General features: G+C 49.0%; 15 protein-coding genes across 21 annotated transcripts; 5 read left to right on the plus strand and 10 right to left on the minus strand.

Moving 5' to 3' along the window:
* Positions 1 to 339: 339 nt before the first annotated feature.
* Positions 340 to 70,190, minus strand: MLLT1 (MLLT1 super elongation complex subunit). Of its 3 annotated transcripts, XM_037505195.2 has the most exons (12): positions 70,042 to 70,190; positions 61,212 to 61,392; positions 57,332 to 57,414; positions 20,664 to 20,807; positions 17,122 to 17,247; positions 13,011 to 13,553; positions 8,463 to 8,550; positions 6,783 to 6,891; positions 4,059 to 4,158; positions 3,664 to 3,735; positions 3,348 to 3,419; positions 340 to 3,167 (listed from the first exon to the last, which is right to left on the minus strand). In XM_037505195.2, exons 1-12 carry the CDS (start codon positions 70,051 to 70,053, stop codon positions 3,039 to 3,041), a joined length of 1,659 nt encoding a protein of 552 aa, XP_037361092.1. In that variant the 5' UTR covers positions 70,054 to 70,190; the 3' UTR covers positions 340 to 3,038. The 3 variants fall into 3 exon arrangements, with proteins under 3 accessions (XP_037361092.1, XP_037361094.1, XP_037361093.1); XM_037505197.2 differs by lacking the exon at positions 20,664 to 20,807 and having other exon boundaries at positions 70,042 to 70,072; XM_037505196.2 differs by lacking the exon at positions 17,122 to 17,247 and having other exon boundaries at positions 70,042 to 70,072.
* Positions 70,191 to 78,210: 8,020 nt separating this feature from the next.
* Positions 78,211 to 94,101, minus strand: ACER1 (alkaline ceramidase 1). Its single transcript, XM_037504244.1, has 6 exons — positions 94,009 to 94,101; positions 82,935 to 83,049; positions 82,709 to 82,850; positions 81,824 to 81,961; positions 78,640 to 78,777; positions 78,211 to 78,382 (listed from the first exon to the last, which is right to left on the minus strand). Exons 1-6 carry the CDS (start codon positions 94,099 to 94,101, stop codon positions 78,217 to 78,219), a joined length of 792 nt encoding a protein of 263 aa, XP_037360141.1. The 3' UTR covers positions 78,211 to 78,216.
* A 21,213-nt stretch (positions 94,102 to 115,314) lies between these two features.
* CLPP (caseinolytic mitochondrial matrix peptidase proteolytic subunit) lies at positions 115,315 to 120,748 on the plus strand. Its single transcript, XM_037505198.1, has 6 exons — positions 115,315 to 115,525; positions 115,609 to 115,680; positions 116,219 to 116,315; positions 117,145 to 117,332; positions 118,293 to 118,398; positions 120,385 to 120,748. Exons 1-6 carry the CDS (start codon positions 115,340 to 115,342, stop codon positions 120,558 to 120,560), a joined length of 825 nt encoding a protein of 274 aa, XP_037361095.1. The 5' UTR covers positions 115,315 to 115,339; the 3' UTR covers positions 120,561 to 120,748.
* Positions 120,749 to 123,652: 2,904 nt separating this feature from the next.
* Positions 123,653 to 125,236, plus strand: ALKBH7 (alkB homolog 7). Its single transcript, XM_037504246.1, has 4 exons — positions 123,653 to 123,887; positions 124,449 to 124,622; positions 124,712 to 124,836; positions 125,015 to 125,236. Exons 1-4 carry the CDS (start codon positions 123,684 to 123,686, stop codon positions 125,193 to 125,195), a joined length of 684 nt encoding a protein of 227 aa, XP_037360143.1. The 5' UTR covers positions 123,653 to 123,683; the 3' UTR covers positions 125,196 to 125,236.
* A 233-nt stretch (positions 125,237 to 125,469) lies between these two features.
* On the minus strand, positions 125,470 to 126,050 carry PSPN (persephin). The gene is made up of 2 exons (XM_037504247.1): positions 125,887 to 126,050; positions 125,470 to 125,815 (listed from the first exon to the last, which is right to left on the minus strand). The coding sequence occupies exons 1-2, from the start codon at positions 126,033 to 126,035 to the stop codon at positions 125,488 to 125,490; spliced, it is 477 nt and encodes a 158-aa protein (XP_037360144.1). The 5' UTR covers positions 126,036 to 126,050; the 3' UTR covers positions 125,470 to 125,487.
* A 2,251-nt stretch (positions 126,051 to 128,301) lies between these two features.
* GTF2F1 (general transcription factor IIF subunit 1) lies at positions 128,302 to 137,221 on the minus strand. The gene is made up of 12 exons (XM_037505199.2): positions 136,994 to 137,221; positions 136,857 to 136,903; positions 136,214 to 136,286; positions 133,708 to 133,901; positions 132,548 to 132,718; positions 130,628 to 130,812; positions 129,918 to 130,071; positions 129,658 to 129,839; positions 129,484 to 129,557; positions 129,268 to 129,406; positions 128,960 to 129,077; positions 128,302 to 128,876 (listed from the first exon to the last, which is right to left on the minus strand). The coding sequence occupies exons 1-12, from the start codon at positions 137,003 to 137,005 to the stop codon at positions 128,672 to 128,674; spliced, it is 1,554 nt and encodes a 517-aa protein (XP_037361096.1). The 5' UTR covers positions 137,006 to 137,221; the 3' UTR covers positions 128,302 to 128,671.
* Positions 137,222 to 137,497: 276 nt separating this feature from the next.
* On the plus strand, positions 137,498 to 149,719 carry LOC119240632 (adenylate kinase isoenzyme 1). 5 transcript variants are annotated; one of them, XM_037505205.2, is made up of 7 exons: positions 137,498 to 137,792; positions 139,245 to 139,444; positions 140,012 to 140,125; positions 146,293 to 146,487; positions 147,150 to 147,296; positions 147,644 to 147,737; positions 148,772 to 149,719. In XM_037505205.2, exons 1-5 carry the CDS (start codon positions 137,732 to 137,734, stop codon positions 147,216 to 147,218), a joined length of 639 nt encoding a protein of 212 aa, XP_037361102.1. In that variant the 5' UTR covers positions 137,498 to 137,731; the 3' UTR covers positions 147,219 to 147,296; positions 147,644 to 147,737; positions 148,772 to 149,719. The 5 variants fall into 5 exon arrangements, with proteins under 5 accessions (XP_037361102.1, XP_037361103.1, XP_054549053.1 ...); XM_037505206.2 differs by lacking the exon at positions 148,772 to 149,719 and adding an exon at positions 148,146 to 148,387; XM_054693078.1 differs by lacking the exon at positions 148,772 to 149,719 and adding an exon at positions 148,329 to 148,381.
* KHSRP (KH-type splicing regulatory protein) lies at positions 148,236 to 159,135 on the minus strand. The gene is given in 21 exon segments (XM_037505202.2): positions 148,236 to 149,083; positions 150,135 to 150,295; positions 150,391 to 150,468; positions 150,574 to 150,774; positions 150,876 to 150,964; positions 151,332 to 151,441; positions 151,529 to 151,689; positions 151,774 to 151,918; positions 152,023 to 152,123; positions 152,658 to 152,760; positions 152,859 to 152,957; positions 153,326 to 153,424; positions 153,625 to 153,799; positions 154,097 to 154,154; positions 154,943 to 155,014; positions 155,178 to 155,227; positions 156,082 to 156,121; positions 156,468 to 156,506; positions 157,151 to 157,247; positions 158,864 to 158,967; positions 158,970 to 159,135. Coding segments are annotated over 21 exon segments (2,142 nt in total). The 5' UTR covers positions 159,121 to 159,135; the 3' UTR covers positions 148,236 to 149,074.
* A 1,367-nt stretch (positions 159,136 to 160,502) lies between these two features.
* Positions 160,503 to 166,021, minus strand: SLC25A41 (solute carrier family 25 member 41). The gene is given in 8 exon segments (XM_037505203.2): positions 160,503 to 160,953; positions 162,053 to 162,200; positions 162,284 to 162,451; positions 164,360 to 164,467; positions 164,664 to 164,816; positions 165,306 to 165,461; positions 165,639 to 165,738; positions 165,740 to 166,021. Coding segments are annotated over 8 exon segments (1,107 nt in total). The 5' UTR covers positions 165,841 to 166,021; the 3' UTR covers positions 160,503 to 160,780.
* Positions 166,022 to 169,134: 3,113 nt separating this feature from the next.
* On the minus strand, positions 169,135 to 183,139 carry SLC25A23 (solute carrier family 25 member 23). Its single transcript, XM_037505207.2, has 11 exons — positions 182,883 to 183,139; positions 181,661 to 181,787; positions 180,989 to 181,076; positions 180,579 to 180,690; positions 179,397 to 179,555; positions 179,159 to 179,311; positions 178,854 to 178,961; positions 177,551 to 177,718; positions 172,963 to 173,113; positions 171,765 to 171,945; positions 169,135 to 171,462 (listed from the first exon to the last, which is right to left on the minus strand). Exons 1-11 carry the CDS (start codon positions 183,036 to 183,038, stop codon positions 171,168 to 171,170), a joined length of 1,698 nt encoding a protein of 565 aa, XP_037361104.1. The 5' UTR covers positions 183,039 to 183,139; the 3' UTR covers positions 169,135 to 171,167.
* Positions 183,140 to 186,205: 3,066 nt separating this feature from the next.
* Positions 186,206 to 190,690, plus strand: CRB3 (crumbs cell polarity complex component 3). The gene is made up of 4 exons (XM_037505208.2): positions 186,206 to 186,287; positions 187,061 to 187,137; positions 187,685 to 187,828; positions 188,179 to 190,690. Exons 1-4 carry the CDS (start codon positions 186,206 to 186,208, stop codon positions 188,248 to 188,250), a joined length of 375 nt encoding a protein of 124 aa, XP_037361105.1. The 3' UTR covers positions 188,251 to 190,690.
* DENND1C (DENN domain containing 1C) lies at positions 188,656 to 196,963 on the minus strand. Its single transcript, XM_037505209.1, has 23 exons — positions 196,863 to 196,963; positions 195,780 to 195,844; positions 195,656 to 195,699; positions 195,460 to 195,509; positions 195,085 to 195,204; positions 194,930 to 194,999; positions 194,686 to 194,766; positions 194,535 to 194,600; positions 194,395 to 194,448; positions 194,170 to 194,280; positions 193,395 to 193,495; positions 193,245 to 193,290; positions 193,010 to 193,111; positions 192,791 to 192,916; positions 192,022 to 192,126; positions 191,259 to 191,349; positions 191,140 to 191,180; positions 190,856 to 190,927; positions 190,212 to 190,256; positions 190,037 to 190,144; positions 189,767 to 189,834; positions 189,433 to 189,640; positions 188,656 to 189,337 (listed from the first exon to the last, which is right to left on the minus strand). Exons 1-23 carry the CDS (start codon positions 196,877 to 196,879, stop codon positions 188,729 to 188,731), a joined length of 2,400 nt encoding a protein of 799 aa, XP_037361106.1. The 5' UTR covers positions 196,880 to 196,963; the 3' UTR covers positions 188,656 to 188,728.
* Positions 196,964 to 198,246: 1,283 nt separating this feature from the next.
* On the minus strand, positions 198,247 to 203,467 carry TUBB4A (tubulin beta 4A class IVa). The gene is made up of 4 exons (XM_037505211.2): positions 203,347 to 203,467; positions 202,698 to 202,806; positions 202,480 to 202,590; positions 198,247 to 199,885 (listed from the first exon to the last, which is right to left on the minus strand). The coding sequence occupies exons 1-4, from the start codon at positions 203,401 to 203,403 to the stop codon at positions 198,828 to 198,830; spliced, it is 1,335 nt and encodes a 444-aa protein (XP_037361108.1). The 5' UTR covers positions 203,404 to 203,467; the 3' UTR covers positions 198,247 to 198,827.
* Positions 203,468 to 217,297: 13,830 nt separating this feature from the next.
* On the plus strand, positions 217,298 to 220,726 carry TNFSF9 (TNF superfamily member 9). Its single transcript, XM_037504713.2, has 3 exons — positions 217,298 to 217,558; positions 218,223 to 218,253; positions 219,032 to 220,726. Exons 1-3 carry the CDS (start codon positions 217,298 to 217,300, stop codon positions 219,499 to 219,501), a joined length of 762 nt encoding a protein of 253 aa, XP_037360610.1. The 3' UTR covers positions 219,502 to 220,726.
* Positions 220,727 to 249,669: 28,943 nt separating this feature from the next.
* Positions 249,670 to 252,202, minus strand: CD70 (CD70 molecule). The gene is made up of 3 exons (XM_037504714.2): positions 252,065 to 252,202; positions 251,269 to 251,302; positions 249,670 to 250,091 (listed from the first exon to the last, which is right to left on the minus strand). The coding sequence occupies exons 1-3, from the start codon at positions 252,200 to 252,202 to the stop codon at positions 249,703 to 249,705; spliced, it is 561 nt and encodes a 186-aa protein (XP_037360611.1). The 3' UTR covers positions 249,670 to 249,702.
* Positions 252,203 to 280,479: the final 28,277 nt, after the last annotated feature.

Here is a 280,479-nt window from a genome sequence, read left to right on the forward strand (position 1 = left end):
CAACCATCTTGTGACAATAGGGTTGCTTTTCAACCCACACCTTGCCACCTGCTTCCACGGAAAGAATGTGCCATCCAGAGTGGAACCTAAGACAATCCCCCACCATCTTGCCTGTCTCAGATTTCTAGCAGCACCATCTCTGTTCCTCTAGGATGCCAAGCTCGCTCACCTTCCCTGTGCCCGCTTTCGCTGCACTCCAGCCTTGTTCCCAGTCACGGATCTGGAAGCACCGGGACAAGAGGGGACAAGATCCCCACAGCTCTCTGCGCCCGCACCCACCCACCCACCCCAGAACACAAGGACGCAAGCGGGCACATGAAGCCAAACACACAGGTCTCCTTTCCCGTCTGACTTTATTTCACTTTTTTCTATAAAACTCCTCCATAATTTCACAATTTAACAAAAAGTTTAAAATCCAGGACAAAAACAATCCTGTAACTTATTACAAACACGATTCTCCTTATTCCTTTTATCCAGGAGTTGGTCTCGGGCCAGTGAGTGTCCTAGTTCCTAGTGAGACACATTCTTTGTAAAAACCCTTATGGGTAAAAAAGGTATTCAATACCTTTGCTTTCGGATGTTGGTTTACATTTTGTTCAGGAGATAGCAAAACACAGGGATCTGCACTGGGGGCAGGGGGCTTAACACTAAACACACGGCAATCACAAAGTGCCGGTCCCTTCCTATGGAAGTGTCCCCAGAGCCCTCACTGGCCCAGCTGCCGGGCAGCGGGCGTGAGGTGGGGGAGCAGCTGCAAACGCTGCAGTGGGGGGCCCAGCTACCTGGCATATTGATGAGGTGGTCAGGGGCCGACACTGGGCCCAGAGCAGCTCCAGAGGACAGTGCTGGGGCCTTCTGGCCAGAGGAGGTAACTGAGAAAGGGGTCGGTGTTTCTGAAGGCCCTGGAAACAGCCCGAATGGTGAGAAGGCAGCTGCCACTGACAACAGGTTGGGTAGCCTGGCCTTGCTGCAGCTGCCTCCAGGGGATCCTTGATCCAGAGGGCTGTCCACGCGGCTGCATGGAGCTCAGGAGGACCTGTGGCCCTTCCCAGGAGATCCTCGTGAAGCAGAAAAACCAGCGCCCTTAGGCTGAGGCTCTGCCTGAGACCCCTTGGTGGCCTCTGTGCCCGCGCCAGGTCAGTTCCTTCTGTCCAATGTCTCAGAGAGTTTCCAGAGAAGAAGGGAGCCCCACTTTGGAGTATTGTTGGCCTGCCTGGGGAAGGGGGACAGTGACAGCACAAGCCTGCCACATAGGCCTGCCCGCTTCCTAGTAACCTCAAGGAAGTGGGGTCAGGAGAGAATCAACGCAGATGGTTGAGGAGTCACAGCAGTTTCCTCTGAAAGTTCTCAGGCCTTCCCGAGGGTCCTGGGGATCTCACAGGAAGGCTGGTGCTTGGGAAGTCTTGGAGAGGGGGCTCCCCAGGGAGTGTTCAGGGTCTGCCACGGACGGCATCGCAGCAGGGACGCGCGCGTCAGGAACCGCGAGGAAAGAGACGTGGAGCTCCACATTGGAGCTCATCACCTCGGGGGACGAGGACGTCGTCTGACATCTGGAGAAGTCAGTCCACCTCAGGGCTCCCAGTCCTGTTTCCCGCATCTCCTTCAGGGCAAAAGATGGGGGCGAGGGGGGACTGGAGAGCCTTGAGTCAAGGTTTGGGGAACAGGGGCTGAGCACACAGACCCCCAGTTCCCAGGAACCCACCCAAGGTGGGCTCACTCCATATGGGCATTCTGGCCCCAGAGGGCAGGCAGGCGGGAGGAAGAGGCGGCGGCGTGGCCGTGGAGCATCTCAGGCGTGCGAGGAGTTAAGTCTCTGGGCTCTGAACCTGTGAACCAAGGGTGGGAGAGCCAGGCCAAAACCAGACAGAGTGCCTGGGAGGGTCCGGTCACCCAACCGAGTCAGGCCTGCTGCTGGCCGGGGCCCAGGCACAAAGGGTTGGCTCTGAGCGCCCCGAAAAACTCCACAAATTATCCCGTCTTATTTGGCAAAAGCTCATTTTTTCAAAGTTCGAAGACTCAATCAACGAAAGGGAGGGAAGAGGATCCTGTGGAAGGTGGAGGATGATGAGTCCCGGGGCTGCGCGGGCACAGGTCAAGGCCGGGCCCCTCGGGAGCCTGGGACGCCTGCTCCAGAGACAGCCACTACCTGACCCAGTGCCCGAGTGCGCCTGGGGACCTGCCGCCCACCGTAGTGTTCACTGGCCTGAAGCTGTGCCGTCCCAGCCCCTGGAGGACAACGAGGCATCCTTGGAACCACAGAGGGAGAATTCGTCCCCGAGCCTGCCGAGTGCCAGCTGGGCCTCCAGCCTAACAAGACCAGTGGAGACATCTTAACCTAAAAGTCCCACCTTACTGACCCCCCCACCCCCCAACGTGCATTGCTGCCACGGAAACGCACACCCAGAAACCTCCCTGGTACCTACAGTGCATACATATATATATAATATAGAGAGAACTATACAGCATGGAGCCCCGGCACAGTGGGCGCCGACAGAGGGGACAGGTCCTGCTTCCACAAGGACAAGTCAAGGCCAGGCCTGGCGCAGCTGGCTGCAAACACACAGCTGGAGCCCTCTGAGGTCCTGGGGTGCAGAGGCTGTGTTCTGAACCGTTTGAAGAGGCTGGAGGTGGAGCCTGGCTGCTCAGAAAGACTGGGCAGTGAGCCTGTGCCACACGCCCGGCTAGGGAGCAGGGTGAGGGGCTGGGGGGATGTCCAAGGCCAGGCAAGAAGGCCCTCACCACCAGGCGCTGCCTTCAACACATAAGCCACCTTCCAAGGGGGGCCAGGTGATGGCACCTGAGTGGCAGAGAACAGCAGCGCTGGCTTGGCCCCCCTTAGCCCACGGCTCCCGACAATGAGGTGGTGGGGAGGGTGGGTCGGGAGCCAACGAGGAAAAGTGCAGCTGGCCGTGTGGGCCAAGGACAGGGCGGTCACTAAGGCAGTGCTGCGGGTGGGCGAGTCGAGAGAGGAAGGAGGGCGGGGCCTGAACATGGCCTCCCGGGACCCCGGCAACAGGGGTCCGGCACCCGGCCCAGGGTCATGTGGCCACCGCCTCCAGGTAGCTCTGCAGCTTGCGCACGGTGGTCTCATCCAGGGAGAAGAGGTCGAAGTCGAAGGTGGTGTTAGTTACATTGAAGTGGCCGGTCTCCTCGATCAGGTTCACAATCTGGAAGGCAGTGGCAGGATGGCATCAGGGCACAGGAGGCAGGCTGGGACGGCCCCTGTCCCCACATGGGGTCCCCAAGAAAGGAGGAAGAGACTCCCCGGAGTTGCAGCAAGAGAGTCCTCATGGGCACCTCCCACCCTGGGGACCCAGGCGAGGCGCACACAGTGCGGGGCTCAGTACCTGTTGCAGCACGTTGCGCTCCCGCAGGGCCATCAACCTCCGGTGCAGCTCCACCAGCTCGTCCGTGTAGGCCTGGGGGTGCAGACGGGCATTCAGGGGGCAGCTGAGCTTCTTGTCACTGCCAGTCCATCTCCCTCCAGGCCCAGGACAGAGGGTGACAGATGCTTCCAGGACTAGCCCCTCAACACGGCTTGCCTGGGTCACGGCAGCCCCCTCCGAGGAGCCCATCCAGTTCTGGGGGCTCTGGAGAGTGTGGGGCTCCCCCCCACCACCTGCCCTGCCTGTGCCCACCACCTGCCCTGCCTGTGCCCACCACCTTGTCGTAGGTGCCCTTCTTGAGGATCTTCTCAGGCTTGCTGCAGGACTCCGGGCTCCTCCGGCCTGATGCCTGCAGGGAAACCCAGGTATGTTCTGAGCTCCCGCCTGGGCCCATGCGCCCAGTCTGCCTGTGCGCCCAGTCCACCCATGCCCGTTTCTCTGGTGCAGCTCCAAGGACAGTTCATCCCGGGGAGGACACAAACCTCTGGGGCCTAGGGGTGAACCTAGCCTCCCTCTTCACTCACCACTGTCAGCTGCAGACTCTACTCAGGAAACCCCAGGCCCAGGACTGGCAACGGGCTAACCCACGGGCAGGCCAAGCTCAGGATGTCGAGTCGGGGCTGAGAGCTGACCACCAGAAGAACCCCTTCTGGGCAGGAGCCCCGCGCTTACCTTGCTGCTGGGCGGAGGGGGCTTCTGCGGGGGAGGGGGCTCGCGGCCGGGCAGGCAGGAGTCGGCGCTGTTATCACTCTCGCTGTCACTGAAGCTCAACCTGATCGTGGGATAAGGCACCTGTAGGCCTCCGCCAGCTGCTCCAGGGCCGGGCGGGCGCCTGAGGGCAGCCCCATCACTAAACACCAGTCGGGACAGACCCCGACAAGGCTCGGCCCCCTCCCTGTGGGTCAGGCGTGCAACCCACATTCTGGGCTGTGGCTGCCAAGTGCGGCCCCAGACCGTGGGAGACCAACCTCACTTGGCTCTGGGAGGCTACCGATGACTTAAAACAAAACAAAAAGATGAGTCTGAGCCACCTTCAAAGGGCAAAGAACCCAAAGAGCAGCAGCTCAAACCCAAGAGTCCCTGGGGATCCAGGCAGGGCTCACGTGAGCCCTCAGGGTCAGAGGACCAGGACGTGATGCCACTGCAAGCCAGCCTGGCGTTTATGGGCTGTGCGCCTAGAACTTGGTTCTGGCCCTGAGGAATTCACCCACTCAAGAGCCCAAGCAGCAGTTTCCACCCAAGCCAGGCGCATGTGGATCTGGTCACGGGCTTTCTTCCATGGGTGACCTTGGGAGCCCCATCCCTATCTGGTGGGCCCTGCATGGGGTGCTGGTGGCAGCTCGTGGGGTAAGGATAAGGGCCAGGCTAGCCCTCCGTCTCTGCCTCAGTCTCCTCACCCATACAAGTGCTTCAGGAAGGGCCGGGCCAGCTCACAGTGACAAATGTTCACTATTGTCACAGGAGGAAGCACTGACTCCTCAATGTTCAAAGTCCCAGCAAACTGGAAACTGAAAACCTCCTATGAAGCACGGTCCTATTTCTCTCAGCCTCAGTCTGGGTAACAGGCAGTGATTCCTTTTAGTTTTTCCAGGCTCTCTCCAGCCAGGAGGGAGGAGAGCAAGTAGAGGAAGCAAGTTCCTCTCCAGTCCACCCAAACCCAACCTGACTGGAAATGGCCCTGCCTGCCCCACTGCTCCCCCCGTGTCATCCCCGGCCCCTTGGGCGGTCTATTTGGGAACCCCAGTCCCTCCAGTAAGAGGGAGCCCCAGCAACTGTTTCTTCATAACACACTTCAGACACAGTAAACTCCTCCTGTCCCCTTCCTCCTCCTGCCGCCAACAGGCCTCCACACAGCAGTGCCCTGGGAGGACCGGGTGGCACAGACAATGGCCCTCCTGCTCACCTCCTCTCCCCCATGGCCAGGCAGTCCATCCATGAGGTAAACCTCTCTTCCCGCTCTAAGGCCGAGAGCTCGGCTCTCTCCTGACTCCCCAGCTACAGACACTCAGAGGAAAAGGCAGGCACTCGGCTCTGTGTTGCCCAGGCAACGCCTGCACGTCAGCACAAGGACCTGGCGTGGCCTCGTTGCCCTGGAAGCCCCTGGAAGTCCCCTCCTAGCTGGGGACAACTGGGAGCCATCAGACACTCTGGGCCTCCTCTGGCCGCAGCTCCTTCGTCACAGTCCGTGTGTCCTCTGCTCTGATAATGAATGTATGACGACACCTAGGAAGCTTCACCCACCTTCTACATCTGCCCTAGTACTCTTGTGTGCTAGGCCCCAAGGGGGAGGCCCCAGAGAACAGGACATGTCCATCAGCCCTTCTCATCACAAAAGCATCATACCCCTGCTCCTAAAATCCAGAAGAAGTCACACTGGATGTCGCCTGCACCAAACAAGGCAGGAGTCACTTAACCCTGTCCCAGGAGACATGAGGTCCCCCTTCTTGTCTACTAAGTTCCACTGTCCTCACCTGGAATGCTGGCATGTGTGCAAAACCACTGAGTACTCTCTCAGCCAGAGGCCTTGGGAAGGTGGTTTCCATCAGCAAAACTAACATGGAGCATCTACCAGCACCCACAGGCCTCCCTGTGCCTGGCTGGCTGCAGACACACTGACCCAACCCGTCTTAAAAAGGAGCCACTGGGGCCTGGAAGCTTGGACTCATGGGAGGGTGGGGAGGGGCTGGACCTGGACCCTGCCCATACTTCTCATTCTAAAAGCACCAATGACCTTGGGTCTGGGGTCAAACCCTGACACTGGCTCTGGCAGGAGCCCTCAGCCATCCCTGAGGTACACTAGCACTGAGGCTCTGGGGTGTCCAGAGGAGGTACCATGGCTCGCCATGCTCTGGGGCAAGGCCAGAAGCCACCTTCTCCATGTTGGTGGGAGGCCACAGCTGCTCTCCATACTGGGGTGTCTGCAGGTCCTAGGATAATTTCTGGTCTGTCCTCATCCCATGCTCTTACCCAAGTAAGAAAGGACTGGGGGTGGGGAAGCAGCAGTCCCATGGTATGAGGGCAGAGGAATCACCTGTCCCACACATTTGGATCACCTGGCCACCCCCTTCTGGGATGGTGCTGTACTTCCCTCCCTGAATACCTGCCCATCCCTGCCAGGCAGCCCACACCTTCCAGTGACAGCAGCAGAAATGCCACCCCAGGCCCTTTGTGAGGGGAAGTCCTAGTGTCCCCTCAGTTTCACAGTTCCTCTCCTCAGGAGAGGACTTGGGGCCCCTAGGACTCCCCCTCAGCATCCAGCCACAGGGCATCTGTAGGCTCACGGTTTCCTTTGCCCCACCCAGGGGAGAGTTCCTCCTGGTTCTGCCTCCCAGAGTCCCCACAGAGCCAGGGAGACCCTGGTCACCCCCATGCCACTCACTCCCCACCAGTGGGCACCTGGAATCCCTCCCTGCATTTGTCTTGCCGGAGGCCTCCTCGCCTGACGAAGAGTCATCCTCATCAGATTCCTCGGACTGCAGGTCCTCCACCATGGAGCGCAGGGGTCCTGAGGAGGGTGGGAAGGAGAGAGAAAAGGGAGTGTGGTCAGGACTCTTCCTGCACCTTAAGGGGTGTCCTCCATCTCAGGGTCACATGGAGCCTCCTGATAACGATAACCCCAAACCGCACCCAACACAAACCCACCTAGGAGGTCCCTCGAGCATGGTGGGGCCTGCTGTCCATCTCTGACGAATGCCCCAGGGGCCACCCCCTTCCTAAGAAACCCTCTGGCTTCCCCTGTCCCTCCCTACCTTCCTGGCTCTGCTCACAGGCCTCCGGCCCCTGGCCTGAGGCAGGACTGCAGGACCCCTCCATTGCCAAAGCCGAAGGAGAAGCTGAGATCCAAGTTCCTGCCTGGAGCAGGACGAGCCAGCCCTGGCCCAGAAGAGCAGCCAGAGCCAGAGCCACGCAGCCTTCCCACAGCCTGCGCCCCTACTCAGGCCTGCCCAGCCCCTCGCAGCCCCTTTCGGCTGCTCCCGGCCCAGTCTTCCCCTTTCTCCAGAGGCACACAGTTGCAGTCCCCTACAGACGGCATCTTGGTTTATATTCCTGTTACCAAGGCAACAGAGGGACACAAAGCCCTCAATTACCTTGGTCACATGATGCCGCTTTAGCAGGTTCCCCCTCCCTTCTCCATAGATAAGAACACTTGGAGAGTGTGGGCTTCATACCCAGCCCCCAGGCCTCTCGGTGATTGACTGGGCTTCTGAATTCCTTGCCAGACCCCCTCCCTGCATTCCCTTCCCCTCCCCCAGCTCTCCCCAACCCCTGAGAAAGGATTTCAGGCAGAGGGGGGAGGAGACGCTGGTCCAATCCATAGAAGAAATGCCTCTGGCGTGAGGAAAGGTGTTGGGAGTCTGCTGGGCTGGTGGCCCCTGTGCTGCCCTCTCATGCCTGGGTCCTACCGACTGGGAGCCCCAGGACCACACCCTGCACCCGAGGCAGGCCTGCTCTGCTCTGGGGTATGCCAGGCCGGCCTAGTGGGCTTCATGCCTGTTCCCCCAAAGGCCCGTAGGTGGCCTTCGGGGAGAAGACAGAAACGCAGACTACGGATGGTTTGGGCCTGAGTGCCAGTCAAGTATGCAACAGCCACCCTGGTAGGAGGTGGGATGCGCGGGCTCAAAATTTCCTTCATAGGGACAGACCTGAGAATCCAGAGGATGGACACCAAAGACATGCACTTCCCACCCTGGATGGTGGTCAGGTGACCTGTTTCTGTTTCACTTTTAAATACAGGCCCTCTGAGCTCCCACAAACCTGCAGATGTGGGTCCTGGGGGCCCACTCTGGGGAAGCGGCCATACCCAGGGTAAGTTCAGCGAATACGGGGCAGTGGTGGGGCAGTGGCGGCGGCAGCAGCAGCAGCAGCTTGGGGTGTTCACACAGCATGAGTCCCCATGGAAGTTACTCACTTGGGGAAGTTATTTATGCATCCCTCTGATTCAGTAACAAATTCGGGATCCCAAGGGCCAGGCAGGGGGTTGCGAGGTGGGGGTGGCCCTCACGGTGGCTGCTCGCAAAGCAATGAGCCATGCAGAGAGAGGCTGTCTGTTCCACCCTGTCCCTTTCCATCACGCACCTTGACTGTGGTTCTGAGATGGCTCAAAATCCGAATCCGAACTGGAGTCGGAGCTGGAGCTGGAGTTGGATGGGCTTGACTGGGCGGACTTAACCCCCAACAGGAGTGGTAGACCAGAGAGGAGAGAAGACAAGAACCATCTTTCAATGCAAAGAAGCAAAAGTGGGCACTAAATGCCCCCCAGCAGCAGAGACTCACACACCTCATACACACCTGAAGCATCACAAAGGCGCCATACCCAGTGCCCCCAGCCCAAGGCACTCAGGAAGGTTCGTGAGAACCCGGCTTCTGGGCCCCAGGTAGTCCACCCTCCACCTCTGTGCTCTTTCTCTCCAGGACCAGGAGAGCCCCCAACATGCAGAGAACCTTTCTTTTCCCACTGAGGGGCTATTAAAATCTCTGGTAGACCCAGAGGCACTTCAGACCATGAGCACAGGGAGCGGGGAAGGCTGAAGGCAGCTGATCTTCGGCTGCTCATTGTTTGTGGGCCCTAGTGCTGCAGGGAACAGAGCACAGGTCTGGAACAGAAACACCAGATGCAGAGACCCAGCTTTTCATTCTGATCATTTCTTTTTTCTCCCCTTTCATACCTTTATTCCTTTTCTTTTTTTTTTTTTTTTCACCAGAAGTGTTTTTCTACAAACTAAATTTTGGGCAAACATCATGCAATTCTTGATGGGTTTCCTCCCAGAGAACAAAATTCAGCAGGGGCCTTACAGGGCAGGGAGCTGCTTTCTCATCTCCTTCTTCTAACAGCTACACCCAGATCGGCTGGTGGAAGATGTAGGTGATGGCGACAGAGGCGGCATCCCAGGCGGCCCAGAGTACCGCATCCCAAGTCCCCACTTATCAGAGCTATGGCTCCACTAGGCCAGGGGTGAGGTACAATCAGAACCATCAGCGGTGGGCAGAGGCCGCCTTGCAGCTCTGATGCTGTAAGATCTTCTCCTCAGTGGTTCCTGCAGGTAGCAGGCCACAGACATAGTGTGTCTTCCTCTGATTACGCTAGACCCAGGCCATGGCTTGTTTGTTCATCACTGGATGGATTCCAGGGTCCAGCACAACCAGTTGGTGAGCCCCAGTGAGACCAAGGCCCCAGCCCAGTGTTGCCGCTCAGCATGACTGATTCTCATTTACTCACAGCCCTCAGCTGCAGATGACAGTTACCGCCTCATCACATGGTACTTATAGTATATGTATGATGTGTGTGTGTGTACGTGTGTGTGCGGGGGGGGGGGGTGGAGAACAACTTCGACTGGCTCTGGCCCCACTATACCCACAGCCAATCAAATACCCCCTTCTTCCTGCAGCAGTGGCCCCTTACTACGCCACCAGGGGGCGGTAAAAGCCCAAACTAAGACAATAGGCTCTGGGATACTAGGGGTAACGCCTGCCCCATGGATAGGAATTGGTCACTGACACCTGCCCGAAATGCTGAGACTGAGCCAGAACAGGGTAGCATCTGCACCCAGAGCCTCAGTTTCTGCCAAAGGCACATGCTCAAAGTATAGAAGAGCAGAGTTTAAAGCTCAGAAGTCTGCCCTGGCTCAGCACATCCCAGGGCAGCCAGCTCAGAATCACAAGCCTGTCTTCCCTCGGGGGCTGCCCAGTTCTCTTGCCTTAGTGTACCAACTGGAGGAAGGTAGCGGCTTGAGCACATGGGGCCAGCCACTTTGGGCACAGTCCCTTTAAAGAAGAGGGAGGATGGAGCAGGGTGGAGGCAGCCAGCAGCATCCGCTTGATCCTGGCATGCACCTAGTAAAAGAAGATACTGCATGCAGACCCCAGAGTTCTTACTCTGGCCCCAGGATCCTGGGTTCTGACCCCAGCTTTCTCACCTACTGGTCAACGGAGTCCTAATTTTAAGCCTCAGTTTCCCCATCTGTAAAAGAGATTCCCTGCTGTTGGGTGCTAATAAGTGTGTACCAGCCAAGCCTCCAACAGAAATCCTGGGCTGGAGTGTGAACCGAAGGGTCTGGCTGTGAGGCTGACACAAACAGCAGAACCAGGCCAGGAGCCAGAAGGGGTGATGGGAGACCCCGGGCACGTCTGACTTCCCCAGGGTCAATCTTGCCCAGCAGTGCCTCCTCCCCACCCTGAATTGCCCCACCAAGGACACCGTGCAGGGTCAGGTCAGCAGAGATGGGAAGTGGCGCCATCAAGATGCCTGGCTGGACCTGCCCCAGGGTGGCTGAGCAATGGTACTGTCCCCAACAGAGAAGCCTGATGAGTTCAGAAGCACTTGTCCTTCCACAAAAATCCAAGGGGCAGGAAAAGGGGATTGGAAGTGATCTCAGCCCAAAGGCCCTAGAGAAGTGCAGGTCAGAAAGCCCATGAGTGGACATGGGAAGCCCAGAGGGAGAGTGGGAGGAGGTTTCTGGTCCTGCTCTGCTCCCAGCACTCCAGGGTCTGTGATGATCAGGACTGACTGGGCTCAGGAAGCCCAGGCCAAAGAGATCACGGAGAAGCAGCTGGAGGAGTCAGGAACTTGGTGGGGAACAGATAAGCAGCCTGGCCACTTCTGAAGCACCAGCCTAGGAGAGGAGGCAACTGATTCCATGCCTCAAGGATGGTGCCTTATGTGGCCTTCAGGGTGAGATGCACCGAGACAGAGAGTACCAGTACCTGGCTCCTGCATGGCCCTCAGGAGACGTTAAGGCTCATCACTCAGCAGTGTCTCAGGGCATGGGATACACAGCTCTTGGTCAGGAAGAACCCCCCCAGGCTTCCTTGAGCAACTCTGGTCTCAGGACGGTGGTGCCAGTCCACACAGAATGGCAGCCACCCAGGTGCTTGAAGATCATCGCAGCAGGAGGTGAGGGTGGACACCCAGGGCCAGCATGGCAGAACCCTAGGGAGGCTGCCACCTCACTGAAGTATGGGTAAATCAGCCACGGGTGAAGAAAGGCCTCACCCGGCAGCATCTGGAAAGGAGGGCAGGGCCCTGGCCCAGAACTCTGGGTGCTGGGCAGAGGAGCAGACTGACAACAGATGGGACATGATTAAGCACCATAAGAACCTCTGGCAGCCGAGGGACTGCCCTGACGGCACAGAACTGCTCGGAGGTTTCTAAAGAGGTTTCTCCTGCCATCTTCAGGTTCACTGGCAGACACCATGTCATTTTGGTCATGAGAAGGACTGAATATACGACATCTCAGTCCCAGCCACGTGTGTCCCTAGTCAATGGGACACACTGTTACTCACGAACCAAACTGTCAACCCCAGGCAGTCACTTTCAAAGGGTCACACACCCTGGAGATCACATGCTCACAACATTGTTGCTGTTGATAAGCTTTGTCTCTGGGAGCTCCTTACAGAGTCCAGGTAAAGCTCAAATATCAACACTGGAGGCAAAATTTCTCCCTTTGAGGGATAAAGAAGACTTGGAAATTGCAAAAGGCCACTGAGGAGTTGGTGAGAAAGGTGAGGGAATCCATCACGCAACCATTCTTGCACCCACTCATCCGCCCTTCCGTGCACCTAGCTAGCTATCCACTCAGCCCCCACACGCTCACTTACTAATGCCTTTATCTATGTACCTGTCCATTCAGTCATATACCTAATCCCCTGTTAATCTCTCCAACTATCAACTCACACATCCACAGTTCACCTCTCTCCGCCTCCCAAGGTATTCATCCATTCCTTCCAATCTTCTCTCCACCCATGCACCCATTTATCCGCTAATCTATCATTGTCTTCTTCTTAATCCTTTTCTCTACTTATCCATCCATCCATCCATCCATCCATCCATCCATCCAAGCACCCATTCTCTGACTGCCAGATGTCAAACACAATGCTTAGAGAGGACACTGCCAACGAGGCCTCAAGTGAGCCTTGCCATCCCATTAACTATCTGGCCATTGGATCCTTGGTGGCTCATGCTGTCTCTGACGGCACTCTTCAGAGAGCTGGAAATGCTACTACAGGACGAGCAAGAGCCTCTCAGGATATATTCCCAGAGAGGAACTCTAGCCCAGACTTGTCCATGTGAGATTCCCGCGACCCAGCTGTGCACACAGAAGTGGGTGGTGGGAGAGGTGGTGAGACCTAGAACCCTAGCAGTCATCTTGGAAGTGAGAAAGTGAGGCTCAGTCATCATTGTTGCACTTCCAGACCCAGAAAATGGGATGAAGAATAGTAGGGACACCCCACTGAGCAGAGGGAGTTGAGTTCCCTGACGGACTGACTCTGCAGTAGCTAGGAATGGGCAACACCGAGTCACGACACCTGTCCTGACCCCAAAACCACCACTGAGATCCTGGCCCATGTAGGGGGCTGCCCAAGAACTCGGATGCCGAACTCTCATGCTTTACCAGAACCATCATCTCTGAGCACTGTTTCCAGAGTTCTCACAAGACAGGCTTGCGTACCCCAGAGAGGAGAAACGGAAGCACAGCACGGCGTGGAGGCCGGCCCAGAGCACTGAGAAGCAAGGGGTGCTGGGGCCAGGATCTAGCCGCCTGTGCAAACTCCTGGGCCAGCAGGGATGTGGGTGGCTCAGCACTGGAAGAGGAGACAGAGGAGGGGATGGGGGAAAAGCCACCTCACCTCTGTCTTGAAGGAGGCCTCATCCTCCGAGTTGGACTCCTCTACCTCTGGAGGCTTTTTTATCTCCCTGGACTCGCTTTCGGCCTTGACTTTCTCCCCTTTGGTGCTGCCCTTGTCCTTGGCCGGTTTTTTGTCTGAGAAGGAGGAAGACGAGGTGCGGGGCGAGGTGCCAGGGGCACTCCTGGACCCCTTAGAACTGCTCTTCTTCTGCTTTTTGGCGCTGGGCTTGGGCGAGTCGGCCGCAGCCGGCCGCTTGCTGGAAGACTTAGGCGGGGCTCCCCCCTTTGGGGACATGCTTTCTAGTTTGGTCTCCTTCAGGGCCATCTTGGGCTCCTTGAACGCAGCCTTGGGTGGCGGTGCCTTCTCCTCCTTGGGTGGCCGGCCCTCGCCCAGCTTCCGAGAGGCGTCCTTGGTACTCCTGGCCTGCTCGCGCTCTGGCTCCTTGGAAGGGCCCTTGCTCTCTGAGTCCTTGCGCAGCCGCTCTCGGTGTTCCTTAGTTGCCTTGTGGGCCTTGCAAGCCTTGCTGTTCTCCCTGCTGGCATCCTGAAATGCCGGGACGGGGAAGGGGGAGAGACACAGTTAAATGGCATCTCGGGGTCGCCCTGCTCCACCACCCCCAACCCCTACAAAGTATAATCCACCTGATTCAGACTCAGCTAGAGAAAATCTTCCATAAAGCGAAAAAGTAAGGCAGCAGGTGAGAGTTTTAAATGGAGCTGTCCCTTTAAACTACTAGGAAGTGTCAGCAGGTCCCGGGCGACTGCAGGCTAAGATTCCCCTCTGAATTGAACTGACATTCCCTGAGGGATTCAAGAAGAGTACACGGTGAGTCAGATACGAGAAAGGCAAGCCACATTGACCCACTCCCGCTCCAACACCTCGAAGCTTCCCGGTGGGGCCCAGGGGAAATTGTAGGCTGCTTAGGGTTGGGGAGTGGGGCTAACTGGCAGGCCACACCCTTGTTTGTTCCCACATGGAGCTTGTGTGCATCCTGCGGTCAACTGTGTGGTGTTCCTCCCCAGTCGCCTCCACCCTGCCAGTCTGGCTCAGTTTCCACGGCCCTGTCGCACACTTGGGTGGGCACGGCTATTCGTGGACTGAGGTCCTGCTGGGTTTCAGGCGCTACATGAAACACATAGCTCCTGGACTTCTCAGAATTGAAGCACCCAGCAGTTTTTATAAAACATGAAGATTCTTGGGTCTCTATCATGGAAAATCAGAGGATTTAGGGTGCAGAGGCCTGGTATTCATCAGCAGAATAGTGAAACTCGCACTGAGGTCAGAGGCAGAGAGGCACTGGCTTCTGGGCCAGGAGACTTCAACCCTATGTACCTGTGTTTCCTCTGAAGAAGGACAAAGCCACCTACCTCAATGGGTGATGGTGCCAGGCCTGGCAGACAGCGAGCACTCAAGCAAGGGGGGCAGCAGGCAGCACCAGCGCCTCATGGTTGGTTTAGCCCACGCATCAGCCTGGACTTTCTGTCTGTATATTTATGTCTGCCTTCCTACACAACCAGCATGTCCTGTAGACCCATCCAACCCCTCATTTGGGTTCTTCCCTACTGATACCCCATCATCACCCTATACATCCAGGGGTGCTGAACAGGTGCACAACTGCCATGGAGAGACCAAGGACTCTCCAGAAAAATCTGCCAGGAAACTTAAAGGAACAGACCCAGAGGGTGGCCTGCAACTGATGGACTCCTCTGAGGCAGCCATTTTATCAGCTCACCCCAAGTGCCAAGGGGGCAGGTGAACCAGGTAAACACCTAGCTGCAGGCCTAAGTTTCCCGCTCTCCTATCCCACCTGAGGGCCCAGTGATGACAGAACCTTCAGGGACAGATGGCATAGCCTCAGCCAGCTCTGATCTACTCAAGTCGCCGTCTTCTTGCAAATCCACAACCCATAAAATTGCCAAAGGTTCAGGGACAGCCCCACATAACCATGGGCTCCTGCCTCCTCCCTGGAGAAAAGCTGGGCCCCTGTGCCCCATCCCCACCTCTTATGTCACCAGATGCCTTCAGAGTAGCTGCTCTCCACCTGGGGGAGAGGGAGGAGGATAGGGGTTTAGACAGGCACTGGAACCAAGGGCTCTCAAGTCACAAACTGTTTTGAGCATACATATGGCTATGCCTAGGGGCAAGGACTCACTGCAGTCATGCTGTCAAAGCTATCCATGATTCTCAAATGATGAAGAACTGAATTTGAGAGAAAGATCAATCAGGCCTCAGACAGGAAGAAGCAGGGCACCCCAGTGCTACAGAAGCACAGGACCAGCGGTGCTGCAGATGGGTGGGGACCAGCTGCTCTTGCAGTGTGAACCTTCAGGGGGTCCCACTCCTCCCCCAGGAGGCTCCAACTGGAACTGGAACAGAGCAACCAGGACGGATCTAACTAGGATTCCAGTCGTCAGACTCTCCAAAGGTCCCTACCTGGGGAATCCTGATGGACTCAGCCCCTTCCTCTCCTGCCCTGTAGGAAGCCAAGCTAAAAACCGTTCTCCCCAGGGCATGTGGTCTGGCCATCAGACTCTCTGGCTTGGGGCAATGGAAAAACAGTCGAGGGGGGAAAGCCAGTGCCCAATGAAAGCCCTCAGCTGGAGAACGAGGCTGGCACACACAGGCCATGCCTGCAAGGAGTGCAGTGAGATAAGGCTCAGAGCCAGGACTGTGGCAACAGCCAGAGGGGTTCTCAGAGAGGAGCGTGGCAGAGCATGACATGGAACACCTGAGAAATTGATGCAGGTGCCTCCTAGGTGCTGGAGACTGATCCAGGGAGTGGGGTGTGTGGGGGGACAGAAAGTGAGTCTTCTGGGGGTTTCAATGGAGAGAGATCCCAGGAGCAGCCCCAGCATACTTAATATCTGGAGGGCATTTCTTCGTGGGCTTCTAGGTGACTTCAAGTAACAGGTACGGAAAGAATAGACATTCCTAGACTCTGTAGTTCTTGCACAGACTTTTGAAAAACTGTGGGTAGCTGAGTGAGAAGCACCAAGATCGCAAGCAAGAGCTTTATTCCATTTCATCTCTCCAAGGCTCACAGAAAGACAAGCCCAGAGGCCAGCGTGGTGTGACACCCAGAGTTGTACTCTGTACTTGAAGTTTCTAGCCTCACAAGTCTAAAGGGCTTAAGTCGGATGAATTTGAGGATTTCAGAGATCTACTGGTCTGGTGGAAAGCTCCAGACAGACCTATCTGGATGACATGGCTCTCCTTCAAGCTGCTAAAGAGTAAGACTGGAAGACAGTCTGAGAGCTTGACCTGTCCCACCTGGGGTGCCCCAGGACCACAATCCACAACAGGTGAGAGAGGCCAAGAAAAATGTCAAGATGAAAAGTAGATAAAACTGGAGGGTGAGTAACAGGATGACAAGAAGTTGTCCTGAGAGCCTCCAGGACAGCTGAGTTATAGAGGCTGCAGCAGGGAAACAGGACGCATGCTCTTGAGTTTATAGGAACATGACAACACCATCCAGAGGGCTCAGGTGATCATGGGGACAGTTCAGAGAGAGGTTTCAGGTAGGCCAAGTGCCACCTGTCCAACATGGCTAAGAGAAAAACATCCTTCTTCTTGGTGGAAATCAGCTTGCTTACTTACATCATTCCACCTGGCCTTTCCCAAGTATGCTTTCTCTGCCTTGAGCCTCTGCCAAAGAAGAATTAAAGCCGGAAACACCCCAATGCCTGGCAGACAGGTAACTTGGCTGCACTAGGGAGGCCCAGGAGGGCAGGCAAGGCCACCACATCAGAAACACTGTCCACAGCGGCCAGCCCTGTGAGATGATCTCACGGTTCTGGTCAGAGTGGTCCTCAGGCCCAGCCCTGGCTCAGTGGGGTGGAGGAGGATGGGATAGGGTGGGCTCTCTGGCCTCAAGATGAGCAGGGCTGAGAGCCCACAACCACATGGCTGTTCCTTGCCATTCAGGAGGGTCAACCCTGCCAAGTAGGTGGCAGCAAGCAGCCAGGTGGAACAGAGAGCACTCAAAGAGGAAGATGCCACAGGGGCCAGTCAGGGACAGAAGGTCCAGCTCTGCAGAGGAGGGCGCCCTGAGCCCAGGACCCACCACTGGGCCCCAGTGCTCCCACATGACTGGGCCTTCCACCTCACTAACCTTGGAGCCGTGGGACGGTTTGATCTTCTTGGGGTCAGAGAAGGCAGAGAGTGGAATTGTGGGTAACATGGGGTAGTCAGGACTGGGCCTGGACACCGTTTCTGCTCCTTCGGGCATTACCATCACCTAGTGATAAAGAAGAGACAGATGTTATCAATGAGCAAGGGGGTAGGCTGGAAATCCGATGGGCAAGAGGAAGTCGACCTGTGGGAGTGTGAGCATGGCTGGAGGCCTTTGATTTTCCTTCTGATGGGGAGGAGGGAGAGCTTGAGCATCACTTTCCCAAAAGAATCCAAGGTATTTCCTCCATGAGGCGCTGGGTGCTAAGTGCTTAGACCAGAGCAGGCTCAGGTGGCGAGCAAAGAAAAGCTGGAGTCCCAGGACATCTGGGCCCAGGTGTGGCTGAGCGGCCTCAGGAAGGAGGACCAGAGCCAAGAAGATGTGCGGAGAATGCCAGAACACAGAAAAAGGCAGCTGGGCCAAAGATGCATTTAAGAAAGACCAGACGCAATTTTGAAAAGCGAAAAGCCAGCCAGACATCGACAATGGGCTGCCACATGGTAGAATAAGCAACTTCTGATGGACTTGAACAACCTCGCCAGGTCCTGTATGTCCTGGACTACTCCACTCTCAGGCAAGTGAAGTTGACTGAAATGAGGGAGTGACCAGCAAGTGAGGTCAGAGAACTGCATGGGGGCAGCTTCAGCTCTCAGCGAAAGCCATAGGCGGGCAGGAAGGCAGGCAGAAGCCTATAGAGGAAGGAAGCTGTGTGCTGCTCTTTGTCCAAAGACTACGGAGGAGGAGCAGCTTGAGGTCCTGCCAGGTGGTGCTGTCCAGGTCTAGCCTGGCTCCTATGGCACCTGCCAAAGGGACACAAGGCTTGTGACAAGTTCTCAAAATACCAATACTGTAAGTTAACAAAAGAGCAAGTCATCAGCCACTAAGAGGGAATCTTCCAGATGTCAATGAGAGAATGAAAGCATAAAAGAGCAAGGAAGAAAAGAGAAAAAAAAAAAAAAAAGGCACATTTGGCTTGGTAGAAGAAGCACGATTAATAATCTGTGGCACTGGGATTCCTTGCCAAGCCAAACCTTTCATCTGAGGAAGCTGAGGTAATGCCTGGTCACAGGGACACTGGGTTGGCAGCAAGGCAGTGGAGCCTCAGGGGCTCCCCTAACCAACACCCCACCTTCTGCCCCACTCTAAGGCACTGAAGCCCAAGGTCGATTTACTCAGCAGAGCCTGTATGACCACAACACTCTGAATCAAGGCACCAAGAGGCCAGCAGAATCTGGTAGCCCGGGTAAATCAGCCACTTCTAATTGCCAGGAACCCCCCTCTCCCCCCAAGGCTAGCAATGACACGCACAGGGCTAGAGAAGTAACTGAAAGCCCAGCCCAGGAACAGACTGCAGAGAAAATGCAGAGGATGCCCCTTTGCATTCTCTACAACTGACCCTTAAAAGGGGCAAAGAAGTATAAAACAGATCTCCTTCCAGTTCCCTCCTGGAGCTTCAGAAGGACAGAGCTCACTGATGGAAACACAGACCCTGACTGCGAAGGAGCCTCTGTTCTATGCCGGGGGAAGACAAGACACAACACTGAGGGGGTAGACACCAGCCACAGAGCTGCCTCTTGACTGTCTAGAAAGGTGGGACAGCACTGTGGTCACCATGGAGGAAGTGCCTCACACAGGAATTAGAGTTCTAAGGGACCCGCTGGAAAAGGGGGCGGGACAGCAAGCAGTTCCCATCAACTTACAGAGAGGTCCTCCTCCAGTTCGTCCAGCACTGACACCAGCACGGGTGGGGGCAGGGGTCATCTGCCACTGGGTGGCAAATGCCAGCCCCACGGGGATACCCAGAGCTCCAGAGTGGCTAACACTAGGCCCACAACTGAGGTCTCCAGAGCCACTGTCCCATAAAGGTCTGAACTCCTCCTAAGACCAGAGAACTCGGCTTTGCCATCCGCCCACAGCCTCAAGGGCCGGAGAGTTCCTGACCAGTCAACCAGTACCCTGACAGCCCTCACCCTGGGGGCAAAAGCACCGGCAGAGACCACTGCTCTCCCTCCCAGGTTGGCCTTTCCCGACTGCCAGCTGGACCTGCCCTCTCCACCTCTCTCCCTCAGCACCGCATACCTCCTCCTCCTCCCCCGCCCCTCCAGGTTTTATATGTTTAGGTGATGCATACTGAGCCTTCATCTCTGCAGAGCAAAGCCAGTCAGTCTCCTTGTGCAGGCCCCAAGGTCTTGGAGCTCAGAGGCCTACGGAAGGATGGCTGCAGGTCTGTCTCCTGGGGAGATGTGGCTATGGGGCCTTTGGGTAACAAAGGAACCTCTGGGTAACAACTTGGGAACATAATTTGGAAAATACTTGGCAGCAAAAGTGAGGCGGAGCTGCAGCGCTGGAGAGCACCATGAAACCCAAGCCCCTCCTTGCCAGAACTCCAGTAGACTGATCCCAGCACCTCCCTGTTCTGTTAATGGATTCCACCAGCCGTCACATACTAGATGAAAACCACAGACTAATCTTTTATTAGGAACACAGTTTTCTGCAATAAATAAATGCTTTTACATATTTAAGTTCATAAAAGAGCCAACTTAATTAAAATGACGAGGAAAAGAACAGTTCCCTAAGCCCAAGGAAACTCAACCCAAACTCCCTGGATCTGCCACACACACAAAACACGCGTGCTGGCGTGCGCTCGCACGCTCTCTCTCACTCTTTCTCTCGCTCTCTCTGTCACACCCCGGCCCCATGTCTCCATCGCAGCCATCTAAGCAAATGCTCAGTGACTCCGGGTCACTGAATGTGGCTTTAATATGCCCCTGAGGTCTCGTCTCCTCAGCCTGGATCTCCCTGGGCACACAAGCCCAGCTTGCATTCAAGTCCTCCTCCTCTACAAGCAGCCATCCCACCCACACCCAGCACCCCGCCCCCATTCAGCAAGGCCCCAACTCGTGCTCTTGCTGCTCCACTACCACTCCGAGATTTCCCAGCCACACAACTTGCTGCATACGGCTATGTTCCGGGAGCTGATGCCTGTATCTGGCCTCATAAGGAAAAAAATGCCAGGCAGCATACATTGTCAGGGAACCCCAGTGAGAGCCACTGCTGTTTGCCCATATGACACAGCTCAGCACAGCCTCGCCAATCTGGTTGGAAGCTGGCTCCAGCACCTTACTGTGCTGACACACTGGCCTCAAGCTCATTCCTCCCCACCCCCTTCATGGAGAAACATGATAATTAACCACAGCCAACCAGGATGCTGTGGGAATAACTAGTGACTAGTCATTCACAGCTGACAACGCCTCAGCGGAGACTTGGGACACCTGGGTCCCATCCAGCTCTACCAGGTGCCACCTGTGCAACCTGCTCCTCTAGGTCTCAGGTACCAATCAGGCGCCGGAGGAACCCCAAAGTGTCTCGGCGCCGAGGCCACCAAACACAGGGGCCTGGTGGAACCATGATGCTGCAATGTGGTGGCTGAGCCTCCCGTCAGTCAGAGCAGGGGCAGGGCCACCTGCTGGGGACAAACTCACCCCTCCAGCCATCAACAGCTTGTACCGGAAGTCAATGGTGGGGTTGTTGAAGGTGAGCTTCTCACAGCGCAGATGGTTGACAGGTGGGTTGCCCTCCAGGTTCAAGAACAGGTCATAGGTGAAGCAAACCTTGCGAGGCTCCTCCTTAAAGAAAACAAGGAAGTTGTTTCAGAGGAGCAGGCGGAAGGCTGCAGAGAGAGTCAGGAACAGAAGCCAAGGGACAGAGGTAAACTTGACTCCCCACTGTTCACTCGGGCATTTCTTTCTCGTTTACTTGGAATCCATTCCTTGTCCCCTCAAACCTTTATCTGCTTCTCTCCTTCTGTGCCTCCTTCCTGACTTTTAGTTATCCAAACTAAGTCAACTCATCCTTTGCAGAGGACCCAACAAAGCAGGCTCCAGGACAGAAACAACAATCATTATGGATCAGTTCTTACAGAGTTAACAGAAATACCCTGCTGTGGCACTACAGCCTCAAGCACAGCGCCCACAGACAGATGGAGAAACCGAGGCTCGAAGATATACAGCTGACAGGTGGTGGTGCTGAGCCCCAGTTCCACGTACTGAGGCCCAGGATCCCAAAAGCCTCTACCTCCCACCCCTCTCCTGGGAGGGAGCAAAGACACAGACCCAAGCAACAGGAGCAAAACTCAGAGCGACACGCCATGTGTCAAGGCATAAAGAGAACACAGACATGACCACCATTCACTATCTGCCAGGGCCTGAACAAGGACTGGGGTGTCTGTGGCAAAGGTCAGGGGTGCTGAGAGCAGAGCCAGGTTTGCTGGGAAGAAAAGCTGCAGGTGCTGGCTTCTTCCCAGGCCCAACAGCGTGTCCACAGGGTTGCATTTCTGTAAATCTTGACAGAGCAAGATGCTTTCACGTTCTTTTTAAAGAGTCTCCCCCTTGCCAATTATATCAGCCCCTAGTCCCACAAAAACTAGATATGCTACTGGTGCAAGATATCAGGCTGGTGATAAAGGGTGAGAAGCCTTAACGCGATGCAGGCTACTAAAGGAACGCACTCTTTAATAGAAGCAATGGGCATGGTTACATCTGTGGGCAATGTATTCTTAACAAGGGCCAAGGCAACTGAAGGGGGAAAGAATAATCCCTTCAAAATAGCCAAATGTATAAGGGGTGACTGCACCCCTATCTCCCGTCATATACACAAATTAATTCAAAGTGGATCAAAGACATAAATGTAATGATAAAACTATAAACTCTCAATAGAAAACACAGGTGTAAATCATGGCCTCAGATTAGGCAACTGTTTTTTACTATGACACCAAAAGCACAGCAACAAAAGAAAAATAGGCAAACAGCCTCAGAATGAAACATTTGACTATTAAAAAAAACACTAAGAAAATGAAAAAAGACCCTAAAGATTGAAAATGCCTCTAAGCACTTAGCATATATGAATGCTTCATGGCCCTCAAACATAGGTGCTTATGCTGTCCCCATTTCATAGATGAAGAAATTCAAACAGGCAGATAACCTGCCTGGTGCCACATGGCTGATCAGCAGTGAGCCAGCATTCACCCTGGGCAGGCAGAGTTCTCTGGAACTCCTGATTCTCGGGGCAATTTCTCACACCCACACAAACCAAATAGGGCAAGGAAGAACTCTGTATGACTCCCTAGAGGTACACAGTGCAGAGGAAAGCAGGAGACAGTATAGGCTTGGCAAAGATCTTCCGGCCCCCCCCAGAGCCCAATCTGTGCCCCTCTGCTGATATGTTCATCACAGCACACAGAACAGCTGACCAGGGCTCCTTCTGGATAGGACCTCAGGTCTGCCAAGCTTAGGAACTTCCAAGAGAGCAGAAAACCCCTCCCTGAATGATCCTCACAAGCCAATCTCTTGAGAAAGCCAAAACAGCCAGCACTGCAATGGCCCTGAGGGCCAGAAGTGTATCTGGAAGGGGTGGTCGAGTGTGCCAGGTGGTAATCCCAAGTGTAACATCCTTAGTCATGGCAGCCGCTCCCTACACGCGTCCTACTCTTTAGCAGAGGCAGTAGTGGCCAGTCTCGTGTTCTCAGGCCAGGTCGTGAGCAGCCACCCACTCTTCAGGCTACTGGCTGTGAGCCAGCGTCTCTCTCTGGCCTCAGCAGCCTAAGATGCAGAGGAACTGGCCAAACTGGTGCCTGTCCCCAGAGACGACATTGTGCACACTGTATGCTGTCCAGTACAAGGGAGTCTAAGGTGTGCGGTCTGAGCTGTCAGGCTGGTCCTGGCATGGGGCACATTCAAGCCCCGTGTCCTATGGCCAGCTGACGCACTTAGAATTCCTGACACTGCCCCACCCCACCTTGGGCCCTGCTCTTCTGTAGTTGGCAGGACTGGTCTGGAGGATACAGAGGTTTACTGCCCCATCCTGAGTACCAAGAAAGAACAGGCATCCCTCAGACTCAGAGGGTCTTCTGAGTAGCCAAGGAGGACACCCAGTTGCTGAGGTGTCTCTTTGCTATCTCTGCCCTGCCCACACTTGTTGCAGGGCTTGTTCGAAATTCCCTTGTGAGAGGCCTTACAATGTTTTGCAAAGGGAAATGGGTAAAAAGGGTGAAAGGATGGAGAAAAAGATTTGAGGTTAAGAGATACAGTCATTGACCATATCTGAATACAAGCACTGACCTTATCTGAATCCTGATTTGAACAAATTATTAAAATGTATGTGTGTATGACATGAGACAACTAGGAGAACAGACATTATAGGTATTTGCTGATATTAAAGAACCAGATATATTATGGCTAGGCTTTCTTAAGAGTCTTATCTTTTTCAGACACAGATTGAAATGCTTAGAGATTAAAAGACAGGATTTGATTCAACATAACCCTGGGGGTAGAGAGGCAAAGCCCTGCCGTCAGTGTGTAACTGTGGCCTTTGTGTGGTTTGCTGTTTTTCTATGTCCTTTACCTTTTTAAAGTTTTCTACAGTAAAAAATTTTAAATAAATATGCTTGGCTCCACCCTGCCTCACTTGGGCCTTTGTACTTGAGTACCGAGTGGCTCACCATAGTGCTATGGACAGAGCTGCAGACTGGGCAAGCCCCATCTGCATGGAGTTCTGGGGCCCTTGGCCATCAGGCGCATGCCTCCTTCTGCTCAAGTGCCACTTAGTCAGCCCTTCCCAGGGTAGCACCTTCTTTAACCCTCACAAATGCCCTGAGACTATTGTTCTCACCATCCACAGAGAAAAAACTAAGGTTAGTGTCGCTTAACCATTTACCAAAGCCACATGGAGGCAATAAAGGCCAGACACGGGAGCCTGTGCACTGCAGCCTCAGGCTGTCCAGCACTCAGAGAAGTGGACTGAACTGCTTCCAGGATGGGAGAGAGAACCGCCAACCAAGGGTAAAGAGAACATCAGAAGCAATATGGAAAATATACACCACCAAGCCTGAAATTCCACCTTCAGGATTCTCGTGCACAGAGCATGTATGAGGAGGCGGCCCACCCAGGTCTCCCACAGCAAAGAGAAGCCTGGAGATGCCCAAATGTCCCACAGCTGAGCCAAGGGGCACATTACGGAACATTGCAGAGGGTGAGACAGAACGTATGCACTGACACAGGAAAGACCACAGCTACTTTGTTGAAAAGCATGCACTCACACATGCATTCACACAGATACACTCATGCCAACAAAAGGGTTAAAGGAAGGCCTTACAACTAACAGTTTATGGTGGTTACTTGGAAGTTGCAAAGAGGATTTCAATTCCTTTCAAAAGAATTCCTTTTAAAAGAACAATGTGCAATGTGGGCTAAAACCCAGAGCTTTGGGTCTGTGACCCTCTGGATTACAAAGCAGTTCTGCCACCATCTTGCTGTTCATCCTGGTCAACCCTATCTGCACCTCAGAAAATGGAAGAAAGAAAACCACGCGGTCTGGGTGCATGAGGGGAGCAGGGTGAAAAGACAGTGACTCTGGCTGGGAGGGCAGCAAAGCTGAGCACAAGTCCGAGCCCCCCACATCCGCCTAACTGCTCTATCAGGGCCGGAGGACACTGCTGCCAGGTATCTGGAGTCTAGAAGGGTTGGGCACCGCGAGCTGGTGCTGCAGCCCCTAAACAACAACAGAAGCAAAGCCCTGAAACCATGTGTCAACAAGGGGTATCTCTGGAGGTCAGAGGTGTGAGAGACATTTTCTTTCTGTACCTTCAAATTCTGAACAAAATGGTACGTGTCCACTGCAGCCACCAAAGTGACAAAGGGAGCCAACTGGAGCCACACTGCACCTGCACTGGCTGCTGCTGGAGCCAAGGAAAGACCACCCCAGGACACGCCTAGGCAGCATGCTGATTATTCTGAATTGAAAGAAATGAAGAGGCAGAAGATCCAAAATGATTTCTTGTTGTGGTAAATTATCTCCCTAAAAGCAGACATAAATTTTCTCTGTGGTGGTTCAGAAGCTGGGAGAACGCCTTGCAGCCTGATCATCCCAGGTTAGCACTTGCAAGGTGCTTCGATGCCTAGGTAGTAAACTCAGGAAAATTCCATTTTCTTTGAATTGTGAAATTCCTGGTTGCTTTTCCCTGCCCAGTTTAGTGCCCCCCTTTCTAGAAACTATACAACCTAGGTGGGATAACGGGGTGCCAGGGTCCCTTTTCTACGTATGGACCTCTTTGTGCACATAACTGAACTTTGTTTTTCCTCCTGCTAATTATCTCTCTTGTGTTGGCTTAATTATTTTCCAGTCATCTGGCCCTAGAAAGAAAGAGGAAGACGGGCTTCCTCCCCAACACTGCGTAACCTTGAGCAGATGACAGCACTATGACAAAGCTTCCTCACTCGTAAAATAAAAACACCAGTTCCCACCCATACGCAAATGCTCAAAACTGCTGGCCATCAGCACCACCCACGTGGGAGGAGCGTGGGGGGGGAGGCGGTGGCGAGCTGTTGAGAAGGTATGTAGCAGAATCCCAGTGCTTTGAAGACTTTACTTACACGTGAATGTAGAACACAGCGGGAGAAAGCCCAGAAGAGACATCTACTGTTCACCCCTTGAGAATAAAGACATTTGGGGGCAGAGGCGGAAAGGAAAGCATTCTGCTTTTTTACTTTGCAGGCTGTAGTAGTATCTGAATTCGTGGTGACCTCAATACATTCCTGTACTTATGAGCAATTAGAAACTGAAACAAAAAGGCAGAAAGACACACGCTACATTTTAAAGCTTTCCAATCAAACAAATATTTTTATGCTTAACATTAGCCTCTATTAGCTGGAGCTCCAACTTAATTATCTGTCCCCAATCTAACACCAAGAAGGGTGAGAGAGTGGCCTGCAATATAAACACATTTGTGAAAGGGCAATTTGAGAAAGAAGCCTGGAGCATAACAGATAAAAATGAAGATGGGCTGGCCCCAAGGTGAGCCCAGGAGAGCTCACAGCCAAAAGCCAAGACCTAGACCTAAGCGTTAGAGGTCTCTGTGAACCTCACTGTCCACTCTCTAAAGGAGGGTGCCACTGAGAACCCCCAAATCACAAGGTAAGAGAGACACAGAGCCGCTTATGCAAAAGCTAGGACAAACTCTCAAACTCCACAGCTCAACCCTGAGTGGGGAAGGGGAGAGGAGGCAGGGCTGATGTTGACAACCCTCCCCCTGCAGTAACACCCCTCCCCTCCTGGGGGGGGGAGAGTAACAGTACAAAAGATTCAGTTCTATGATCTTAACATAAATCAGTCAGGAGAGAGACCCTGGAGGAAGGAGACACCAAGCCAATTCTCACCCCCTTCTCGAGTGCCCCGGGGAGGGCACCATTCACTAGACAGTCAATTCTAGGGGACTATACTCTCAGGTGCCAGGGTGACTATGAACAGCATGGGGTCATGAGACAGCACCTCTTCTTGCACATTCACTCTTTTGAATTGCTTGTCTGACAGCAGATACCACCCTCCAAGAAATATAGATGCTTTGGAGTTCCCCACCATCGAGGCACAGGGGGAAGTTCCAGGGAAAGACAAACGGACCTGCACAGCTGGCTGGGCCTATTATGGCTTGTCACAACTCCACAGCACCCTGACCTTTTCCAAGAGCTCCTAGCACAATGTCCCTTCTGTTCTGGCTCTTCTTCAATCCACCAGTGAGGGCCAGCCCCTCGACAGCATCAACCAGCCAGCTGTCCCTGCTGTAGAACAGCCGCCAGGGCTGGCTCTGCTGAGGGGCTGCCCAGACTCCTGAACTCTGGAAAGCCCCAGAGAGCCTGAGAGCTGCAGAGGAGGTGTGTGGATAGCCAGCTTTTCCACCAGCAGCCAACACCCCCCATTCCAGTCTCTGGGGGTGGCAGTGAACAACAGTGACCTCAGAAAGTGGGTGCTTCCCCCTGAATCACTGAAGACCAGCTTTTGCCCACTGAGTCTCAGGTTTAGCTGAGGACAAGGAAAGAAAGCCCCACCCAACCTGAAATAAGCAACATTCCTAGCCCAGAGCCACTCCCTCTCTAAAGAGGGTAGAGAGGGATGGAGGAGCACAAGATGTAGTGGCCCTGGTGCCTCTCACAGCACGCAGCCAGTTCTGCCTACAAAGCTGCTCACCCCCAAAACACACATCAGTCAGGATATGTCCAAGATGTCTCTGAGGGTATGAGGCTCAGAAGATGGCCAGTGCTGAAATGGCCATCTTAATAGAAATGGCCACTTAATAGAAAACAAAAAAAACCCTTTCTTACTAAAACTTTCTTACTAAAACCATACAAGCTTCCTAATAAAATGCAGCATAGAGCTGTCTATGACTTCAGATAATAGCGTATTAGTAAAGTCATGGGAAACTGGCATGGTTAGGGCTCACTGTCCAAACAGCTTGTGGGGGTGGGGGAAGGCAGGAAGGATGGCTAATATTAGTGACAAATAACCAAAATGAAAGCCTTCTTCACATTCTATCATTTCTGAAAATTGAGCTCTCTGAAAGTCAGTGTGCTCACCTGATCTGCTTCTTTTTGTCCTTTCAAAGTATGTTATTAAATTGACAGCACAGCTCACAGAAAAGGGAGCCTTAGACTAGAAGAAACAGGATCAAAGTCGGGGGGAGGGGAAGTTTCTGTAAACCAAATGGTCAAGCTATGCTCCAACCAGCATTTACTCCTGAAGCAAACAGCTACAGAGCACACGTGGGGCTGCTGGGCAGGAGACAACAGACAGGACTTAGCTCTGACTTCTCCCCCAACCTCAGCACAGATTCTCTCATCTCCTCTCACTTTGCCCAGAACTCAGGACTAGGGGTAACCAGCTTGAATTTGCAAGAGGAAACAATTAGATCTAAGCAGCTTCCCCAGGAAATTTAAGTCACCTCAAAGGATGTTTAGATCTGGAAGATTTATTGAACCTACCCGCCAATCTCAGCAATGACTCAAAACCAAAACAAAACAACTCTACACTGAAGTCAGTCTGCCATGAACATAAAGCAGATGAATCATGGGTTCAGGGTAGCTAAATGGAATCTGTCAAGAGCTGTGCGAGCCCTAAGTGAGGAGGAAATGCATGGCAGGTACAGGACACGTGCTCAGGGTCACCAGTTCTGGAGGACACAGCCCACCAGGCCCTTCCCCCACACCTCCTCAGGCCCAAGACCAAGTTCTGAGGTCTGCCTGGAGGCCTCCTCCCATGCAGACACTCTGGGGGAACCCACAGCACCAAAACCTGCTCCTAAGTGACTCCAAGACACACACAATTACTTCCTATTTGGCAGCCACTGAATTACTTCTGGGAAAGGGTGAGCCGGTCTGGTATACAATGTGAGGTGCTACCACAAACAAGCTGGGATGGGCACAAGGTGGGAACCTTGCTGGGGCACTCTGGCGCCTTAGCCACAAGATCTCTGCCAGAGAGGCAGATGAGGTGAGAGGGATTGAAGTGTCTCCAGTGAGGGTCTAACAGCACACCCACTGGCCACACACTGCCCCAAAGCAAGTGGGATCATGCGCCCCCAGCTAACACTGCCAGCTGCCAACGTGCTTGCTTAGCAGGAGTGTCCTGACAACCTCACCAGCACATGGCCCGGTGGGCAAAGGCAATCCAAAGTCTCTGGTAAACCCTCTCACACTGCACCTCTGGCCTACACCCCAGTTCTTCTATGCAAAAATAAACAAAATCTTAAAAAAAAAAAAAAAAAGAATGTGACTGCCTGTTGACCTGGAAGCTGGGTCCAGGCAATGAGAGGTTCCTCACCACACACCCCACCAAGTATATAGGTTCTGCTGCCTTCCCAACTGCCAGAAGCTGTCAAAGGACAAATCTCCAAGATAAATATATTGCTGAGACCGTCTAGAAAGTGTACATGATTAAACTCAGTTAAAGTCTCTAATAAACTTTTAAGATTTGGGAAGGGGGCATGACTAATAAGTCTGGAAAAATTGTCTTGAGGTTGCCCAAGACAGTCTTGGAATACATTCCTTTGGTTCCTAAAATTTCCACCTGCCCAAGAGAGTGGTCCTCCTTTTTAAATTCAATTTTTCCTTGTCCTCCCTAGGGGTAGGAAGGGGTTCATATTACACCTAGGTGACCCCACAGCCCCCACCCCAGCCCCTGCCTCCCACCTTCACACCTAAGTTGCTCTCCACTTTCCAAGGGCCTCTGCTGACTCCAACTCATCCCAGATGCGTGGAAGGGTGAGAGGATTCACCAGAGACAGAGTGGGGAACAGAACAGGCAGACTGACTGAAATACACTGCTGAGGGGAGCAGCGGGCAAAACAGGAGAGGTCTGCTGTGCCATGTGGGATTCTCGCCTGCCGGCTGGATCAAACCCACAACTGCAAAGGCTGTGGACAGCTTCACAGTGTGGCGCTCAACCACCTGCGCCACCAGGGAGGCCTGGTAAACTTTTTTTTAAAGATTTATTTATTTATGCATACAAGAACTGGGGTACAGGCCAGGGGTGCAGTGGTGGGGGAGCGGTAAGAGGATTCACCAGAGACAGAGTGGGTAACAGAACAGGCAGATCGACTGAAATACACTGTGGTGGGGAGCGGTGGGAGAGTTAGGAGAGGTCTGCTGCGCCCTGTGGGTAGTTCCTTGGCCCAGGATCGAACTCGTGCTGCAGAGGCTGTGGATCGCTTCATAGGTTTTGTCTTAACCCCTTGCGCCACCAGGGAGGCCCCTAAGGCAAATTTTTCCTGAAACCCCTCACCCTTTCTAACTGGTCTTCCATGATACACTGGCGGCACACAGCATTTCTGCTTCAGAGCACCAATGACTGGTGATGCAGGCATTTAATTGTTATTTAATAACTCTCAACCCTGTTGGCTCTTGAGCTGGACTGTGTCGACTCTGGTCCATCTTATCACATGTCCCTGAACTCAGTAAATATCTGTTGCATGAATAAATCAATAAAACTGCAGCAAAGAGCAGAAGAAAATCAATTCCTCCTCCTCATTGTAAATAAATTTTTCTAAATAACCCATAATTGCAAAGAATAAATGACAATCACCCACCAGATACCATATTCTTTTCAGCAATTTCCATATGCTTTTTTAAACAGCTGTCTCAGCACCTGCTACTAGTGGGTAGGAAAAGAAACTTATGGGCCTTGGGTCTGGCAAAGCGTCTTTCGGTTTAACACTAAAAGAACATTCCATAAAAGAAAAAACATTGACAAGCTGGACTATTTAATTTTAAAAATTTTGCCAGGCAAAAAATAGTGTTGAGAATGAAAAAATAAGCCACAGACTCAGAGAAAATATTTTCAAACCTTATACCGAACAAAGAAATTATATCACTAAGAGTATATAAAGAACTCAACACTCCACAGCAAGAAAATATAGAATTCAGTTTCTTAAAAAAGGCAAAAATTTTGGATACTTCACCAAAGAAAATCAAAGAACTGCAAATAAACATATGAACAGATGGTCAGTGTCATCAGCCATGAGAAAAATACAAATCAAACCTAGGGAGATACTGTCCCACAGTCACTAAGATGTCTATAATCAAGAAGACAGGAAGTGTTGGTGAGGACGGAGAGAAACTGGAACCCTTCTACACTATTGGTAGGAATATAAAATGGTGCCACCCCTGTAGAAAACAGGGCATTACTTAAAAAATTAAACACTGAATACCAAAAGATCCAGTAACTCCATTTCTATTTATATGTCAAGAGAAATAAAGACAAGTATCCACAAAACAACTTGTATACAAAATAGCGAATATAACCCAACTCCTACCAACTGATGAATGGATAAATAAAACCTGGTCCACCCATAGAATGAAATCTTTTCAGCCATAAAAAGAAGTGAAGCACTGACACTGACATACACCACGACATGGAAGAACTTTGAAAACATTAAATAAAAGAAATGAGTCACAAAATATCACATTTACCTGAAATGATGAGAACAGGCAAATCTTTTTTTTTTTTAAGACTTATTTTTCTTATGCATACAAGAGCTGATTTATGGGCCGGAGGTGGCAGGGGCTGGGGAGAGGGGAGGGTATGTGTGAGAGAATTCAGCAGAGACAGAGTGGAGCAGAACAGGAAGACTGACTAAAATACACTGCTGAGGGGAGAAGTGGGTGACACAGGAGAGGTCTGCTGTGCCATGTGGGTCAGTTCCCTGACCAGGGATCAGTGCTGCAGTGGCTGCTTCATAGTGCTGAGACTTAACCCTTGTGCCACCAGGGAGGTCCAGAACAGGCAAATCTACAGAAAGTGGTTGTCAGGGCCTGGGGGTGAAGGAGGGGGATATGGGGATATCTGTTAATGGGGACAGGGCTTCTTTTTTCATAAAAATGTTCTGAAGTTGGAGAAGCGACCATGGAGCCAGTCCTATGGGCCACAGTCCCTGCCCCTTGCTGCCTGTTCTAGAGCTCCAGCTCCCAATAACAGCTGCTCCTGCCTCTGACTGGCCGGGCCATGGAGGCACTGTTACTCTGGAGTCAGAGCACACCTCTCCACCCTCCTCCGACAGTCCACAGGTACTGGCAAGAAGAGGGTGGAGCTTTTCTGCTCCACCCCCTGACATCCTGGCTTGGGGCTGCCTGCAACTACAGGAGGAATGCACTTGACATGACGACTTGAAAGATGAAACGCAGGTGGGCGCTTCCTTTCCTTTTCTCCATGTGCGCAACTCAGTCCCTGTGCTTTTTCAGCTGGCTTCCGTAGAACGCGGTGGGCCGCATTCTTCTTCACACACAGTTGATTCCCACTGGCCCTCTGGACTCAGCAGAGCTACCCTCTCCCTCCTTTCACCCTCCACACACGCAGTCAGCTCCTGTTTCCTCTGCTCAGCAAGATGACCGCCGCTGACACTCTGGTTTCTGCACCACAGGCACTATCTGAGGTAGGACAGATTGATCCCGCCACTTGCCGGCCCATAAATTCTCTCAGCTCTTTCTCTTCTCATTCCCTATGTAAATAAATCCTACATGTTGTTTCTCCCTGTGTGTTCTGCATTATGAAGTGTGCAGGTAAGTAAGTACCCACCAACCCAGGCACCCCCCCTCCCACCCCATCAGGTTTGGCCTGGTTCAGAATTAGTGGTAATGGCGGCACAGCTCTAAATATACTAAAAACCCATGAAATATACACTTTAATTATATGGTATGTGAATTATATTTTAATGAAGCTATTTTTTAGATAGAGATACTACTATACATTTACTAGAAGAACAAAAAGACAAGAACCAACTCTATCATGCGCAGGCAAGATTATGGGGCAACAAGAACCCTCATATATCCTGTGCTAGAGAGGAGGCTAAAGAGGCATCAGATGGCCACTCGGCAAAATATTACAAAGTTAGACACACCAGTGCCATATGACCCAGCAAATCCCACTCCCAGGCATTTCCCCAAGTGAACTGAAAACTTACCTTCAAACAAAAATCTAAGTGCAAATGTTAGGGCAACTTCATTCACAACATTCACCCCAAACTGGAAACAACCCAGGTGTCCTTCAACCAGCGAATGGAGAAAAACATTGCAGTTCGTCCACACAATAAAAAGGAATGTACTATTTGTTTATGCAACAACACAAATGACTCCTTTTATTCCAGTCATCAAGAAGCCTCTAATTTAATATGTTCCAGCAATTCAGCAGGGAGTGGATTACATTCTAACTAAATTGTACAAGATACCAAAGCCATCTACTTACAATTAGTTTCTCATCTTAATCATGGCTTCATAATTTTGGTATGTCTGTCACCTAGTACTCCTTCTGGAGTTCAAAAACTATGTATTAAAACCATACCAAAATTTTTTTTGAGATTTTGTCCTCTTTGAAAGCTTACTGTGTACAGTCCTTTTTTTTTTCGTGAATGAATCTTAAGGGCATCTTGCAAAACACAAAGGGCTACATATTGTTTTGTTTTATTTATGAGACAAAAGGCAAAACTATAAGAATGGAAAACAGATGAGCGGTTATGAGAGAGTGAGCATGGGGGAAAGAACTGACTTCAAAGGAATAGGGTGAGGGATTCTGGGGGGGAAGGGTGCCGCATGGAACTGTCATGGTAGATGCAGAACACGGCCTATCAACACCCAGAGTGAATGTCATTGAATACAAACTAAAATAATAAGTCATAATAACAACAAAAATCAGATGGGTTGAGGGAGGGAGCCCAAGATGGAGTACAGTGACTAATAAATCTAACTGATTACAAATCGATGACCTAGTCACACTGAATGGAAGGCCAAATGCAGAAAAAACTACACACAAACTGTTCCCTACTTGGTAAATTTACTTCTTTTTTTTTTTTTTATAGAGGCATGTTTATTTATTTGTTTGTTTGTTTATTTATTTATACAAGCACTGGGTACAGTCAGAAGTGTGGGAGGGTGAGAGAATTCACCAGAGCCAGAGCGGGGAGCAGAGCAGGCAGAAGGACCGAAGTACACTGCTGAGGGGAGCAGCGGGTGGCAGGAGAGGTCTGCGCGCCATGCGGGACCCTCCTCCGGTGGCCGGGGAGCAGCCGGGGATCGAACCGGCACCACAGAGGCCGCAGGCAGCTTCGCAACCCAGCGCTCAACCGCTGCGCCACCGGGGAGGCCCTAAATTTACTTCTCACGGGTATACAGGTTGGCAATTTTGAAATTATCCTCCAAGTATACTAGAGTTAAACAAATAAGCAAATATACTTCAGATAAGAAGTCAGGTTTGGGCCTCCCCAGTGGCACAGCAGGTTGAGCGCCGCTCTGTGAAGCTGTCCGCAGCCTCTGCAATCCGGGTTCAATTCCCGGCCGGCCAGGGAGCTGTCCGCATGGCGCAGCAGACCTCTCCGGCCTCGCCCGCTGCTCCCCTCAGCAGTGTCTTTGGTCCGTCCGCCTGTTCTGCTTCCTGCTGTCTCTGGTGAATTCTCTCACCCTCCCGCGCCTTTGACCTGTACCCCAGTTCTTGTATAAATAAATAAACCTTTAAAAAAAGTCAGGGGCCTCCCCGGTGGCGCAGCGGTTGAGCGCCACACTGAGAAGCTGTCCACGGCCTCTGAAGCGCTGGTTCGATCCCCGGCCACTGGGTGAGGGTCCCACAGGACGCGCAGACCTCTCCTGTGGCCCGCTGCTCCCCTCAGCAGTGTGCTTCATCAGTCTGCCTGCTCTGCTCCCCGCTCTGACTCTGGTGAATTCTCTCACCCTCCCGTGCTTCTGACTGTACCCAGTGCTTGTATAAATAAATAAATAAATCTTTAAAAAAAAAAAAAAAGTCAGGTTTCTCCCTTCAGAGAAAGAAGCTAAAATATGAGACAGAGAAAGCTAAAGAGAACTCAGTAGAGCTGGACTGCAGTATGAACTGTTTATTTCAGTAATTCAATATATAGTTGATAATTAAACAACACAGGTTTGAACTTCAAAGATCTACTTATATACAGATTTTCTTGTAAACAGATGATATATATTTTCAGTATTAATACAGTAGCTCCGTAAATGTATTTTCTCTTCCTTTTGATTTTCTTAATAACATTTTCTTTTCTCTAGCTTACTTTATTGTAAGATTGCTGACCTAGGTAAGGCTTCCAGTCAACACCAGGCTATTAAGTTCTGGAGAAGTGAAAAGTTATGGTGCAGTTTTGATAGTACAGAGGTCAGCATCCCACCCCCTGTGTTGTTCAAGGGCCAATTACATATACAGAGTGGTACAGAAATGAACACAGGCAAGGGCAGTTAATATGCATGTATTCGTTTCCTGGCTGTGAGGCAGGGGATCTGAACACAGTAACACTACAGGAACAATCAGTACTTTGCCCCCAGATCTTGGATTTTAAGTGCCATTCTTCTCCGCAAAAGGGACCAGCATTCCTTAGAAAAGTGGCTGATTCCAGGACTGAAGTCGGGAAAAAACAAGATGAACCTGAAGCACTTTGTGGTACCAGAAAGAGTGGGAGCACCCCCAAAAAACCATAGGAATATTATGAAAAGGCAGAAGGCCAAGTTGAAGACCAGTCAAAGTGAAAACACTTTGAACAAAATAAATAATAATGGGACTAGGTCATATCCTAAATACCCAAATTTCCATGAAGTCATAATATATAAATGACTGAATAAATAAATAACTGGAAAAGAGGGACAACTCTTCCTTACAGAAAAAAAAAAAAAACAAAACACAAAACCTAAATGTAGGAAACAAAACTCACCATGTAATACCACTCATGGATGCTAAAATTAGTGGGTGAAACTTGAAAGGGGTGATCTGCATAGTTTCAAAGAATCTCCCTCTAAATAATTATTATGATGGTTTTAGCTATGTATACCATGATGTGACACTAAGGGCTGGACTTAAGGGATTAGTTTTTAACTAACAGCGTGGGAAGGGACCGATCTTAACTTTATAGGGAAGAAACCAGACAGGCACCACTTTAACCAGGAGATCAAGGTTAACCTCCCCGGTAATAAGTCAAGTTAATATCAGGTCTGCCCTACTATGATGCAATGGGGGAGGGGCTCTTCATGTATATGCTCTTACCAAAAACTATGACCCCAATCTAATCATGAGAAAATGCCAGACAAAACCAAGCTGAGGGGCATTTTGCAGAATGTATGTCTAGCACATTTCAAAAAATTCAAGGTCATAAAAAATAAAAGCAAAGAAACTGACTAAAGGATTTGAAAGAAATATGACAGCTAAATGCAGTATAAGATCCCAGAGTAGATTCTAAAACAAAAAAGAACATTAAGCGTAAGGCAGGGAAATCCAAATAAAGTTTGCTAATAGTAAGTATTGTGCCTGTGCTTTAATTTCTTTGTTTTGATCATGTATCATGGACATGGATATCACTGTTAGGGAAGCTGGGTGTGGGGTATATGGGAACTCTCTGTAATATCTTTGCAACTCTTCTGCTGGCTAAAATTATTTCAAAATTCAAAGTTAAAAAATAAATCATGACTGAGACAGTCCATATTTGGCTGCATCACTAGAAGATATTTACATATTTTGGAACAAGAAGCATTTATAAAGCTACTTTCTTCAACTGTGAATTTTATGGAACCTAAATATAGATCAAATCTTTCTGATAAAATCTAGTATTTAAACCAGAGAGACACTACGGGGGCAGGGGGAGGAGAGGAGGGATTAGGGTCAAAAAGTAATGGGGGCAGAACTGTATGGGGAATATAGCCAAAAGGAAAATGCATACATTGTGCAAAAATGAAAAATGACATAAGAATTACATAAAATAGAGCCCTCCCTGGTGGCGCAGCGGTTGAGCGCTGGGTTGCGAAGCTGCCCACAGCCTCTGTAGCACCGGTTCAATCCCTGGCCACAGGGTGAGGGTCCCACATGGTGCGCAGACCTCACCTGCCACCCTCTGCTCCCCTCAGCAGTGTATTTCGTCAGTCTGTCTGTTCTGCTCCCTGCTCTGGCTCTGGCGAATTCTCTCATCCTCCTGTGATTCTAACTGTACCCAGTGCTTGTATAAATAAATAAATAAATATTTAAAAAAAGAATTATATAAAATAAAATATATTAATTATGAAAAAATAAACACCAATGGAAAAAAAAGTTTAAAAAAATCTATTATGTAAATTGAGATGTTTCTCTTCAGACTGTATATATCTTTCAACTTTTACCGGATTGAGATGTGCAGTAAATGGAAGACATATCAAATAGTAAAATCTTATTATAAAAAAAAATGGTAAATAGCTGGATAATTTTTAAATACTGATTACATGCTGGCATGATATTTTAGTTATATTGTGCCAAACAAGTAACATTATTAAAATTAATTTCATCTGTTTCTTTTTATCATGGCTACAAAAAACATTTTTTAACTGTAGTATGGCTTGCATATTTCTAATAGAACGCCTGGGTACAAGATGTAATTTATTTTCTGGGCAAGAAGAGCTTCATATACCTCTGTCCACTTCTAGACAATAAACAGAGATAAAGGGAGCATTTCAGCAAGATCCCATTCACTTGACTGGCCCTAAGGACACTGGGAACTGACTTGCTCATCCTGAACATGCTGTCTTGTCCTGAGGCAGCGTCAGCATTCTCTCCCAGACCACACTAACATCCTAGTTCACATTCCAAAAATGTATCACCCACAGCTTAGAGAGGCTTCTGGATCAATCCATGTGTATTTAGAGGGTGACTATCTGGATGTCCCTTCATGAATTCAAGTTATCAACTCAGGGAAGTTTACCTCACACATTCATTGTGCCCAGTGCTGTGCTTCTACTGTCTGAATTTGAAAATGGCTAAAGGACTCTTACAAATCAACAATAAAAAGACAAACTACCCAACTCAAAAATGAGCAAAGGACTTAATAGACATGGCTTCAAAGAAGATATACAAATTGCTAACAAGCACATGCAAAGATGCTTGGCATCATTAGTCACTAAGGAAAAGGAAATGAAAATCAAAAAATACCACTTCACACCCACGGGGGGATGGCTATAATTTTAAATATTAATAAATAGAAAAAAATAAGTGTCGGCGAGGATGTAACTGAACCCTCACATACACTGCTGGTAGGATGTAAGATGGTACAACCACTATGGGAAAAGTTAGGTAGTCCCTCAAAAAAGTTAAAGAATTTCCACATGGTGCCACAATTCTACTCCAAAGCATATATCCAAAGGAAATGAAAAGTGGTATTTAAATAAGTACACGTATACATATGTTTACAGCAGCAATATATTACAGCAGCAGACAATTCACAATAGCCAAGGTGAAAACTGCCTAGTGTCCAACAACTGATGAATGGATAAACAAACTGTGGTATATTCACACAGTGGAATACATTCAGCCATGCAAAGGCAAGAAGCTATGATATGTTACAGTGTGAATGAACGCAAACATTATATTCAAAGAGGCAAGACACAAGTGAACACAGGGTACAAGATGTAACACAGGCTACAATTGCTTAATTGGGTACAGGGTTTCCTTTCAGGATGAAGAAAATTTCTTGGAAGTAGACAGAGGTGGTGCACACATTGTGAATGCACTAAATGTCACGAATTGTTCACTTTAAAATGATTAATTTTGTGTTATGTAAATATCACTCAATTTTTTAAAGGTTATATACACTGGTTGTGTCATGAGGTTTCTTGATGGATCACAGCTACCCCCTGTAGAGTCAATCTGGTTCATGCATTTAGTCACTCCTCCAACAAATACACCAAGTGCCATCTCTGGACTAGAGCCAGCATACAGCAGAGGACAACGTGGGCAAGGCCTGCCCTCAAGGGCTTACATTCCGGTGGGAGAGACATTAAACAAATACATATCTATTTAAGTACTATAAAGGGGGGAAAGAACAATATGCCAGGACTAAAAAATAGATGGGAAGACCAAATTCAGATCAGGAGGATAAAAGGCAATCTCTCTGGGCTCTCCCACATTGTAACTGTGAAACTCTGAGCAGGTTAACTTCTCCAGTCTCTCATTCACCCACCTCTAAAATGGAACTTCCCCCTTGATGGGGTTGTGTGAGGATTATGGGAGCTATTATGTAAAATGTTTAACAAAGCCTTTGGTCAGGCAAAGGGCTTTTCTCCTAAATAAAAAGTATCTGAGGTATTACAATATTATATTTTTAAACACATAATCAGCTCAATAAATGAAAAAGATTTGACAAAATCCAATTCTTTCATGATAAAAACACTCAACAAACTAAAAATGAAAGGAAACTAGCTCAACATAACAAAAATTGTATGTGAAAAACAAACAGCGATCATCATACCCAATGGTGAGAGACTGAAAGCTTTCCCTCCAAGACGAGGAACAAGATGAGGATATCTGCTATTACCACTTCTGTACAACAGTACTGGCAGCCATAGCCAGAGCATTAGATAAAAGGAAAAACTGGAAAGAAGAAGTAAAATTATCTCTAGTCTCACTCAGATGACAGAATTTTATATGTAAAAATACTGATTATACACACCCACAAAAAAACCCTGTTAGAATAAATGAATTAGGATACAAAAATCAACACACAAATGCATTGCATTTCTATACAGTAACAATGAACAATCTTAACAGAAAATTAAGACAATTCCACTTACAATAGCATCAAAAAGAATACTTAGGAATTAACTTAACCAACGAGGTAAAAGATTTGTACAATAAAAATCACAAAACACTGCTGGAAAAAGACATAAATAGAAAAAACATCCCAAGTTCATGGATTGAAAGACTTCATGTTTGTTAAAAAGTCAATGCTACCCAAAGTGAGTTGTAGCCTCAATGGAATGCCTATCAAAATTCCCAATTTTTTTTGCAGAAATAGAAAAAGCCATTTGAAAATTCATATGGGGGCCTCCCCGGTGGCGCAGCGGTTGAGCGCTGGGTTGCGAAGCTGCCCGCAGCCTTTGCAGCACCGGTTCGATCCCCAGCTGCTCCCCGGCCACCGGAGGAGGGTCCCACATGGCGCGCAGACCTCTCCTGCTGCCCGCTGCTCCCCTCAGCAGTGTACTTCGGTCCTTCTGCCTGCTTTGCTCCCCGCTCTGGCTCTGGTGAATTCTCTCACCCTCCCGCGCTTCTGACTGTACCCAGTGCTTGTATAAATAATAATAATAATAATAAAAAAAGAAAATTCATATGGGATCTTAAGGCACCTGAATAGTCAAAACAATTTTGAAAAAGGATGGAGTTGGAAATCTCACACTTCTGATTTCAAACTTATTACAAAACAATGGTAATTGAAACAGTGTAGTATTGAACATAAAAAGAAACATGTAGACCAATGGAATAAACTAGAAAGCCCAGAAATAAACCATCATATATTTCAACAATGGGGCCAAGGCCATCCAATAGGGAAAGGATGGTCTTTTCAACAAGTGGTGCTGGGAAAACTGAATATTCCCATCTGAGAGAATGAAGATTTCTACCTTACCTAATACCATGTCCAAAAATGAACTCAAATGGACCAAAGATCTAAATGCAAGAGCGAAAACTATAAAACTCTTAGAAGAAAACACAGGACAAAAGCTCTATGACATTGGGTTTGATGATTTCGTGGATATGACACTAAAGGCACAGGCCAAAAAAGGAAAAATAGACAAAGTGGACTTCATGAAAATTAAAAACTTCAATGCATCAAGGGACATAATCAACAGAGTAGAAAGAACCCACTGAATGGGAGAAAATAATTACAAAGTATCCAGCTGATAAAGGATTAATATCCAAAATACATAGAAAACTAAAACTCAACAACAAAAAACCTCAATTCAAAATCAGTCAAAGAAATACAATTGCCCAGGAGGCACAAGAGAAGATACTCAACAACAATAATCACTAGAGAAATGCAAATCAAAACCACAAGGAGATACCACCTCACACCATTTATTATTGTGATTACTACATACACTTTAAAAACTCCAAAGATGTGGAACCCTTGTACACCGTTGGTGGGAATATAAAATGGTACAGCTGTTGTAGAAAACAGCATGGTGATGCCTCAAAATTTTTTTTTAAAGATTTACCAAATGATCCAACAACCCCACTTTTAAATACATACCCAAAAGAATTAAAAAAGCAGGGTCTCAAAGAAATACCTGTATTTGCATGTTCATAAAAGAATTACAGTAGCTAAAACATGGAAACAACAAGTGTCCATTGTCAGATGAGTGGATAAGCAAAATGAATCTAGCCACACAAAGGAATCTTACTCAGACTTAAAAAGGAATGAAATACCAGCCCACACTACAATGTAGATAAACCTTGAAAACACTAGACACAATGAAATAAGGCAAATATAAAGAACAAATATTGTATGATTCCACTAATATGCAATATCTACAATAGGTAAATTCATAGAGACAGAGAGCAGAAGAGTAGTTACCAGGTGCTGGGGGTAGAAGTGGTTATTATTTAACTGGTGCAATTTCCATTTACAATAGTCAAAAGGTTCTCGAAATAGTAGTGAATGTTGTACAATATCATGTGTGTGCTTAATGAACTGTGAATTGTACATTTAAAAATGGTTAAAATGGCAAATATTGTTGTATTTATTTTACCACAATAAAAATTCTAATTCTTAATATTTGTAAAAGTTTTTTCAAAGTACATAACAAAGAAACATGTAGAAGAATTTGCACTGCTAAGAAATGGTGACCAACTCACCAATCCTCTGAAGAAAGGATTTGATAGAGATGGCAGTCACAGGATTTTATATTTTATCATTGAACTTTTAATATATGTGTAGTGTTATAAAAAATTATTTTAACAAATTCCACAGGACACCTCCCTGGTGGCTTAGAGTAAGTCTCAGTACTATCACCACTGCAGCCTGAGTTCAATGGGAGTTGTTCGATGAGTTGACTCACATATGGTACAGCAGACCTTTCCTGTCTCACCCACTGCTCCCCTTAGCAGTGTATTTCAGTAAGTCCACCTGTTGTGCTCCCCACTCTGTCTCTGGTGAATCCTCTCACCCCCTGCACCTCTGGCCTACACTCCAGTTCTTCAATGCAAAATTAAATAAAATCTTTTTAAAAAATAAAATGATTCCACAGGTGCCAAGAAAAGTCAAGATAGACCACTTGGCTTTTTCACAACTAGTACTAAAACAGTTGGGTATTTATACGTCAAAACATAAAACAACAAAATAAACTCTGACCTGTACCTTGCACTATACACAAAATTCAACCCAAAGTGTCATATCTTAAATGTAGATGTACATATAAATATAAACTTCAAACTATAAAACTTTTAGAAGAAAATACAAGGGAAAATCTTGATTAGGTAACTAGGTAAAGATTTCTTAGATTAAGGACATTCACATGTGTGCATGCCTGACAAAACATAATTGACAAAATCAATAAAATGGACTTTATCATAATTAAGAATATCTGTTCTTTGTAAGACCTGGTAAGAGACTGTGAAGACAAGCCACAGATGAGAAAATATTTGCAAAATGAATATTTGATAACATAAAGAATTCTTACAAACTTAATCAGAAAACAGAAAACTCAGCTTTAAAAAAAAAACACTTCACAAAAGAAGATATAACAAATAAGTATATGAAAACATGCTCAATGTCATTAGTCATTAGGAGAAAAGTCTAGAACCAAATAGCTTCACTGGTGAACTCTACCAAATATTCACAGAATTGGTATCAATTCTACTCAAGCTCTCCAAAAATAAGAGGAAATACTGCCTAACATATTTTATGATGCTAGCATCACCCTCCTATAGAAAAGTCAGAAAAACATATCACAAGAGAACTACTATTCTTTATAAAATTCTCCAAAAACATTAGCAAACCAAAAGCAAGTGTGTTGAATTATGTGTGTAAAAGATTACACACATAACTGAGATTTATCCCAGGAATGTAAGGATGGTTTAATGTAAGAAAACCACAAGTGGTGTAATAAACCATATTTTAATAAAACTAAGGGGAAAACCCACATTGATTATTTCAACAGTCCCAGAAAAAGCATGTGAAAAATATAATGCTTTCATGATGAAAACACTCAGTAAACTAGAAATAGAAAGGAACTTCCTTGATAAAGGACATTTATGGAAAACCTCACAGCAAACAACATACTCAATGGTTGTAGACTGAAAACTTTCCCCATAAGACCAGGAATAAGGGTGACCACTTTCAATATTGGTATTTCCATTTTATTGGACATGCTAGTCAGAGCAATGAGGTAAGAAAAAGAAATAAAAGGCATCCAAACTGAAAGAAGTAAAACCACCACCATTTACAGATATGATTTTACACATAGAAAAATCCCAAGGAAGCCACAAAACTACTAAAGCTAATAAATAGATTCAGTATAAAATCAGCTGTATTTCTATATATCAGCAATAAATAATTCAAAAGGGAAATTAAGAAAAGGTTCCATCTACAAAAGCACACAAGAGAATAAAATACCTGGGAATAGATTTACCCAAGATGGTAAAAGACTTGTACACTGAAAAGTACAAAGCATTGCAAAAGAAATAAAAGACCCAGCCCCCCCCACCCCACCCCCACCCCCGCCCCCGCGGCGCAGCGGTTGAGCGCTGGGTTGCGAGGCTGCCCCGCGGCCTCTGCGACGCCGGTTCGATCCCCGGCTGCTCCCCGGCCACCGGAGGAGGGTCCCACATGGCGCGCAGACCTCTCCTGCTGCCCGCGGCTCCCCTCAGCAGTGTACTTTGGTCCTTCTGCCTGTTCTGCTCCCCGCTCTGGCTCTGGTGAATTCTCTCACCCTCCCGCGCTTCTGACTGTACCCAGTGCTTGTATAAACAAAACAAACAAACAAGCAAATAAATAAATAAAACATGCCTCTATTTAAAAAAAAAAAAGAAAGAAAGGAAAGACCCAATTAGTTGGAAAGATGTTCTGTGTTCATCTTAATGATCTTAAGATAGCAATGTCTCCAAGTTTATAGATTCCTTTTTTAACAAAAATGAACAAGCAAAAAGCAAAATGTCAAATTCATATGGAATTACAGGAAGCTCAGAACAACCAAAACCTTATTTTTAAAAACCAAAAAGATTAGAAAGTTGGTGGAATCATACTTCCTGATTTCAGAAGTAGCTATCAAAACAGTGTGGTAGTAGTATGAGGAGACAGCACAAGCGTAAAGACCAATGGAATAGAACTGACAGTCCAGATATAAACCCAAACATTACTGGCAAACTGATCTTCAACATGGTTTCTGAGACCATCCAACTGGTAAAGAATAGCTTCCTCAACAAATGGTGCTTTGGACAATTAGCTATTTATATGTGAAAGAATGAAGTTGGACCATATCTCATTCTAGCTACAAAATTAACTCAAAATGGGTAATGTATCTACATTTAAGAATTAAAATCATACAATTAATGTTAAGTATTCATAGGAATAAATCTCAATTTCAGATTTGGCAATGGAATCTGAGATTTGACCCCTAAAAATATAAGCAATGAAAGGAAAAAGACATAAACTGAACTTCACAAAAATTGAAATATTCATACATCAGAGACATTGTCAAGAATGTGAACGTATTGTACAACCAAAATAATGGCAAATCACATCTAGTAAGAGTTTAATAGAGTATATTTATTAAAAACTCAGAACTCAACAACAAAGATATAAACAATTCAATTAAAATATGGCAAAGGAAGTATAAGACCATTTTTTAATAAATTTTTATTTTTTTAAACAATATTTGCTTCCCCCCACCCCCTCAGGTGGAGTCCCCATAGAATTTCCTTCCCCAAGGCCCCCCGTGCACCATCACCACAGATTCCTGCTCTCCTCCCTCCCTCCCTCTGATCCCTCTCCCTCCCCTCTCCCACAGCATGTCTCTGATTCGTAATTGTCTGTTTTTGCTTTGTTGTGTTTTGTACTGTTCTTACCTTTTTTTACACTGATATTTTCTTTGGTTTCCCCTATATTCCCGTTATAAGTGAAACCATCCAATATTTTTCTTTTTCCTTCTGGCTTATTTCACTGAGCATAATTCCTTCTAGCTCCATCTATGTTGCTGCGAATGGCATGAGTTTATCTTTTTTGATTGCTGAATAATATTCCATTGTGTATATATACATTATAAGACCATTTTTTAAGATACAGAAATAATAAACACATGGAAAGATTTTTCAATATCACTAGGCGCTAAGTAAATGCAAATCAAAACCTCAATGTAATACCACTTCATACGTGTATCACAAATTTTGTACGTAATAAAATGGCTATAACAAAAATTTAAAAACAGTAAATAACAAGCAGGGATAAGAAATGGGAGAAACGGGAAGTCTCATGCTTTGCTACTGGGAATGTGGAATGGTGCAGCTGCCGTAGAAAAGCTTGGCAGTTCCTCAAAAGTGAAACATGAAATTACTAGCAATTCTACAACCCAGCAATTCTATCCCTAGGTATCTACTCAAAAGAACTGAAAATTGGAACTCAAACATGCACACAAGCCAGTATGTTATTATTAGCACAATTCACAATAGCAAATTAAGTGGAAATAGCCCCAATGTCTACCAACAGATGAAATGTAACAAACATGGTACAGCTGATCTTCAGGATTCATGGTTTCATATTTGCAAATCTGCTTACTCACTAAAATTTATACACCCACAATCAATACTTGTGGCTTTTGCATTCATTTAAAAATATGCACAAAGGGTAAAAAACGTGAGTTGCCAGACAAGGTGATGTTGAACAGGCTCGACCTTCTTGTTTTAGCTCTTAGACTACAATATAAGCAAATGCACTTCTCACAGTAATATGTAGTACTGGGAGTTTTGCATTTTTGTGCCTTTTGTTCATGACTTTGCTATCTGAAATGGCCTCAAGTGTAGAACTCAAGTGCAATCTATGTGATACCACAAATGTAAAAAAAAAAAAAAATTGTTTTTTTACTGAGGTGAGAGTCATATATACTGGACAGGGTCCTAGTGGCATTTCCGATGTGAGTGTCTGTGTAGACTTCCTGACACCATAACAATCTCAGACATCAGGGTGTCCAAGAACTCAGTTCTGACACTGTCCACAGAAGATAGCATCAGATTCCACAGGAAAAGGGCTCATCTGCTAATATTGCCTGATACTTCACTATCTAGTGAAGTGCTTCTGAGCACAGGAAAGCTGCAATGTGCCTTGTAAAGAAAATGTTAGATATGCTTTGTTGAAATGTGAGTTAGCACTGTAGGCTCAATGTAAATCAATCAATAATATATGTTAAATGAAGCATCTTTTTTTTTTTTTTTAATAGAGGCATGCTTTATTTATTTGTTTGCTGGTTTGTTTGTTTGTTTTGTTTATACATGCACTGGGTACAGTCCGAAGTGCGGGAGGGAGGGTGAGAGAATTCACCAGAGCCAGAGCGGGGAGCAGAGCAGGCAGAAGGACCGAAGTACACTGCCGAGGGGAGCAGCGGGCGGCAGGAGAGGTCTGCACGCCATGTGGGATCCTCCTCCGGTGGCCGGGGAGCAGCCGGGGATCGAACCGGCGCCGCAGAGGCCGAGCGCAGTTTCGCAACCCAGCGCTCAACCGCTGCGCCACCGGGGAGGCCCTAAATGAAGCATCTTTAAACAGAAACACACATAAGACAAGGTACGTGCTGACTGGGTGGTGAGAACACAACCAGAGGCTCACAGGACCCTAAAGCTGCATTTCCCCAGGAGCAGTGGCTCTCTTGTCTCTCACCCAACTTTCAACATGAGCTGAGAACACAACTCATCGAGAATGATGAGAAACTGTATGTTCATACAATGGAATGTTATTCACCCACAAAAAGGAAGCACCGACTAATGCTACACAAATATATCGCAGAAATGTTAAGTGAAAGATGTCAGACAAAAAGATATATATAGTTTATATGAAATGTTCAGATTAAGTGAATTCATAAAAGAGAAAGCAGATTAGAAATTGCCAGAATATGGGAGGTGGGTATCTGGGGAGTGGTTACAGGTGTTTCTCAGGAGTGATGAAGAGTTGTGACACCAGAGAGGTGGTGGCTGCACAGCAATGTGACTACACTAAATGCCACTGAATTATACACTTTAAAATGGTTAATTGAGGCAGTGCCTCCCTACTTGCTAGACAGGATGATGCCTGAGGGAGACATGAATCATGTAATAAAGTCAATTATATCTCTTACATAAATAAAAATAAAATGGTTAGTCACATACGATATTATGATGTACAAGGAACATTATCTGTCATACATAATCAAAATATATTTCTCATATATATTTGGTCTTCATCCACAGTTCCTGGCTCATAAAACCCTTGGAATTTCTTAAATTTTGAGAATGATAAAGGTACCTTTTGCTATGCGAATGGGGACTGGTTGCCAAGGGGCCTAAGCAGGAAATCATCATGTTCTAAGCATGTCCAGTCCCAGACCACCCAGAAGAGGAGAGGGACCAGAGGTTGAGTCAATCCCCAGCAGCCAGTGAGTTCACCAATCCCGGCCTATGTAATGAAGCCAACATAAAAACCCAACAGAACTTGGGGGGGGGGTCTTCCAGGTCGGTGAATATGTGGCAATGTGGGGAGAATGGTGCACCTGGCGAGAGCATAGACGATCCATGCCATTACTTTGTCCTATACATCTCTTCCATCTGGCTATTTCTGAGTAACATTCCTTTAATAATAAAACAGTGACATATTACATAAAATGTTACCTGAGTTCTGTGGCCTGCTCTAGCAAAGTAGCTGAACCTGATGATGGGGTCATGGCAACCTCTGATTTAAAGCCAGCTATTAAGAAACAGAACTGGCCCTGCAACTGACATCCGAAGTGGAGGGCAGTATTAGGAGATGAGCACTTTTCCTGTGGAATCTGATGCTATATCCGGTGGACAGTGTCAGAATTGAGTTGAGTCCTTGGACACCCTGATGTCTGAGATTGTTTGATGGAGTCAGGAAGTCTACACAGACACTCACATCAGAAATGGGATCAGGACCCTGTCCAATTTTTTTTTTTTTACATTTGTGGTATCACATAGATATTTGGTCTTTGTCCCTGATTCCTGACACAGGAATTTCCTGAGTGATGGGTGACAGGCCACCTTTTGTTCTGATGAGGCAACTCTTGGTACACCCTCAAGATGGAGCTGGTCACCAGAATGACCAAGCAGCTCAGAACTGTCAGCCCTACAACCATCAACGATTTGCTCAATCATGGCTGTACAATTAAAGTGGGGGAAAAAAAAAAAAACCAACCCTAAACAAGAATGTTTGGAGAGTCTCTGGGTAGGTGAGCACACAGTGGGAGAGTGGACCCTGCAGGAACTGGGAGCTCTGCAGCCCTCACCCCATGCAACGCCTCCATTTGACTGCTCCTGAATTGTAGCCCAGTAATAGTGAGTAAAATATGTATCAGAGTTTGTGACTGGTCTAGAAAAGTATGGAACCTAAGGGGGAGATCAACAGCCAGTTGGTCACATCTGTCTGATCTTTACATAATTTCTAGAGCAGGGACCCCCATTCAGACCAGATTTGGAGAGCATGATGCATAAATAACACTGTCTCTGTCAGCCAGATGTAAGCAAAAGACAGAATTGGTGAGCAAGTATTGTTTGAGGTCATGCTTGTCCTGGATAGTTGAGCAATGAGTACGCCTGCTGGACCAAATCCCAGCTCTGCAGATTACTATGTGGCTTGACCATGTGACTGAGAATCCAGGAGCCCCTTCATGCACTCACAGGGAGTTCTGGGGCTTGTTTCAAGGATTGTCCCAGGACTAAATTAGGAGCACCCAGTACAGCACACTCTCTGGCAGGCACCACCAATAGACTGGTATGCTAGCACCTCTGGATCGTGCCCTCATTTCTGGGCTCTCTCAACGTAGGACTACCCTCTATAGCCCAAGGGCAAACCACCAAGAGAGAATTCTCACAAACAGGGAAACAGGGTGGAGGGCCCAGGACAGCACCCAGCATGTATCCTGAGAGAGTGGTCTGCAATTCCTAGGATGGCCTCATGGTGGCACTCAGCCCCAACCATAGTCTTGGACAGGTCGCAGATGTACCTAGGAATATGAGCTTTTATTTTTTAAACAGAAGAAACCAGTCATTCGCAAATAGGGTTCAAATTAAAACACATGCTAAAATATGAAAAGTCTAAAATGGTGAACTATATGTATGCAAATTATACCTCAAAAGCTCTTAATCTAAAACTGCCCCGGACTGTGGGTGAGCAGACATGGAAAAGGACACACAGGATCCCTCTAAGGTGCACCTAGGGAAGTGGGGGCCAGCTTGAGACAGCACCTCAGGTCTGGAAGTTCAACAGGAACACAGTCCTCCCCTCCCTACAGGAGACATGCATCCACCCCCACCCCTCACCCATGTACTTCCTCACCCACACATACAATCAAGGCACAGCTGCACCTACAGATGCACACCCCCACTCCTGCCTACCCAACCACCTAACAGACCTGCACTCACCTATCCTCACACCACCCCACTCCTACACGCCCCCGCACCTGCACACCATACCCTCTCATACTCAGACTCCTGCATCCCCCAAAAAAGAAAATCCAGGATGCTGAAAGAGCATATATGGATTTCACACACCCTCAGAGAGGCTCTCTCGTCCTCTGCCAGGCCCCAGTGTCTGGGAGGATGCTGTGCCCAGCAGGAACACGTCCTAAGGCCAGTGGGCACTGGCTCCCTTTCCCACCAGGGTCAGGACACAGGCAGAACCTGGGGAACTCAATGCAAGAAAAGCGCTGAAGTCTGGATGCAGGGTCAGGAGCATGTAGCTCAGCTGAGGGCTAAAGAGATACAGGGCAGACAGAGAACAATCCGTACCATTCCTTCCGCTTGACATGAGCAGCAAATGCTCCCTCTGGGTTTCCATAACAACCAGGGTCCCAGCCTGCAGCTGGGCTAAAGTATCCCCCACTATGAGAACTGAGAACGGGTTGAACCAACAGTACCATGTACACCTGCTGCAGCCTCCCACCAACATGATCAGCCTGGGGAGACCTGGAGAGCCTGGGAAAGCTCTGCCCCGAGCCAGGAGACTGCAAAGGCATGGCACCGATCCCCTCCATGGGCCCCGGTTGCCCTCAGAAGCATGGTCTGAACAAGAGTCTATAAACACAGGCGAAACTTAACCCAAGGGACACTCTAGAAAGTGGCTCTTATAAAGACAGAAACAAAACAAGGAGAGAAAAGCCACTCTACCCCCAGAAGAGTATTCCAATCACTGAAAGGTCTCCCATAGTTCGGAAGTGAACTTCGCACCATCCCAACCAACTGGCGTGTGAGGGAAGAAAACTCTGGACCAAGGGTTGGGGCTCTCATGTCAGTTCTGTGTTGACTTGCCTGCTGCGCAAACTTGGGTTAGGGATGCCCTCTCTGGGCCACAGAGTGTTCAGTGGTGTCAAGGAGGCCTGTAGACTCAAAACCAGAAATGAAAACTGCTTCCTAGCAAAATAACCTAACTGTCCACTGAAGGACAAACAAAGAAAATGTGGCCTATGCGATGCAATATCATTTAGGCAATTTAAAAAGTAGAAAAATCCCCATCATTTTGACATAGACCCACCTGGATAGCATTATAATAAGAGAAATAAGCCAGAGAAAGACAAATGCTGCATGATTTCAGTTATGTGCGGACTCTAAAACAAATGTTAAAAAATCCACAATCAAAGAAACAGTAGAAAAGTGATTGTCAGGGGCTAGAAAATAGGGAGAGGTTGGTAAAGGGGTCTAAACTTGTAATTAGAGATGAATAAAGGGGGATAGTAGAGGGGAATATGTTATTTACAGAAAAAAAAATCAGTTCATTTGAATTAAAACACTGAGTGCTTTGGAGTAAATGGAATATCTACACACTTAAAGAGGCATCTTTGTGAGGTTCACAGAGCTTCACAGGTGTGAAATACTATGCAAAAGCATTAGCTCTTGTTAGGACAATTCTGTAAAGGAAGGTAAAAGAAGTCATCAGGATACTTTTCTTTTAGAAAATTAAAGTTCTTTTATTATTGCTATTATTTCATTTAAGCACCATATGCTTGGTTAAGCCTTTCTTTCATGCAAGTAAATCCTAGAGAAACACAGAAGCAGAGGCAAAGTAGCCTAGCTGAGATGTGGAACAGTGACTGGGAGCAATAAACAGTGAAGCCAGCTTGAGAGAAATGCCCAGGCAACTGAAGCCCTTCCTGCTCCCACCCCAGTGCCTTCAAGACTTACCACCTCATATTCATAACAATCCCAATCCCTGTGAGAACACACCTACAACCACCAGCTGCTTACAGGCTACTCCTGTGCCTCTTAAAGAGGGGTATCTGAAGCTATAAAATACATAAATGGATGATGACAGGAAAGTATCATTTATTGAGGGATAACTGTGCCCCAGGCAATATAAAAGCTAAATGAGCTCTAACTCTCCAGCAAGGTAGCTCTTTAAGACCTGCACACCTTTGTACTCTAGTGCCCTGTCAAGCACCCACCAGAGAAAAGAACCAAAAAACTGGGGAAAATAAGAATAAGGTTTGAGGGATCTAAAGTATAACATGGCCACTACAGTTGAGAACACTGGACTGTATCGCTGAAATATGCAGAGTAGAACTTGAAGGTTCTCACCCCACACAAAAAGGAAACTTGTAAAATGATAGCGAGTTAATTAACTCAATAAGGGGAATCCTTTCCTAATGAACATAAACATAGGACCACCACAATGTACACTTTAAATACCCTACAACTTTATTTGTTGCCTAGGCCTCAATAAAGGTTAAAGAAAAAGGAAAGAGATAAAAACTATCTGTGCCCTATGGTAATCGTGACTCCAATAAACAGTCCCATATCCCTGTGACACAGAAAGAAGGGCAAGAGTCCTGCTGGGCTCTGCAGACTGGGGTGGGAGAAAGTGGTATGGAAGGCAGACACTACCCCTCTTCCAAAGGCTGAGTCCCCCTGAAAGACTCCCTTCAGCTCACCACCAAGAAGCTAAGGCAGCGTGGCCTAAATCGTCCCAGAGAGCCCCTCCCAGTCACATGTGTTCCATGCCTCCTGCTGGACTTGAATGGAGACAGTACAGCATGAAAGATCTAGGGGCAGCAGTGGGTACTCATGGAGGCTGCCAAGGTCACCACAGGAAAAGTCCAGCTGAGGCACAAGCACCTAGCACCCTACCCCTCTCCAACATCCCCAGAGAAAACTTAGAGACCAGCAAAGATGCTCTGGACCAGGAGCAGCGCTCTGAGACCCACACCCACTTCTATGATATCGTCCAGCTTCTGTGTGTGCCTGCTCCCCTGGGAGCCTTTGTGTGCCAGAGCTTCCTGGCAGAGCCCCAGGGGAACTGGGAAGTCAGATGAACATCACCAGCGCCTAGGGAGGCTGCAGACACAGACCCAGGTCAGAAAAGGATGGTCTGCTTGCCAGGAACACACAGGTCTCAGGGAACACAAAAGTCTAACTGGCCCATTGGAACCTAAACTGCTCTGAACCTCACAAGAATTCAATCTATTCAACTCAGGGATGAGCCTGCCCACTGGAGACAGCCATACACACTGCTGCTGACTTCCTTCTGCAGGTAGATTCAGTCTCCCCAGTCACCCCAGAAAGGCTGCTATCATTATCCCTCTCCACAGGCCCCCCACAGGTCTGGAGAAGCCAGGCACATAGCATCCCCACAACTTGCCTCAACATCAGTCTCCGGCAAGACTTCAACACCCCTCTCTCACCAATGGACAGATCAATGAGACAAAAAATAAACAAGGACACTAGAGCCCTAAATAAGGACCTAGACCTCAAGGGCTTAACAGACATCTATAGGACACTGCACCCAAAAAAATCTGAGTACACATTTTTCTCAAGTGCACATGGACCATTCTCCAGGATTGATCACATATTGGGCCACAAGACAAACATCAACAGATAAACGAAGATCAAAATTATACCAACTATCTTCTCTGATCACAAAGGCATCAAACTAAAAATAAGCCATGAAAAGAAGGCAAGGAACCCTCCCACTTCATGGCGATTGAAACCCACACACTGGAAGACCATTGGATTAATGAGGAGATCATAGAGAAATTAAGAAATACTTTGAGATGAATGACAATGAGGACACAACTTTCCAGAATGTGTAGGACACAGCAAAAGCAGTAATAAGAGGAAGGTATATAGAAATACAGGCTCACATCAAGAAACAAGAAAGAAATCAAAGAAACAACCTAATCTCCCATCTCAAAGAACTAGAAAAATAACAACAACAAAAAACACCTAAAAGCCAGTAGAAGGAAAAAATAAAGATAAAAGCAGAAATAAACAAAATATAAACTAAAAAGACAATCCAAAAGATCAACGAAACCAAAAGTTGGTTCTTCGGGAAAAAAATAAACAATAGACAAACCTCTAGCCAGGCTCATGAAGAAAAAACAGCAGGAGAAAACACAAACAAAAAGGATCCTAAATGAAAGAGGAGAAATTACAACAGACTCAGCAGAAATCAAAAGAATAATCAGAGATTACTCTGAGTATTTATATGCAAACAAGTCCAACAATCTAAAAGAAATGTACAAATTCCTAGAACTATATAATCACCCAAGGTTAGACAAAGAAGAAATAGAACACCTAAACAGACCAATTACAAGCATTAAAATGGAAAGAGAAATCAAAAACAAAAGCCCAAGACAAGATGGCTTCACAAATGAATTCTACCAAATGTTCAGAAATGTACTCGTGCCTATCCCACACAAACGCTTTCAAACAATTGAGAAGGAATACTACCGAAAACGCTTTATGAAGCCAGCATTACACTACCACCAAAACCAAAGAAAGACAACACACACCAAAAAAACTATAGGCCAATCTCCCTAATGAACACTGATACAAAAATCCTCAATAAAATCCTAGCCAACAGAAACCAACAATGCATCAAAAGCATAATGCACCAGGACCAAGAGGGATTTATTCCAGGGGCACAAGGATAGTTCAACATCTGAAAATCAATTAATGTAATCCAACATATTAGCAAAAAGAAAAGTAAAAACCATATGATCATATCAATAGAAAGCATTTGGTAAAGTTCAACCTCCATTTATGATGAAGGCATTCGAAATTCTCAGGATAGAAGGAACACGCATTAACATAATAAAAGCCATATATAACAAAACCACAGCCAACATTATTCTCAATGGTGAAATGGGGAACGCTGTCATTTAAGTCAGGAACAAGACAAGGATGTCCACTATCACTACTGCTTTTCAATATAATACTGAAAGTCCTAGCCAGGGCTCTATGACAAGAGAAAGACATACAAGGAATCCAAATAGGGAAAGAAGAAGTAAAATCATCACTATTTGCAGATGACATGAAAGAGAACCCTAAAAACTCCACAGAAGAACTAATTAAAAGAATAAACCAGTTTAGTAAAGTAGCAGGATACAAAATCACACAAAAATCAGTAGCCTTCCTACATGCAATCAATCTGAAGAAGAAATTAAGAAAACCATCACGTTTACAATTGAAACAAAAAAAATCAAATACTTGGGAATAAACCTAAAAAAGTATGTGAGTGACCTACACAAAGAAAATTCTAAAACACTGTTAAAAGAAATAGAAGAAGACACAAAGAAATGGAAAGACATGCCCTGCTCATGGATTGGAAGAATTAATATTATTAAAATGACCATCCTACTGTAAGCAATTTACAGATTCAATGCAATCCTGATAAAAATCTCAATGACATTCTTCAAAGAAATAGAACAAATATTGATGATAGAGGGAGCCACCTAATACCTCAAATAGCCAAAGCTCTCCTGACTAACAAGAAGGAGAATGGAGGTATCATATTCCCAGACTTCAAGCTATACTACAAAGCCATAATAATTAAAACAGGATGGTACTGGAACAAAAACAGACACACAAACCAATGAAATAGAATAGAAAAACCCAGAAATAAAGCCACACATTTATGAACAACTAATCTTTGACAAGGGAGCAAAGAATACGCAATGGAACAAGGACAGCTTGTTCAATAATGGTGCTGGGAAAACTGGGCCACCACTTGCAAATGAATGAAACTAGACTACTACCTTACACCATGCACAAAAAAACCAACTCAAAATGGATAAAAGAATTGAATGTAATACCTGAAACCATAAAATATATAGAAGGTATAGACAAAAACCTACATGACATACATCTCAGTAACATCTTTAAAGACACATCCCCCAAAGCAAAGAAAGTGAAGGAAAAGATAAACAGCTGAGATCACATCAAACTAAAAAGCTTCTATACGGCAAAAGAGACATTAACCAAAACAAAGAGACACACTACTGATTGGCAGTAAATTTTTGCACTCCATACAATTGATCTACAAAGAGCTCACATGACTCAACAAAAGCAAAGCAAACAATTAAGTCAAAAAACGGACAGAAGAGCTAAACAGACACTTCTCCAAAGAGGAAATGTTAATGGCCAACAGGTACGGGAAAAAATGTTCAACATCACTTATAATCAGGGAAATGCAAATCAAAACCACAGTGAGATACCACCTTACACCACTGAAAATGGCACATATTAAAAAAACTGGCAACAACAAATGTTGGCGAGGATGTGGAGAAAAAGGAACTCTCCTACACTGCTGGTGGGAGCGCAAACTGGCCCAACCACTGTGGAAAGCTGTGTGCAGGTTTCTCAAACTACTGAAAATGGAGCTACCATATGACCCAGCAATTCCACTCCTACCCAAAGGACACAAAAACATTAATTCAAAAGGATACTGCAGGGCCTCCCCGGTGGCGCAGCGGTTGAGCGCCGGGTTGCGAAGCTGCCCACAGCCTCTGCAGCGCCGGTTCGATCCCCAGCTGCTCCCCGGCCACCGGAGGAGGGTCCCACATGGCGCGCAGACCTCTCCTGCCGCCCTCTGCTCCCCTCAGCAGTGTACTTCGGTCCTTCTGCCTGCTCTGCTCCCTGCTCTGGCTCTGGTGAATTCTCTCACCCTCCTGCGCTTCTGACTGTACCCAGTGCTTGTATAAAGTATAAATAAATAAATCTTTAAAAATAAATAAATAAATAAAATTTTAAAAAAAGAGGATACTGCACCCCAATGTTTATTGCAGCACTATTTACAATAGGTAAGATATGGAAACAACCCAAATGCCCAAAAATACATGACAGGATCAAGAAGATGTGGTACATATACACAATGGAATACTATTTAGCAATGAAAAAAGATAAACTCATGCCATTCGTAGCAACATGGATGGAGCTAGAAGGAATTATGCTCAGTGAAATAAGCCAGAAGGAAAAAGAAAAAAAATATCAAATGATTTCACTTATATGAGGAATACAGGCAACAAAATAAGGGATCAGGAAAAAATATATAATGATAACAATAAATAAAAAAACAAAATTAGCAGAAAATCATAAATCAGAGACATTCCTCAAGGGAGAGGGAGGAAGAATGATCAAAAAAGGGGAGAGTAGAGCACAAGAGACTGTGGTGATGGTTCACAGGTAAATTGGTGGTGGGCATTTTAGAGGAATACACCTAAAAGAAGAAAGCATACAAGCACACATTGTACAAAAATGAACAATGATGTTTTATATATATATATAAAACCTCCTGCCTCTGAGGTGACCCAGGCTCCTGTGAGCTGGGCCTTGGAGGTTGCAGAGCTAAATCCTGCCGAATTGCAAACACTGAAATATCACTCAGTTCTAGGGACGGGAGAGCAGCACACCTGAGCACCACTCCCAGGCTCTTGACATCAGGTGGTAAACGGAATAGCCAGGGGTAAATGAATGAATCAAACTAGCAGTGGCACCTGCAGGCCACTCAGGAAGATCACCTTCCAGAAAGATGGCAAAGTCTAGCTGGGCCAGTGAAAGAGCACCCAGTCATGACCAAGCCACCTCCAATCCAGGAGAGGTCACCACTGGGTTCTTGATGGTGCCTGTGAAGAGGAAGACTGCCAGAGGCTCCCATTTTAATTACTAGGCTTTAAAAAATTGCTATGGTCTGAATGGGTCCCCCTCAAAATTCATATTGATATTCTAACCTCCAAAGGTGATGCTATTAGAAGGTGGGGCCTGGGGGTGACAGAGTAGGTCCTGAGGGTGGCGCCATTATAAATGAAATCAGTGCCCTTAATAGGAACCCCACAGAGTCCTCACCCTTTCCCACCATATGGGGCAACGCAAGAATTCTGTAACCTGGAAAAGGACGCCCAAGGACCATGCTGCACCCTGTTCTTGGACTTCCAGCATATAGAACTATGAACAATAAATGTCTGTTGCTTGCAAATTACCCAGAATCCCAATCTGTGGGATTCTATTTTAGCAGTCCAAAGGACTTAGACAATATATATACATAAATGTATATTCAGTGTAAATGTTTAGAATACACAAGGAGAAAAATAAAACAAAAACCCAGTAATTCTACCACCCAGATTATTCCCCCAACCCATTCAGATCATCGAATATTCCACTCAGAAGATTTTTCCATTCCTAAGTTTGTCTAACCAATTGCCTACTGCCGAACATTTAAGTAATTTCCAGACCTTCCTCACAATTTACGACGCAGTGACTAACCGTCAAGGTCCATCCTCGGAATCTAGCCTAATCAGAACATATCATTGCTGATTCAGTCACCATATACAATTTCAGGGCAAATGAACAGAATGAGACCAGCTGCACCTCGCCCTCCACCACCACCAGGGCCACACCCATCTACACTCCCCACTTGCTGTCAGGCAAACTCCCCCTCCATAGGAGAGGGCCAGGATACTGTGCCCATGACACTAGGATGCCTCCACCACTGTAGAGTCCAACATCCTGTCCCCTGTGCAGCAGCCAGTGCTATTTCCCCTTGGATGAACTCTGCATCCTTCCTGCTACTACTCAGGGACCTTACCTTGTTTTTGAAGTACACCTCGATGGGCATGATGAAGCCAGCATAACCAGACTCTTCCACTTTGTAGGGGGGCTCCTTGCACACTAAAAGGAGAAAACACACCAGTCAGCTTCTTGCCCATTCAAAGGTCCAGCACCCCCAGCAGTAAGCATGCTACTGCTCTGTTCCTCCTCCTGCGTGTAGCTGGCTTCGAAACAGGGCAGATTTTCAGGAGGCCAACCCCTGCACCCCCCTTACCCCCTAAACTTCCAGGAGGACTGAGTCTGGCACCAAATTCCATGTTGAAGGGATTACGGAAAGTTCAAGAAGGGCAAAGCAACAGACAAGGGAATCCACCTCAGAAGCAGGAAAGTGGTGTGAGTTAGGCTAAGGCAGAGCTGCCAGTGTGGGCAACAGACTATACAAGCTCACCCAGCTCTAGGCTGTGTGACCTGAGTGAGGTGTGAGACCCAGCAAAGCCCCAGTCTCCCAGGCAGGGGCTTCTACCTCTTTCCATTGCTCACTCAAGCACAAGAACAGAGGCCCAGCCAGTGTCACAGACAGGACACAGGGGCACAGAGATGGACCAGTCTCCACTGAGCCTCTACCCTGGACTATGATTTAGGGTCTAAGAAAAATATTCCTAGCTCACTCAATGAGAGATTCATGAACTTGAGTTTTTTTAAAAACATTAAAATTAAGAAGAAGCATGCCATCCTTCCTCGTGATGAGCCCTAACACAAACCTGAGTTTCATCCTCCAGAATGAACTGTCACTGTTTTAACATATATGCTGTCATTAGGCCAAATAACAGGGAAATACTGTTCTCTGCTTTTAGGAAGTAAGAACTGTAAAGATCAAGTCCCCCTAGTCCTCCACCTCTCCCTCTCTAGGAGCAATTGCTCTTGGGAGATGGGGGGGCGGGGACACAACACCTTATCAATGATTAAAAACCTTAATATAAATATGTCTGTATTAGGTTATTCATCAGTGGGCCAGAAATTGCCAGAAAAGGGAACACAAAGCTACATGAGTTTTTCCAATTAAAATGTAAAGGTTTTCTTAGAAAAAAATATTTCAGTTTTCAAATATCTCATCAAATGTATCTCAAATATCTCATAAATCTATGCAAACAAAACTGGTAAGCAGGGTAGATGTGGAATCACCAGAGGCCCTCAAGGGCAGGGCTGCTAGATAGTCATGACAAGGGACCCAAGTCTGCAAGTGCAGGGAAGGAGCTTATGGCTCCTGTTTGTAGACATCCCCCCATGGCCCCACAAATCAGGGGTGCCACAGAAGGATACTGCAGGGTAGACACAAGGTATTGAGTATAAGAGGCCATGGCTCCAGGTACCTTTCCCAAGACTCCCTCTGTCCCATCACCTCTCCCTCCCTGCCGAAGCCCCACCCTTTCACTGGTAGATGCTTACCATCTCCCCCATCATTGAGGATAAAGTTCAAACTTTCATGCTGGTAAGTTAATAGAAATATTTTTTGGATTTGAAAAAACAAAAACTAAACCAATTTGTTTCTACTACTTTAAGGTGCAAAGGAAGGACATGAAGGATAGAGAGACTGCCCCTGGGTGGTCTAAACTCCCAGAGTATACACTTCTGTTTGGTTTGTTATGTGTATAAATATTTAATTCAAAAGGTACATTTTAATATATACGGTATACTTTGGAGGCGGGAGTCCTATTAGAAATTCACTCACTCTCCAATCTGATCTATTTTTCATTTAAAACTGACAAGATATAATCCAGCAACAGGGAATTTTGAAAAAATTCCTCTAAAACAGTTGCCCTTTGCCAACAAGTGGAATTCAGCTATTAAAGTCTTTCCACAAACTCACACTTTAGAAAGCGCACCTCACCTTCTGCCCCACTTTTCAGGCACTTGGAGCTCAGAGAAAGTGTCCCTTACACATGTATGACCACCAGCAGGTGACAGAGCATCCCTGAACCCCCACTTCCATATCTACCTCGTAGGGACCCAGGAGGCTGTCGCCACACAGCACCTGGCACAGACCAAGTTTGTGATAAACACAGATTGTTATTAATGACTTCCAGCAGTTGCTTGGTTACTGACATGGACAGGAAAAGCCATGAAATAAACTATACAGGTAGATGGAAATCATCCTCTTGAGTCTGTCCTAGAGAAAAAGGGAGAGGTCAACAGGGAGATGGTGAAGGACTGAACTAGAAGCTGCGGAAAAAGCAAGCAACGGAAGGCTCAACCCGGGAGAGGGAGAGAGACTCCCAGTCTACTCCAGTGTCAAGCACAAAAGCAACCTTGGAGGGCATCTACAAGGGTGAGCGTGGCCACGTTCCTATAAAAACAGGCAGTGCCCACCTGGCCCCCAATCGGGTTTAGAGACACCCTAGCCTAAATCACAGGTAGCTCCCCTGGTTCCTCTGGGCCTGTCTCCCCACTGTAAGAAGGCTGGGGGGAGAATGAATGACCTCAGACCCTGCATGTGAAAAAGAGCTTAGTGGGAAGGGCCCATAAGTGGCACGTGTTATTAAGAGGTGCTTTGTAACTATCTGACATTGTCAGTAGACCAGATCCGCTATCCTAGCAGAGGCTCTGTAGGAACAAAGGAAAGGGAGAGGTGAAGACTCAGGAAAGGAGATGACAGAAAAGGATATCTGAAAGCTGATACAAGAGACCAGAAGAGAAAGAAACACTAGGAATCTCAAGTTAACTTCCCTTCCGAACCAAAAGTTTCTATTTCTGTAAATACATCATTTCCTGCTAGATAGATGGTAAGCCCCATGCTGGTGCAGGCGTCCAGGTTGCTGCGAGGATGTGCTCCTGCTTCAGCCCAAGGGGTCCATGCTAGCTCCTGGCTCAGCACTGGCCTCGCCCCCTGCCACCAATCACTGTATTGCCAGGGTCACAATCCCACAGAGGCTCTCCCAGCCCTGAAGCACTTTTCTAGTACATGGCCCTTTGGTCCTTTACCAACATAACCCACATGAAATATTTACTGGCCCCTATTTGATATGCCAGGGCCCTGGGGACTCAATGGTGAGAGAAGCAAATGTGGATGCCCCCTCCACACAGGGCTCAAGACACAATCACAAGCTTCATTCCCAATTCCCCTAGAAGTGTTCTCCAACGCCCATAAACTGGGTGACTTCCCACCTCTCTGCCCCGTCAGATGTGTCCTCTGAAGGTCAGGACCCCCCAGGCACAGGTAATGGAAATATCTGTGGAACACAGTCAGGCGTCCTCCATGACAGGGATGTCAGTAGGTGATTTCTGTGCTGTGTGAACATCAGGGTGTACTGACACAAACCTAGACGGCAAGCCGACGCCACACCTAGGCTTGATGGTATAGCCTACGGGACCCCTGTCATATAAGCAGTCCATTTGTGACAGAACATTAGATGACATGTGCGCATGAATGAGGCAGCCTGAGGGATAAAGTAGGGGAGGAACATACGTGAGAAATAAGACAGAAGCAAAATGTAGTCTTTTTAATGCTTTTTTGCCCCAAATACCATGAACATTTTTCATCCAACGTAGGCCCAACAAGCAATTTCCTGATTACTCATCGGGGACGTGTAAGCTACCCTGCCCACCCACTAGCCACTGGCTACATCCTCAAATCCTGATTCTAACCAATGACGCATGACACCGTCACCATCTCCTCTGGGTTTTCCCTAGATCAACCAGGAGAAGCAGGAGGAGGACCATCCCAGGGTCAGAGCAGGGCCACATGCTCACTGGGCAGCCTTTTCCAAGGCACACGAAGGAGCACTGGCTGGAACCTCACTGAGCTCGGGCACTGCTGCTCCCCAGGAGAAGGTGAAAACAAGCCCTTCAAGGAGAGAACTCAACTGGGCTAGTGTCACAGGCATGTGGCCGCGCAGGGCTCTGGGCCAGCGCTCACTCACCACGCTTGGGCTTGGGGAAGCTGTCGTGCAGCCGGAAGACCACCTTCTCCACGAAGTGCTGGATCTCACATTGCTCCGGGCCACGGACAAACACCATCCAGTCATGAGTGAACCCCTCCATGGTGGGCTTCTTCCTCAGTTGGGCTCGATGTCCCAGCTCTAACTTGACCTGGACCGTACACTGTAGGGAGCAAGAGGGAGGGAGGGGTCAGCACAAAGTCCAGAGCAGGGGCCTGTGAGCTGCTGGGCCCCATCTCCAAGAGCGCAGGCAACACTGGCTGCATGAAATGCAAAGACTCCTGAGTAGCGAAGCAGTCATGTGCTTCTAACCAAAACCCAGAGCTCAAGCAATTTCTGTGTGCTTATGTGGACCAGGTGGACCAGGCATGGTGCTAAGCTCTTCATAGGTCTCCTTCCCCAGCAAACCCACACCAAGCCCTGCATCTTCCCCCTCGTCCTCTCCATCCCAGCCCACACAGCCCCCCTGCTGTTGTTCAAATAAGCCAAGTTCATTTCTGCCTCAGGGTCTTGAAACCTGTGGGTCCCTCTTAGAGATTTGGGTGCTCTTTCTATGGAGGCTCCAGGCAAGGAGGTTCCTCATGGCTGGTTCCTTCTCACCACTGAGCAATCAGTTTGACAGCTGCCTCCTCAGCGAAGCCTTCCCTGAAGGCTCTCAACCAAGCTAGAAGCCATCACTACCATCTCCTCATGCTGTATCCCATGCCTTATCTTAGCACTCTTCACCATCAGAACCCATCTTACTATTGGTCCCTCTCCCTCTAACAGGGGCTCCTTGGAGATAGTCCCATGTCTGGAGCTGGAATCCTCACCAAGATCTCCCAGAATACAAAGGTGCAATCAACCTACTTATGGATGAGGAAACCAAGGGTCCAAGAGGGAGCTGCTAAGAGGCACATGCAAGGTTGCTCAGCTAGCCGAGAGCGGAGCCCAGATGTGTCAACCCCAATCATCTGCTTGTTACCTTTGCAACTCTGCCAGCCTGCCTCCTGGAGCAAACCACCCTTTGATAAAGCGTTTCCTTCTCCTCCATCCTACAGAATACTCTCTGGAGAACAGAAACCCTGGTCAGTGACCTGAGTCATCTGCACAAACTCCAGCTTTCACTTTTAAAAGCTGAAAGGTGGTTCCCAGTGAGGTTGGCGAGACAAGCAAGAAGTCACATGGGGACAGGGCCCAGGTGGTCCTGCAGTCCCACAGTCCGGCTTATTTGGCTTATTTCCCCTGAAATACAAGGCAGCTTGTGCTAGTCCCACTCTGCTGAATACAAAGCCACAAAACTTCAAAGCACTCACAACACCTAGATTGGTCAAAACCAGGGTAACTGCTGGAAATAGTCACTCTAGTCTGTGAAATCCTCCCCAGACTTCAGACAGACACAGCCAACTTCAAGCAGCAAATGCAAGAATGTTACAAAGAAAGTAGAGGCCAAGTGGACACTTGTTTCTAAAAGCTGAGATAACCAGGAGCTACTCTGTTGCCCTCACTTCCCAAAGAAGAAACCTCCCACTCTGCGCTTCCCACCCTTTCTCACCAACTGGATGCCTGTGTCCCCAGGCTGCCGTCCCTCCCACAGCTGCCTCTGCGCTGATTCCTGACACAGTCACAAACTGCCACCAAGCCAGTGTCCTCTCGCTGCTCTCAGCCATTGCAGTGAAAGCAAGGCAAGTAGACGTCATGGCTCACCCTGTTTTAAAGCTTTGGAGGGCTCACCACTCCCTCTTCATAAAACCCAAGCCTCAGCATACCTCTGGCTCCCAGCTGTCAAGTCTGAACGACATGCTCGTGATTTTTCACATTTTAACCCTTCTGAAGTGGGAGCACATCTTGCAGTCTGAGGACCCCATGGTGTGTACACATGCACACAAAGAAACTGTCATTAAGTTAGTGGGGTACCTTAGAGGTGCAAAACTGAAGAGGCACGGGAAATGCACACCCCCTACCTTCCTCCTCAATCAGAGGCCTGCCAATCCCAAACACATGGATGCCCACTCCTGCCCACCTGTACGCCTCTGGCCCACAGCCAGGGGAGCCCCACACGCCTGTCTCTGATGGAAATTCCACTCACCCCAGAAGCCGAGTTCTGAAGTTACCTTCTCCAGAGACCTTCTGGACCACCATAATGGCAGCCAAGCAGCCCCTCAGCCTCTCCACAGCAACAGGGTAACAAGCAGCCCAAAGGCACCATTCCATCCTGATCCCTGTTCACTGTTCCTCCCCAGGGGCCACACCGCCCTCATCCTTTCAGCCTCTACTTTGGAGCCACGGTACACAAGGCACCAATAACACTGGGTGAAATGAACTAGAAAGGCTCCCTAGATGAGCAAATTCTAAGTAGTGCTTTCCAAGAGGAAGGCCGGTGGGGGCGGGGGGGTGGAATAAGGATCAGGCGGTCCCAATGCACAGGAGGCTCTGGGCACTCAGTGAGGCATCTGTAAGAGGGAGTTGCCCAGGCACAGGAAGGCAATCCCTGTGGAGCTACTGGCGGAAAAGCAGGGACACCCTGGGACCACAAGGTCCACTGAAGGGAGGGCTGGAACAGAGATGGGTAGTCAGACTCAACAGAGCAGTAATAACAATCAAGTATAAGGAGCTGATGTCCTGGAGAAGACAGTACCCGAGGGGAAGTGTCGGGGCACCGGTCTGGGATGAAGGCAGAGAAGGACAGCCCGAGAGCAAACAGCAGCAGGCCCACTAGGAGGCAACCGGAGGCAGGGCTAGAAAAGGCTTAAGTGGCGCCTGAAAGTTAAGTGGAGCCTGAAATGGGAGAACTGGCTGGACCAATGTGTAGACAGAGATGACACAGGAGACTCAAATAATTCCAAGTCCCAGGTAGCTAGGACCAGGTAAATAACAAGCGACACGCAGGGGGAAGGGAGAAAAGGATTAGGGACCTTCAAGGGGAAATACCCTGCCAAGAGCTAGAGACAAGGGACTGTCTGGATAAACAAATAACACTCAGATCAACACAGCATCTTCCCGCACAGCACTGCATACAGACAACGTTTAACAAAAATAAGCTCCAACAGTATTTACGTTATCCCAAATAGGCTGCAATGACCATATATACTTATGTGTAACAAACTGTGCCTTTTACTCTGATCTGTTTTCACACTGAGAAATCAGAGACAATCCCTGGATCACTGGGAGGCTTACAGGGGAAGAGCAAATTTGTATAATCATAACAATAATGCCCTGGAAAATGACTTTAGGTTCCTTGGAGTTAACGCCTACTCAATGTTGCCTTCAGTTGTCATTCACCAATCCAACTCCTCCAACCTCAGCTGCCTTCCCACCATTTCTGATTACAAGGATTTCCTCACCAGGGCACACAAGTGGCAGAGCAGTTATTGTGAAAGAACAGAGACCACAGTTCCATCGAAGAGGGGAAAAATAGAAGCACCGAAAACATGCTCCAGAGGCCAAAGTAAACAGGAAGGTTCTGAAGCTGCGATGGGTAATCTCTGCAGCTGCCATGCCCATTGGCATCTATGCCTCTGGGGCTGGCACTGACTCAGCCTCAACACCCCTCAGGTTCAAGGTGCCAAAGCCTGCGACTGAGGTTCACTCAGGAGAGGAACGCTCTTCCAAATACTGGACTCTTCTAAGAAATAAAAATGATGGAATAACACAGGTTCTGGGCCACTATATCAAAAAAGAAATTACCAATTCACTTAGACACTCAAGTTACCTTGAACTGCAGGCAAGCAAGTAGCTGAGCCCTGGCCAACGACTTTAACTTGTCAAGTCATGATAATTTATTAGCACAGCTAAGCCAATTCCAACTCCAAGGGTTCCACACCCTCCTTCCCCATCCATTAGAACCAAGGAACTGAAGTGTATCAGGCAGCTTTCCTGTAAGAAAGGTGCTTAGCTAAAGTAGCAAACTGCCAGTTAGGTTAAGCACAGACTTCCTTGAAAGGACAGAATCTCACCTGTCCCATCAGCTACTTAGAAGGAATTTGCGGATCCTCCAGAATGAAAGGCTGAAAGTCGCCTCAGTGACTGCTATGTCAGCACCACTTTGCTACCTACTTCCCCAACAAAAGCCTGGAACAAAGGAGAATATTCCAGTCCTGCCTCTGAAAGGTTAACTATTTTACTTCTGGGAAATCATCTGAAAGACCCGTGGGTACAGATGAAGTGATACAAGGCTCTGAGGATCAGGGATACAAGGCTCTGAGGATCACCAGGAAGCTTAAGCAGAGGGCCTCAGCATGCGTACTGTCCTCTCTCCAAGCCACTGTCAGAGGGCAGCTGGAATGCTAAGTCCTGAAGTCAGACAAAAGGACCCTGGAGGGTGGCTTCCCAACTACTTCTTCACTAGAGAGCAAAGATACCACCAGGTGGGACCTCCCTGGTGGTGCAAGAGGTTAATTAAGCACCACACTATGAAGCAATCCCCAGCCTCTGCAGCAAGAGTTCGATCCCCGGCCAGGGTGCTACCCACATGGCGCAGCAGACCTCTCCTGTCTCGCCTGCTGCTCCCCTCAGCAGTGTATTTCAGTCAGTCTGCCTGTTCTGCTCCCCACTCTGTCTCTGGTAAATCCTCTCATGTCCCCCCATCCCGCGTCTCTGGCCTGTACTCCAGCTTTTGTATGCATAAATAAATCTTTAAAAAAAATAAAAAGATACCAAGTGTGTGCTCCAAAGGCCCTCACCTGGCAGAGAAACAACTCCACCCACTTCAAAGCTTTTTCTTCACTGAATCCTTCCCATGTCCCTCAAACTCTGCCCTCAGCCTAAGCCCCAGAAGGCAGGTCTTTAACAACTCAGTTTATCTGTAAGACTTCCCCTGATTTTCTGGTGGGAATTCTCTTCCACAGATGTCTCTTCCTCTGGGAATTTGCACTTTACCTAGTAGTATAATTATACCTGGAGTTTGGCGACTGCATCTAATTCCCTCAGATGCAACAATTCCCTCCCCTCCCAGGAGGAGAAAGCACCTGAGGTTGTTCCCTCATCAGTCTCTATTGATTTTGCCAAGTCCAACTGGACCCAGCAGAGCAGCTGGCAAGATGGTCCCCACACACACAGAAATGGGGAAAGGTGCTAGTCTCTAGCACGCCAGCAAAACAACCAAGTAAAACACTTGACAGAACTTTCTCCTTCCAGACCCAGGCACTCAATCAGATGTGAGAAAGACGGGGAGTCAGCGGTGTCCCTCTGTGACAAACCTGTCAGGGGCAGGTCTACCTGCCCGGAAGGTGGGGCAGAAATCACAAAGGAGGGACAGCTCCGTGACAGCTGCAGAAGGTCCTGGGCTTCTAACCGCTGGCACTTGGAACTGGTGGCCAGCACCTGCACCCCACTTCTGGCCCCATTCAGTCCAGGGCACAAGGTTAATGACAAAGGGTATGAAGCTGCTCAATGAACGACTCTCTCTGGAAACTAAGTGTGTACACCATGGAGATATAAAAATACACCTATAATCCTCAGTTTTCAGGTTCCTGGGAAGACAGCCACCCCAGTCAGCTGAGGGAACCTGAAGATGAGTATGCAGACAGTGCACCTGGTGTCTCCAACGCTCTCTAGTGAGCAGCTTGAAGAATCAGCAAGGGTCAATTCAACCATCCGAGTCAGAGGGCTGGCCCTGCACCTCAGGGATCTAGGACAATCCTTCAGAGAACAAGACTGCCCAATGACCTAGACCCCATTCCCTAGGCAGCCCCTTCCCTAGGGGCGCACCAACCCTGGGAAATCCCCATATTTTCAGCATATGCCCAGTCTTCATCCATGCCCATTCTTCCCCTCATCTTTGGAGATAAACCAAAAATTGTTCCCCCACCAAAATAAATAAATCACCCTTCCCCCCCCCCGAAAATTTATTAGTCCCACAGAAACAGACATTTGAGTACAGGCTTGGGTTTGGGGGTTAATCAAAAAGATGCATTATAGACCATGCAAAGATGTTTTCCTGGCCAAAGGGAGCAGAATACAGAATCCCCCTTCTTAGCTAGGAAGTACAATAGGAAGGTAAAAGAGAATTAAAGCCTCCAACAGCAAGTGGGCCTGAGAGGAAAGTTCTGTTGCTTCCCATCACACAGAGGCACTGGCGGGTTTGGGCTTTGGGTGTCCTGGGGAAGAACAGGAAGACAGAGATTATGCTGCATTCAAAGTGTGCGCCTTGACCCACAAGTCACTCTGCAGCACTCCCAGCCAACTCACCTACTTGGAGAGCTGATCCCCTTCTTTACTGTCTCCCCAGCCGCCTGAGGTCTGGGAGGAATGGACAGCAGCTCTGGGACCCTTCCAGATTTGCATGAAAACATCACTGGGGGCTCAGTCTCAGACAGGTGCTAGCCATGCTTTCCTTCGGGAGCACTTGCCGACACTTATCAAGGAGCTAGACCAGCACTGTCCAGGGGAACTGTCAGCTATGACAGAAACGGTATCTCTGTGCTGCCCACTGACATGACAGGTAGCTCAGGAGTGATGGTGACTAGGCACTGGTGCAAGTGGGATCCTGACTTTTTCATGGAGCTCACTGAGATTTAAGTAGTCACAGGTGCTGGCGACTGCGGAACTGGCCGGTGGGGTTGCGCGCTCTCTGGTGGGCATGTTCATCAGTCCACTGAGCAGGAATGCCGCAGACCAAGAATACCACCATTTATTTCTAGTCCACTCCAGAAACGACAACTGCCCAGCCAGCCAGGGACCAGCACCTCACAAGGGGGACAGACACGTTCGGGTCCCCATCTCTACTCTCCCTGGGGATGAACAGCGGGGAGCCACCTCTATGCCTTTGTGATTCCAACCTAGACTCTCTCAGGAACGGACTTCATTACAAGTGGACACTGAAGGCATAACATTTTAATTTTTTAACTCCATAGGGATTGGCGGCAATAAGCTTTGTCCACTCATGAGAAATGAATCCACCATGCAACAGGGCTCCACCACTGCCATTCAACTGCAGTGAGCTTCCTGGGCACGCGAGGGAAAGGCAGCCACACCAAGCCAAAAGGGAAATCATGGAGAGAGGGTGCCAGGAGCACAAACCTCAGTGATCCTGTACCACCTCAGGCGACAGGCAGCTGGGATGAGCAGAGGGGAGTCTCCTGCCCCCACCCCTGAAACCTCACAAGAACATAGCGCCTTACCAGACAGCCGCCTCAGTGGCGCCAGCAGCCAGGGACGCCCCAACCTGCCCTCGCTAACGGCGGAGATTTCAGCTGCCACCCCCACACCGCCTTTCCTGGCCTCATGCCCCTGGAAGCCAGGGGCAGCAGGGGTGGATGAAGAAATAAATGATCCCATGTTGCAGGGAGCATATGGTTCTATGTTCAGGGAGGGGAAGGGTCTGGGCCGTGAAGAGGATGCACCAGAGCTGGAGAACGGGAACCGGGGCCAGAAGGGCCTGTTCAACAGAGAATGCGCTCTGGGCTTCCCAATCAAAGGACAAGGGGCCGCGGGTACAGTTTATGACTCTTTGGAGCCAGGCTCAGTGGAGACTCCAAAATATAGGGAAGGGGAAATGGAGTGCGGGGTAGGGGAGAGAATAGTCCAAAAGTCGCAACATCAGTATGGGGGATGTTGGCAGTGGGAGAGCCTGAAAGTAAGAGGAGGGGTTCTATGAAGGGAGGCGACTGAGGTTCAAACAAGCAGACTGAGGAGAGAAATCTAGATTGGGGGAGTATGTGGGAAAACACAAACCCCGGCCCCAGGGGGCAAAGAGGGCCCAAGCTCAGGGAAGTGAGGCATTTGGTGTCTGAAGGATCTGGGGTTTCCAGGCCAGAACAGAAACTGCCCTGGGCCTAACCTGAAAGAAAGGGGTCTAAAGGTGAGGGAACCCCTCAAGTGCTGGGGTCAGAGGGAGTGAACACAGCCTGAAGCCAGAGGGGACAAGGCAGCCTGGTGGGTGAAAGGAGTCTGCGGGAGCAAGCCCAGACTGAAAGAGGGGTGACACTCAACACAGGCCTGGGTCCTTGTGGGCAAAGACCCAAACCCAGCAAGGATTTGAGGGGAAACATGCTCAGGAAGAGGCAGGACTGGCGGGGGAGAGGGCTCGGGCCTGGAAGAGGATGAAGGGAAAGAAGGCTTAGGGTGGCCTCCAAGGAAGGAGGCTGCAGACCAAGTTCCCAGGGGTGCTGGGGAGCAGGAGGACTCAGGTACCAGCAAAGGCTTAAGGGAGAAGAGGCAGCAGGTTAGGGGCTCAGGAAGTTTGAGGGGACTCAGGGCTGAGGGCCCAGAGTGGGACGGAGACACAAACTGGCCCGGGGTTCAAAGCAGAAAGGAGCTACAAGCAGGATCTGAGACTCTGCGGGCTCCCTGGGGGTGTCTATGAGACCCTGGACAGAACTGGGGTCCCCTGGGATGTCCCGGGGTACTCTGGGCCGGAGTGAAGTCCCAAAGAGCATCCCAGAGGGGTCCGGGCGGCCTGCGGGGCCTCGGGGCTGGGCCGGAGTCCCGAGGAGCGTCCGGAGGGTTCTGGGGGAGACTGGGGTCACCGGGGGGCGTCCCAGGAGGGTCTGGGCCAGGCCGGGGCCAGAAAAGAGTCTCGGGGCGGGGAAAGGGTCTGGCCCGGCCTGGGGCTCCAGGGGCGTCCCCGGGGGCTCCGGGCCGGACCGGGCCAGAGTCCCCAGGGGCGTGAGCGGCGCTCCGGCCGGGCCGGGGTCGCGGATGGGGGAGGGGCGCCCCCGCCCCACATAAAGGCCCGGGGAGCGGCGGGCGCGCACAAAGCGGGCGGGCGGGCGGGCGTCGAGTGGGGGCGGGGAGGCCGGGACCGAGGAGGCCGGGCGTGCGGGCGGGAGGGGGAGGGAGGGGGCCGGGCGGGCAGCGCGGGCTGCGCAGGGGCGGCGCGGCCGCTCCTCACCTGATTGTCCATGGCTGGCGCCCCGCCCCGCCCCCGGGCCCCGCGTCGCTCGCCGCCGCTGCCGCCGCTCAGCGCCGCCCCGCCGCCCTCATTGTCTGTCAGGCGCCGCCGCCGCCGCTCCCGGCCGCCCGCCCGCCCGCCAGTCCCGCGGAACCGGAAACCACCGCCAGCCCGGGTCGCGCACCGACCGCGGGCCCCCGCCGCCGACTCGGGCCCGCCGCCTCGACTGACAACCAGCGGGGCCAATCCGCGGCGCGGACGGCCGCCCGGGGGGCGTGACTTCCTGCCTGGCGGGGGCCTGGCGGACCCGGGCCGGAGGGACGAAGCCGGCGACCAATGGGAGGCCGGGACCGGAGGGGCGGGGGGAGGGAGGGAGGGAGGCGCGAGGCAGCGCCGCCGCGGGGAGTGCGAGGTGTGCGCCGCACGTGGAGGGGGGCGGGGGCGGGGCGGGCGGGCGCGCCGTGGCCTGCAGGGGGCGCTGCCCCGCGGCCGGCGCACCCCCGGGCCAGAACTTCGGGGACGGGTTCGAGCCCCAGGCAGGGTTCCCGGAGCCACTTGTTTCCTTGGCGCGTGCCGCTATGTGGTGGAATGAATCAGAGGTTCTGAAATCGCACATTAATTTTGCGATCCTAGAGCTGCAGTGCGGCAAGCCTGGTCAACTCTTCTCTCCCCCTGAGCCTCACTTTGCACATCTGTAAAATGGGAACACTCACAGCCCATGGGAAGCTGTTCATGCTTGCGGCAAAGAACCTTTAAACTGCAATTACTGTAAAAATGCGTTTTAGGAAGGCAGCCCCGACCCACACTCATCTGGGAAGTTATCCTTAATTACTTTCTGAGGTATTGGAGGTTTTCAACATTGTATTCCTAGAGTTGCCACTAGGTCAGGTGTAACCCTTTGCACATCAAAAAGAATAATGGGAAAACACTCCCTGCTAGTGTCCATCAATAGATGAATGGCCGAACAAAATATAGTCCACCCACACAATAGAATATTACTCAGCATTTAAAGAGAAGGAAATTCTGACACATGCTACAACATGGATGAGCCTCGAGGCCATATTTAAATAAGCCAGACACAAAAGGACAAAATGCCGTAAGAGCACTCGACTCCACAGAGACAGGGAGCAGAAGAGTGGGTGCCAGGGGCTGGAGCATGGGTGGAGAGCTAGTGCTTAATGCGGACAGAGTTTCAATTTGGAAAGATGAGAAAGTTCTGGAGACAGAGGGTGGGAATGGCTGCACAACTGTGTGAGTGTGCTTCCTGCCACTGAACTGTGCACCTAAAAATGGTTAAGGGGATAAACTTTGCATTATATATTTTTACCACAATAAAAAAAAATGAGCTAATTGATACTGTGAGCTTTTAAATATCTCTAGGTCCAGAATGACACTGATGCAACAACAAATCTTACTTGTCATCTTTGCAAGTGACAACTGTATCAACCCACTCATCACCATACCTCTACAGCATTGGACCCCAGTTGGTGCAGGAAAACTTTGTACAGGAAAACACCAGCCAATCATATAGAAAGGGTGCGTAAATCAATAGTTTGAAAGCTTTACTGAAATGACCACTTCATACAAGAATCATTATGAATGCTAAAACCATTAACTGATAAGTTGCTATGGGGCTGGATAGTCTTATAACTACCAAAGACTCCCCTAACGTTGTCTGCTAGATGCAAAGGGAAGAACTTTCCAGTGGGAAACTTCAAAATAGCAGCACAACTATAGGAGAAGCAGGGGGAATAAGCTCCTGCTAGTGCTGGTGTGGAAAGACACACTAAAAAGTAAGTGTCTTGCACAGTAGCCTGACTTCCTCAAGTCAACAGCATGGAAGGGAAAAGAAAAACAGGGACTGACCAGGCTTACAAAAGATGGTATCATTTTCAATTGCAACGTGGGGTCCTTCATTGGATCTTGGGTTAGAAATAAATAGCTGAGGGCCTCCCCGGTGGCACGGCGGTTGAGCGCTGGGTTGCGAAGCTGCCCGCAGCCTCTGCGGCGCCGGTTCGATCCCCGGCTGCTCCCTGGCCACCGGAGGAGGGTCCCACATGGCGCGCAGACCTCTCCTGCCGCCCGCTGCTCCCCTCAGCAGTGTACTTCGGTCCTTCTGCCTGCTCTGCTTCCCGCTCTGGCTCTGGTGAATTCTCTCACCCTCCCGCGCTTCTGACTGTACCCAGTGCATGTATAAACAAACAAATAAATAAATACATAAATAAAAATACATGCCTCTTTAAAAAAAAAAAAGAAAGAAAGAAATAGCTGAATCAACTGGGGAAATCTGAACATGTATTATATTGGATGTTATTTTAAAATGTATTTGGTTAGGTGTGATAATGGGATTATCAGTGCGTAGGAAAATGTCCTCATATTTAGAGATGCATACGGTGAAATGCCACCCTGCTAATTACCTTTTCAATACATTCATAAAAAATAGATGACACAAATATAGTAAATGTTAAGAATCATTAAATCTAGATGATTGGTTATAGGAGTCCATCAAACTAGTGTTTTTATTTTTCTATATGTGTGGAATTTCTATAATAAAAAGTAAAACATTTTTTAAATCATCCTCTGCCTAAAATAGAACCACTGTATACTTTCTTCCAGGAGGTAAACAGAGATCTGTCCATTTTCTCATTAATGGTGGCCAGGTCATAACCAACACCCATTTCACAAGAGTGCCAGAGCATGAATTCTGAGCTGATACATTCTTGTTTCATCTTCACGATTCTAAGAGGCAGATGTTTTTGTCCCTACTTTATAGGCAAGAATATAAGGTTCAGGGGCAGTAAGTGAGCTGCTCAAAGTACATGTCTCCTGAATAAGGAAGACAGGAAAGACTTCGTGGTCATGGAGATGTTGGAGGTGAGGCTTGAATTGCATTGAAGGAGTGTTCTGATTTGTTTCAGAGAGATGCAGAATGTTTGGCCAATAAATTGGAAAGTAGGATTGTATAGGACTTTAATTGGGTTGTCAGCTGCTGCACAATCAACGACGCTAAGTGACTTAAAAGAGCCTTCCTTTATTTTTTTAATGAATCTACACTTGGGCTGGAGTCATCAGGGACAGCTTGTCTCTGCTTCTCAGGATATCAGCACCCAAGGCTGGAGACCAGCAAATTAGTGCCAGTCATTGGTTATTCTCCACATGGGCTTCTCCATGGGATAACTTGAGCTCCTTACAGCATGGTGGCCAGGATCCAAGCATGAATGTCCTAAGACAATCAGGCAATAACTGCATTGCTTTAGATGAACTAGCCTTCAAAGTCACATGGGAGCACTCATACCATACTCAGAGTCCGCACACACCCAAGGGCAAGGAACACAGTCTCTCATAAAGGAGCATAAAAGTCACGTGATGAGAAGAACATACAGACTGGAGATGTTGTCACAACCATTCTGGAAAATACAGTCTTCCAGCCATTAGCGCCAAAGTCTGAAATCCATTTCCTGGGTAATTATAGATAGTAATTATAGATGATGATTACACTGTTTCTTGAATACACCATATAAAGATGTCCCACCTGGCTGCTACCTCTGCTTGGAGCCTCAGAGAGCTACTTGGTTCACCTGTTTACCTATTTGCTCAAATTACACCCTCCTGATAAGATCTATCTTGAGGGCCTCCCCTGGTAGCACAGCGGCTGAGCGCTGGGCTGTGAAGCTGCCACCGGTGAGGGTCCCACATGGCACGCAGACCTCTCCTGCGCACACCCTCCTGCGCTTCTGACTGTACCCAGTGCTTGTATAAATAAATAAATAAATCTTTTTTAAAAATCTAACGTGACCACCCCCATTTAATTTCACCTCCACCCTAGCTCCCCAACCCTCTAACTTTTCATTTTTCCACAGCACTTATGGCCTATTATATACATATTTACTTACTAAGTACATTTTCCTTCCCTGGTTTGAACAGAAGTGCCAAGAGCATCTACTTGTGTTCATCGTTGTATCTCAAGCACAGTGCCTGGCATAAAGTAGGTGCTCAATAAATGCTTGTTGCACTAGATGGAATCATATTGAATTCCATAGAGAGAAGATTAGTGCCTTTTAATTATCCCTGTAGTCTTTCTAATTCCTTCAGTAAGAAAGCCTTGACTGGGTATTCACGTGTCTTCAACTCCCCATGGGCATCCTCTAATCTCCCATGAGGATAAGAGATCAGACCCAGAGTTCGGAGTCAGGGACAAGTGGCCACTTATGGAGCAGAACTTCTCAACCCTACCTGGACACTGAGGAATTTGAAAAAAAACCAACAGGCAAAAAAGAAAAATGTCTGGGTCCCACCTCCAGGGATTCTGGCTTTATTAATCTAGAGTAAAATAAAGCCAATTCCTCTCCTAACACCCCTTCTCTCTCTCTTTTTTAAATTCAGCTGGGGGGCCTCCCCGGTGCTGCAGCGGTTGAGTCTGGGCTGCGAAGCTGTCCGCAGCCTCCGCAGCACTGGTTTGATCCCCAGCCACCCAGTGAGGGTGCCACATGGCACGCAGACCTCTCCTGCTGCGCCCACTGCTCCCCTCAGCAGTGTATTTCATCATTCTGCCTGTTCTGCTCCCTGCTCTGTCTCTGGTGAATCCTCTTACCCTACCACGCTTCTAACTGTACCCAGTGCTTGTATAAAGTAAATAAATAAATCTTAAAGAAATAAAAATAAAAATAGGGCCTCCCCGGTGGCACGGCGGTTGAGCGCTGGGTTGCGAAGCTGCCCGCGCCTGAGGCGCCGGTTCGATCCCCGGCTGCTCCCCGGCCACTGGAGGAGGGTCTCACATGGCACGCAGACCTCTCCTGCCGCCTGCTGCTCCCCTCAGCAGTGTACTTCGGTCCTTCTGCCTGCTCTGCTCCCCGCTCTGGCTCTGGTGACTTCTCTCACCCTCCCGCGCTTTTGACTGTGCCCAGTGCATGTATAAACAAACAAACAAACAAACAAACAAATAAATAAAGCATGCCTCTATTTAAAAAAATAAAATAAAATAAAAATAAAAAAATAAATTCAGCAGGGATTCTAAAGTGCAGCCTGGGTTAAGAAATACTATGTTGCAGTTCATAACACTTCTTGTTGCTACTGTATCTAATCAAATGGTTATTTTTTATCTATGACAAATGACTTCTTAAAGTGACACAATGTCTTCTGTTTGAAATTTATCAGGGTGTTCAAAGGGAATAGATTTAAAGAAAAACAAATAGCAATTTGAGCTTTTGGCAGAAGGCCTCATTGATACTTGTTATCCTGATGTTACAGACAGTGAAAGTGAAACAGACTAGAGAGAGCTAGCTAGAAAGTAACATTTTGGATAAGGGGAGACTACTTGTGACTGAACAGCTACTACATAAGGTCTTTATCGCCCTCCAGTGGTAGAGTTTATTTGCACCCAAAAGGAGGACATAGCATTTATTCCCCGTAGGTGTCTTTTTTAATCCTGTTTCTGGCCTCCAGGATGTTGCCTGTATCTACCCATCCTTTTTACTTTTTTGACAGTCACCAATGTACTCAGCACAGTTTCCTGCAAGTCACAGATATTCACGGTGGTGTTCATACCGAATACCACCAGCTCTGTATTGACTATGACTCCCAGTGGCAGCAGGGACCTATCTCAGATGAACTTGAACTCAGAGCAGACCTGGAATGCCACCTTGAATGACATCTGACTCATCCCACAGACAATGGGAAGCCATAGATGTTTTCATAGAAGACTAAGAATATGTGCAATGAGGCATTTCTCCAGGGAAGGCCAGTACACTGGACAGTTGCAATTTTCTCTCTCTTAGTGTCCCCCCCTGCCCATTTTTTTTTTCTTTTTGGTTACAATCCTTAAGCTGCAGGCCCCACCCAGGGTCGATGTGATCCTAGAGCCTGTAGGGCATTTTATTACACATTTTTTAATGGCAACTCCTTTCAGGAGAATGTCAACTCATGACAGAGCATGTGGTTGAAGGGAAGACTTTGGAACCCACTAGCTCCTCTTCCCCCCTGTCACACCTGTAGTCAGAATGGGTTCAGTCCTACTGCTGACTCACTGGTGCAAGAAACTTCAAGGAAAGACAGAGCTGGTTCAAGTCCAGGCTGTGTGACCTTGGACAAGTCATGTTCCCTCTCTGAGTCAATCTATTAATATGAGAATATGCTTGCCTATCTGGAGAGTCGTGTGAGGGGTGTTTGGGTCAACGATGCGGTATGGCATATGTCACATAGTAGCCACCCAGCACATATGAGTGGCCTTTCTTCTCTTTCCATTTCCCCGTCTCTCAAGCAGGCCAGATGGACTTGCTTCCAGTCCATTTTGAGTGATGTTCTCCAGGCCCTTGATAACATTCCAGACACACATCTTTTGCAGAAAATGTCAAGTGCATGGATACTAAAACTCATTCAGGTTAAAAACATTTTATTATATCCTCTCCTTCATTAAGCTGTACAACAGCTTGCTTTTTATATCTCCAGCTGACTCCCACCCCAGGGGCTTCACACCTTCCCCCTGCCCAGAATGTTCTTGCCTGGCTTTTGGTATGACTGGCTTCCTCTTGTCACTGAGGGTTCAGCTTGAAAGTGCATTTCCTGCTGATCATCCATTTGGAAGGACTGTTCCCCCTCCCCACAGTTCTCTAGACTATCATTAAGCTTTAATTATTTATTTTTTGTAGCACTCTCTGTGTCTGGCAATGTCTCCTTTCTGAGACTTTTGTTTATCTAACATGTGTATCCTCACTAAGGTGGGGATTTTGCTTGCTTTTGTATCCCCAGTGGCTACTGTTATACATATAACAAGAAGTGAGTATGTATTTGTTGAAGAGGCCAGAAACAGGATTGAATGAATGAGTGAATGAATAGGAAAATAGGTAAATGGAAGGAGTATTGAATGCTTTGGATGGATCCATGAATAGACAAATGGATGGCTAAATATGCATGGATGAATAAATGGATGGATGGATAAAGGAGAGATGAACAAATAGTTGGATAAATAAATGGATAGAAGGAAAATGGATGATGGATGAATAATGGATATATGATTCCATGGATGAATAAATGGATGGATGGATGATGGTTCAATGAAAAGTTCAATGGGTGGATGGAAATATTAATGAATAAATGGATAGATAAAAAAGATAATAGGTAAAGAGAATAAACAAATGCATGAATGAATAAATCAATGGATGATTAAAGAATAGACAAATGAATGGTTCAGTTGGAGGTCAGCAGAGGATTGGGTAGGTGGCTGGGTGGATCATGGATGAATGGATGGGTAGTGAATGGATAAATTAATGGATGGATAAATTGGAGGATCAGCAGATAGATGGATGTTTGCCAGACTCCATGATAAGCATTTTATGTGCATCATCTTGTTTTCTCCACACATAAATCCCATGAAGGAAGAAAAATTTCCATTTTACAGAAAAGCTTAAGCTTCAGAGGTAGGAAAAAATCACTTCCCCAAGATTATACAATTACAAAATGGTAGAGCAGTGTTCAAACTTAGGTCTGCCTAACTCCCAACCCTGTGCTCTTAATCACCACCATCCTCGACTTCTCTCCTCACTTTGAGAGCCTACACTGGCCACCTCAGCTTCCCTCCTGAGGCCCATGACCCAGTGCCCAATGACCCAGTGCAGGCTTCCACGTTGCCCCCACAAATCAGTGGGGCAGCCTCACAAGTCAGGGGAGGGGCATGGGTGAGCATGTGCGAGAGTCTGCACACATGTGTGAGTGCAGAATGAGATGCTGGAAAACATGTCCATTCTGTGAGGTGTCCCCCAGGTGCTAGGGATATTGTGTGGCCAAGGACAGGTCCAAAGAGTTTGGTAGTGGCCACCACTATTTATAAGGTACCCAGGGACCAAGCCCCAGCCTGAAGTCTTTCACAGGAGGTGTCACATGATGACAGCATCTGGTGATCCAGCCTCACCAGGTCGTGTGAAAACAGGGAGCAGCAGAAACAAATGCAGACATGAAAGAGAGCAGGGGCATGGAGGGGAGCAATGCCGGCCCCACAGGTTCATCAGAATGTCACAAAGAGTGGTCATGACGTCCACGCCCACTTGGGGTGAGGATGTGCAGCACAAGGAGGATGGGAAAGAGACCGGAGGAAGGAACCAAGATTGTCTCTCAGATTCTAGTCCAGGTCTCTCTCTTCAAGACATGGGTGGGTTGGTCAAGAAGTCAAGGAACCACCCATACTCAGCAGTTCTTGTCATCTATGACTTCCACATAAGGCAGCCCCACGGGCCAATTGTCCCGAGGCCAGTAGCGTACTTTGAGAGTCTGATCTGGCATCTCGTACCTGGCGTCCACCAAGGCCATAGTGACCATGCCATAAGGGAAGGTGATGCTGATGAGGACATGCCTATGGGATGCAAGGACAAAGTGGTGAGAACAGACCAGGCCCCTGATGCCAGCTTGAGGCCCCCAAGACATCCGGGTCCTCTTCTTACTTCTTGTGGGTCCTGACCATCCACAGAGACCTTCTGGGCCTGACCTCTGGATGGCCCCCACCCCATATCACACTCAATCCCAGGGTCTGTGCCTCCCATCTCTGACCCCAGGCTCTAGGCATCTACGATTCTCTGGTTTGAAGACCCCAGCCACAGGGCAGGTGCTTACCAGATGCTATGCAGGTAGAAGAAACTAATCCTCTGCCAGAAACTGCAAAGCAAACGATCACTGACCCAGCTGGTCAATGCAAAAGCCCATAAAACCACAGAGACCTCAATTAAATGCCGAAGCTCCTTATTGTTCGTCCTAGAGAAAGAGGAAGGCAGGTTAGAGCCTGGTTTAGCCAACAGAGCCTGAAGGGCTAGTGGGCAGCACCTCCGTCTAAGAGGATTTGGTTGGGAGGAGGGAAGAGTCAAGGGTGTCACCTCTGTTTATTGCTAATACCCACTGAGCACAGACAGGATGTCAGGGGCAGTTCCAAGTCCTTCAGATACAAACTCTGTCAGCAGAACAATGCTACTGTTCCCATTGTGTAGGTAAGGAAACCCAAGCCAGGGAGATTAAGTTCTGCCCCTGCTCCATCCTAAAGTTACATGGCAGGCTGGCAACACAGATCGCCAAAGTATTAACCAAAAATCCCTTCTCTGTTTGTGTGTTTTGGGGTATAGGTAAATTATGCCAGTGGATCAGTGCATGAGAACCATGTATCTGTATGGGCAAGGGTGCCATTTCTTGGAACAATTTGTCAGAATCTGTGTTTCCTGGACAACATGGCTAGCCCAGTATCCCTTAGCAGAGAGACAGTAGGTTCAAGAGGCAATAACTCCTTTATTAAAGTGCTTGCTTTGGCAGGTGCTTACCAGATGCCAATCATTAGTCTAAAATGGGACAGTTTGGGGCCTCCCTGGTGGCACAGGGGGTTAAGCACCGCACTATGAGCAATCCACAGTCTCTGCAGCATGAGTTTGATCACCGGCCAGCCAGGGAGAAACCCACATGGCAAGGCAGACCTCTACTGACTCGCCCACTGCTCCCCTCAGCAGTGTGTTTCAGTCAGTCTGCCTGTTCTGCTCTCCACTCTGTCTCAGGTGAATCCTCTCCCCCCCCACACACACCTCTGTCCTGTACCCCAGCTCTTGTATGCATAAATAAATAAATATTTTAAAAAAATAAAATGGGACAGTTTGAACATCAAAAAAGAGCAATGAATAAGGACTGGTAAAATCTGAAGTCTGCGGTTGAGTTAACAGTGTTGTCCCATTGTCAATTTCTCCCCTTGAAGTTGTGCTATGGTTATATAAGCCATTGCCAGCATAAGACTCTACCATCTATGCTACATACTCTGGGTCTGTAATTACTTCAAAATAAAAAGCTAAAAACCATAGTGAATGCAATAGATTGAAACACTTCAGAAATATAAACATCCATGATTCACAATATTAAGAAGAAAAAAGAAAAGAAACAACTGCATTAGTCAGTACTAGAGATGGCTAAGGCACCAACTCATTACTCTGGAAATTGACCAATAAAGGGAAAGAATCAATCACCTATTCTGTGTTTCCTTTTCAAACTGCATTTCTAAGTTGATGAGCAAGTCTTTCTTGATGAAAGAACTCTAATCAATGCAAAATAAATAACAGAATCTGCAAATCACCCTTTTGCAACACCTAATGAGATGATAAATCAAGGTATCGTGCATCAGTGGCTGCTGAAATCATTATTTGAAAAGCTAGTGGAAAACATATGAAGGAACCATACCATTGAAATCCACTGGCCAACCTTAACGGCACTAAATGTGGGACAACCTCTCATTATGGAGTCCTACTGGGATGGAACAAAAAGCACTCAGTGAGCCTCCCCCGGTGGTGCAGCAGTTGAGTGCTGGACTGCGAAGCTGCCTGCAGCCTCTGCCGTGCCAGTTCGATCCCCAGCCACTGGCAAGGGTCCCACATGGTGCGCAGACCTCTCCCGTCGTGCCCTCTGCTCCCCTCAGCAGTGTACTTCATCAGTCTGCCTGTTCTGCTCCCCGCTCTGGCTCTGGTGAATTCTCTCACCCTCCTGAGCTTCTTCTGATTGTACCAAGTGCTTGTATAAATAAATAAATAAATCTTAAATTAAAAAAAAAAAAGGCACTCAGTGCCAGGCATGGAATATTCTGAATTAAGAAATTTGTAAAGCTAAATCTAGGTCTAATTATTAATTTGCAAAAAATAGTCAAAAAAACAAGGAAACACATTGAAGGCACTACAGGAAGCAATCAGCCATATCCAGAATGTGGGCGGTTCTGCAGGATAACCTGTGAGTTTCTGTGATCAAATCAGAAGCATGAAGAAAGGGAGGGAGGGAGGAGCTCCTTTGAAATGAGGAAGCTAAAAGACTGTGTTTGGATCCTGACTTAAGCAAGACCAGGTGTGGGAAGGCATCTATGAGAAACTGAACAATCTAATATCTGAACTGGGTAGTAGAGACTGTTTGAAGAAAGTATTGTTAATTTTGTTAGAATTGTTGAGCCACGGTGTCCTTTTGTCCCTCTAGATCCTTCCCTATGCTTCTCCACTCTGCCATTTGCTGGGGAAGAGGGGAGGACCGGACTGTGCAGAAATCCAGGTACTTCCTTGTCCTTGGGGTCCGGTTGGGTTGGCCAATGGTTTCCACGTAGGTTGATGAGTGGGAGAAGCCAAAAGGGTGTGTGTGGGGCGGGGGAGGAGTACTGTGGAGTTGGCTCAGGCTGGCTGCGTGGAGATCACATCTCCTGCAAATGAGACCTTCTCCAACAGGCTTTCTCCCTTCAGATTCTTCCAATTACTCCCTCCACCACTGCCCAGCCCAGGTCACCTGTGGTCACAGAATCCCATTCTTATTAGCACTGCAGTTCTAAATGATCCCCAGTGGTTTTCCTATGCCCTTCCCTCTCCGTTGCAAATAACACCTTATTCAACTCTCCTCAAATTGCCCCATTTGAGAACCTTTTCTGTATACTGCTAAGACTTCACTTGAGTTAATAATATTTATCAGGAGAGTTGAATCCTGGAAAGTTAATGGGTGGCCTTATATGAAATCTGGAGGGAATGGAGGCTGACAAAATGCTGATGGTATTGGGACTGCCTAGCGGGCATGGAGGTTCATGGTGCAGCGCTCTCTGCTTGATGCACACCGGGGGGCGGGGGTCACAAGGAAAGGGACAAGCTCTGCAGTCAGATAGTCTTAGGTACAATGTCACACTTCCTGGCCCTGCCCCTCCTCGGCAGGTGAGCCTGGCACCAGTGGGCACCAGTGAGAACACGGTGGGTATGGGTAGAGCACTGTGGAAGGGCGGTAGGACTCCCTCCCCCCCACCTCAGCTGCTACCCACTTCTTGTACTCCTGGACCACGATGTAGAGGATGTGCGCGGCGATGCTGTTGAGGGCGTACGCGTTGACTGTGGGTCTCAGGAAGGACAGGAAGGTGCTGACCACGGTGGTGATGATGACCAGGAGTGAGAACTGCAGCCTGCGGGGGGAAGGGCTAAGCTGTAGGGAGGTGGGTGTGAGGAGATGTTGGGAGGGTCATGTGGAGTTCCTGTGGCAGAGATGTATGAGAAAAGAGTAGGGGTTCTAGGGAGCCCAACTGAGCTCAAAAAATAGTTTTGAGGTTTCCAGGTGGGCTCTCAGAGGATTCAGGGAGCCTCAGTGGGCTCAGGCAGGGTCCAGGTGAACCTGTAGGAAGGGCATAGGCTAGATGATGAAGAGTCTCAGGGGACATGAGAGGACTTAGATTAGAAGAGGCTGCTAGGGCCCAAGTGAGGTCAACTGAGGGATTTAGGAAAGGCAGTGTGATCCTGGAAGCCTTGGGTGGGTCAGGTAGGATGAGGAGTTTCCAGTGGGTGAATAGAGAGGCCTAGAAAGATAAGATGAAATATTTTAGGAAACCCCAGTGATAGGCTCATGGGAGAGGCCCAGATAAGCTTAGGCACGGTGTCCTAGGATCCCCAGATGGATTCTGACAGGGTCTATGCAAGGTTCCAGGTGGCCCAAGTGGGATTAGGAGAAAGATTTTCTAAAAACATGGATAAGGAGAGGATTTCCAGGGACTCAAGCACAGTCAGACAAGGGGCTTGTCAAGAAAGGCAGAGTAAGGACAAAATCCAAGGGTGGTCAGGGAAGGGATTCCAAGGCTCCCAAGTGGACTCAGGAGGGGACCTGGCAGGATCAACAGAGAGGTCAGGTCCCACCCTGCCAGAGGGTGGCCCTGTCCTACCTGTTTTCCCTTAGGAAGGCAGGGAAGTAGCAGCGGGGCATCCATATGCTGTAGCCACTGGCCAGCAGCCACAGGATAGCAATCTCATCCAGCATCTGGCCCAGGAAGCTGAGCGTCATGTGGAAGTACATGGAGAACAGACCTGGAAGAAGAGACAAAAGGCAGAAGGTCATGGTGGTTGCCCCTTCCCGCCCCCACCACCCCACAGTCATAGACCCCCACCTACCTATGACTATGAAGAGGATCCAGGTGATATAAATGTAGAGGGAGCGTTTCTGGGCATAGGGGTGCATCAGAAACATCATGAGAGGCCCAAAGATGAGGAAAGTGACATTGCTGAACTGAAGAAGAGAATGATGTTTTCAAACAGGGGAGGCAGAGGAGGGCGGCCCCTCTGTTCATTCCTGAGTCATTAGCCAACCAGTTACCTGCCACCTTTAATTAATTAATTAAAGGCAATTCCTTTCATTAATTAATCAATTAATTAATTAAAGGTCATTGATCAACCCAGGTTTGTCCATCTTTCATCTGGACAGCCAACCATTATCAATAGATCCTTTACACATTCCATTTTTCTATGGGTTCATTCATTCATCAATAAGTGTGGCAAAGATGATCTACTAACCTCCTACATATATTTCCCCATTTTTCCTTTCAGATATAGTATCACCCCAGTTGTACTTGGGCTCACAGTTACTCAACTAAAGACTACATTTCCCAGCCTTCTTTGTAGTTCATTGTGACCTTGATCTTGGTCTGGTTAAAAGGTTAGGGATGTTTTTGAATCTATCATTTCCAGGTCAGTCCTTAAGAAGCTCTTTAAGGCTGGTCCTTTACTTGCTGTGAACTGAAATAGGTGGTGGTCCTGAGTTAGCCAAGGCCTTACAGACAAGGAAAGACAAAGCAATATCCTTGTGACTCTCCAACAAGTGGCATGAAGCAGAAATGATGCTGCATGGCTTCGAGGTTAGGTCATATAAAGGGCTATGGCTTCCATGTGACAATCTCAGGGTGTGAGACTTTGGAACTCTGAGCCTCCATACAAGAAGACTGGGTACCTTTGAGGTCGCCATGCTGGAGAGGCCACAGAGAGACTGAGAGAGATGATGGGACTTTTCCAGTTCCCCAATGATTGATTCTTCCCTGGTTATTTACCACTGTCCCCCAACTTCAAGTCACCCCAACTGATGGCAAGTGGAGCAGAGATAAACTATCCCTGCTAAATGCTAACCAGCTTATAGACTCATGAGCAAAATAAAAGTGGTAATTGGTTCAAGTCACTAAATTTAAGGGTGATTTGTTAGGCAGCATTGGCTAGCTGAGACAAAGAAGTAATATTGCTGTGAGCTGGGATAGCTAGGAAAGACTTCTTGGGGGAGGCAAGGAGATGTGGAGGCCTGTGGATGTGGCTGCACCTTGTTCAGAATGCCATCATTGCACAGCTATGCTGTTTACTAAGGTGGTCCGGGCATTTTAGTTACCTGTCTCCCTATGCAGACTATAGACTATCTTCTAGGCAAGGTTTATTATTCCCAGAATCTTTTTTTTAAGATGTATGTATTTAATTATGCATAGAAGGGCTGGGGTGTACGTCAGAAGTGTGGGGGTGAGAGGATTCACCAGAGACAGAGTAGGGAGCAGAACAGGCAGATTTATTGAAATACACTGCTAAGGGGAGCAGTATGTGAGAGGAGAGGTCTGCTGTGCCATATGTGGGTCGGCTCCCTGGCCAGGGATCGAACTCAGGCCATAGTGGTGATAGCATTGAAACCTAGCCCCTCAGCCACCAGTGAGGCCCCTATTCCCAGAATCTTATCCCAGATAAGTATTGGTACCACAACATTATAGAAGGAGATACTGATTCTCAGAGTGGTCAAATGGCCCAACCAAGGTCACCCACTCAGTAAGTGGAGAATCTGGAGTTTGAAATCACATCACATGTGAGTTTCAGTGAGAAGTAACAGAGTCCTGCTTACCACAGCAGCAGAAACAACTTCATAGGTGTTAATCAATGAGTGATGAATGACACAAGTCAAAGTAATAACAATAACCAGCGAGAACACGGCAGTTACAGCAGAGTGGGGAGGGAGCACAGAGACAGTCACACTCCCTTCTTCCTCCTTAACCAAACTGTGATTTGGTTCAGTATTCAGAGAACACATCCTTCTGGGGAGGCCAAAGCCCCAGACCCATAAGGGGCAAACAACTGGCAAAGGAATAACACAAACCAATAACCACTGGCACAAGCTAATCTGATTCCCCCTTTCTTCTATGTGACATGGCTATCTAGTGGAAAACGCCCCTTACTCCTATTCTACTGAGATGCAGATCTGGTGGGGTAGCTTCTTGGATCATACAAATGAGGTCAACAACTAGAAATGGAAAAGCAACCATCTAGAAGGAGCCTGGGTCTCTGGCACACCTTAGAGTTCTCACACCAGGCCTGGATAACGATTGCCCAAGTTTGTGATTGTATAAGGACTTTCATAAATTCACTAAATTTATTAAAATAATAAATTCATTATTATTTTAGGTCTCTGCTACAGCCACTGAACTTATATTTTAAGCTATATATACCCCTGTTCTTCCTGGGTACATAATTATGACTTTCATTCAGGCATTAGTAGGACATTGCCTTCAAGAAGGTAGGTTTAAGCCCCAGGGCATGAGTCACTTCCATTGTCAATTATTGGTTCAGGAATGGATGGTGATATAAATCTGGCCAATGAAACATAATGGAAGTTTGATGAAGATCTTCTAGGAAAGTTCTCCTTACCAAAATCAAGCCAAGTGGAAAGATCTCTGGACATGGTGTGATATTTAAGATGTGGTGATCATTTTGCAGCCATGAGGAAGCAAGACGGAGAGCAAAAACAAATGTTCACAAACAATGGTGGTTCTCAAACTTTTTGGTCTCAAGACCCGCTTATATTCTTAAGTATTATTGAGGATCCAGGGCCTCCATTGTGGCTCAAGAGGATAAGTCTCGGACTGTGAAGCTGTCCACAGCCACTGCAGCATGAGTTTGATCCCCAGCCAGGGAGATACCCACAAGGCGCAGCAGACCTCTCCTGTCTCCCCTGCTGCTCCCCTCAGCAGTGTATTTCAGTAGATCTGCGTATTCTGCTTCCCACTCTGTCTCTGGTTAATCCTCTCACTCCTGCACCTCTGGCCTACACCCCCAGCTCTTGTATGCATAAATAAATAAATCTTTAAAAAATTAAATATTATTGAAGATCCCAAGGAGCTTTTGCTTTTGTGTGTTATAGCTAATGTGATTTACTGTATTAAAAATGGAAAGCAAGATCTTTTCAAAGCATCCAACTACACAAGTACACATTCCCTTGACCATCAGAGAGAAAATGTCATCACATGTCAATGTAGTTTCTGGAAAATTCGGAAAAGTGTACCCTTGCGAAGGAAAAAGAACCATTCCTATTATTATGAAAATAATTTTGACTTCAAGGAACCCCCAAAAGGGCCTCAGAAACCCCAGGAAATCCCTGCACAATATTTTGAGAACAAATCTCTAGGATTAGAAAAGCAGAGAGTGGGGGGTGCAAGGGGTTAGGATGCAACCTATGAAGATAACTGCAGACTCTGCAGCACAAGTTTGATCCCCAGCCAGGAAGCAACCCACATGGCGCAGCAGATCTCTCCTGTCTCGCCCCACTGCTCCCCTCAGCAGTGTATTTCAGTCAGTCTGCCTGTTCTGTTCCCCGCTCTGTCTCTGGTGAATCCTCTCACCCCTGCACCTCTGGCCTGTATCTCCATTCTTGTATGCATAAATAAATAAATCTTTAAAAAAAAGAAAAACAGAGAGATGGAAAGAACCAAGTAGCTTGAAGATGTTGAGCTGCTGAATTAACCTATCCAGGAACCATCTACCTCCAGACTTGCATTAAAACAATAATTCTAAGATTTTTTTCTACTGCAGTTGCTTTTAATTAGGTGTTTTGAAACAAAGCATCCTGATTAATAGGTTTTGGGGTACAAACAACATGCAATCAGATCCATGCTCCCTTACTCATGAACAATGGAGCTTGAGAAGGTAACTTCCTTACCCTAAGCCTCCATCTCTGGATTTGTGACATAAGCATAATGTCCCCTGCCCCTTCATGGGCTCAGCCTAAAAGATTCCAGGCCTCACTAACTTACAAGTACAGTTAAGTTCACAAGAATATTCACACCAAAATTTTTATGGCTCAAAGTCTCTAACTGGATGCAGGAATCTGATAACCCACAAAGTCCCCCCAGACATATCTGGGTCACAGCAAACCAGTGGGTCATCTCAGAAACCAGTGTTTTCCTGGTCTTCCTCCTGCTAATTTGCAGACAGCAACCTTGCTCACTCAATCACACCTGGACCTCCTCCCAGTAAAATCTCACCCTCAGAAAGGGCTGCATCCCATCTTAGAAAATAAAGAACTAGCACCCTACTACCTGGGGTGCTCTGTCATATCTCAGAACTGTCTAGATCAAAAATAGAGTCCAGTGGTGACTGTGGAAAACTGTTCATCTGACACAAGGTCAACAACTATGAACCCGGGTCTTGGACATCTAGGTTGCAGAGCTAGGCATCCTCCTCATTGTAGAGAAGCTGATCATTGTCCTTGGGGGATGGTGGAAACAGTTCAAAGGTCAGAATCTGAGGACCCAGCAACTGGCCACATGAGCTAACTGGTTTCCAGTCCATGCTTCCACCAACATCCTTGTTGATCTCCGGTCAAAGGACAAGGTCAAAGACATTTCCAGGATGGCAGCCCAGCTCCCAGTGTGCTCTCCCAAAACACAGAGGCCTCCCCAACACTTGCCCTGTCTGTATCATGAAACCCCCACCACAATGAAGTAGACCCCTACTCCAAGCCAGGCAATCAGATTTTTCTCTTTGGCCAATTTGAACATTGGAGCAGACCTGGAACCCAGAAGTCACTGAAATTGAGTCTCACCATTTCACAACTCTCCGAAGAGACCTTTGGACATTGTCGTGATGTTGAAAATGTGGAGGCCACCGCAATGAGACAAGGCTCGGCGCAATACTCGGGGTTAGCGCTTGTGCTGCTGAATTCTCCAGACCACCCCCGGGTCCATCTCCCAAGCAACTCATCTTGCCACCTTCCAAGATATCCCAGTATCTGTCCAGTGTATTCTTTTCGGAAGTTAATTTCTTTGGGAGTTTTTGCTTGCTTTTGCTCAAGCTAGCTTCCTGTTGCTTGACTCCAGAAAAATTATCACCCCTAGTATATTAGCTAGGGTTATTAGCAAGCCAAGAGAAAATTATTTTGGTGGACTTACACTATAAATACAAATGTGTGTGGTCATTCATTCATCCATCCATCCATTCATTCATTCATTCATATATTACATTAATCAAAGAAATTGCTGAGGACAAGGAAAACAGAAACCAGAACGTCTTTGAGCCTCTAATGGACAATCTCTTAGGGCCTGGATGATAACAACTGTGTGCAGTCCTTACATCCCTGCTCAAGATTAAAATTCTGGAGCATGTAGCCTGAGTCATATCCCACCCTCGGACAGAGGAGGAGAAGTAGCTTGACTGACCATCCCAAGATCATAATCAGGATGGGAGGGGCAGGGAGCTGTCAGGGGAACAGGGTCTGTGGATAACGAGTGGGTAAAATCCCAATAAATCTGATGTTCCCTCTTGCCTTGAGCCAATGCCAGCCCTGGGGCATATCCAGCATGCCTGAAAATGCTGAGCCAACTATCTCCCAAACTCCAAATCCTCCATTTAAAACACATCTGTGACTCCCATAAATAAAGTCCAAACTCTTAAACTTGGTTTATAAACTTCCTCCACACCTTCTGCCTTATGCATCTGGGTGGAAGGACTAACTCAGCTGCTCCAAATGGTCACCCTCTTCCCCCCAAGAGTCAGTACATGCTCTTCTCGCTGCCTGTGACACTCTTGCTCCCCATTTATTCCTCTTAGTCAAGCCAACTGCTACTCACCTTTAACCTGGAACAGGGACATGAACCCTGGAAACTCAATGAAGCCCTGCCTGCAGCAACCCAGGATGTTGCTTTCTCTGGCAAGCCTGCCCAGTTCCCCAAGGCATGAGGATTACTTTGTGCCTGTACCACCTCAACTTCCTCACACTTGGAACTCTAACTAAACCTGGCTATGAGAACAAGGACACCCCCTTCTCCTTCGTACCCTCAGGAACCAGAATATAGTGCTCGATAGTACTTGTTGTCACCACGATCTCAAAACAGGTGGATCACCAGTCACACATGTGAAAACACTGAGTAGGGGATCTTGCACATAGAAAGTTCTGGGTAGGATGTACTTTGTACTTTCCCATCTTTTGATCGCATGGCTTCACAGTGATTGTTTTTAATCCTTGCCTGTCCTACCAAAAAGGAAAAGGAGAAAGGTCTGGCTTTCTAGTTTATGTTTGGCAAGGAGGAACTTGAACCTCAGAGAGGTAGAATGACTTCTCTGAGATTGCACAGCCCTGAGGACTCTGAAGTTTGCTTTTTTCTCCACCTGCCTTGAAAGACTAGATACATGATGACAGCTAAGATGGGACTCCCCTGCTTCCCAGATGTGTAACCCAATGTTTCGGGGTCTCATCTCCATCAGTGAAATGGGAGAGAATAATCATCTGCCATGGAGGCATGAGACCAGGCATCAGAAGACCATGACAGGGCTGTGGTCCTGGCTCAGTAAAAGCCATGACTGCTGTTGCTGCTGCTACTATTGATTCAGGAGAGAATAATGACAGGGGTATTGTTGGTAGAGCTGCTGTAAGCTCAGAGGCCAGCAGAACCAAGACAGGAGTTTTTGATAATGCCCCTGAGTACACAGAAGGAGGATAGAACTACGGGCGGAGCCTGTGACTAATGAGCCCCAACTGGCTCCAGAGTCTCTGATAGCATCAGAGACCGCCCCATTCCAAGGGTCTCCCTCCCTGCCCCTGGGGCTGGGCCCCCAGTTTCCCAACCTTTGGCCCCACCCAGACTGTGCAAAGCAGGAGAGGCACCCGCCTGGGATCATGTCTAGAGCCAGCCCAGCACTGATCCCTGGACACCTGGGTCCTGGCCCCAGAGGTGGCGACACATTCATTCATTCATTCATTCATTCACTCAACAACCTATCCTGCAACCTCCTGTATGCTCAAGGACCTTAGCAGTACCCTAAAACAAATTCTTTACCTTCATGGGGTTTGAGGGCAATCTGTGCCTCATTTTCCTCATCTTTAAATGGAGACCCTACCTCCCGAGACTGCTGTTTAGGATTAGAGAACCAAGTGCACAGAGCCAGGGAGTTTGGCTCTTTTGTTCAGTGCTGCAAACTGTTTCCCCTCTGCCACGTCTAGAACAGTGCCTGGCACAAAGTAGGGGCACAATAAATTTTTTGTGTGCAGGCAAAAAAATGCCCACAACCAATGTACACATGTGCCTGAACCTATGCTGCAAGAGCTGTGCATTGGCACTCTGCTTCCATCACCAACCACTATGTCCCCAGCCTAGGACAGTGCCTGGCTCAATCAATCCTTGCTGGGTGAATAGCAAAATAAAGGGCCACCCCTCTCTCATCCCAGGAGGCAGCTCAGCACAGCGCAGGGTGGGGATCACCACGGCTTGTTGGAGAACAGATGTGCAGAGAGACCCACTGACTTGGGACCCGGCCTGTGTCAGAGCTTGGTCACCAGTTTCTTGTGTGCAATTATTCAAGGAATGATGGCTGCCCTCCCTCAGGGCTGGGACTATGCCCTCCTTGCTTTTGGGGGGTGTCCTTGGGGACCCAGCCTTGGCCACATAAGCTAACTGGTGACTGAGATGTCTCCCAATGAAGTGCTTTTGCTGTGAATGCTGATGAGAGGAAAGCAGTTGGGGAGGCTTTAGATCTGGCAGCAGGGACTCCGAGATGGCAGGGTCTCCCTTTGGGTCACACAGAACTCAGGGAAGAGATGGACAGAGGCACAGAGCTTCCACAGCATGAGGTGAGGAGAAGGCAAGGAGGTTCCTGGAGGTTAGAGAGCTGCAGCTTACACCTCCCACTCCGCTCTCCACTGTCCCTTTTGTGTGCCACCCCGGGACATCACCCACTTACCCCTAGCTCCATGCCTTTTCACAAGCAACTTCCCCCACTGGGTATGACACCCTTTTGTTTTAAACCCCAACATCTGAGAGAGAACTTTCTGGAGCGGATGAGATGAGGAGCTTCTAAGGTTTTGGCATGACACAGAAAAGAAATTCAACAGCTCAGTGAACCTGTGGGCCTTGAAGCTACTCTCCCCCCACCCCACACACACACACACAAACACGCACTCTTAAAACTGTTACATTGTCAGCAGCACAGAAAGAGGCCACCAGCCCCACAGAACAGGTAGACACTGGAGCGACCCACAGCTTGACCCAACCCCTCCCACATCCCTGACCTGCCTCCTGGCTCTCCTGGCCCCTCTGTGAAATGCAACCAGAAATCCCAGTTGCCCCCCACATCTCAAAAGTCACCCCTGGCTCCCCACGGAACATGTTCCTCACTTGGCACAGGAAACCTTCTAGCCTCCCTCTCCTCGCTGCCTCCCCCCACCTCCCCCAACACACACACACACAGGCAGTCCAGGATCTTTGGCCTCAGGCCCCAGCTATTTCTTGACAGACTGTTCTGGCGAACCTCAGGGCTTTGACATATGCAGCTCCCTTTGCCCTGCATGCCTTCGAGAACATTCATTCTTGTTTAAGCATCGAGGTTACCTCCACCCCACCCTGCAGAGACCTTATACCCCCACTCCAGGGCTCCCCTCTTGCCGCTGTGGGCCCCTGTCCTCCCGCTACCATGAAGTAATGCTGGCGCTGGTTGAATCAATTTCTAATTCTAAAATCCCACCCCTGTGTAGCCTGGGGGCTTGCGCTTCCTCGGGACCCCAGGATCACCCAGCACGGGTCAGTTTATCAAATTTTTTGTTGAATGAAGGAGCTCATCAATGAACACAGGGCACATTTCAAACCCTCCAAACTTGTTCATCTTTATCTGTCATCATATTCTAGCCACGGAAACATCATATTCCCAAACTGTTTTTTCTTTTAAGCTCCCCCCTTTCCCCAGGACACTGTACACTCTTTCTCTCTCTGCTGCTCCTTTTCCCCTGGCTCCCGCCCACTTCTGAAATTCCGAATCATCCTTCAAAACCCAACTCCTGGGTCCCCTCCTCTACGAAGATCCCCTAAACCTGGACTGGGTCCTCTACGCCCTGGCCATGGGAGGCTAGACACTGCCTCACCCCGACCCAGACTCCGAGCTCCTGCAAGCAAAGCATCAAGAAAGCAAAAGATTCCCCGGCTATGCATCATGACGCCTAAGACGATCATGATGAAATCAATGTGAGCTGAGCTTTAAAAAACTTTTGTCTGCTCTCTGTTTTGCCTTTTGTTTATATACCAAGATCAAAAGCTTGCTTTTAAATAGTTGTATAGTATCTCGCCAGAATATAGCCAGCCCTCCACATGGTGGTGAAAATGTTCGGACTTGTGTTGCATTTATTGCAATTACAAGTGACTCAGAGATGACTTGTATCCAAATCTTGCCACCTATTGGGATTATCTCTTTGCAGAAAATTCTATTTGCAATGATGCAGTCAGGGAGGAGGAGCTTATTTATAAATCCATGTCTCAATGCAGTTTGACAAGTTGCCCACAGAAAGCTGCACTATGTTAACATGCCCATGTTTACTACAGAATCTTGTATGAGAGTGCGTGGTCAGAGAAGTCAGCCCTCTCTGGGCACCTTCCCCACCTGGGAGTGTGTTGAACATAGAACATTCTGGACTGCAGGACTAGCAGCAGTTCAGAGACAAGAGTCTCACAACCCCAAACTCTTTCCTCACTCACGAGGGATCAGCACTTTCAGCCCTTCCCATTTCACAGGTGAGATTACTGAGGACTCTCATCTTTGGGGCCAATACCTCTGACCAGGAAGAACAAAAAAGAGGGACTCTTCAACTCCCACCTCTCAGCTCCAGGAAATGGTAAGGCCAGAGGTAGAAGAGTCAGAGCAACCAAACTTCCACAAACTAAGCTCCTACCCCTACCAAAACCTCTTCTGGGGCCTCCCTGGTGGCACAAGGGGTTAAGCACTGCACTATGAAGCAATCTGCAGCCTCTGCAGCACGAGTTCGATCCGCGGATGGCCAGGGAGAAACCCACATGGCGCGGCAGACCTCTCCTGCCTCACCCGCTGCTCCCCTCAGCAGTGTATTTCAGTCAATCTGCCTGTTCTGTTCCCCACTGTCTCTGGTGAATCCTCTCACCCCCCCGCCCCATCTCTAGCCTGTACCGCAGCTCTTGTATGCATAAATAAATAAATCTTTAAAAAAAAAAAACTCTTCTGGATGCACCAACTTCAAGTCCTGTCTCTAACCACCAGGGCGACCCTAGACATAACCTGCAACTTCCCTGAATGCTGTTTCCTCACCAGTAAATGGGATGATCTCCCTGTAATATATATTGTATTATTGCAAGGATTAAAATGAGGTGTTTTTTTTTTCATGTAAAATATTTAGTACAGTGCCTGGCACACAGTAAGTATTCAGTAAAGACCACTATGTGTATGATTTCATTGCTCACCATTTATTGAGCATATACTATGTGTAGGGCACAGAGCAAGCACTTTCATCAAATTCCTGACATCCTGGGAGCTCTGGGTCAGCACCTGCCCTACCCCCACATAGAGATCCCATAGCTGCATGGATCTTTGGCTGTTTGCATCTCTTGAGCTTGGGTTAGTTGCCATTGGTATTTAGGTATCCAAGATTTTTCAAGCTCTTCCAATATGGCCAGCCTCCTTAACAGGGACCAGAAGAAAGAATGACCATTTCCTGGTGTGCCCAAATCTGAAGGGTCTCCAGGGATGTGGGACTCCAACGCTAAAACTAAGACAATATCCAGCAGCCTCAGATGAGTTGGTCAACCTAGGCTAGGGAGAGCAAATTTGATACATTCACCTCCTCCAGGAAGCCCTCCTTGATCCACTCCCTCCCCCTCTGGGTGCTCCTCTGGGTTGTAAATGCCTGGAGCCATACAGGTGTTCTCCATGCCAGGAGAACAGAGGCTGGCTTAGCCATTTCCAAAACTTACCACAAAATCCGGAGAATGTGCCCAGATGAATGAATGAAAGCTGGTTCCCTTGCCTAATAGATGAGCAAAGGGAGGCTCATCGAGGCAAACTGCTCAAACAAGATTCCCCAGTGAAGGCATTTGGAAGTCGGGGCTTGAACCCCTGCCTGGGGGGACTCTCCCACCTCCAGCCCTCCCTGCCACTGGGCCCTCACCGTGTTGTAGAACTCCGCCACCAGTGCTGAGTACTGGAAGTTGCTCTCACACCAGTCCACCTCAGAGCTCTGGTAGGCAAAGATGCTGGGCATCCTGACGCAGTGCCTGTCCTCCACTGGCTGGGACTAGCAGTGAGGAGCACCCAAGCTTAGAAGGGCCGGGCCCAGCCGAGGCGGGGAGAGGACAACTTGGTGCCCACAGCATGCTGAGAGGAAAAACCTGCTGAGCCGCTCGGCAGTTGCACCTGGCTGTGAGGTGGCAGCCACCCTGGACATCAGCCAGCTGAGGGACTGGCACCGTAGAGGCAGGGCAGGGGGTGGGAGGGTGGTGGGTGGGAAGGGGGCCCATGAGGACTGAGAGTTTGGGGGGCTATTTTAGAACAATAATTTAAAATAGTAATAATGAGGCTACTAAGATGAATATTTTTGCAGAAATTCAAGGCAAAGAGAGCAAATTCACTTACCCAGGGCATGCAAGATGTGAAAATAGGTGGACTGGGTCCAGAGTCCAGGATCTTAACCAGTAGGTTTTATTACCTGTGCACCATCAAAGCTCCACGATGCTACCTCCCAAATCAGGGGTAACAGCTGCACATCTACCCCAAGGGGCTCAGAGCAGCTCCCTTAGCATTCTTTATGTAACCCTGCTCCATCATTACTCCTTTGGGGACCTGAGTTTTGGTCAAGACCCCACAGCCTAACATGTCCTCCTTCCCTCTGGGCCATTTTCAAAACCCCATGTTGATAGAAATCTGTGGCATTCCAGGTCTGCCTGAGACCTCTTCCGAGGGCTACAGAAAGCTGTGACTGTAGAGTCAGACAGATCTGAGATCCTCCCTTGTAAAGCTGTGTGACCTTGGGAAGTGAATTTGCTTCTCTGGGCCTCAGTTTGCTCTGTAGTATGGGGAGGATAGCCCCAGCTCTTACAAAGGCATGTGGAGATAAAGCAGGTCAAGGGCCCAGCTCAACACCTGGCCCAAAGTAGCTGACCTTGAACCTTAAAGCAACCTTGTGGGAATAATAATGTCACATTTTCACTGGCTGCCGACCAGTGCCAGGCTCTTTTCTATGTGCTCGACACTCGTTGTTATCTCATGTAACTTTCTTAATTGCCCCAAGACTCACTGGCAGAAAACTGAAGCCCAGAGAAGTTAAATTATTTACCCAAGATTGCACAGCTAGAAGGTGAGAGAACCACTTCTCTGCGGCTCCTATTCCCCACCTGCAAGATATCAGCAATAACAGTAACTCCCCTGGGGGCTGCGATGGAGATTTAATGAACTGATATTGTTTATTCGGAAGGTAATTTTTGGCGATACTTGGACCTGTATTCAAAATTGTTGAATCGCGTGGCAAGTGAGCCCTACCTTTTGCAGTTCATAGTTCAAGGAATTCTGTTGCTGCTAGTACATCTTCATGTTTCTTAAAACATTCCTTTGTAAAAAGCCTTTCAGCAGGCAACCATATCCAGTTAGAATGGTGACAGTGTTTACATTGTATTTATTTTTAAATAAACTTGTCTTCATGTCTGGTCATATCTTCTTTTCATTTGTGATAGGGTTACAAAGTTACTTTTTAAAAACAAATTGATTTAAGCTTTATCTTTCCAGGAGGTGGTTACAAAGTTATACATATAAAGAAACTGCCTAGACACACGCACAAATGCTGCTGAAATCTGAATAGGGTTTGCAGATCATATCAATGTAAATTTCCTTGTTTTGCAACATTATACTTATATAAGAGGTACCATTGGAGAAAACTGAGCAATGGATACAGGGGGCCTCTCTATATAATTTTTGCAACTTCTTGTGCACTTATAACTATTCCAGATGAAGAAGCTTTTTTTCAAGTAATACATCTAGGTTTTTAATCACTGGGTAAATGAAGAAACGAAATGTGGTGTATTCCTACAATGGAATATTATTCAGCCTTACAAAGGAAGGAAATTCTGATAGAACCTTGAGGACACTGAGCTGAGGGAAAGATCTCAGACACAGAGACAAGTACCGTGTGACCCCACTTATAGGAAGTCCCTGGATTTAATAAACTCACATAGTTCACAACAGAATGGCGGGTGCCAGAAACTGGGGGAAGGGAGAATGGAAATTTATTGTGTTATGGGGACAGATTTCAATGTGGGGGGATGAGAAAGCTCTGGAGCTGAAGGGTGGGGATGGTCACATAACAATGTGAGTGTGCTTAACGTCACGGAGCTGTGCACTTAAACATGGTTAAAATGGTGTATTTCATGATGTGTATATTTTAAGAACAATTTTTTTAAATAAATGATTTACATTTTTAAAAAGGGTTTTATTTGACAAAATATCTTGCATAAATAAGAGTTCAGATGGGGGCCTCCCTGGTGGCTCAAGGGGTTAAGCAAAGCACTATGAAGCTATCCACAGCCACTGCAGCACGAGTTCCATCCCCGGCCAGCCAGGGAGCTACGCACATGATGCAGCAGACCTCTCCTGTCTCACCCGCTGCTCCCCTCAGCAGTGTACTTCGGTCAGTCTGCCTGTTCTGCTCCCCACTCTGTCTCTGGTGAATCCTCTCACCCTCTGCACCTCTGGCCTGTACCCCAGCTCTTGTATGCATAAATAAATAAAAAAAATTTTTTAAAAAAAGAGTTCAGATGGCAGGTGGGCATAGGAAAATCCCGAGGGCAGTCTGTGAAGATCAAAAGTTTGGGAAAAATCAAGGTCTCTCATGTTGACCACTTAGCCCAGAGCTGATGTTGAAAGAAAGGAGGTTGTTGTTGTTATCGATGTTGTTGTCAGTAGGTAGTATGTTGTTGATGTAGTAGGTAGTATCCTCCACAAGACATCAAACTTTGACTTTGACTTTCACGGTCAACACTGCCAGGTGCCCAATACCAAGTACCTGGAGGTCCTTCAAGGTCATCTGCAAAAGATGGGAAGATAGGTTTGGAGGTGAGAAAGTTCTCTGATCCTGAATTAGAAGCTCAACCCAATTTTTCATTCCCCTAGAGCAGAAACCTCCCGACCATATAACCAAGTTAGCCCCCGCGTCCTCTCCCCAGATGGCCCAGGAGAACAAACATACACCATTACCAGCCTCCAGCAGCCCAGCCGCAAGCAGGGACTCTGGCTCCTTCCGCATGGAGGGACCTTGTGGGGGTGGAGTGAACTGCCTCTCAGGTGCCTCCCTGCTTAAATCTAGGGCAGGGCACAACTCTTGGGATCTGGCTCTCCTAGACCTCCACAAAGAGTTTAGCAGCAGGAAGGACGGTGATGACAGAAGCCCATGCCTGCCCCAGCCTGGGGAATTTGGGAAATCACCAGCACAGAGCTGACGAGGAGAACAGGGGAGCCAGATAGGCGTGTGGGTACAGAGGTGGAGTTCCCCCTCTGATAGGGGGAGGGAGAGGCAAGATCTTCAAAGCACACCATCCACCTTCTGCTTCCATCACATGCCCCTTTCCTCTTACACTCTTCTGACGGCACTGGGTCCGTTCAGATAACCCAGGATCACCTCCTCCTATCAGGAACTTAATTCAGGGCCTCCCTGGTAGTCTAGGGGTTAAGTCTCAGCACTACCACTGCGAAGTCCAGGGAGCTACCCACATGGCGCAGCAGACCCTTCCTGTCTCACCCTGTGCTCCCCTCAGCAGTGTATTTCAGTCTGTCTGCCTGTTCTGCTCCCCACTCTGTCTCTGGTGAGTCCTCTCACCTCTCACATCTCTGGCCTGCACCCCAGGTCTTGTACGCATAAACAAATAAATCTTTAAAAAAATGCATTTTTAATGAAGATTTGAATGCTATTGTTGGTTAGCTAGTATTTTCACTTAAAAAGGCATGGACAGGGCCTCCCCGGTGGCGCAGTGGTTGAGCGCTGGGTTGCGAAGCTGCCCGCAGCCTCTGAGACGCCGGTTCAATCCCCAGCTGCTCCCCGGCCACCGGAGGAGGGTCCCACATGGCGCGCAGACCTCTCCTGCCGCCCGCTGCTCCCCTCAGCAGTGTCCTTCGGTCCTTCTGCCTGCTCTGCTCCCCGCTCTGGCTCTGGTGAATTCTCTCACCCTCCCGTGCTTCTGACTGTACCCAGTGCTTGTATAAATAAACAAATAAATCTTAAAAAAAAAAAAAGGCATGGACATCCTTCCCTATTTTGAAACATCCTTGACTATCATTACTTCTCATCTTGTAAAACTGAAACTATCCCCCTTTAAACACTAACCCTCCACCCCTTCCCTCAGCCCCTGGCTCCCCATCCTACTTTCTGTCTGTCTGGACCTGATGACCAGGGGCCTCCTCTAAGAGAAAGCACACAGAATTTGTCCTTTCGTGACTGGCTCATTTCGCTGAGCATCATGTTCATGCGTGTTGTAGCCTGTGTCAGAACTTCCTTCTTTATAAAGGCTGGACAGCATGGGTGGACATTTTGTTTATCCCATCACCCACCGATGAATGCTTGGGTTGTTTTTACCTTTTGGTTACTGTGGCTAGGGCTGCTACAGGCATGGGTGAGGAAAAAGAAAAAGATGTGATCCATCTTTCTTTCTTTGAGGAAAGAGGCATAAGCTCACCCAATTGTGGAGGCAGGAAGTTCCACCATCTTCCATCTGCAAGCTGCAGAGCCCGGAAGCCGGCGACAGACCTCAGCACAAGTTGAAAGGCCTGAGTTCCAGGCGAACCGAGATCCAAGGGCAGGGAAAGATGGATTTCCCAGTTCAAACAGAGCAAATTCCCTCTTCCTCAGCCTTCTGTTCCATGCAGACCCTCAACAGATTAGATGCCCACTCACACTGGTGAGGGAGATCGTCTTCATTCAGTCCACAGATTCAAGTGCTGACCCCTGCAGAACACCCTCACACACACAGCCAGCAGTATTGTTTCACTAGCTACTTGGGCATTCCTGGTCCCAAACGGACACCTGTAGTTAGCTATCACTGTTTCACTGTCATCTTAAAGCCGAATAATAGTCTATAAATGGATTCACCATCTTATACTAAATTGATTGCTTATTGTTGAAAATTTCTTTTAAATATTTATTTATTTATGCATGCAAGAACTGGGGTGCAGGCCAGAGGTGTGGGATGGGGGTAGTGGTGGAGGGGGTAGTGAGAGGATTCACTAGAGACAGAGTAGGGAGCAAAACAGGTGGATCCACTGAAATACACTGTTGAGGGGAGCAGCAGGTGAAACAGGAGAGATCTGCTGCACCATGTGGGTATCTCCCTGGCCGGGGATCAAACTCGTGTTGTTGTAATGGCTGCGGGTAGCTTCATAGCACTGAGACTAAACCCCCTGTGCCACCAGGGAGGACCTGGCAAATTCTTTTCTTGTTATGACTTCTATGGAAGTATTTCTGAAGGCTTAATCTTTGGGTGACAAATAGTATTAGAGTCTGATGTTGTTCAATATGGTGGCCTCTGACCACGTGACTACAATGAACCTGAAAAGGGGTGGGTGCCCCATGTTGAAACAATACTATTTTGCATAGATTAGGATAAAGGACATTATTAAAATTCATGTCGGCTATTACTCTCTGCTTTTCAAAATGTGACTACTAGAAAATTTTAAATTATACATGTGACTAGGATTTCTAGTGGGTGGTACTGAGCTAAAGTAGAGTGGCTGGACCACGCCCTGTGCTAAGCACTGTCCCAAGACCTTGGGAGCTCCAGGATGTGCAACTAAGATTTTGTCTCCAAAGCAGTTACTTCTGTCACCAAGGCCTCCCCACCCTTACGGCGAGATAGGTCTTTCTACCTCACAAAGGACAAAACAGACCCTCTCATTGGTACAAATGACCTGCCCAATATCATCACAAGGAGGGGACAGTGTCTCCCAAAGCTGGGGGACATGCACCTCTCTTTATGTCCTTCAGTGACATTAGGTCTCATTGTGACCTTCTCTTTCTGGCTAAGGGAATGAGCAAGGCTCAGCAGGTGCTAGTGTCTCTCATATGGTTCCTTACCTCCTGCTCCAGGCCAGGACCTGGATATCACCATTTGGCTTCTTTGTATTGATTTTTAAACAGTTTTATGGAGATAAAGTTGACATACAATAAATTATACACATTTATAATCTGTAACTGGAGGGGAGTGGATAATTCAGGTAAAAAGGATCAATTGTATGGTGAAGGGTAGAACTGGACTTTGCATGGTGAAACTCAGTGTAGTATATACAGAGGTTGACATTTTTAGTGATGCATACCTGAACCTCACATAATATTATAATGCAATGTTATTTCAACTAAAAATAATTTAAAATCTCATGCATGCCCACACACACAAAGAAAGCCAATCTCAATGTCTTAAGAGGAAAAGTTTATTTCTTTTTTTTATAAGATTTATGTATTTATACAAGAACTGGGGTAGAAGTCAGAGGCGCGGGAGGTTGAGAGAATTCACCAGAGAGAGAGGGAAGCAGAACAGGCAGAGGGACCGAAGACACTGCTCGAGGGGAGCAGCGGGCAAGGTAGGAGAGTTCCTCCACACCATGTGGGTTTCTCTCTGGCCGGCCGGGAATAGAACTCGCACTGCAGAGGCTGTGGGCAGCTCCACAGCGTGTGCTCAACCCGCTGCGCCAATGGGGAGGCCCAGAAGTTTATTTCTTAAGCAAAGAAAAGTTTATTTCATAAGCAAAGTCCACTGAGTACATGCATCTACCCAGGAAGGCTCTCTGTTAAGTGGTTCCAGCTCCTCCCACCTTGCCATCCACATAAATGTCCATTACTAACATGTGACCTCCAACAACTGGAAACCACCCCTAAAAGGCAGCTTTTGGGGTGGTCCTTGTAGGAAATTAAAGCATATGGAAGATACAAGGGATCTTCAACTCAGTTCAGAAGAAAGCACACACGCCCTCCTTTGGCATACTTTCTGTTAGTCAAAATGAGTCATATGACCTCATCTAGATAGAGGGGTGGTTGGGAAATGTAGTCTCTGGAAGGACACTGCTCCCCAGTAACACCTCCACCCTCTGCAAAGGAGTCTGAATCTTTGCGACAGAGCAGGCTGCTGTGCCACACCCAGCCAAGCTGCAAATAAACATTTCCTATAATCAGGAGCGTCCCTCCTAGATTTATGTCCTCTTGAGAAACTCTTGGACCCAGGACTCGTATACTAAATTACTCAGAACAGTCCTGCAGGCCATAGCAAGACCCTGCAATTAGACGAGTATGCATGACTTGCTGACGAGATAAATAAGTGGTGGTATAGTCCTCAATGGAAAACATGTATGTAAGTGAACAGCAGGGGCCTGCATCAACACTGGTGAACATCAACAAGATAATGCTGAGCCGAAGAATATTTAAAACACGTCGCAAAACAGTACAACTGTTAATAGACTCTTCCAAAACTCAGGCTGCACTCAAGAAATAGTATTTAGGACAGGGCTGTTCACCACTCTCACACACCTGTACAAATGTATCAGTTGCTGAAATACTGCAACGCTGGCTGATAACTATCTGCTGCTTCAAACCTCCCTCACCCCAGTGCCATCCCTGACCAGCTTGACCTTGTCCCTGTGACTCCACTACTCACCACCCAGCAGCCAAAGGGTTATGATCTGGTAAGTATTTTAAATACTGTCTCGGGTTTACAAAGACATGCATACGTGATTTATAAAAAATGCCTTAAAAAGAAAGCAAAGGAAGAGTGAACACCAAATCCAGAAGAGTGGTCACCCTGGAGGGGGGGTGAGGGGTAGGAACACATCTAGTGAGAGCCACCCTGGGGTTCTATCAGGGTGGGTGTGCTGCTTCCTAAATTCGGGAGTGGCTCCAAGTGCTGTTTTTATAATCTGTCTTAAGGAGTGGATGTTATTTTCTGCAGCAGCTTTGGTTCACAGAAAAATTGGGCAGACGGTACAGAGTTCCCAGCTGCCCCCCACCCCCACCCACCACTCAGGTTCTGGTTATTAACATCTTGCATTAATGTGGTGCACTTTTATAACTAATGAACCAATACTGATGCATTATTATTAAAATCCATAGTTTACCTTAGCGTTCACTCCTGGAGGTGTCCAACCTGTGGGATTGGACAAACATAAAATGATACGGATCCATTATAGTATCATACAGAGTAGCTCCACTGCCCTAAAATTCCTCTGTGCTCCCCCTATCAGCACCACCCAACCTCTGGCAACCATTATTTCCTTTTTTGTCTCCATGATTTTGCCTTTTCTACAATGTCACAGAGTTGGAAGCATATGATTTAGCGTGTAACATTTCAGATTGGTTTCTCCCACTTCGTAAAATGCAATACGTTTTCGCCACATCTTTTCATGGTTTGACAGTTCATTTTTTTTAAATCACTGAGTAATAGTGATTTACCTACCAAAAGACTTCTTGGTTGCTTCCAAGTTCTGGTGAATAAAGTTGCTATAAACATTTACATGCAGGCTTTTGTGTATATATAAAATTTCAACATATTTGGGTAAATATCAAGGAGCTCCATTGCTGGATTGTTTTATTATTATTTTTCTTTAAGCTGTAGACACATGTTATATATACTCTTTCATAGGTATATTGCATGACTAGACAACTGAAAAATTAATAGTGCGTAAAGTTTTCAACTTATTTTGAAACGCACCAAAAAATAAGACAGTGTGGTGGATGGATTAAGGACAGATGTGTGAGAGAGCAAAAAGAAGAAACTTTTCAACAAACAAATAAATAAATAGAAGAACAAATTGTAGATTCATTGTAGATTCATTGCAGAATCTAGGCCAAGCGTTGGCACACCACGACCAACCTCCTATTTGTTTTCATAAAATGTTTTACTGCATGCAACCTTGCCCGTTTGTTTGTGCACCATCTATGACTATTTTCTATAACCTCAGAGCTGAGTGGCTGCAAGAGTGAACACCTGTATCAGTTTGCTAGCGATGCCATACACAATGCCACAGCCCATGTGGCTTAAACAACAGAAACTGACCATCCCACAGATCTGGAAGCTGGAAGTCCAAGATCAAGGTGTCAGCAGGGCTGGTTTTGACTAAGGACCATTTGGGAAGGATATGGTCCTGCTCTTTCTTGCTTGCATGTAAATGACTTCCTTATCATTGTGTCTTCCAAGGTCAGCCCTCTGCGTGTACATATATATATGATCTCTGGCCAAATTTCCTCTTCTTATAAGGATGCCAGTCATACTGGATTAAAACAGCCTTATTTTGGGCCTCCCTGGTGGTGCAGTGGGTTAAGCGCAGCACTGTGAGGCTGTCCGCAGCCTCTGCAGTGCTGGTTTGATCCCTGCTGGCCTCGGAGCAACCCACATGGCGAGCAGACCTCTTCTGCATTGCCTGCTGCTCCCCTCAGCAGTGTATTTCATCAGTCTGCCTGTTCTGTTCCCCACTCTGTCTCTGGTGAGTCCTCTCACTTTCCCACACATCTGGACTGTACCCTGGCTCTTGTATTAAAAAAAAAAAAAAGCCTCATTTTAACTTAATTATCTCCTTAAAAACCTTATGTCCCAATATGATTACATTCTGAGGTAGTGGGAATTAGGACCTCAGCATGAATTTGGGGAGGCGGGGCTGGAGGACACAATTCAGCCTTGCAGGCCAAAAAAAATTTACTATTTGGATTTTTACAGAAAAAAATGTGATGACCCTCCCCTATGTTGTTAGCGAGTAATAGCATTCAACACCTATAGTCAGCCCTCACTTAACATCGTTGATAAGGGTCTCCCTGGTGGCACAAGGGATTAAGACACAACCTAGGAAGCTATCTGCAGCCACTGCAGCATGAGTTCAATCCCCTGGCCAGGGAGCAACCCACATGGTGCAGCAGACCTCTCCTGACTCGCCCGCTGCTTCCCTCAGCAGTGTATTTCAGTCAACCAGCCTGTTCTGTTCCCCACTCTGTCTCTGGTGAATACTCTCACTCCCCGCACCTCTGGCCTGTACCCCAGTTCTTGTATGTATAAATAAATAAATCTTAAAAAAAATCACCAATCAGTTCTTGGAAATCTAGTATGCAAAATGATGCATAATGAAAGTAGGTCCTCAAATGACATCTTTTGGTTCAACTTTAGGATTGTTTTTTTCTTTCTGATGTTATAATGAAACAATGTTGAGAAAAATGACATTCAAGGACCCACTGTAATTTTTCCAAATGTTTGGAAATTTTAATAACACAAGTGAAAATAATAGGGCCTCCCTCGTGGCATGGGGTTAAAGTCTCAATGCTTCAAGCTATCGCCAGCCACTGTGGCACGAGTTTGATCCCTGGCCAGGGAGGTGACCCACATGGCGCAGCAGACCTCTCCTGTCCCACCCACTGCTTCCTTCAGCAGTATATTTCAGTAGATCCACCCGTTCTGCACTCCATTCTGTCTCTGGTGAATCCTCTCACCCCCAGCACCCCTGGCCTACACCCCAGTTCTTGTATGCATAAATAAAATAAATCTTAAAAAAAAAAAAAGGAAAATAGGGGCCTCCCTGGTGGCACAAGGGGTTAAGACGCAACCTATGAAGCAGTCCGCAACCACTGCAGCACGAGTTCAATTCCCAGCCAGGGAGCTAACCACATGGCACAGCAGACCTCTCCTGACTCGCCCGCTGCTCCCCTCAGCAGTATATTTCAGTCAGTCTGCCTGTTCTGTTCCCCACTCTGTTTCTGGTGGATCCTCCCACCCCCCACGCCTCTGGCCTGTAACCCAGTTCTTGTATGCATAAATGGGTAAATCTTTAAAAAAAGAAAAGAAAAGAATAGAATACCCAGGTGGTGACAATAGTTACACACAGAGATGGAGCCCTTGCAGATGGGTTGCCTTTACTGGTTTAGTATTTCCTCATCCAGAGGAGAGATGAGGCCTCAAAACATAAATGTCATACCCCAAACCTCCCAGAAATGCTGGTAGGTATGACTTGAACACATCTGATTAGAGTTGTAGTGGCGAGGCGGAAATGAGGGGCAGGATGAGGCCACATCTGCCTTTTCTGGCACCTTCCTTCCTTTTTACTTCCCAGGTGTGCCAGGAGATTAAACCCCACTAAGAGCGATCCTCTGAGCCACATGCACTACTTCTGCTTTAGCCACAGGCCCGAGTGGCCTCAAAGTTTCAAGAAAACCATCACAATCACCTTCTAATGGAGGTGAACTTTCATTACTCATTTGGAGAAACATCACCAAATAAAATACAGGATCCTAGCGCGCAGACCTTTCCTGCCGCACCCGCTGCTTCCCTCAGCAGTGTATTTCATCAGTCTGCCTGTTCTGCTCCCCACTCTGGCTCTGGTGAATTCTCTCACCCTCCTGTGCTTCTGACTGTACCCAGCGCTTGAATAAATAAATAAATAAATAAATAAATAAATAAATAAATAAATAAATAAATAAATCTTAAAAAAAAATACAGGATGCCCGTGTAAATCTGAATTTCAGATCAGATAAGTAATGAATAATGTTGAACCTAAGTGTGTCCTAACTATTGCACAGAGTTGAGTTACATTAAAAATTATTCCTCATGTAACTGAACTGCAAATTAAAGTAGGCACCCTATATTTTTATTTGTTCAATATGATAATCCTCTTTTGGGAATATCTCCCTAATAGATTCCCTGCCTCATTCTTCCCTCCCGCAAAATCGATCTTTCATTCCCTTCTCTTCTAAAACCCAACAATCTACAGTGGTTATTCTGGGGTTAACCTCTTGTTGCTCTGCTATTATTCATCTGTAGGGGAATGGTGACAGTTGGGGGAACACATTGCCAGCTGGGATTTCTGCCAGATTTTAAGATTTGAGGGTTTAGGTTTGTAAATCGAGCCCCAGCATCCAACAACCATTCTCTTCAACATCACAATCAAGATCAAGGTTTAAAGGGAAGGAGAGATTCTGTCTGTCCCTTCCCAGGTACTCTCAAAGGTTAGACCAAAGTGGGGTGGAGTAAGGAGAAGAAAAGGAGGGACCTTAGTGTTATGGGTTAAATTGTATCCCCCCCACCAAAGATATATTGAAAATCTAATACCCAGGGCTGCACCATGTGATCTTATTTGGAAACAGGTTCCTTACAGAGGCAATGCGGTTTTAATAAGGTCATTACGGTGGTTCTAATCCAACACGAATGTGCCCTTCAGGGAAATGTGGACACACAGACGGAAGACAGTGTGAAGACACAGGAGAACACCAAGTGAAGACATAGAATCCGAGTGATGCACTGATGAGCCAAACACCCCCAGAGAGTGCCAGGAAACCACCAGAGGTCACACCAAGAGTGTGACCTGCCAACTCCTTGCTCCCAACTTCCGGCCTCCAGGACTGTGGACAATTTCTGTTGTTCCAGCCACCCAGTCTGTGGGTGGACTGGAGCTTTACAGCAACTCTAGAGAAAACTAATACAGATTTTATTTGGAAACTGACTTGGTGAACTGAAATAGTGTGGTTCGGAGCATGGAGCAGAGAAATGAAGAGTTCCCAATCAGACAAACAGCCCCTCCCTGTTTGTCCATGACTTTCCAGTTCTGGTACCGAAAATTCCAAGTAATAAGAAAATTTCCAGGAAAGACAGAGAGTTTGCTTGTCGTGATTCCTGGAGTGATTTGGGATGGTTCTGGTCTCCTCAAATAACAGACCCCCTTTTCAATTGTTCAATTCTTCAGATGATGTTCAGGAGAAAGGCTCAGTTTAGTGACACTTGTATTTAGCACCTCATTAATACTTATAATCCTCCTTTTTTAAAAATTGAGGTGTAAAAGTTGGGGGAGAGAAAGCTATAGGTAGTCTCAAGAAGCTAAACAAAGAATTATTATGTGATATAGTAATTTTACCCCAAAGGACAGAAAGCAGACTTAGATCCCTGCACACCCATGTTCACAGCAGCATTATTCATAATCACCAAAAGGGAGAAGTAATCCAGTGTCCATTGATGGATGAATGGGCAACTGAAATGAAATGTGGTCCATCAGATAATGGAATATAATTTAGCCTTAAAAGTTGGGAGGGAATGGAAGGGAAATCTGAAACATGCTACAACATGAATGAAACTTGAGGACATTATGCTCAGTGAAATAAGCTTGAGAGTACATGACTCCCCTCATAACAGGTCCCCAGCAGCATTAGATTCACAGAGCTAGAGAATAGAATGGTGGGAGCCAGGGGCTGGGGTAGGAGGAGGGGGAGTTAGTGTTTAAGGGGGACAGGGTTTCAGTCTGGGAAGATGAAAAGTTCAGTTTGGGAAGATGAGAAATTTCTGGAGTATGAGTTGATGAGTAGGGTACTTGACGATATGGACCAGGGGGATGTTCTAAGGCGGGGTGATTGCCACAGAGCTGTACACTTAAAAATGGTTTAAGTGGCAAATTTCATTTTCTGAATATTTCACTGCAAAAAAAAGAAGGAAGTAATAACTGTGTTAAAGGTTAATAAGACTAACATAAGAAACTGACAAGTGATCATCTCACTTGCTATAATTTTAGGTCCTTGACTTTGAGATCTTTCTTCTTTCTTAATATAGGCATTTACAGCTTTAAGTGTCCCTCTAATTACTGCTTTAGTCTCATTCCATAATCTGTGAGTTGTTGTGTCTTTATTTTCATTATATCGAAGTATTTTTTCACTTCCATTGGCTGACCACTGAACTTGGCCATTGAAATTGATCATTGAATTTGGCCATCTGGAAGTCACTAAAACCTTGACAGTAAGTGTCTCAGTGGAGCTGTGGGGGAAAGGCTGATGAGAGTGGATTCAAGAGCCAATAAAAAGGGAAAGTGTGGAAACCAAGAGGAGGTCCAACTCTTAAAAGTTTTGGGGTTTTTTCCTTCTGTAAAGAAAAGTAAAGAAATGGGAGGTGGGCCTCCCTGGTGGCGCAGCGGTTGAGCACTGGACTGCAAAGCTGCCCGCAGTCTCTGCAGTACTGGTTCGATCCCTGGCCGCTGGCGAGAGTCCCACATGGGGTGCAGACCCCTCCTGCTGCTCCCGCCACTCCCCTCAGCAGTGTACTTTGTCAGTCTGCCTGTTCTGTTCCCTGCTGTGGCTCTGGTGAATTCTCTCACCCTCCCACTCGTCTGACTATACCCAGTGCTTGTATAAACAAACAAACAAACAAATAAATAAATAAATCTTAAAAAAAAAAGAAAGAAATGGGAGGTACCTGGAGGACAATGTTAGATCATGTGTTTCCCTTGTTTTAAGATGGTAGAAATGATCACATGTTTATAAGCAATGGGGGAGAGAGGGAACACCTCGTGTTGCAAGAGAATGGGGAAACTCGAATGGAATGGAATCCAGGGCACAGGTGGAGAGCTGGCTTTGGCCAGGAGCAGGGAGCTTAGTCACAATAATGAGAGAAAGCAATGTCGATGGCCCAGATGCAGGGAGGTAGGAGATGAGGCAGGACACCATGCAAGTTCTCTTCTGTGGCTTTGGTTTCACAGAATGTAGGCGGCAAGGTCAAGAGCTAAGAGGCGGCAGAGGGAGACTTGAAGGGAAATGGAAAGGAGGGCATTGCCATATGAGGGAATGCATGAGTGAATGGATCACGGCAATGATGTAGGATTGGGAGGCAACAGATTAGTGGTCTAGAATCTCAAGGGAGAGGCCTCCCTGGTGGCACAAGGTGTTAAGCACAGCAATATGAGGCTATCCACAGCCTCTGCAGCACGAGTTCAATCCCCGGCCAGCCAGGGAGCAGCCCACATGGCACAGCAGACCTCTCCTGTCTTGCCCACTGCTCCCCTCGGCAGTGTATTTCAGTAGATCTGGCTGTTCTGCTCCCCACTCTGTCTCTGGTGAATCCTCTCACACACACCCCACCTGCCGCACCTCTAGCCTACACCCCAGTTCTTGTATGCATAAATAAATCTTTAAAAAAAAAGATTTATTTATTTGTTTGTTTGTTTGTTTATTTATTTATACATACAAGAGCCAGGGTACAGGCCAGATGTGCCAGAGGGTGAGAGGATTCACCAGAGACACAGCGGGGAACAGAACAGGCAGACTGATGAAATATACTGCTGAGGGGAGCAACGGGCGCGGCAGGAGAGGTCTGCTCGCCATGTGGGACCCTCGCCAACAGGCCAGGATCAAACCCATGCCACAGAGGCTGCAGACAGCTTCACAGTGCTGCACTCAACCGCTGCGCCACCTTAAAATCTTGAAGAAAAAAAAAAGTACAACCTTCTTCATTTAAAAAAAAAATTAAATACATATCCCCCACATGATCGGCAATCCTGTATTCAGTAATTACCCAAGAGAGACAAAAATGTATGCTCACACAAAGTCTTACAAGCAAAAGATCAGAGTGGCTTTGTTTATAATAGGCACAAACTGGAAACAATCCCAATGTCCATTAACTAGTGAACAAATAAATGCTGGTCCATCCATACAGGTGTATATCAATGTAAAAAAAAAATTCATCAAGCTGTACAATTAAGATTTGTGCACTTCACTGACTGTATGTTATACTCCCAAAATTTTATTGATTATGTCATAAGACTCCTGGAAAGTACAGCCAACAGATTACATTTCAGGTGCTATGAAAAAAGAGAAATCAAGGATGACCCAAGGTGTTTGGTATGAGCAAGCAGAAGGATGAAGGAGTGATGCATAGGGGTAGTAATTCACTTCATACATATTCATTTTGAGGTGCCTAATTAGACAGCCAAGGGGAGATGTAAGGAAGGAAGATCTAGAACTGGGAAGAGATAAACTTGGGAGGCATCTGGCACACAGGTATTTAAAGCCAAGAGGCCAGATGAGATAACTGAAGAGGAATGGATAAAGAAGATCAAGGACTGAACTCAGGGGTTTTCAAAGGCAGAGGGATCTCTTATAAGACATATCTGATAAGAGCAAAAAATTCTTTCATTACAACAGACGTTCACCAACAGGGGACTGGTTAAATAAACTGTGGGTCTTCTATATAATGGAACACTATGGATTCTCCAGAAGCAGATACTAAGATGGGATTTGGGGAGCATGATATTTACTATGATTGACAGCTGTGAAAAGAAGAAGGACACAGGAGTGGGCAGAGGAGACTGTACAGCTGAATTGTGATTCAAGCTGGACAAAGTTTGACTTGGCCAAGAAGGCTGAGATTTTTCCCATTTGCTTGTTTGGTGTGCATTACTCCTGCTGTTTCCCAGGGCTGTGCTCAACAGGTGCTCAATAAATACCAGTTGAATAAAAACAGAAGCCTCCCAAAATCTGTTGCAGTGAGGTGTAGCCACACGACCAAATTCTGGCCAACGGGATGTAAGGGAATGGGTAGATGTCAGCTTTCATTCAAGACCGGCTAGCATGAACTCTTTGCCTGTACTTGCCTTCCTTTATCCCTTCAGTTGAAGCTCCATTTTGGATCATGATTACAAGAAGGGCCTTGCCCTAGACAGGACTGAGGTATGAGTTGGAAGAAGGTCCCTGGAGACTTCCTGGTAAGAGCCACCCTACCAACTTACACTTCCAAACAGGAAGTCATCTAATGCTCCAAGGAAGATTTGGGAAGCGTAAGGACAACCAACCTTCAGGCTACAACCTGGAGAGAAAAACACTTCAATCTTGTCTAAGTCACTGGTCCTCTGATGCTTCCATTTCTCAGAGTCATGTCTAACTAAGCTGACTTTAAATAAATAATAGCTAGTTAATCTACTAGCAAGACGAGTTTGTTTGAGAAGAGCATAAAGAACTACAATTTGGGATATGCATGCTTAGCACTAGCAAATGAAAATCCAAACAAAAACTAAGAGAGCTTTCTTATATAGGATAAACAGGGACAGGGGAGGGATTGTCTGAAACAGAGTTCACTGGCAAAGAGAGTTAAGAATCCAGGGTGGCGATGGCTTCTTACTGGCTGGGCTGGGGCACTTCTCATTGGTGGAACTTTTGCTGACAGAATGAGATGACTTCCTGTTTGGAAGTATAAGGGTTACTTCCTGTCGGGGCATGTAACTAAGAGAAGTGCATGAAAATGATGCGGGGTGGTAATGTGTGAGAGCACCTGCTACAGGCCTTCCCAACTCCAATTTTAGTTAAGCTTTCCTTATTTAATTTATGTGCTAACAAACCCTGGACCAGAGTAGGCATCCAATAAATATCAGTTATATTACACTATAAAACTATTTGGCAAATTTTTTACATTTAAATTTTAAATGATTGATTTGGTTCCCTTACCGGATACTTACTTCTAATTCATTGCTAATGTGCATATGATAGACTGTCTCTGAATACTGCCATCATCAATTCCTTCCATCCTAGAATTGATTTCCTTTTCCATCCTTTGAATCTGGGTTTGCCCATGTGACTTGCTTGGACTAACAGAATGTGGCAGAAGAGCTACCCTGTGACTTCACTACAAGTTTCAAAGAAAACAGGTAGCTTCCACCTCCTCTCTCTTGGAAGCCAGTTGCCATGGGAGAAGTAAAGTCCACCATACTGTGAAGAAGCCCAATCAACCACATGGAGAGAGATACCTAAGCAGCACAGGTTAGACTCCAGATATGTAAATGCCTGTTCATGGTGGATCTCACAGCCCCAGTAAACCCCATGTGGAGTGCAATCACTTGGCTGAGCCCTGTTGATATTTCCAAACTATAATAAAGAATATGAAGTGGTTGTTTTAAACCCCTAAGTGCAGGGGTGGTTTGTTACAAAGCAATAGCTGACTGAAACAAACTGGTATATTAACAATTCTACCATAAACAGTCTTGTGGCCTGTGAGCTTGGCACTTACCTTTGATCATTTGCTAAAAATGAATAGAAGGCGACAGTACAAATCTGAAAACTTGGTGCTACTTAGTTTCCAGAAAAGTTGTCACAGTGTACAGGTGCCATTTATGGGCCTGTCCACTTACCCAGTCTTTTCAGCCCTTAGCATTTCTCCTTCTTTTTTTAATTTTCAATTTCTATCAGTTCAATAGGCTTCTCTTGCATTCATGTCATAAAAGGTAACGGCGATCAGCACTTCTCTCTCACCATCGAGTGAAAACACACAACTGGTAGGGTGAGATGATTTGCAGCTAAAATCCAAGACATTCATTCATTGAGAACTTACCAAGTAAACAAAGTCTGGAGAGATAAAACACACTTTAAATACTTGATTGCCTACACAGTGGCCAAGTACTATTCAAAAGTTGCTCTTTTTCCATTTCAGACCACTACCCACTTTAACTTAAATCAGTGGTTTTCAATATGATGAGAGCTGTCAATGTCTGAGACATGTTGGGTTGTTGTGATCGGGAGCTGCTACTGACATCTAGTGGGTGGAGGCCAGGGACGCGGCTCACAGCTCTACAGTATGCAGGATGGCCTCCCCCAGAAACAAGGAGTTATCCAACCCAGAATGTCAACTGTGTGCCAAAGCTGAGAAAACTCAAATTAAATTAAATGATATAGAAGAGGATAAGGTAGAATAGAGACCATCAGAAGACATTGTTCTCAGTAAGGACAAGTAGCATTTCATAAAACTTTTGTATTCTTTTGTACTCAGACACCATATAAGATGTATTTCTCCTTGTGAGTCTAATGGAAAGAGCTTGATAAACACCGCGCTAAGTCGAGTAAGACACACAGCTGAATGAGGCCGAGGCTCTAGTCTCGTGAACCTTACTTCTGCAGACAATACAGAAGGAAACAAATGAATGGATGGAGTTCTCTGTATAACCAATCAGACATGGCCAACATTCCAGAGTGTATGTGCTGGTATATTAGCAAGGATATCAAGGAAGGATTCTCTAAAGGAGGTAACATTTGAGTAGAGGCTTTCGGGGAAAGAAGTAGATTTAGGAAGAGGACTATGTGGCTGGATGAAGCTTGGTGTATTTGAGGACTAGAAAACTGACCAGTGTCACTGCTGGAGCCAAGCTGGGAAGGGAGGGTAGAAGGTGATATGGATAGAGGTCAGCAGAGCTGAAAGGTAGCCAAGGGGAGGGCTTTAGGCAAGGGAGGGACTAGGTTCAATTAACTTTTCTAAGAATCATTTAGACTGCTGAGTGAAGCAACAGTGGGGCAGGGGACAAGGGTGAAGCTGGAATACCTATGAGGGCATTATTGAGGGTGGCAGAGAAGATGAAGGAGGTGAAATGTGGTTTAAGTAGGATGGGCACAGCAGGTGAAACAAAGGTATGCAGTGAAGACAGGGGGTGTGGGAAGTGTCCAGGGGAGAAGTGCAGGGGCAGTGCAACTGATGACCCAGCCCTTCTCCCCAGGGCAGGGCAGGAGCTCAGGTCCTAGGGGAACCAGCCTGGCAGGGCCACCCACCTGACTCACAGCAGAAACTGGGACAGCCTGAGCTGCCCACCTACCTTCTCAGTCCCTACTGGAGGAACAACACTCCCAGTGCCCAACCCCCCAGTAAAGCCTCATCTGGGCCTTCTGCCAGGAGTGCCTTGAAGGTCTCCTCCAAACTTCCACTTCCATATCCTTCCCTCTATATTGTTCCTAATTCTGTAAGGTGGTAACTGTCTGTGTCCTGCTTTATCTCCCCATCAGACAGGGGACCCCTGTGGGCACAGAGGTACAAAAATTACCTTTATCTAAGGCACCAGGGAGCAAGTTTAGATATCAGCACACAGGGTCTGCTTGCTTGGTGAACTCTCTACCTATCCATGAAAACCCACTTCAAATGGACCCTCATATGGGAGGACTTCTTGGACTCCAGGGCTTCCCAATCAATAACTAATCCACATCAATAGCTAATACAAAACTTAGCACTTAGTACAGTCCTGGCACCAGTCCACAGGCCTTATGCACAACAACCCTAGGATTTGTTTATTGTCATGATCCCCATTTTACAGATGGGAAATTAAGGTTCAGGGACACACTACTAGAAAGTGGTGGAGCAAGACTCAAACTCAGGTGATGTCAGTATGCTGCCTTTTGCATCCTTAAATCCTTGCCTGTGGGGTTAGTTTGATCATCTCCGTCCTCCAGATGAGAAACTTCAGGCTCAGAGAGGATAAGCAATGCACATCAGCCACACAGCAAGTCAGTGGTTGAACCAGGCTTGGCATGGGAGGCAGCTGCCTCAAAGCCTTCAGCTCTCAACCTTCCTCATCACCTCTTCACCTCTTGGTTCAAAGGGCAGTTAGGAAGCACGAACCGTGTGCCTAACATTTACATTCTGGGGGAAAGTGGGCACATGTTTAAGGAGGTAACGTCTGAACTGAAAGATGAAAACGAATACACATTGAGACAATCTGGAGAAAAAGAGGTTTCAGCTGTGCCCATCCTCACTTAAACCACATTTCACCTCCTTCATCCTCTCTGCCACCCTCAATAACGCCCTCATAGGTATTCCAGCTTCACCCTTGTCCCCTGCCCGACTGTTGCTTCACTCAACAGCCTGAATGATCCTTATAAAAGTTAAGGAACCTTTCTACTTCGTTTCTTATTTCTGCCAGGAATGTCTGTCACCACCTAACAAACTCCTATGCATCCTTGACAGCCCAGCGCTGATATCTGCTCCTCTTAAGAAACCTTTCCAGGTGCCTCCCTGGTGGCGCAAGGGGTTGAGCACCGCACTATGAAGCAATCCGTGGCCTCTGCAGCACGAGTTCGATCTCTGGCCAGCCAGGGAGAAACCCACATGGCGCAGCAGACCTCTCTTGTCTCGCCTGCTGCTCCCCTTGCGGGCGAATACACTAAATACACTGAAATAGCGGTGAAAATACACTGAAATAGCAGTGTATTTCAGTCAGTCTGCCTGTTCTGCTCCCCACTCTGTCTCTGGTGAATCTTCTCAACCCCCCACACCTCTGACTGTACCCCAGCTCTTGTATGCATAAATAAATAAATCTTTTTTTTTAAAAAAAGAAACCTTTCCAGACCAAGAAATCTCCCAAGCTAAGCCCGCAACACACCCGCAGGCCCCCAGCCCGCCGCAGCCTGCGTCCCTCCCTCTGCCCCGCGCGGCCCACGATCAGGGGAGGTGCTGGGGGGCTGGACCCCAGGCCAGGAGCTAGCTTAGGCCACGGCCCACGGGGCAATGAGGTTTTTTAATAGGTACTGGAGAGCAGGGAATTATGACAAATTTCCCAGGAAAGGGACACGAACTAGAGTCTAAAAACTCACCGGCTCGCCCAGACGCCACTTTCTCCCCGGCCCCGCCCGCCACGCCTGGCCCCGCCCGCCCCGCCTGGCCCCGCCCGCCCCGCCTGGCCCCGCCCGCCCCGCCCCCCGCCTGGCCCCGCCCGCCCCGCCCGCCCCGCCTGGCCCCGCCCGTCCCCGCCTGGCCCCGCCCGCCCCGCCTGGCCCCGCCCGTCCCCGCCCACAAAGCGCCCGCCCGCCCGGCCCCGCCCGGCCCCGCCCACAAAGCGTCCGCCCGGCTCCCCGGAAGTGGGCGGGCAGGTGACCGAGCGCGGTGGGTGCAAAGCACGCCGGGAGTTGTAGTTCCATCGCCGGACGGAAGCGGGGACAGAACTGCAGCGGGATGTGGCCAGGAGTATTAGCCGGGAGGGCTCGGGTGGCCGCGGGCAGATGCCCCGCGGTGGGGCTTCTCCTCGCCGCCCGCCCTCTCCCGCAGCGGACGCGGGAGGCCGGCCTGACCCTGCAGCGGAGCCTGCACGCGACGGCGGCCCGGACTCTCCCGCTCATTCCCATCGTGGTGGAGCAGACGGTACAGCGTCCGGACGGGGACCGGCCTGCGGGCTCGGGGCTGGGGGCACGACCATCCCTGACACCCCTGTCTTTCCCCCGCAGGGTCGTGGTGAGCGCGCCTATGACATCTACTCCCGGCTGCTGCGGGAGCGCATCGTGTGCGTCATGGGTCCGGTGAGCACAGGCGCCCGGCTCCTCTTCTGCGCCTGCCCCAACCCCATGTGTCCCTCCTCCTCGAACCCCGACTCCCGCCACCTCGACCCCTGACTTTCCTCCCGAGGCTCCGCTCTAATTCAAACCTGACACCCACCTTCCTGGGCACATAAGCCCTCTGACCCCCTTCCTAGTCCCCAACCTTCCTCCCACCTTCCCACCCCCTCCAACCCCGGGCTCCCTCCTGGTCCCTTTCTCAAACTCTGCTTCTCCCTTCCTGATCTCTGATTCCCTCTCCCACCTATGATCCCCTTACTCACTCCTGGGCTCCCGTCCTGCTCCCCACCTGTCCTGACCCCTTCCCTTCCTGTGTCCTAAGCCCTCTGACCCACAGCTTCCTGTGCCCCAACCCCCCTAGGTGTCGACCACCCCCTACGCCTCATCCTTTCCTGGTTCTGAATTTTCCACACTTCTTACTTGGGCTTTAACCCCATCCTCAACCCTGTCTCATCTCCTGTAACCACCTCAACCCTCAATCTGGGGACACCCCCACTTGCAGATCGATGACAGCGTTGCCAGCCTGGTTATAGCACAGCTGCTGTTCCTGCAGTCGGAGAGCAACAAGAAGCCCATCCATATGTACATCAACAGCCCTGGTGAGCCAGGGGCATTCCTTAGGTCACACTGGGTGACTCAAGGCCAAGATCCTTGGTTAGACAGCGATATTTTTTCTGGGGAAAGAAAATTGTGCAGAGCTTCCTTCAGACTCTCTAAGTGTCTTGAAACCTCCAAAAGTTGCTTGTTCCTTCCTTTTAATCTATGTTCACAAAAAGCTGAATCCCCCTCTTTGATGCCACACATAACATTTTACCAACCTGACCTGGATGTCAGCATTTTTTAATTGGTAGATCCCTTGTTCAAAAAAAGAAAAATAGTGAATCTTGACTGACTGCTTACTGTGCCAGGCACTTTTCTGAGTACTTATTTGTATTTTACTCATTCGTATTAAACTAATTTCACCCTCACAACAGTCTCCCATGGTTGGTAATATTTGGTTACTCTCCTTTTTATGAGGAGATACAATGGCACCAACAGGCTGGGTACCTTGCTTAAAGTCACCTTGATGGTAAATTGTACAGGCCGGAGTCATACCCAGGCACGCTCACCCCAGGGCCTTCATTCTTACCCATCATACTCTCCTGATTTCTCGTTTCTCTTGAAAATTTGGCAGATCTCATTCCTTTGGGCCCATGTGTACATGTGTCAACAGTCAGGTCACCCTTAATCAAGAGTTTATACTTTTTGCCCTCCTCTGGCCTGTGGACCTGTTTCTGTCACCTTCCTAGCCCCTGGAGGTTTTTGCATTTGTTACCTCTGCTTTAAAGGGCTGCCTCTACACCAGTGTTCCCCAGAGACAGGACTGCAGTAGGGAAAGAGTGGCGGGAAGAGATGGCAAATCCCCTCACTTGTGCCCCAACCCCACAGGTGGCGTGGTGACCTCAGGGCTGGCCATATATGACACAATGCAGTACATCCTGAACCCCATCTGCACGTGGTGTGTGGGCCAGGCTGCCAGCATGGGCTCTCTGCTTCTAGCTGCTGGCACTCCAGGCATGCGCCACTCACTCCCCAACTCACGCATCATGATCCACCAGCCCTCCGGGGGTGCCCGGGTAAGTGCCTGGCCCTGGGAGCTTAGGAAACCATTGCAAAGAGAATTTGCTACAGTTCCCAAGAAGAGGCAGCTTGCCACACCATGCAGGGCCACACAAGGAGGCACCACAGACAGTCAGAAAGTGGAGGGAGTGGAAGGAGAATATGGGCAAGAAACTTTACTGAAGTTTCTCTGGGAAAGAATGAGCAAGGCCAGATAAGCAGGCACGGGACTGGCGAGTTTGAGTAATTCCAGCAGGCTCTGGGGTGTAGTTCTCTGGAGTCTGACCCTGGAGGGATTTGGGCAGGTTGGCAGAGTCTCTGAGAGTGAGAGTCCACAAAGGAGAGGGTGGGAGTCTATGCCTGGATTGATTAGTTTGCATTTAAAAGGTGTACTGGCAGGGCCAATTGTTTGCTATCCCTAAGAATAGGTGGCCCTAGGTGGGCCCATCCTTCAGTCAGTGAAACTCCAATTATAGAAAATAGGGGCATCCCTGGTGGTGCAAGGGGTTAAGACACAACCTTCTGGCCTGCAACCCTGTTCTTATATGCATAAATAAATAAATCTTAAAAAAAAAAAAAAGAAAAGAAGAAAATACAGTCATGCATTGCTTAATGATGTTTCGGGAAACTGAAATACAGTTTGGTGAACCACATACACCAGTGGTCCAAACCTTACTAGACAGTCATCTAGTAAGTTTGTGTAATTACTCTCTGACATTCACACATGACATCACCTAACAACACATCCCTCGTCTCTTTGTCATTAAGTGATACATGACTGTATAGTTAATACAGGAAGCCTTCATGGTGGTGGTGAGGAAGAAACAAAATGTGGAGGGACTCGCAAAGCCCTGTCCCATCCCCTGAAAACCAGAAGTCTGAAGCCCAGGGTCCCCATCTCCAGCCTCCTTGTGAGAAGCTGACACTGACTCCTCCTCCTTCACTCTTACCCCGTCCTTGCTTTGGATACCCTGCAGGGGCAAGCCACAGACATCGCCATCCAGGCAGAGGAGATCATGAAACTCAAGAAGCAGCTCTATAGCATCTACGCCAAGCACACCAAACAGAGCCTGCAGGTGATCGGTGAGTGCACCTTCCCCCAGCGCCAACCCCGCCACCCCCTTATTTTAACTAACACATGTATATTTCAAGCTTTGTGCAAAGCCAGACCCTCACAACCTCAGCACCAGTGACACTCATTCCAGATCATTCTTTTTGTGTATACAGTCATGTATACAGTCTTAGTCAATGAGGAACCACATGTACAGCAGGGGTCCCCATCTGGCTGCCACCCCTAGATGCCAGTAGCACCCTTCAGTTGTAATAACCAGAAATGTTTCCAAACATTGCCCTGTGTCCCCTGGACATCAGAATCCCCCGTATTTGAGAGCCCCTGTTCTAAGCACTTTAAAAAGATCAACATACAGAATCCTCACAAAAACTTAATTGAAATAAGTCAAAGGGTTGAACAAGGTCTTCACCAAAGATTTTTCAAGTGGCCAAGAAAAGATGCTCATCTTGTTAGTGATAATGTTTAATAACTTCATTAGTTATCAGGAAGAGGTAAATTAAAGCCTCAGTGAGATTCTGCTTCCGTCTGCTGGGACAGCTAAAATGTAAAATACTAGCACCACTGCCCTGATGACGTAGTGCAGCGGAGCACTCACACTGTAGCAGGGGTGAAAATGCTGCAACCGCTTTGGGAAGTTGTTTGATTCTCAGCTATGGCTGAGCCTGCAGCGCGATGCCACAGTTCCCCTGCGCAGTGAATAACCGAGAGAATTGCGTGCTTATGTCCACCACAGATTTGGACTGAAATGTTAATGCGGTCCTGTTTGGACAAGCCCCAAACTGGAAAATACCCAAATGCCCATCAGCATTAGGACAAGCGTGCTGCTGGTAGTCTGTTCACACGGTGGAATCAGTTACCTGTCAATTACAGAGGGTCACATACTGCGAATGCTGTCACTAGGTGACCATGTCACTCTCCAAATGTCATAGGGTGCAGTTACACAAACCCCAATGGGATAGCCTGCTACACACGTATGTGGTATAGCCTGTTGGGACCCCTGTCACCTCTGTGGTCCGCTATTAGCTGAAGTGTCGTGGGACTGTGCTGTACTGCAATGAGAGAATGGACCGTGATGTGGCAACCTGGAGGAATCTCAGAAAAGTGACTCTGAGTAGAAAGAAGAGCAAACACTCTGATTTACTCAGGCTGTAGCTAAAAAACAAAACCTGGTATAACTAGTCTGTGCCATTGGGTCTCTGAGGATAGTAGTTACTCTTAGGTGGGGTTGGTGAGTGACCAGATGTGGGCCATCTTGAGACCTGGGGGGGTAGTCTGGCAATGCTGCTATAGAAATATGGTCCTTTCTTGGTGTGGGGTCAGGCACTGCCAGATGCTAAGGTTGCAGCCTGCTCATCTCTTACTGCTGAACCTGGGGGTGCCCTTAAGGAACTCTGGATTTGGGGTGCCCCTAAGGAAATATATCCTGGTCGTGTGGGTTCGATCTGAAAGTTATCACACTGTCCATTTAAGAGCCATGTCCTTTTTTAGATGCATATTATATATTGATAAATCTTGAAAAACTGAAACAGGTATACCTGTAGGCATACCTCATTTTATTGAGCTTTGCAGAAAATGCATTTTGTACAAAACCTACCAGCAAAAGGATTATAACACGCAGAAGGCTCAGGTAATGATTCTCATTTTGTTAGCAATAAAGCATTTTTTAGTTAAGGCATATGTGTTCTTTTATTTTAGTTAAGGCATATGCTACCACACATGTCATAGACCCTAGTATAGTATAAAATATAATTTTTAGATGCACCATGAAACCACAGAAATTGCTTGACTCTCTTTATTGCAACATGTTTTACTGTGGTGGAAGGCAACTAAACCCACAATATCTTTGAGGTGTGTCTGTAATCTACTGATGGAGAAACTGAGGTGTCTAGAAATAGAGGCCAAGATCACACAGATAAGAAGTGGAGGAATGTGGGCACAAGCCGGCCCCAGGGCTTTGCTCCTAACAACATAATCCTGCCTCCTGTTTGCCCTGGCAGAGTCGGCCATGGAGAGAGACCGCTACATGAGTCCCATGGAGGCCCAGGAGTTCGGCATCCTGGACAAGGTTCTGGTTCACCCGCCCCAGGATGGTGAGGACGAGCCTGAGCTGGTGCAGAAGGAGCCTGTGGCAGCAGCGGTGGCGACAGCAGAACCTGCCCCAGCAAGCACCTGAGAGCTGGACCTCATCCCCCAGAGGAAAGTTGAGGGGTCAGGCACTGCCAGATGCTAAGGTTACAGCCTGGCCACCCCTCGCTGCTGAGCCTGGGGGAGCCCTTAAGGAACTGTGGATTTGGGGGTGCTCCTAAGGATGAGTATCCTTGCTAAGACACTGTGATTTTAAATTAAATCTTTGTAGTCTTTCCTCCCCGCCTCTGGCACCTTCCCTCACTGCTCCGCCACGGTATTACCGTGAATGCCCTTCACCAAGCCTCTTCTGCTTTCAGCCTGACCCCAAGTTTCTGACCTTCAGCTTCCTAACTTCAGCCCACTCTACATGTTCTAGAGGTCGCAACAGTGTGAAGACAACATGGAAAGCCCTGTCCTCAAGGAACTTATTCTTGTCAGGGTTAACCGTTAAAAAAAAAATCACAATATGTGTGTGACAGTTTTAGTTGTGGTTCCCAACAAAGCCCTTACTGACAAGGTGACACTTGAGCAAAGACCTGTGGCAGTAAGAGATGAAGCCATGTTGGTATTTTGGGTCAGAGCAGTCCAGGCAGCAGGCATAGCCAATGCAAAGGGCCTGTGGCAGGACTGTGCCTGACGTGTGGGAGGAGATACCAGGGGACTGCGGTGGCTGGAATAGAGTGAGTACAGAAGATGAGAACAGAAAGGAGATACATGAGGGGTGCAGATCTTACAAGGTCTAGTAGGTCTTAATGAGAAAGAAAGTGCACCATGGGAGGGTCTGAGAAGAGAAAAGAGAACAGGGTAATTATGGCTCCCAAGTGGGGGTGGGTGGAGTATAGCAAGCCCAGAAACCTGGAGACCAGTAAGGTTGCTGTTGGAATAATCTAGAGAAAGGCTGATGGCCCCTGCCAGGTGGTAACAAGAGGTCAGATTCTAGCAAGGTTGTAAAGGCAGGGATGATAGGTGGGATGTGACATCTGAAAAATTATTTCCAAAAAATATTGGCCCAAATAGGGAGTCATTAACCGAGCCAGGAAAGGACCAGGTCTGAGGATCAGAGGATGATTTTAGACACATACCCTTTTACGTGCCTCAGACAGCACAGAGGATGAGCTAAGTGTGGGGTCAGGGTTAGGAATAAAAATGTAGGCAACGTGAGCCAGTCAATGAATTAGCGATCAGGCTGAGGAGTGACTTGGCTCTGGCACGGTGGAATCACCCGCAGTCTTGAAAGGAGCACCTCCAGTACTATAGGCACCAAAAGCCAGACTGGAGCGGAACCAGAGAGAAGGCAGGAAAATGGAACTAGACAAGTCTTTCTAAGAATTACACTATAAAGGAAAGCAGAACATGAGGCTGTCACTGGAGAGAAAATCAGGGTCAATTTTTTGTTTTATATTTTCAATAGGGAGGACATTTTTACTTATCAGTTGCATTTTGTTTGAATTTTTCATAAGCACTTACGTACCCTTAGCACTATTTCAGTAAGTCCCAATTGATGGCCAATGGGGATTTGTCCCTCCCTGTGCCCCACAGTCCCAGATTACTTTGAAGCAAATCACAGCATTCACTTCATGTAATTATTTCAACATGTATTTCTAAAAGGTTCAGGGATATTTAAAAGGACACCCACAATACCATTTTCAAATCTAAAAATAACAGTAATAACTTACTATGGTCAAAAGTTCAACCAATACCCAAAAATTTTTAGTGTGTTTTGTGAAACTCAAGACAGAGAAACTATTTAAATGAAGTTGGGAAGCTAGAGGTGGGCCGAACACTTGCAATTAGCAACATAGCGCACAGCTTGTGTCTCGAGTGGGAAGTGATGCTGCCCCCTCACCCCAGCAGAAGGGAGTCATGGGCAGAGCAGGAGCCAAGGCTGTGGAAGGGACCCCTGGATTTAGTTCTAGTGCAGTGCACCTGCATATTGCCATGAGGTTCACTTTTCATGTTACCTATTATTTCCGAATAAGCCCATTTTGTTGGTGAAATAGCTAACTGCTTTTCGCTGAGGTCAACTTCAAATCAGGACCCAAATAAGGAGCAGCCATTGCTGTGCAAATAGATGTCTGCTGTAACTATACACTTACCCTTATTCTTTCAACCTCTCCCTCTTCTGCTCCTTGAAATTCCCATGTTGGAGGAACACGAACTTGGTTTTGTCGCATTTGCCACTGATGACTGGAACCTGAAGGGTTGCAGCACCTGCCCTCGGTATTTCCTGTGACTTGGTGCATAAACCTAGACAGTCTCATCGGGTTCAGGCTCCGCTTTTTGGCCAGCTGAGGGGGTGTACCTCCAGCAGGAGGCACAGAATCCAGTTGGCCCTTTTATTCCCCACGAAGTCGAGAATCCTTTTCTAGTGCCCCAATATTCCAATAAGGGCTGCAAAATGGTGTTATGCCATTTCTACCATTAAGAGGGTTTTGCTCGTTGTTTTCTTTATAAGGTGGGAGCCCGTCTGGGTGCCGGAGGGCCTGATTCAGCAGAGGGGGAGATGCGTGATGCAAACTCGACCACACGCCCTAACACTAGCAATGACAACGCTTTCTTGACCTCTGTGCCTTTCATCCCTTCCCACATCTGTCTGGCTGCACTCTACTGTCAACCTTAGGTTATGGCTCTTTTTCTTCCCCCCTGTCGCGCCATGTGGGACTCTCCCTGGCCGGCCGGGAATCGAACCCGCGCTGCAGAGGCTGCGGACAGCTTCACAGCGCGGCGCTCAACCCGCTGCGCCACCGGGGAGGCCTACGTTACGGGTCATTTTTAACCCCTCACACCTGACCCCAGGTCAAATACAGGCTTCTGGCCGCCCCCACGCCGTCCGGAAAACGGGCGGCAGCACGACCGAAAGTCTAAGCTCCTGGGCTCTGGCGCCCAGTAGCGCGTGGGAGGGGGTGGGCTCTAGGGAGAGCCAATCAGTAGCTAGGGGAAGAGGCGGGCTCTAGGGAGAGCCAATCAGTAGCGCGGGGAGGAGGCGGGCTCTAGGGAGAGCCAATCAACTTGAGAGGGCGAGCCGAACACCAGCCAGTCAGCAGCCCTGAGTAGGAGGCAGGTCTCTGAGGAAAGCCAATCGCTGGCGGGACTCGGCGCAGCCACAGCCAATGGCTGTGCCGCGGGGGTGCGCCCTGACCCCGGCAGCTTCCACGACCCGGCTGGGGCTATGGCCGGGAGTGGGCGGCGGGCGTTGCGGACGCTGCCGGTGCCCGCCTGGGTGCGGGGCTCGGGCTCGACCGTGCTGAGCCGCCTGCGCGACGCAGCCGTGGTGCGGCCGGGCTTCCTGAGCGCGGCCGAGGAGGAGACGCTGAGTCGCGAGCTGGAGCCCGAGCTGCGCCGGCGCCGCTACGAATACGATCACTGGGACGCGGTGAGGCCGGCGGGGCGGGGCCTGGTGCGCAGGCGCCGGGGGGCGGTGCTTAGGCTAGGGGCGGTGCTTAGCCGCTAGGGGCGGTGCTTAGGCTAGGGGCGGTGCCTAGGCACTAGGGGCGGTGCCCAGGCACTAGGGGCGGTGCCTAGGCACTAGGGGCGGGGCTATGGGCGGGGCTTAGCCGCTAGGGGCGGTGCTAGGCGCTAGGGGCGGGGAGTGAGCCCCGGGATGGGGCGGGGGCACGGCCGGGGCGGAACCTGGGGGAGGAGAGCTGGGTCTTGAAGCTTGGGGGGCACTGGGGACTGAGAGCGAGCTTGAGAGATGAGAGCTGGGTCCAGGGGACTGAGGCCTGACCCAGATGGAAGCGCGGCAGAGTCCGGCATAAATAGGGCCAAGGCTGTGAGTTGAAGGCGTGCTGGACCGGGAACCTCGGGGCTGCGCCTCCAGAGTGTGCTGGCGCCCCCCTTCCAGTCCCTGGAAAACCGTTCCTCAGCTCTGCACTGTTTCCTGCCTGCCCACCCCCAACCCACACTCCAGGCTTGACCTGGGTTCTCTGGGCAGGCCATCCACGGCTTTCGAGAGACAGAGAAGTCGCGCTGGTCACAGGCAAGCCGGGCCATCCTGCAGCGCGTGCAGGCGGCCGCCTTTGGTCCTGGCCAGACCCTGCTGTCCCCAGTGCACGTGCTGGACCTGGAACCTCGGGGCTACATCAAGCCCCACGTGGACAGCATCAAGGTGGGCAGGGGTCAGCGCCTTGGAGCTCCCAGCTAGGGGCTGAGTTGGCCGGACGAGAGCCTGACTCATCACCATGCCCCCTCTTCCAGTTCTGCGGAGACACCATAGCCGGTCTGTCCCTGCTGTCCCCCAGCGTCATGCGGCTGGTGCACACCCAGGAGCCCGGGGAGTGGCTGGAACTCTTACTGGAGCCAGGCTCCCTGTACATCCTTAGGTACAGCCTTGTTAAGGCGCCCCCACCGCACTAATCACACATCCGACACCCAGCAAGCACTTTGTGCACGCACCATTCAGCTCTCACGGCAGACACTGCCGTGCCACCTACAGCAGGCGGTCTGGAACAGGGGGCTGCCCTCATCCCACCTAGCCACAGCCTCTGTTTTCTCTTGCAGGGGCTCAGCCCGTTATGACTTCTCCCACGAGATCCTTCGGGATGAGGAGTCCTTTTTTGGGGAGCATCGGGTTCCTCGGGGACGACGCATCTCAGTGATCTGCCGCTCCCTCCCTGAGGCCAGAGGGCCCAGTACGCCCAGCACCTGCTCCCAGCCAACAGAACCCCACATCCTCCCCTAGCTTCTCAGACACAAGCTTATGAATAAAGTGGAGAATGGACAAGCTGTCGCCCTTGCACTGGCTGTTTGCTGGGGCTGGGACCTGCAGGGGAACCCTAGGAACCCACCTGGTCACCCACTGCAAGCTCAGGTGCACGCCGCACACACACAGACATGAGGCTGCAAAGCTGTTTTGTTTATTGTGCTCCTTACTGGCAGCCCCAGCCCGCTTTCCTTCTCCTCCGACTCCAAGCCTCCAGCGAATAACTCAGCAGAGCTCCTCCAGCGGCTGTGGGGCCCCGGGCTGGGCGTCCTTAACCACCGCAGCCACAGGCAGCTGCCGAGAGCTGGGGCAGCCGCTGCCAGCGGTGGCGGTCATCAAGGAAGTCCACGTCAGAGTAGCGGGTGGGCCGGCAGCAGGGCCCGCCATGGGCTCGGCCCTGGCCCCGAAGCCGGGCCAGCGTCAGGCCGTGCTGGGTGCGGGCACCTCGGGGGCAGCTGCCAGCGCAGTAGCGGAAGATGACCGTCTCCTCTGAGGTGTAGCCCAGGCCCAGCTCTGCCACGGGCAGGGGCAGGCTCCACAGTTGACACGGGCCGGCTGGGGCTCGGCGTAGGCGGGCACCTGAGGGGGACAAGGGGTGGCTGACAGCAGGCAGGGTCTGGGTGGGAAGGACTCGGGCGTTCACGCAGGGTTCCAGGGGTCCTTACCCAGCTGTAGCCTCCGGGTCCCTCTGTCTGCTGCTGGCTCAGACAAGAGCTCTCCCTCTGCCACCAGGGCCCCTCGAGCCCCAGCGCCCCCGCCGAAGCCCAACTGCAGCAGCAGAAGCACCAGAGAGCCAAGCAGGACTCCTCCCGTGGCCATGGTGACAGGCAGGTCCTCAGGGTAGGGACACCCCAGGCCCTCAATTTATCCCCCTGCCTGGACTGGGGAAATAACCTCTTCACTGCCGGCTGCTGCCCGGGGATAAAAGGCCCCCACGTCCTCTGGCCCAGGCAGGCAGGTTCCTTCTGCCCCACACCCCATCCTTCTAAGAGTTAAGGGCTCACCCCCCATCCCACCCAGACATTCCACAGCCCCATTTCTGACACCCCTTCCATCCCCTGATTTACGAGAGGTGTAGCGGCAGCCAAGGCCAAGCCCAGGGCGGGTGACTGGGCTCCCCACCATACCTGCTGTCTAGAGGGAGAGGTGGGGGGCTCCTTGGGTCCCCCAGTGGGGCCCTTTCACACAAAGGCAGAGTGCTGGGGCTCAGGAGCCCATGTTGTGTGCCAGGTGGAGCAAATATGTGTTCGGGGAAGAGGTGAATTGGCAGATGGACCAGCTGACAGGGAATCCTCTATCATGGCTCCCGCCTAGAGGATTAAGGCATCATGCCCCTGTCTCCGGATCTGACTGAGCCAGCGACAAAACAGGAAAAGGGAGAGGCCCAGGGACGCCAGGGATGGAAGCTCACCCTGCAGGGACTCCCGTCTCTAGAAAGCCAAGCAGGGACCCCAGGGACCTCAGCCCCATCCTGGGTTCCCTGGATATAAAGCAGAAAAGAATGTTGAGCCCAATTAGAGGTAGCAGCACATCATGGCTTCCACACCCAGCTCCTGTGACCCCAGAAAAGTGAACCTCCTCCCCTCAGCCTTGAACGGAGGCTAGTCAGTTTGCTTACACACAACTATGACACCGGAGTAGCCTCACGGGTAGGAGTGTCTGTCAGTCAGTAGCAGTTGAGCATTTGATTTTGAAACTGCAGTCTTGTCCCCTCGACCCGGGGTAACTGCCTATGGAACCCACCCTCACAGGTGAGTGAAAACACAAGTTCAGGGCTATCGCTGCCTCTTTATTTCAGCAAAGGACCATAAGTGGCCCACCTTCCCTAAAATAAGGGAAATCCCTTTGTAGGAGACTTTTCAGTGTGATGTTTCTTATTGCACTGCTTATTGAGAGTACTTTCAGAAAGAAAAAATTCCCCTAGAATTAAGAAACGCAACTGGGATTTGAACCCAGGTCCTGCTGAATGCAAGACACCCATTAGGGACCCCTGGGATGGTGCTGGGGTTGGGGTGGGGGGCGCTTAGACTAAGGTCCATGTGGCAGGGAGAGCAGGGAAACTGCTAGGGGAAGCACTTCTTTCCTGCTGCTCCAAAGGCCTGGCGGAAGGTCAGGGAGGGAGGCTGGACAGACCTGGGACATTCCTGGGAATTAGCCTGATGTCTCAGGCATTCCTGCTCGGCAGCCAAGGGTGTGTGGAAATGGGTGGGGAAGTTTTCCACTCGAAGTTTCCAGCCACAGGCAAGACGGAAGTCTGACATCCTACCCACAACTGGATCAATCAAACAGTTCAGAAGAGAACTTGAAAAGCCCTCCCACTACAGAACTCTTAGCAATGCTGCATCATATGAGGGAAGCCCCAGGAATATCACTGGGATGCTAAAATATAGGACACCAGCAATAAGGGGACTGGAATTTTGGGTCTACATAGGGACCTCGGAGAACTAAATGGACTCAGGCCAGGGCTCCTGGTGCACCTGGCAAGGCAAAACCATCTGCAAGGACTAACCTGCAAAGCACCCAGAATTCCCAAGGATAAGGTTCCACCGCAGGCTAGGAGTCCCACACCCAAAATGATAAAAGAAAACAATCTATCACTAAAGAGAGTCAGATGACACCACAGGACACCCATGACTTCAGGTACAAGATGTGTGACTAAGGATGAAAGGCCAGATCAAAAATATATGGAGCAAGACACTGTCAAAACAGACCAACTGATGTGAAAAAGAAACAACCGCCAAAAGAAAGACAACTTCCAGATTTAGGAAACGAGTCATTGAAACTGAGCTTTGGGGCCTCCCTGGTGGCGCAGGGTTTAAAAGTCTCAGCGCTATCAAGCTATCGCCAGCCATTGCAGCACAAGTTCAATCCCCAGCCAGGGAGGTGACCCACATGGCTCAGCAGACCTCTCCTGTCTCACCTGCTGCTCCCTTCAGTGTGTTTCAGTCCGTCTGCCTGTTCTGTTCCCCACTCTGTCTCTGGGGAATCCTTTCACCCCCTCCCCCCGCACCTCTGGCCTGCACCGCAGCTCTTGTATGCATAAATAAATAAAATCTTCTAAATAAATAAACAAATCTTTAAAAAAAAAAAAAAAAAGGAAAGAAACTGAGTCTTAATGGTTTAGTAGCAGACAAGTCGGGAGAACTGGCAAAGTGGAAGCCAGGGCTGAAGAAAGGACTGAGCACGGGCGCACAGGCTCGGTGGGCGTGCTAGAGGAAGGGAGAGTGAGGAGAACAAAGTCTAAGAGGCTCCTCAGAGTTCCAGGAGGAGGGGCTGGAGGGGCTGAGAAGTAAATGGAGGTTTCTTCCTGAACCGATCATTCGGGGCCCTCGACTCAAGGAGCGGGGTGACAGATGGGCAGTGGACACACTGCAGGGAGCCTGCAGATCTCAAGAGCCGGAGGAGTTCTAGAGAACAAAGGTGGTTTATTGGGTCGGTGTGTAAGGGCCAGACCCTCACTCCTTGAGGGAGAAGTGCATCTTGTCGTTGATCATCTTGCGCTCGGGGTTGAGGCGCTTGAGGATCTGGGCCAGCACATTCACTGTCTGCTCGCTGCTTAGCCCCGTCTTCTTTGTCTGGAATTTCTTCAGCAGATCCTTGGTGGTCATGGGCTTGCGTGTCAGGTAGCGGCGCACGGCGTCCTCCGTCACCTGCACATCCCTGAGGAAGGTGAAAAGGTAGGTGTCACAGAGAGGCCTCCCTGTGGCCCTCAGCCTGCCCCTACTGTCCTCACACCAACTTACCCACTACTGGGAGTCGACTTCCCAGACTGGGGCTGAGGGGTGGACTTTCCCGACAGGCTCTGGGGCCCAGCATCCAGCCGCAACCTCTTGGCTGCTGGCGTCTCACTTGTCCGCTTCCCTGCAGGAGCAGAGGCAAAGCTGAGGCGTGGGGCTGGGAGGCTGGAACCCTGGGGCAGGTGGTACTAGGACTGTGGGCGCAAGGAGCTTGGGCCTCTGTCCCCCATCTGACCTCAGATCCCAACACTGAACAGAGAGCACAAAGGCAGAGGTCAAGAGGTCTTGGTGAAGCAGGTGGGATGCAGCCGTACCCTGCTCAAGCTTGCTGGCAGCCGCCTTGAGGGTGGAGGAGGTGTTACCACTCTCAGTGCTGGGTGTGCTGGGCCGACTGTTACCCCGAGAGCTCCCACCTGATGGCTTCCGCTCCCTCTTGGGGGGTGTCTTCTTCTTCTGCAAAGATTAGGGCTGGGGATGTAAGTCTGGAAAGACATACCCAGTTTGGCCCCCACCCCCAGGCTGGGTCTTACCGCCATGAAGAGGGCTGAGGAGGCCTCACTGTCAATGTCACTCTCCTCAGAGCTGTCCGACTCATCACTGCTGTCTGCACGGGGCCGAAGAAGGGGGTCAGTGCAAGAGAGCCCCAAGCCACCCTCAGCACCCCTTCAGTAAGGGGGCCTGGAAGGGAGGCCAGGCCAGCCCACCTTTCCGCCGCTTCTTCTCCTGGGGCGTGGGGGCCTTCTTCTCCTCCTCCTCCTCCTTGTCCTCCTCAGGCTGCTTCTCCTCCTCGCTCTCCTCGCTGCTCTCACTCTGTTCATCCACACCCTTGGGGCCCTCTTCCTGCTGCGGGACCTTGGGCTTGCCTGGCAGCTCGTCCTCAGAGCTGCTGCAGAGCGAGTGGGCAGTAGAGAGTGAGCGCGCGTGCCGGGCCGCCCCCGGCTCCCGCCTCCTCCACCGGCCTCACCTGGAGCCGTCTGACATGTAGTCCACCTCCTGGCCCTCAAAGTCCCCGTCGTCACTGTCTTCAAAGGCCTCGTCATCCGACCCCTTCTTCTTCTTCTTCTTCTTGCCTGCCTTGACCTGCGGCGCCTTCTTCTTAGTCTTGGGGGCTCGGCCTCCTGGGGAAGAGGGAGGCTTGGGCTGCCACATTACCAGCTTCATGTAATTCGAGATGTTGGGAGCCCCCACCCCCAACACCTCGCATAAGCAAGGCCCATCCCAGGGCTAGACAATTCTTAGAGAAGGCAAATCAACCGATCGGGACTCCGTGCCCCCCAACTACCCCTTCTCGAACTACTGGCCACGCCACCATTCCCTGTCCCAAATCACCCAGGGCCAGTGCAGACAACTAGATGCCACTCTTACGCTCCAGACTTCCCTGAGCTCATTCAAACAGACCAACTCTAAGCTTTTCACTCTGTCCTGTCTGGCCACAGCCAAGGCCTTCCCGTTGCTCTTTTCTGCCTCCTACCTACTCTGGTTTTTCCCCTCGTGGCCATGTGTTGCAGGAAGGTGCCAGTTTCTGGAGAACTGTGACTAACTCAACTGCTCCTTCAGTGACCTTCAGTCACCTCTCCATGCAGCCACCCGGTCACCTCTATAAACTACAACGTGGGTATAAATCAGGTGGGTGCACTGACCACCCCGGCCCCCAAGGGCTCCTCTGGGCCTTACCCTCCTCGCCACTGGCCTCGCTGTCATCGGACGACATCTCCAGGTCATCCTCCAGGTCGTGGATCCGCAGCTCGCTCGCCTTCTTGCGGCTGCGTTTCTCCTTCTCCTCGTCCTCCTCGTCCTGGTCCTGGTCCTTGAGTCGCCGCTGCTGCATGATGCTGAAGTGGTTCAGGACTTTGTTCCTCCTGCAGGCAGAGGCAGGGGGCACAATGGGGCTGACAGGGCCTGGCTGCAGGGTTTCCTCCCTGCCATCTCCTGTACGTCCTCCAGGCGGGCCCCAGAGGAAAACCACAGGCACAACTTAGGTGCCATGAGGGATGATGTGACTCATGAATGCAGCGTGAGGCACCTTGAAATCATAAGGGGAGAGCTGGCCCTTCTTCTGTTCTCTCTCCAACTGAGCTGCTCAAGGGTCTCTGTGGGGTACTGGTTCCCAACACCTCTCATGGGCTCAGGCCTTCATTAGGCAACATAACGTACACATGTTCACCTGTATCTATTGTAGCCTTTTTAAAAATTTCTGTTTACTGCGGTGACGGAAGCTTTTTAAAATGTGACTACATTTTGGGCCTCCCTGGTGGCGCAGGGGGTTGAGCGCAGCGCTGTAAAGCTGTCCGCAGCCTCTGCAGCACCGGTTCGATTACCAGCAGGCCAGGGAGATTCCCACATGGCGCAGCAGACTTCTCCTGTCTTGCCTGCTGCTCCCCTCAGCAATGTTTTCCATATCCGTCTGCCTGTTCTGCTCCCCACTGTCTCTGGTGAATTCCCTCACCCTCCCGCACGTGTGGCCTGAACCCCAGCTCCTGTATAAATAAATAAATCTTTAAAAAAAAAATGTGACTACATTTAATGAGAAGTGTTAGGATTCGATCTAGTAACATAAGCCAAATTCATGGGTGGTTTAAAGGAACAACACGTTGCAGAAGAATGTGAATGCGACTAGTTAAGAATTCCACTTCCAATGTGCCTGGCTGTACGTGGGAAACAACCAGAGAGCCGAGGGAAAACACACCTCCATTGAAGTGCCCCAGCTGGAGAGTAAACACTTGACAACTGTCACTTCTCCCCAGGTTAATGTGCAAATTTAACGTGATTCAATTAGAGGTCAAGTTTTTGCTCCCCCAAACTGATGAAGTGGATCCTAGAGAAGATATAAGAAAGGAAGCAAATAAGAGCATCCGGAAGAGTTCTGGGAAAGAACACAGATGGGGAGCCTGCCCTCCAGCTTCTGACCATGTAGGAGAGCCTCAGTGATGGAGGCAAATGGGGCAGCGAAAGAGAAATGGATCAAAGGGTGCTTGGTAACAGGGACAGGCGCTCCTCACTGCATGACTGTTAATGGGGGCTGCTTTGGGAACACAGTTGACACCTGACTCATTCAAAAATGTTAAAACTAAAGAAAATGATAACGCTAAGAGGAAAAGGTAGTTTGTTTGTTTTTTTTTAACTTTCTGGGATCCACAGACTCCTTGAGTGTCTGCTAATCTGGGCCATACAGGAAGGAAGACTTGCAGACACCTGCGTCGCCTGTAAATACCCCATGGCAGCAGTGGCCCCAAGGTGGTTATATCCTTAGCCTGACATTCAAGGCTCTGTGCTCTGGGTCCCAGTCTCCCCCCATCCCCACAATCGCTCTTGTCTGGCCTCTGTGCCACTTCCCTCTGTCCACAGTGACCTTAGTTATATGCACCCCATCTGGAGGCCTCTTCATGAGACAGGGAACCCCCCCACCCCCCAGGAACAGAGACTCTGCTCCACCCACTGATGTGACTGTCAAGGGCTGTGTTCATCTAAGCAACAACGAAGCAACTAAGCTAAAGCCCTGCCCTTACCCCTCCTGCCTGGGGATACTAGGGGGTCAGGGACACCCCATCTCACTCTGCGTCCTGCCTCCCTCCAGCCCCACCCAAGCTCACTCACCTCTCCCACTCCTCCTCAGCCTCCTCTGCGGTGAGCGTGCGGTGGCGGGCCAGTGGGGTGAAGTTGTACCAGTTGTGCACAGGGAACGCCTCAAAGGCCCCATCAGGGCACTGAGTGAAGATGTAGTAGGATGTGTTCTCTGTCACACCTCCCTTCTTTATGCCCTTGAACCTGCAAGAAGACACAGTCATGGCATGGCCCCAAAACGAGCCCTGGTCCACCCAAACCACCCTTCAGGTCTGCCCCCAATTCTGCAGAACCACCAATGTTCTCCCAGCAAAACCCTGTATTTCGGGGGATGGTTCAGGCTGGATCTTCAATTCTCCGAGCCTCAATTTCCACATCTAAAAAATAAGGCCAATGCACCCCACTTCACACAGCAGACCCAAGGCTCTCAGTATGGGATATATCATGGTCCTTTCTTGAAGGACTGTGTCAGTGGAGCCACGAAGAGCACAGGACCTATGTTCAGATCCCTCTGAATATGCCTCTGGCTCTACCACCCAAGCTGTGCTGGAACCCAGAGCTCACTGAGGGAACAGGATGGGACAGGCGAGGAGGGCCTGAATGGGCCTATCTGAAGCAGACACACCGACAAGGCCACCATTTCCTCAGGCCTGAACCAGGGTCAGGCCTCTGGCCTGCAAATCTGGGCTTCCTACTCTGAGTGTCCCTTCCCTGACTGAAACCTTCAAGGTCTCCCTGAGGCCCACCCTACCCACAATTCGGCTGTAGTTTGGCATATATTGTGCCATACCATCCACACAACCTCCATCACTGTCATGTGCTGTGATAATCCCTAGAGTCCAGCAGGCCATTTTGGGCCTCTGTGTATGATATTCTACCTGGAGTGTCCTGCATCCACTAAACCCGTCCCCCCCTGTCTGGGAAGGCCTTCCAGTCTTCACAACCCCAGGGCCAGGAGCAGCCCTTTGCCATACACAACCAGGAACCAACACCAGGGTTTCCAGCATACTGGCCCTTAGAACTCCTGCATGAGCATCAACTTGTTTCAATTTAAAAAAATAAAACCCCACAAGAGAGGACGTGGTCTGATCTCCCACTGTACGATGGGACAACCAAGTTCAACAAGGACACCCAGCAGAGCAAGGGCATGGGGCAGGGTGCAGAGTGTTGGGGGAGCTGCTCTCAACACTTACTTCCTGCCTGATTTGCCGTTGACACGGAGCAGCCAGGGCTGGTCTTCTGGCCGGAACTCCTTGAGGACAATGCCATACTTCTTCCTCCGGGCCTCCTCCCGAAGTTTACGGTTGAACTCACTGCCTGCACCAGACTCAGGCATCTCCTCTTCTTGGTAAATCTTCTTATTGCTTAGGTCCCGTTCCAGCCGGGCCTGAGGAGGTCAGAGAGAAAAACCTCTAAGCAGGTAATCTGCTTTTAAAGCTTTTTAAAACTTCAAGATTATTTCCCACTGAGAAATAGGAAAAAGAAAAAAAAAAGGGAAGGAAGGAAACAGATCACTGTGGTCCTTAAACAACAAAAACCAGTTCATGGATCTCCTTTCTTCTCTCTCTCTACATCCAACTCTGGACTATCCCATGAATTCAGATACCATTAAAGGCTGAGGGTTTCCAACTTTCAATTTAAGAGTAATTTAGGAGTATATAGTAAATTTTAAAATTTTAAATTGCCATGTACTGTTTATCTTAGGGATTCTCTGTTCATAATGAAGGATAAAAATCTCACTCACACACACGGCTATTGCAGCATGGCTTATTATAGCAAACTATAGAAAATGAATCTAAATGTACATCATTAGGGGACTGGCTAAGTACAATGGGGTTCATCCATTAAAAAAAAAAGCAGCAATGAAAAGAACAATGGCCAAGACACATTAACTAAAAATGCAAGATGGGCCTTATCACTTCTCATTGTTGTACAATGGCAAGTTACTGGGAACAAAAAGATCCTACAAATTTGAAGGCAGGAGGGGAAAAAATTATGGCCTGTGGGATGCCCCCTCCCATTTTTGCAAATAAAGTTTTACTGGTACACAGTCTCACCCATTCACTTATACTTCATCATAACTGCTTTCACTCCACAGGAGACTGTCCTGCCAACAAAGCTGAACAATTATTAGCTTCACGAAAGAGCGTGCTGACCCATGATATATAGGATCAAGAATGAGAAGGGCAGAGAGCCTCAACAGAAAAACCAGAAGCTAAAGAACAATGGAGCAAGTCTTCAGGATTCCAAGAGGAAAGAGTCACCAACCACAAGTCTGATCCCCAGCTAAGCTATCTATCAGGAGGATAAAACAAGGACAACTGTAGGAATCTGGAGACTCAAAAAGTCAGTCTCCTAACAGTCAGGGCCTCCCCGGTGGCGCAGCGGTTGAGCGCTGGGTTGTGAAGCTGCCCGCAGCCTCTGCAGCGCCGGTTCGATCCCCGGCTGCTCCCCGGCCACCGGAGGAGGGTCCCACATGGCGCGCAGACCTCTCCTGCCGCCCGCTGCTCCCCTCAGCAGTGTACTTCGGTCCTTCTGCCTTTTCTGCTCTCTGCTCTGGCTCTGGTGAATTCTCTCACCCTCCCGCGCCTCTAACTGTACCCAGTGCTTGTATCAATCAATAAATAAATATTTAAAAAAAAATAAACAAAAAAAAAAGTCATTTAATGCCATATGTCATTTAATGTTCTGAAAAATGCATTCAAATGCATTTTGAGAAGTGCATTCTCAGCCTTCTTCATCTTGTATATAGAATCCTCTGCAATTCTGCTCTGGCCCCCACCACTCAATCCCCAATCCATCAATAAATACTGTTGATCTTACTTCCAAAATTCACTAGAATCCAATCACTTCTCACACCACCCTTTGCTCCAAGCCCTACTACTGCTCATCTGGACCCAAAACATGACCTCCGCCTATTCTCCTGTCCTTGACCCCTACAGTCAGTCCTCCAACACTGCCAGATCACATTACAACTTCCTGGTTTAAAACCTTTTTAATGGCTTCTGCTATAAACTAAATGTACCTGTTCCCAAAATAGGCATTCGTTGAAACCTAATGCCAAAAGTGATGGAGTTGAGAGACGGAGGCCTTTGGGAAGGGACTGGGTCTGAAAGGTAGACCCCTCATGATGGAATCAGTTCCCTTATAACAGAGACTACAGAAAGTTCCCTTGCCCTTTCCACTATGTGAGGACACATTGGGAAAAAGGTCATCTATGAACGCAATAGCTGGTTCTTACTGACACCAATTTTTTCAGTGCTCTATTCTTGAAATCCCAGCCTCCAGAACTGTGAGAAATAAATGTCTGATGTCTTTAAACTACCCATTCTATGGCATTTTATTTGTAGAAGCAGAACAGACTAAGATACTTTTCAAAGTCCTTTCTAGAGGCTGACAGCCGGGGTTCTGAGATCATCTGCAGAATGCAGGTCCCTCCCCTTCCCAGATTAATCTAGATCAAAAATGTCCACCTCACCACACAACTTCTAAATGTTTTCCCTTTAGGAGAAGGCCTCCTTCTGAATTTGCCAAGTCAGACAGGGATGCCCAGTAGCTTAGCCTGGGCCTTAGTCACCATTTTTCTCTCCACTCAGTGAGAGCTGACAAAACAGCCTTAGTTATTACTACAACTGAGCAACTTTTACAATCACCAAATCCAGGATCAAGTTCTCTCATCCCTTCACACCCAGGACTTACCTGATTCCAAGTAGCAAAATTGACTTTATCTGCTGCATTAAAGGCCATGATGTTGTATTTTTTGGTTGTGTTTCTGGAACGGGCAAGAAGAAGCAGTGCTCAGTCAATCACTCACTCACTGAGCAAACCCTACTTGGCTTAGCCTCTGGTTGTGGGCAATGATGGGGACCCACAAAAAGATCCCAGAGATTATCATTCTGTCAGGGAAGCTGCATCCATACCCCCTAACCCCATGCATTAGAAAAGCAGAAAGAGGGACAAAGATTTAGAGGAGCCCAAGATGTGGGGCTAATCAGCAACTCAGTCTTGGCACAGGGGGAGTACAGGCAAAAAATGCTTCATGGAGGAGGAATATACTAGCACTGGGTTTTGTAGGATCAACAGAATCTACCCAGCTGAGTTACAGTTGGGGAAAAGGCAATCCAGCCTAGGCCTGGGGACTGCATCGCAGGACACAGTACTCATTCATTCATTCCTTTCCAGAGAGGCCTCAGCTCAAGCCCAGAGCTGCCCTTGCTAGCGTCCAGGCTGGACGAAAAACCACAGGTATGCCAGGCACGTCTACAAATTCACAAAGGTTTTAATTCCTTTGAGGGGAGTGTGTGTGAGTGTGTGTGTGTGTGGGGGGGGGTCAGGGACTTACTTGGGAACTCGAACGACATACTCAGTGATATTCTGGCTGCCGGGGCCCTGCGGGTTAAGAAGACGAGCTACGGTGAGTGCGGGGCGCAGAAGCCACCGGCACCGGCGCCGGGCACCCTCCCCCGGCCGCGTACTCACGAAGGCCGCCATCGCCAGAGGTCGGTGATTCGGGTCTGGGGTATCCGAGTCCTTTCACCCCACCGGAGTCTGCGCCCCTCAGTCCCGAGGAGCCTTCCCTCGCGGTGCAGGGTCTCTGACCCGGCCTGGGGGCCCCCAAGGGTGCTGCCGACCCCGGGAAAGGCGGCCCGGAAAGCAGCGCTCGGCCCACCAACGCGGCCTCTCTCGACTGCGCCTGCGTCGCCGCCCAACCCGGAAGGGGCGCTCAGCGCGGAGCGGCCAGGGGACCCGGCTCCTCCGTCTCGACACCCGTGGCCCCGGCCACGACGCGCGGCCCGCCCCGCGGCGCACTCACTGCCGCTCGCCCGCCCGCTGACTGCAATATATAGAAGCTAGTAAACTAATCAAGACGTACGGGAACGCCCCCGTGACGTCACCACGCAAGGCTCGCGGGGCATCCTGGGACGGAGGGCGGAGAAACACCCTCACGCGCTCTCGGATGCTTTGCGCATGCGCCACCCCACTCCGGAAATGAGTCCTAGAAAGCCGCGTCACCATAGCAACCGAGTTGCTTTCTGAGTGGCGATGCTGTTGCGGCTTCACCGGAGCCTCTTTGGGGTTCATTTCCTCCTTCAGCACCAGAGACTTCATCGTCCCGAAAAATGATCGGGCCAAGGGCCCTTGTGACGTTGAGCAGAGCCAGGAGGGCTCAGGGCTTGGGTGGGGTAGGACGCGACCACCCCACAGACCACCGGCAGCATGGGTCTGGGGGAGTCCAAGCTGCCGCAGAAGGGCAGGTCCTTGAGGCCGCAGGAAAAGGGTAACATCGCGGGGGTGGCCCGCTTACTGGGGGTGGGGAGAGAAGGAGTCTGCAGAGGGCAGGAGGAAGGCCCAGGCACCGAATCGCATGGGGGTGGGGGGGTACACACACCCCTCCCCCACCGTGGCTGCACCACAGCTGGGCATGCTCACGATTCAGCCATTCATTGATCCACTCGAGCGCCTGCTGTACTGTGTTCTGGCCTGGCCATCGTAAATGTTTCAAACCAGGTCCCTATCCTCTTGAAGATCGTAATATAGTGGAGGAAACAATCTCAGAAAATAAGAACCGCTACCCAGAAGATACTACATGGAAAGCGAAGCCTAATCAGGCTCTAAGGGCTTAGGGAAGAGGGAGAGTTTAAGGTGGGCCCTGCAGGATACATAGAAGTTGGCTAAGGAAAGGGAGTGAGAAACAAGACACCAAAATTACACCATAAGCTACAGCACTCTTGATGTATCTGGTAGCTTTGGACATTCATTTGTTCCTCGCCTGCTACTATATGTCAGGAGCTGTGCCAGCTGCTAGAAATACAGGGACAAGTGACCCAAATGGTTCTTGTCCTCGAGAAGTTGAGTCTGGTTGGGGAGACTAACAAGAACAGGCAAATAGGCAAAATCGTGACTGACTGTGGCCATTGCTGCAGAGGAAATGGGATTCTGACACAGGATTGATGGGGAGGAGGAAGCTCTTTGGACAAAACTTTAAAAGGCCTGACAGAACTAGGGCAGGGACTTCCCAGGTGCAGGGAACAACAGGGAGGCATGAGTTTGCTAAGTTCAAGGGACCAAAATGAGGTCACTGGGGCTGGAGGAAGGAAAGGCAGGATGATACTGGATGTGTCTGTGGGTACGGGCAAGTTCTCACCTCTCTCTGATCCACATTTCCCTTATCTGTAAAATGGGATTATGGCCATTGTGGTTTTTTTAAAGGTTTATTTATTATTTATGCATACAAGAACCGGGGTACAGGCCAGAGGTGCAGGGGGTAAGAGGATTCACCAGAGACAGAGTGGGGAACAGAACAGGCAGATTGACCAAAGTACACTGCTGAGGGGAGCAGCGGGTGAGTCAGGAGGGGTCTGCTGCACCATGTGGGTTGCTCCCTGGCTGGGGATCAAACTCGTGCTGCAGTTGCATCTTAACCCCTTGCACCAGCAGGGAGGCCCCACATTGTGATGTTTTAAGGCAATGCAAGCAGAGGGCCTGACCTGCTCAAATTCATGTCCTCATCCACAGCAGCCTGCAATATTGCTAACACATGCTGTGCCTGGATATACCACTGGGCATGGACACACACACACACACATACACACACCAGGGCAAAAGTGCAGACCTGCACTTCTAGCAGAACTGTGTCCAGTGTCAGCCAAGGACACACACTAATTTGTAGACAAATCACATCCCCCACTCCCTATAAGCACCAACCCTGCTTTCTCCCTCTTCCCTGTAGACATCCTCAAATCCCCCCTGATCATCTTCGTGATGGGAGGCCCAGGCTGTGGCAAAGGGACCCAGTGCAAGAACATGGCAACTAAGTATGGTTTCTGCCATGTGGGACTGGGCCAGCTGTTGCGGCAGGAGGCCCAACAGGGCACCCGGCGTGGCCAGAAGATCCGTGACATCATGCTCCAGGGGCTCCTGGTACCCACGGTGAGAGAGAGATCATGGGCACAGAGGCAAGAAGGGGGTTGCCTTCCAGGGAAGGCCCTGTGAGAGCTGAGAGGCCTGGGGTGTCCCCTACTTTGGTAGCCTGGCCTGTGACGTCCTTTTCTATGAAATGAGCTCTGCTGGGCCCATATCAAAGTGCTACAGTGAGATCTGGATGATTCTCTATAAAGCACTTGGCAGGGTGCCTGGTACGTAAGCACTCAATTAAATTAGCTAGTATTTTTTTTTTTTTTTTGTCCTCTCTGCTCTGTTTCCTTACTTGCAAAGTAAAGGTCACCCCAGTGACCTGTCACCTATCTATAAGGAGGTAGCGATGAGTAAATGAGACCCCGGCACATGGCAGACACCTGCCCTGTAAACAGGAGCTGGACCCAAGCTCTCAGAAGTGCTTCCGGGGACACTAAGGTGTCAGAATCTGTGCATTAGGTGGGGCAGGTGTTCCCCCACATTCTGTTTCAATTCAGACTGAGGAAGAGAATTTGCCAAGGGAACCACTTCAGTGAGGGGCCCTTTAGCACTGAGACCACCCACCACCCTTTCCCTCCCCAGGGCATCATCCTAGATATGATCAGTGACAACATGTTGTCCTACCCAGAGAGCCCGGGCTTCCTCATTGATGGCTTTCCCCGGGAGCTGCGGCAGGCCAAGGAGTTTGAACGCATTGTAAGTGACCCCCAGGTGTGTGGGGGGAGGGCGGGAAGACACTTCTTCTCCCTCTCTACCTTGGGTGGCAATCCAAAGGGGTGAGACTGGTGGAGTGGAAGGGGGGTATGACAAGAGGGAAATGCAGTTCTGCATTATCGAGGGATAGGTTGTTGGAAGTTTCTAGAACCTCACTGAAGAACTGGAGAGTTCTCCGGAGGTCAGCGACAACGTCATTTTACTGTCTTCCTTCACAGTTCCTGCCCTCTGAGTCGCAGGTGGGCTTCGCATCATCCTGGGACATAAAAATGGAATATAGTTGTTTGTTCTTGTACAGTCATGTCTTATAGGGACACCCTCTGTGATATGCATAATTAGGCAATTTCATCATTGTGCAAATGTCAGAGTGTAATGACGCAGGCCTAGATGGTGCGGGCCATGACCTACCAGGGCTAAACATAAATCCTGCTGCGGCCACACTTCCACACCCCTGTCCTCTGACAGTTCTGGAAAGCAGGCTCTGTCCTTAGGAGTTTACAAGACAGACTCTGTCCCTGCTCACAGCATATCAATACACAGGCACCGAGCAACAGTGAAATTTCTGGGGACAGAAAGTACCAGGAACAGAAAGAATGACATCCTGAAGGGGTGAGTGGGCTCTTTCAGTTTAGGGTGGTCGAGGAGGCCCCCCTGGAGTGAGGAGATGGAGGAGTGATGGAGGAGGCACATGCTGGTATTGGGCAAGGTTGACTTTATGCAAAGGCCCATCTGAGCTCAAGAACTGCGGTGGCCTTAGTGTCTGTGGGTTGTCTTGATACTCTTTGAGCAGGAAATGAGAAATGACTTGAACTGGAAAGAAACAGCTACAGGCTGGAGGTGTGTAGGCTTCTCTGGAACTTGCTAGATTCCAGGGGAGTGCCTTCAGAGAACCCCAAACAGGTTGAAAGAGTCATGCCAAGGTCATGGGGCCGGGGCAACTGTCCCACAAGGGTGTCCAGGTCGGGCCCTGCCCTGTGTTTATGCCTCCGTTGTAGCAATGCTGTCAGGCTCATGGTGATAAAGCTAAAGGGAAAAATGAGTTTTGAGGGTTTTTTGAGGGCAAAGCTGGATGCGTGTCATCCCTGGGCCAGCATCTGGCCTTAAGGAGGCACCCAGCTAGCAGTGTCAGCTGCCTGGACCCCGCGAGTGGCCCCCAAATCTCAGAACAGAAGCAGGGCATTCCCAACGCCGGGGTGTCGTTTGATCCTCTCATGCGTTAGGTTTGGACTCAATAGCCTTTTAGCACTTTTTCTGAATTAGTGGCCAACCTTCAACAATCAGGAGGTGGCACACCACACACACCACTGCTCTTGCAAATTGCCTGACTTGGCAACGTTGGGCCTGCACGTATGTCCCCATGGCAACAGCAGCATGAACTCGTCCTGAGCTTTTTATGCTCGTCCAGCACTGTTGTCAGTACTCTACACAGAAGATCTCTCATCTTCCAGAACATTCTAGACACCCCACTTTGCCACAGAGGGAAGGGGGCACTTGCCCAGGACCCCACAATTAGGTGGTGGAGGCAGGACTTGAGCCTGGGCAGTCAGGCTGCGAGGCCCAAAGTTTAACCACGTGCCATCTCCACTTCGCCAGGGTTCCCCTCTCCACCCAGTTCCCACTCCATCAAGGAGGCCGAGCATCATCATCTGCCATTTGGACTCCTACTTGCATTGTGGTTGCAAGCTTAGAGGGAGAGAACACGTGCATTTCCCCCTTGCACCATGTGGCTGACAGAAGTGAGAAAAAGAAAGAGAAATGGGGCTGTATGTTAGGAAAGTGAATTTTCTTTGCACAGAATTTTCTAGATCTCTTTAAGCTTCCTGGATATTGAGCTACAAGCCGTAGAATCTGTCGCAGCCCCTGCCTTAGGACCTGTCCAGGATTTAAGTGGGAGGGTACCAGCTCGCCCTTCACCCCCAGCCCCCTCTCTCCCCTCTGACTCACGTGTCTGTTTGAGGTTATCTGCTTGACGGGAGTTGGTCTCTCAGATAACTGGGCTGATGCTTTTCCCAGAGTGTCAGCTTTGTGGGGCACAAGATGGTATTAGAGTATTCACAGGAGAACATTTTCAAATAAATATGTATTTAAAAACAAACTTTGGGGCCTCCCTGGTGGCACAGCGGTTGAGTGCTGGTTGTGAAGCTGCGTGCAGCCTCTGCAGTGCCGGTTCGAACCCCGGCCCCAGGAGAGGGTCCCACAGGTGCAACAGACCTCTCCTGCCATGCCTGCTGCTCCCCTCAGCAGTGTACTTTGTCAGTCTTCCTGTTCTGTTCCCCACCCTGGCTCTGGTGAATTCTCTCACCCTCCCGCGCTTCTGACTGTACCCAGTGCTTGTATAAATAAATGAATCTTTAAAAAAATAATAAAATAAAAACAAACTTTGAAAATTATGTTATTGCAGTGTTGGTTTACCACACTATGTTTTAGGGGCGCAGGTCCACACCTCTACACATGTGTGTTATTACACCACCCACCACCAAAGCCCCAATCATTCTCCAGCATAGTCCATTGCCCGCCCCCCTTTGCTCCTACCTTTCACCCTCCTCTTCTGCCGTCAGATATCTGGAGTTTGCTTCAGGGTTTTTTTGTGTGTGTTCCTTTGCTTTCTTTATAGTCCGCACGTAAGTGAAATCATCTGTCTGTCTTCTTCGGACTATTTCACTTAGCATAATGCACTCCAGTTCCAGCCAGGTTGTTACCAATGGCAAGGTTTCATCCTTTTATGTATAGGCATATCGCTGAGCCGTAGTCCTCTGTGTATGGAACAACTTAACCCACTCATCTGGGCACTTAGGTTGCTTCACTCCAACTTGCTTGTGTACCTAGTTCTGTGAGGAACCCAGGCATGCGTATATCTCTCAAATTACTGCTTTGTATTCCTGGGGTAGATACCTAGGAGAGGGATTGCTGGATTATATGGTAGATTCATTTTTAATGTTTTTACAACGCTCCATACTATTTTCTGTAGAGGCTAATCTACATTCCTAGCTTTCCTCCACACCCTCGCCAATGCTTGTTTCTCGCCTTTCAGACGTGGGTCATTTTCACAGTGGTGAGTTGGTATCTCATGTGGCTTTAATTTGCATTTCTCTGGAAATATGTGATGAGGAGCATGTTTTCATGTGCCTGTTGGCCATTAGTATCTGTCCCCTCCCCTCAATTCATATGTTGGAATCCTAACCTCAGGACCTCCTATTTAGAGACCCTATTTAGAGATGGAGTCTTAAATGAGAGGATTAAGGTAAAAGAGGGTGGGCCCTCATTCAATCTGACTAGAGTTGCTATAAGAAGAAGTTAGGACACAGACATACCCAGAGGGATGACCGGATGAGGACTTGGAGGTCATCCGCAAGTCAAGAGCAAGACCTCAGAAGGAACCAACCCTACTGACTGATGACACCTTGATCTTGTGCTTCCAGCCTCTGGGACTGTGAGAAAATAGAATTTCTGTTCAGCTACCCAATCTGTGGTTCTTTTTGGTGGCTGTCCTGGCAAGCTCATGCGGGGTCAGATGGTGGCCACTGTAAAATAGCCCATGAAGCTCTTAGCTCATGGTGTCTTGTGTGTGTGTTTTAAAAGATTTATTTTTATTTATTTATGAATATAAGAACTGGGGTGTAGGCCAGAGGTGCAGGAGTGGGGTGAGAGGGTTCACCAGAGACAGAGTGGGGAAGCAGAACAGGCAGATCTACTGAAACACACTGCTGAGGGGAGCAGCAGGTGAGACAGGAGAGGTCTGCTGCACCATGTGGGTCACCTCCCTGGCTGGGGACCGAACTCAAGCTGCAGTGCCTGGTATTGGCTTGACAGTGCTGAGACTTTAACACCTGTACCACCAAGGAGGCCCAGCTTTTGCTCCTTTTTCCTTCTGACAGATTACGGTTCTTCTTCCTGACTTCTAGGAATTCTGCATAGCCCTTTGTGATTTGGTTGTAAATATTTTTTCCTCTAGTTTTTGTTAGCTTTGACTTTGATTAGTGTCTTTTTGCCATGTAAGTTTTTAAAAATTTTTATCAAATTGATCAATATTTCCTGTTATTGCTTCTGGATTTTGAGCCATAGTTACATTTTTTCCCTCCCAATCTTAAATTATAAAGGAGTTCATCCACAGTTTCTTTAGGACTTGTATGGCTTTATATCTTACATTTATATCTCTGATCCATTTGGAACTTAACCTAGTTTTTGGAATGAGGCAAGCATTCAGTTTTATCTTTTTCCAAATTGCAGCCCAGCATTATAGACTTAAAAGTCTGCATTTTTCTCCATCGACTTGAGATACTACCCTAACCATTTACCAAATTTCCATTTTCACTCGGCTCTATTTCTGGACTTTTCCTATTCTAGTTCAGATGCGGTTTGTCCTCTGTGTACTGTTGTTTTAATCATGGAGTTTTTGTTTTGCTATAGTAAGGCTGAACGCCCTTTCCGTGCCCCACCATCCATTTTCTTTGCCTATATTCTGGCCATTACCCCTTGTTTATTTTTGTATGAATGTTATAATCAACTCAGCTGCACTAAAATACACACACTCATATATAAACACATATATGTGTATATACATATATATGTATACATATATACACATACATATACATATATATATATGTATACACACACACACACACACAAAATTTGGATCACATTAAATTTTTCAACTAATTTAGAAGCCCTTGGCTCCTTTATAATGTTGAATCCTCCTTATCCAAGAACATTTATATCTTCCTTTTTCTCAAGTCTTCTTTTGAGTCACTTAGGAATGTTTTAAGTTTTCCTTAAAGATTTTCTTTAAGACTCTATCCATCGAGAGAAAAAAATTTGAGTATTAAAAAAATGGTTATTTCAAATGAGACCTTGTTGTCTATTTCTAGATGGTGATTTCTGTGTCCATGTAGGCTGGCTTCCATGTATTAGTGCTATATCCTGTGTCTTCATCACATTTTGTACCAGTGTGTTGATTTTCCTGAGCTTTCCAGAAATATAATGATATCATTCGCAAATGGACATTTTTTTAAACCTTCTTTTCAATCCTGGTCTCTTAAAATGCTTTCTTTAATTTCATTATCTTAGCTAAATCTCTTATACCTTACCAAGTTATATTGGCAAGTATGGGCAATTTTGTTTTGTTCCTGACTAAGTTGCCATTAAGATGTTGGCTGGAGATATCTTTGTCAGTCCTTGAGGCTTTTTTCTTTTCAATCCAGAAGCATGCTGAATTTTGTCAACTACCCTTTTTGTCAATTGATAGACAACATAGCCCATATAAGGATGCTCACAAGACCTTTCTTTAAGATATTAATACAGTAAATTGTATTGAGCCATCCTTGCTTTCCTGGGATGGATACCACTTGTTTTCTTAATGAAAAATCAAAAAATTTTCTGGAAATTCTAGAGAAAGTAGCAGTTGGAGCTCTGAGTGGGTGGCCATGATTTTATCCAGGATGGTTTCCCCAAGGTGGGGCCAGTCAGGGTGGGCAGAGCAATGATTGTGGGCAGTGGTAAGCTTCAACTCTATACCTGCCTGTAAAGTTTGGGCAGGAGGAAGGCAAGTGAAGACTGCTGTAATCATCCTAAAAGAAATACTTCAATCTACATATCCATCACTAAGGAACCAATTAAGTAAACTCAGCACATCTATACAATAGACTGCTATATACTGGTTTAAAAGATCAGGAACTTCCTTATATGCCAACATATGGAATTATCTCCACTAAGGAAATAAGAATAAATGTCTTCATTCACCATTTGTATTTTAAGAAGTAGAAAAAAAAAACAAACCCCAAACAAACCCTTGTTGACTTGTACAGCTTGTGCCTAAAACGGCTCTAGGAGACATAGATAACTTGGCTGCCTGCAGGGAGGGTGGCACTGGGTAGCCAGGAACAGTGAGGAACTCTTCACTGTTAGCGTTGCTTTGCTTGTGAAGTGGCAAGATGTCGTACCTATCCAAAACACAAACGCATGAAACAAACACTTTTTTCATTTAATGAAAAAAAAGGACTCGGGCCCAATTATTCTTTACTTTTATCATTCTTTATGAACAATCCAGAATTTCTGATCTGGGCCAGGTAGGGGTGCTAGGGACATAGTGGGAAGAATAGGCTACTCGGCCCAGCTTCTTCCTCACCTGGTCTCCTTTGTGGGTGTCTTAGGTCGGCCGGGCCCCCAACATTGTCATGGTGTTTGACTGTTCCATGGAGACGATGGTCCAAAGAGTGCTGCGCCGGGGTCAGGTGGAGCACCGGGCAGATGACTGTGAGTCGGCCATCCACCGGCGCCTGGAGACACACTACACCCTGTTTGAGCCTGTCTTGACCTTCTACCAGCAGAAGAACCTGCTCTGGAATGTAGGTGCTCCTGGCTTGCCACTTGGCCCCCTTGGCTTTCTGGGGGACTAGATTCAGCTTAAACAGTACATTGTTGCCCCAGAACTCTTCTGGCCCTGGTTTTCCCATTTCCTTCATTAGGCAGCAAGGGAGCAGGGTTTGGCCTCCTGGCAATGACATTTAAGGTCTAAACGGAATGGCCCCCAAACTGCAACATTAAACTTTAAAATGTTATCTGCAAAACATAAGATTGACCACTGTTGATCACAAGTCCAGGCATATGTATTCTCAAGGTGGAAGGAGAGTATCTTAATTCTTAAAAGGTATAGCTGATACCTTTCCCTACACCTTTTACTGAGCCCCATGCCTGCGGGTTGAGTGTGAGATGAGAGATGATGCCCTATGGAACTAGCTTTCACCAAGGATGGGGATGAGCGGGCTATCTGCCCCATGCGCACACCCCTCTCATGGCTGTCCTGAGGGCATCTCTGGGCAGCCTGTGTGGCTGACTGGTAACCTTCCCAATCTGTTCTCCCTCCCACACCGATTGGACCTGGGATTGCACCTTTTGATTCTTCACCTGCAATCATTAGAGATGCCTGTGGTCTCTTTTCCCCTCCTTGGAGGGGTGAAGAGCAATGATCTAATGGGACTTAGAACTGACTCCTTGCTTTATCTTTCAGATCTTGGCAGAAGAAACTCCACAAAACATTTTTGCCAAGTGCTGCTCTGTCATAGACAGTCTGCAGTGAGATGAAGATGCTGGGCTCTGCCTTTACCCTCACCCCAGAATCCACACAGGGCTCAGAAAGGAGTGCAGAGCATGCGAGGTAAGATGTGTGGTGAGGGGAGATCCAGGTTCTATGTCAACTCCACCCACAAAGCTGAGGTGACAGCATCCTTTCTCGGGCCCACAAGTAACAAGCAGGTTGCTAACAACTATGGGCCAGGTGATAAGGGCTGTGGAGGGACCTATCTGGAAGTGGCAGCTGTCACTGACTCCTGCTGGGCCCTGTCATCCTAATCCTGAAGGTGAACCCTGATTTCTAAGTGTCGCTACTCAACCTAAATCCATGAGGGACTCCAGCCATAGAAATGTCACAAACTGGCTGCCCTCCTGGGCCAGATGACTCAAGTGGGCCTCAATTCACTCTGCCATCTTGTCCTCACCTTTCAGAGGCCACGTCTGCCACCAAGTACTGGAACTGAAACCACTTCCTCGAAGAGGCCAAGCAACTCCCAGGGGCAGTTTTATGTTTGCTGCTGTGCAGGTTGCATCCATGGGAACACCTGTCCTTAGGGAGCCTTCCGGGTGCCTTGCTCCCCAAGTTCCCAGAGGGAAAAAGTTGGGGGCAGATTGCAGTGGTAGGCCCAGTTGCTATTCCCTTCAAGATGAGGAGGGTAATCTTTGGGGGCCCACACCCCACTCTCCTTGATCAAGCCTTATTATTCCTCAACTTGTTTCTTCCACAAACACAACTGCGGACAGGACGCAGTTTTTAGACAAAAAGCACTTTATTTAACCAAAAATGGGGGGGGGGGGGGACGGGGAGTTAGGAAAGCACAATGCGCCTGCAGAAAACTATTTTCTCTTATAATTGTTTTCTTAAAAAAAAAAATAAGAAAAAACAAAAACAGAAACACAACACAAGCTTGTAATTTCCAATCACCATTATCAGGCTTTTACAACATCTATAAAGAACAAATATTTTCAAAACTACGGGGGAGGAGAGGAGAGAAGAGAAGAGACGGCACCCAGCAGACGAGGGGAGGTTTTGTTATCATTTATTTGTGAAGTTAAAAACGAGCGATAAAAAGTAAAAACTGCCATACAATTTTTTTTTGTTTTGTTCTGTTTTCAGTTGCAATGTCCTTTCAAACAGATGAACCACAACAGACCAGTCCTGGGAGTGGGGGGACAGGAGGGACTGCGGGGGAGCCGAGCTGGGGGTGGAAGGAGGAGCAAGAAGGGAAGCAGAGAGGCCAAGGGGGTTTGACTGAGGGGTGGGGCGGGGGGAGTGGTGGAGTTGGTTCCTGCAATATTAACACCTGGTCCAAGGAATGTTTCACCTCTAACTAAAAGAAAAGAAATAGCAAGAGTGACTTTTTCTCCTTTGTTAAAGTTTATTTTAAAAACATGAAAAGGGCCAAGGGTGGCGGGGAGAAAATTGCTTTCCCCTGAAAGAGGCAGTTTCATGAAGGCTTGGGGGGCTGGGGGGGATAGAGATTTTTATATATATATATAATTTTATAGGTTTTCTTTTGCTCTGTTTTTTATTTTTAATTATTTTTTTTTTTTTTGCAGAGACTTAGTTCTCACTATCTTCTATGGCTGGCTCAACATGAAGGATCCCAATTTTGAAAGAAAAAAAAGCATGTGAGAGACACAGAATGAACGAGAGAGCGAGAGCCCAGCCACACTTGTGCCACAACCACTGAGCCACTCACAGGGAGGGCTCCCTGGCACCCCCACGGCCATCGCTCTCTCGCCAAACGAACAGAAAAAAAATCTAAACAAACAAAAAAAGCCCCCAAACAGAACAAAATGGAAAAAAAAAAAAAAAAAAAAAAAGATTTTCACAGATGAAGAAGTTCACATTCATTCGATTCATTGAGCCTGCGGAGAGGGAGAGATAGGAATTGGTCACTCCGGGGAGGGAGAAGAAGGGGCTGGAATCTAGAGGGGGCAAGTGGCAGAGGGGCCTGGACGCCCACTCCGGTCCTGTGGCGAGCTCAGGCTGAAGGGCAAGTGGTAACTGTCTAGTCAAGTGCTCCGGGGAACTCGGCTGAGTCAGACTGGCTCCCTGATGGAGGAGGAGAAAGAATGACAAGGAAGGAGAGAGAAGCAGGGTCCTCAGAAAGGGGAAAAGGGGAGAGAGCAAGAGAGAAGCACGCTCAGGGTGCAGAGGGGAGAGGGGTGCCCTTTGTCTTCAAGAAGGTGGGTGGCTCCCGGCACATCACAACATCAACAGTCTCAGATCATGGTGTCCCCACAACACCCCTGTGAGGTAGGTTGGAAGGTGGCAACGACCATCATGCCCACTTCACAGACAAGACCGGGACACAGAGGCGGGCACAGAGCAGAGGCCGAGCCCCTGGAGCTGGTCCCCTCGGTCAGCTCCCTGCATCCCCCGCCAGAGCCGGGGCTGACCCACACCAGGGTCACCTGCAACGCACAGTCATTTGGACATGAGGGGAAAAGATCATGGGTTTAAAAATAAAATAAAAAGAACAAAACCCAAAAAAAGTAATGCAGAAAGGGGGAAAAAATAGCTGTTTTCTTCCCAAGTGGCCAGATTTTGAGTTAGCAGCCAGGACGGTGACCAACGTCGGAGCTGCCGGCCTGTCCCCACCCCCAGGACTACCCACCAGTTCAACAGTTCCACCTCGTATTCGTTTCCAGCTCTCCCCCAGCATCACGACAGCGTTACACAGGAACAAGCGGGCCGGCGGAGGGAGGCCTCTTCGTTTAACCTCTGGACCCAGCGCATACTTCCCCGGCTTGTGGGGACTCCCGGAGACCTCTGGCCACACGGCCCCCGCTGCAGGCATCAAGGACACACCCCGCAGGGGAAGGGATTTCCGGCGCTACCCACTAAGGCAGGATGGACGGTGGCCGGGGGTTGGAAGGAGAAAGGAGGAGGAGGAGGGTGGCAGTTCCCACTTGCCTGCTGCTGTCCCTGCTGTGTGGGTGGTGGCTGGGGGCCGCCAGGACCGGGAGTCTGTCCGTAGTAAGCGGCTTGCTGTCTGTAATATTCAGCCCAGGCAGCACTGTAGTCTGGCTGGGAGCCTGGAGGTGCACCTGGACCCCCTCCAGTGGCCACTTGAGCTGTGGGGGATTAGAAGGTAGTGCGCAGATTAGAGGAGAGGATCCTGCTGGCGCGAGCAGCCTGGTCCTGGCTCCTATGGCCTCATCTGACTCACCCTGCTTTTTGTAGTATTCCTCCCAGGCCTTCGTGTAGTCCTGCTGTGGCGGTGCTCCAGGCTGCTGGGGCTGCTGGCCTGTAGAAAGTGGCACCCAGAGTTCAGAGGCCAGAATGAGAACATGGGTACCGATGCCCCCATTGCCTCTGCCTAACTGGACCTCTGAGACAGCCTCACACTCACCTATCTTTTTGTAATACTCTTCCCAAGCCTTAGTGTAGTCCGACTGGCCGGCAGGTGGGGGCTGAGGCGGCTCGCCCTGGGCAGGTGGGGCCGCAGGGGCTGGCGCAGGGCCAGGCACGGGACCCGGGGGCTGCTGGTAGTAGTGTGAGTAGTAGGCAGCCCAGGCAGCATTGGGGTCTGCGGCAGCTGCAGCAGCTTTATCTATAAAAGGGGAGTGGGGCTGAGGAGCTGCACAGGAAACCAGCCTGTCCTGCCCCCATAAAAATGCAGAGCCACCCTCCCCCTCACCCAGCTGTACTTACTTGGGTCATGAGGAGCTGGCGGTTGCCACTGGGGGTAGGTATTGCCCCAGCCCTGGGGTGGGTACTGATGGGGAGGAGGGCCCCCAGCACTGCAGGAGGAAGAGGTACATGTGAGCAGTGGTTATACCCCTAAGAGGGCAAGGCTGGCTGCAGCTAGAAAGGGGGCACAGTCCCAGGTCACTGCCTGGGTGGGGCCGCAAAGCAAAAGGCACAGGTAAGTCTCCCAGATCCAACAGGCTTGGACAGACATCTGAGTATGAGGTGGATTTAGAATGAGGAGGAGACAAGGATGGGTATCTAGGCCATCTTTTAAATCCAGAGTGTCCATATGATAGAGCTGGGCTTGATCCTACAAACAGTGCCTCTAAACACAGAACTAGACCTCCTGGCGGTGTATGAAAATGGGGATGTTACCTCCCATCCCAAATCCCTCAGGAAGCAGAGGGGAATACTCACTGAGGAGGAGCCCCAGGTGGCCCCTGATTGAAAGGTCCAGGGTTGAAGGGCCCCATAGGACCAGCAGGGCCTGGTCCCCCAGGGCCTGGTCCGACTGGGCAGAGGGGACCCTGAGGGAAGAAGTGGAAAAGGTCAATAGTGGTGGAGAAAAGGAAGAGTCAAGTTGGGGATCCCAGAGAACCCATCCTTGAGCCCACCTCAATCTTCTCCTCGATGAGCTGCTTGGCATGGTCAATCTGCTGGGGCGAGCCCCGGATGATGAACAATTTGAAGTTTGGGTCCCCATTGGGTGGCAGCTGCCGGGAAATCTCTACAAAGGCTCCTGTCTGCTGGTTTATGGCTTTCACGTTCTCACCTCCTGCCAGGGGTGCCACAGGCAATGAAGGGGAGAGCAGGAGGAGGAGAGAACGGGTGAGGGATGGTGTGCCGGGGCCCTACTCACCTCGGCCGATGACCAGCCCACATTTGTGAGTGGGGATGGAGAAGGTCATTTCCCCGCCAGGAGGGCCCCAGTTGCCTTGGCCCCTTCCTCGGCCCCGGCCCCCGGGGGGCATGCCAGGACCCCCTGGAGGGCCTGGGGGACCACTCTGCAAGACATGGAGGAGTTGGAGGATGAGTGCAAGAAGTCAGTTTGGTCCCTGGACTTCCCGAGACAGGCCAGTCTCCTCCCAGCATGACCCGCGTCACCTACCCTGAGGCTCTGGAGAAGATCATTGATGATCCTGGCTGCATGCTCACACCGGTCTGGGGGCCCCATTATGTGGGCTATTTTCTCAGGACCCGTGCCGTCATCTGAGGTCAGCACCCAGGCAGCAATACGACAAATTGAAAAGAGAAATGCAATTCCATCACCGTCATACTCCCTCTTCAGGGCAGATGCTGCGCTACCAAAACCATACTCAGGGGGTGGGCAGATGAGCTCAAGTTCTCTGAAGCAGACCAGCTAAGGCAGGGCAATAGCTGAAACTACCTTCTTCGTGTGACACCCCAGAAGCAGCAACAGGGATTCCTCCACCCTGCAGACATACGGCGTTGAGACTGCTTGCTGCCCAGGGCTATGGCAGAGTATTGTGATCCAGCCCCAGATTGCCCCATCAAGACAGGCCACTTGGTGGGAACTTGAAAAGTTGGCCGTCACCAACTCCCCCATGGCCGTCCACAGCAGGGGTCAGAGACAGACATGTTCCAGTGGCCTGTCTTGGAGACACCACAAAGAGGACGACCAAGGTCCAAGCTGCCTGCTGAGGACCCTAATGGTGACCCAAAGAGGACAATGTCAGCCAGCACACCCACACCCGCTGCTGATATCCTGGGTTAGGCGCTGACCTTGTTTAAACTGTATCCGAACACCGGCATCATTCTGGATCTTCTTGATCATCTCTCCACTCCGGCCAATGACCACGCCAACAGAATGCCTGGGCACTGGCACCTAGGGAGGAAAAGAGGCAAAAGAATCAGTAAGGCTCAGTCCCCATAGCTGCTGGCAGTGAGATCACCTATCCCCTCCTCAGGGAAGCCCGCACTCACGTCAATACCCCCGCCAATCCGGGATCCGTACTCATTCCGGTCCCCAAAGCCGCCCTGGTCACGCTCCCGGAGAATGTCCATCACCATCTCACAGGCTTGCTGCAAACACACAGGATGTGGGCACACAGGCAAGGCTGCTGCCCCACTGTATTCCACCCCTGCCTCCCACGTCCCCAGGGGTCATGGGCCTAAACTAAGGACAGCACACACAGGCTGCGCTCAACACAGAAACCCTTCGTTTTCCAGACAAGAAAACAGATCAGCATTCAGGCCTCTGGTTTGCGCACATACAACTGGGAGGTAGTTCAGCACCGGTATGAGTTCAGGGCGAATTTCGACATCGGCACTCCTGAAACCTCCCCACTTTCGGCCCATTCACACAAACCTCCAGTAAATGCAGACCCCTGTCCCCCCTTACACCATCCCTTTGCCAGAAATCCTCACCATCCCACCCAGGAGGTGCTCACCTGTACTTTGTAAGGATCCCCAATTATGCGCAGAGGCTTGTCCACATTTGTATTCTGAGACCCATCTTGAATTAAAATCATCTTCACTCCAGCTCGTTCCTTTACAACCAGTGTTGACAGTCAGTGCTGAGTTCCCCAAAGACTTTTTAGGGCTGATGTACTTGGGGATGGAGGTCGGGTAAGACCAAAAAGGGTAAGACTCTGGGGCAAAGCAATGGGTGGGGACGTGTGGCCATAGGACCACAGGAAGGAAACTTTCTTGGGCTGGAAAGTCTCTGTCCGCTGTCCTGTCCCCTCACCTGCAGCTGTTTGATGGTCTCCCCGCCCTTGCCAATGACCAGGCCAGCCTTCCCTGCGGGGATCATGATCTCTTGCACTGTGCCATTCTGGCCCCCATTAGCATTGTCATGGAACTGTCCAGGGGGGCCCCCGCGACCCCGAGAGACGATGTCATCCAGCATCATCTTCGCTTTTCTGGGAAGGGGAGAACAACACTGTCACTTGAAAAAGACTACTTCCTACTCCTGGCCTGGCAGCCCCACCCAGCTCAAAAGGAAGAAAGGAATGCCAACGTCTGTGTCTGGCCGGATGACAAGGAAGAGGGTCCAGTTAGCAGGGCTGGGGTGGTTCAGGAAAACCAGTGTGCCAGGAGCCTCCTGAGAGGGCAGGGCGTTGAGGGGCATGATGCGAGATGTCATCCCCCATTTTCGAAAGGGTCAAGAAGGCTTCTACCCATCCCCCTAGTCACCCCAGCCTCAGTTGGGGACTTACTGGACGGATTCCGGGGCTCCCGTGAGGGACACGCTGCGCTCGGGTAGGCCGCCACTGTCTGAGGAGAGAGGAAACAGGGTCCACATCTGTCTGGGGCCTGCGAGCCTGCCAAGGCCTTCCGTGGAGACGAGGAAACTTCCAGAGCAACCACCAGCCACTTCCGCCACCACGTAGCCTTCTGGCCATTCAACTTACCCCCCCAAGACCCCAGAAGGCCACTCTAGGCAAGACCAAAAGATTCGGGAAACTTAGAAGTCCAGTAAGGGGGGGAGGGGGCAAGTTTTAGGGAAAGAGACGATGTAAAAGAGGGATTTTCCAGAAGATCCGAAATCTGGGCCATTCCACCAGCCCTGATAGTTACACGAGCCCCCGCCCCCTATAGTCAAGGAGTTCAGGCATTAGAAGAGTCCTGAGGAACGCTGAGAGGAAGGCACTTGCAGAAGGGCAGCCAGACCTGGGGTTGACACCTAGGCCCAGTTGCACAGTGGTTCTTTCTGCCACTCTCCCTGCCCCCCATATTCCCACTGGTGTTCTATTAGGGGTTTAAGCAGCAATTTCACATCATATTCCAGAGCAGAAGCCTGAAGTGAGGTTCCGGACTGCAGTTCTAGCCCTTCCACCTCAGCCCCCCTCCCCAATTATGAAATGAAAGACAGACAAAAAGTCACAAGGAGTTGCCCAAGTTGACATACAGCGCCAGGCCTAGCACACAAAAACGGCTCAACAAACCAGTCCATTTTATATCTGTTTACCCAGTTAAGGCAAAACTCAGATGTTTACTAAAAAAAGCGCAAAGACCACAAGCCCAAACCAGCTCCCATTGTGGCATAAACCTGGTTCTCATACCTGGAGAGATCTGGACCTTGCAGCCTGAATCTTGCTGGATTTTGTTTATCTGCTCACCACCTCTGCCAATGACTAGGTGGAAGGAAGAAAAACAGACTGAAAAGGGGGCTGAAGCTGAGACTCTGACCCATTCAGAAAGGAGTGAGAGAGGAGGCCCCCTGGTGGGGCCTCCCAGGACACAGCCCCAAGGGGGAGAAGGTGTGGCAGAGAATGGGCATCCCTGACCTATACTCACTCAGTCCCACCATGCCATCCGGGACCCTGTACTCTTCTGTCATTGAAGTCCTTCAAAGAGAAATAATGAAAGTCAGTTTCAAGGAGGAAGCAGAAGTTGGACAAGTGAGAGGTGGTCGCCTAAGAAAAAGCCCACCAAAGCCATGTTTCTGACCCCTCAGCTTGCTTTCCATGACATGGGTACCAAGTCCCCAAAGACCTAAGTGGAGCCTGACAATAGCACAAGGCTCACTCTTGCCACAACAAGTCACCAACCACCCCCCGGTTTCCTCATGGAGTTAAGAGGCTTGGTCTGGGGCAGTTGGGCCCCTGTACCCTAGCTGTCTCACGGCAAAGGAGGTACTTTTAAAGCAATCTAACAAAGTCCTTTTACATCTGCGCATCTTAAATATAAAAATCTGACTTTTATCTTCCACTTTATTTTCCAATAAGTAATTTTTATTGTACTTTACAAAACTACCAAACTTAAAAAAAAAAAAAAAAAAAAAAAAGCAGCAACAATGTAGTTCTTGACAAAGAATTCATCAGACTCACTAAAGTCAACGGGACAACTTCCCAGGTCCCACTAGCTCCCAGGAAACAGCTTTTGCAGAGAAAAATCAAGGTTCTTCCACAACCTCTTCAAGGGGATAAGCCTGTTTCTGAGCATGCCCGCCGCGATGCAGGCAGCAAACAGGACGCAGAGCCCACCCTTCATCCTGCCAGCTACTGCCCCACCCACCCCCACAGCCCCGAAGACACCCAAGCGCAGACAGTCATGCTGCTCAGTCCCCTCTCTGAGTGACCAGGAATGGAGACAAAACCTTTCATGGTGCAGCCCCAAGACAGACCTCTCTCCCAAGTGACTAAGAGAAGGTAGAGACAAATGAGAGATAGAGAAATGCCATGCTCAAGTCACCACTTACCTGGGGGGAGGATGGATAGGTCCAAGCTGAGAACTGATGGCTGTGGAGAGAGAACCCAAAGGAAAGATTGGCCTTGTTCCTTTAAGGGACCCTGCCTACTACTGGCCCCAAGGTTCTCCAGCAGCGCTCTGGAACTAGCACCTCAGGCTGGGCTTCTAAGCACTCACGCACCACAGACCCCTCTTCACAGCAGACCGTGCGCGGCACGCACACATACACTCTGAGAGTTTCTGCCCCAATTTGGAGGTTTTTTGGGATCCTTAAAGCTCATGAAGCCCAGATGATGAACACCTAGAGCTGCCAATAAGGAGAAGCTACCACATGCTCCATGCTTCTAGCTCCCCGTTCCTAAAAGACCTTGAAGCTGCCCTCTTCAAGGGACTTACAGTCTCCCTGGGAAGCCAGTTTCTTGCTCTCCGGTTGGTCTGCGAAAGAGAGAGGATATGTCAGATGCAGCACCCACCCACCCACAGCTGCCTCAAATCTGATGCTGGTGCCACATGTCCTGGCAAACCATTCCACTTCCCCCACCCCTAATATGAAAGCCAAGACAGGAGAGAAGAGACCAATCTCAGAAAGTGGCCAGAACTCCTTAATCCCACCAATATCCAGGGTAAAAAAGATCTTTATTATAGGTGAACAATGATGACCACACACTGGGTCCTTCCAGTTTAGGACCAGATCTGCCCCAGGAAGGGAAGGAATGTGGATGAAAGAGATGAAATGATCACCAGCCTGTCATTTTGGCTTCTGCAGGTAATGCTACTTGCAGTCAAGTCAACCCTACACTTTACGCGGGGCCTCAATAAAACTGAGAGCCTTTCCCCAGCCTACCATAGGGGGAGAAGGATGTTGAAAACTTACAACTTGGACCCAGTCACAATTAATCTGCCCTCCTCTCAGCTACCTGATACCTCAGGATGGCAGACTGAACAAAAAGAACGAACAAAGCTTGGATTGCTGAGGTTTTAAAAGACCAAACAGCAGTAGGGCTCCCCCCACCCCCAACATATTCAAACAAAGGCACCTCACTCTCACTCCCCAGAACTTGCTCCCAGCAGGTAGTTACCTCCATCTTCTAACTGCCTCTTTTGGCCCCCAAAACCAAAATCAGGAGTGCTGTTGTTCACTGTGGTGGCAGCATCACCTCCAATTTTGGCTGCAATCTAAAAATAAAGTAGTAAACACAGAATTACTACCAAACCAACCCTCTGTGGCACTCAGATCAACTTCCCTGAACACCCCTGATTCATGAAAATCCACTAGGTCTGGGAGTAGCTTCCTCCCCAATTTAGGGATGCGCCAACTGTTCTGGAAAGAGTCTTAAGACTCAGAGTTCTAGAGTTATCCATGAGGTAATCTATGCAGACTTGGATCTGGGGGTGAAAGATACAAAAGTTCAGGTGCAGACAAGGGTCCTCACTCAGGTCATGTCCACGAACCAAAACTTTCAGCCACTTCCCTCCTCACCCTGGAGACCCAGGGCAGAGAACCAGACAGCTTGACTCTAGCCTGGTTCTTCTGGGATGCTGAAGAGCACAGCTACCTCTTATGGCTCTCGCCATGCAATCTTTGCATTTGTTGAAGAAATCTCAGGAAAAGTTTTTGTTTCAAGGCATCTGAAATTTTCATTTGGCCGAAACAAAAGACCCTTTTGGAACACAGGCTACATTTTAGACACACGATGAACAACTTCCAATGAACTCAAAATCAACAAACTTAAGACAGGTGTGTCTGCAAAACTACTCCAGTTTTTCCAAAGAAACCAACCTGAGTTGAAGGCTCTATCTTTTCACCTCTCCGGATTTTCCTCCACGCCACTGACTTGGAGCCAAAGCTCTCAGGATGCCCAGACGGGCCTTTTCCCACCTCAACACAAAGCACCAACTCCCCCAGCTGTAGGTGTCTCTGAACCAAGGCAGTCCCCTGCGTGACCGGCTCAGACGCACCTTGGAAGCCTACCCCACCGCGGGGTGAGAAAACCGCAGCCCACGCTGGGCCCGAAGAGGGCGTCTCCTAACGGGCCTCCCACCCTGCCCGGAGGGCTGGACCGCCGCGAGCGAGGCGACCGGCCCGGGCCAGTCCCCTTCCCGAAAGGCGGCAAAGTCCTCCGTTCTCCCCGAGCCTCCTCCCCTTCGGGCCTGCAGGCGAGCCGGGGAGGTCAGCCACGCCGGCATGTGACAACTCCATGTTGTCATCCGGCCCGAAAACACTGGCGCGACCCTCCCCGCCGCGCAGAGACAGGCCCCCTTCCCGTCTGGGGAGCACCCGAGGGCCAGCCTCACCCTCCTCCTCCCCACTCCGCCCGAGCGCGCGGCCACCCCGGCGGCGGAGGGGCCCCGCTGCACTGCCCGGCTCCGGGGGGGACCGCTGCTCCCCCAGCCCCTTCCTCCAGGAGCGCGCGAGGAGCCGGGGCCAGGCTGGGGGCCGGCAGCCCCGGGCCTCGGCGGGAGGAGGGGGCGCGCAGGACCCTCCCCCGGGAGGGCGGGCCTCGCCTCCGGGAGCGAGAAGCCCGCGGCACCCCACCGGGGGGGTCCCGGGGTCCCCAGGCGGGTCCCCGCGCGCGCGGCCTCTCCACACCCCGGGGACGCTCCCGGGGACCCCGGGCGCCCCTGCCCCCGCCGGGGGGGTCACCCCGAGGGGACCCCGCGGGCCCCCGCCTACCGCCCCACGTGACCCCGCGGCGGCCCCGGCCCCTCCCGCGACCCCGCGCGCGCACGTGACCCCCGCCCCCTCCCCCCCGCCGCCCGCGCGGGCGCCCCTCGGGCCGCGGCCTCCTCACCTGGCGGGCCCGCTGCACGGCGTCGGCGAAGGCGTCCTTGCGGATCCCGGGGCCGCCCCCGCCGGGGGGCTGCGAGGGGCCGCCGGCCGCCCCCCCGCCGGGCCGCCGCCGCCGGGCCCGCCGCCGCCCCGGTCCCCCGCGCCCGGCGGGCCCGGCGGAGGGCCTCCCCCGGCGCCTCCGGGCCCCCCGGATCCCCCGCCCCCGCCGGCGGGCGGCGGCGGCCCGGGCGGGGGTCCTCCCGTGCTGTAGTCCGACATGGCGCGGCGGGGCCGGGCCTGGCGCGGAGGCTGAGGCTGAGGAGGCGGCGGCGGCGGCGGCGGCAGCGGCGGCGGCTCAACGCGGGAACAAGGCCTCGCTCCACACGGCCGCGGAGCACTCTGGGAAGCCAGCGGCTGGGAAGACGACGAGCGGGGAGACGGACGCCCCCTCCCGCCGCCGGCGTGACGGACGGCTGAGCTGGGCCAATAGGAGGCGGCCGGCGTTCCCCGAACACCTATCGCGGGCTCTGGAGACGAGCGGCCAATCGGAGTGCAGAAAGAGGTAGTGGGCGGGCGGTGGCGGGTGACCGACAGCTCTAAAAGGCAATGGGCGGCGGGCTGAGGGCGCAGGGAGGGCAAATCGAGGCCATCGCGAAGGGGGGAGGCCCAATGAAGCGGGAGTTCCAGAATCGCGGGGCGGCTTCAGAACCGGATTGACTCCTGCGGCGAGTCAGGTGGACTGGAGGGAGGGGCTTGGCGAAAGGCCCCTTTGAACGGGCTGGGCGGGGCACCCGGTGAGCCGTGACCGCGAACCAATGAGTACAAGCAAAAGGCGGGCCTTGTGGAGATTGGCAGTCAATTTGCTCCAATCCCCGACTAGTTCTGGGGAATAGCCTCGGGGCGGGACTGGTTTGCTTGCCTTCTTAACCAGAATCCTTTTCTAGGCTTGACTTCTTAGCCAATGACTGGGGTCCGGGGGCAGGTGTAAGATGACTGACATCGCTCAGAGCAAATGACGACGAAGGAAATAAAGGTGCCCAATTTTGGTGGGAGCCAGTGAAAGCTTAGCTGCATTGGGGCGGAGCCCGCTACCCGCCTGCGAGAGGGGATTAGCGGGAGCCCGGGTGAATGGCAGCCGACGTGGGCATTGGCGACAGACTGCCGGAGTTCAGAACTGACGTCTGGGTTTGTGTCCCAGGAGCCTGGCTGGGTAGGCCTGGCACGTGGCCTGCTTGAGGTCTCGGAGATCGGGCACTTCCTGTGGTGGGGTGATGCACGAGCAGGAGGAAATCCAGGGATTCTTTGCACCCCTTCCTCTCTCCATCAGGGATCTAGAGTTCCCCTTTCTCTTCCAGGATTTCCTCTGTACAGCTCCCCTCCCCAACTCAAGGTCTGGGGCCATTGCTTCCTTCCCAAGACCGAGGGATATCAGCTCCTAATTCTCCATCCCACACTCTCTTTGCATGAGGACATGGGACCTGAACTCCAAGCTCCTATGCTGGGTCCTTAATTTCTTCTGAGCCCAGGCATCATCCGTCAACTTTTCTTCTAAACCCTGGCATCATTCAGACTTTTACTATTCTATAGCTGGGGGATAGGAGGAGGCAAGGTACCTCTGGGGCCCAGGATCTCAGGAACCCAACTCTACTAATGCTCTCAGGTATCCCAGACACGTCCAGCAGAAACCATCTCTTTATTCCTAGTTGTCCCCACAGGTTCACCATTTCACCCTGGTGCCAGGACAAACCAAACTGGAGTCCCGACTAGTTCCAGACTGTACCCTGGGTGGGTGGGGGTCAGGAATCTTATGACCCAGACTTCCAGTCTGCTTCTTCTGACAAAAGACTTCCCTCGGAACTGGAATCTGGAGAGTTCTTTGAGGCCAAGGGCAATGGAACCTTCTGTCCATTTTCTGCCCAGGGTGTGTTCCCAACTCTGCCTATACGCCCAAGGTTTTCTTCATGGCTTCATACACCACGTAGCTGATGCCGCCTGCTGGCAACACCTTCAGTAATGTGGGGGTCATGCCTCGGTATAGACCGGGCCAACCTTGCTGGGCCAGGATCTGCCGGAACACTCCTCTCATGGTGGGGTTTAAGCCTGCAATAGTGTCTGCAGGGACAGGAGCAGGCTTAGGACCTCAGCCAGAGATGACCTGAGCTTCTGGAGGGGCTAGAGTAGGGGTGGGGTGGGGAGAGATGAGAACAAGGGCAGGGGCATAGTGAGGGTCCTTTGGAAAGGAGTTAGAAGGACTTTTAAGAGAAAATTGGTCCATTTAGGAGAGTGAGATGATCAATTTAGACAGGAATTTTCAGTATTCATTTTTTAGTATATCTTACAAAACTCTCAGCTTATATGGGCGAAAACTTCTAAGATTTACTGGAAGTTTGTGGAGGGGTGCTAAGGGGTAGTTTGGGGACTTTTTAAAAAAGATTTTATTTGTGCATATAAGAACTGGGGTGTAGGCCAGAGGTGAGGGGGGCAGAGGATTCACCAGAGACAGAGTGGGGAGCAGAACAGGCAGATCTACTGAAATACACTGCTGAGGGGAGCAGCAGGTGAGACAAGAGAGGTCTGCTGCGCCATGTGTGTTGGCTCCCTGGCTGGGGATCAAACTCGTGCAGCAGTAGCTGGTGATAGCTTGATAGCGCTGAGACTTAACCTCTGCACCATCAGGGAGGCCCAGTTTGGGTACTTGTGAAGACCAGGGTTGCTAAGGATCTTCACTGATGTTTGAGGATTGGATTAGGGAATGAGAATCCATTTGGCGAGTAACATTTGAGGCATCCCTAAGGTATCAGGGACAAATTTAGGAACCGTTTTCCCTTTTGGAGCCAATTGAGAGCTGGATCAGATTTGGAGGAGTTCGTAAGTCATTTTGGGAGTAGATGGCTTGAAGTCAGTATCAGTACATGGGTCACGTTGGGGGGGAGTGGGCCCATTGGGGAGGAGTGGGCCCATTGCGGGGGAGTGGGCCCCTTGGGGGGATATTGCAGGGAGTCACTTTAGAAATAGATGTTCCTTTTAGTGATTTGTAGGGTTAATTTGAGGACTGCAATCAGACTAGGGGGTGATCAAAGCTTTGATAGTTTCAGATCAGCAAAGGTGACCAGGATCAATGTGAGAGTCAGTTTTGGGGAAGGAGAAAGTTCAGAGAGCTGGGGCAAGGCAGGAAAGGGCAAGTGTGGCATCCCACTAGGGCCAGACTGACCTTGGGCTTGCATCCTGGTGCGCACCAAAGTCAGCGGGTAACTGGCCATCTGGCCACAGGTTGTGGACAGTGTCACAGATGACAAACTGACCAGTCCACTTGGATCCTCCATGTCCCTGCCTGACTTCAGCCAGAGGTACCTGAGCATCTGAAAAAGAAGGGGATCAGGAAGGTGCTCACTACAGGCCTGGGTTTGTACCACCCCTGCCACCCTGTCTGCAGGACCCACACCTCATAGACGGCCAGGTCAGTACAGGCATAGGGGATGATGCCAAGCATGTTGGGCAAGTAACCGCGGTAAAGGGCTTGGGTGCCTTCCCGTTTTAGGATCTGTGTCGCACAATCCAGCAGCCCAGTATACTGGCCGGTACGACGCAGCGTCAACCTTGTCTTTAGCACCTGGGGAAAGTAAGGAATGTGGTACTCATTTGCTTCAATCACTTCAGTGACCCTCAGCAATGACTATTGTTTCCATCTTACAAATGAGAACACTCAGGCTCGGGGATGCACAGAAGTTGCAAACCCAGACCTGTCCATTCCTTGGGCTGCCTGTGCTCCTAACCCAAGGTTTAGAAATTCAAGTGTTAACTGAGGGCAAGAGATGAAGGGAAGTGACATCAGCTGAGTTGGGTCTGTGGCAGCTTTGGTGTACCACCAGCCAAGTAAATGCCACTATAGCACAGGTCTTAGGTGCCCAGGTCTGCCAGTTTTCTGAAAGCAGCCCAAAAATTGGATTTTTGCAAAGTGCCCCAAATTTAAAATAGTAGCTGCATACTCTGTACAATGATGCCTCCCCTGCCCCCCGTCTTTGAACATGGGCTATGGGATATCACTTCCCTGCTAAAGTTACATTATATGACAAAATTGGAGAGTGGTGATTTGCCGATACATTTAAGGCTCCAAACCAGACCAAGTTGCAAGATAAATGGTCCTGTGTGAGCATGGCCTAATCCGGTGAGCCAGAGACAGATGAAATCAGAGAGCTTGAAGCATCACACACTCTCCCGTTGATCTTAAATGAGTAAACTATTATGGAGAGGACCAGATGGCAGGGACCAATGGGTAGTTTCGAGGAGCCTAGGACTTCAGTCCTACAACCATAAGAAAATGAATCCTGCCAACAACTATGGAGGTTTGCAGAGAACCTGAACCTCAGATGGATTTATTGGCAGCCCAGCTGACACTTTGATTTCTGCTTAATGAAAACCTGAGCAGAGGATTCTACTAGCCAGACATGACCCATAGAGACAATGAGATAATAAATCGATAGTATTTTAAGCTCCTGAGTCTGTGGTTATTTTTTATGCAGCAATAAAAAACCAAAACACTTTGGAAGGAACTTAATCAGATGAGGGCAAGAATTATATTGAAGACAATTTATAAGACCATTAAAGGACATCATCAAAGGCTTAAACAAATGGAATATTTTTTGGATGCATATACTAGACATCATATAGCTGGCAATAACCTCTAACTTCATTTGTGAGTTGAATACCATCCCAGTAAAAAAACAAGTACCTGTAGGTGATTTTGTGTTCTGAACTACACAGTTGCTTTTAAAGTTTATATGGAAAAATCAACAAAGGATGATAACTTGGAAAACAGATTTTAAAAGAGCAAGGATGTCAAAATCAAGCCTCAGAAATTAAAAAGAGAAGGCAAAACAGGAAGGGAGAGGTGAACCGGCTGAGCACAGGATTGTTTAGGGAGTGAAACTATTCTGTATGATACCATAATGGTGGACACATGTTACACATCTATCAAAACCCATGGACTGGTACAATGCCCAATAATGTAAACTATGGGCTTCAGTTAATGACTTTGTATCAATATTGATGCATCTGTTGTAACAAATGATGTAAATGTTGGAAGGGGTCTATAGGGACTCTACTTTCTACTCAATTTTTCTGTAGATCTGAAACTGCTTTACAAAAGTCTAAAAAAGTCTAAAAAAAATTAGAAGACAGTGGCACATGAACAGACACCAGAGCAATGAGGAGAAAAAGACTGGAAATAAAAAATATATAGAAATTCGATAAAGGTGCCATCTTGGATCATTGTGGGGGGAAAGGGTGAGGCCCATCCAGTAAGATGTGTTGTGAAGCCTGGGTAGTCAGCTGGGATAAAACTTGATACATCTCTCACAAGTAGAAGAAGGAAGGCGAGAGAAGGAAGGGGGAGTAGGAAGGGGGGAGTAGGAAGAGGAAGGAAGGGGGGATGGGGCAGAGGGAGGAGGAGGAGGAAATGAGGAAGCTCTCGCAGTTACTGCCAACTACCTTTCATCTTCTAAGGGGCAGACATTGTTACCTCCATCGGGTTGATGAGTGTCTGGGAGGTGGCTACAGCCAGGGAGCCAGCAAGGAGACGTTCCTGAAAGGGTGGGGACCCATGCACTCCGCAGAAATAATTCTTACACTGGACAGGAGAGAGGAACATGAGAGAAAAGCGAACCATATTCCTTTCTAAAACCCATCCAGGGGGTGACATATGGGACCTGGCGGGGTGGGGGGTGGGCAGTGTGTTTCTTGGATAAGGATTTGAACTTGGAGGTGGGACTACAGGAAGGGTTTGGGTTTGAGAGTGGGGCTAGGGAGACAGGACCATGCCACACCTGTTCGAAGACAGAGAACTTGATGGCGTATTCAGGGGCAATCTTGAGAACGTTGATACCGTTGCCCCGCCAGAGGGAACGGATGCCCCCTTCCTGGATCATGCTCCGGAGCCCTCCCAGCAAGTTCATGAAGTTAGTCTTGGAGGAGTAGACCTGGGGGTGGGGTGTCCCTGACCCTGTGAGGACCCCTCCACCCCGTCCCATCCTCATCCCGGTTTGGAGCCCAAACTTGTCCTGTCCCCAACCCTGTTTCTCTCCCATCCCTATTTTTTCTCCATCTCCTTCCCTGACTAGCCCTAGAACTCTCTAACTCACCCTAACACCGACCCTCATTACCATCTCGTCCCTCATTTTCATCTCTCTGTCCTATTTTGTTTTCAGTCATCCAAAGCCCCATCTCTGATTTCCTAGCCCCCAACCCTAACCTTGTCCCTGGTTCCATTCCTTCAACTCCTTCCCTTACTGAACTCCATGCTCCATCCACATCAGCTCCACTGTCATCCCTAATTCCAACTCTATCCCATCTCCATTCAGCTTCCCTACTTCAATCCTTGTGCCAACCCCCATCCTCACCCTGAACTCCATCAACTCCACCTCCATCCATCCCAACCCAAGGCCTCCAGGGCTGTGCTCCCCACCCACCTGCATATACACCTTGGCGCGATCCAATGGGGCTGTGCCAGTGCGAGACACTGCGCCAGCCATGGCTCCTGAGAGCAGAAACTTCCACAGGGTTCCTGTATTATCTACTTCCAGGACATCCACAGGGACCATCAGTTGTTCTCCTGTGTCCAGCACCTGCAGTGCAGACCCAAGTCCTTCCCAACTCAGCCAGGCAGGCTGAAGTGAAAGGCCCAGCCTGGTTCCCTCTACTTCTAGATGGAATTGGAGGTCTGCCTGAAGGGAGAGAAGCATTGCCTTTTCCCCTTGTGGTCCAGGCTGGAGGTACTGGGAGACCCATGGTTCCAAACTCACCTGTTGTGATGGGAGGAATTCTAGCTCATTTTCACGCACGTGCCCAAACACATAGCCATACACATGTGTACAGCCTGGGTTCCGGGGAGGGGCTGGTGAGTGAAGGTGGGGAAGGGGCTTTGGTGAATAAGGCATTGACCCTCTTAAACAGGGTCTGGAATCTGGAGCAAGAATTTTGAGTCTCCTCAGGTTGGGCTCCCATGGAGCTAGAGGTTCAAGACAACTAGGTTCAAATCCTCAGGGAGAGGTTTGTCCCTACAGCAGCTGTGGCAGGGCCACCTTATAAATTTGGTACTGGGGACAATGAGGTCATAGAAGCTCTTGTGACCTCAATGAATATGGTGGACAGAGTGAGGGTCTTCTCCCCAAATGCCACCTAATCCCTAGAAACCTGTCAACTTGTTATGTTACATTGGCAAAAGGGGAATTAAATTTTCAGATAGAGCGATTATTCTAAATGGACTGTGCAGGCCCTATGTAATCTCATAAATCCTTACACGGGGAAGAAAGAGGTGAAACAGTCTGCATCAGAGTGATAAGACCTAAGAAATACCAAGTGGTCTTTGCTGGTTTTGAAGATGAAAAGAGGTCAAGAACCATGGAATGCAGGTTGCCACTAGAAGCTGGGAAAGGCAGGAAGCATTCTCCCGAGAGCTTCCAGAAGCAGCCAGTCCTGCCAACACCTTGATTTTAGTCCTGTGAGGTCCATGTCAGAGTTGACCTTCATTCGGCATAACACATTTGTGTTATTTTAAATCAGTAAGTTTGCGGTCATTGTTACAGTGCACTAGTCAGCAAATGTACTGGGGCTCATTGTCTTAGTGACAGATGGCAGAGTGGAGAATGAGAAGGTTCTACCAAGAAAGAGACAGTCGACTTGAGGAAACTCCCTGGTGGCACAAGGGGTTAAGACACAACCATGAAGCTGTCTGCAGCCACTGCAGCACGAATTCGATCCTCAGCCAGGGAGAAACCCACATGGCGCAGCAGACCTCTCCTGACTCGCCTGCTGCTCCCCTCAGCAGTGTATTTCAGTCAGTCTGCCTGTTCTGTTCCCCACTCTGTCTCTGGTGGATCCTCTCACCCCCCCCCCACACACCTCTGGCCTGTACCCCAGTTCTTGTATGCATAAATAAATAAATCTTAAAAAAAAAAAAGTTGACTTGAAAATAAGACAGGCATAGGTTTGGAGTCACAGGGACCTGGGTTTGATTTCCATCTCAGACACTTCTTGCTGTGTGGTATCTGCTTTACCTTTCTGAGCTGTTTTCCCATTTTTTAAAAAAGATTTATTTATTTATTTATGCATACAAGAGCTGGGGTACAGGCCAGAGGTGTGTGTGTGGGGTGAGAGGATTCACCAGAGACAGAGTGGGGAACAGAACAGGCAGACTGACCAAAGTACACTGCTGAGGGGAGCAGCAGGAGAGCCAGGAGAGGTCTGCTGCGCCTTGTAGGATGCTCCCTGGCCAGCAGGGAATCAAACACGCGCTGCAGAGGCTGCAGACAGCTTCACAGAGCTGCGCCCAACCCGCTGCGCCACTGGGAGGCTCTGTTTCCCCATTTGGAAACTGGAAATGGTGACACTACCATGTAGTGTTGTCAATAGGATCCAAGGAGAGACTCCATCCTTTGGGTTGTTTTGGTCAAAAATCTGACGTTATCTTTGATTCCTCTCTTTTTCTCATGCCTCCCCTCTGTCTTCAAATCCTGTAGATTCAACCTTCAATATATATCCAGAATCTGGCTGCCCGCGTATCCTCTCTGCCCCTGCCCAGCCTGTGCTCCCTGCAGTAGCCACCAGAGGGCACCCATGAGCACGTGAGTCTCGTCCCACCCCGCCTCTGCCCACTGCCCTCCTGGGCTGCTGCGGCCTCCCTCAGGGTAGAAGTTCAAAGTCCTTCCCCTGTCCCCACAGTCCTGCACAATCTTCCCTGCACCCTCCATGCCCTCACCGCCTCTCTCCCCCAGCCTTCCTCTCCGGTCCTCCAACTTGCCAGCATGTTCCTGCCCTGGGACCTTTGCATTGGCTGCTCCCTCTGGCTAGATTTTTTCCCCCTTAGACATCTCCTTGACTCCCGATCTCACTATCTTTAAATCTCTATTCAAATGTCAGCTTCTCTGTGTGAGACCTTCTCTCACCACTCTAATATCGAAACTGTGGTATTTCTTATCCTCCTTCTTTATTTTTATCCACAGCACCTTTGCTTTCTGCGTGTTCACTTGCTTATGTTATATATTGTTAGTTCCCCCCACAGTAAAGTAGGGCCTCTGAAAGCAGAGGTTTTTTTCTGTTTTAGGCTCTGCTGTATCCCATGTAAGAATTGGGTCTGGTGCAAAATAAGTGTTAGACAAATAGACAATGTGAAGGAGATAATACTTGACAGGGCTTATCATGTTACAAGGGCACATAGTACTTGCTCAATAAATCTAAGTTCTTTTCCCTTTAAAGATGTGAGCAGAAACACCTCTTATTTTGCGGGTGGGGAAACTAAGGTTTAGGATAACAAAGGCAGCCTGTCTGGATAACTCATTGCACATCATCAATAGAACCTCATATCCCAAACATAGCATAATGGGATAGAAGATCTAGGGTAAGAAAACACATGTTAACTGGCCCATTCAAGTAACACTGATGCTGATATAGCTGCAGTAAAAGTGATAATGCCAGTTCCTCACTGGTAGCTGCGTACAATATGTCCGCAATACTTTTGAAAGGTTCTTGGAAATTCACTTTAAGCACAACTATGTATAAGGAAATCAAGCCCTCAAATAGCTTTTTTTTTGTTCAGTGTTGGTTGGGATTCTTCTTTCTTGTCAATGTTACAATGAATAACAGTGTTATTCAGGGACCTGCTATATGTTGCATACAAGTTTTCTGGTGGCCCAACTTTGAGATAGCGCTATCCTTAGACTCAGCAATTCCGCTCCTGGGAATTGATCCTAAGGACGTGATTCAAAAAAGATATAAAATACAAAATAGTTAGCAAGGCTTGATCCTTCTTCTGGGTATGTGAAAATCGTAGCTATGTACAGTCGTATGTTGCTTAATGATGGGGACACGTTCTGAGAAATACATTGGGAAGCAATTTTGAATTATGTGAATGTCACACACCTAGATAGTATAGCCTACTATGCACTTAGGCTGAAGGGTACCACCTAGTGGGACCTCTGTTGTGTGTGCTGTCCGTCATTGAAACAGCTGTTGCTGCCTAACAAATGATCCCCACTATAGAGTAGCCGCTCAAAACACAACCAAGATGGTAACAGCAGTGTCTTCTCTTCCCTGATCTCGGAGGTAATGTTCTACCACTTCTGCTGTGTCCTCTGGGGTATCCAGACCCAGGTTGGCAGAGCAGGAGAGGGGAACAAGCAAGTGCATGCTAGGAGGCACAAGTTGTTGGGAACGTCTTTAGAAGGTGACAGGTAAATTTGGAGTGATGGGTCTACAAGCCAAGGAACACCAAGGATTGCTGGCAACTGGCAGAAGGTGGGAGAGGCAAGGAATGAAGCTCTCCTGGAGCCTTCGGAGGGAGTCTGACACCCTGATTTCAGACGCCTACCCCGGGAACTATGAGAATGAATGTTTTTATTCATGATACTCAAAAGGTTAGAAATAACCCAAGGATCCTAGAACAGACAGGATAAACACAGAATGGTCCACCCACACGATGGGATATTATACAGCCTTAAAAAGGAATGAAAACCCGACACCAGTGACACTGTGAATGATCCTTGAGGGCATGCTGTTCAAGAACATAAGAGACAAAGGACAAATCCTGTGTGATCCCCTCATAGGAGGTCCCTAGAGGAGTCACCTCCATAGAGAGAGGAAGTAGATATGGGTGGCTGGGGCCAGGGAAGGAGAGGGGGGTTTAATGTTTGATGGGGACAGAGTGCCAGTTGGGGAAGACGAGAGAGTTCTGGAGCTGCAGGGGGATGGCTGCACAATAGTGTCAGTATATTTAAAGCTGCCGAAATGTACAATTAAAAATATTTCACATGGTCCATTTTTATGCTTTGTATATTTTACACAATAAAAGCATACTCATCTAAAATAATTTTGTTGGTTTTAAGTTCCCTCTTTGTGGTAACTAATTATTGCAGCCCTGGGAAATAGATGTACTTGTATGATAAGAAAAAATACAGGGAAAAAGAGAAGATAAACAGGCACTTCTCTCTGTCCCTGCTCTACAGTGGAGGAAGCAAAGTGAGGCCCCAAGAAGGTGTCATTTCCTGTGTCCTGGCATTGTGTGTGGTGGGGGATGACCTGCACCCCTTTTCTGTGGGTACAGTGGTCCCACATCCACCCACTCCCTTTGAGTAAAAACCACAATGAAAGAGGTTAGAAAATGTATTCCTTTTGTTCTTTTCCTTTGAAATAACACACACAGGCAGGGAGGTGGGGTGAGGGGTAGTTAGAAGTCTTAGGGGGGGTGTCCTCCAGCCTCCCAAATATCCCAGTTCCTTTGGTGGACCTTTAATGGGGTTTCCTCAAGGACTTGGGAGGAGTGGCAAGAGGGGTCCCCCAATTACCCTAAGCTCAGCATCCAACTATAAAGTGCAGAATGTATACGGGCAGGGTGCTGGAGGCGTGGGTTGGTTGGGGAGGGGGGCATGTTTGCTCCTTTCTGGTAGAAAAATAGACTGGGTAAGTTTGGGGTATTTAGCTTGTTTGTCTCTTTGCATAATTGGAGGCTTGGGTTTAGGGAAGAGTAGTCTGTGTAGATTTGCTTCTGGCTTCCAATTCTGAAGGCTAGAGAGGGGCTGGCAGTGCTGGGGTTGGGGGTCCCCTTATGTGTCCCCCAGCCTTAGATTGCCTCCTTGCCAGTCCTGAAGAAAGAATGACTGGATCCTTCAGAGGGACCCAGGCTGTGGGGTTATCAGCCTACAAGGTGAGAAGGGGTCGGAGAACCCTGCAAATCATTGGGGGATGAATTTGAAGGAGGAGCTTTTGCACAGAGCCCAAAGGTGCAGCCATGCTGGGAGGTGGAGGGGGCACCGAGTGCCTGTGCAGGTGTGGGAGGGGCATCTCCTCTCTATGCTGCCTGGCACCTGTCACGTCAGGACAATAGACATGTCCCGTAGGGTTTCTGGAGCCAGGAGACCAGTACCTGGGCTCCCTGCAGCTCCTCAGACCATGGGGTGAATGTCGTGGGGAGGTGTCTGGGCTCTGGTGTGTGTCTGGGGTGGGGGGCGGAGGAGGGGACTCGCTGGATTAGGAAGCTGTGACTGGGTTACTGGGATCTAGACTTGGGGTTTGAGTGCTTGGGATTCAAGCCTGGGGGACTCAGGTCAGAAGCCAGGGATTCGGGGGTTGGGATCCAGTGCCTGAAAAGATCAGGGCTGCCTCCTAAGGGTGAGGTTTCAGAATCCAGTGCCCGTGGTGAAGGGATTTGGGATGGAGCAGCTGCAGTTGCCAGGACCCACTTGCTCTGCCGTTGGGCTCTCATGATTATGATTTTTTAAGAGTCACAATCCAGTGGGTCTGAACTTGGGAATCTGGGATCCAGTGGTTGGGGGTTGAGGTTATGGTGGTTGAAATGTAGGGATCCGGTAGTTGAAGCAGAGGGATCTGGGACGCAGTGTCGAGGTAAAGGAATTCAGAGATCCAGTGGTTGGGGTGAGGGGATCTGGGATCCAGTGGTCAGGGCCCTGGGATCTAGGCATTGCACTGTCAGGATCCGGTGGCTGAGGTTTCTTGATATCCAGAATCCAGTGGCTGAACGTGGAGATCCAGGGCTGGAAGCATGGGGATCTGGGATCCGCCAGTGGGGTTGTGGATCTGGGATCCAGTGTTGCACAAGGACACTGGATCTGGTGTCTGGGGAGAGGGGTCTGGGTGCTTAGATGTGGGGATATATGCTCCTGTGGTTGGAGTATCAGGATCAGCTGAGTTGGGATTGACCCCGTGGTTAAGACATGGAGGTCCGTGACCCAGTGGGCAGGGCAGGGCAATGTGGATCCAGTAGCTGGAATGTGGGGATACAGGACCCAGTGGCTGAAGTGTGGGGATCCTGTGGTTTGAGTGTGTGTGTGAGAGGGAACCTGGGATCCATTGGCTGGGCCATCGGTCTCATGATTGAGGTGAGGGATCTTGTGGGGGGCGGGCTCTGGGTCCCTCACCTGGACGTGACCCCTAGGGCCTGCTTCATGTTCTCGTAGACCACATAGGAGATGCTCACAGCTGGGATCACCTTCATGAAGTTGGGGGCAATGCCCCGGTAGAGGCCCCGCACGCCCTCCTGGGCCAGGATATGTCGGAGCAGACCCAGCATGGACGACTGGGGGGTACCCTCGAAGGAGGCTGGGGGGGATGGGGAGGCCAGGTAAGGTTAAAACTCCTCCCCTCACTTCCTCCTCCTACTGTCTAGGGCTGGGCTGGGCGGCCACTGTAGCAGGGGAGAGTGAGACTAAAAGAGGGACCTGCTCAGAGTCAGGATTTCTCCTGGCCTTGAAACTGGCTGCGCACCTCTTCCACCCGGTTTGGAGGGCCCAAGTTTGGGGACAATTAGAAACAGAGCAGATACGTGTGTGGAGGCAGTGGGAGAAGGCACTGGAATTCCCTCTCCCTGAAACTCCCTCTTCTCCCAGCCAATGCTTTCTCATCCTTCCAACCTCCTTTCCAAAGCTAACTCTTCAGGGGAGCCCTCTTTGGCTGTCCCCTATCAAAATCCACCACTTCCTTCTCCCCTTCATTCAATCCTAAATTCATACTTAATTGTGGAACAATTTATTTGGCATCTTTCTTCCTCTCCAGCATCTGAACTTGGACAGGGGGACAGGGGCCACATCTGTCTTACGCATTAACACCCCCAGCCTCACCCCTAGCAGAGATCACGTAACACAAATGCTAAAATTCCTGATAACGATAAGGGTGTGTGTGTGGGGGGGGGGGGGGGAAGGGTAGATAAAAGAACCCATAAAAGAAAAATACAGAGAAAGACAATAAAATAAGAACTAGTCTGACCTGCGGCCTGCCCCCCTCAACCTTCCCCTCACTATATATAACCCAGCCTTGCAAATTAGAGCTCAAGTTACCAGCCTGGAAATGCTGGCCAGAAGCCAACAGCGCCTCCCAGTTAAGATCCCCAGGGAGCTACTCTCCCAGCACCTATTGCAATCTGCTGTCTTAGTTCAGGAAAGTGCTCCCATCCTATCACCTGTAGAGAAGGGGAGCTCAAAGAAAGTGGGGACCCACACCATCCAAATTCCCAAGGAGCCAGGCCTGGGACTCTGCCACCCAGGAGGAGAAGCCAGGAAGGTGAAGGCGGGATTGAAGTTGGGAGATCAACCCTGACCCCTCCGCCCACCCAGGCCTCACCTTGGGCCTGCATGCGGGTCCGGACCAAGGCCAGGGGGTAACTGGCTATCTGGCCACAGGTGCTGGAGATGGTGCCACAGGCCAAGAGGACCAGGATGCCTGGGTTGGCCGAGTCATGGCTGTACTGCTGGAGCCACCGGTTCTTCAGGGTCTGGTGGGGTGAAGAAAGTGGGGTGGGTATAAGTGAGTAACATTAAGAGCCTGGTTTCAGGGTTCCCACTGGCTGGCCTCCATAGCCCATGGTTGCTGGTACTAGCTGGGTACTTGGTGCCTCCCAGGGCCTGTGCAAGGTCTTTGCCAGCATCTGCTCACTCAGCCCTCACCTCTGCCCTCTGTGGTATGTGGAATGACGTCCATGCCCTGCTACCTGCAGCCGGTGAACATAATACCTTATGTGGCTTCAGGGACTTTGCAGATGGAATTAAGTTAAGGACCTTGAGATGGGAGATAATCCTGGAGTGTCCAGGTGATCAATGTCATTCCAAGGCCCCTCAAAAGAGATGTGATGATGGAAGCAGAGGGTGTGTGTGTGAGAGAGAGAGGAAGATGCTATGCTTTCAGGAAGAAGGCAATAACTAAATCTTTTTTAAAAAACAACAACAAAAACAAAGATGTGGGAAGGAATGTGGGAGTGCTGCTAGGAACTGGAAAAGATAAGAAAACAGGTTTTCTCCTTGAAGCTCTAGAAGGAACACAGCCAAGCCCACACCTGATATTAGCCTACCCAGACCCTAAAGATCTTCCTAAGGTAATCTGTTGGTGCTGTTTTAAGCCCTTCATTTGGGGTCACTGTTGAGCAGGAAGCTTATGTGCCCCGCGTGGTGGGCATGACCTTCTTCCTCACCATTCAGTAGCTACCTGCCCACTCCCACGGCTGGCACTCACAGCCGAACCCAAGGCCTTCCTCTGGGCCAAGACAAGGCTGCGCTAAACACACAAGAGCAGAGGGGGGAGAGGATGTGCAGGAGAATTTGCACCCCCACTCTGAACATTGGGGCTGACTTGGTGCATCAATCCCAAGCAATGTTCTGGTGGGCATGTTTTGAGCTGCCTCCAGAACTGAGTGCCACTGCCCACCATGGCAACTTTGATGGTGTGCCATCATGGGACAGAGTCCTAACCCCCAGGACCTTGGGAAGGAAACCACTAGGAAACACTGTCTTAGCAGAAGTCATGAGTTATGATGTGGAGTAGGGTAGCCCTTGAATCCAATTTGACTTGTCTTATGAGAAGCGACAAGAAAGACACAGACACAGGGAGAGGAACGCTACATGGAGACAGAGGGAGGCAGCTACAAGGCAAGGAAGGCAAAGGATTGTTGGCAACCACCAGAAGCTAGGAAGAGGCAGGGAAGATTCTCCCCCGCAGATTTCAGGTTTGGACTTCTGGCCTGGCAAACTGAGACAATGTCTGTTCTCAGCTATCTAGTTGGTGGCACTTCGTTATATCAGCCCTCGGAAACTATTCCATGCTCCCTTTTTTTTTTTTTAAATTAAAGATTTATTTATTTATGCATACAAGAGATGGGGTACAGGCCAGAGATGCGGAGGGTGAGAGGATTCATTAGAGACAGAGTGGGGAACAGAACTGAAATACACTGCTGAGGGGAGCAGCGGGCGAGACAGGAGAGGTCTGCTGCACCATGTGGGTCACCCCCCTGGTTGGGGATCGAACTCATGCTGCAGTGGCTGTGGACAGCTCCATAGGTTGGGTCTTAACCTCTTGCACCATCAGGGAGTCTCCCATGCTCCTTTTTTGATTGCCTTCTCTTCCATGTCTTATTGCCCCCTTAAAAATTTTTTTAAAACTTCAAACTAAGATGAATATTATTGTTATCTCCATTTTATTGATGAAAACAGAGGCTCAAGGGAAGTTACTTGCCCAAAGTCACAAATTAAGGTGAAAATCAACATTGAGAGTCATATCTATGACCAGAACTATGTACTTGGTCAGTCCCTTCTGAAGCCTCTGCAAGGCCCTTTGTAAAGACAGGACCTACTTTATTGCTTAGGGATGGGGGTGGTTCCTAGATTTCATTCCCTACTCAGTTCTAATCCATTGGTAATGACTGGCTGGGACTGTATTGAGAGGAACTCTATGTTGTGATGTATTAGTAATGTCTGGCCTGGGGACAGAATGGGCAAATAGGAAACAAGTGTTTTATCTTTATTACTTTGGCAATTTTAATAGCCTTTTTTTCTGCCTCTGAAGGAGCATTTGTTAAACAGATGTTTAATGAATTTTAAGAGTTGTCCAATTGAAAGAGGTTCTGATGACTGCATAAGTCTAGTTAACCTGGTCTTAAAAAAGTTAAAAATCAGGGTCTCCCTGGTGGCGCAGGCAGTTGAGCGCCGCACTGTGAAGCTGTCCGCAGCCTCTGCAGGAAGGGTTCGATCCCGGCCGGCCGGCGAGGACCCCATATGGCGAAGCAGAACCTCTCCTGTCTCGCATGCTGCTCCCCTCAGCAGTGTATTTCGTCAGTCTGCCTGTTCTGTTTCCTGCTCTGTCTCTGGTGAATCTTCTCACCCTCCTGTGCATCTGGCCTGTACCCTGGTTCTTGTATAAAAATAAATAAATCTTAAAAAAAAAAGTTAAAGGGCCTCCCCGGTGGCGCAGCGGTTGAGCGCTGGGTTGCAAAGCTGCCCGCAGCCTCTGCAGCGCCAGTTCGATCCCCGGCTGCTCCCGGCCACTGGAGGAGGGTCCCACATGGCGCGCAGACCTCTCCTGCCGCCCGCTGCTCCCCTCAGCAGTGTACTTCAGTCCTTCTGCCTGTTCTGCTCCCCGCTCTGGCTCTGGTGAATTCTCTCACCCTCCCTCACTTCTGACTGTACCCAGTGCTTGTATAAATAAATAAATAAATCTTTAAAAAAAAAAAAAAAAGTTAAAAATCAGGCTTCCCTGGTGGTGCAGGAGTTAAAGTCTCAGTGCTATCAAGCTATCAGCAGCCACTGCAGCATGAGTTTGATCCCCAGCCAGGGTACTGACCCACATAGTGCAGCAGACCTCTCCTGTCTTGCCTGCTGCTCCCCTCAGCAGTGTATTTCAGTAGATCCACCTGTTCAGCTCCCCACTCTGTTTCCACCTGTTCAGCTCCCCCACTCTGAACCCTCTCACCCCCCACACCTCTGGCCTATACCCCATTCTTGCATGTATGCATAAATAAATAAATCTTGTAAGAAAAAAATTAAAAATCATTTTTCTGCGGGACTTCTCAGAGCCTTTCTGGAACTAACATAAATTTTGAAACCCCAAGAGGTCTCAGGTTTTCTCAAACTTCTCAGACCTCCAGATTCTCTCTTTTGGTGAAGACTGGGATTAAATGAGGTTGCACCTCATTTCCGCTCATGTTCTCATGCTCTCTGCTGTACCTGAGATAATTCAACTCCTCCTCCCTGAGTCATTGCTGCCTCTCCAATCCCCCTGTCCTCAGGACTCCCATGCCTTCAACCAGTCAAACTTGTTCCTGCTTCTGAACCTTTGTCTTCCCTGTGCCTTTAGCTTGTTCCCATCCCCTCCCGTTACATGCCTAACTCAGAGTCAATGTCACCTCTAAGAGGTATTCTGAGACAACCCCCTTTCCTGACCACTGTTACATTCAATTACACATCCCGTTTTATCATCTTCTGAGAACTTATCTGCATCTGAAACTATCTTATTTGCTGGCTCACTGACCTCCTGGCCCAGTGAGTGGAACACTGGCACCTCCAGGAATGCACTGGTCCCATTTAATGCCATAGCTGCAGCACCCAGCACCATGCCCGACATGTGAGGATGCTTAGTGAAAAACAGCTAAGCAAGCAAGACACTGAGTGAATGAATGAATGAACAAATGAATGAGAGATGACTCTGGTTCATTTGGCTGTGTAGATGCTGGATGCTGGAAGGGCAGGGATGGATGGCAGGCATGGAGTCTCTTAGATCATAACCAGCTTCATAATTTTCAGGGCCCAATGCAGAATAGAAATGTATGAGGTCCCTTGTTTTAAAATAATCAGGAATTTCAAGACATGACAGCAGAGCACTACACCCAGCACGGGTCATCTGCCCATGAAGTTGGCCCTGTCTTAGAGTCAAAGATTTTGGGGGGCCTCTAGGGCTATGCTAATTAGGAGAACCTGGTGAAAGTAAAAGAATAGCTGAGGCTATTTGGCAGAGAACAGCAGAAACTCCCTGTTCCTGCCTCTCCCAATAAAGATGCTGATCCAAAGATGCACATTTTAGGGTAATGGCAGCCGCTAAAGAACACACTTGCCTGGAGAGAGGGGCCAGGTTTGATATACACATTGGGGAAAATGGGCATCTTTGAAACTCAGCGTTCCCTGCTCCTATGATGCTGTGAGCTGGGGTGGGCCTCGACTCTCCTGTGTCCTGAGCCCATGCAGGCTGAACTGCAAATGGGAATTTCTCTCAGTGCTAAGTGCAGGAGTCCAGTGCCTGTGGCCAGGAGCCCAAGCCCAGTGGTGTTTCTCCATCCCACCAATAAGTCCCCTAGCTATGGGAGTCAGCTGAGACAGACCCACAGGAAAGGGGTCTCCTGCAGGCAAATCCCAGGAGGGGGAGGGAGCGGGGGGCCGGGCTGCCCACAGACCTCATAGACAGCCAGGTCGATGCCCGCATAGGGGATGATGCCCAGCACATTCGGCAGGTAGCCGCGGTAGAAGGCTCGGGGCCCTTCTCGCTCCAGGATGCGCCTCGCACAGTCTAGCAGGCCCTTGTACTGCCCTGTCCGACGGAGGGTCAGCCGTGTCTTCAGCACCTAAGGAGAATCTAGTTAGCCCTAGACAATCTGCCTCCAGAATGACAACATTCAGGAAGGAGACACCCAGACAGCTACCCCTGGAAGGAGATACCCTAAGAATACAATTGTGAATGGCTTCACAATGGGGTATGTGCTAAGAAACATGTTGTCAGGCAATTTCATTGTTTGCAAATGTCACAGCAAAATGACGAAACCTAGGTGGTCCAGCCCACGACACACCTAAGCTGAATCGTAGAGCCTTCCAGGGCCATGTCACATATACTGTCTGCTGTCGACTGAAATGTCATCAAGCCACACATGACTGAGGTTATATTAAAAGATTACTTTCTCTAGAATCTCTCTCTATCCCCAGACTCTATCCCAGAAGCTATTACTTATGTCAGGAGCATGTGGCAGCCACCGCAGTTTCCCAACATCCTGTTACTTACTGCCTTAATAATAGGAAGTATTTATGTTAGCAAGCACTCAGCTTCTTGAAATAAAGATCGTATTTCTCTGCTTCTCTAGGTGAGTAGCCATGTGACTAAGTTAGCCAATGAAACAGAAGATGTATGTGTGACATTCAGAAAGCTCCATAAAGGCAGGGAGGGCTCCTTCCTTTGTTTGCCTTTTAGGCTAGAATATGGATGTGATGGCTGGAACAGAAGCAGTCATTTTGCTCTGTGAGGTGGATGCTACACACTGAGAGGGTAGAATAAGGAGACAGTGGGAAGGACCTTGGTCTCTAGTGCTGCTCACATCCAGGCTGCAGCCATGTGATTTGAGTTTTCCATCACTCACAGTCCTAACTGATGCACTATACATGCCTGATTTCTCTGGAAATAGTTTCACCTTGAAATGATACCCTGAGAACCAACATCCTGGAAATCAGTTTCCTCAGAGAGGCTTGCCTATAATGACTGGCCCACACAATTTCTCTAAATAGTCAACACCACCATATCCGGAAGTCACATCCCAAATGGTGACACATAGACGGGCCACCCAGAAAACAGCACTGCTCTAATGAGCCACAGTCCAAACCAGGGAGAGGCAAAGCCACAGTCCCAATGCTGAGCACCCCACAGAGTGAATGGTTCATGCAGGCCCCCCTCCCCACCCTCGATGGAGCCTCCACCAGACCCCTCCTTCTCACCTCCATGGGGTAAATGATAGTTTGGGCTGTGGCACCAGCCAGGGAGCCAGCCACAAAGCGCTCCTGCACGTGCAATGTCTCCTGCTGCCCCCGGATGGCCCGTTTAATCTGCAGGAGGGAGACACAGAGATGACAGGACCTCAGGGGTTGAGCCTTCTGTGCACTTGAGGCCCCTCTTTACTGACTTCCTGCTGTGGGTATAATGCAGGGGGGCAGACACCCACTCCTGGGGACCTGCAGACACCCCCCACTCCCAAGCCAATCCCTCAAGGCCTCATGTCTAGCCCTCCCTGAGCCTACCCCACCTGCTCATAGGCCATGAACTTGATGGCTGACTCAGGAGCAATTTTGAGCACGTTAATACCGTTGCCACGCCACAGGGAGCGCATGCCCCCTTCTCGGATCATGCTCTGCAGGCCCCCTAGGATATTCAGTCGGTTGGTCTTGGAGGCGTGGACCTAGGGGAGGAGACAAGGTGGTTTTGGGGTCCCCTTCTGGGGCCCAGGCCTGGAGGAGAGGATGAGTCTTTCCAGGGTCTCTCACCTGCATGAAGACCTTGAGGCGGTCCAGTGGGGCAGTGCCTGTCCGAGACACGGCGCCTGCCACTGCACCTGCTACCAGCTGCTTCCACCACATGCCCGTCAGCTTCTCCTGCTCTGAGAACTCATCAGGGACAGTCAGACACTCGCCAATGTCCAGGACCTGAGGACACAGGGGTTGGAGTATCACGGCATAGTGATGTGACCCTGTTCAAAATGAGGCATCTCCCCTGTGAAACCCAGGGCCACCCAGAGAGGCCCCCACAAGGAACATCATTTGGAAAGTATGGGAGATTCCTCTCAGACCAGACCACATCCCACCAAAGCATCCAACTCAGTGGTCACCCCAATAAGATCTCAACAGATTTCCTGGGGATCTCTACCAAACCCTATCAAAGGATTCTACCCAAGCATCAACCCCATAAAGCTCCCTCCAAGGTCAATCAGGTCTCTCTGAAGGATCCCACTCAAGGGTCTCCCATATAAGGATTCCAGAAGATCCCTCCAGGGTCACTCAAGATGTGTCCAGAGATCTCTCATATAAGTAGACCAACTTGTTGTGCCCAGAGGATCTTGGTCCCACAGTGATCTCCTCCATGGGGTTCATCCCTCTTCTTTAGACTTCCCAACCAAGCCCTCATGCATTCCCCAGGGGGGTGGGGAAATCTCTGGATCTCCCAAGAGGCTCTCACCAGATTCCACCGGTGAATCCCCCTGCAGATACTACTAGAAGCATTGTTCAGGGATTCTCACCCATAAACTGGTGATCTAGAGCAGCCCCCCCCCCAAATTCTCTGGATCCTGTGGGATCTTCTGAGGACAGTGCCTTTCTAACTTGTCTGTTCGGCAGCAGTATCCTTTAATGAGGCAGACAGAAACCAGCAGAAGTGGAGCCGTGTGTGTGGGTGGAGGGTTGGAGGCCGGGTGTCTCATCTGGTGAGTTCTTTCTACTCTGTGCTCCCAACACCCCCAACCTATCCCCAGGGGTCCAGCAGGAGGTGGAAGGGCTCCAGTCAGAGAGCTTCAGAGAGCAGAGATTTCCCCAAATGGTTCCCAAGTCTCCCGATTCCCAAATGGAGGAAGGGAGGTGCTCCCAGTGGCACCTCTTTCTAGAGAGTCCTGAATCAGCCCCTCCATGCCCTGGGGAAGCAGAGCAGTCCCCCATGGGAAAGCCCTCCCACCTCACCGTGGAATGTTTCCAGAAGTATAGCACATCTTCCACATTCTCCAATGAATGCAACAGGAAGTGGTCACGCCATTCCTGCCAGTCAATGGTCATCGTGCCGTCCCGGTCCATGCTGGGGGGGAATGGTAGGTGGGACAGAATCAGTGCCTGGGACTGGGGGTTGGCTGGACTGAGGGTGTGCTCTGTTTGGGGTGGGACAATGACAGTTTCTCTACACCGAGAGTTCACCATGTTACAGATGATAAAAAGGCTCAGGGAGGAGAAGCCACTGCCCCAAGATCTGCCAGACTCCAAAGGCCAAATTCTCAGTTACACCCACCCTGGGACTAGGTCTGGGTTCAGGGGCTCAAGGTGGCTGAAGGGTCCCACAGATCTGAGTTGCCTGGGATTTGGGACATCGAGCTACTCACCTGTGCAGAATTTTCTCCGCTTGCTCCAGTGAGATGGAAATGCCCAGTGCTCGGAAGCTCTGCTGGATTTCAGAGGCATCAATATGACCTGTGGAGGGGACCCAAGGTGGGGAAGGGTGTGTGTGGGGACTCTAGGCAATGCTGGGACTGAGAAGCAGGACAGCTTGGAATGGGAATGGTTGGTCTAGCAAAGCCAGGGGATCTAGCAACCCTGGGTGAGGTTTTGACATGGTTGGGAGCTGCCCTACCCCATTGGGATCAGAGAGATGGAACTGGGCAATATTGGGGGTTCCTCTCTCATGAAAGAATACATGAATCTAGATAATTGTGGGGGATCCTATGCCACAGGGGATCAAAAGGCAAAATGAGGATCCAGCAAATGCTATGGGAGGGGTCTTTGTCCCATGGGGAATCCATGAGCACTATGGGGGAAATCTTTGCCCCTTAGAAAAATCTAAGGGGGTCCCACCAGGGAATTGAAAAGGAGGTGGGATCAGCTGGTTGAGCCTCAAACCACCTAGGTGGGGGTAAGGAGAGCTCCCAAAATAGCCTGTGAGTCATCAGGGAAAATCGGCCCTCCCCCTCCTCCTAGCTCTGCCAGTTCTAACCCCATTGGTGTGTGGGGTGGTGGTGGTGGGGGGAGGCAGGCACAGCCCTGTCCCTGGGCCTTACCATCCTGATTCCGGTCCAAACTGTGGAACAGAAGCAGCAGGCGCTGTTCCCGCTCCTGCAGGTAGCGGATAAACTCCTCCAGGTCCAGCCCGCCATCTGGGTCACTGTCCCCCTCAAGGGAGATGCCCTGGCAGGGGGGGAGAGACACATGGAGCTCTAGGAGGCTGTTGCCCAATCTGGAAGGGGTGCGACTAGCTGTGCCCCAGGAACTACGGCCTCTAGGGCCTAGACGCCAGAGACAGAGGAAATCACCCTCCTTCAATCAGCAAGATGCCCAAGGCCAGTAGGTTGTGAGTTGGCCGGCAGTTGTCCAGTTTTCCTGGTGAGCAAACTGAGTTCTCCAAGGTCAAATAACTCGTTCAAGGTTACAGGGCTGGGAAGTGAAAGGTAGCCCTGGGCGCTTGTCCCTGAAAGCCTGTCCTTCCAGCTGTCTCTTACAAAAACCTGTCCACATAGCAGTTTTAGGAGCGCCTGTCAGAGATAGCTCTGGGTAACATGGGACAATGATAGATGCAAGCTCAGCAGCCTCTGCTTTCCCATCTGGTAAGTGGGAGATTAGACTGGAGGTCTCACGATGCTGTGGAAATACTCCAGTGGCATCTGAGGCTACAAATGTGGGACATACCTGCCTGGTTCAGGGGCAAGTTCCTCCTTTGACAGGTGTACCCTGAGCTGAGGGGAGCGTCACACTAGATGGGATCCCTGCTTGGGCCTGGGGCATTGAGCCAAGCCCTGGAAAGGGCAGGCCAGGGAATGTAAACATAGCGGCTGGGGCAGCTGGCTGGGAGGGCAGTGGGTACCCAGTGGAGGGTGTGGACGTGTGAATCCAGGAGGCGGGAGCAGGGCAGGTCCTGGGCTGGGCAGAGTTCAGCAGAAAGTGTGTCCAGTTCAGTGGCCAGAATATCAACCTGGCTCTATTCCCTGGCACACATCCCCCCGCGGAGGGGGATGGGGGGCAAAGTATAGAGGAGTGTACAGAATTGGGTGTTGGAAGCGGAGCTGCAGGCCTGGGGGTCAGTAGCACTACCCCGAGCAAGCCCGCTAGGCCCGGGCACGGGCGGGCAGGGGCACGGGGATAGCGCCTCCCAGGCTGGTCCAAATCCTGGTGTCCAGCCACAGGCAGTCCCTGACAGCTCCGGGCGCTCCATTCAGGAGCTCGGGTTACCGGCTGCGGGCTGGGCCCCAGCGCAGCGCTCCCGGCGGGGGCTCCGGGCGGGGGTACCTGTTGGGCTCCGCGGTCCGGGTCGCCCGCGCCCAGCCTGGCCAGTCCCTGGCGCAACTCGTGCACGTCCACGCGGCCATCCTTGTTGCTGTCCAGCTCCTCGAAGAGGCGACCCCAGCGCTGCCGCCGCTCGGCATCGCTCGGACCCCCCCGCATGGCGCCCGCCGGGGGTGGGGGGGAGGGAGGCCCGGCTGCGGCGGCCTCAGCGGGGGCTTCGCGGCTCCCCCTCCCCCCCGCGGCCCCGCAGGGCCAGCTCCGCGGCCACTGCCACTGCTGCCTCCGCGCTGCCCGTCTGGCTCTGGCACCGGCAAGAGGCGGTGACTGCTAGCCGTCGCCGCCCGCGCCAGAACTTGAGTCTCCTCCCCCCGCCCGCAGAGGGGTGGGGGCTGGGGGCGGAGCTGGGGTGCGTGGGGGGTGGGATGTCGGGGATGTTCTGGCATTGCACAACCTAGAGGGCAAAGGGTTCAGTCTGGGAGGAGCGTTTGCCAGCGGGGTCAGTGGTCTCGGCTCTGGTTTCTGAGTTCCGCCTCTGTGCCTCAGTTTACCCTATGGCCATAGGGACAAAGTAAGGAAATAGCAGGGATTGGCTGTCATAAGCCCTTTGCATTTGCCTTCCCTCCCCTAGGAATCCCCTTTAGGAACTAAGGATCTCGCTCCCCCCCCCCCCAGGTAAAAACTCAAGACCGACCCCCGAGCCGTCCCGCGCTCCACCTGCCCGCCCGCCCATTTCGCACTCCCCGCTCGGCCGCAGAAACAGATGATCAAGGCGCGGTGCGCTCGCGCCCGCTCTCCTGCTCGCTTTATCCCGCCCGCACCCGCCTTTCTCGGCCCCACTCAGACCGGGAAACGGAAGATCAACGCACGGCGCAGCAACAAAGTCGGTTTCCTATTGGCCAAAGGCTCCTGAGCGGCGCCCGCCCGCCCCGCCTCGCCCACCCGCCGGGGCGGAGCCTGTCGGCCGACCCTGGCAGTCCGGGGCCCATCCGTGCAGGGCGCGCTCGGCATCTTAAAGAGGCCGCCGCTGGGTTCCTGGGCCGGAGTGACTGCCGGCTCCGTACTGCGCCCGCCGGTCCCGGAGTCGCAGGGTCCCGGCCCCCGCGGGGCATGAGGACCCGGTAGGCGAGCGCTGAAGGCGGAGCCCCAGCCTGACGCGCTCGCTGCACCTGCCCAAGGGCCCTCCCACTAGTTTTCGGGCGCAGTGTCTCCTTTCACCATTAGGGGGAGGCGTACCCAGGCCACTCGACAGTGAATAATAACAATAGCTAACTTTGATTCAGTGGTTGCACATGCCAGACCTTTTACTCACCTCTTGTGTGTTCCTCGCCCAAACCCTATAAGGTAGGTGAGGAAACCGGAGGTTAAGTGCTCTCGCCCGTCCACATGCCCTGCAAGGATTAAATAAACCTGGGATTCTTACCCCTCACTCTATACCCTAGAAGGGATTAATTTTCCCTAAGCCATCACTCTTCACCCTACAGACTCCAGGAGGGACTCGTGTTATTATCGTTCTTCAGCACAGGATATATCCCTAAGGGTACGTTTGGTTCCCACTCAGCTCTGCTCAGACAGGTGTGCTGTGGAAGGTGTGTGCCAGAAAAGGAGCCTCTTGGGCCTCCCTGGTGGTGCAAGGGGTTAAGATGCAACCTATGAAGTTGTCCGCAGCCTCTGCAGCACGAGTTCGATCCCCGGCCAGGGAGAAATCCACACGGTGCAGCAGACCTCTCCTGACTCGCTCGCTGCTCCCCTCAGCAGTGTATTTCAGTCAGTCCACCTGTTCTGCTCCCCACTCTGTCTCTGGTGAATCCTCTCAACCCCCACACCTCTGGCCTCTGCCCCAGTTCTTGTATGAATAAATAAATAAATCTTTAAAAAAAAGAAGAGAAGGAGGGTATTCTAAGAGATGTTATCATTCAAAGATGGTTCTTGTCGGTGCTCTACAGCAAAGGGGATACAGATGTCTTCCCACAGAAATGCCCCAAACAAATGTTTTCTCACAGATGCATCTGATTATCTGACAGGTAGCCTCTGTACACCTGAGCCTCTGACCAGGTGCCCCCCTCAGCCAGATGTGCTTCAATGGGATTGTGCCCCAGGCTGATGTTCTCAGTTTTCCCTCTCCTTTGAGTTCAATTATATGCAGATGTCCTTCAGACAAGGCCGCTTCCTTCACCTCACAGGCATGTTTCTTAACAGGTGTTCCTCTATCCAGGGACGTGTTATATAGACCCCCTCTGAGTGTGTTCCATTTATATATACACCCATATGGATTTGTTTCCATACAACTGGGGCCCATTCAGGGGTACTTAAATGCAGGCATGTCTCGTATAGGTATTTCCAATACATTTCCACACAGCAATTCCTCATACAAGTGTTGTTCGTGTCATAAGTAAGCCATGTAGATTCACTTCCCAAACAGGTGTACCCTATACCAGAGTCCCTCAACCAGGTGTTTGGTATGATGCAGGTGTATTCGATATAGCAGTTTTCTACACACGTATGCTTCTATTCAGTCTACACCAAACAGGTGTGATTCAATGCAGTTGTCTCCTATAGTTGTTTTTCTTATGTATCCGTGCATATGTCTTTTGTACAGATTTGAAACCATGCAGGTGTATACACACAGGTTTTCTTTATTAGAGTTCCCCCAGACAGGAGCACCCAAACACCGGCGCGGTGCGTCGCTACACCTGTGCGATCCTACAGCTGTGTCCGCAATACAGGTGGGAAGTCTCTTGCACCTGCGCGCTTCCACCCCGTTTTATTCCTCCTTTTACTGGATTGGGTTCCCGTTACAGGTAAGCCTCCTGCGCCGCCCCGCCCCCTGCGGGACTCCGCCCTCTCATCTAGGCTCAGGTGCACAGGCCGGAAGTGCGCTCCCCTCTCAGGTAAGTGACTAAACTTTCCGGGTCACGTGAGCGGGAGGAGCTGGTGGAGTCCGACCGGGCGACCGACGGACTCTTCGAGGGTTCGAGCGAGGCGCCCGGGCGGGAACCTGAGCGAAGTCGAAGGCTCCCGGGGCAGGTAAGGAGATAAGACGCGTGGCTTCACCTGCCGCCCCCTCCCCTCTTCCCTTTCTCCAGCACAAGAACGCGCCCCCGCCCGGAGTTAATCTTTAATCTCTGAACTCTGACGGCGGGGGCGGGGCGGGACTCCGGGGTGCCCTGGCACGGGTGCCCCTCCTCTGGGCCTGCGCCTCCCCCACGACCCGGCCTTTCTCCTCCCGTCCCCAGGTGCCGGGTCGCAGGTACCTCGGGCCGGAGATGCGGTAGGAACGGCGCGCGCGAGAAGCCGGGTCCCGGGTGCCACCAGCACGTCGCCGGCCCATGGCGAGCCCCGGCCTGGGGCTGCTCCTCGCCCTCGGCCTGCAGCTGCTGCAGACCGGCTGGGGCCAGGTCTGGGGGCTAAGTAGGTACCGGTGGGGGGTGGGGGAGGGTGCTGGGGGCGGGCCCGAGGAGCGCTGGATACCTGGGACCCTGAGAGGTCAGGAACTGGGGGTCGGCATGGCATAACTTAAGCGGGGCAGGCGTCTACGGATCAAGGCTGGGGATTTAGAGTTCTGAGCCATTTTTGGACCGAGGGAGTTGGTCAGGAGAATTCCTGGGTTCCTGAACCGGGAGGGATCGTGAGCTGGGTGGAGAGAACAGTGAGTCTGAGTGCACCTCCTAATTGAGGTGTTTTGGACCGACGGAAATCCAGGAGAAGCCCTGCCTGGGGGCTCCGAACACAGGTTGACCAGGTGGGCCCTAGGTGTGGGCCTTATATTCCAGTTTCGGGAGCCTGGGGGGAGGTGTGAGTCAGACACTGCAGGGAAAAAGGCAGGACCCGCCCAGATCCTTAAGGCCCGCAGGAGGGCTGAGCCCTGGGGGAGGGGAGGGGGGGAAGGGAAGGGAAGGAGGGCGGGCTGGTCTTCCGGAACCTTATTGTAACAGCCCCCATCGCAAGCAAAACTGCAAAGTACTCTTTGCTGGTTTCTCCGGGCAGGGCTCTGTTGGGCTGGTGGGAGCACAATCAGCTGGCTGGTTTTTCAGCATTGTACCCACAATCTTTATGAGAATGAACACTCAGGAGGGCAGAGCTCTAGATGAGAGAGGGTACGCCTCAGGAAGGGGCAGATGCATGAGGTGCAAAGAATATAGGTGGGGGTTCACTTATCCTCTCTACCCATCATCGCTCCACAGCATTGGACCCCCGTGCAAATGAGGAGAATAGCACCACTACGCCCCCTGACCCAGGCTCTGGCTCTAATGGGGGCCTGGTAAGTTGGGGGTATATGTGGGAGGGGGGCAGCAGGGATGCTATTCTGCAGTTCCTTGTGTAGCAGGTGGAAGGGACACAGAGCATCCCCACCCCCAGAAGTGGAAGGCTGGGGTTGGGGGGAGGAATCAGACACCAGAATACCAAAATGGCAACTAGGGAGATCCAGGGCCCCAGACTAGGGAGTTTGAGGAAGGGGATGGATAAGAATACTGTACACAGCAAGTGTGGGGGGGGCAGGAGTCCCTCATGCTTCTCCAGCATGGGGAGGAGAGTAGTAGGAGCCTGAATGAGGCAGGTGCTTGGGAGGGGGATCCTAGACATGGCTGGTGCGGGAGTCTGGGAGCCCCAGATGTGTTCCATGGGGATCAGGAATTTGGGTGGAAGAACCAGATGACTGAAAGTGACAGTGGGGGGTGAGCGCGCATGTGTGCGTGTGGTGGGCATGACGATGGGGATTAGGAATCCACATGGTTTTCATGTGGGAGGTCTAGGGGGAGATCAGCTCCTCCAAGGAGGGAGCGTCACACTGATCCCCTTTCCTGCAGTCTCCGGGGGCCATCACCGCCATCATTGTGGTCTTTTCCCTCCTGGGTGCCCTGCTTCTTGCTGTGGGGCTGGCACTGCTGGTGCGAAAACTTCGAGAGAAGCGGCAGACAGAGGGTACCTACCGGCCCAGCAGTGAGGAGCAGGTGGGTGCCCGCGCGCCACCGCCCCCCAACCTCAAGCTCCCACCTGAGGAGCGACTCATCTGAACTCTGGGGCCCGCCGCAGCAGCCACCACTGCCCAGGACCGCCCGGCGTGCGCTCACACACAGCAGCTGCCACCGAGACACCGGCCTCTGATGGTTCAGGAGGACTTGGGGGGCCACGGGGTACCTCTTGGGTGGGCTCTGCGAAGCATGCCATCTCTGCTTGATTCCGCCTGCACTTGGGGGTGCTGGGGCTGGGGATCCACCTCCCCGCTTGCTGCAGCACCTTCGCTCGGCCGTTTGTCCTGCTGCTGCACGGGCCCGACAACTCCCTCTTCCTTTCCTTTCAGTTCACCCATGCAGCCGAGGCCCGGGCCCCCCAGGACTCCAAGGAGAAGGTGCGGGGATGCCTGCCCATCTAGGTCCCCTTTATCCATCTCCCTTCCTTGCTGTGGGAACTTGGGAGAAGGCAGAATCCACTCCGGGCAGTCAGCCCCACACAGTGCTTAATAATAGAAGGGGAAGGTGCTTCACAGACTCTGCTCCTAGGGCGAGGGAGGGTGGTGCTGCTCACTTTATATATATAATTGGTGGTGAAATATAATAAAGCCTTTTTTTGAGCTGGTGGGGGCAGGATAGAGGAGGTAAATGCAGGGCTCATAGACTGTTGAGAGATGAATTATAAGTTTACAAGGGTCCTAGGGGTGGGGAGAACTTTCTGGAAGAGAGCCACTTTTTGGTGTTACTAGGAGCCAGCTGGAGGCTGCCCCAGGAGGGAAGGTGATGGATAAAGCGGGTTTTTGAGCAGATAGAGGCCCCATATAAACTCACTAGGAAAAAACAGGCTTGGGCTCTTGAGGCTTTATTGAAGGCCTGGGGTCTCCTGAAGACCTCTGATCCTTAACCTTCAAAACACTTTTTAAGCTCAGCAACTCTGGGCTGGCTCTTGGCCTGGGGCTCCTTCCAGGTGCTTGTGGGTGCAGCAGGAGATTTGGGGGTTTCCCACCCCTCCAGGGACTGGAAGTGAACATTCTCTGCTAGCAGAACCTTAGAAGACTGAGCTTTGGGGAGCTCTGGGGAGCCAGAACTTGAGGAAGAATCAAGGGTTGTCCAGTTAATATCCAATCCGGGCTCTGTCACGGCCAGAAGTTGGTGGCTTTCTGGGTGGCTCTGTGTTGTGGAGAGCTGGGAGCAGGGGCTCTCCTGTGCTCTGGGATCTTCAGCTACGTTGTGGGGAGGGGAGAGATGTAGGATTAGGGGTTGGGGCTCAGGGAGAGAGAATTTAGGGTCCCTTTGGCTGCTTGGGTCTACAGATGAAGACTGAGATGGAGAAATAATTTCTTGGCTGGCCTCTGAGGGAAGCAAAGAAGTGAGGTTCTTTGAGGAGAGTGTGGTATCCAACGGCTGGAGGGTCTGCAGACACGGAAGGCTGGCAGGCATAGACAGGGTCTGGGGTTCTAGTGCTTCCTCGTCATCTGGTTGCCATATTGGTCTTCCTGGTATGTCCGGCTGGGGTAGGATTGGGAGATGGGTAAGTTACTGGCTTTAGCTAAGGGAAGGGCTGGCAAGTAGGATGGGCAAGTGGGGGGATTGGGGGCTCTCACCAGGCTGCAGCAGCTGTCTAGGCCCCCGCTATGGCAGCAGTCCAAGCTCTGGCTGGGACGCAGGCTGCGTGTACTCATGGCTCCTGTGCTTAGACTGTCCAAAATCTCACTCAGCAAATCCAGTTCTTCCCCAGATCCCAGGAAGCTGCTGTCCAGAGCGTCCTCTGCCCATGAATCTGGGGCATCCTCACGGCTCACTGGGGGTGTCCTGGGTAGGGATGGGCAATGTCAACTATCTGCCCGAGACTACCAGTCGTGGCCCAGGTGTTCTGGAGGCTCAGGTTTAGGGACCACTCCCCCGTCTGTGTTGCCCTCTCCCGCCTTTGAGCCTTACTGTTCCCCCAGGAACTCCGAAGGTCTGTCTTCCAGTAGGAGTCTCCTGCTGGGGCGAAGGGGCCGGTTCTGCAGAGGAGAGATTTTGGGGGGTTGAGGGTGGAACCTCAGGAGCTACACAATCAGGGATTTTCAGAAGGAGGGTGAGTGTGAAATCGGCACCAAATATTGGGTATTTGAAGGGAAAGATATCTGGATGGAAACGGAGTGAGGGAGGAGGGCTCTGTGATCAATCCAGGTGTGTACCTTGGTGGTAGGGACACAGTCTTACCTGTCCAAAGTGCTGGGTAATAGGCAGGCGTTGCTGCAGGCGATCTGAGCGGCTGGTGAGACTGGGGACTCTCAGGGAGCCCCCTCTCTTCATGCAAGAGTCTCCATCCTAGGAAGTGGGTGGATGAGCCAGGAGCCCCTCCCCTCCACTCCAGGCATTGGGCTGTTGGTCTTACCTTGTACATCAGAAGGCTCTGCACACCCTTCAAGCCACTCCTGGCCTGTGGAGGAGCCAAAGAGGAATTAGAGGGTGACTTGACCAGGGGCATTCAGGAGCCTTGCCCTCCATCCTCTAGGCCAGCTTCATCTTGTCATGTGTTCATGTTTGCGTCTTACAAGTATATTCACACTTCCCTGTGCACTATGTGTGAGGTCATACAAGCGCTCACCCCTTTGACTAACATATAAAAAGGAATAGTCCCCATATGAAACAGGAAGTGGCAAAAAACTCATACAAATGTGTCAGTGTTCAAAAGCTGAGCAAAGAATAAAATGAAATCAACAATTCTAAGCTGCAAAAAATGATTGTAATGTTTGAGGACAAAAGATGTTCACCAATCCGTCTTGATTGTCAATGTTAAATGGGAAAGAAATGATGCTGAGAAGTAAAAAAAATAAAAAAAAAATGATGCTGACAATGAGTCTGGTGATTGGAAAGTAAAAGTGGGAAGAATTGTTAATGGCTTAACCACTGGCTCAGTTCTGATAAAGTGTCTGCACTTTAAATGTTGGGGTTAAAATGTCTGCCACCGCGAGGGGTTGACATATTCTTTCCTTGCCTTTGTCACTCCCACAAGTGGCCTGTCTAGTCCAGCCTCACCGAGCGATACATGTTCCTCACGGCTGGTTGGGTCTTGGCCTTGACCGAATGTAGGAGGGCACCGCCACCTTTCTGGAGAGAGAAAATGCCAAGGGAGGTCACTGCTTAGGCCCCTAGGGTGACCCCAGATGCTACCTCCCCACCCCGGACAGTGTGGGGCTGGGTGAGTCCCTTTCCCTCCCTGAGTCTCCATTTCTTCGCCTCTATCTACAAACCAGCCTGGGGACTGTTGCGGATTAAATGTGTCCAAGAATTAACACTGAGCAGGTGCTGGGGGCTGTTACCTTTAGGCTGTCCGCCCAGAGCTGGTAGGAGCGCAGGGTTCCTAGAACAGGAGAGTGGTCTTGGCAGGATGGCTCAGGATGAGGGGGCTGGTGTGGGGCCCCTGGGGCACAGGGCTCACCTGAGGAGGACCCGCCACGAGTAATCTCCTGCTCAAAGAGGTCTGAGAAGCCTTCTCCCGTGTTGAGCCTCTCCAGGCGGCCCTCGATGAACTGGGAGTGGGGGGTGGGGGGAGACAGTGAGTCCGATGCGAGACTGCCACCCACCCATCCGAAACAAGGTCCAGGAGTCTGCTCGTCTTTGAGGTTTAGGAGCAATTCTCACCCCTCCAGAGACCCATCCTCAGGACCTGGGGGTAGGAAGCCGGCCTCAGCCCTCTCCCTGCCCTCTCAGGGACCAGACTCCATCACAGGGATGTGGTCGTCAGACTGCCCCTCAGACCCTGGAACGGGCGGACCCCACCCAGGACCCAAGCCTGCCCCGAGGGGCCCTGGAGACCAGCCTGCCTTCTCCCAAGAACCCAGGAATTCAGCCCCACTTCCCCCACCCCAGTCCCCTCCACCTTGACCCAGGAAGTTAAGCCCCTTGGGGACTTGAGGATTTGGTCCCAATCCATCTTCTCAGGGACCTAGAAGTAGATCTTATTCCTCACAAATTCAGGTCAGGGGCTCCCATTTTTCGAGACTAAGAATTGAGTCCTGCTTCTTCCATTCTGGGGAACTTGGAGTGAGGGTGCCACTGGACCCTCTATAGCCTCACCCATAGGACTCAGGGGTCCACCCCTTCAGCCCTAGTGCCACCCTCAGAGACACATACCCCCCCCCCCCCCTCCCCCCCCCCCCCCCCCCCCCCCGCCCCGGCCTCTCCCTCAGGCTCAGACACACCTGTTTGAACAGCTGCAGGTGCACAGCCCTCTGGTGGAAGGCCTGCAGGGGTGCCCCGTGCTTCTGGGCCAAGAAGGCTTCTTCGCTGAAGGTCACAGGCTGGCCCTGGAAGAAAGACCTAGCTGTCTGTGCTCTCATCCTAGCTGCCTCCTCACTGTACCATAGATCTATCTAATGTTGAGTGAGCACCTCTGTGTCCCCCATCTTGTGCAGGGCTCCGTGGGTCCCAGGGAGGCGGAGCCCTGGGAGGCCTGTGAGCTGAGGTCGAGGGGGACCTGACTCATGCAGAGTGACCTCTCAGCCCCGCTGGGAGGACAGGCTGGGCAATGGGAGTGGGAGCTCAGGAGAGAGGACTCCTGGGGGAGGCCAGTGTACCCGTCCAACGAGCAATAATGGGGGCCAGACCGGGATGGAGATAGAGGAAGGGAAGGCATGGGCGGATTTTGGATGTGCTGTCAAGGCACATCACCGCTCAAGGGATGGACCCCTCCCCCCAAGTTTTGATTGGAAAAGTTGGAAAAAAACTCAGGTGTGTGTTGTTGAAAGTCAGGTCCAAGTCCAGTTTCCAGTTTCAATATTAACCCCTGTGGGGCTTCTCCAAGAAGCCCCTGTTTTTCCCTCGTGTAAAATGGGGACACAACAGCTTTGAGAATTCCTTTCACAAGGAGCAAGTGGAAGCAGAGTCAGCACTCTGCAGACTCCAGGTGGCATTATTCTGACTCCCTTGGGCAAGCCCCGAGTCTTCTCCCTCAGGGTCTCCGTTGCTCACCGGGTTGCAGATAAGAGCATCTCGGTAGCCCCCAAAGAGCAGGACCAGGGCTTTGAGGAAGAGACGGGACACCCCTTCCCCGGGGGTCAGGGCGGCTTTCCTCAGCTGTAGCCTCAGTAGGGACACCTGGAGGACCAGGGGGAGAGAGCGGAGGCTGAGCGGCAGGACAAGGACTACGCCTCCCATACGCTTGCACAGGGGTGGGAGGGAGACACTGACCACTTCTGGGGGCAGCTCCTGCACGTCGTTGAAGGGGGTCTCTAAGGTGTTGGAGTCCACGTTCATCATCACCACGTCCTCAAGGGCTTTCTCACGAACTTTCTGTGTTGGGGAGCAGACGCTCAGAACCCAGGAATTCCTGGCGGGGAAGGGTATCTGGGGATGCAGAGGAAGGGGTCCCGACACCCTCCCGGCCTCACTGCCACCTGCGTGGACCAGGTGTGCTCCCGCTCACCTCGGCAAGACTGGCGTGCACTCCGATGAGGTAGGGCATGGGTGCGCTGTGGGTAGTTGAGGGGGGCGGGTCATGCAGGTGCTGCCCCCAGATCCCCAGGACCCCAGCCCTCCTCCCCAACCCTGCTGCCTCCCAGGCCTCGCCCCTCACCAGCAGTAGTCCAGCAGGTGCGGTGGCAGCGTGGGGATTAGCACGTGCTCCCAGCGCATGGGGTACAGGAGGGCGCAGGACGCGTGGATGCATGATGTCAGCTGGGGATGGGTGGGGGCCCCGGGTTAGGGCCTGGACCCTTCAGCGACCCTCTCTGACACGGGGGCTCTCCCACCTCATTTCCTGAGTCGCCTTCTCCTGTCACTAACCCTCCCCACCCGCTGCTGGGTCGGGGTGGAAACTAGACGCCCTTGGGATCATGTGGAGACCCAGAATTCGACGAATTACAGCACTTGGAACGGGTGAAGGCAGGACTGAGCTGCTCCTGGTCCCTCTCTCTGGGACTGCAGGGTTAGGGCGCCTTTCACCCCACTACCCCCATAGAGAGGCGTGGCGAGGAGTGAGCTCGCCCCGGCGCCGCCCCCGGGGTGGAGCCAACACGCAGCTCCCGCAGCGGGAAGTTTTACCTAATCTCACCCCCAGGAGGGCGGGGTCGGCCTTATTTTGTGTCGTAGTGGGCGGAATCTGAGCTCAGCGGTTCCAAAGAGAAAGAGCAACTGCGCAGCCTCCCCTGATGCACCCCCCCCCCCCCCGCGCGCCCACCCCCATGGGGGCGGATCCAGGGTTCAGCTGAACCCTCACCTCCAAAGGGGCCCCGCCAGCATGGAGCCGGGTGGGGTCAGCGCTAGGAATCTGGCCCGTTGTCCCGCCCCCAGGGGCGAAGCCCGGCCTCGGTCCCTCCCCCGGCCCTACTGGCCCTTCGGCCGCGCCTCACGGTGCTCAGTTTGCTGGCGACGAGCAGGACCCTTCGCTCTGCCATGAGCGCCGCGAACAGCCCCACGATGTTCTCGTCGGTCACCGCCACCACCAGCTCCGTTAGGTTCCTCTGAGGAGCAGAGAGCAACGCTGGGCGCGAGGGACCCTACGACCTGGCACCCTCCAGCCCCCAGGGGCCTGGACACCTGTCACCCCCAGGGGTGCCTGCCCGGTTTTCGCTCACGTTCTCAGGAATGGATGGCAGGCGGCCGGAGTCCGGGGCCACGAAGCAGGAAAGCTGGTGGGGGATTGGGAGCACAGCGGTCAGGCAGGCCTTGGCCTGCTCGGACGCCTTACTTGCCGGGGTCCTGGAGCCCCACTCACCGGCCTGCTCTTCCCCGGGGCCGGGGGCAGGATGCCCTGTGCGCTGGAGATGGTCATTCCGCTGTTCTGGGGAGAGGCAGTTGCAGTCTTCAGGACTGAGGAGCTTCCCCACCTACCTGGGGCCTGACACCCAGGGGTTGGGGCTACTCACCAGCTCCAGCCCCATAGAGGCCTGGGGCCCAGGCAGGGGCTGCCGCAGCACGTTTAGAAGAATTTCCTCAGCCTCAGAGACCTGGGTGGGGGTGGGATGTCTGAGACAGAACATGGGCTGGGAAACTGAGGGCTTTGACTTAGACGGAGAGGTCTGGGAGGAGCCAAGGGGTTAGGGTCAGGCCTGGGGACGTGAGGGAGCACGGCTCTAACTCCCCTGGGAGTGAGGGGGTTCCTGATCTCACTTGATCTTGAGCCAGGAGGTCCCCCACTGTGTTCAGCACCTTGTAGAACACCTCAAACCAAGGTAGGTGACTGTGGAGAGAGGGCACGGTTTCCTTGAAGTGCTCCTAGTGGACACCCCTCCATCCCCTCCCACCCCAGATCCCATATCCCACACCTGAGGATGCAGAGGCAACTCTGGGCACCAGCCCGAAGGCGGCAGAAGCCAAATCTACGAGTGCCAGTCAGGTCGGTCAGGGTGAAGGTGAAGTGCTGTACAGCGGGGATGTGGGGCTTCCTAGAGGCAGGAAAGACTCTCAGACCTGGGCATCCCTGCTCCCTGACCCCCCAACAGTGCTCCTGTGTCTGCGATCTGGGTGTACAGATCACTATCTTTCAGAGCCCGGGGCGTCTATGTCCCTAGGTGTTAGGGTGTCATGGTCTCTGCGTGTGTGGGTTTTTGGATATCTGAGTCCCCGGGTGTTTGAACCCCTGGAGTTCCTGAGAGGTGTGAGCCCCTGGCTCCTGGGGTGTCCACTTCCTTATTCCGTACCTTTCCACATCAAAAGGGAAGCAGAATTTAGGCACCATCTGCATAGCTTCCTGGGGGGTAGAGAGAAACACATACTCCAGCCCCATTGAGGCCTGGGGCCCAGGGTCTGGTGCCACCCCTGGGCCCCAGGTCAGAGACATAGTCTCCCCCAGCAGGAATGGCCGGGCACCCCGGGAACAAGGAACCAGAAGCATACCTGGTCCCTGAAGTCTGGGGGGAACTGCCGTAGGATGGGGGGATCTGTGAGGAGAGCAGGTCTTATATTCGGGTGTCTAGACCTACCCTCCAGCTTCCCACCCCTACTTGATACCCCAACTCACCCTCCTGCAGGGAGTCAGGGCAGGTAGCTTCGAAGAACCAATCAAACATGGCAGGGGGACCCCCTCTGTGGGACAGGAGACAGCTTAGTGGGTCCAGTGACTTGCTTCTCTGTGTGTGGTTATGTCTGTGTGGGCTCTGCACAAATGTGTGTTTGTGTATGCACGTGTGACTGGGGTACCCGTGTGTGTGTGACCCCGAGAGCTATGGCAGCAGTGTGCAGGCTGTGCGTGTCCATCTGTGTGCCTGCTGGGAGTGGGATGCAGAGACAGGGCGTGTGTATGTGTGACCTTGAGCACGTGAGTGCCCAGTGTATGTGTCAGGTGGAATTGTGAGTATGTGTGACCCAGCTAATGTAAGGGCGAATAACACCTTTTTCCTGCATGGCTGTGAGTGTGGCTGAGTAAGGGTGTGAAGATGCCTGTGGTCCAGAGAACGAGGGGCCTGGCCGTGCATCCGTGTGCAAAACTCTGTGGGCCCCTGGGTGCTGATGCCTAATTCCTCATCAGAGAAAGAAGAGCAGCTTGCCCCCCGGCTTCTGTGAGCCATGTAATCCCTGCCTCCCTCCCTCATCTCCTCCTCCCTCCCCGCAGAGGGTGCTGGGACTGGGCTGGGGAAGCAACGTCAGACCTGAAGGGCCGCAGAGGAAGGGGATGGAGAGTATATGCAGACACAACGTCCTGGCAAAGACACACAGAACCTGACAGGGGGACCCTCCCACCCCCCGCCCACCCTGCACCTCACCCTCACGCAGATCCAAGCCCTATTCAGCCACTCACGCATATGGACACCCCTAGACTCCCATCCTCCCGTAAGCCCTGCTCCCCATCACTCAGGTACACCAAAAGGCTCACACTCAGGGCTACAAACTGAGTCACACGGAGCTGGGGAGAGAGCGAGGAGGAGCTGAGAGGCCTGAGTGTGCCTGTGTGTGGGATCCATACTGTGGGCGGTTGAGAGTCGGTGACCTGCCTCTGTGTCTCTTGGTCCCTCCGGGGCCTGCGCCAGCCCCGCACCCCTACGTCCTGGCCCAGGCCTGCTGTGGAGACCTTACTGTGGGGGATGGAGGAAGGGGCAGTTCTTACTCAGCTCTGGATCCCATGGTCCCTGCAGGGCCGGCCAGTGGAGCCCTCTCCCCAGGGTCCTGGGGGCCTGTGCTGGAGTGAAGCTGGGCCTTGAGCTCTGCTTCCTGTGTGGCTGAGAGAGGAAGTTTAGTGGGTGACGTCCCCGGAGGGAGGCCCCTGCCCCCACCCACTCCAAGAGACCCAGGCATCCTGCCTGCCAACCTTCCCAGGCTCGGGTGGGCTATTAGTGCAGGCTCAGGGCCAGGCCCCTAGGCCTGTCCTGCCAGGGTGAGCCCCTTCTGGTCTTTGCCATCATGCACAAGCTGTCCCCTCTCTGTGGCAGCCACGGATTCACAAAAGCTTTCTTCCTCTTTCCTCAACTCTATCTCATGGTCTGTCCACACTGGCCCACTGGCCATTCCCTTAAGGACCACCAGAGGGAGCTGGGCTGGAGAGTGGACAGTCCCCGTGTGGTTCTGACCACAGCAATCAGATACAGGCATAAATAGACCACACACACGCACACACACACACAGCCAAGAAGTGACCTATGGCAGACAGTCATGCAGGCAGAATGCAGTCACAGACACAAACCAGCAGATGACTGTCTTCGAACCAGAGTGGGCCCTTACCAGACTTTGCTGATGCCTTTGTCTCAAACTTCCAGCCTCCAGCACTGTGAGAATAAATGTCTGTTGTTGATGAGTTACCCAGTCAGTGGGATTCCGTGACAGTGGCCCAACTGGGCTAAGACAGACTTGGACTCCGCAGAGCCCCCCCCACCCCCAGCCCTCTTCATTTCTGAGATTCACTCTAATTCAGGACAGACACCCAATGACAAACCGGTGGGGACAGAGGTAAAAGAAGAATTCCTATTCCTGATGTATGACCTCAAAGTGGAATGTCCTCGAGATCTGTTTCTGCCTGTGTAACATAAGCAGACACGGTTCTTGTCTCAGCAACCCCATGAAGCGTCCCTGAGAAGTCACCTAATGCTTAGGTCGAGGCTAAGCCTGAATCAAACCTCTCCTGTATCCTCTCATTTCGGGAGATGCCTCCTGTAAGTGGCCAAGAGAACGGCAGTGGCTTGATCCACAGATGCCCACTCTGTGCCAGGGATGGTGCCCGTGAGACCTCAAGTCCTCAAACCTTCCCGAGGTGAGCGTGTGGGGATGATGGGGGACAATGTGATCCCATTTTACAGGTAAGCAAATCAAGGCTCAGAAGGGCAGGTGACTTACTCAAGACTCTACAGCGAGTTAATGGCACAGCCTGGTCTGTTTGACTCCAAAACCTCTGCCCCCTTTCTCGGGTCAGATGCCCTTTCAATGCCTACATCCATCCCCTGAGCGAGGTCCCTGCTGCTGGCCTCCCACAGGGAAACGCACACCGAAGGAATGTGGCAGATAATTCATTTATTGATGGTGAGGCGGGGGGCAGAGGATGGGGAGGGGCACAACTTTTCGTGCCCACCTGCTCCAGGGCTCTACACCCCTGGACAGGCAGGTGGGCAGGACCTGAGGGGAGTAGGTTCAGGAACTGGTATCAAAGGTAAGGCAAGGTCAGGCTGGAGGTGAAGCGAGGCTTAGAGGGCAGGTTAAAGGTAAACTGGGTCTTACAAGTCTCGGGGTGCAATGGGGTTCATGGGTGAGGTTAAAGGTGAAGGAGAGGTTGGGGTGAAGAAGGGCTCATGGAGTTCAAGGTAGGGCTCAGGGGTCTGAGGTGAAGCAGGGCTCATGTGAATGTTAGAGTTGGAAGAGCTCAGGGGGTTGGAGATGAAGTGGAGTTGAGGGTCAGAGGGAGCCAGGGTCAGAGGTGCAGTGAGGTTCGTGGGCTCCAAAGCCATGTTAGGGTCAGGTGGAGAGAAGTTGATAGGGTCAGAGATGAGTCAGGCTCTGGGGTGAAGCGGGGGTCTGCAAGCACTCTTAGGGGTCAGAGGTCAGCAGCCTAGGGGTGGGGGGCAAACGGGAGGTGAAGGGAGCAGCCCTAGGCCACCTCCTCCTCGGCCTCCTCCTCAAACTCGCCCTCCTCAGCCGTGGCGTCCTGGTACTGCTGGTACTCGGACACCAGGTCGTTCATGTTGCTCTCGGCCTCGGTGAACTCCATCTCGTCCATGCCCTCGCCCGTGTACCAGTGCAGGAAGGCCTTGCGCCGGAACATGGCCGTGAACTGCTCGGAGATGCGCTTGAACAGCTCCTGGATGGCCGTGCTGTTGCCGATGAAGGTGGCGGCCATCTTCAGGCCCCGGGGCGGGATGTCGCACACGGCCGTCTTGACGTTGTTGGGGATCCACTCCACGAAATAGCTGCTGTTCTTGCTCTGCACGCTCAGCATCTGCTCGTCCACCTCCTTCATGGACATGCGGCCCCTGAACACGGCGGCCACGGTCAGGTAGCGGCCGTGGCGCGGGTCGCAGGCGGCCATCATGTTCTTGGCATCAAACATCTGCTGGGTGAGCTCGGGCACGGTCAGCGCGCGGTACTGCTGGCTGCCCCGGCTGGTGAGGGGCGCGAAGCCGGGCATGAAGAAGTGCAGGCGCGGGAAGGGCACCATGTTCACGGCCAGCTTGCGCAGGTCCGCGTTCAGCTGGCCCGGGAAGCGCAGGCAGGTGGTCACCCCGCTCATGGTGGCCGACACCAGGTGGTTGAGGTCCCCGTAGGTGGGGGTGGTGAGTTTCAGGGTGCGGAAGCAGATGTCGTAGAGGGCCTCGTTGTCGATGCAGTAGGTCTCATCCGTGTTCTCCACCAGCTGGTGCACCGACAGGGTGGCGTTGTAGGGCTCCACCACCGTGTCCGACACCTTGGGCGAGGGCACCACGCTGAAGGTGTTCATGATCCTGTCTGGGAACTCCTCGCGGATCTTGCTGATGAGCAGCGTGCCCATGCCCGACCCCGTGCCCCCGCCCAGCGAGTGGGTCAGCTGGAAGCCCTGCAGGCAGTCACAGCTCTCAGCCTCCTTCCGCACCACGTCCAGGACGGCGTCCACCAGCTCTGCGCCCTCGGTGTAGTGACCCTTGGCCCAGTTGTTGCCGGCTCCAGACTGGCCTAGAGAGAGAAGGGGCAGGGACACAGACAGTTATGGGACGAGCCCACCCTCAACCCCAGCCATCCCAGGGGTTGAATAATAATAATATGTTAATTACTACTATTATTTTTTTAATATTTATTTTATTTTTGTGCATCTAAGAGCTGGGGTACTGGCCAGAGGTGTGGGGGTGGGGTGGGGCGGGAGAGGATTCACCAGAGACAGAGCAGGGGAACAGAACAGGCAGACTGATGAAATACACTGCTGAGGGGAGCAGCGGGCGCGACAGGAGAGGTCTGCTGCACCATGTGGGTAGCTCCCTGGCCAGGGATCCAACTTGTGCTGCAGTGGCTGTGGTTAGCTTCATAGGTTGCGTCTTAACCCCTTTCGCCACCAGGGAGGCCCTACTACTATTATTTTTATTATTAATTGTTCTTTCAGCTTCCATCCTCCCCCTCCTTACCCAGCAGCCATGAGGATCCTGGTAAAAGTTAGATCTAATTATGGCCCACATTGGCTCAAAATCATCTCAGTACTCCCATCTTTGAATACTTCTACCATCTTTTATCCCAGGCCTCCCACCTGCGTCTGGGTAGAAGACCAAGTGCTCCCTGTGCCCACATGGCTCCACACAACCTGCCTCATCCTCTCCCTTGATCACTCTGCCTCAGCCACATGGGCCTACTTGTTAATCCTCCAACATGCCAGGTATGGTTCTGCCCCAGGACCTTTACACAGGCTGTTTCTGCCACCTGGAATGCTCCTCCCCCAGAGTTCCACGTGGCTCCCTCTCTCACCTCTTTCAGGACTTTGTCACCTGCAACGAGCCTTCCCCTGGTCACTCTATAAACACCTGCAACCCCTCCACATTTATTATTCCTCTTTTCTACTTGATTTTCACCATAGCACTGACAAATCTATGCTTTCTTACTAATCATCTCATCTATAATCTCACAGGGGAAAGCAAGCTCCAGGAGGATGAGGATTAGTCTTAGAATATTGACTGGTATTTTTGTGAGTAGTTCACATTTCTTCTCACCCCTTCCCTGACTCCAACTTGCTCCTGCCCCCTCATCACCCATCTGGATCCGCTCAGCCCTATTAGCCTTGGCCCCTGATCCAGGGCTTCCTTCCTCCATACACTTTCCCCCATCAGCCACCAGAGGGCTCAGGGAGCACCTGAGTCAGGCCTGGCCCTCTCGTGCCCACAGCCCTGGGGTGATCCTGCAAAAGCCCACATCCACCTTCCTCCTGGTGCACCTAGGAGGTCCTACAAAGACCTACCCTTTACCCCAGCCCCTCCCTGTCTTCCCCTCCCCTCCCTGCCTTTTCTCTGCTTCAGCTGCTCTGACACAAGGAGGATCAGCTGCTCCTCACTGATCCTTCAACACACCAGGCTCTTGTGCTGCCTCAGTGCCTCTGAGTGGGCTGTGCATGCTGCTTGGTATGCTGTCCTCCCTGGTACTCACCTGGCTGTGTTTTCCTTCAGGTGGCTGTGCACTGTCACCTCCTCAGAGGATACTTTCACTACCACCTCCTCTACCCTGTTTCCCAGAGGTCACAGAGTCTCTTGGCCTGACTGGAGCCACTGGAGTATCCTACAACCCTGAGGATCTATTGTGCACCAACGCTGCAGCAGAGGTTCATTATTTTGTTGAATCTTTGCATAGACCAGAGAGGGGAAGTCACTTGTCCAAGGTCACACAGCTTTTCTTATCACTCCCTGGACTCCAGACTCTAAACAACATCGCCCTGAAGAGGAGAGGTGCTGGGATGTTGGGGGAACCTTGAGTAGCCAGGTGGGGGCGGTCAACCTGACCTAGGAGGCACCAAGAAAGATCCTGGAGGAATATCAGAGTGTGCGTGCCCACTGACCCTACTGCAGACGTGCCTGTTGTTGTCACACATGCTGTGCCTCTGTCGGGACACCTCTCTCCCTTCAAGGACCTTTTCTCAGTCCAAGTTCTACTCATCTTTTAGGCTTCAGATACTATGATAATGAAGCATCCACAATGATTGCTTATTTACCCTTTTCTCTGTGCATTATTCTACGTTCTTTACACATACTAATCTCTTGAAGCATCATGTGCCTGAAAAGTAGGTCTTTTCTATAATCCCTTTTTAAAGATGATGTGTCTGAGAAATTTGGGTGGGTCCATCCACAGTCACCCAGCTGACTCAGTCCTTATCTGAGTTTCATTTACTTATCTTTGCTTCCCATCTCCCTCCACCAGGATGTCAGCTCCAGGGGTGACGTGACCTTGTCTGCTTTGTTCCTTGGTTGTCTCCCCAGGGGATACAGTGGAATCTGGCATGCAATCAGACTCAATTAGTATTTGTCAAATGCATGAAGTGACAGAACTGGGATTTGCACTCAGGCACTCTGGCTCCAGTTCATAATTGTTAAATTAAAATATCACCTCCTCCAGGAAGCCTTCCTGACCACTCATCCTTCATCAAAAGGCTTCCTGGACTACCACAGTGCTCTGTGGTTCCCCTATCACAGACCTGACTGCTGGGTCCTGCCCTCATTGGGCTGTGGTCGTGGTTGAGGCCCTGATTTGAGCTGGGGAACAGGAGGGATTTCTGCCTGTGCTGCGTGCTGGGGACTCACCAAACACAAAGTTGTCTGGCCGAAAGATCTGGCCGAAAGGGCCTGAGCGCACTGAGTCCATGGTGCCTGGTTCCAAGTCCACCAGTACTGCTCTGGGAACATAATTTCCTCCTGTAAGGAAGCAGATGGAGGGCAGCTGGGGTGAGAGCCAGGAACCAGCATCCTCTCTCTCCAGGTTCCTCCCCACCCCCACTCCCACAGATGCCCCTGCATCCTACCTGTGGCCTCGTTGTAGTACACATTGATTCTCTCCAGCTGCAGGTCACTGTCCCCATGGTATGTGCCCGTGGGGTCGATGCCATGCTCATCACTTATCACCTCCCAAAACTAAAGGGATGATAGCAAGAGGAGGGAGAGAGAGAGAGAGAGAGAGAGAGCCCACTTCCATCTTCTTGAGCCAGGATGCCACACCACCTGCCTAGATGGCACCTGTTCCCCTCCAGCAAAAAGAATGGGGGACCTGGAGGCATAGTGGGAGGCAAGGATGAGGCAGCAAGAAGGGAGTGGTGGGGGCGGGGTGAAGCAGAGTTACCCCCTCTTCCCACCCCCAGCCTAGCTGGCTGCTGTCAGTGGCTCTGGCTGCAGCGGCGAGGGGAGACGGCTCCTCTCTTTGTGCGTGTGCAGGGGACAGTGGTCCAGCTGTGAAGACAGCTGTGGTCAGCGGACAGAAGGTTAGGCCCCACCCCCATTGGCCTCTTTGTTCCCAGCCTGGCCCTGCCCCCCAGGGCTCCTCCCCCACCGTCCCTGGGGTGCTGGCCTCCAGGGGACCCGTAACCCCCAAAGACCCAAGGTGGGGGAGCCCTGCGAGGCTGAACGACCTCGCTCCGCTCCTCTCGACCGCCTCCCGGGGCCGGGTCCCACGCACACCTTGGCCCCTATCTGGTTGCCGCACTGGCCGGCCTGCAGGTGCACGATCTCCCGCATGGCGGAGGCGCTGACAGCGAACGCGGGGTGACGCGGAGGCTGGGGCTGCGGCGGCGGGGCGGGAGGTGGGCGCTCGGCGGGCGCTCGGCGGCAGCGGCGAAGCACTGTCCCTGCGCCCCGGGGGCGCCGCTATAAGAGCGGGCGCGGCCCTCGTCACAGCCGGTCACAGGTCCGCCCCGCCCCTGGCCCCGCCCCCGGACGGAGGGTGCAGGAGTGGAGGGATCGCCCTCCTCTGCGGCGAGGAGACCTCGCCCACCCTGGGGGGAGGCCCCTCGGGCTCGTCTGCACCATTTCCCCACGCCCCCCCATCCGTCCCCACTCCCCAGCACATCTGGCAACCCAGATTTTGCAGAGGTCGGGAGGGGGGAGAGCGAGCTCCCAGTAAACAAGCAACTGGGAGCGCCTGCCTCTCCCTGCTCCCCTCCCGCCCGCGCCCCGGGCCCGGCCGCCCGGCCTCAGTTGGTCTGTGCACAGCCTCCCTTGCACCCCACTTAGGTCTCATTCGCCAGAATCTTCGTGTTAACTGGGAGGGTCATCTAGTGGGTTCGAACCGGGGGCGCCGGAGCAGCGATTTATTCGGGAGGGGTGGGGGCGGTCGGTTCCTGGAGGACTTATCTTGAAGCTGCGTAGTAAGTAAAACTACAATTTCCTTCCATGTTTGACTGGGGTGCTGTGGAAGCTGACAGATTGCGGGGAACTGGGCGCTCCCCCTGGATGCCTCTGCTGGCTTTGGGTTCGTAGCAGATGTGGTCATCCCAGCCTTGCCAGGGGTGGAAAATGAAGACTCATAGCTGGATTACATCTTGGGGTGGGGGGTGTAGGGAGGGGATAGTGATTCCCCGGAGCTGCTTTGCTCCTCCCAGATCAGCACCCCTCTGCTTCAATGCTGTTATTACAAACCCCCTCTCCTCCCAGCTTCATGTTTCTTATTAGCTGTATGACCTTGCACAGGTCCCTTTAACTGTCTGTGACTGAATTTCCTAATCTGCAAGCAGGGTGCAATCAAGAATGGCCACCCTTGAGGGGAATGGGAGAGTCCGGTGAGATGACCCAGTTAACAAGATGGCCCCAGTTTCCCCTGGCACAGAGTAAGCAATAAATAAATTGTAGCTAATAGTATTGCAGTTATTATCAGGGACTGGACCAGACTTCCGGCACTGACCCTCTAATGAAGGCCAGGCTTCTCGGGGCCACCTTCAGCAGGCAGCCTCTGGTTCTATCATGTCAGGAAGCCTCCCCCTTACCCAGGATGGCTTCTGGCTAATGTGGGGGTGAGGGCGGGGGCATGGGGCTGGCCAGATTAGCTACGGCTGGCACCTCGTGATGGCCAGTTACTACAATTTTGACCAGTGGTTCTCAGCTGGGGATGATTCTGCTCTCCTAGGGGACACTTGGCAATGACTGGAGATTTTTTTTTTCTGTTGTTGTCATGCTTGGATGGTATGTGGCATCTAGTGGGTGGTTGTTTTGAAACATTTTCCAGTACACAGGACAGTCCTTCCCCACCCCCCTTCCCAAGAATTACCTGATCCCAAATAGTGATAATGCTGAGGACTGGGAAAAAAACTGAGTTAGAGTTCTAGCTCACACTATATTCTAGAATAAATTCCCAACGGGTTAGATGTTATGGACCAGGGTGACCCCCAGGATCTCTGACTCACCTCTCTGCGGTTTGTGTATTTAAATATGCACAGCATCCCAGACCTCAGTAGCTCAGATGATTGTGGGAGACATTCTCTGGGGGAGGCTTAATAAAATCACTTAGCCCAGGAATTCTCAGCTGGGGGTGATTAGCTCTCCCTGGGACACTTGGCCGAGAAGTCTGGAAACATCTTTGATCTTTACAACTCGGGCTGCTATTGGCATCTAACAGATAGAGCCCAGAGATGCTGCACAGAATGCCCCCCACCCCCAGCAAACAATTACCCACCCCAAACACCAATGCCAACAATGCTGTAGACTTTTGAGGTCATCAGCCAATGCATTGTCACAATTGATTCCTGAGACCTGGTTTCTGGATTGAAATAGGAGATCCACCAATCCACGTTAATGTATACCAAGAATACATTAGCCTGTGTTGGTATTTCTTAATTTTTTAATATGTCAAATCTTAAAAAACATAAAATGGGTGAGGCCCTGTTGGAAGGGGATGGTTTAGGGATCAGCGCTGGAAAAATGGAGTTTCCTGTGCCACTCTGCTAGGGGAGGGCTGATTTGGGGTGTGGATAGAGCCCCACGGCAGAGATGGGGCTTTCTGGGTTAGCCCACCCCAGAAGGGACTCTCCAGGTGGAGACATGCCCTTTGGTACCCTTTCTTCAGCAGGGCATTGCTTGAGCTCCCTGATGGCCCCAAGGGGAGGAATACAGAGAGTGGGTAAAGCAGAAGAGAATGAAAAGCAGGGGCTAGACTTCTAGGTCTTGGAGCTGCTGGACTAGGCATTACCTGAGATGTAGAAAGAGCAGAGATGTAGAAGCCTGGAAGAAGGGGAAAGGAATTTAGGGTGGGCTGACATCACCTGAACCCCATGATGGACCCATCTGACCTCTCCTGAGCTCCCATCCTGGAGGTAGTAGTATGCCAGGTATACTCATATGTCCCAAGCAAGCAGATCCTCCTGGTGCCCAGGCATCTCATAGCATCTCCTACCACCCAGAAAGCCATCAAGCTCCCTATAGGAATCCTAAGTCTATATCGTAGACTCAAGATGTGGCTGTGGCCAGTGAACAATCAGGGCCAAAAAAAGGAGTTGGATAATGAGCCACAAGGGTGAAGTCTTCCATCCCCATGACCAGGACTGCAGGTAGAGCTGGGGAACACGGGCAGTGCCTCGAAGTGCCTGCAGCAGGTATGCAGAGTGACCCCCATGCAGGAATGGCATTTTTGCATCTACATTTCAGTCCAATCCTGGGTAGCTTGAAGCATTAGCTTGTAGCTTTTATATGGGAATGGAATATATCCTCTAAAGAGGGTTGGCTATGGTCCCCAAAACCACCATTGTAGCAGTTTTGTGCTATTAACTATAAGCCAGCATTGGGGGTGAAAGATAGGCCTACCCAGGCTGTCCATAACAGGCCTTCCTAAGACCTATAACTTTGGTATGCAGATTCTTTTGAGCTGAGGTCAATTGAGGCCCTAGAGGCTCATGAGAAACTTTAATCACTCCCTTAACTACCTAGAAGGAAAATTGGGGGTGTTACCAAGACTTAGGGTTTTTACCAGAAGTGAACCTTCCATCTGAGAAATCTGTCTACATGGCAGGGCAAGCACCAAGTGACAGAGCATTTGGTCTTTGTCATAGGAGTCACCTTCTCACCACATGAACCCCCACCTGTTTTCCTGAAGCCCCAGGTCCCTATCCCATTCCTTAGCTCAGGGTACAAATACCCTCACATCGCCCATTGGTTTTAGACTCTACATCCATGTGCATTCTGCAAATTAAATTTGTTATTTTCTCCCACTGATCTTTCTCATGTTAATTTGATTGATTAGCTAGTCTGAGAAGAACACAGGGTTAGGGGACTTTCCTCTTCACCCTGATAGGGGAATTATAGATGGTAAATGGAGGGCTTGGGGGTGGGGGGAGAGAATCCCATTTTTAAACCCCAGGTTTATTTACTTCCTTGAGACCAGCAGGAAGAACAGGAAGGTGGGTGTGGTGCATTTCTAGAAGACATCTGGTGTGGGCATTTGGGGGATTCATGAGGTGGGGGAATTCCCAGATATCCAGAACACTGTTCATATTATTGGCTGCCCTTCCTGAGGTCCACAAGGCATGGAGAGGCCTACCTCCTGGTTGTAAGTCATCTGTCTGCTATCTGGGGGGCTTCATTGTCCCCCAGTGTATGGGATATGTGCTCTTGTCCCCAGTGCACCCTGGGGGAAGGCATTTGCTTTGCTTATTATTAATCATCACAGTAATGTTTAGGCAGACCCTGTTCTAAGTGATTTGAGTGTGTCTGCTTGTTTTTTCTTTTTCTTTTTTTTTAACACTTGATACCACCACCCTAGGCAGCAGCTGCTGTTTGCAAGCCCATTTTACAAGAGAGGAAACAGAGACCCCAGGAGGCTGAGTATCTTATGCAGTGTCATCTACACATAATTGAGGCTGGAAAGAAGCCCAGCACATTCCAGTTCCAAAGTCCTTGGGCTTGGATCACTCCCAGTAGTTACTGTGTTACTTGATCTTAAAAAAAAAATAAAAAGACACAATCAAATGGGCTGTCTTTCAGGAAGAAAGTGTTGCTGGTATGAAGGCAGCCCTGTGACAGTCACGTGCCCGGTGGCCTGGGTCTCTGTCTGTGTCAGTGCTTGGGCCCTCTGGTTGGCTCCAGTGGGTGTGATCTGTTTCCATCACGCGAGTCTATGCTGTCTTTGTCCACTGGACCCATGGGTCCTTGGCTTCTTCCCTTCCCCCCTTCCTCCTGCCACCTCAATGCCTAGCCCTGAAACCTACACCTCCGCTGGGTCTGATTTCCCATTTCCCTGCCCTTGGCAGAGCTCAGCTCTGGGCATGGACCCAACCTGGCAAGGGGCCTCTCCAGCTGTGGGAAGGGAGAGACAGAGGGTTCTGGAAGTTGCTGTTTTGGGACAGAGATGCTGAATGAGCCTTGAGAGGAGATAGACCCTCCCATTCTTGCTCTCTCAACTCCAGAAGCACACACAGGATCTGTGGAAGCTGTGCCTGGTACTGCCGGCACCAAGATGGGGTAGGGGTGGGGGACAATGGGGCATTCTCTGACTTTGCCGGCTGTGTGGCCCTCCTCCTGCCAACACTCACCATCATGGCATCCCAAGCAAATGTCCTCGGAAATAGAAGGATTTCCTGGGAGATGGTCAGGGGAAGAGCTGACATCAACTGGTGCTGCAGGTGGGGTGGGGATACTTCCTGCCCCCCCTCCCGCCCCTGCCACTAGCCTGGAATTGAAGACATCTTCAGGTATACTGTGCAGGTGCAGTGGGTGATGTAGCTGCTCTCACAGTTGAAGGAGGTGGGGCTGCAGTGACCTGTGGCCATCCTGGCTGTGCTGGTCAGGGAACAGCAGACCATGCCACCAAACATGAAGGTGCCCAGCTGCTTGTGGATCAAGATCATGAAGGTGCTGTGTATGAAGATGGCTCAGCTTCAGGCCCTGGACATGGATCATCTCTCCAGTCATCCAGGCTGATCTGTGTGACCATATTAAAGGGAGAGAGGTGACTGCTGAGGGGTCACATAATACAGACACCCTCCCCTGCAACCGTACTTTCTAACACAGACATATAGATTCAGATATGCACACATGGACACAAAGTGCAACAATATACTCACAACACACAAAGGGCCATTAGACCCAGACACACACCTGCTACACAAATGCCATTGATCTACTCCCAACTCAGATGCACAGTCACCGGCTAACACAGATCAAGTGCATGCACAGAAGTCACCCACAGTAAACATACCTTCCCCAAGCCAATACAAAACACACAGAGACTCAGAGAGAGACACACACATATACACAGAATCAGATACACACAGATATGATCTACACCCAGACCCCAGCATAGACACAGTCAGATATAGAAACAGATGCATGTACACACACACACACACGGAATCAAACATCCACATCGACGTTAAGTACAACACAGACACCAGACAGGGACTCAAATTCAATATAAACACAGTCGAACACACATACTACAAAAGGCCACCCTCCCTGACTGCAGGCACACAGAGAGACCCCAGGTACATAACTCAAAAAGAAACATGGCAAATAAAATCATATGAAAAACTGGAAAAAAAATGAAGAAAATAAAGTGATATGAAAGACTGAAAGAAGGAAAAAAAGACCAAGATGACCCACAGCCAGATGCCGACCGCCCTCCATAGACCCAGGAAGAAAGTTACTGCACAGAAGTCACACTTGTGTCCTGACTCCCTTCTCCCAGAACTGCGCAGGTGCACATTGACCAGCCAACCCCCCAATATGCCAATGAACACATGGACATGAAGACACACGACTGACGTATACACACCAAGGCAGCCTGCCAGGCCCCAGCTTAGTCACCCTCGTATAAAGACGGGCAGAGCTCCCTCACCCCAGCCCCTTGGGTGTGGATGGGGGCTCAAGGCTGGGGGGCGGGGCGCTCTATGATGGGGGGGCGGGGCTCGCCCAGCCAGCAGCAGACAGAATATGTCGGAGCCACCAACCTGTTGGCGGTCCGGGAGTGCGGGGTGGGGTGGGGGTGCGGGGGTGGGTACGGGTCAGGGGTGTGTGCTTGGGTCACAGGCACTCGTACCGGATCACCAGCTCAGGCAGGAGCAAGACCATAAGAAGTAGATTTGTCAGTTGCTGGGGAAGAGCGGGTGGGCGCCTCCACCACGACTGGGCTTAGAGTTGGAGATTGTCCCGGGGCCATAGCGGGGAGACCCCTGTCCTGATCCTGGGGCGAGTCTCATTGCAGGCAAAGGGGGAGGCGCCGCCTCAGAAAGCGCGCGGCCTCCCTCGTTGGATTAGTTAGGGCCTTGGAGGTTTTGGGGTAGGGCCTTGACAGTGTGGGTGGGGCTTGGAAGAAGACAGGACTGAATAAAAGGGGCGGGGCCTAGAAGTGAAGCGAAAATATATTATCGAGCAAATGAATATAATAAAGATTCCAGGAGAACTTCCAGCCCAGGTGCAATGAACACTCCCATGCAGGCATAATCAACAAACTTGCTGACTTCCAGCTCTTTCCCTTCCAAGATTCATGGCCAGGGCCTCAGCACTCTTACCTACAAGGTGGGGCAGCCAACCAGCTGGTCTCCCTCTCCAAGGCCATCCCCAATGCCTGCATCTTCCCCCCTTGCTTTGCCCCCTTGTCTGGGGACTTTGCCACAAATGGTTGTGTCTGCTGAAAAGCCATGCTATCCATGTAACAGATATGGACACAGTTGTGTATAAAAGGAACCTTGGTCTTTAAACCAGTGCTCAGACCTTACGGGTCTCCCCAGGTCTAGGACCTCATGCATGAGTAATAAAGCTTCTCCTGACCTCACCATTCCTGAAGTGCTGCTTGCTCTTCCTCTGCCCGGGAAAAGGCTAGACTTCATTTCTACAACAGAAGAATAAGACAAAACAAGACCTGCTGCGGGCGGGGTCGTGTGGCCCCCAGGGAAGCCTACTAGGAAGGGGATGGTTCCAGCCTTGGACTGAGGGTGGAGCTCAGATCTCTGGAAAGATGGAACCCTGGGGAGGGGCGAAGATTTTGCACAAGGGACAACTGAAGGATGGAGCCTGGACAAGGAGGGTGATGATCTAAGAAGGGTCGAAAAGTGGGGGTCAGGGTGGAAGCGTGGGCAGGGCCTGGGAGGCTTTGGAAACAGCCCAAATGCCCAAAATAGATGACTGGATCAAGAAGATGTGGTACATATATACCATGGAATATTACTCAGCATTCAAAAAAGATAAACACATGCCATTTGCAGCAACATGGATGGCGCTGGAAGGGATCATGCTCAGCGAAATAAGCCAGAAAGAAAAAGAAAAATACCGGATGGTCTCACTCATAGCAGGAATCTAGAAAACCTAAATAAGGGACCAGGAAAATGAATAACTCTAAGAAGGTGAAAATCAAAATCAACTAACAACTATGAACCAGAGACACTCTATGGGGGGTGGGGAGGCGGGGAGGGGGTCAAAATAAGGGGGTTGCAATTGTATGGGGAATATAAAAATACAATTTATTTAAAAAAAAGAAAAAAAAGAAAAAAGAAAAAAAAGAAAAGTGGGGGTCAGGGTGGAAGCGTGGGCAGGGCCTGGAAGGCCGAGGGCAGCGAAGTGGGCGGGGCCTAAGGACAATGACGAAAAGGAGATGACGTAGGCAGGCTGCTGCCTGGAGTGGGCGGGGCTCACGGAGAGTGACGGGAAGTGGGCGGGCCTGGGAGTGGACAAGGCTTAGGCGGGGCGGAAGGGGAAGTGGGCGGGGCGAGGGGAAGTGGGCGGGGCGAGGCCTGGGAAACTGACGGCTGGGAAGCGAGGGGGCCTGGCGAGGATGCGAAGACCAGCTCGGTTCCGGCAGGTGCGGGCTCACCTTTCTCAAGCTCCTGGCGGGCCAAATTCCAGCCCGCGGAGGTGCCAGCGCCCCGCGCCGGGGCTCTCCCTGCCGGCGGGCCGGGCCGCGGCGACGCCCTGCGGGCACTTTCTGGCTGGGAGACGCGGGTGGCCGTCCTGGCGCCGCCCCGCGCCCCGCTTGGCGCCCTCGGCTCGGCTTGTTGGTGGGGCTCGTGCCAGTGGCGATCCCCCTCCGGGCTCGCTCTGCCTCGCGCTGTCTGACCCGCTGCAGCCTCCGGGCGGAGACCGAGACTGAATTGTGTGGGTGTATTTTGAGTGTGTGCATGTGCGTGTGTGTGTGCGCGCGCGCGCGTGTGCGCATTTGATTCTTAGACCCAGAAGCACCTTTTCCTCCTTTCTGCCTGGACTTCTCCACCCAACCCCGTGCAACTCTGGATGGAGGCGCCTGGTCCACCAGGGGCGCCCGCGTTCCTCCAGGGAGGACAGTGCCGGAGGAGAGCCCGGATCCCCTCCAGGGGTGCTGGATCTTGAGCGATTTGAAGGGCGGGGCAGGGTCTGCACCGGGATGGGAGATGGGGTGGATCTTTGCTTTTAGTGTCTTGCGCATCTCTCCAGGAGGCTTGAGGCAGTGTGTGACACTCATGCCTTTGGTGGTCTCTGATTGCACATGGCAGAGTCTTTGAGTCTCTTGGGGGCTGTTTACATGCTAGTGGGTATGTGTGCCGCAGCCTTGTTTGTGTCCTTGTGTGTGCCAGCTTTGCTGACTGCTCCTGTGTATCTGTGATGCTGTCTGGGCATCTGAGTGCGTGACTGTGTGTATGCCTGAGTTGTTTATCTCCATGTCTGTTTTGGTGCGTGATTGTGTGTACTTCTGGTCTCCATGTCTGCCTCAGTTTGTGTGATTGTGTATGGTCTGATCTCTTCTGTGTCCCTATGCCTGTCTGTCTAGTCCCTGCCTTCCTGGGCTATTAGGAGAGTCCCCGGTGGTAGCCAGGCTGGGATTTCCTTCTTGGGGCACATGGCTGGTTTCCCAGCAGAATGAACTGGCTTCTCACCCACAGCCCCTCGAGGGTCTTCCCCATCCTCTCGTGCTTCCACTGTACTTAGCAGGGAAACACCATTTCCTGCCTTTGATGTCACTGATTAAATTTTCCCTTCTTCGAACGGTTCAGGCTGACAGTTTCTTTCTTCGTGTGTGTGTGCAGACCTGACCACAGTTCCGTGCTTAACATCAAAAAAACAAAACAAAGCAAAGTACATGGAAAATGCAAATCGCAAAAGCATGTACAGTGAAAACACCACGTTCTTGACTCCTTAACACCTCCCTCTAGAAGTTTTAACATAACTTCTAGAAATACACTATGCAAATATATCTCTCCTCTGTAATAAAAACCCATGTTTTGTATGTGGCATCCTGCTCCTTACTACTCCATGGCTTGATTGTGAATCTGATAGTTTTTCTTTCCATGACAATTTTTGGCTATTTCCGTTCTAACGCTTCTGTAATTTCAGTCTCTCTATTTGCCCAGATCTTCACACTGGTTTTTGGGCTATGGAGGTTCATTCCAAGTGCAACCCTAGAATGCAGTCACATGCTGACACCGAATCTTCAGCCTGCTACCAGCAATGATGACTAATCCTACTTGAGTACTTACTGTATTCCTGGTTCAAGAGCAACCCTAGAGTGCAGTCACATGCTGACACCGAATCATCAGCCTGCTATCAGCAATGATGACTAATCCTACTTGAGCACCTACTGTGTGCCTGGTACTGGTCTGGCTCTGTATTCTGGATACTAATCCTATAAGGTGGTCTTTGGTATTAGCCACACTTCCCAGACAGGAAAAGCAATGCACAGAGGTGAAGGAATATGCTCAACATCACCCAATTGGCAAAAGGCAGAACTGGGATTGAATGTCAAGTGGTTTGGATCTTGTGTTATTGCTGTTCCTCAACTAGAAACATACCTGTGAGTACATGGAGCCCCCTTTATGGTTCCTGAATATGCAACAGCATATTGGAAACACACAATTCCAGGGTAGCCGGATGTGTGTCCCAACTCTGCAAAACTTACTTTGTGCCAACATGCCTTCTAATGTTTATACTGGTGCACACACTCTCTTGCTGAGTCTGCGTTTTCCCAGTTTCTCCGGGGTTGTGGCGGCTTGACTTTTTCCACTTTTTCAGAGACTTGACTAACTTGGATGATGTACTTTAACAGCTCAAGACCAAGCTCTTTCCATTTTCTCCCCCTCCATTAAAAAAAAAAATTCTCAGTTCACACCCTCACCCCACTTGGTTCCTTGCTTACTCACTTTCTTAATATCGTACTTGCTCAGTAAAAAGCAAATTCTGGTAGACAGAGGATCCAGGCCAACCAATTGTTGGCAGAGGGGAGATGGGTTTTGCTGGGAAAAGTAGGAAAAATCAAGGCATACTTCTTGGAGGAGGTGCCTATTTACTGGGCCTCAAAGGCCAAAGAGGAGTGCTCCCCCTCTAATTACTTTCTGCCTAATTCTTCCCTTGAGTCTCATGACGATGAGAATGGGGATTCGACCTTACCACTAAAAAGGAGGTAAAGGGCCAGCACCCATTTGGGGAGAGAGCTGAGCACAGAGGTGTGATACCATCGAACGTGATGTACTAGGAGGATGACGCCAAGCGCTCCCTGGTGGGAGGGGCCACCCGGCTCAGATGTTCTGACCACAGCAGCACGTCATGGTGCTCCCAGGCTGCGGCCTGAGCCTTCCTCAGCCTGCTTGTTCCTTGCCCTGGAGTGGGTGTATAGAACTCTGCCAACCCCTCAGCATAGAGAGGAATTCAGAACAGTCACTCTTCTGAGTCCTTGGGTAAGTGCCTTCACCTTTTGGGGTCTTGGTTTCTATGCCCATGTATTGGAGGTGATGGTATACTAGAGTTGTACAAAAGATTCAAGGATCATAATGACGCCAGCTCACCATTACTAAGTATTTACTCTTTGCCTGGCACTGCTTGCAACCAGTTTTCAATCACTCTTTGAGAGCTATTATTATTTAACAGATATGAAAATTGTGGTTCAGAGAGGTGAAGCAGCTTGCCTGAAACCACACAGCAAGAAATCTGAGAATTGAAATCTAAGAGTCTAGAGAGGAGGCAGGATATTTTTCTCTGATAGGAGTCATAGAGAAAATATTTTGGGTTTTGTGAACCAGACAGCTTCTGTTATGAGCCAACTGCACAGGCAAGTATGTACATGAATGCACAAGGCTTTGTGCCAATAAAATTTTATTTGTGGACACTGGGGTTTGAATTTTATGTAATTTGCACATGTCTTGAAACATTCTTCTTTTGACTTTTTCTAGTCACTTTAAAGCTAAGACAAATATTTTGTAGTTCATGGATTATGGTTTGTTGCCCTCTGGAAGCTGTGCTATTAACAAGAATGCTATTTCATTCATTCAGTAAATATTATAGAGACTGCAATTTTCTAGGCACTTGAGGTAGAATGAAAACAAAGCAGACGAAGTTATTCTTTAGGAGACAACAATTTCATGGGGAAAACAATTATAAGCAAGTCACAAGACTATTTCAGATGCTGGTAAGAAAATCCAATATAAATAGGGGCTTTAGGGTGGAACACTTTCATTTGGATTATCTGAGAAGGTGCCACTTATAGTCCAACTTCTGGTGAATTTGGGTGGTGTAACTAGGGGCCTGAGGGGTTTATTTGGATTGTCTGAGAAGGTGCTAGAACTCCAGATTCCACTTTCTGTCCTTTAGGTGAGTTCAGGCAATCCTTGGTTGTGACCTGCTGTGGGGTAGCACTTAATAATCAACAGACTAGCCCATGGCCTGAGCTTATTGGCAGGGTGATATGTGCTCTTGTATCTTTAAATATTTCTTTCTGGCTCGCCAGATTTCTCCAAATGGCAGTGGATCTTTCACCATCTCATCCTGTGGGTCCTGAATGTTGAGTGGCTATGAGGGTTGAGGTGGGGGAAAATTTAGCTCCTGTATTCAAGTTCACAGGTTTACTTAACACTTGTTTTCAGCATGATTCTTCTACCCTTAACTGTATTCTTCCACCAGAAACTCTGCTATTTCCGTTCTCTTGAGGAAAAAAAAAAAAGAAGGTTGCTTTTCCACTCTGATGACAAGATCATCTGGTGTCTCTGGCAAATTTATTTTGAGCAAACATTTCAATTTTAGTTGCTACTCACCACACTGTCTTTCAGAGTTGGTAGAGTCACCAAAAACTATTTGGAGAGTGGTGGTGGAATTCTGCTAAGGGAATTCTATTTGGCTTTTTACCCTGCTTGCTTACAATTTCAGTTTAAGGTTTAAAACTATTGGCAGCTCTCCTGCATTCCTCTCATTTTCTCTCTCCTTTTCCAACTAAACCTGCCCTTTAAAATGTTAAACAAACAAACAAACAAATAAATAAAACCATCACTTAATTACAGTGGAGTTTCAGGAGAGAGTGAGGTAGGGGCTGTGTTCATCATCTCTGCCCAGAAGCCTGGTAGGAGCCAACTGTCTGCTTTGAGGCAGGGGTTCTCAAACTTGGGCCAGCATCAGTATCCTGTGGAGGGCTCATTCAAACCTGGATGGTGGGGTTCCGGGGTTTCAGGAGGTGTGGGCTGAGTTGCTAAAGTTTGCATGGCGAAGTCTCCAGGTGATGTGCCCTTGGTTTGGCTAGCTCACTTCATAAACCATGGCGTCATGGAAACATTTAGCACCTGCGTATGTACATGAGCTAGTATGACTGTTTTCACCCCATAATTCTGCAGGGAAACCCAACACAAGACCCAATACAGATAACACTTGTTCAGTTGAACCAAAGTCCGGCCCCACCCCCCACCCCCCCATTTCCTGGGCATTGAGTCCTCTGGCTGAGAGTTAAGATCAATTGTCTCATCCACCCTCCCATTTTCCATAAGGGGAGGGGGAGCTGGGGAGGCTCAGGGGCCTGGCGGGTCCCCCTGGATGGTCTGGCCCAGCCCATTTCTCACACGGGGCGCAGCTTCCCCTTTCCGGCGGGCCTGTGCTGGCCCATCTCTGCTCCTCCTCCCTCCGCCTCTGCCAGGGGAGAGCCAACTAACGGGAAATTTGAATTTCCTCTGTCTTACTCAAGACTGTCTCCTTCCTCCACGGGGATTTCTCCACTTGGACTCTCCAGCCTGCTGCTGTGGGGTCCACAGAGGGCTCCTAAGGGGAAGCAGCCAGGCAGGTGGGTGGGGGGTAGCCCGGGAACCCCAGGGTTGGGGGAAGACACATTTCCACTGGGGGCTCATACTCCACAGAGAAGGGGGCTGAGGCCTGGCTAGCCTCTGGCCCTTCTGCAGAAGAACTGGGTTTAGGGAAACCTTGGTGGAACCCCAGTAATGGAGTGGCAACAGTAAGGGGTGGCCACAGGAGTGGAAAGAGAGATACTGAGCTACTCAAAATGCCAGAGAGAGAGAGAGAGAGAGAGAGAGAGAGAGAGAGAGTCATAGACAGGGGGAGACACGGAGGGGTGCAGAAATAAGGGGGCCAAGGAATAAAGGCACCCCCGACCCAAAGCAACCCCAGACAAGAGACCAAGCGGGACATCCAGAGAAAAGGGCCAATCAGAATTCCAGAGAGGCAGACATAACCGGGGAGACAGGGGGAGAGAACCTGGGAGAAAAGAGAGAGTGGAGCAGAGCTTGGGGGACGAGGGCCAGACGCCGAGAGTCGCAGGAGAGAAAGTCAGGGCGGCGGGCCCGGTGGTGAAGCGGGGCGGAGGGGGGGCGGAGGGGGGGCGGGATCCCCACCAGCTCCGCCCCGGAAAGCTGGGCTCCGGGGCGGGGTATAAAGCGGGGCGCGCGGGGCTCCGGGCCGCAGTCGCCTGCCTCTGGTCATGCCCTGCCCCGCCAAAGCCGCCCGGGACCCCGAAGCGCAGCGGCCGCCCGAGCCCTCCGGCCGCGCCTGCCACCCGCTGCCCTGGGCGCTGAGCGCCGCGCTGCTGCTGCTCTCGGGCACCGGCGCGGCCTTCGTCGCCTGCACCTGGATCTGGCCCCGGGACCCCGCCGAGCCCCGCCGGGACCCCACGCCCAGCCCGACGCGGCCCGAGGTCCCCGAGGCGCAGCCTGGCCCCTGCGCCCGCCTGGACTCCTCGCAGGTGAGTGCGCCCCGACTTGGGCTCGCCGGAGAGCTCCTTCCCCGCCCTCTGGAGCCCCTTCTGCGTCTTGCCGCCGGGAGGCCCCGTTGCGTCCTGCCCCCCCCCCCCCCCAGGTGGGAATCTTATTTTCCTCCCGACCTTTTGATAAAATTAATTAGCCGGCCTATTACCTGTCTGTGTAACTTTGGGGGTACATGTGACCACATCCATAGTACACGTGACTATTTGCCTCCCACCAAAACATGACTCCACCTTCCAGCCAATCTCCGGTGCCAGTGACTTGTTGGAGGGACGCCTCTTTGTCCTGATCCATTTAGGGGATCCCCCTGTCTTTCCTAACTCCCTGAGAACCTCAGTTTTCTCCAGGGCCCTGTCTTCCTTCTGCTCCCGAGGCTTCCCTGTTCCCGGCCCCCCTGGAGCGCTCCCTCCTGCAACCTCAGGGGCGGGAGTGGGGTCTCCCCTTGCTCTCCCCTTGCGGACAGCCTGGGTTGGGACAGGTTGAGCCACCAACTTCGGGCGTGCGTCTGTTCCTTTGGAGAAGAGGGGCAGGGTAGGTAGGCTCGAGGCCTGTGCCAACCTGCTCCCCTGCCCGCCCCCTTTCCTGGGAACTGCCAGTGCCGGATGGGGGACACTCACCCACTTTCCCCCTTTCTTCTCTCTTCAGGGCTTGTTCGTGCAGCTGGTGCTTAAAGATGGTGAGTGTCCTGCGCCACTCCCCTGGGGCGGTGGGGGGGCACTGACTAGGAGTGGGGGGGAGGGAGGGTTTGGTCACTGACCCCCCTTTCTGAAAGCTGTTCCTTCACCCTTTCCAGCCTCGGCTGTCCCTCTTCCAGACTTTCCCAGAACTGCTGTCTCCTTCTCATCCCATCCCTGCTGGGGCCTGATCCTGCACCTCACGTCCTGGGGGGGCCTCCTTCCCACTCATGTGCCCTCCCTCCTTCCGAGGCCCCGTAACCTCCGTCCCCCAGACTCTTCCCTCCCTCCCTGCGCCCCCACTGGATGCCCTTCCCCACCCTCCTCCTCGCCCTCCGCTCCCCACCACTTCCAGATTCTTACCCTCTTTGCTCTCTGCAGACCCTCCCTCTACCCCTCCCCATTCTGACGCTCCTGCCACCCTGCGCCCCTCTCTTTCCTCCTGCGTCTTCCCAGGAGACCCTCCCCTCTGCCCCTTCCCCCTTCCAGAGTCTTCTCCCCACCCTCTCCCCGTCTTTCTCCCCTGCCCCTTCCAGAGATGCTTTCCCACCCTCTTCCTCCCCCTCTCTGTCTCTGTCCCACCTTGCCCCCCCCATGTCCCCTCCCTCAGCAGGTCTCTCCCTCCTTCCACCTCTCCTGCTCCCCACCCCATTCTGTGGGAGCCTCTACCTAGGGAGTCCCCTTAGACTTCCCCAACTCCTCCCGGCCTGGCCTCTAGTCCTCCTCCTGGACTGGCCCCCCACTCCTCTGCTCACCAGACCCCCCTTCTTCCTCCCCCAGTGCAACTGGCCGAAGGACCCCTGAGCTGGTGGAGCAGCCCCGGCATGGAGGGCGTGTTCCTTTCGCCCGGCCTGCGCTATGAGGAGGAGCCGCGGCAGCTGGTGGTGCAGGAGAGTGGGCGCTACCACGTCTACTTGCACCTGGAGCTGCAGCGCGTGGTGATGGTCAGAGAGGATTCTGCCTCCCGCTCCGGCTCCGTATCCGCATCCCTGCAATTGCAGACACCGGACTTTCAGAAAGAGGCCCTGCCCTTGACCTTGACCTTGCCGCCTCTCTCCTGGGCCAACTCAACAGCTGCTTTCCAGAGTGGCCAGCTGGATCTGGTCGCCGGCCAGCGCCTGAGCGTTCACCTGAAAGCCTCCGAGCAGAAGGCGTACTCCCACTGGCAGCTCTCCAGGAAGACAGTCTTGGGCCTCTTCCGCGTGACCACCAACGTCCCCCCTGAACGCCTCTCACAGCAGTCCACGTGACACCCCACCAGTTGCTGTCCCCCCCTCACCAATGGAGACTGAGCCCTGCCTTTCTTCTTTGGGGTCCCCGGTGATGGGGCACCCCCTACTCTACCTCATCTAGCTGGGCAGGGGTTCTCGCTGCTGACCGCTCTTGGAGGACTCTCCAGGTCACTATCACTCCTGCCCCGAGTGGAACTCTTGGTATTTATTCTGAGTCTGAGCTCGGACAGTATTTTATATTAATGCATTCAACTTATATTTATTGGCATCTGCTACCGTGCAGGGCTAGAGAAACACCAGCAAACAAAACAGGCCCAAAAAATCCTTATTTATGTTAATATATGAAAAATAAAGACTCATCCCCAGCCCCCCCTTTGGGATTCATGGGGTTAACTTTTGGGGTCCACCTAACTGCTGTGTGAGTTTCATTCATTCATCCTAACTTTTATTGAGCATCTACTGTATATCAAATGCTGTTTTAGATGTTGGAGACACAGCTGTGAGCAAGACAGACAAAACCACAGTTTTGGGCAAACTGACAGTCTGGCACCGTGGCCATGACTGTGTGTGGTAGCTGGGCCGTGTGGGAGCGTGTGGGGAGCGTGCGAGATGGTATATGGTCCCGGATGATACAATATTTATAAACTTAATGACTACTTGGTATTTATTATATGCCAGACAGTGTGAATTATCTTTTAGAGACGCATAACTATAACTACCCTATACTTTAGGGATTTTATTATTCCCACTTTACTCTGTGTGCCTCGGGTTATTTCATTGTTTCTGTGTGATGGAAATACTGCATCATGCCATCCTGCAGGGCATTGCTTTCCAACTGTGCTCAGTGATGTCACACTAACGAATGTTTACACTGCAGGGATCTGCAGATAGTTCAGGTCGGGTCTGAGTTTTCCTTTGTTGGGCCTCTTGAGTGAGTGGAGAGAATGATGCTAAATATGCAGATTAGACTTTAAATGTGTCTCGTCAATAACTGTTACCTGTGAATAACACACAAGAACTTGAGGAAGTCGTTTAGTGTTTTCAAACCATTATCTGATTTAGTGAAGAAGTTGCTGACAGCAGGCGCAGTGTGGTCATGCATGCTTGTTTCATTTCATCTTCGTCTTCAAAGCAACACGATCTGTGTTCACTTGTTTGTCACTTGCAGCCATGGCTGGACTGGGTACAAGAGTGGGAACCTCAAAGATGCATGTTGTGAGCACTAATGGAGTATATAGAATGTGCAATGAAGAACATATTTTATTATTTATAAGTAGTATCTGCACATCATTTCTGCCAGTACAATTTATAATAAACACACATATTCATTTACCCCCTGTCTAGAGAGCTAACTGTTAAACATTTATTGCACCCCACTTCCTCTCCATTCTTTTTTTAAATATTATAAAGATTTATTTATTTATGCATACAAGAACTGGGCTACAGGCCAGAGGTGCAGAGGGTGAGAGGATTCATCAGAGACAGAGTGGGGAACAGAACAGGCAGACAGATTGAAATACACTGCTGAGGGGAGCAGCAGCAGGCGAGACAGAAGAGGTCTGCCTCGCCATGTGGGTTTCTCCCCGGCCGGCCGGGGATTGAACTGAACCAGAGGCTGCGGATTGCTTCACAGTGCTGTGCTTAACCCCTTGCTCCACCAGGGAGGCCCTTCCTCCCCATCTGACTAGTTCCCCATGGCCTCACCAAACAGACAGTTTGTCAACTGGTCCATACCAACCAGCTGGGTGTTGACTTCTTACAGATGTAGGACAGAAGGGGCTGAGTTACAGAGAAGTGTATCTTGATGGGTCTGAAAGGGTGGGGGTAAGGAGTGCGTCAGAGGTGGGAGTGTGATATGGAGGTGAGAAATATTTGCGTGACTTATCTCTATTCTTTTTTTTTTCTTAGGTCATCAATGTTTATTCTCAGAAAGATTGTAACTCTTTCTTTCACAATGGGCACACCCTTACTTTCGGTCACTCAAATAAAACAGCATGCTCTCTACTCCTTCTTAAAGAGTTTGTTCTCCATGTTCCTCCTGCGTGGACATTGCTGACAGCCATCCATATGGCCATACTGGTCATTAAAATGTCATTAAACTGGGCCTCCTGGGTGGCGCGGTGGTTGTGGGCTGGGCTGCCCACAGCCTCTGCACACCGGTTCGATCCTCGGCCGCTGGCGAGGGTCCCACAGGGTGCACAGACCTCTCCTGCTGTGCCCGCTGCTCCCCTCAGCAGTGTATTTCGTCAGTCTGCCTGTTCTGTTCCCTGCTCTGGCTCTGGTGAATTCTTTCACCCTCCCGTGCTTCTGACTGTACCCAGTGCTTGTATAACTAAATAAATAAATCTTTAAAAAGATATAAAATGTCATTAAACTAGTCCCATACTAGTTGGTAAATGCCTATTCATCCCCACCCCCATTGCCAGACGCTTCTTCTGGACCACTAGGATGACCCTGAGATACATCATCCAAAGCTGTAACCCCCAGGGTTGGTGGGGGAAGAGTGGTCCACAGGTCAGCATCAAATCTGATTGGTTCAGTGGCCAGATCTGTCACAGGTTACTGGGTCTTGCCTATTTTGAATAGCAGCCCTGGCGCCAGATGATGTCACTCCTCTGGCACAACTGATTGGGCCAGGGCGATCACATGATTCAAGCTGGGCCAATTAGATCTCCTCAGTAGGAATGCAGCAGGCCTGGCCCCCCCAAACCACATTAGTAAGGAATTGGAAGATGTAAGAGAGAAGCATGAAAGAGGAAGATGAGACTGTAGAGCTCTCGCCAGGAGAGCAGCTTAGTTTCCTACTTGCCTCTCTCCAGTGACATGGCTGCCCCAGGGTGCTCGTTTCCTAGGCCTGTCCTAACAGGGTTCCAAACTGGGTGGCTTAAAACAACAGATGCCAGGGCCACCCCTGGTGGTGCAGTGGTTGAGCTCTGGGCTGAGAAGCTGCCTGCAGCCTCTGCAGCGCCGGTTTGATCCCTGGCCCCTGGCGAGGGTTCCACACGGCGCGCAGGCCTCTCCTGTCTCACCCGCTGCTCCCCTCAGCAGTGTATTTTGTCAGTCTGCCTGTTCTGTTCCCCACTCTGGGTCTGGTGAATTCTCTCACCCTCCCATGCTTCTGGCAGAATCCAGTGCTTGTATAAATAAATAAATATTTAAAAATAAAATAATTAAAATTAAAAACAAAAACAAAAACAACAGATGCCACCTCACAGTTCTATAAGTCAGGACTGTGGAACTTGTGGTCAAATCAACTAGTCAGCAAGGTCACACTCCCCAAAGACTCTAGGGAAGATGCCTTCCCCACCTCTTCCAGCTGCTAGGGGTTGCCTGCCATCCTTAGTCTTACTTGCCTTGCAGAGAAACCAAACAAATGGAAAACTAAACAAAATGAAAATAAACTTATATATTTTAAGGCCAAATTAGAGTTTACCACGAGGGGAGGGGGAAGCTAAGTCAGGTAAAAAGGGGCCTCCTGGGCCTCCCCTGGTGGCACAGAGGTTAAGCTCTGGGCTGAGAGGCTGCCTGCAGCCTCTGCAGCACCTGTTTGTTCCCCAGCCACCGGCGAGTGTCCCACAAAAAAAATGGGGGGCTTCCCTGGTGGTGCAAGGGGTTAAATGTCAGCACTATGAAGCTATCACCTCTCCTGTCTCATCCACCTGCTGCTCCCCTCAGCAGTGTATTTCAGTAGATCTGCCTGTTCTGCTCCCACTCTGTCTCTGGTGAATCCTCTTACCTCCCCTCACCTCTGGCCTGTACCCCAGTTCTTGTATGCATAAGTAAACAAATCTTTAAAAAATAGGGTCACTTGGGGCCTCCCTGGTGGCACAAGGGGTTAAGCACCGCACTATGAAGCAATCTGCAGCTGAGTTCGAGCCCTGGCTGGCCAGGGAGCAACCCACATGGCAAGGCAGACCTCCCCTCAGCAGTGAACTTCAGTATATCTGCCTGTTCTGTTCCCCACTCTGTCTCTGGTGAATCCCCTCACCCCCTGCATCTCTGGCCTGTGCCCCAGCTTTTGTATACATAAATAAATAAATTTTTTTTTTTTAAAAAAGGGTCAATTGTTTTAAGGCTAGGAGAGGACTTCTAGGGGTGAACTGACTGTGGGATATACAGATGTTGATATAATGATGCACACTTGAAACTTAATGTTATAATCAAATGTCACTTCAATAAAAACATTTAAAAAAGGGACATTTGGAGACAGAGATACACATCCAGAGAACATTGCATGGATGTGATGGACAGCTACAAGCCAAGGAAAGTCAGGCCTGAAACAGATTCTTCCTTCAAGGTAAAGCTTTGATTTTGAACTTCCAGTAAATTTCTATTGTTGAAACCAACCAGTGTATTACAAAAGCGTTAGCAGACAAATCCAGAGGGTTCAAGGATGGATGCCTTTAACACACCTCAGTGCACAGTGCCTGGCCCTTGGTAAATACTCAGCAAGTCTGGGCTATTATCAGAACACCAAATAGATGAAACAATGTTACATAAACACAGTGATGCAACACAGGGGATGTTGAGTTGATAGACAAGGTCAGCCATAAAAAGTATGTAGTGAAAATAGACAGGCTGTAGAAGAAGTAGAACAAGAACAAAACAATGTAAAGATGGAATTCTCAAGAAGTGACGCAATATGCAGTGGTTCTATAGTAACTAAGGGCCTGTTACAAAGAAACAATAGTTTGCAGGTGAGAGGTTACAATGACACAGCCATGATGTAATAAAGCCAGCCTTGCCTAAAGCGGGTACACTGTAGGGGAGGCTGACAATGGCAGCCTTATCTTGATTTCTACTTTAATTTTGCTCCTTTTGTCCCAGATTTGCCTGGCCCCTCACTCCCCCATCCTATGGATTACCACCCCCTCACCCCGCTCCACAAGGTACCTTAGACATGCAGCAAGCTTTCAGGCCTCAGTGACCCCGCTTTGGGCTAACCCTGTTTGGCTGGACATCTACCCACAAGGGGATGGGTGACTTTGGGTGTTTTATTGGGAAATTATTATTATTTTTTTTAAGATTTATTTATTTATTTATACAAGCACTGGGTACAGTCAGAAGCACGGGAGGGTGAGAGAATTCACCAGAGCCAGAGCGGGGAGCAGAGCAGGCAGAAGGATGAAAGCACACTGTTGAGGGGAGCAGTGGGCGGCAGGAGAGGTCTGCGCGCCCTTGCCAGGCGGCCGGGGATTGAACCGGTGCTGCAGATAGAACCGGCGCTGCAGAGGCTGCGGGCAGCTTCGCAACCCAGCGTTCAACCGCTGCACCACCGGGGAGGCCCTTATTGGGAAATTATTATCTTCTTTCTCTAGGTACACTAATCCCATTAAAGTTCTTTTATGGTAAATATGCTTTGTGTGCACAGATGACCAGACCCCTTTAGAGTATACAAGTTTGGGGGTTCTGGGTGCCCCTTGGTCATGTCCTAACAATTACCTAGAAGTGGGATTGCTGGATCATACAGAGCAAGCATTTTAGAATTACACATAACTGTTCAAACTCTGCTTTTGCCAGTGCTAGCTAAGCTGTGCATACTTGGGTGAGTGCTTTGCTTCTCTGGGATTAGTGCCTTCAATTGCAAAACCGGACAAAAAAAATTGTATCTCATGGGGTCTTAGAAGTATTTAGGAGTTAATACTTAGAAGTATTTGTGAGTTAGTGGGTTTAATAGCACAGTGCCTGACACTTGATTTGAGAGGTAGAAGCTGTTACATTATTGGGTCATGGGTAGATGATATATAAAGCCTGAAGTCACCCCAGGTAAAGAAAGGGTTTAGGGATGCGAGTTTCAAGTAGGAAGGGCAACATGTGTGAAGTACTGGAGGTAGGAGAGTGGCCAGGGTAATGCAAGATGGGGGTGAGCACATCAATAGGGGGTCACAGCATGTAGGCTTAAAGATGCCAGCCACAAATTTATCCTGGTAACAGTATTATGAAGACAAAAGGTCAGATTAGCTTGTTAAAAGATCTCTCTGGCAGGGATTAGAGTTTGAAATTGGGGCAAAATACTGAAGGCAGACAGCGAGTGAGAATCACTGTGGAATCACTCAGGTGAGAGGGGGGAATTTTGGGGTGAGGCTGACTGTGAAGATGGAGAAGAGTTGAAAGCTATAAGGGGAGTAGGAATTGGCAAGACTTTGGATATGGGTGAGAAGGAAGAGCTGACTTGCTCTATGCAACTAGAAAAATGCTGGAGGCAGTCATGGATTTGGGGACTCTGGAAGAGCACAGGTCACTTTGGGATATGTGGAATTGCCAGGTGCCTAGGTGAGGCTCCTGGCATGACTAGGTGAGCTCTTTATGTAGGATGGAAATTTGACAGTTGTTGATGTATTTTTATAAAGGATATTTTGAGCAAGGATGAGATCTCTTAGAAACAAGATGTAGCAGTAGAGAGGATATAAGATTAAGCACCAAGGACTTCTGGTGGATGATGGTTCAGTGGCAGGGGGTAAGGGGGTGGGGTCAGATATGCATAAAAACCTAAGGAGCAACCAGACAGGAAAAAGGTAAATCAAGATTCCAAGGAATCTGTTTCAAGAAGGAAGTTGTGGTCAATGGTGTCCCATCAGTTAACATGAGAACTGAAAATATTTACCAGATTTTGAATCATCAGACCCATCGGTGGTTTTATGAGGGTTATTTTCAGGGGTGTGAATGGATCGAGTTGCCTTAGTGTAGCCTGAGGAATTAGTGGCAAGTGAATAGTGTGAGACCACCTCTCTAGACAGCTCCTTTCAAAAGTTAACATTTAGAAATAACTTTCACATTTTTAAAAAAAGATTTATTATATGCATACAAGAACTGGGGTACAGGCCAGAGTTGTGGGGAGTGGGAGGGTTCACCAGAGACAGTGGGGAACAGAACAGGCAGACTGACCCAAGTACACTGCTGAGGGGAGCAGCGGGCGAGACAGGAGAGGTCTGCTGCGCCTTGTGTGTTGCTCCCTGGCCACGGATGGAACTCGTGCTGCAGTGGCTGAGGAGAACTTCATAGGTTGTGTCTTAATCCCTTGCGCCAGCAGGGAGGCCCCACTTTCACATTTAAACAAAAGTTACATGAATAGGAAAAGTATAAGGAACACCCATACATTTTGTAGCCAGATTCATCAGTTGCAACATTTTGTCTCATTTGCTGTTATTTGCTGCCTCTGGGGACATCCCCTTCCCCTTCAGGGACATCCCCTGTGACTGTTTGTGAATATAATTTGGAAGTATTTATTAAGATGAGTCAGACAAGATTTAGGATTATGAAGAAACAAAACCAGAGGAAGCCACAACATCAGAGGCTGGGGCAGTTCTAGGAAATTCCAAATGTAGTGTTAGTAGATTTAAAAAAATGGGAAGAAGTTTTGGGGGCATTTATCATGATAATTTGGAAAGAAACGCGGGGTTAGGTGAATTAATTTTGGCCTTTCTTCTGGCTCATGTATTAAGCAGAACCCAAGGTGTACGTCTCCCTTAGATTAAATAGTGGGTGTGAAATGTCAAGTCACCAGCAGCCCTCTCCTGAGTTTGGTAATAGCAAAAGAACAGGCAGGATAACTGAAATTTTCAGACACAAAGATGAGCAAACAGCTAAGAACTAGCAGTCAGGTTACTAGAATTAACACCAGAAGGGACATCCTGATCTCCACAACTGCAGAGAGAATAAATACCCAAATGAACAGAGCTAATAGAAGAAAGAAATTTAAATCATAATCATTTTTCTAGAAAGGTTTTATATTATTTTAGGTGAAATGATAGTTATATGCTCCAGGATTAAAAATCTATAAAAACAGTCCCTCAAATTTGAGTTAAACTCAATTTTCAAAATTTCAGCGGGAGCTATTAAAATTGAATGTAGAGAAACCATCTGCTTTATTCAAAGTTTATTGATATAAATATTAATCACATCTAACAAAACAACAACAAAAACAAAACAAAACAAAAACTACTGGAAAAAGACCCTCCTAGCAACATTTAGACTGCTATCTTGACAAATATCTGGGTACAGCAGTCTAGCAAAGTCAACATGTAAAATGATGGGCCTCCCTTAATGACAGGGCTATCAAGCTATCACCAGTCACTGTAGCCTGAGTTAGATTCCTGGCCAGGGAGCTACCCACAGGGCTCAGCAGACCTCTCCTGTCTCACCTGCTGCTCCCCTCAGCAGTGTATTTCAGTAGATCTGCCTGTTCTGCTCCCCACTCTGTCTCTGGTGAATTCTCTCACCCCCCCCCACCTCTGGCTTACACCCCAGTTCTTGTATGCATAAATAAATAAATCTTTAAAAAAACATGTAAAATGAACCATCACAAATGTTATAGAGTAATGATGACAAATTGCAGCCCTGGGAATATCTGGGCAGTGTGTGTGGGGGGGGACTCTAGGCAGAGGGCACAACATAGTTCCTGAAGTGAGAACAAGCAGATCTGTTGGGGGCCCAGACACAACAGTGTGGTTAGAGGGGAGTAGTGAGGTGATGGTAGAAAAGAATAAGGTTAGAGATATTATGAGGGTCCTTGCAATATTGTGACTGATAAGAAATATACTTTTGGTCATTCAGACCAAATATCTTTGGCATATACATTTGGTCTTCATCCACAGGTCCTTACAGCTCCCCCCAAAAGTCTTGGAATTTCACAAGTGTTGAGAGTGATAATAGTTTCTCTAGTTATGTATATGAGGTGAATTTTGGGGAAGCAGCTAAGGATGGGGGCTGGTTGCCAGGAGAACCAACCACGTGATTAGAGGGTTAGACTTTTCAGTTCCGGGGGGCCTCTCTGGTGGTGCCAGGGGTTAAGACACAGCACAGTGAAGCTATCCATAGCCACTGCAGCAGAGTTTGATCCCTGGCCAGGGAGCTGACCCATGTGGTACAGCAGACCTCGCCTGTCTCACCTGCTGCTCCCCTCAGCAGTGTATTTCAGTCAGTCTGCCTGTTCTGCTCCCCACTCTGTCTCTGGTGAGTCCGCTCACTCCCCACACCCTGGCCTGCACCCTTGTTCTTGTATGCATAAATAAATCAATTAAAAAAAATTGATTAGAATTTTCAGTTCCATGAACATTAGAAGCATTTTGATATTGGGGACTTACTAGCGCCATCTTCTTGGGGTTTGCTGGCTATTGTGAAATTTCTTTGTGCGTCTCTTCCTCTCTGACTCACTTCCTTTTTGATTTGATGATTTCCCATAGTGGGATGCTTTGATTCTTTTTTGACCTCTGAAGATAGAGGAAGAACTGGAGATCCATTTGCTAATGACCAATGAGATAGTCAATCAAGCCTGAGTAATAAAGCCTCCATAACACTCTGAAAAGAGGAAGTGCAGAGAGCTTCTGATTTGGTGAGTATGTGGAGATTTGGGTTAGAGTTTCCAGAGTTTCTGCACCTTTCCTCTGTTCCTGGCCCTATGTATTGCTTGCATCTGTCTGGTCCTGAGCTACATTCTCGGTAACACATTGGTGATTTATGGGTAGGTGGGTTTCTTGAGTTCTGTGAGTTGCTGTAGCAAATTCATTGAACCTGTGGAGGGGAGTGTTTGGACCTCAAATTTATAGCCAGAAACACAGATAATAAGCTGGATTTGTGACTGTCACCTGAAATGTGTGGAGGGCTTTACACTAGGACTGTGGTGGGGAAATTGGAAGCAGAAATGTGGTTGGGAGATTGACGTACATCTCTAAAAGAATGATTGTCTTGGCTTGGACTTGGATGGTGGTTGTAAAACTAGATAGAAGTGAAGAAACGTGGGCTGTACTGTCTGGGATTTAATGCCCACATGGCGCAGCAGACCTCTCCTGTCATGCCCGCTGCTCCCCTCAGCAGTGTGTTTCAGTCGATCTGCCTGTTCTGTTCCCTGCTTTGTCTCTGGTGGGTCCTCTCGCCCTCCTGCGCATCTGGCCTGTACCTCTGTTATTGTATGCATGAATAAATGAATCTTTTTTTTTTTTTTTTTTAGAATACTTTACCAGGCTAGATTGTTCTTCAGCAATAAAGGAGAGACAAAGACTTTTCCAGAGAAACAAAGCAGAGGGAATTTATTACCACTATACATGCCTTATAGGAAGGCTAAAAGGAGTCCTTCAAGCTGAAATGAAAGGACACTAATTAGTAACATGAAAAAATGAAAGTATAAAACTCAACGGTGTAAAGGTAAGTATATAGTCAAATTCAGGATACTTTAATATTGAAATGATATAGCAAACCATTTAATGCTAGTATAAAGTTTATAAGCAAAAAGTATTAAGACTAACAGTAGCTACAACAATTTGTGAGTGGTCACACAATACAAAAACATGTAAATTGACATGTAAACCATAGATATGGTGAGGGTGAAGTGAAAGAGTAGAATTTTTTTTTTTTTTTTAAATCTTGTTCTCGGTTCTACTTCACTTCATCTTTGTCTGTATTCTTTTTTTTTTTTTTAAGATTTATTTATTTATTTATACAAGCACTGGGTACAGTCAGAAGCGCGGGAGGGTGAGAGAATTCACCAGAGCCAGAGCAGGGAGCAGAACAGGCAGAAGGACCAAAGTACACTGCTGAGGGGAGCAGCGGGCGGCAGGAGAGGTCTGTTGCACCATGTGGGACCCTCGCCGGTGGCTGGGGATCGAACCGGCGCTGCAGAGGCTGCGGGCAGCTCAACCGCTGCGCCACCAGGGGAGGCCCAAAGAGTAGAATTTTTTTAAAAATAGGATTGAAGTTAAGGCAGTGAAAGAGGAAGAAAACTCAAAGCAGCTACACAAAGGTCAACAAACAGTTAATAAGGTGACAGTAGGAAGTTCTCAAGTATCGAAATGTTTCTGACATTTGTCCGCTTTCTGGAAAGCAGCAGTTCATTCTTTTTATTGTTGAATAAAATCGCACTGTATGAATGGATCCATTTCCCAGTTGGTGGACGTTTGGGTTGTTTCCAGTTTTTGCATATTATGAATAAAGCTTCTACAAATGCTGTGTTCCGGTGTCTATTAGTACATATTTCTTTCTTTCAGGGAAATACCTCGAGTGAAATTATAACTGTTTGACCACAGTTACAGTACTGGTACAAATTTAATTTTATGAGATCCAAATCATGAGTTTTATTTAGAACACAGTCATTAAAAAATAGAAACAGAAACTTGAAAGCACACATATACATTTGTTCAAAAAATGTGGCACTCATGTGTTACCGTTTTTTTACAACCACATGACTCACTGCGTCACTTCTCATTAAAAAATATATATTTGGGGACCTCCCTGGTGGCGCAACAGGTTAAGACACAACCTATGATGCTATCCACAGCCACCGCAGCATGAGTTCGATCCCCTGCCAGGGAGCTATACACATGGTGCAGCAGACCTCTCCGGTCTCACCCACTGCTCCCCGCAGCGGTGTATTTCAGTCTGCTTGTTCTGCTCCCCACTCTGTCTCTGGTGAATCCTTTCACCTCCCACACCTCTGGCCTGTACCCCAGCTCTTGTATGCATAAATAAATAAATCTTAAAAAAATATTTATTTGGTAAATGCATAGCACATTTGCTCTCTTAGCCATTTTAACATGTACTGGTTGGTGGTATGAAATACTCTTATATTGTGTAATCATCACCATCAAATATCTCTGGGACTCTTCATTTTGTACTCTTCCATTTTTGCATTCACATTTCTTCATTACTTCTGGTATTTTTTTTTTTAACTTTGGGAGAAATCTATAAACTGTGAAAACCTAAAAATGATTTTGAACAAAGCTTTTGTTTTTGAGTATTTTTTTTTATTGTAGATAAGTCCTTATAACCCTTTCTATCTCTCCAATGTATTCTGCTGTCAAAAGTTTCAAAATAGGGACCTCCCCAGTGGTGCAGTGGGTTGAGCGCAGTGCTGTGAAGCTGTCCGCAGCCTCCGTGGTGCCGGTTCGATTCCGGGTCGGCCAGGGAGAGTCCCACACGACGCAGCAGACCTCTCCTGTCTCTCATGCTGCTCCCCTCAGCAGTGTATTTCAGTCTGTCTGCCTGTTCTGCTCCCTGCTCTGTCTCTGGTGGATTCTCTCACCCTCCCCTGCCTCTGGCCTGCACCCCAGGGCTTGTATAAATAAATAAATCTTACCAAAAAAAGTTTCAAAATAGCTGAGACAATACCAACACCTCACTAACGCCGTAATCATTATAAGTTTATTGTACACACCCCAAGAAGACAGTTTTGCAAACCAAGAGAATGAGACTCAGAAAGCTGTTGCTCAGAAGCAGCTCGTATGGTGAGAAGTCAGTGTTAAAGAATAATTCAGGCTTGACTCGGCACTTGACATGCAAGTGAAAACAAGGCTTTAATTTGAGATCTCTAGGGAGTTGCAACTTGGAAACACCCGTTGGCAAAATCCTGTAAGTGTTCACTGATGTGGCGGGAATATACAAAGTTTATATAGACAGAGCTGCCTCTTACGGGTAAAGCAATAAAATTTCTTAGACGGGAAAAGAAAAACCTGCTAAAGGGTGAGAGGTTTGCATGCCACTGTAGGTCAAAGATTGTCCTCTGAGACTGAGTCTGGGGGCGTTTATCAGTTTGTCGGAAGGTTTGGTGACAGCTTTCCAAATTCCCCAGTGCCAGGTGTTAGGACGCTGCCTTGCTAACGGTGACATGCACCCTTGTAAATTCAGTCCACCAAAGGGCAGGCGTGGGTGGCTTGTGAGCTTCTATTCTCCTAGGGGCCTCTGACTCCATTTTCAACATTCCCTTTACCAACTTTAATTTCATGATTTCCTGGTTATCTGTGCAGCAGTGAATGGTAACTCTTTGCAGTGATAGGTTGTAATGTTAGATTTTTCCAGTGGTTTGCCTCCTATCAACCTTGGGAAAAGTTGAAGTTTTTGCTTATGGCTTCCTGAGGCATGAATAAGAAATGACCCATGCCAGGTTAGTCTTACAATATAGTCTTATAAAATGAATTACGCTTTCTTTGTATGGCTAACTTAATTTTGTTTGCTCCAGGCCTTCTCAAGGCTGGTTTCCCTTTGTTTTAAATACTGGCATTGTTTATTCATTTCTTTTTTTCCTTTTTCCCATCTACCCTCCCCCTGATTCCCGCATTTGGGATCTGTGAGTCAGAAATTGTGGGTGAAGCCCAACAATTTATGAGAAATATATATTTCTATATGATCAAACATGTAATTTCTTATCAAGCACAATATTATACACCCTCTCTGCCAGGTCATACTGTATTAAGAAAAAGTTTCCTAAAACTTAGGGGAAAAACAGGTGCATGAACATGTTCTTTGAGTGTCATTGCTTAACATGTCTGCCAGTTGAGTTTTCTAGAAAGTGGAAGCTGAGACTGGGTCAGGAGTGTAAGTGAATTATTGAGAGAATTTCTCACCCATGTAAATGGGAAGGAAGCAGGATTGAGCAGAAAGGACCTCAGATTATACTCCAGGCCTGACCACGTCCCAAGCGAGTCAATGTGGAAATTGGTAGTGAAAATGACTATTTAAGGAACCCTGATTGAGTCAGAAGTCCTTATGCCCTACATTAACCATGGCTAGGCTGCCGAGAAGAACAGTTAACTGAAACCGACAAGTTTTCCTTGCCAATTGGCAAATCCTTCCACCAGATCCCAAGATGTTATTCAAAATTTACTAATCATCTGGAAAATGCATCTGAATTGAGCTTTCTTTTATTGGCAGTCAAATTCAGGATTTTAGGTAAACAGTTTAAAAAAAGAGCAATAGTAAGTTTACAGCACAATTGAACAAAAGGGACTGTTCCCACATACTCCTGCCCCTTCTCCTACTTCCCACACCACCATAACTGAGGAATGTACACATCTACTATCACCATAGTTTGTATTAAGTTTCCCTCTTGCTGTTGTGCTGATGTGTGACACGGACCCACCATTGCAATATTTCACAGAATAGTTTCACTGGCTTAAAAATTCCCTGAGCTCTGTTGATTCATCCTTTCCTTTCTCATGAGTCTTTGTTTTTTTTAAGATTTATTTTTATTTATTTATGCATAGGCCAGAGGTGCAGGGGTGGGGTGTGTGTGAGAGGATTCACCAGAGACAGAGTGGGGAGCAGAACAGGTGAATCTACTGAAATACACTGCTGAGGGGAGAGCAGGTGAGACAGGAGAGGTCTGCCGCGCCATGTGGTCAGCATCCTGGCTGAGGATTGAACTCAGGCCGCAGTGGCTGGAGATAGCTTGATAGTGCTGAGACTTTAACCCCTGTGCCACCAGGGACGTCCTCCCATGTCTTGAGTATACCAATATACTCAAATATAGTGTCAGTTGAACGCTTATCACAACCAAGAACTGGACTGGACTGGACTGTTCCCACCACGGTGCAAAATTTCTTCATTCCTTTGTCCTCAAGTCCTCCCCCAGGAACTGGCAGCCACAGACCTGATTTTTGTCCCTGTAGATGGTTTTTCTTTTTCATATTGTCATATAAGTAGTAAATGCACCTGTGCTTGAGTTATTTATTTTCTACTTTATTGGAAAACAAAGTGTAAAATTTGTAGATTCTTTCCAGAAGAAAACATGAAAGTTACAGGGTTTTATTTCCACCCTTTAGGACATTATTAACCATTTTTTTGGTAACAGCTTGATTGAGATATAATTCACATTCACATTCTCATGGTATTTATTTTATTTTATTTATTTTTTTTAAAGATTTATTTTTATTTATTTTATACAAGCACTGGGTACAATCAGAAGCGCGGGAGGGTGAGAGAATTCACCAGAGCCAGAGCGGGGAGCAGAGCAGGCAGAAGGACCGAGGTACACTGCTGAGGGGAGCAGCGGGCGGCAGGAGAGGTCTGCGCGCCATGTGGGACCCTCCTCCAGTGGCCGGGGAGCAGCCGGGGATCGAACCGGCGCTGCAGAGGCTGCGGGCAGCTTTGCAACCCAGAGCTCAACCGCTGCACCACCGGGGAGGCCCCTCTCATGGTATTTAAAGTGTATAACTCAGCCTTTAATATATTCAGAGTTGTGCAATTGGCCACAGAATACATTTTTGAAGTTTCCAGTCACTTTCCAAGTCTTCCTCTTCCACCCCTCTTGCCCCTTAACTGTTTGCTCTCTTTTTGTAACCATGAATCTATTTCTGGCCTTGTAGATTCACCTAATCTGAATATTCTATATAAATGGAATCATATGCTGTGTGAACTTTTGTGTCTAGCTTCCTTCACTTAAAGTCACACCTTCAGGCTTGTCTACATTGTGATATGTATCAGCATTTCCGTCTTTTTTTTTTTTTTAATGAGTTCAAGTCCATTGTCTATTTAAATTTTCTTAGTTTTTATCTAGTGTCCTGTGTCTATTCCGAGATCCCAGCCCACGCTGCATTTAATTTTCATGTCTTTTGTGGGCTCTTCTTGGCTGTGACAAGTTTTGTCTTTGACCAGTTTTGAGCCATGTTGGTTAGCTACCTTGTAGGATTCCTGTCGTATTGCTGACACTGTCATGACTCTAATGAAAAGGTGGAGGCAACTGTGACAGAGAAACTTAAATTACCAATTAGGGGCCTTCCTGGTAGCACAAGGGGTTAAGTCTCAGCACTGTGAAGCTGTCTACAGCCATTACAGCATGAGTTCAATCCCCGGCTGGTCAGGGAACAACCCACATGGTGCTGCAGACCTCTCCTGTCTCGCCCGCTGCTTCCCTCAGCAGTGTGTTTCAGTTGATCCACCTGTTCTGCTCCCCACTCTGTCTCTGGTGAATCCTTTCACCCCCCCCCCCCGGACCTCTGGCTTGTACCCCAGTTCTTGTATGCACAAATTAACAAATCTTTAAAAATAAATAAATAAATTATCAATAAAATGCAATCACTTGTTTATGAGGACACTGCTAACAAGACCTGCCAAACACAAGAACAGGAAACAGCTGGCTGTCTGGAGAGGCCCTGCCGAAGACGTCTCTGGAAAGGGTCAGCACAGTGGACACTAGGGCTGAGGCAATTTGAGATGCTTCTGGACCCCGTGTCTGTGGACTTAAAACCTCCTTCTGAGTCTGGTGAAGGCCACAGGTTACTTGACCTTAAGAAGCTGTGGTATATATACATAGTGGAATACTACTCAGCGATCAAAAAAGAAAAACTCATGCTATTTGAGGCAACATGGCTGGAGCTGGAAGGTATGAAGTAGAGCAAAGTAAGTCAGAAGGAAAAAGATAACTATCAGGTAGTATCTCTTATAGGAGGAATATAGTGAAACCAAACAAAGGGTCAGGAAAAAGACAAACCTTGCAAGCTGACCATAGTTCTGAGGCAAATTGCAGGGGAGGGGGAGGGAGAGGGATCCAAACAGGGAGGGGAAGGAGGGACTGTGGTGATGGATCGTGGGTGCTATGGTGGTGGGAGAACTATCCGGACTGCAGTGAGGGGAGAAATCAAAACTGTACAAAAATGAACAATGATGAAAGAAAATAAATAAATGAATTTAAAACTAAAAAAAAAAAAAAAAGAAGTGGCAGTCTCTGCTCCTTGCAGGCGATGGACTCCTGGTCCCAGGCACTCTGGCTGCTCATTTCCCACCTTTTTGGCTGCCAATTTAATTGCATGCTGATATTATTGTAATGTGGATGCCATGACCCCAATAAATTCAAATGTGGTCATACAGACTTGGCTTGAGTCACACTTTGTGAAACCTCCCCATTCTGGAATCAGGCCCTCTAGACATCCCCAGCCTGGGAAGACAATGTCAGCTTCTGGAAGCTGTCCAGTGCTTCTCTCCTGGTAAAACAGGAGTATGAGTTAAGTAAGGGAAGAAAAATAAATTTCCCTCTACCCTTCTATGTTCTTGATTGAGACATCCCCCTGCAATGAAGGACAGATTAACAGAAAAAAATACACAGAAGTCTAATAACATGAAAACCTCCAGTACACACGGGAAAGACCCAGGAAAACTGAGTAATTGGGGCCTCCCCAGTGGCGCAGCGGTTGAGCGCTGGGTTGTGAAACTGCCCGGGCACCTCTGCAGCGCCGGTTCGATCCCCGGCTGCTCCCCGGCCACTGGAGGAGGGTCCCACATGGCGCGCAGACCTCTCCTGCCGCCCGCTGCTCCCCTCAGCAGTGTACTTCGGTCCCTCTGCCTGCTCTGCTCCCCGCTCTGGTTCTGGTGAATTCTCTCACCCTCCCACGCTTCTGACTGTACGTAGTGCTTGTATAAATAAATAAATAAACCTTTAAAAAATAAATAAATAAATAAATAAAACTTATTAAAAAAAAAAAACAAACTGAGTAATTGCCTGAAATGGCCCAAGTCACCTCCTTAAAAAACCTTTTCAGCAAAAGACAGAAGGTGGTGGGGTTGGTGGGCATAACTGTTATGGGAGGTTGCCAGGAAAGGCAAAGTAACATTCATAGTTGCCATGCAGATTTAAGCTGCAGCCTTCTCCATTAGCAAGAGTTTCTAGAGATGTGGTCATTTTCCACTTTCGGGTACAGAGCGAGAGACACACTTAAAATGGAGATTTCCCTTGTGAATGTGAGAGTCTCTCACAAGAGGGTAACTTTACTCACTTTCGGAGTTACTCCCGTTTGTCGTATCTTAAAAATAAACCACTCAAAATAAACCCTTTGCCCAAGAGGAATATCTTGAGATGGAAAAATTTTCTCCCCTTCTGTGGTCACATCATTTTCAACTTTCATATCCTGTCCTGGAGAGTATCCTTTGAAAACGCTTTCATCTAAAAGAAAACCAAAACTAAAAAAGAAAAGGAAAACACATTCATCTTACACGACATCACACTTCAAAACTCCCAGGCCTCTTGTGCAAAGCAGAGAGGTGTTGGGACAAACCCTGGGAGAAAGGGGGTGATGCTTGTGTGTCATTAAGAATCCAGAACGAAACCCAAAAGCAGACACCTGGAGAGAAATAAGAAGCAACGTCAAAGGATTTAATTACATAGGGAGTGAGAAAATGAAGACCTAAGACCGCGGAGAAGATTTATTGGCTGGCAAATGGCAATTTTTTTCTCTACTTTAGTACAAAAAGCTGTTAGCATTGCTTCTGCTGTAAGATACCTGTCTTGGATGACCAATTCAAGGAAGTTTATGTATTTGAACCTAGAGAAGCTTCTATCGATTATGTTCCTGTGCAGACACTGCCAGCACAGTATTGAGGCCTTATTTCCAGATCAGACCATGCTGTTTTGAGCAGGGCAAGAGGGAGAACCCTGGCCAAGTTTTCTCTGATGGTTCCAGTTGGGCTGCTGGTAAGTCATTTTGCTTTTTCCAAGGCAATGAGGTTGGAGTAAGGAGGTTAAATTTGTTAAGCATGCTTGATTAGTTCATTGGCAATTGGCAGCTGACTCAAAGCTCAGTGCCTCTTCCCTCCCTGAAGATCTGGCAATGGGACAGGTAGGGCTAACCCTTTCATGGCCAGGTTGGTTCTCCAGGGAGTAGCTCTCCTCCTGAGGTGTTTCCCCAAAGAGTTACTTCATTCACATCATAAGAGACACCATTATCACTCTCAGCACTTAGGAAATTTGCAAGGTTTTGGGGAGCTGTCAGTCTGGAACTGTGGATGAAGACCAAATATGTATATCTTATAAACCACGCTGCTGCCGCTGCCGGGCCTCCCTGGTGGTGCAGGGGGTTAAGGACACAGCATTATCGAGCTATCGTCAGCCCCTGCAGTGTGAGTTAGATCCCCGGCCAGGGAGTTACCCACGTGGCACAGCAGACCTCTCCTGTCTCCCTGCTGCTCCCCTCAGCAGGGTATTTCAGTAGATCTGCCTGTGCTGCTCCCCGCTCTGTCTCTGGTGAATCCTCTCACCCTGCCCCACCCCCACCTCTGGCCTACATCCCAGTTCTTGTGTGCACAAATCAATAAATCTTAAAAAAATAAATAAAATAAGAAAAAATAAGAAAAAACAAAAAAAACCCTGCAAGGTTTACATTGGTGAGTTCCTTCTACTGTAAGCTGTGATCCTGCTCTCTGGGATTGGCAGGGGCTGCCTCAGCCAATGACCTGTATTGCCATCTTGGTGATGTCCCTCCCCTAATCCACTCACTTTTATGCCAAAGCAGTATTACCTTGTATGGTAATATTGTAGCACATTTGCATCATTCATCAGCGGATGGACATTTAGGTTGTTTGTCTGACCAGTGCTGATCACACATTCATGCACCTGGCCACCGTTGGTTTTGTATCCATTAGCATTTTTTTAGCTTTTCTTTGGATATATAAATTATGCCCCTTGAATATGAAGCCGCCCAATCTTTGACCAGATCCGTCCTTAATGAGTAAATGGAATAAAATCCATTGACAAGGGCTCACGTTGTGTCAGCATGCCCACTGAAAATGACACCTGAACACTCATAGTTCCTCTCCAGCAGCTTTTTGCTACAACTACAGCTGTTTTCCCTGTGTTCTGTTAACTTCTTCCTCCTCTGGCCCATGTGGCTGTGGTTGAGCCCCAGGGATCTACACCATTCCTGGGGGGTCCTGTAACCCTGTCCTCACTGCTGAACATGATCCCCTTTCTGAATACTGTGCGTGTGCTGTTGTTATCCAGCTGGACCTGATTGATCCTGAGTGATACCAACAATGCAGAGAGCACTCTGCTGCATCCCCAGCAGAAACAGAGGAGTGCATAGTAGGGCCTCACTTAACACTGGTAAAGAAATCAGAGGACAGGGGCCTCCCTGGTGGCGCAGGGGTTAAAAACAGCGCTGTCAAGCTATCACCAGCCTGGGCAGCATGAGTTCCATCCCACATGGCACAGCAGACCTCTCCTGCCTTGCCTGCTGCTCCCCTCAGCAGTGTATGTCAGTCAATCTGCCTGTTCTGCTTCCCACTCTCTCTGGTGAATCCCCTCACCCACCCCCCACCTTTGGCCTGTGCCCCAGTTCTTATATGCATAAATAAATAAATCTTAAAAAAAAGGAAATCAGAGGACATACTAGTATAAGACCAAAGTGGGGCTTTTTGCTTATGCCCAGAAAGTCAAACTCTGAACCATGAGAAATGTCTTACATAAGAGTTTATTTGAGATGGGAATCAAAGGAGTTGGTGGGATAGGTACCCCCTAAAATACAGCTCCCCAAATGGCAGGGGTGTTGGGATGATATAGGAGGGGGAGGAATGTGAAGGAAGCATGGAGTTTTATATTTCTCAGTCCGAGGAAGTGCTGGCTAGTTTAGGGGTGGTGAATCAAGGTGTTTGACTTTCGTAGCAATCAGCAGATGTTTACTTCAGATGCCACTATCAAGCCCAGAGGGGCACAGATAATTTTACGAGGAATGCAACACAGTCACTTTTCCAAGTTCCCAGGAAGGCAGGTGGAGCAGTTAATGGTTAATCATGAGGAGGAGGTAGAAGAAGAGAGAACAAAGGGTAATTAGATTTTAATTACCATCACCCTTATTCCTCATTTTTAGTCAGAGGGAGGCTTTCTTTGCTGCAAAATGGAGGGGATCCGGCTCACCATGACAGATATTTTGCAGTTTCTTGAAGACATCTGTTCATCCTCTGCTAGAACTGGCCACGGTTACTTTTACCTGAAAGTTAAGAAATCTCCTGCCACAAATTTCCCTTTATGTTAAAGGAATACTGCTTACTGCAAGTATTGAAATATAGTGTACAATGAAATGCTGCACTATTTCGTTATTTCTAGAAGCATAGAGTTCCTTCTCCTACAACTTCCTATGTGGCACAACCCTTGTTTACTAACAGACTCAGATATCTTTAGTTCATATATAAAGCCCAAAGCAACTTAGACTTATGCTGCGACGTGTAAAAAACCAAACTTTGCATACCGAATAAGATAAAACAAAAAGATAAAATTTACTGCAGGCTTTAGATCTGCCAGCCTAGAAATTCAAGGTTACGGGGACAATGAGTTCGAGCTTCTCACGGACTGAGAAATTTTTATGGGGTGGGGCAGAGAGAAAAAATTCCCCTTATCACTTTGGGTTCTCGGGCTGATCAAGCACTCAAATTAACATCGAACAGGTTAGCAGGAGAGAAGAGCACATTTAATCACCTACATGTGGAGAATCTATATGAATGTAAAGTTTCCAAAGCCAATGGGGTAAAATGAGATCATTTATTTCCTTTGCTAAGGGATGGGATGGGGCCTGGGACTTTAAGGAGTCAGGAGGGAGACTCACAAGATAAAGACCAGATGATCCACCATATCATCAGATGTTTCCCTGCCATGAAGATTTCTTTAACAGAATTTTTTTTTCTGGCTTAATTTCTACTTCTGGTTAACACCTTCAGTTTCGTTTTAGAAGAATATACTAGCTACGGGAATGGTAAAAGTTTCTCACGAAACTTCAGGGCCTCTATTGATCTTAGCTCAAAATAAGCCCCATGCCAAAGCAACATATCTGGACATCTTGGGGGAGGCCTATCTGGTCATCTTGTGGGGTGGGAGCGGGGAGCTATCCTTCAATGGGGGATGTATAGGAGTTGTTCGGCCTTTTCAGCTCATAGATTGCCCACTGGGCTTTCTGTTTTGGATGAGGTCAGCTGAGCCAGGTACAAGGATTGGGGCTTATCTAGCTTCCTCCACTAATTCCTAAGACCTGTATATTCCTGTGAAGTTTAGGTTCCTTTGTACACATTTGAAGATGGTCATCTCCATTTTGTCCTTGATGTAAATGGCTTCATTTTCGTTTGGTTCTACAGCTTAATGTTTCAGTAAATTATCTCATTTAGTAATGATCTAGCTATTTAATGACAAACTGTCACTTAACTTAGTAGAACTTTGTTTCAAGTTTCCAAAGATTTTGGCAACTCTTTGAAAGAAGGTGTATTTTATAAAACATACTACTTGCTGAAAAGTTCATTGGAAAACTTTAATTGTTCATACATTTATTTAGTTTGCTTGTTCCTAACAATCATGTTTAGATTATTTGTGAACATTTCATGAAACATTGGACAGTTAGTCATCATCTTAAACTTATTTCTGCTGCCAATAAATTTTGTAACATATACATATGTATATGTACACCCATGAATGATATCCTGCTTACTTATTTATCTTTCTAAAAGTAGGAAATAGATCTTCTTGGAGCATCTTGCTTTAGTACTATTGAAGAGACAGAAAAAAACCAACCAAGGAGGCATAGGAAGTGGAGTCATATATAACATAATTAATATAACATACCATATGATATGATATAGACAGTATATAATACATAATGTGTAATGATGCTGTATTTTGGGGGGGGGAGCTAATCTTCCTCTGCTCACTTAGATAGGCAACTTGGCACAAAAGTGATTTTTAAGAGAAAAGAGTCACTTTTCAGTTCCCTTCATAGGGAGGATCACATATAGAATAATGAAACCTCTTATCTGGTCATTTCGAGAATTTTCTAGTTGTTAGAAAGGAGGCAATACATTTGGGAGGTAAAAATAAAGAACTTTCAAATGAAAGAAAAAGAAACTTGTGGTTTTAGCTACATATGCATCAAAAACAGACCTTGCAGGCCCTCACCTGGGATAATCATTCTATCAGCCTAACCCGTCCTCTGGGACCACCCACTGAGGTTTCCAGTTTTCAGGGTCATAGAGAATTAGGCAAAACATGGTTTGTGTAATATTCCATTGTGTATATGTACCACATAAGCCAGAAAGAAAAAGAAAAATACCAGATGGTCTCACTCATAGCAGGAATTTAGAAAACCTAAATAAGGGACCAAGAAAAAGACTAATTATAATAAAGTAAAAATCAAAATCAACAAGCAACTATTAACCAGAAACACACTATTTGGGGGGGAGGGGAGGAAGGATTAGGGTTAAAATAGGGGGGTTGGAATTGTATGGGGAATATAATCAAGATGAAAATGTATACATTGTGCAAAAATGAAAAATGATGTAAAAAGTATATTAAAAAATGAGCTTGGGATAAAAAAACATGGTTTATGGGTCTTTTTGTCAGTTAGTTTCTTTCAATTAAAAAAAAAATCAGCATGCACCTTAGGCACCCCCTAGGGTAGACTGTCTTTGAGTGTATAGATCAAAACAAAAAAAGAGAAAATTTCATATTTTGTTCTGTTGGAAATATCTTCTGGGTCCCCACGGGGCTGCCTCAGGAGGCTGGAAGGAGCAAGACTGTTTGCTGTGAAGAACCAGCCCTGTGCAAAAAGTAAAGGAAAATTCTGGAAAGTTCACAGTCCGAATCTCCCCCATCATATTAAGGAGTTGGAAGAAGCCCGAATGCCAGTGTCTCACATCTGCAGGGGTGTTTTCTAGGATAATAGGTTCAAATAAGCTTTTGGCCCTTACACTTTCCCCTACACGGATAGTTCCGGCTGAGTTGATTTTCTAAGACAAAGGGATCACTTTAAAGTTATGAATAATGCTTCCCTTTGATCATTAACTAAGAATGTTAGAAACCAATCTCCTTTAGTTAACTGGAAATTTAGAAAATAGCTGTTTTCTAAAGAACGATGACATATTTTTTCTGTACATGTACATTTACCTATATAAACTTAGGACCAGCCTGTCAAGGCGGGTGAGTCACTCAGAAATCACTCTTCTGTGGGCCTGGCTATTAAAAAAGAAAGGAGGAGGCCAAGAGTTTCAGACTGAGCGGGCTTTATTGAAAGTCTGTGATGGATGACACCCTGCGGGCTGAGAGTCCACTCCCCCCCACACCAAATGGGGAGCGCAGGTCTTTACAGGGTTAGGTGACTGCTGGGATTTTTGGTGTATGTGAGGGGTCTGGTCTCTTCTGCTGGAGGGGGTCCACTGGAGTTATTTAGACAAGGGGGCAGGTCTGCTGAAATTGTTTACTCTTGCCAGCTCTATCTCTGATTCTGCTTATCTCAGGTTCCCTGGCCTTGTTGTGCAGGTTTTATGAGGGGCCTGATTGTGCTCTCATCACTGGCTCCTCAGTTTGGTTTTGAAAAACCTCTTAATAATTAACTTCTCTTTTGACTTTGAAGTCACAGTAGTGATTATTTTAGTCCACAATCCCAACATACACATCGAGCGTTACAGGACTGGGAAACTCCCCACTCTTATAAAAGCGTGTGTGTGGGAACTGGATGCATGTGAGGAGAGGTTTTGCATTTGTCTCTGGGTGTTTTCAACCCCATATGAACCTGAGTCCAGATGGTATTTCAATCTAAAGAAAGCTCTGGCATGCTTGGCCTTGTCTGGGTCTATTTGCATAGTAACAAAAAACAGTTATTACAGCATGGAGTTAATTTTAAGACCGAAAGAGCTTCACGACTGTAATACGATCTTGGGTACGAGGAGAGCATAGAAGAATCTGTCCCAGTGTTGCCAGCATGAATTTTTGCCTTCTCTGGTCTTGTGTGATCCCCATCAGGGAGCACAAAAATTTTAGCATTAAATGCTTTCACCATTTAAAAAGGCAGAAAAAATTTTAATTGTCAGAACAACAAAGTTAACCAAAAGAATTTCAGAAAATGGAGTTAATAAATATAACAGTGTTAATGAAACCAAAGGGAAAAACATCAGAAAGACTAAATAAAACCAAAAGATTTGCTTTAGAAAAAGAGAGAGTGAACCAAAAAAGTTAAGATTAGGAATGAGAAAAAACCTGCTTTCAACCAGGTTATAGAAATTAAAATAAACATATGACTTTATGGCAATAAATTTGAAAACATAGAGCCAATGAATTACTTCCTGGTCTTACCCAAATACTCCCCTACTCTATAACTAAATTTAATTTCCAGAGAAAACTTGAATAGACCAGATCATTAGATGATATTGAAAAAGGCACAAAACAGACAGTCCACGTCATTTATAGTCAAAGCATAGGTAGGCTTGTCTGGGCCTGATAACTTGGCAAAGAATTCTGGATGTAAGAATTCTTTTTTTTTTCAAAAAGATCTATCTATCTATCTATCTATCTATCTATCTATCTATCTATCTATCTATCTATCTATTTATTCATACATACATACATACATACATACAAGAGCTGAATATAGGCCAGAGGTCCAGGGGGTGAGAAGATTCACCAGAGATAGAGTGGGGAACAGAACAGGCAGATGGGCTGAAATACACTGCTGAGGGGAGCAGCAGACAAGTCAGGAGAGGTCTGCTGCACCACGTGGGTCAGCTCCTTGGCAGGGGATCGAACCTGTGCTGCAGAGGCTGTGGATAGCTTCATAGGTTGTGTCTTAACCCCTTGTGCCACCAGGGAGGCCCTGGATGTAAGAATTCTTAATATTATCCATTCTAAAGCATGGAATTCTGAAAGATGTACTGAGTGTATATCATCTTATAACTAAATATGTTCTATTTCAAAAAGGCAAAGTTGGTTGAAGATTAGGAAATCCGTCAATATATAGCTCATTCACCCAGTAAATTGAAAGGAGAAATTGGAACAGTGTGATATTCATAGAACGGGACAGTCCAGGTACCCTGCCCCACCCAAGGTAGGAGGGAGCTGAGCTGGGAGAAGCTAAAAAAGACTGGGAGAAGACTTAGGAAGAAGACAGACAGGAAGAGGACCTGGAGGAGGCACATGGGGCAGAGAGACATGTGAAAAAGAAGTTGTACTTGCTTCTTGACCTTGGACTTGTGCCAGGGCCTTTGAGGACATGGGAGAGAGACAAAGACGTGGGTGAGAGACCCCTGGGGAGGCTGACAACGGCAGTCTTTATCTTGACTTGGATTTTGCTTTTGCTTTTTTCCATCCAGACCTGCCTGGCCCTTTCTGCCCCTTTCCTATGGGTCCCCACCAGAAGGTGCCTTAGACTTGCGGCAAGGTTTCAGGCTTCAGTGACCCTGCTTTGGGCCAACCCTTGTGGGCATTTACCCATCAGGGTAACTTTGCATGTTTCAAAGGGAAACTATATTTTTTTTTAAGATTTATTTTTATTTGTTTATACAAGCACTGGGTACAGTCAGAAGTGCGGGAGGGTGAGAGGATTCACCAGAGCCAGAGCGGGGAGCAGAACAGGCAGACTGATGAAACACACTGCTGAGGGAAGCAGTGGGCGGCAGGAGAGGTCTGCGCGCCATGTGGGACCCTCCTCCAGTGGCCAGGGAGCAGCCAGGGATCGAACTGGCGCTGCAGAGGCTGCGGGCAGCTTCGCAACCCTGCGCTCAACCTCTGCGCCACCGGGGAGGCCTGAAACTATTTTTTTTTAAGATTTATTTTTTATTTATACAATAGCTGGGGTACAGGCCAGAGGTATGGGAGGGTGAGAGGATTAACCAAAGATAGAGTGGGGAACAGAACAGGCAGACTGACTGAAATACACTGCTGAGGGGAGCAGCGGGCATGACAGGAGAGGTCTGACGTGCCATAAGGGAATCTCCCTGGCTGGCCGGGAATTGAACCGGTGCTGCAAAGGCTGTGGACAGCTTCACAGCGCTGTGCTCAACCCACTGCGCCACCGGGGAGGCCCAAAACTATTTTAACTATATTCTTTCTTCTCTTCTCTTATTTCTCTTGCACATATTTCTATTCAAATTCCTTTTTTTGATGTTCTTTTGTTAACATTTATTTATTTATTTATTTATTTAAAAAAGGGGTTTATTTATTTATACAAGCACTGGGTACAATCAGAAGCGCAGGAGGGTGAGAGAATTCACCAGAGCCAGAGCGGGGAACAGAAGAGGCAGATTGATGATGACATACACTGCTGAGGGGAGCAGTGGGCGGCAGGAGAGGTCTGTGGGCCATGTGGGACCCTCTGCAGAGGCCGGGGATCGAACTGACGCTGCAGAGGCTGTGGGCAGCTTTGTAGCCCTGCGCTCAACCGCTGCGCCACCAGGGAGGCCCTATTGATGTTCTTATGCACTAAGAGTATGTTTGTCTTCATGTGGTGGATGGCAGAACCCATTTAGAGCAGGCAGGTTTGGGGGGCCTGGGGTGCTCCTCAGTCCCCCAGTTAACAAAACTACCACTGTATCAACAGAGGCTTTGGGCAGGCATTCTTTCCCTCTGCCAGTTCTACTGAGATCTAATTGACATCTAACATTGTATTAGTTTTAGGTGGCATACAATGTGACAATTGAATACATATGGATATTGTGAAAGAGTTATCAGGAGTTGTTACTATCCACCATTCTCCATAGTCACAAACATTTTTCTCTTGTGATGAAGCTTTTAAGATTTACTCTTTTATTTTTTTTTTAAGTTTTTTTTTCAAAGATTTATTTATTTATATATAAAAGAACTGGGGTACAGGCCAGAGGTACGGGGTGTGTGTGTGTGTGTGAGAGGATCCACCAGAGACAGAGTAGGGAACAGAACAGGCAGACTGACTGAAATACACTGCTGAGGGGAGCAGTGGGCGAGACAGCAAAATCAAAATCCAAGAAAAGATAAAGTCAAGAAGAGGTCTGCCGCCCCATGTGAGTCAGCTCCCTGGCAGGCCCGGGGATTGAACTTGTGCTGCAGAGGTTGCGGACAGCTTCACAGTGCTGTGCTTTAACCCCTTGCACCTCTAGGGAGGCCCCAAGATTTACTCTTTCAGCAATTTTTAAATATACAGTACAGTATTGCCACTTTAGTCATCATGAAGTACATTCCATCCCCACCTTGGGCAGCCACAAATCTGTCCTTTGTATCTGTGACTTACGTGTTTTTTGTTTTTTGTTTTTAATTCCATATATAAATGGGGCCATAACGTATTTGTGTTTTTCTGTCTGGCTTATTACACTTAACACAATGCCCATCCACATTGTTTTAAATTCCTTCTTTTTTAATGTTTGAATAATATATTCCATATATTATCCATACCACGATTTCTTACTTCTTTATCAGTTCATTCACGGAAGGCACAAGCTGTTTCCCTGTCTTGGCTGTTGTGATTAGACTTTTTAAAGTAATACTGTTCATTCAATAATTCAGAACATTTCAGAATTCTAAACATAAAGTAAAAAAAATATTGTGAATTGTGTTTAGGAGTTTCTAGCACTTTCATGGATACACTGGCCATTCGCTGAGCTGACTCAGAGGAAGTTCTGTTGTTTGTTAAAAAGCAAATAGAACTGAGCTAAAAACAGGAAACTGACCTCCCTTTGCCATAGCTAAGAACAGGGCAGGAGGCTGTGTCACTGTCTACACAACCAGACAACCTGAAGCTCAATGGGTGCCCCTAAATGTCCATGGGTTTGGGGTTGCAGAGCATCCCCTAGGGGACCCCACCCCAAAAGGCACCTTCCCCACAGCCTCACCGCCACACGGGGAGCACAGAGCGTCTGTCTCCAGCATTTTGCTCTTTTTATGAACTATAGATACGTGCAGTTGCTAACTCAGGATTCCTGGCCAATAACCCTATAGATGGCACCACCTTATAAATGAAAGAAAATGCCAGAAAACATGTTTAAATGCCTTGTCACATCAATAGCAAGGTCACATAGAAAGGTGTAAATTTTGACATAGTTGCAGGGTGCTTGATCTCCCCTGGCCTCTTCGTGTGAACCAATGACAGTCTAGAGCATTCTGAGACTGCCAGATCTAGATCTGCGATGGATGGTGTGGTTTTTCCTCCTTCACCCCTCCTCCTGGCTTCTTAGGGGCCAGGACGTTTGGAGGCATTAGGGTCCTTCCTGTTGCTTCCCTCAGCTGTTCCAGAACCTTCGTTGCCAGATCATATCATAGGTATTTCATCCACCTCTACCACTTCATCAAATTTAGGTTTTTCTTTCCCAGACGTGGTTTTTAACTGGTCAGAGCTCGTCTTAGGAAATTCTGAGAAACTGACAGGGCCCTTTAGGTTTCTCTGTGTGCCTCTCTGCGGCCTGTCAAAGACCTGAGCACACACCAGCCCTTTGGATTCTTGGAATCACCTTTGACCGTCCTGATGGGGTTGCTCGGGAGGCTGGGCAGCACCGGCCACCTTAATTGACTCAGTGCTCCCCACCCTCTAGCTCACAACCCCCCGGAGAGGCGCCTGGCAGGTCTATTTTTAATTTTTGAGAAACCTTCATACTCTTTTTCATAATGTCTGCACCAATTTATCTTTTCACCAACTGCACACGAGGGTTTCCTTTCCCTACATTCTCATCAACACTTATTATTGCTTTGTGTGTGTGTGTGTGTGACAGGCTTGAGGTAATAGTGCATCAGGAATCTGATTTGCACTTCCCCAGTAACTGGTGTTCCTTGCTCTTCTATTTTTTTTTTTTTTTGGTAGGAGTCTGAGAGTTGGTAGCAGTTCTTTAAATGTCTGCTAGAATTCACCAAAGAAACCATCTAGTCCTGGACTTTGTTGAGAGGTTTTCGATTACTGATTAAATCTCCTCACTAGCTATTGTCCTATTTCTTCATGATTACAATCTTGATAGTTTGGATGTTTATAGGAATTAATTCATCTTTTTAGGTTGTCTAATTTATTGGCATTGTTTATAGTAGTCCTTTATGATCCTTTGTATGACTGTAGTGTCACTTGTGACATCTCTCTCGTTTCTGATTTTATTTATTTGAATCCTCTTTTTTCTTGGGGAAAAAAACTGGCTTAATGTTTGTCTATTTTATTTATATTTTTGAAGAAACCTGCTCTTCAGTGTGTACTTCTTTCTGTTGTTTTCCTGGGTTCTATTACATTTATTTCTGCTCTGCTCTTTTTTCTTTCCTTCTTTCTACTAACTTTGACCTTAGTTTCTTCTCTTTTTTTTTTTTTTTTGTATTTCTCTGTTGATCCATTGGTCACTGGAAGCTCCCCAAACTACCTCCCTCTGAGTTTTTATGGAGACTTTGTGACAGATGCACAGCTGATGAGCTAATGGGCCATTGGAGATTGATTCAACCTCTGGTCCCTCTGCCTTTCCCAGAAGTTGGGGGGAGAGGAGCGTACAGGGGGTGAGGACTGAAAATTCCAATCCTCTAATCATATGCTTGGGAACCCTGGCAACAAGTCCCCATCCTTTGGTACTTTCCAAAAGTCACCTCATTCATGTAACAGAAGACACCTTCATGGTTCGCCTCACTTAGAAAACTCCAAGGGTTTTGGGAGCTCTGTGCCAGAAATGGTACGAAGACCAAAGATATATGTGTATATATATATATTTATTTACTTACTATAATTCACAGTATAACAGGTAGTTTTTTAAAAAAGATTTATTTCATTTACTTATGCATGCAGCAAATGAGGTGTGGGGGATGAGAGGATTCACCAGAGAAAGAGAGGGGAGCAGAAGAAGCAGAGGTACTGAAGCAGCAGATGACACAGGAGAGGTCTGCTGTGCCATGTGGGTGGCTCCCTGGCTGGGGATTGAACTTGTGCTGTAATGACAAGTAAAACAGCCCCTTGTGCCACCAGAGAGGCCCAACAGAGGTAGTTCATTATTAAAAGAAAAAACATAGTGCAATGGTTAGGGTTGTACCCATTGAACCCCAAAAAAGGTCTCATCAGCATTTGGGGATGGCAGCAGTGGTAGAGTGAGGTTGGTGCAAAGCATGTCCCCTTGGGACAAAGGTGTCAGGCGCTGGGAGGCGGCAGTGCAACCTCCATGGAATTTGATACGCAGCAGACTGATGCTCCGGGCAGTGGGGTAACAGATGCCCACAGTCAGGGTGGCCCTGTGGGGCCTGATGGTCTGTGTTGAGGAGGAACAGTTGATCAGTGTCACCTGCACATGCAGCCTGTAGATGCCACTGCGCTGGACACGCAGCTGCCCGTCGTCCAGCTGTGGTCCATGTAAGAAGGAGCGGCCCAGGGCCGGGCCTCCCTGCCAGAGCAGCCTGGGGTCCTGCCGTGGTCCTGGAGGCAGAGGGATGGGGGTGTGTGTATAAGGATGGGAGTTTAGGGAAAATGAGTGCTATAGACTGAATGCCCAAAATTCCTATGTTGAAACTTAACCCCCAAGTAGATGGTATTAGGAGGTGGAGCCTTTAGGAGGGGACTAGGGCATAAGAGTGGAGCCTTCCTGAGTGGGATTATGCCCATATACTAGAGACCCATGTCCATGGATGCATGAATGGATAAAGAATATGTGTTTAATAGCTGGGGTAAGTTCTGAGTGTCTGAGAAATGCAATGTTGGGTGCTTTTGTTGGGCAAAATCATAGAGTGTGATTATACAAACCTAGACAGTACAGCCCACTAGGATTGCTGTTGTATAGGTGGCCTGTCACTGACAGAAATGTCATTATGTTGCACATGACTGTGTATATGCAATGGAATATTACTTGGCCATAAAAAGCATTTTGGACAACATGAATGGACTTTGAGGGCATTAGACTAGGTAAGATAAGTGATTCCGAGAAAGACAAATACCATATGACATCACACACATGTGGAAATTAAAAAAAATGCCCCCAAACCAAATCATGAGATCGGTGGTTTCCGCAGTTTGGAGATGAGATGGGCCAAATGGGTGAAGGTGATCAAAAGGTACAGACCTTCAGTGGTTAATCAAAAATGTCCTGGAGGGGTGATGGGCAGCCGGGTGGCTCCAGTGTCTAATGCATGGTGACACACACACTATAGTGCTCCTATGTGAACATTGTCAAAAAGAGTAGCTCTTAAAAGTTCTCAGCACAAGAAAAATACTTGTAACTGTGTGTGGTGATGGATGTTAACTGGAATTCCTGTGGTGATCCTTTCTCCGTGGATAGAAACAGTGAATCATCATTATACTGAAACTAATATATTATATGTCAATACTATCACCATAAAAAAAATAAAAGAGAGACCCCAGTGAGCTCTCTCTTCTGCCATGTGGGCATACAGCAAGAAGAGGGTTTTTTAAGAACCAGGCGGAGGGCTCATACCAAAACTACAGCATCTTGGCCTTAGACCTCCCAGCCTCTAGAAGTTACTCTATTGCTACAAGCCACCTGGTCTGTGGCTCCATCTCAGCAGCCTAATGGCTTCTATCTCTTCATTCTCTGGCCTTCCCTTTCTTTTTCTTGCACACACACATGCGCACTTGTTACCTGTGTGATTTAACTGGAGTTCAGCGATGTCCCACTGGAAGAAAGAGGAGACAACAGGGTGGGGGGTGGGGTAAGCACCACGGTTTTCAGTGCACTGGGCCACTCTCCCACACACCTTCCCACTGCACTCACTGGCCTTTTTTAAAAAAGATCTCTTAAAGAGGAAGTAGATTGAACCAGTCTGGAGCATAAAGACACAAAGACTTCAAAAGAGCTTCATTTCCAGGGCATAACAGGGATGGGGACACAGCTTTGCCTCCCTGTACTCCAAGCCCCCCACCCTGCGCACTCCCTCCAAGACGCCCCTGGGGTGGGTGCCCAGGACTCCCGGGGGAGTGACCAGCTCATCCTGCCCTTGGAATTGCCCTGAATCCCCTCCCTCCCAGCTTCTTGAAGCTCCCCAGCAGCCTCTGAGTCAGCCTGCTGGGGAACACCAAAGACAAATCATTTTTTTCCCATGCTCATGTCCGGTGCGCCCTTCACAGATGCATCCACCCCACCCAGGGATCCCCACCTGGGATTTACCTCCCGGGCAGAGCTGACCCTCCCCAGCAAGGACCTGCAGGTCTTGCCACTGCCTTTTTCTCCGCTCTGATTTTGTCTTAAAAGAACTACTTGAGCCGTCCGTCTGCCTCGCAGTCTGTGCTCGGGTTCGCGGTCCCTCTGCCTTATCTGATTCCCTTCCCAGTTCTCGCCTCCCCTCTGCGCCCGCCCGGGCGAGGCGGTGCGGTCGCGAGCTCCTCAGGCTCTGCGAGCAAAGGGCGTGTGTGTTTCTCGTCGTCCCTCCGCTACTCACCCCTGATGGCTCGAACTGCTGTTGCCGTGTCAGGCACCGGCAGAAGCAGAAGATCGCAGCGCCGAGGAAAAACAGCTGCCACACCACCCGCAGGATGAACAGCCGGGGCAGCGGGCAGCCGGAGCGCTCCTCCGCCATCGTGGTCCTCGCCTGGCGCTGCATCCGCTGAGAGCTGGCGGCTAAGGGATGCGCGGAGGGCAGCCAGAGAGGACGGAAACCTCAGCCCTCCTGCAGCTGTGGGGACTTTGCCTGTCTCAACTTGCCTAGGACCCGCCCCGCCCCGTTCTGGGGATATCCAGCAAAGGGGAAAAACTACTTAGAAGAGCAGGGAAATCCCCTCAGCCTTCTGCAAACACCCAGTGATCTGGAGTAGCTAGGGTTAAATAAATCCTTAATCTTAAGGTTGCCCTAATGTTCTCCTTTGATTTTCCACTCTCATTCTAGCATCCATCCATCCATCCACTCATCCACCCATCCACCCATCCATTCACCCATCCACCCATCCATCCATCCACTCACCCACCCACCCATCCACCCACCCATGCATGCATGCATGCATGCATCCATCCATCCATCCATCCATCCACCCACCCATCCATCCACCCATCCACCCACCTACCCATCCACCCACCCATGCACCCATCCATCCATCCATCCATCCACCTATCCATCCATCCATCCATCCACCCATTCATCCATCCATCCATCCACCTATCCATCCATCCACCCATCCACCCACCCACCCACCCATCCATCTTACAAACCTTTTTTTGAGCATACATTACGCACCAAAGACTGTATCAGGTGCTAGGGGTACAGTAAGCAGCCAGGGATGGTAAGGAGGGCTCCCCAAATTATCCATGTTTCCATTTCCATCTTCCCAGCCTTCGTGGCATGTGGTAGGGACCTGGTGACTGACCTGCCCTTTAGGAGAAGAGCAGAAGCTGATGAAGTTTCATTTAGATGTCCTGCTTTATAAAACACAGTGGTGGGCCTCCCCGGTGGCGCAGCGGTTGAGCGCTGGGTTGCGAAGCTGCCCGCAGCCTCTGCAGCGCCGGTTCGATTCCCGGCTGCTCCCCAGCCACCAGAGGAGGGTCCCACATGGTGCGCAGACCTCTCCTGCCGCCCGCTGCTCCCCTCAGCAGTGTACTTCGGTCCTTCTGCCTGCTCTGCTCCCTGCTCTGGCTCTGGTGAATTCTCTCACCCTCCCGCGCTTCTGACTGTACCCAGTGCATGTATAAACGAAACAAACGAACAAATAAATAAATAAATAAAAACATGCCTCTATAAAAAAAAAAAAAAAAAAAAAAAAAAAAGTTAAAAAAAAACACAGTGGTGTGTCATAAGGTGGATGAGGTCATTCTACAATAGGATTTTTGCAGATGTAATTAGGCCAAGATGAGGTCATACTGTATTCCAGTGGCCCCTACATCCAATGACAGGTGCTCTCTTAGAGGAAAAGGAGAACCTTGCAGAGGGGGTACAGCCACGTGAAGATGTGGAGAATGCATCCTCAAGCCACAGAGCACCGTGGACTGACAGCAGACACTAGTAGCTGGGAACAGGCAAGGAAGGAGGATCCCCTGAAGTCTCTGGAGGGATCATGGCCCTGCAGACACCTTGATTTCAGACACCTGGCCTCTCACCTTGAGAATACATTTCTAATGTTTTAAGCCACCTGCTTTGTGGTACTTTGCCATAGGAAAGTAATAACAGTGATGTAGCTACAAGATTGCGAGATCAGGGCCTCCCTGGTGGTGCAAGGCATTAGCACCACACTATGAAGCAATCCACAGCCTCTGCAGCATGAGTTCGATCCCTGGCCAGTCAGGGAGCAACCCACATGGTGCAGCAGACCTCTCCTGCCTTGCCCGCTGCTCGCCTCAGCAGTATGTTTCAGTCAGTCTGCCTGCTCTGTTCCCCACTCTGTCTCTGGTGAATCCTCTCACCACCACCCCCACATCTCTGGCCTGTACCCCAGCCCTTGTATGCATAAATAAATAAACCTTAAAAAAAAAAAAAGATTGTGAGACCACCTGGACCTTACAGAATCGTGACAGTGGAGCTAGTAAATCAAAGCGCACAGCGTGGATAATGTCATGGGCTGTGTGAGACAAGTGCCCATGACCATGTTCTAGGTTTTGCTGAAAGTTGAAAATTTCATTCCAAAGTCAGGAGTGAGAGTGTCCTGGACAGCAGGTTGGCTGAGAAATGTCTGCCCCTCTGGGCTCATCTTAGGCTGGGATAAGAAATCAAGTGAGCATTGGATTAATAGGAGAAAAGAGAAATTTATTAACACACATATAGTGATGCAACATAGATGTGGGTTCCCTTTCAGTGAGTGAAATGTGGGTGAGCTTCCTGGGCCAAGGAATGGGATAGGGTCCTGGGGCTACTAGGAGAGAGGAGGGGGGTGCAATGAAGAGGAGAAGGTGACCCCAATGACAAAGACCATGGAGTTTTCTTGAATAGAAAGGTTATTTCTGGTAAAATTCTAATTCTGGGTATTGCCCCCAATTTTTGTTCTTCCAGGTCATTAGGGAGTGGTGACATTTCCTTGTGAACCGGTGGGGCTTCCATTGACCTAAGCTGGAAATAATTTACACGCCCAAGTGACACAGCATGGGGAGGCTTGTTCTGGACCCCTTGGGGGATGTCTGGGGCTCATCGATGCGAAGGGGACAGAGTTGGAGCGAGCCATCTGAGGATCCTGGGGAGCCCTGTCCTTCAGTGGAAACAGTCTGGTCTGGAGCTTGAGTCAACAGCATTGCTGATATTGGGGGGCAGGGGAAAGAAAGAGGGGAGTCAAAGATGTCCAGCATCTTTGGCATCCAGATGATCAGCATATACGCTCTCTGGGATCACCCCCCCACCGCAAAGTGAATTTTTAAAAAATATTTATTCATTCATTCATTTATTTATTTATACAAGCACTGGATACAGTCAGAAGTGCGGGAGGGTGAGAGAATTCACCAGAGCCAGAGCGGGAGCAGAACAGGCAGACCGACGAAATGCACTGCTGAGGGGAGCAGCAGGTGGCAGGAGAGGTCTGCGCGCCTTGTGGGACCCTTGCCTGGCAGCCCGGGATAGAACTGGTGCTGCAGAGGCTGTGGGCAGCTTCGAAACCCAGCGCTCAACTGCTGCGCCACCGGGGAGGCCCCCCGCAAAGTGAAGTTTAATCATAGAAGCTTTCATTATTAAATTCTAGGTCTGAAGAAGGTGAGAACTAACAGCCCAAAGGCCCCCATCCGTCTCTTCTCCCGCCCCTACACATATACCTCAAACTCTTCTGGGCATGATGGCATGATTCTAGGGATTTCCCTCAACCTGTTATTGTACTGTATAAAACCCCCCACTGTGTTCTAAAGTTCAATCTCTCCCCATAGTCCCATTTCCAGAAACTTCCAGTCACCGTCCTGCCCTATCACCCACTTGGGTATTTGATGGTTCTCTGAAGCTCATGTGTGTCCCTTTTCAAGCACCATCTAACCAGAAGCCATTTCACACTAAGAATAAGTGCTGCAGAGGGCGGCGAATGATGAGCCCCACAACACAGCTGGACGGCAGTTTCTGAACTGACCTTGCAGTCCCGAGCCTCTTGGAAATGAACACCTTCATGTCTTCTGCTTTCCGCTCCATATTTTCATCCGTAAAATGGGTTGTGATGGGGTGTCTAGGCAGGAGGGCCGCGAGGCCTGGGCACAGTCAGACACAAGGCTGCCTCTCGGTTTCATTATTTCTCCCTAGAAAATGCTCGTTAAAAGAATGGGCAGAGAGAAAAACAGATACTTCATAAAGAAAGTTCAAATTCAGAAAAAGGGTTCGGTTCTTGCTCAGCTCAGCAATAAAATGCAAATGATACCAGTCACTCGAATATTGGATCAAAGATTGAAGTGTGAAAAAAAGAATCAAAACGAGGAAAATGTTGAAAGTCTGGTATACCTGAGCCGGAACCGTATTTTCAACTAACGTTCCTTCAATAAACGTTTTTTTAAAAGAGAACGTTACTATGTTTCATGGATAAATTAATAATTCTTCCATTCAAAATTGATATTTTGAATTAAATTAAATTGAATTTATTTAAATTGAATTTAAATTAAAAGGCATAGGCACGTAAACATACCCACACAACATAAACAGCAAGATAAACACAAGATAAGTAGCAAGAGAGAGAAAAGTGAAAAACTAACACCAAAAGTTAATTTCCTTAGAAATTAAGTCTTTACGAAATGACTAAGAGAAAAATAAAGCTAATAGGAGCAGCCAGGTCATCTAAAGAAATACACGTTTGATTTTTTTTTTTCCCTTTAAGAATTTGAAATTTATTTTCATTTTAAAAATAAACTCTTTTAAGCAACTTTGCATTATAACATTATATGTTTCAGGTGTCCATCATTATAAAAAGAAACACGTGTTTGAAACAAAGCCTTTCACAGTAGGATCTTTGGAAATTAAAGCACAAAAATCACACTTTCTCTTTTGCATCTATGATTTGGTAAAAGAGCAAAACGCTGACTGCTTTACCACGTTGCAAGGGTGTGGGTGAGAAGCACCGTGAATCCCTGGGTTCACGGATTTGAAAGGGAGCCAATATTTGCAAGGACGGTTTGGTGAAGTTAATCCAGATATTGAAACACCCAGCAGTTTAACGAAGGATTTTATTTCATTCACATCCTGGCACAAGTCACACATGCAGATGTACACGCATGAACTCAGTAGGACATGACATTAATAACAGAAACAAAATCCAGCCCAAGATCCGTTTGTGACGGGTTGAGTCCTGTGCCAAGAATTTGGCAGTGCCACCTTCTCGAACCTTCACCAGAATCCTATGAAGTGGGTTATGCTCTGATTTCCAGTTTCCACAGGAATAGACATAACTGAATTGACAGAGTCGGGGGAGGATGTGACTGGGTTTGAAGGGGCATTTGTGACGCTCGTCTGGGTTTTCCCACTGCTCTGGATTATTAGGCTGGTGCTTTCAGAGAGCTCGATCGATCGATGGCTCTCTCAACTGCAATTCTAATCTGAAACCAGAGGCTGCAGGGAGGGAACACGGTGGTCCCCTCCCCTTCCTTGTCAGTAAACTTTCCACTCTCATTACTTCTGAGAAGTCAGCTCGCAGGACAGGGGTGGGAGTTGAGGGAGGGGTGGGGGCTGGGAGGCAATCTGGAGACAGGAAATAAGATCACTTTGCTTCAAAGAGAAGCCTCATGTCCACCAGGTTGGTTCTGGCTGCCTCTGATTTTCCCACAGTGTACGTGGAAACTTTCACCGCTATCTATGCATCAGCTCAGAAGTAACAAGCCTCCCACGCCTGGCATTCAGGGAGAGGAGTGACCAGGAGACCTCCACCTCTGTCCCCTGGTTCTGTGTCATTAGCCACCAGCACTGGGAGGGCTGTGATTTTCCCCATTTCTCAGGGCAGGGCTTGTAACACCCAGAGACTAAAAGCTCAGCCTCTAAGGCCAACCAGTCTAGAAGGGTGAGGTGTGTACCATAGGTGCAAAATTCAAGGGGACACGCCCAAAACTCAGTGATCAAGATAAATAACATTCTAGTGCTTTGGATTTTTAAAAATAAATGCAAAAAATGCATAAGAAACAATATAAAAATGGATTTTTTGGTTTTAAAAAATTTTGATGAGTTTTTTCTTGTGATAAGAACTTTAAACTCCATTCAGTAACTTCCAAATATACAGTCTTAAAATTTATTTTTACTTTTTAAATTGAAGTAACAGGGGCCTCCCTGGTGGTGCAATAATTAAGACACAACCTATGAAGCTGTCTGCAGCCTCTGCAGCCCGAGTTCTATCCCCGGCCTGCCAGGGAGCAACCCACATGGCGCAGCAGACTTATTCTGACTCGCCCGCTGCTCCCCGCAGCAGTGTATTCGGTCATTCTGCCTGTTCTGTTCCCCACTCTGTCTCTGGTAAATCCTCTCACCCCCCACACCTCTGGTCTGTACCCCAGTTCTTGTATGCATAAATAAATAAATCTTAAAAAAAAAGGAAACTATTAAAAAAAATTGAAGTAACATAATGAAGAAGCATTATATAATTATATAATTTTCGGTGTGCATCATGAAATTGGTCTTGTAATCTAAACACTTGTTTCATCGGTTTGTTTGCTTTCTTTATCTATACACATGAGTGAGATCATACAGTGTTTGTCTTTCTCTGACTAATTTCACTAGTCAGTGATGGAGAAGGAGAAAAGAAAAAGGAAAAAATGGCCAGATGGACCTCTTGGTTCTGCAAGGGGCACTATTTCATCTTTTTATAGGTGAGCAGTATTCCATTATGGATATTTACGCACCTTCTTTATCCAGCCATCTGTCAATGGATACTGAGGTTGTTCCCAGTTCTTGACTATGCACGACACAGTATCATGAACTCTAGTCACCATGCTGTACATGACACCCTCAGAACTTATTTTATAACTGGGAGTTTGTATGTTATAACTGGGAGTTTGTATGTTTTGATTCCCTTTGCCCAAATGTTCAAAATAAAGATAGAATTTGACCCCGCACTTGCTTGACTTATTTTTCTTCCTTAATTCTGCACATGGAACCTGCCCCATCACTTACCAGCTCTGTGATCTTGGGCAAGTTTCCTAACTTCTCTGTACCTCACTCCCTGGAGGGAATTAATGCTATTTACCTCTTACACTTGCCATCAAAGTGAAAGGAGTTACCATTCATAAAGCATTAAGCACAGGGCTATCATATCAGTCCTGCTATGTTTATTATCACCGTCATCATCAACCTCAGCTCTAGTTTACATCTAGTAACCCTTTCAGATCCGAATGTCAACACATAATGAGAGTTCAAAGAATTTTTTCTGTTGCCAAACTTAATTTTCAGGATTATTGCTTTGACAGAAACTAAAAAAAGAAACACTCTAGTTTCATCATCAAACCATGATTTCCTACTTCCCCTGAAGACTGTATATTGGTCAGGGGAGGCTACGCCGGGCTATGTATGCTGTAGTCACAACAGAAGGTGATTTCCTGTGGGCAGCAGGGCTGCTCCTGGTAGGCTGAAATGCTGCATTATTCACTTTACACTGACAAGGCATGTCATACCCCCTCCCAGATGGCATTGCAGAAGATTCAGGGAAGTGGCATGAGCCAGGAAGGGAAGTTGATAATAGTAGTTGGAAGGAACCAGTAACTATTAGGATCCCTCGTTTAATCACCAAAATCTCAGATCATTTTGCTTCCTGCTTGCAAGACAGTCACCACTGTCTAAGAGAAATAACCCCAAAGTCCTACCTTCTAGCATCTGGTGCTTTAAAAAAAAAAAAAAAGGCTTACATCCTTTTGAATCAGGCCTGGGCTCCTGGGGACCCCTGAGAGCTCCTTTCCGGGTTCTTGTCCCAGTGAGGAAAGAAGTCAACTTCAAGAGCAGTGTCAGGCAGCAAAGGAAGAGATTTATTGATAAGAGGAAGGACAGGAGAGCTCTCTGAGCAGAGAGGGGTCCCGAGTGGGTAGCTGCTAAGGGGCTGAAAAGCAGGTGTTTATATGGGCATAGTGTGCCAGGAGTGGGGAGTTGGCTGTTGGGTGTCTTGGCATTGTGTCTCCTGCTGGCTGGGGGGCCCATGGGGTCTCCCAGGTTACGGAGGCCCACTGAGTGTCTCACCTTACCTGGCCTGCCTTCTGGAACCAGCTTTTTTTTTTTTTTTGAAGATTTATTTTTATTTAATTTATTTATTTATACATGCACTGGGTACAGTCAGAAGCACGGGAGGGCGAGAGAATTCACCAGAGCCAGAGCGGGGAGCAGAGCAGGCAGAAGGACTGAGGTACACTGCTGAGGGGAGCAGCGGGCGGCAGGAGAGGTCTGCGCGCCATGTGGGACCCTCCTCTGGTGGCCGGGGAGCAGCCGGGGATCGAACCGGCGCTGCAGAGGCTGCTGGCAGCTTCACAACCCAGCACTCAACTGCTGCGCCACCGGGGAGGCCACATTGAACCAGCTTTGTCCCGTTGCTTTAGTTGGGATACTGCATTGTGTTCTGAATACTGCATTTTTAATTGGGTTGGGGGTATCTGGCTTCTATCAATTATTACTCATTTAGTTTAATGGGTTTGAGCCACCTGGGCTTGGGAGCGGGCCTTTACGGTTTCCACTGATTGTTCCTTATTCAGATTGTAAATGGGCTTGGAGGTTGGGCACCCTTTGAAGGATTTTTTAGAGTTTGTAGCCTTTGGAGTTTGTAGCTCCCCATATGCCATCTGGGGTTCTGAAAGCAGGGCTACAGTTTCAACATAACACAAAAGGCTCCGGTGGCTGATCACTACGGCCAGCACCCCCCATCCGGCTAACCACCGGGGCTCATGGAAAGCACTTGCCAAAGGGACACGTGAGTGGGCCCCATGAGGGGGCCCCGAACGCCAAGATTGTTCACCTCCCAGAGCCTAAGGATTGACCGAGGCCAGCTATTCTAATCCAGACAAACAATACACGAAAGAGACAAAAGCACAACTGTTCTGTGGGTTTAGAGCCACTGAAGGCTAAATACCCTCTCTCTCCAACCTACCTGTAGTGGCAGGAAGGGCACAGGGCAGGATCTCTATGACCCGAGCAAATGGGTGAAGGAGTCCTGGAGGCCTCTGTGGCTTTATCAGGTACAAGGCAGGCAGGGGTGCCAGGAGGCCGGTAGGCTGGCAGGCTTCCCAGGCCCCGGCAAGTCTTCACTCTCTTCTGGGCTCTCTGGCGTTCTCTCGTGGCCTCTGCTTCTCTGCTGGTCTTTCCACTCTCTTGCTTGTTCTTCTTGTGTTCTACTGACGTCCCTGTGACGCCACCCTTATAGGCCCCGTCTAAGCCCAGGTGTACCCACACACGCATGCCCACACCCTACTCCAGGTGCCCACCATCAGGCATGCATTCAGGACCACAGGGATCCATCATCAATCCTAATGGTGGGAGGGCAGAAAAGCCTGATGATCATTTACCCTCCACTACCCCACCACATTTTCACAAAGGGATGCAATTTTAGGGTGCAAAGAGCTAGAAAATCACTGCTGTGGACTGTAAACCCCAGAGCTGGCTGGGCAGAGCCCTCACAAAGTAGTCTTTCTAGAAGAAACCCAGATGGGAAATTCCTTTTAAAACATTTTTTAAAGAGAAATTTACTTGGACTTATTTTGTTTCCCTTTAAAAAATTTTAAATTGACACACAAGACGATGAATGTTTCTGTATGCATATGTCTACGTGTTTTAACATATTTGTGTAACTATTTCCACAGTCAGGACACAGAGCAATTTCATCACCCTAAATATTCCCTTCTGCTGCCCCTGTGCTGTCAAACCTCTACCCCACCACGCTGACCCGGATCTGTCTTCCCCATCAATCTGCCTTTTTCAGAATGTCACATGCATAGAATCATAGAGGATAGAACTTCTTTCAGCATAATGTTGTTGAGATTCACACCTGTTGCTTTTTATAGCTAAGTAGTATCCCATTGTATGAATGCGCCAGTTTTATATTCACCTGTTGAAGGATATTTTGCAAGTTTGGCAAGTTTTTGACAAATTTGAATAAAACTGCAAATAAAAAATTTCTTTGGGGTTGAACATTGCAAGTATATAGAAATATGACTGATGTGTGCAAGTTGATTTTGTATCCTGCGATTTTGCTGAATTCATTTATTAGTCCTAACACCTTCTTGGTGGATTTAAAAAATTTTTCTACATATAAGATCACATCATATGTAAATATAGATTACATTATCTCTTTCCCAATTTGGATGACATTTAATTCTTTTTCTGGCTTAGTTGCTCTGGTTAGAATTATGTTGAATAGAACTGGCAGATGTTGGAATCCTTGTCTTAGTTCTGATCTTAGAGAAAAAGCTTTTCGTTTTCATCACTGAGTAATATACTAGTAATGATATTACTATTCATAAGCAACATTAGGAGTGAAAGAAGGGTTGTATTACATAGTCTACTGTCCTTAAAATACAAGAAGATTAAAAAAAACTATTTTTAACATCAGCAAAAAAATTTAGAAGAAATAGAGAAGTTTCTTGAAAAATACAACTTATAGTGGACACAAAAAGAAATAGAAAATATTAATAATCTCACATGTTTTAAAATATGTTTCTGTAATTAAGAAGCTTCCAACAAAGAAAAATTAGGCCCAGACAACTTCATTTGTGATATCTGCTAAAAGAATGAAGAAAGAAAACTCTTGTGGAGTTTCTGTGTATCAATAACTTTAGAAAAGTTTTGAAAACTGTGCCATTTACAATAGCATCAAATACCATAAAATATTGGAGGCTAAATCCCGGGAAAGCAGTGCAAGAATTCCATACAAAGATCTCCCATTAAAAAAAGTTAATAGGGAGGAAAAGCGGCAGGTCCCAGTGAGAACTGGGACACGGAAGATAAACGGGTGACGCCAGCAAACTGCCCGAAGAAGAAAGTGGCCATAAAAGAGGACCAGAAGGGAGGGAAGCGCAGAACCCTGCTCCCCTCCCCCGCCCACAGGGGCGGCACTCTCCGACCGGCAGAGAGGAGGAAACAACAAACTAAAACGACCAACAAGAACAAACAACGCAGCAAGCGGGACTGTGAGTGGAAAGGAACTATTGCAGCCACCACACCCCGTGAACGGGAGCTGAGGCGAACCCCGCAGGATCTGCCGCAGAGGTGAGCGAACGTCTCCGGGCGCCATTGAAGAGAGACCCCACCCCCGGGGAGGAGGCCAGCACCAGCACACAGCCCCGGGCTGCCCGGTAAGCTCGCTCGGAAAGGCGGCGCGCTGGAAAAACAGGCGCGGATCGCGGTCAGGATTGCGCAGAACAGCGGCGCGCTGGAAAACCAAGTGCGGATCGGGATCGCGCGCGGAAAAGCAGTGCAGTTGAAAAGCAAACTCCGATCCAGATCGCAGCTGCCCAGGTCCCCACGCCTGCGACCTAGGCTTGCGGGGAGATGCGCGGAGGCCCTCACTGAGTGAGCAGGCCCAGGCGCCCAGGCACGGGAGCGGGATTCAAAAGGCGCCATTCCCGCGCCACTGAACTGGGCTACAGCCTGAGTCCTGGAACTGAGGGCTTTGGAACTGACACCCGGGGCACAAAACTAGGGGCGTGGGTTCCCCATGATGGTGGGGCACAAGGCAGACAGAGCACCCCAAAGCCGTTGAGGTGTACCCTACCATTCCCGCTCTATTCCCTGTCCCACGGGGTGGAAAATCAGCTCCCCAAGGGCTCCAGGAGAGATCTCTGGCGCCACCTAGCGACTTGAAGCCAGCAGAGGCGCCTAAAGGAGCCAGTGGCCAGCTGGGGAGTTAGCCCACGCCGGGCCCCTTCCGACCAGTAGTCTGAGCCCACAGGGGGAGCGAGCACCCACAGCCGGGGCAGACCAGGTGCGCAGAAGAGTGTGCCTGAGACCGGACGCACAGGGAGTGTGTCCCACATCACCATCTTAGAACAGGGACATTTCTTCAGTAAAGACTACCTGCAGAAGGCTTCCTCAGGAGCCAGAGGTGAGCGGGGGAAGTTCGCCCACGCCAGACCCCCTCTGGCCTGCAGTCCAAGCCCAGAGGGGGAGCAGGAACCCACCGCCGGGGCAGACCAGGCGCACAGGGGAGTGTGTCCCCACATCGGCATTTTAGAACAGGGACCTTTCTCCAGTAAAGACTGCTTGAAACTGACAGATGACTCCTAGAGGAACCAGAGGAGAGCAGAGAAGCTCACCCAAGATGCCGGCCAGTCCCAACTACACAGTGTCCCAACGCATACGGCAAATTAGAAAACAGACAGTAGGGAGGAGAAGAACAACACGCAACCTAGCAACTCCCCAGGGAAAAAGCACACCACAAAAAGAAAAGCAGCCCCCCAGATTGCAACGACAGTAACTTGGAAGAACTTCTGAGCCTTCCAGAAAGAGAATTTAAAATTGCCGTGATTAAAAAACTGACAGAAGTCATAAAGGAAAACAATGATAAGGGAAAAATAATCAACGATCAGAAGAATGCAATTGAGTCCCTAGAGAGGGAAAACAATGGTCAGAAGAATGAAATTGAGTCCCTAAAGAGGGAAGTAAAAGAAATGCAGGAGATCAAAGAATTAATGGAAGAACTAAAGAATTCTGGGAAAAGCAATGAAAGCAGAATAGATGAAATGGAAGAACGAATAAGTAATCTTGAAGACACAGAAATAAAAAGAACCAAAACAGAAAAGGAAAGAGAAGTACGAAGGAAAAAGAATGAAGAAAGACTTCGGGAACTATCTGACTCCATGAGGAAAGGAAATATAAGAGTTATAGGAATACCAGAAGGAGAGGAGAGAGATGTAGGAACAGAGAAAATATTCAAAGAGATAATTGAAGAGAACTTCCCAAATGTGAAGAAGGAGCTGAAAATTGATATACAAGAAGCAAGAAGAACACCAAACTTCCACGACAAAAGGAAAAATACAGCAAGACACATAATAGTAAAGCTCCCAAGAATCCAGGACAAGGAAAAAATAATGAAGCTGGCAAGAGGGAAGAAACAGATAACATTCAAAGGAAAGCCAATCAGGCTGACATCAGACTTCTCCGAAGAAACACTACGGGCAAGGAGAGAATGGAGGGACATAGTCAACAGACTCCAAGAAAACAGATGCCAACCAAGAATTCTCTATCCCGCAAAGCTCTCCTTTCTCTTTGAAGAAAGAATATGGACCTTCCCAGATAAACAGAAACTCCGGAATTTCATTGCAACTAAACCCCCACTCCAAAAAATACTACAAGGAGTCCTAAAGCCAGAACCTCAGAGGGACGAATAACAATGAAAGAAGACCAAAAAAAAAAAAAGTTATTAAAAGAATAAATAAATAAAATCAAAGGAAAGACAAACACAATGGCAAATACAGATGCTAACATATCAATATTAACTCTAAATGTAAATGGACTAAACTCTTCAATAAAAAGACACAGAGTTGCAGCCTGGATTAAGAAACAAAACCCAACCTTTTGCTGTCTCCAGGAAACACATTTAGCTACAAAAGATAAAAATAGGCTCAAAGTTAAAGGATGGAAAACAATCCTACAAGCAAATGGGCCAAAAAAGAAAGCAGGAACAGCTATACTTATATCAGATAAAACAGATTTCAAACTCAAAAAGATAAAAAGAGACCCCAATGGTCACTACATTATGATCAAGGGGACAATACTTCAAGAAGAAATAACACTCATTAACATATACTCACCAAACGAAGGAGCACCAAAATATATCAGACAACTGTTGTCCTCTCTGAAAACAGACATCAGAGAAAACACATACGTAGTGGGAGACTTCAACACACCACTATCAACAATGGATAGATCAACAAGACAAAAAATAAGTAAAGAAACCAAAGCTCTAAATAAGGACCTAGAGCAATTGGGCTTAACAGACATCTATAGAACACTAAACCCCAAAAAAACGGAGTACACATTTTTCTCAAGCGCACATGGATCATTCTCCAGGATCGATCACATACTGGGGCACAAGACAAACATCAACAGATACACCAAGATTGAAATCATATCAACCATCTTTTCTGACCATGAAGGCATCAAACTAGAAATAAACCATAAAAAGAAGGCAAGGAACTTTCCTACCTCATGGAGATTAAAACCACACTACTGGAAGACCACTGGACTAATGAGGAGATGAAAGAAGAAATTAAAAAATTTTTTGAATTGAACGACAAGGAGGACACCAATATCCTAAATGTATGGGATGCAGCAAAAGCAGTAATAAGAGGAAAATATATAGCAATAGAAGCTCACATCAAGAAACAAGAAAGAACTCAAAGAAACAACCTAATCTCGAAGCTCAAAGATCTAGAAAAGAACAACAAAAAAACCCCAAAACCAGTAGAAGAAAAGAAATAATAAAAACCAAAGCAGAAATAAATGAAATTGAAACTAAAAAAACAATCCAAAAGATCAATGAAACCAAGAGCTGGTTCTTTGAAAAAATCAATAAAATAGACAAACCCCTAGCCAGGCTCACAAAGGAAAAAAGGGAGAAAGCACAAATAAACAGGATCATCAATGAAAGAGGAGAAATCACAACGGACACAGCAGAAATCAAAAGAATAATCAGTAACTACTATGAACAGTTATATGGAAACAAGTTTAACAATCTAGAGGAGATGGACAAATTCCTACAACTCTACAATCACCCAAAGCTAGATAAAGAAGAAATAGAACACCTAAACAGACCAATTACAAGCAGCGAAATTGAAATGGTAATCAAAAACCTCCCCAAAAACAAAAGCCCGGGACCTGATGGATTTACAAATGAATTCTACCAAACATTCAGAGACGAATTAGTGCCTATCCTTCACAAACTCTTCCAAAAAATTGAGAAGGAAGGGACAATACCAAACACGTTCTATGAAGCCAACATTACACTAATACCAAAACCAAACAAGGACAACACAAAAAAGGAAAACTACAGGCCAATCTCCCTAATGAACACTGATGCAAAAATCCTCAATAAAATTTTAGCTATCAGAATCCAACAATGCATCCATAAGATAATTCACCACGACCAAGTAGGATTCATTCCAGGGACACAAGGATGGTTTAACATCCGAAAATCAATCAACGTTATCCAACACATCAACAAAAAGAAATATAAAAACCATATGATAATATCAATAGATGCTGAGAAAGCTTTCGACAAAGTGCAACACCCATTCATGATAAAAGCCCTTGAAATTCTTGGGATACAAGGAACATACCTCAACATCATAAAGGCCATCTATGACAAGCCAACAGCCAGTATCATTCTCAATGGTGAAAAGCTGAAAGCAATTCCATTAAGATCTGGAACAAGACAAGGATGTCCACTCTCACCACTGCTTTTCAATATAATACTGGAAGTCCTAGCCAGAGCAATAAGACAAGAGAAAGACATCCAAGGAATCCAAATAGGAAAAGAAGAAGTCAAACTATCACTATTTGCAGATGATATGATAATATACATAGAGAACCCCAAAAAGTCCACAGAAAAACTAATTCAACTCATCAATCAGTTCAGTAAAGTGGCAGGATACAAAATCAACACGCAAAAGTCAGTAGCCTTCCTATACACAAACAATAAATCTGAAGAAGAAGAAATCAAAAAAACCATCCCTTTTTTTATTGAAACAAAAAAAATCAAATATTTGGGAATAAATCTAACAAAAGAGGTAAAGGACCTATACAAAGAAAACTATAAAACACTGTTAAAAGAAATAGAAGAAGACACAAAGAAATGGAAAGACATCCCCTGCTCATGGATTGGAAGAATAAACATTATTAAAATGGCCATCCTCCCAAAAGCAATATACAGATTCAATGCTATTCCAATCAAAATTTCAATGTCATTCTTCAAAGAAATAGAACAATTATTGATGAAATTCATATGGAATCACAAAAAACCCCGAATAGCCAAAGCTCTCCTGAAAAAAAAAGGGAATGGAGGCATCACACTCCCAGACTTCAAACTCTACTACAAAGCCATAATCATCAAAACTGCATGGTATTGGAACAAGAACAGACATACAGACCAATGGAATCGAATAGAAAATCCAGAAATAAACCCACAGATTTATGGTCAACTAATCTTTGACAAAGGAGCAAAGACTATGCATTGGAGCAAAGAAAGTTTGTTCAATAAATGGTGCTGGGAAAACTGGGTCGCTACATGCAAAAGAATGAAGCTTGACCACTACCTCACACCATACACAAAAATCAACTCAAAATGGATTAAAGAACTAGACATAAGACCTGAAACCATAAAATACATAGAAGGAAATATAGGTGAAACACTACGTGATTTGCACATCAAAGACATCTTTACAGACACATCACCCAAAGCAGTGATAGTGAAGGCGAAGATAAACAGCTGGGACTACATCAAATTAAAGAGCTTCTGCACAGCAAAAGAGACAATAACAAAAACAAAGAGAAACCTCACCAACTGGGAGAACATTTTTGCACCCAACACTAATGATAAAGGACTCATCACAAAAATCTGCAAAGAGCTGATGAGACTTAACAACAACAAAGAAAAGAATCCAGTCAAAAAATGGGCAGAAGAGCTAAAAAGAAACTTCTCTGAAGAGGAAATGCAAATGGCCAACAGGCATATGAAAAAATGTTCAACATCACTTGTAATCAGGGAAATGCAAATCAAAACTACCATGAGATACCATCTTACACCAGTGAGAATGGCACATATTAAAAAAACTAGCAACAACAAATGTTGGCGAGGGTGTGGAGAAAAAGGAACTCTTCTGCACTGTTGGTGGGAGTGCAAACTGGTCCAACCACTGTGGAGAGCTGTGTGGAGATTTCTGGACCTACTAAACATAGAGCTTCCATAGGATCCAGCAATTCCACTCCTAGGTATTTACCCAAAGGACACAGAAACATCCATTCCAAAGAACACCTGCACCCCTATGTTTATAGCAGCACTGTTTACAATAGCTAAGCTTTGGAAACAACCCAAATGCCCAAAAATAGATGACTGGATCAAGAAGATGTGGTACATATATACCATGGAATATTACTCAGCATTCAAAAAAGATAAACACATGCAATTTGCAGCAACATGGATGGCACTGGAAGGGATCATGCTCAGCGAAATAAGCCAAAAAGAAAAAGAAAAATACCGGATGGTCTCACTCATAGCAGGAATCTAGAAAACTTAAATAAGGGACCAGGAAAACGAATAACTATAAGAAAGTGAAAAGCAAAATCAACAAAAAACTACGAACCAGAGACACTTTTAGGGGGTGGGGGTGGGAGGGGAGGGATTGGGGTCAGAATGGGGGGGCTGCAATTGTATGGGGAATATAAAAATAAAATTTTTTATTAAAAAAAATAAAAAAAAAAAAGAATTCCAAACAAAAACTATAATTTATAATTGAGAAAAAGAAAATCTAAATACATAGAATGACATACCATGGTCATGAAGAAGAAGAAAATCCGTGAGATCGTCAATCCTACATCAGTATCTATTGATCTATAGATTCAATGCAAGCCCAATCAACATCTCAGGGTATGTGTGTGTGTTTGTGTGTTTTGGTGAAAATGCAAAAACCGTGCGGCTGTTATGAAAAGCAATATGGGGGTTCCTCAAAAAAATTAAAGCTACAACTCGCTTACCATCCTGCAAGCCTTCTGGGTATAAACTTAAGAACTGAGATCATTATGGACAATAACAAAGACTTGGGAAAAACCTATGTGCTCCTCAGTGGATGGATGGATAAAGACAATGTGTTGTACACACACAATGGAATTTTTTTAAATTTAATTTTGTTTCATAAGTGATTTGGTTATAAGAGTTCATTGGAAGCATTATTTAAAGGGAGGGAATTTTAACAAAATGTAGTAAACTGAAATAGGAAGCATAATGTAAACTGCGAGAAAGTCACTTTGGTAGAATCTTCTCTCGTGCCTATTTCTTTTTTTTTTATGTGATATGTTATTTATTTATTTAATATAATTCTTTTTAATTTAAATTTTATTTTTATATTCCCCATACAATTACAACCCCCTTATTTTGACCCCAAGCCCTCCTTTCCCTGCCCCCTACCCCCCATAGAGTAACTCTGGTTCATAGTTTGTTGATTTTGATATTTTCTTTCTTATAGTTATTCTTTTCCTGGTCCCTTATTTAAGTTTTCTAGATTCCTGCTATGAGTGAGACCATCCGGTATTTTTCTTTTTCTTTCTGGCTTATTTCGCTGAGCATGATCCCTTCCAGCGCCATCCATGTTGCTGCAAATGGCATGTGTTTATCTTTTTTGAATGCTGAGTAATATTCCATGGTATATATGTACCACATCTTCTTGATCCAGTCATCTATTTTTGGGCATTTGGGTTGTTTCCAAAGCTTAGCTATTGTAAACAGTGCTGCTATAAACCTAGGGGTGCAGGTGCTCTTTGGAATTGATGTTTCTGTGTCCTTTGGGTAAATACCTAGGAGTGGAATTCCTGGATCATATGGAAGCTATATCTTTAGTAGGTCATGAAATCTCCACTCAGCTCTCCATAGTGGTTGGACCAGTTTGCACCCCCACCAGCAGTGCAGGAGAGTTCCTTTTTCTCCACATCCTCGCCAACATTTGTTGTTGCTAGTTTTTTTAATATGTGCCATTCTCACTGGTGTAAGATGGTATCTCATGGTAGTTTTGATTTGCATTTCCCTGATTACAAGTGATGTTGAACATTTTTTCACATGCCTCTTGGCCATTTGCATTTCCTCTTCAGAGAAGTTTCTTTTTAGCTCTTCTGCCCATTATTTGACTGGATTATTTTCTTTGTTTTTGTTGAGACTCATCAGCTCTTTGTAGATTTTTGTGATTAGTCCTTTATCATTAGTGTTGGGTGCAAAAATGTTCTCCCAGTCGGTGGGGTTTCTCTTTATTTTGTTATTGTCTCTTTTGCTGTGCAGAAGCTCTTTAATTTGATGTAGTCCCAGCTGTTGATCTTTGCCTTCACTGTCACTGCTTTGGGTGATGTGTCTGTAAAGATGTCTTTGTCTATTTCCTTCTATGTATTTTATGGTTTCAGGTCTTATGTCTAGTTCTTTAATCCGTTTTGAGTTGGTTTTTGTGCATGGTGTTAGGTAGTAGTCAAGCTTCATTCTTTTGCATGTAGCGACCCAGTTTTCCCAGCACCATATATTGAACAAACTTTCTTTGCTCCAATGCATATTCTTTGCTCCTTTGTCAAAGATTAGTTGACCATAAATCTGTGGGTTTATTTCTGGATTTTCTATTCGATTCCACAATGGAATATTTTTCAACCTTAAAAAATAAGGGAATTCTGATATTTGCTATAAGACAAATGGATCTAGAGAGCATACTGCTGTGTGAAATAATCCTGATGTGAAGGGACAAGTATTGTATGATTTTATAGATATGAAGATCCCAGTGGTTAAATTTATGGATATAGAAAGTAGAATAGCTGCCAGGGGCTCAGGCAGGAAGTGGTAGTTTTTAATAGGTATAGAATTTCTGTTATTGATGATGAATAAGTCGGAGAGCTCTATATTGTATAATACACATGTTCTACTTAAATTTTTGTTAGAGAGCGTAGATCTTTGGCTAAATGTTCTTATCACAAAGAAGGAGGGATGAAACATTTAGAGCTAATGGTTATGCTGTTTATGGTGTTTATCTTCAAACTCATAGTGATACAAATGCCAACTATGTACAACTTATTTCTATGCCCGTCATACCTCAATGAAAATAAATGTAGGATGATCAGTCTACTAAATAAAGGGAACTCACAATCTTTTGTTACTTTTTTGCTTCTCTGTGATAATTGAGTTGTTTTTTGTCCCTTTTTATTTTTGGAATAGAAAAGCTTTTTTGGGCCTAAAATATTTTTGGTTAAACAGATGCCTCCCTGTGATGTTATGCTTGATTTTAAATAAATATTACACTTAAAAAAAAAGTTTACTAAAAATCTCACTTTGACCGCTGAGCCAGAACCACCTGCAGGGGGCGAGAGTGGATACAGACAGACACCAGCGCCAGGCTGAAGGAGATAAAAAAGACTGAATTATACCGGATGGTCTCACTTATAGCAGGAATCTAGAAAACTTAAATAAGGGACCAGAAAAATGAATAACTATAAGAAAGTGAAAATCAAAATCAACAAACAACTATGAACCAGAGACACTCTATGGGGGGTAGGGGGCGGGAGGGGAGGGATTGGGGTCAAAATAAGGGGTTGCACTTGTATGGGGAATATAAAAATAAAATTTATTATAAAAAAAAGACTGAATTGCCTTAGATTTTGATATGTCAATTTTATAAATTCAAACATCTAAGAAAACTTATAGAAGGATAGGAATAGGATGTGTAATTTCTTCACGAAGTAGGAAAAAACTGAAATGAGGGGGAAAAAATCCAAAACAAGGTAAGAGAGGAAAAGGAGACAAGACAAAAACAAAATAAATCCAAGCACATCAGTAATTGGAATTTATGCAGATGGTATAAATCTGTGCTATTCCACACAGTGGCCTTCAACTACATGTCTCTTGAAATATGTGTGGTGAATGGGTACTGTTATTGTGAAAAGCCCCCAAGAATTTGAAGATGTGAAATAAAAAAGAATGTAAAGGATCTTATTAGTCATTTTATACCAATCATACTTTGGAGTGATAACATCTTGAATATGTTGTTAAATAAAATATATTATTAAAATTAAGTTCACCATTATTTTTTAACCTTTTGATTGTTGTTGCTAAAATAAATTAAAACATGTCTAATATTACATTTATATTCAATGGCATTGGTCTAAATACTCAAATTAAAAGACAAACATTGTCATGTCAGATAAGAAAAATTAAAATCCAGTAACTTGCTTACGTTTAAACAAAAGATATAGCAAGTTGTCAGTTAAAGAATGTAAGTAGCCAGAAAAAAAGTTGGCTTAGCCATATTATCAGACAGCATAGGCGTAAATGTAGAAATTATCATTAGAGATAACTAAAGTCCTGTCATGAAATATAGCAATTCTAAATGTGTACAAGCGAAAAAACATTGTCTGAAAATAAAGCAAAAATAGCACTATCCACTACGCAAATAGCACATGTGGATACTATCCATGGAGATGTATTATTAGTATAAAATACAGAATTTGAAGACCTAGAATGAAAAGAAACAAGAAGAACGTAAAAATAGCTTACCTTGGATAATTACACCACCAAAGTGGGAGATTTTCAAAGCAACCCTTTTTGTGATTGATAGTTAGCTCAAGCAGACAAAAGGTAAGGTTCTAGATCTGAACATACAATGAGCTACTTTGATCCCATGTCCTCATACATAGAACCTGTACCAAGTCACTGCAAAATACATGCAAAAATGCTTGGGGAGCTGTTGGGTATGAACAATGGTTACGGCCACAAACAAGAGTTTTTCATGGTTGACAGGGTAACAGACTCTGTAACCAAGATAATTCTGAAGGTGATGAATAAGAACGGCCTCACCCTCCCAGAAGCAGGACTCAATATATTCATTATATTAACAAATGTGGTGCTGGTGTGGTAGAGACACCTCTGCCCATGGACTGGAGAGTGTCTGTCTGGCTTCCTCTTGGGGCTAGAAGGAAACTCTCAGGAGTTTCCTTGTCAAGAAACTTCCTTGTCGTCAGGATGATGGTAACACAACGACCTATTGCTTGCTTCAAGTTAGAGATAAATCCTAAATGTGTGTTAGCTCTGTTTTGGGGGGTCTTTTTGCTTCTTTTTTTTTTTTTTAATAGAGGCATTTTTTTAATTTATTTGTTTGTTTGTTTGTTTTGTTTATACATGCACTGGGTACAGTCAGAAGCGCGGGAGGGTGAGAGAATTCACCAGAGCCAGAGCGGGGAGCAGAGCAGGCAGAAGGACCGAAGTACACTGCTGAGGGGAGCAGCGGGCGGCAGGAGAGGTCTGCGCACCATGCGGGACCCTCCTCCGGTGGCCGGGGAGCAGCCGGGGATCGAACCGGCGCCCCAGAGGCCGCGGGCAGCTTCGCAACCCAGCGCTCAACTGCTGCGCCACCGGGGAGGCCCTCTTTTTGCTTCTTAGTTACACATATTTTAACCTAAAATCTGGTTACATTCTACAATGGATGCCTGCATTGTATGAGATAGTGTTCCTTAATTTGTGCCAAAACAGGACATTACTAAATTTAGCATTTGATTTAGAATATGTGTGTCACACATCCATTCATCACCCTTCCATTTACTCTTAGCCATCCATTCACCCTTCCTTCCTTTCATCCAGGTGACCATCCCCCTACCACCCTCTGTCCATCTACCTATTCACTCACGATCCATGTACCCACTCATGCATCTTCTCACCCACCTACACCTCCACTCATCTACTTATCCCCTACCCATCTGTCCACCCACCCACCCAACTACCCATTTATTCAAACATCCCAAACCTTTTCACTTTATGCTTTTGGAGATTGATAGCCAGGAAGATTCTCATAGGTTATTCTTGTTTTCCACTATCTCTCTCTTAGGGGCCAGGCAAGTCTAGAATGGAAGGAACAAAAAGTCTCACCTTTTATTCACATTGGTTTCATTGGTAACCACCATCCCCCTCACCCACTCCCCCATCTTCAGGGAGTTTTCCCAAAGTCACCTTCTTTTTTTTTTTTTTAAGATTTATTTATTTATTTCTACAAGCACTGGGTACAGTCAGAAGTGCAGGAGGGTAAGAAAATTCACCAGAGCCAGAGCGGGGACCAGAACAGGCAGACTGATGAAATACACTGCTGAGGAGAGCAGTGGGTGCAGCAGGAGAGGTCTGCGCGCCATGTGGGACCCTTGCAGGCAGCCGGGGATTGAACCGGCGCTGCAGAGGCTGTGGGCAGCTTTGCAGCCCAGTGCTCAACTGCTGCGCCACCAGGGGAGGCCCCCAAAATTACCTTCTATAACATAGCTAAAGACACCTTTATAACTTTCAACACTTAGGAAATTCCAAGTCTTTTGGGAACTATGAGCCAGGAATTGTGGATGAAGACCAAATATGCATGAGAATTTTGATCATCTGAATGAGCAAATACATACATGTATGCATAGTTCCATAAATCACAATATCATAGCCACCCATGGTGCAGAAGAGCTGATTGGGGAGAAAGACACTTGAAAATGGATGGTGATGTTGGCATGTGACCAAGGAGGCACCCAGGGGCTCCCAAATTTACACATTCTAAAGGGGTCTGGCTATCTTTTTTTTTTAAGATTTATTTATCTATACATACAAGAACTGGGGTACAGGCCAGAGTTGTAGGGGGTGAGAGGATTCACCAGAGACAGAGTGGGGAGCAGAACAGGCAGACTGAGTGAAACACACTGCTGAGGGGAGCAGCAGGCGAGATAGGAGAGGTCTGCTGCGCCGTGTGGGTAGCTTCCTGGCTGGGGATCAAACTTGTGCTGTGTGGCTGCGGCGAGCTTCATAGGTTGCATCTTAACCCCTTGTGCCACCAGGGAGGCCCGGAGGGTCTGGCTATCTTTGTGCACAAAGGCAAAGCGAGCTTTCAGTGTGAAAGAACTTTCATGGAATTAGTGTGCGCAGAGAAGAGAAGAAAGAAGGGCATCTTAATAAAACATCCCAAATTAGCATCCTTTCAAGGGCAAATACCCAGTCAAACAGGGTTGGCCAAAAGCAGGGCTGCTGAGACCCAAAAACCTGACACAAATCTAAGGTAACGCCTGGTGGGGAACCATAGTAAGGGGGTGAAAATGGCCAGGTAAGTCTGGGATGAAAGGAGCCAAATCAAATTACAAATCAAAATAACAGTGCCATTGTCAGCCTCCCCATGTATCTCTCACCCATGTCTTTTTCAAGTGTCTCTACATGTTTGTCCTCCATGGGTCTCCTTCATGTCTCTTTCTTGGTAGTACCAGTGTGCATGGTAGGCTGCAGAAGAAAGAAAGGAAAGCTTCCCTTAACCTGCCTTGCATGTTAGACAGTGTCACTTGGCTGCTCAGCTCCACCCCTTATTAAGTGGTGGGGGACATGGTACCTCCCCCTCTCATGGAGGTGCCTCTGTAAGGGTAAGAGAGGGAGATAACAAGCACCTATTGAGGTTGTTAGATTGAGCCATAGGTGAAGATGTGAGCCACAGTGAAAGCTGTGGCTCAGACCACTCACTTTCACTTCCTCTACTGGAATAGAGAGCAGTGAGACTCTGCAGTGGCTGTCAGTGCAGCAAGTCTCTTTACAAAGCACATCCATCCAAGTGGCATAAGGGGGCGACCGTCATGGATGCCGTGGAGATGCTACTTTATGAGTTTGCTATCCCTATCCATAATAAATTACTGCAAATATAGATGCTTAAAGTCATGCAAATCCATCAACTTACAGTTCTGGAAGACAGACTCTAAAATCAGCTTCATTGGGCCAATATCAAGGTGTCAGCCAGGCTGCAACCCTTCCAGAAATTTGAGGGATGAATCTGTTTCCTTGGCTTCTCCAGCACCTAGCGGCTCCCTGCATTCCTTGGTTTATGGATTCCTTGACTTGAATCTCCTCCAGTATGGGCACCTTCCAACTTCTGCTTCTGAAGTCACATCTCCTTCTCTCCTCTGCTTCTTTGCCTCCCTTTTCACTTAGAAGAATTTTACCACTGCCCCTCTCTACCCTTCCAGTCAAGAGCAAGATTACCTGGGACTAGTGGAAGGTGGAGACATGATGTATGGCTTTTCTCTGGCTGCCGCAACAAAGTACTATGGTTTGGGGGTCTCAGCAACAGAATTGTGTTTCCCTCCAGTCATGGAGCTTGAAAATTTCAGATCAAAATGCCTGTAGGACTAGTCCCTGGTCCCTTCTGAAGCCTCTCTCCTTGCCTGGTAAAGGGTCATCTTCTCCCTGGGTCCTCACATGGTCTCTCCTTTGTATGTGTCTGTGTCCTAATATTTTCTTATAAGAATGTTAGTCCCATTGGACTAGGACTCACCCAAATGGCCTTATTTAACCTTTATTACCTCTTTAAAAATTCTAACTCCTAATATAGTCACATTCTGAGATACTAGTGGGGAGGCGTTCAGAGCTCCAATGTATATCTTTTGGGAGGACACTTTTCAGCACTCCTAGCAGAAGGGAGAAGTTTCCGAGCTCCGCTTTTGGGGGAAAAATGAACCCTGAAAACCCTGAAAACAGAAAGTGTCAAAATTAGAAGAGGCTTAAGTCCTGCTCCTCATTGCAGAGCATAGTTTGCAGGTCCCCCAGAAGGAAATGAGTCAATGGTATCTCTGGGCAGTTGAAGCCACAGAGAGCCTCAAGGAGTTTCCTGTGCCTGAACTTGGCCAAAAAGCACCTCACCAGAAAGGCTCAGGAGTAGCAGAGACTATATTACTCTTGAGCAGTCTTGAGCACAAAAATAGAGCATTGATAGGTCAGAAACAGGCTGATGTTGGGCTCATGTGTGGAGTCAGACGGATCCTTCCCTTAATTCCTGGTTCTTAGTGTCTTGGCATTTCTTCAACTGCTTGTAGTGTTGATAGACTTGGGAATGGAGTATGTCGAGAAGGACAGCCTCCAATTGCCTGATATCAGGTTCTCAGCATCCTGGTGCAAGGGATCTTGCATCAATAAAGTTGCATAGCGAACACAGGAAGTTCAGTTTTGTCACTGCTGGTGAGTTGAGATTCATGTCTGCTGATCATGTGTCTGGGCTTGGGCTTCCATAGAGACAAACCCTGACAAAAGGATTTGAGGACAAATACTTCTTCCAGAAGGAATGCTGATTTTAATTCCGTAAGACTAATTTCTGACTTCTAGAACTATAGCATGATAAGTTAGTATTGTTTGAAGCAGTGAAAGGAAATGAATTCAATTATGAACTCTTATCTTTCTTGATCCTTGTGGTCTCAGTTTCTTATGTATTTCCCCACCTTAGAAGACAAAGAGGCTAAATCTCTCTGTGCCTAAATTTCCCCCATGCATAAAATGGGTATTGTAACAGCACTCAATCCCCTCCACCCCCTTGAGTTACCGTGAATGATACACTTAGTACAGGACCTAGCGCTTGGTGAGTACATTAGACAAGTGATCTAAACTTAATGATAATTATTTCTTTAAGAAAAACAACTGCAGGGTCTCCCTGGTGGTGTAGGGGTTAAAGTCTCAGCGCTATCAAGCTATCTCCAGTCACTGTGGCCTGAGTTCGATCCCTGACCAAGGAGCTGACCCACATGGCACAGCAGACCTCTCCTGTCTCACCCCCTGCTCCCCTCAGCAGTGTATCTTACTAGATCCACCTGTTCTGCTCCTCACGCTGTCTCTGATGAATCTTCTCATGCCCCTCACCTCTGGCCTACACCCTCGTTCTTGTCCGTATAAATAAAAAATAATCTTGAAAAAAAAGAAAACAACTGCATAAGCTTGATGATGAAAGACTATTGACATTCAGCCTCAGTATGGGAGAGACAATGGGAGTGGTGGAGACTGTGGTGAGCTGGTAATTTCATACTCTATCCAAAGGGGTAGTTACTATCCCACTGGGCTGTTGTCACAGCTTCCAAGAAAATCTAGAAATCTGGATTTGTCCATGTACAAAGATTTTTGATGGTTAAACAGTGGCCATTCATATCTATTTAAAAAACACATCCAGTGACTAGATGTGTCTTACGGATGTAAGGTCGCCTTTGAGGAGATAACTGAAAAGAATCTGAAATTTAAATGTGCACTGGATTCAAACTGTGATAAGTTAGTATTGGTTGAAGCAGCAATAGGAAATGAATTCCGTTATGAACTCTTATCTTTCTTGATCCTTGTGGTCTCAGGTTGTTATGTATTTCCCCACCTTTGAAGGCAAAGAGTCTTAATCTCTCTGTGCCTACAACTCTACAAGAATACCCAGGAAGCATCTGAGAGTTCATCGTGGAGCCAAGTCCTAGAAGCATACTTAAATGCTCATACCAGGAGAGGCATAGAATTCTAATAGAAAATTAATAAATGACTTCATTGTCATTACTTTACCACATTTGAGTCGCAGCACCAGACGGTTTCCTGCTCGGGGGCTCGTGGGGGAGGGCCTTAAGGAAGAGCCGATTGGGCCTGGGTGGAGAGGTTAAAATCTGAAAAGGTGCTGGAGCCCTCGCTGAGATGAAAGCAGAAATCAAATAGATAAACTTCTCAGAATTTGTCAAGTAGGTCAGTGGTCTGGCTTAGGGGCTTCCTGCCCCTACTTTCTTTATCTGAACTCAAGTGAGGGGCTCCGTCCTCTGCTGCCCCAGCCTCTGCCCCTGGGGGACTCTCTGCCGCATCTCCCTCCTCCCTACTTTCCATCACCCTCCTCCTCTGCCTCCACCTGCTCCCCACCTCCCCCTGCTTCCACCACCTCCTCCTCAAGGCTGGAGGAATGATCTTTGGAGGCTAAACTTAGCTTCTAACCCCAGGCGGAAATTGGTGGCTGCTGGTGGCTTTTATAAATGCACTGTCCCCACACCTCTGTCTGCTCATCATGGAAACAGAAAGACTGTGATGAGAGCAGAGGAAATTCCAGTGGGGACTGGGGTCGGACATTTGGGGATGTTTCACCCTGTTAACTGAAAAGGCGTCTCAAGAAGAGTTACACAAATAGTTTATTAGATAATCACAGTGAGGATCCCAGCCTGGGAGCAGCCCGACAGATTTTCCACGAAATGTGAATTTCATTTATATATTGATAGCTAGAAACAGTGAATCATTAAGAGTGTAGTTCTTCTTGATAAGAGGAGCTTCAGGTTCTAAACTGTCCTGATGTAAAGACAGGCTGATGCCAGAGGAAGTCAATGCTGGATTTACTCTCTTCTTCCTGAAGTGTGCCTTGCACACATGTTGGCTGCCCATTATTTAAGGTTATTATTATTTTTTTTCATCTGAAAAGACTGATTTACACCTGCAGGCAGCAGATTCCTGCTATGACAAGGAGTCGAAGAACTTTGTTATCTTGCCCACTGTGCCAAGGGTGGGGTCCCCAGGAAATTTTACATTGTGTTTATACCTTCCCACCCAGAAAGGACAGAGACATGAAGTCACAAGCCTAGTAGGATGGAGGGGCTCAGGGTACCTGCCTCCATCCAGCTGGAACATAGTGGCACAAGAGCTCCAGCCCAGAGTGATGTGCCCAGGGAGAGATGCCAGAGTGTAGAAAGTGCCATCAATTGCTCTTCCTCAATATTTCAGTCTCATGTATACTTGCACATTAATTGAGCTCTTACTGTATTCCAGGCATGTTCACAGCTTGCACTTCCTCTTTAATATTTCGATCTCATGTAAACTTGTACCTTAATTGAGCTCTTACTGCATACCAGATACTTTCACAGCTTGCTCTTCCTCCTTAATATTTCAATCCCATTCATACTTGCACATTAATTGAGCTCTTACTGTATACCAGGTACTTTCACAGCTTCTATCCATGACTGATCTGATTAAATCCTTACCACAAACCAAGCAGGTGTGGACTGTCATCACCTTGCCTTTTGCAGAGGAGAAAATTGTGGCACTGACAGGCCGGGTGGGTGTGATGTGATGGTGTGTGTGTGTGATGTGGCCGAATGAGACACGGCCCATGTAAGTCTTATAGGATAAATGTATGTCCCCCATGTCACACTGCGAGGGACTGTACAACCCGTGTGGGTGATTGTGGTTGTAATGGTGATTTGGGTGTGATGCAGCATTTGTGATCGAGTGTTTGCAAAGCTGCCTATGACAGTGTGATTGTGTGAACATCTGATGTGTGTGAGTCTGTGATCATGGAGCTGTAACAGACGCTTTGGTGTGACTGTATTTTCTTTTTGCGCTCTCTCTCTCTCTCTCCTTCCTTCCTGCCTTCTTTTCTTCCTTTACCCCATCTTTTGCCCACCCCCAACATTTCTCAAGCACCTACTGTGTGCCAGGCTCTGGACTGCACACGCAGTGGTGTCCTGGTAAGGGCCGAGTGTGCTTC

The sequence above is a fragment of the Talpa occidentalis genome, unplaced genomic scaffold (genome assembly GCF_014898055.3).
Source record: "Talpa occidentalis isolate TD23 unplaced genomic scaffold, MPIMG_talOcc4v2.1 talOcc4.12, whole genome shotgun sequence".
Taxonomy (NCBI): Eukaryota; Metazoa; Chordata; class Mammalia; order Eulipotyphla; family Talpidae; genus Talpa; species Talpa occidentalis.

What these genes read in the sequence shown, in the direction of transcription:
- MLLT1 (XM_037505195.2), bottom strand. An exon ending in AGGTGTACTTCAAAAACAAG is followed by an intron (nt 20,808 to 57,331) that starts GTAAGGTCCCTG and finishes GTTTTCTTTAAG; the next exon opens with GAGGAGCCTCGCAAGGTTTG. An exon ending in AACCGTCCCACGGCTCCAAG is followed by an intron (nt 13,554 to 17,121) that starts GTTAGTGAGGTG and finishes CCGGCATTTCAG; the next exon opens with GATGCCAGCAGGGAGAACAG.
- TNFSF9 (XM_037504713.2), top strand. Translation starts at nt 217,298, where the DNA reads ATGCCCTGCCCCGCCAAAGCCGCCCGGGACCCCGAAGCGCAGCGGCCG. An exon ending in CCCGCCTGGACTCCTCGCAG is followed by an intron (nt 217,559 to 218,222) that starts GTGAGTGCGCCC and finishes TTCTCTCTTCAG; the next exon opens with GGCTTGTTCGTGCAGCTGGT. An exon ending in GCAGCTGGTGCTTAAAGATG is followed by an intron (nt 218,254 to 219,031) that starts GTGAGTGTCCTG and finishes TTCCTCCCCCAG; the next exon opens with TGCAACTGGCCGAAGGACCC.
- ALKBH7 (XM_037504246.1), top strand. Translation starts at nt 123,684, where the DNA reads ATGGCCGGGAGTGGGCGGCGGGCGTTGCGGACGCTGCCGGTGCCCGCC. An exon ending in CCCACGTGGACAGCATCAAG is followed by an intron (nt 124,623 to 124,711) that starts GTGGGCAGGGGT and finishes CCCCTCTTCCAG; the next exon opens with TTCTGCGGAGACACCATAGC. An exon ending in GGCTCCCTGTACATCCTTAG is followed by an intron (nt 124,837 to 125,014) that starts GTACAGCCTTGT and finishes TTTCTCTTGCAG; the next exon opens with GGGCTCAGCCCGTTATGACT.
- GTF2F1 (XM_037505199.2), bottom strand. An exon ending in GCTGAGGAGGAGTGGGAGAG is followed by an intron (nt 130,813 to 132,547) that starts GTGAGTGAGCTT and finishes CTCTGCCTGCAG; the next exon opens with GAGGAACAAAGTCCTGAACC. An exon ending in TACATGTCAGACGGCTCCAG is followed by an intron (nt 129,840 to 129,917) that starts GTGAGGCCGGTG and finishes CTCGCTCTGCAG; the next exon opens with CAGCTCTGAGGACGAGCTGC.
- DENND1C (XM_037505209.1), bottom strand. An exon ending in AGTTGCCTCTGCATCCTCAG is followed by an intron (nt 195,000 to 195,084) that starts GTGTGGGATATG and finishes CTCTCTCCACAG; the next exon opens with TCACCTACCTTGGTTTGAGG. An exon ending in TTACCCAGCACTTTGGACAG is followed by an intron (nt 189,835 to 190,036) that starts GTAAGACTGTGT and finishes TCTCCTCTGCAG; the next exon opens with AACCGGCCCCTTCGCCCCAG.
- LOC119240632 (XM_037505205.2), top strand. Translation starts at nt 137,732, where the DNA reads ATGGGTCTGGGGGAGTCCAAGCTGCCGCAGAAGGGCAGGTCCTTGAGG. An exon ending in AGGGGCTCCTGGTACCCACG is followed by an intron (nt 139,445 to 140,011) that starts GTGAGAGAGAGA and finishes TTCCCTCCCCAG; the next exon opens with GGCATCATCCTAGATATGAT. An exon ending in AGAAGAACCTGCTCTGGAAT is followed by an intron (nt 146,488 to 147,149) that starts GTAGGTGCTCCT and finishes TTTATCTTTCAG; the next exon opens with ATCTTGGCAGAAGAAACTCC.
- PSPN (XM_037504247.1), bottom strand. Translation starts at nt 126,035, where the DNA reads ATGGCCACGGGAGGAGTCCTGCTTGGCTCTCTGGTGCTTCTGCTGCTG. An exon ending in AGAGGGACCCGGAGGCTACA is followed by an intron (nt 125,816 to 125,886) that starts GCTGGGTAAGGA and finishes GCCTGCTGTCAG; the next exon opens with CCACCCCTTGTCCCCCTCAG.
- ACER1 (XM_037504244.1), bottom strand. Translation starts at nt 94,101, where the DNA reads ATGCCCAGCATCTTTGCCTACCAGAGCTCTGAGGTGGACTGGTGTGAG. An exon ending in GATCCTCTTCATAGTCATAG is followed by an intron (nt 82,851 to 82,934) that starts GTAGGTGGGGGT and finishes CTCTTCTTCCAG; the next exon opens with GTCTGTTCTCCATGTACTTC. An exon ending in TTCTACCTGCATAGCATCTG is followed by an intron (nt 78,383 to 78,639) that starts GTAAGCACCTGC and finishes TGCATCCCATAG; the next exon opens with GCATGTCCTCATCAGCATCA.
- CD70 (XM_037504714.2), bottom strand. Translation starts at nt 252,202, where the DNA reads ATGGCGGAGGAGCGCTCCGGCTGCCCGCTGCCCCGGCTGTTCATCCTG. An exon ending in AGCAGTTCGAGCCATCAGGG is followed by an intron (nt 251,303 to 252,064) that starts GTGAGTAGCGGA and finishes TCTTTCTTCCAG; the next exon opens with TGGGACATCGCTGAACTCCA. An exon ending in ACTCCAGTTAAATCACACAG is followed by an intron (nt 250,092 to 251,268) that starts GTAACAAGTGCG and finishes CTCTGCCTCCAG; the next exon opens with GACCACGGCAGGACCCCAGG.
- TUBB4A (XM_037505211.2), bottom strand. Translation starts at nt 203,403, where the DNA reads ATGCGGGAGATCGTGCACCTGCAGGCCGGCCAGTGCGGCAACCAGATA. An exon ending in GCAACCAGATAGGGGCCAAG is followed by an intron (nt 202,807 to 203,346) that starts GTGTGCGTGGGA and finishes TCATCCCTTTAG; the next exon opens with TTTTGGGAGGTGATAAGTGA. An exon ending in GTACTACAACGAGGCCACAG is followed by an intron (nt 202,591 to 202,697) that starts GTAGGATGCAGG and finishes GCTTCCTTACAG; the next exon opens with GAGGAAATTATGTTCCCAGA.
- CRB3 (XM_037505208.2), top strand. Translation starts at nt 186,206, where the DNA reads ATGGCGAGCCCCGGCCTGGGGCTGCTCCTCGCCCTCGGCCTGCAGCTG. An exon ending in GGGCCAGGTCTGGGGGCTAA is followed by an intron (nt 186,288 to 187,060) that starts GTAGGTACCGGT and finishes ATCGCTCCACAG; the next exon opens with CATTGGACCCCCGTGCAAAT. An exon ending in GGCCCAGCAGTGAGGAGCAG is followed by an intron (nt 187,829 to 188,178) that starts GTGGGTGCCCGC and finishes CTTTCCTTTCAG; the next exon opens with TTCACCCATGCAGCCGAGGC.
- CLPP (XM_037505198.1), top strand. Translation starts at nt 115,340, where the DNA reads ATGTGGCCAGGAGTATTAGCCGGGAGGGCTCGGGTGGCCGCGGGCAGA. An exon ending in TATGTACATCAACAGCCCTG is followed by an intron (nt 116,316 to 117,144) that starts GTGAGCCAGGGG and finishes CCAACCCCACAG; the next exon opens with GTGGCGTGGTGACCTCAGGG. An exon ending in AGCCCTCCGGGGGTGCCCGG is followed by an intron (nt 117,333 to 118,292) that starts GTAAGTGCCTGG and finishes GATACCCTGCAG; the next exon opens with GGGCAAGCCACAGACATCGC.
- SLC25A23 (XM_037505207.2), bottom strand. Translation starts at nt 183,038, where the DNA reads ATGCGGGGGGGTCCGAGCGATGCCGAGCGGCGGCAGCGCTGGGGTCGC. An exon ending in CGGACCGCGGAGCCCAACAG is followed by an intron (nt 181,788 to 182,882) that starts GTACCCCCGCCC and finishes CCCCCCTGCCAG; the next exon opens with GGCATCTCCCTTGAGGGGGA. An exon ending in ACTTCTGGAAACATTCCACG is followed by an intron (nt 179,556 to 180,578) that starts GTGAGGTGGGAG and finishes CTGTGTCCTCAG; the next exon opens with GTCCTGGACATTGGCGAGTG.